General features: G+C 43.3%; 2 protein-coding genes across 5 annotated transcripts; one reads left to right on the top strand and one right to left on the bottom strand.

Moving 5' to 3' along the window:
- Nucleotides 1–68,631: 68,631 nt before the first annotated feature.
- CLNK (cytokine dependent hematopoietic cell linker) lies at nt 68,632–238,338 on the top strand. Its single transcript, XM_088447119.1, has 14 exons — nt 68,632–68,641; nt 106,593–106,695; nt 107,050–107,144; nt 107,230–107,269; nt 120,363–120,445; nt 183,189–183,240; nt 185,386–185,439; nt 195,744–195,835; nt 196,428–196,544; nt 207,068–207,329; nt 209,657–209,772; nt 218,967–219,044; nt 228,125–228,280; nt 238,207–238,338. Exons 1-14 carry the CDS (start codon nt 68,633–68,635, stop codon nt 238,336–238,338), a joined length of 1,389 nt encoding a protein of 462 aa, XP_088303245.1. The 5' UTR covers nt 68,632.
- Nucleotides 238,339–254,405: 16,067 nt separating this feature from the next.
- ZNF518B (zinc finger protein 518B) lies at nt 254,406–282,866 on the bottom strand. 4 transcript variants are annotated; one of them, XM_088447111.1, is made up of 3 exons: nt 282,699–282,866; nt 276,951–277,040; nt 254,406–258,100 (listed from the first exon to the last, which is right to left on the bottom strand). In XM_088447111.1, the coding sequence occupies exon 3, from the start codon at nt 257,825–257,827 to the stop codon at nt 255,971–255,973; it is 1,857 nt and encodes a 618-aa protein (XP_088303237.1). In that variant the 5' UTR covers nt 257,828–258,100; nt 276,951–277,040; nt 282,699–282,866; the 3' UTR covers nt 254,406–255,970. The 4 variants fall into 4 exon arrangements, with proteins under 4 accessions (XP_088303237.1, XP_088303238.1, XP_088303241.1 ...); XM_088447112.1 differs by lacking the exon at nt 282,699–282,866 and adding an exon at nt 282,542–282,604; XM_088447115.1 differs by lacking the exon at nt 276,951–277,040.
- Between the last annotated feature and the right edge of the window lie 5,492 nt (nt 282,867–288,358).

Raw genomic sequence — 288,358 nt, 5'->3', positions numbered from 1 at the left:
GTTTGTACTGTATAATTACACGCATGTGGTAAAAAGTTTTAGAACACCCCAATTTTTCCAGTTCTTTTTAAAAAATAAGCAATTCAAGTCCAGTAAATAGCCTGAAACGATACAAAAGGTAAGTAGTAATGGGTTAAGTACTTACAGCTATTCTTCAGCAATTATAAAGCGTTTTGCCTAGGTCATGAGCATGGCCAGTGGACTACTGAAGACTGGAAGAAGTTCTTATGGGCCGATTAATCAAAATTTTAAATCATTGATTCATCACGCAGGGTTTTTATATGCCATAGAGTAGAGGAAATAATGGGTCTTATATGTGGGGCTTATTCACCCAGAGCCACAACTAGGCATTTTAGGGCCATGGGTGAGTGGCAGCAGCGACACCCACCATCCCAGTGATCATCATACAAAACAGACAGCATCGCAGTGACTGCCACATAATACAGAGAGCATCAGTGACCCTCATATAATGCAGAGAACATCACAGTGACTGCCATACAACACAAAGAGCATTGCAGTAACAGCCGTATAATACAAAGGGCATCGCAGTGACCAGCATATAATACAGAGAGCATCGCCATGACAGCCAGATAATACAGAGAGCGTCACAGTGACCACCATATAATACAGAGACAATCACGGGGACTGCTACATAATACAGAGAGCATGGAGTGACAGCCATATAATGGTGGCTGTCACTTCGTCTGTGATGTCATATTGGGGTGTAATAAATAAAATAACCACAAACTGTTTTTTTTTTTGCACAACACTAAAAGAAGCACGTAGGCTGCCAACATGTGCATGGACAAATTGGGTATGGGATGTCAGCGCTTGGGATCACGGCGGTCAGAATCCCAATGCCGGGATCCAGAAAGGGTTAGGAGACCAACACCTGTCGGTAGGTATCCTAACTCTCCCCCTACCCCTCCCTCCCCGCTGCCTAAATCTAACCTCCCCCCTATGCAGCCTAAACCTAACCCTTCCCTCCTAGTGTCTAACCCTAACCCTCCCTTTAGGGTCTAACCCTAACCCTCCCTTTAGTGTCTAACCCTAACCCTCCTCTTAACCCCACTACTTACCGTTGGGTTTGCAGGTGCCGGGATTCTAATGGGTGTCAGGATTACTTCACTGGCATTCTAAGCACCGGCATCTTGACTGTCGGTATTATAAGTACATCCCGCAGGGACGTGTACAAATCAATGGGCGCGATTCAATTCAAAGCGATGATGAATAGCCCCGGGAGGAAGCTCTCTCAGCTATTAAATTCAGCAAGATGTCTGGTCCAACTAAAGGATTTCTTTAGAAATCCAACAAAAGTGCCAGCTGTGCAGCTGTTTGCTGGCTTAGCGTGACCCTAACTGCCTTGCGCCCGGCACTTTAATTAGAGAATGCTGGTTCTCACAACTAAATACCCAGGTTAAGTCGCAAGAACTAGCATTCTTAAACTTAACAGCGTGCTGAATGGAATAGCCCATGGGGGCTCCCTCCCGAGGCTATTCAGCATTGTGCTGAATTGATTCACGGCCATTGAGAAGGATCCTAAGTACACGAGCAGACTGCACAAGCAACTGTACTTAGTATAAGCATATTTTCACTTTTGCACACGGAAATGGGTTGGGTATGATATTGCGGCTGTAGGGATGCCACTGTTCAGAATACCGACAGCGGCATCCCAACAGCCAGGATCCCGACACCCGTAGTATCTAATGGTGAGTACTTTTCTATCCCCTACCCTAAACCTAACCCACCCTCCTCGGTGCCTAAATATAACCCTCCCCTCCCCGCACCCTAAACCTAACCTCCCCCCTATTGCCTAAACCTATCCTCCCCCTCCCTCCACCTAATCCTAACCATGCCTCCCCAGTGCCTAACCCTAACCTTCCCCCTAGTGCCTAACCCTAACCCCGCTAGCTAACGCTACCCTCCCCCTGCATCCCGATACTTACCTTTGGTGCCGGGATCCCGACCTGTTGGGATTTTGGCGCCGGTATTAAGACCGTCGGCATCCCGCACACCGGGATGCAGACTACATCCCCATGGAAACACATATTTTACGAATTTATTTATGGCGCAAACAAATACACGTCTTTTTTTTGGTATTAATAAAGGTCATCTTTTGTGAATTCAGAAACCACATACAACATGTGCAACAAAAATAGAATGCTGGAGTGGAGACATATATTGTATAACAATTAGGGGTGTGCACCGGCCACTTTTCGTGTTTTGGTTTTGGATCTGGATCTTTCTTCGTGTTTTGGATCTGGATTGGTTTTGCCAAAACTACCCTTCCGTGTTTTGGGTTCTGGGTTTTGTGTTTTGGATCTGTATTTTTTTTTAAAAAAGCATAAAAACAGCTTCAATCACAGAATTTGTGGGTTTTTCTGCTCCTATGCAATTATTAACCTCAATAACCTTCATTTCCACTAATTTCCAGTCTATTCTGAACACCTCACACCTCACAATATTGTTTTTATGGCCAAAAGATTGCACCGAGGTAGCTGGATGACTATGCTAAGTGACACGAGTGGGCGGCACAAACACGTGGCCCATCTAGGAGTGACACTGCACTGGTAGACAGGATGGCAGTTTGAAAAACTAGGCCCCAAACAGTACATACTGCAAAGAAAAAAAAGAGGTGCAAGATGGAATTGTCCTTGGGCCCTCCCACCCACCCTTATGTTGTATAAATAGGACATGCACACTTTAACAAACCAATCATTTCAGCGCTAGGGTCTGCCACATGACTGTGGCTGAAATGATTGGTTCGTTTGGGCCCCCACAAAACAAGTTGGCAATTAATGTGTCCCTGCACAAACTGGCTCTACGGAGGCAAGATGTCGTCCTCATCCTCCTCATCCACAGATTCCTTGGATAAAACAGGAAAAAGGGTTTTAGGTGTCCCTGGACTGCTTACGGTCTTAGCCAAAGTTTCTGAACTTGACAGTAACTTTTTATGAACTCGCTGCAGGTGCCGTATAAGGGAGGATGTTCCTAGGTGGTTAACGTCCCTACCCCTACTTATTTCACCTATACATATGGTACATATGGCAAGACAATTGTTGTCCGGATTTGGATAGAAATATTGCCAGACCAAAGAGGTGGAATGTTTGGTCTTCTGCCCAGGCATGACCGTGATGGGCTTTTTCATCCCACGGACAACAACTGTCTCCCCCGTAGCCTGATTTAAACAAACCACATCACCATCAGAATCCTCCTCGCCAACTTCCTCCTCAGTGCCAGCTACACCAGTATCCTCATCCTGTTGTACTTCAACAGTGACATCTTCAATCTGCATATCAGCAAGTGGACTGTGGGTGCTCCTTTCAGCACTTGCAGGGGGCGTGCAAATGGTGGAAAGAGCCACCTCTTCCCGTCCAGTGCTGGGAAGGTCAGGCATCGCAACTGCCACCACACTTGGACTCTCCTTGGGGATTTGTGATATCTTCTTAGAACGCATAGTTCTTCGCTGTGCTTTTGCCAGCTTAACTCGTTTGATTTTTTTAGTGGGAGGAGGGCTTCCATCGTCATGTGAAGCTGAACCACTAGTCATGAACATAGGGAAAGACCTTAGCCGTTCCTTGCCACTCCGTGTCATAAATGGCATATTGGCAAGTTTACGTTTCTCTTCAGATGATTTAAATGTTTTTTTCAAGGTCATTTTCCTGAACTTTGTCATTTGGGATTGTATGTGCCCTCTACTATGACATTGGGCATCGGCCTTGGCAGACGACGTTGATGGCATGTTATCATCTATGTCATGACTAGTGGCAGCAGCTTCAGCACTAGGAGGAAGTGGTTCTTGATCTTTCTCTATTTTATTTTTATCGGAGAAAGTTTGGTCCTCCATTTATGTTTTATCGATTTGATATATACGTGCGGCTAAGGCGCACACAAACACAGAAAACATTTTTTTATTTTTGCTGGAGAGTAGTGCATTTGTGGGTTACACCACCCTTTAAGAAATGAGCCAGCCGGCTCATTACTTATGGGACACAGGCGCACGCTTGGCGCTGCTCCTTTGTTGATGCACGTGCGGCTACTGCGCACACAATTCACAAACACAGAAAATATTTTTTTATTTGGTTTGGAGTGTACTTTGGGGGTTACAGCACCCTTTAACGGTCAAGCCAGCCGGCCCTTTACTTATGACACAGGCGCACGCTTGGCACTTCTTTGTTGATGCACGTGCGGCTACTGCGCACATAATTCACAAACACAGAAAATATTTTTTTATTTGGTTTGGAGTGTACTTGGGGGTTACAGCACCCTTTAACGGTCAAGCCAGCCGGCCCTTTACTTATGACACAGGCGCACGCTTGGCACTACTTTGTTGATGCACGTGCGGCTACTGCGCACACAATTCACAAACACAGAAAATATTTTTTTATTTTGTTTGGAGTGTACTTTGGGGGTTACAGCACCCTTTAAACGGTCAAGCCAGCCGGCCCTTTACTTATGACACAGGCGCACGCTTGGCACTACTTTGTTGATGCACGTGCGGCTACTGCGCACACAATTCACAAACACAGAAAATATTTTTTTATTTGGTTTGGAGTGTACTTTGGGGGTTACAGCACCCTTTAACGGTCAAGCCAGCCGGCCCTTTACTTATGACACAGGCGCACGCTTGGCACTACTTTGTTGATGCACGTGCTGTTACTGCGCACACAATTCACAAACACAGAAAAAAAAAAATTTTTTTTAGCACTTGGGGGGAGCACCCCTGACGGACAGAGCACCCCCTGGACAACACTACAGCACCCCTTTAGGACTGGGACACTGCACAGGACTTTGGAGTGGACACAGCCCCTATGGACAACTGACTGCACAACACAGTCCAGCCAGCCCCTATGGACTTTGAAGTAGTGGACACAGCCCCTATGGAAAACAGCAGCACAGCACAACACAGCCAGCCCCTATGGACTTTGAAGTAGTGGACACAGCCCCTATGGACAACAGCAGCACAGCACAGCACAACACTACTCTGCACTACACTACACTACACAGCCCAGCCAGTGCTAACTCCCACCCTCCCTCTTCACTGTCCACAGCCGAGTGAGAAAATGGCGCCGACGCGGGTACCTTATATAGGATCCAAAACCCGCGAGATCCGGAAGGCGGGACGATGACGTTTTGCCTCGATTTCAGACCCTAGTCAGGCGGGAAAAGTCGAGCCTGACTCGGATCGGCCTCGGATTGGCCTCGGATCGGGGGGGCTCGGGGGGGTTCTGATTTCAGAAATCCGAACCCGCTCACCCCTAATAACAATTCTAAATAACATTTCCAGGTCTAAACAAAACATAGGACATATTTTTTACAAAGCTATGCAGATTTACTATCAAGTGGAGTTACAAATAAAAAGCATTATATTATGACATACTGAACACATTAAACTAAAATGACAAAGTGTATCATTAGTACATTACTCACTCTGTTTAGGTGGGGCATCCGTGTCGTGGACATGCAGAGCTTAGGACAGGATGTAGTCGCCATCCCAGCTGTCGGGATGCCGGTGCTCAAAATTCCAGCGTCGGAATCCTGACAGCAGTCGGAATCCCTGCTCCAGAATTCCGACCTTACAGTAAGTATTAGGGGGAGGGTTAGGTTTAGGGTTAGGCACTATGGGGAGGGTTACAGTTAGACTGCAGGGGGGCAGGGTTAGGGCAAGGTTGCAAGGGGTGAGGACTAAAGCTGGCCACACACTAGACCAACTTACATCCAACCACCCAACTAGTTAATTGGTTGGAATGAAAATCTGGTAAGGGATGAAAGCAAATGACAACCAGCAATTTGCTCCCAAACGCTGGAAAATGGACCAAATCTGTTGTTTGAACAATTAGTTTAGATCAAACATTTAACAAACTTGTCTGACGACCATTTTCATCTGTTTTCTTGCATTTAGGAGCAAAATAATAATAATAAATTGCTGATCATCATTTACTCCCATATGTTGCCAGATTTTCATTCCAACCAATCAACAAGTTGGCTGGTTGGATGAAAGTTTGTCTAGTGTGTGGCCAACTTAAGGTTAGGCTGCAGCAGGGGAAGGTTAGGGTTAGGCTGTGGGAAGGGAGGGTTAGGAGAAGGGCTAGGTTTTAGGGTTAGGACACGTAACTACTTGTGTCGGGATGCTGCTGTTATTTTTTGACCGCCAGCATCCCAACCACCGGGATCCCGTATCCAACCCCTTGAACCACCTCTGGTGGAATTGAGTGCAGTGGCTCTTCATATTCAAGCCAGTCCACCTGTAATGGGGAGCTGGCACGACTATTATTTTGACATTGTACCTCTGTGACCAGCTTTTACTTCACTCTCCACTTTATATCGCTGAAGCACTTCTTGTGCACGTAAACAGTGCACTTCAGCGTCAACATTTTGGACCACATTATGTTTTTTTTGCGACCTCTTTTCCTTTAGGCGTAATGGCCAAACAAGTGGTCATAGGGCCTAATTTAGCACAGATCGCAAGATTGCACATGCACGCACCCGGCACTGCGAAATTATGCAAATGAATGCCCTCGCAATGCCGCCGCAGCACAAGATGCAGACGCCCAGCATAACATAAAGCCGCGTCACCACTGCTTTTAACTATAACAAAACAACAGAAATAGACAAGACAACATACAAATCTAAATCCAAGCAACAATCAAAATAAACTCCTGCATACTCTCCTTTCCAAACACAGTGCAATCTCCAACACAAACACCACCAATGCACGTTTTGCTCCGATTTAGGTGCATTTTTATAAGGACATGGTGACGACATAGTATGTTCGCGAAAGTATTGCAATTTTTCTCCGATTTCATTTGAGATTTGTTATGAGAGTTCCATGCTAACCAAGATTTGCACACGCCATAGTACGAATAGTATCACCATCGTAGGACAATATGCATTCAAACACGATTCTTAATAATTTCGATATTTGAGGTGGAAAATATTCTGGCGTATAGCTGAGATGACGGATCGCAGCCCAACAACTCTTAGTAAATTTCTGCCCAGATACCTAATGATCAGTCAGATACCTGGGCTGTGCCTGGAATGCACAACAGTTCAAAAAGGTGGTTACGTAATATGACGCTAGATGCCTGCCAGGTGTAGCAATTCCCATGCTTGCATACTTTTTCCTGAATTTTGCATCTGAATCACATACAAATGAACTTTTAGTGCACTAGGTACTTAGGCTTAGAGGTATATTTACTAAAGTGCGGGTTTTTAAAAGTGGAGTACTGTAGTTGCCCATAGCAACCGATCAGACTCTACTTAACATTTAACTAGCACCTTTGAGAAGATAATAGCTAGAATCTGATTGGTTGCTATGGGCAACATCTCCACTTCTAAAAACTCTTACTTTAGTTAATATACCCCTTAGGATGTATACTGTATGTCACAAAGGAAATGGTATGAAGTCATAGATTAAGCATAATGATGTATGGCACAAGGCATGGCACTCGTATCAGATCTCTTTTTTTTTACCCAGATTGTATACTTTTTCCTGAATTCTACAACATAAATCGCTGATAGTGTACTAAGTACTGAGAATTCATATTTTTGTTACAAAGGATTTGGATTAATCTCACAGAATAACAAACGTTTCATAGAGTGGCTAAGACACAAAGTGCTTGGCAACGCCAAATGGGGCTATCTGGCATGATTTGAAGATATACACCTATGTGGACACCTCTGTAGTGTAAATGGTTGTTAGAAGAAAAAAATATGCACCTATCACTTTAATTTACACCTAGTGGTGCTAAACAATGTATCAGATTCTGGTCATGGCTGTCTCGATCCTAAATATCTTCTTTCAAGTCCCCTGAGCTCCTTGACATTGCACCTTGCACTCACCGGGACCATGCCCTGTTGTGTACACTCCAGGCACCCATCACCCTGATCCTGCTCATACCTGTTACCATATAGGGGACCATATATACACAGTGACACTATACAGCGGTCAGACACAGTGGCACTATACAGTAGTCCATAGACATACACTGACACTATACTGGGGCCATAGAGAGGGGCACAGCAAGGGTGGCTGAGGTAACCGGGCTCATTTATTATTATTATTATTATTTTTATTACCATTTATTTATATGGCACCACAAATGTTCCGCAGGGCCTTACAAAGTACATAAACAAGTTGTAGACAAGCGACTTACAGAACAATACAAAACAGGACCAGGACATATATAATATATATTGCTACATTAGCGACCATAACAGCCAGATAAGCAACAGAGCATAAGCAACCAAGTGTAGGGAGAAGCACAAGAGGGTAGAGGACCCTGCTCGTAAGAGCTTACATTCTAAAAGGGAGGGGAAGACAAACAGGGGTGACATAGATGGGGTAGATGGGGAGGAAGGAGCCTGTAGCAGGGAGTTATAATGATAGCTGGAAAGCTTTGATGAAGTAGTGGGTCTTAAGAGCCCATTTGAAGGATTGCAAAGAGGTGGAGAGTCTGATGGGGAGTGGGAGAGAGTTCCAAAGGTGGGGAGCAGTGCGGGAGTGGGAGAAAATAATCAGCTGGCATGAAAGGCGGTGTGCATTAGTTGAATGAAGAGAGCGGAGAGGAGAGTGAAGGGAGATGAGATCAGAGATGTATATGGGAGGAGATTGGGTGAGGGCTTTGTAAGCGAGCGGGAGAGAACCTTAAATTGGGTTCTAAAAGGGAATGGGAGCCAGTGAAGGGCTTGTAGGAGAGGGGAGGCAGATGTAGAGCATTTGGAGAGGAAGATGAGTCGAGCAGGAGCATCGAAGTCAGACTGGATAGGAGAGAGATGGAAGTTGGGGAGACCAGATAGGAGGAGGTTACAGTAGTCCAATCTGGAGATGACCAGTGAGTGTATGAGGGTTTTAGTAGCATCCTGGGTGAGATAGGGTCTGATCTTAGAAATATTTTTGAGATGGAAACGACAGGACTGTGAGAGGTTCTGGATATGTGGTTTAAGGAGAGGGAGGAGTCCAGGATAACTCCAAGACAGCACACCTTGGGACTAGATGAGATAATTATTCCATCAATTGATAAAGAAATAGTGGGAAGTGAGGTTATGTGGGAGGGTGGGAAGATGATCAGCACTGTCTTAGACATATTAAGTTTAAGAAATCGCCTGGGACATCCAGGAAGAGATAGCAGAGAGACAGTTGGAGATATGAGTCAGAAGAGAGGGGGAGAGATCAGGGGAGGAAAGGTAGATTTGAGTATCATCAGCATAGAGATGATAATGGAGGTCAAAAGAGCTGATGAGTTCACCTAGAGAGGAAGTATAGAGGGAGCATAGGTGAGGTCCAAGAACAGAACCTTGGGGAACACCTACTGTAAGAGGCTGTGGGGGGGAAGAGGAGTCATGAAAGGAAACTGAGAAAGATCAGTCAGAGAGGTACCGTAGGATGACAGCCAGGAGAGGGCAGTGTCACGTAGACCAAGGGAGTGAAGGATATGCAGCAGGAGAGGGTGGTCCACAGTGTGAAAAGCAGCAGAGAGATCAAGGAGAATGAGTAGTGGCCTTTGGATTGGCAGCAAGCAGGTCATTGCTGACTTTCATGAGGGCAGTTTCAGTGGAGTGGAGAGAACGGAAGGCAGACTGAAAAGGGTCAAGGAGGGAGTGGGAGGAAAGAAAAGTGGTAAGGCATTTGCAGACAATCCGCTCAAGGAGTTTGGAGGCAAAAGGGAGGAGAGAGATGGGTCAGTAGTTAGAAAGAAGGTTAGGATCAAGGGTAGGTTTTTTAAGAATGGGGGAGACAAGGGCATGTTTGAATGCAGAAGGAACAGTACCTGATGAGAGGGAGAGGTTAATGAGGTGGGCAAGATGGGAGCAGGCAGAAAGAGAGAGGAAGCAGAGGAGGCGGGAGGAGATAGGTTCAAGGGGGAGGTGGAAGGGGGGGAGGACAGGATGAGGGCCATGACTTCCTCTCCAGATACAGGGGAGAAGGATGTTAGTGTTGGTAAAGTTGATGGGGAGGGATGATCTGGGAAAGGAGGAAGTGGAGAGCTGGGGGACTGGTTGGATATGATGTCCTGAAGTATGGAATCAATTTTAGATGTAAAGTAGGTAGCAAAGTCAAGGTCAGAGAGCAAGGAGGGGAGATGAGGAGGGGGTGGGTGAAGGAGCGAGTTGAAAGTGATGAAGAGACGCTGGGGATTAGAGGACTGAGAGGAGATGAGGATCTTGAAATATGACTATTTAGAGAGGGAGAGAGCAGGACTATAGGATGAGAGCATACATTTGAAATGGAGAAAATCTGCCTTAGAGCGTGATCTTCTCCACTGTCGCTCAGCAGTTTGTGAACACTTTTGCGGGTATCTGGTGCATTTGGAATGACAGGGTTGAGGAGTAGATCTGAGAGTGTGAGTAGTGATCGCCGGAGCAACAGAGGGCCTGATCCAGAGCCGGACGCTCTGACCAGAGCGCTTGCTCTGAATCAGGGCCCTCCTACCTCTTATTGGAGCGGGATCCTGGCAGCTCGTATAGCTGTGGGTGACCACCCACAGCTATAGCGAGCGGCCATGATGATGGTCGCGATGGTCAAGACCATCACGACCATCAGGCTTGCGATGAAACCCTGTGGTAGGGTCTCGCTGCTGCAAGCCCTGGAGTGATTTTGGCTCTATCAGAGCCAAAATCACTCCCACTGACATCACTACTGATGTCAGTGGGGCCGGACTCAGACGGTAGGCGTTCCCATGGGAACACCTCCGTGTGGCAGCCACGCCCCCGGCACGCCCACCAAAGGGGGCATGCTGTCACTCACCATCGACAGCACACCCACTTTGGTGCGAGACCCTGAGCGACGGATTCCCCGTCGCTCGCCGGGTCTCGCGCATGCGCACGACGGAGCTCCCTCCATCGTGCGCATGCGCATTTAGGCACCATCGACCTGCTTGCAAACGTCCAGCGCTCGCGAGTGGGTCAGAATCAGACCCAGAGTCCAGAGCAGAAGTAAGGGAGGCGGCTTGATCAGGGCAGGAGAAGTGGCTTGATCAGGGCAGGAGAGAGAGGATAGGGAGAGAAGTGAGTCCAGCAGGGAAGAAAAGCAAACTGCGTCGATAGCGTCAGTGTTACGCTTAGTGGTGATGGATTTTGGAGGTAGAGGAGGGGAAGGAGAGAGGGACAGGTTAAAAGAGAGAAGGTGATGGTCAGAAAGTGGGAAAGGTGAATTGGAGTGATCAGAAATATCACATCGGTGAGTGAAGGCCAGATCAAGGATATGGCCACTCACATGGGAGGGTGAGGAGGTCTATTGGGAGAGACCAAGTGAGATGTGAGGCAGTGGCGTAAGTTCATACCAGATGCCCGGAGGCAAGTTATATATTGGTGCCCCCACCCCCCAATCGATACAGGCGCTGACACTGTAACATAGCATTTCACAAGCAGATACACCCACAGTTGCACACAGAATATAGGCATGCCATGGAGGAGTGAGACAGTGAGTTGTAGGTGAGGGGGGCACAGGACGTGTCACACTGACATAAGAAGCTGCTGAGGAGCAGCAACACCAATGAGTAGAGACAGGCTATAGATAGATGGAGGTGGCAGCTAATAGTCTGACACGGAGCTCTCCACTAGTGTATGGGAGCTTCTCAGGTGCCACAAAGAGGTGCCCTGTATTGGGTGGCCATGATGGTTCATTCCGGGTACATAGTTACAGCCCTAAGTGGGGTGAATATTTTGTGGGCAGTGGAGGAGGTGCCCCTTCAGTGCTGGAGCCCAGCGGCAGGCGCCTCCATTGTCTCCCATAGTTCTGCCCCTGATGTGAGGGTGAGGAGTTTGGAGGCAGAGGATTCTGTGGGGATATCAATTGGAATATTGAAGTTACCTAGGATAATGGAGGGAAGACCTGAGGAGAGAAAGTGAGGGAGCCAGGAAGCAAAGTTGTCAAGGAACTTGGAGGAAGGGCCAGGGGGACTGTAAATGACAGCTACTCGGAGGTGTACTAGGTGGAAGAGGCATATAGCATGGACTTCAAATGTAGAGAATGTAAGGGATGGTTCAGAGGGTATGGGTTGGTAATTGGTATGAGTAACCAGGGGATAGAAGGACCCCAACACCACCACCATGGTGACCCCCAGGTCGTGAAGTGTGGGAAAAGGTGAGGCCCCCAGAGGAGAGAGCTGCAGGAGAAGTGTGGTCAGAGGGTAAAATCCAGGTTTCAGTAATGGCTAGGAGATTCAGGGAGTTGGAGATGAAAAGGTCATGGGTTGGGACCTGTTTATTATAGACTGACCTGGCATTCCAGAGGGCACAGGATAGAGGGACAAAGGCGCTGATTCAGAGCCGGATGCTCTGACAGAGCGCTCGCTCTGAATCAGGGCGTCTTTTTTTTTTTTTTATGGAGTTGCCACCCACAGCTAATGCGAGCAGCCAGGATGATGGTCACGATGGTCAAGACCATCGCGACCATCAGGCTTGCAACGAGACCCTTGTGGTAGGGTCTCATGGTCGAAAGCCCCAGAGAGCTTTCGGCTCAAACAGTTGTGATGTCAGTGGGGACACCCCCAAATGGTAGGCGTTCCCATGGGAATGCCTCCATCTGGGCAGCCACCCCCCCGACCCGCCCAGCAAAGGGGGTGTGCTGTCACCCAACAACGACAGCACGCCCCCTTTGGTGCGAGACCCGGAGCGACAGATTGCCCGTCGCTATCCGGGTCTCGCGCATGCGCATGACGGAGCCAGCTCCATTGTGCGCATGTGCTCTTGGCCACCATCTACCCAGTTGTGAGCACTCAGCGCTTGCGACCGGGTCTGAATCAGGCCCAAAGTTTGCTGGAGAGATTTCAATGAGCTTATCAGGGTTGCTGTAGCGTGGAGGTGAAATTAATTTGGGGGACTGAGATGAATAGAGTGTAGCGATGGTGCGGACTCCAGTGCTAGAAGGGGAGATAGTAGAAGGTGGGCAGGAAGGGAGCTTAATGATATGTGGATGTATGTGGGGTGAAGTGACCTGGAGAGGGGGGTGGGAGGTGAGGTCGTAGGACCCTGGTGGAGTATAAGAGAATGAAAGTGGAGTAATGGGAGAAGATGGGGAGGAAGGTAAACAGAGGAGAGGAGATAAGGGGAGGAGGAAGTGGAGGAGACAAGGGGGAAAGGAAAAAGGTGGAAGCAAGGGGCAGAATTAAAGATTAGGTAGACACTGAGTGAAGGAGGGAGTTGAAAAAAAACAATGGTAATGGTAAGCATGATGTAAATAGGGGAAGAGAAAGTGAAAGTAGGAATGAAGAAAGAATGTAAGAGAGTGCAGATTTCCAGAAATGCAAGTAAGAGTACAGTGTGGGAAAAGTGTCTGTAAAACAAAAGTTTATTATTGAGTATAATATTAAGTGGAGATTTGGTGGGAGCAGAAATTAAATAATAAAATAGACAGTGGTTGGACCTAGATGATATAAGACTTAGAAAAAGAGCTAAGGTAAAAGTACATTATTATAGAGGTAAACTGACATAACACAGATAAGTATGCATTAGGATTATATGTAAAGCACAGAGCCAGCACAAATAGTAGCAAGTGAGGCACCAGGTTTATGCAGCCACCAGACAGGGAGTTCAGTGATGAAAGTCCTGGTTATGTAGTCCACAGGATCTTGTAGTATGGAGAATGTGAACTCACAATTGTTCATCCCACTTTGTCCAATTTATTTTTGGGTTGTTGTTTGTTTGTAGATTGGTGGGTGTCCTTCTGTTTCACACTGATATAACGCCAAAAATCTATTTAAAATGTAATTGGCACTTTTATATCAGGCACTTATAAGATAGGGGACTCCAGCCAAGGCTATCCAGCCATCTAATGAACCTTACATAGGAGTCCTGGCATGTGAAGCCACTGATTACTAACTACCCCCAAAACACTCCCACTAATATTGCCAGCAATAAATTACCTTAAACAAACAAATAGCACATACCATTAAGCTGACATCTGGGTCTATATATCTAGAAGCTAACAAAGAAAACAAAAACATAAAAAACTATATTCAAAACCATCAGCTACAGATACTATGCAGTGATAAACTACTTAATTTAACATTACTTCTATGTTAATTGCTCAGAGCAGTAGTCAATTACCTAATACAGCTGAGGCTGGGACATACAAATACACTGCAGCAAGAATATGCTGGGAGCAGTAGTCAATTACCTGCACATGAGTAAAGACAGACTAGTAATACTGTATAGCAACTAACAACTAATAAATATAGAGATGCGTTGTTAGGGTTAATTAAATGTTACATTCAGCAGACGTTCTTTCAATAGAATAGAAATAGCTTTGCGTGAAAGCATGTAACAATTACAGAGTAGATTGGCCTTGGTTTTAGAGAGAACAGACGTGTTATCTACACTAAATGTTCTGTCACGTGTCAGACGTGTACCACAATCAGACGTAGGCTGAACCATTTGTTCTCTATAGATCCTTTTTTATGAAGTTTCTTTGTATTTGTGGGGGAAGATCATTTTATCATGTACTGCGCGTCTCCTTTTTACAATGTAGGCTAAAGTTGAACAAAGTATTAGACATGCCACTGTTTCTCTATACCATTATACAACCCCGACATTATGGTTTTAGGGGCAGATCTCTCGGACAATCGCACAGGGTTTTTATGTCAGAGTGCATTATGAAAAATTCATCCGTACTTTGGGCCTGATTCAGCCGTGCACTGCTGATTGCAGATTCCCGATGGTCAGGAATCAGAGCAGGCGCTTGAACCGGTCTGCGCATGTGCAGAATGGGTCTGCGATCCCAGGTGCAGACTGGCAGCAGACTGTCATTGATTGAAACTCTGCTGCTGTTTGTGGGTGGAAAGGGGCGATGATAGCCTCTGTTTCCCAAAACAGAGGCGTGTTGCCGCCGTTGGGAGGAAGGGAAGAGGCCAGGATCTCCGTTGGCTGACAGAGATTTCCTGGCCTCTTTCTCTCTTCTGCAGCGGCCGGCTTGCGTGACCCCATGGGTCACTCAGCCAGCCGATGTTCCCGCAGATTATCCGATGCTGCGTTGTACAATGCAGCTTGGATAAGTAATGCATGCAAGAAGAGTAATGCATGCAAGGTGTTGTCTCCTGTGCATTACCATAATTGCAAGAACGGAATGCTCGCGTGCAGTTTTGCAATTCCGTCATAAGTTGAATTCCTTTGTCTTTTAATAAAGGGACCTTTCATTGGTTCTGGTCATTTGGTCGACAATAAAAAAGGTCAACATTTAGGTCAACACCAGAAAGTCGATATATTGTTCGACAGGGTAAAGTGGTCGACACAGTCAATGTCGATGCATGATTTTCATGATTTTTAGGGTTAGGATAAGGTTTAGGGTTAGGGGGGGGGAAAGTCGACATTTCAGTATCGACATGTTAAATGTTGACCTTTTGACTGTGTTGACTATTTAACTCTGTGAACCTAAATACATGTCTATGGAATGATGGTCGACTTAATGACCATGTTGACTTTTTTACTGTCGACATTCAAAACTAATCGAACTTCTGAATGTCAACCTTTATACTGGAAACCTTTAATACCACACCCCCTTTGGTTATTCCAAGTTCTCGTTGTCTCATGTGGCTCACTTCCATAAGAGTGTAAAGCAATAATGCACTCTACTGTCATTTTGTAAATAACAATATATAATACCAAAACTAAAAGTACTTAAACAAACACGATAGTTCTTGAATTTCCCATTTGCTGGGCTGATGGATACTGAAATGAGAGAGAAAAGGCAAATAGAAATAAAAATACAATTCAAAATATTTTTATAGGTTTCTGTTCATCTAACGTTCTTAGGGGCCTATTTAGTAAAAATTATGTTGAAAATTATCATCACTTTTTATCTTGCGTATTCCGCTGTACTTATATAAAAATATCTGCCGAGACAGACCAAGTGAAAAGGTCCTGTCTCGGTGAGGGGAAAACTGACCTGCGATGGTCTCATTTTGCTGTCTTGCGCAAATGCAAAAGACAGCAACGTATACTTTAGTCCAGGGCTCATGCACCTATCTGCGCATGTGCAGCATGGATCCGAGGGACCCGCTAATGCAGTTGTCTCTTGGAGAGAAAGTATGAAAAAAGTGTCTCTTCCCTGCTTTTCTTCAGTGCCAGCAGACAGAATGCCATCCAGAGATAACGCCATCCAGAGAACGCCATCCAGAAATAACACCATCCAGAGATAACGCCACCTAGAGATACCGCCATCCAGAGATATCACCATCCAGAGAACGACATCCAGAAATAACACCATCCAGAGATAATGCCATCCAGAGATATCGCCATCCAGAGACAGCGTTATGTTTTGATCAAATGATGAGAGGAGCAAAGCTTAAAGCTAGAAATATTGTTCCTGCACAGCCCCCATTGTTAACTAAGAGGGTTGCAGGAATCTGACAGGACCTTTTGTCAGTTGACCTATTTTACCTGTCGACCTATGGCATGTCAACCATCTGGTGTCGATTCATTAACTGTTCACCTTTACATTGTCGATCTTCTATCCGGATACCAAGAATGATGCATAAGTCCAACATTACATTAACTCAGTGTTGCCATATGATGACTTTATTTTGGGAATTGGAATAGATTTTGTCTTGTTGAGAAGAAAATTTTCCAGATCAAGTCGATAATCAAGAGTGCAATGGTGCTATGCTGTCTTTAGTGTAAACAGGTTATCAAGTCCCGGTGGAGAAGGTGAGAACTCGGAGAGTGACAGTTGTAGCATGGCTGGCAGGTGGCAAAGCTAAAAGCCATGCCAATGCAGTAAGGGCAATTCTAATTGAGCGGTCTATTTACTAACAGGAGTTAATGGGGAAAAGAACTCAGAGCCTTCGAAAGTCCAAGTACATACCTCCTCTCAATATGTACTCATGGATTTTCTGTTCTGCTGCTAGCACTATTTCTGAGGGTTCTTATAATGCTGCCATTGGCTCCTGTGGCAGTGATAAGTGCCTCAAGTGTTATCAAGACTTTTTTTACACTTACCGCATCTCCAGTGCAGCAACGCGTCCCCCGGCTGCCGTTAACTGCTATCTTTGTAGAGATGTGCGCCGGACCATTTTTGTTGGATTTGTCTTTGATTCGTCATCTGGCTTTGGATTTGCCAAACCACCGTGACTGGTTTTGGATTTGTATTTTTTACAAAAATGTACAAAAAGAGCTAAAATCACATTATTTCAGCTTTTCTTGTTCTTAGAGTATTATTAAACTCAATAACCTTAATTTCCTGTAATTTACAGTGAATTTAGACCACCTCACAGGTCACAATATTGTTTTTTCCATTATTGGCCAAAGGCTGCAGTGAGCTGGTTACTAAGCAACAGACACCGCAGTTTAAAGCACATCTATGAAACATTGCCACACAGCAATGTCAGAAATGAAAGGTAGTGCAAGATGGAATTGTCCTTGGGCCCCCCCCCCCCACAGACACTTATGTTGGATATTAAAAAGAACATGCAGACTTTAACAAATCAAGCATTTCAACAACAGGGACTGCCACTTTTGTGGCTGAAGTGCTTGGGTTGTTTGGGCCCCCACAAAACAAGCTACCAATCGGTTTAAGGAAAGAGCTCTACAGTGGCAAGATGTCGCCATCATTGCCATCTTCACCCTCATCAGTGTGTACATCATCGTCACACAATATTAATTCATCCCCGCTGGAATCCATCATTACAGAAGACTCTGTACTGTGACGTAATTGCCGGGAAAGGTCTTCCTTGTGGAATTTCCAGTTAATTTTGATGAACATCATCTTTTCCACATTTTGAGGAAGTAGCCTCCTACACTGTTCACTCACAAGGTTCCCAGCTGTGCTGAAAAACGCTCTCCGAGTACACACTGGAGGGTGAGCAGCTTAAGTAATGCAAAGCCAGTTTGTACAAGGGCTTCCATTTTGCATCTTTTTCCTTCCAGTAATCGAAGGGATGCTGTGACATATCTATTTGTACAGTGTCATGAAAATAATCCTCCACCATTCATTAGTTGGTGATCGTATCAGAAGGCATTACGGTAAAGGTGTCACTAATGTTGGCCATTTCTTTTAGACCCAACCAGATGTCAAAATGTTGTGTTGACTTATCTGCATTACCACTGAGTCGAAAATGTCTGAAATTTTCCGGCCACAGACAGCATCTCCTGCATGCCACTGTCATTTAAAAAGAAAAACATGCACCACTAAGTTGATCATGTGAGCAAAACAGGGGATGTGTTGAAATTCACCCAGCTGTAATGCTTTCACAATATTTGTGGTGTTTTCAGAATCACAAATCCTAAGGAGAGTCCAAGTGGGGTAAGCCATGTTTCTATGACATCTCATTTTTCTAAGAGGTTGTCAGCAGTATGCCTCTTATTGAATCTAGTCATACACAGAGTAGCCTGCCTCTGAATGAGCTGGCGTTCTTTGTTAGATACTGCTTCTGCTGCTGAAGGCGATTCACCCACCCAGTGGGCTGTCACAGTCATGTAATCGTAAGTTTGCCCACTGCCACTTGTCCACATATCTGTGGTTAAGTGGACAGTGGGTACAAAGGCATTTTGTAGGCCAATAATTAGTTGGGTTTTTTTACGTCCTGGTACAGACGAGGACTGGCTTTTCGGGTAAAATGAAACTGAGATGGAATTTGGTACTGTGGACACAGGACCTCAGTTAACTGTGTAAAACCCACTGCATTAATTGCAGATATTTGACTCAGATCTAATACTAGCATAGCTGTCATGGCATCAGTGATCTGCTGTGCGACTGGGTGAGAGCTGTCATATTTGCTTCCCCTTGCAAAGGATTGTTTAACAGTCATTTGTTTTGTTAAACTACTACTAGTAGTCTTCTTGGTCCACTTCTGGGATGAAGATCCACCCCCAGCAGTAGCAGCAGCAGCAGGCCTAGCGCTCAAGGATTCTTTTGAGGAGTCCTGGAAAGGGAGGAGTCAACCTAGCAATAACAAATTGGATGCTGGACTACCTCTGATCATTACTGGGGATATTGAGGATGATGGTGTTGGCAGTGGAGATTGCAGATGCTGGGATCTAGTAGAGAGAACGGAGCTAGCTGAAGCTGGACTGCTTGTTGTTATTTTTTTAGCACCAGTTTCTGATGTTATCAAATACTTGTCATGAGCTGAATGATGATGTAGTAGCATGGAGGTTCCTAGATGCTTAACAACCATACCTCTACTTACTGTGGTTCCACAACCGCTACAGATGGCTTGACAAATGTTGTCAGGATTTCAGTAAAAATAATTCCACAAATAAGAGGTGGATTTGTTGGTCCTATGCCCTGACAATGGCCTTCTTGTTATCATGGCCAAGAACTGCTTCCACTAAGTCTGCCAGCAGACACCTCCCCACACTGCCACAGCGGATTTCATTTTACTCACTACATTCTAACATCCTAAGAATCTCCTTCACCACCAGTGAGTGGAACAAGTGCTTTGCACCGATGACTCATAGGAGAAAGCTGAGGCACAGTCTTTGACACTTACCCATGATATACGGGTAAGGCAAGTCTTACACTGCATTAGCAGTTATAACTGGAACTATTGAAAAAAAAATTAGCATTGTCAACTAAAGCCTTTACACCTTAAACGGGGGAAAGTAAAATGCCTTTGAGCGTATTTCCCTCTCTAACTGGAGGAGGAAGAATCCATTTAATACCTTGTGCATTGACCCAAACAATATTTTCCTCTTCACTATTGCAGGACATAACTTTTTGAGACTGCAAGGTTTATGTGTTGTATATTTATCTGTTTGTATATGTCTAGCTGTTTTGTATACCAGTATTAGGAACTATAAGCATTCATACATTATTGCCATTTATCTAATAAGGAATATTATTCACTTATTCCCTATATCAACATATATCATTTTAAATAACTATTTTACTAGGAGATTTTATTACTCCCAAGCATTTTAAATATGACAGTAGATGTACAGCCACTCTCAATATTTACTCTATTGTGAGCTATTGTATATAAGGTATAAAAAAATTTATTTTAAATATACCTTGAAATCTCTGTATTTATTTCACTATTCAGTATAGGTACAAATTACCTTATACATTAAAAGAGATCGAGTTTAAGCAGGTGTGCGCTGGGAATATTTTCTCTCTTTTTTGAATATTGACATTCCTTGGGGTTTTGTAATGTCCCATTTTTAGTATATTCTGACAGCAGCAACTGATTTATTCGGCACATTTCCTATATGTGACAGAACTAGCGCAGTCTCCACAACCTACCTTTTTTTGCATCTACTGGTGCATGACTTACACAAACAACATCCTCATCCTCAATATCCTCATTAGTGCCAGTGTCTTCTACACAAATATCCCCCTCATCCTCTTGAAATTCCATGGTGGCATCCTCAATTTCTATGTCATCAGCAATACTTACTCTGCTCATCCTTACAAATATAGAGGGAGCAGAGATGGTGGAAGGCAGCATATCAGTTTGCTGAATCTGTCACCCAGTCACTCTACGAGTTGTCACCTTCTCCACCGGGACTTGATAACCTGTATACACTACAGACAGCATAACATCATTAAACCTTTGATTATCGACCTGATCTGGATATGAAGCATTTGGCTGGTCTGAGAGATTTATGATATGAAGTACATTAAAATAGAATGGTATTTTTAATAACTGCACTACAAACTGGAAATTAGTTATTTGCTAAAAATTTTAAATTATGCTAATTGGTTAATGAGGGGGAACCTGAGCAATAATTAGACACTTTGGTGTGTGACCTGTGCCAAAAGGAGTATTGGTGCCTCCCCCCCATATTTTAAATAGGAACAGCATGGGCCGATGGTCTCACGGGGAACGGGAGTGGCCACACAATAGTACAGATAACTCAAACTATGCCACACAGTAGTGCAACCTTATTCACATTACACTACACAGTAGTGTCCTTTCAAGTTACACCACACAGTAGTACCCCTTATACATGTTACTCCACACAGTAGAGCCCCTTATTCACATTACGCCACAGAGTAGTACCCCTTACACTCATTATTCCACACAGTAGTGCCCATTACACATTTCTCCACACAACAAACACCCATTACATAATATGCCACACAATAATGCCCCTTACATATTATGCCACACAGTAATGCCCCTTACACATTATGCCACACAGTAATGCCCCCTAAATATTATGCCACACAGTAAGGCCCCTTGCAGTTACAGGGAGCAGGGGAAAGTTGCATGGTGCAGGGGTATCACACTTGCATTGGGGGCAGTTACAGGTTGCAGGGAGATAGCTACTATTACTGTCCTGATCTCCTCTCACCTCTTTTCTAAGCTGTGTCCTCTTGCAATTAGAACGTAGGCTCTCTCATGAGCAGGGCCCTCTCTACCCTTTCTTGTCTCTATTTATTTTGTTACCTTTTTATTCCCTGTTACTTGTATGCTGTTTTCCTCACTGTCCTGTGTTTTGGAGCACTGTGGTGCCTTACAATTCAACCATAATATAATAATAATAATAATAATAATAATAATAATAATAATAATAATAACAACTATAATAATAATAATAATAATAATAAAAAGAAGGGCTTGAACTTGATGAATATTTTATAACCTGAATAACATCGTAATGTTTTCCCACACAGATGCCTTCCAGTGTATAATTTTGTGACATCTGTCATAGAGATCCTTTGCACGGCACGTGAGGAGAGGCCTTGCACTCTCTTTCTCCATAGCAGCCGCCTTTCATTTTCACTTTAATTTGTCACCAGTACTCAGATTTCAAAGACAAATCAACATAGATCAATCCCTACTCAGATATATTACCACATCACAGGATGACACTCACAGTTGGGGTCTCAAGCAGAGATTTTATAGTTACACGCAGAAATAGTTGAAAGAAAAAAAAACGAAAAAAAAAACCCCACCTGAAATCAGAACCCAGGCTACAGCAGAAACAGATTCTGAGTTGGGAGCAATGCAAAAAAATAAAAAATAACTTTGCCCCTGGGCAAACCATGTTGCACTGCAAGGGGTACAAATGCATTTTTTTTAACATTTATTTATTTTTCGCATGCAGGGGAAATACTGGCTGCTTTTGCATGTAGCCCACAAATGCTGACAGCTATATTTTTAAACTGCAATTTATATTTAAGCTAGGAGATGCCCCTCCCAACTCTGAGGGCTACATCTACTAAAGGTCGATTCTGGCTTTTCGGTCATTTTGCAAACCGACCATTTACTAAAGTCAAATCTGACAGCAAAACAACCAAAAACCTAACTTTAGAACAGTTTAGAACATAGGAGCAAATGTTGTTTTTTTTAAATAGAATAGATTTACTATTGGGATATTGGCCCTCATTCAGAGGCGCTCGCAAAATGCGAGCGCTCATTCTGAATGTGGGAAGCCGCTTGGGTTTTGAAGTGCGGCCTCCTGGTCGCTAGCTAAGCTGTGGGTTACCACCCACAGCTTTAGCGACCAACCAGGTTGATGGTTGCGATGGTCAAGACCATCGCGACCATCGGGGCTTGTGACGAGACCCTAAGGTTGGGTCTCGGCAACCGCAAGCCCCAGGGAGCTTCCTGCTCTGATCGAGCAGGAAGCTCCCCACTGACATCACTGCTGATGTCAGTGCGGCCACCCACAAAACGGCAGGCGTTCCTTAAGGAACGCCTCCGTTTGTGTAACCACCCCCCACCACGCTTACAAAACGGGGCAAGCTGTCGATCAACATCGACAGCCGCCCCTTTTGTAGTGAGCTCCGGAGCGAGAGAATTTCTCTCTCGCTCCGGGGCTTGCGCACACGCAGTGTGCAGTGCCTAAACATCGATCCGCTTGCGAGTGCTCAGCACTTGCGAGCGGGTCTGAATGAGGTCCATAGTCAGCATCGCAAATGTCAGAATCCAGATACATTGGAGACGTAAGTATTAGGGTCAGGGGCAGAGTTAGGGGGAGGATTGGTGTTAGGCACTAGGAAGAGGTTTAGGGTCATGCTGCAGGACGGGTGGGTTAGGGTCAGGCTGCAGGACGGGTGGGTTAGGGTCAGGCTGCAGGTCAGGAGGCTTAGGGTCAGGCTACTGAACGGGATGGTTAGGGTTAGGTTGCGGGAGGGGTGGATTAGGGTAAGGGTTATAATACTTATAGAAATCTGTTGGGGTTCTGACTATTGGGATGTCACTGTTGGTTTTCTCACCGTCGGCATCCTGACCATCGGGATCCCTTACCCAACCCATACTGTTGGTTGGTTTTATAACCTTTTAAAAAATCGACCATAAAATGATGGAAAACCACCCAAACCATAGACCTAAATGTGGAATGCAAGTTTGGGTGAAGCGCTGCCCAGATCACTATGTTGTTGCTTTGTTAGCTTAAAATGTAAAGAAAAGGGTTAAAATGCAAAAACAATGTATTGGGCTGCTTCTCCAGGTCCCCCCACCCCTTCCTCAATTCATAAATGACCCCGGGTCTCTGACACTGGGCTCACATTGAAAAACAGGGGGGAAAAACTAAATTGGCTTCCCCCTATTCTTCAATAACAAGCAACAGGCCCAACCAGCCAGGGAGCTCACACTATAGCAGGGGGACTCCTACCATAAGGGCAACCAGCCCCAAAATGGTCAGCCCTTGCCTGGAATCCCTCAGAAAGTCAGGACCCCAAAAATAAAATACCCCTACATCTATCTGCAGACTTTAAATCTGCCCCACCTGCAGTGCAACATGGTTTGCTCGGATCTCAGAATCGGCCCCATTGTATGGATCAGGGGCACTTATTTACTAACATTCACTTATGCAGCACCAACATATTTCATTGTGCTTTACAACTGGGACTTTTTGCAGTTAGATACAGGAGAAAAAACAGGGTTCTGCTTTTTGGGACAACATTATTTATATAAAATTAAGAGTACACAGACTCATCCTTGCAGACATTGGGGCATGTCTCATAGTTTCAATGCACTTTCTGGGCCTGACTCAGAGGTGGACATACAACCAACGGAGAAAGCACACCTACCACAGGGCTTGTGCAAGTTTCCATGCAGCAATCGGTATTACAGCATCTACAGAGACTGAAAGAGTTCGTCTCAGCTCTTGCACATTTGGATGCACGTATGTACAACAGGGAAGAACTTTGTGGTGGTATTTGCATAAAGTCGCAGATGGGCTCACGCCGAGACGCACCCGGGATCGATCTGAATCAGGCCCTCTGTTTGCATTTCTGTTTAAAAGTGAACTCTGAGTAATTTATTTAAAGCACCCGAATACACCTTCATATTCAAGATTAATGTAAGACATACATATAGATAAATGTGGGGTCTTTGCAATGTGGGCCTGAATCAGAGATGTACGCTACTCCGTTATTTACAAAGATCAGCAATTATCGGTCGACCGCGCATGCATTGTGGTTGCACTTCGCACACCACATGTGTCACGGTCACACTGCACGTACCAGCGGCGTGCGGTGAGGTCAAAGGCTGGGGAGGCACTGGCTGATTAACATCCCCCCACCCCCCTTAAAAAAAAATAGCATAGGGTTCCCCCTATTTATCAGTAACCAGCACAAGGCTGAACCAGCCAGGTGGATAATGCTTTAAGAGGGGGGTACACTCAGTGTGGGGTCCCCATACCATCAATAGCTAGTCATCCCAGGGCTGGAATTCCTCGGAAAGTGGGGATGCCAAAAAAATTAGAATTGGGACCCCCCCCCCCCCGAGCACAACCAGCACTGGGCTGCAGGGGTGTATCTAGGGGTCCGAGCATCCCTGGAAAATTATTGGACTGGCGACCCCCCCATTTTTCTGAAAAATTACACTCGGAACTTATGACATTAAGAACAAAAAAATGGAAATAGAGATTCATTTAATATAAAAATGTTGATGATGAATATAATGAGCCCCCTTTCTTTCCCTCCAGCCAGCAGCCCCTTCTGTCCCCATCAGCCAGCCCCCCGTTTATGTTTCATCAGCCAGCCCCCTTTTGTCTTAACAGCCAACACGCCCTTCTGAATCCCCAGTCAGCCCCCCTTCTCTCTCACCAGCCAGCCCCCATCTCTCTCAGCAGCCAGCCCCCGTATGTCTCATTAGACAGCCCCCACTTCTGTCTCCCCAGCCAACCCTGCATGTTTTTTTAGGCAGCCCCCCTTAAGCCCCCAGCCAGTCCCCTTCTGACTCCCCTGCCAGCCCCAAGTTCTGTCTCCCAAGCTCCAACCCCTCTGCTGTCTCTTCAGATCCAGCCCATGGCCTCCCTCCCCCGCTGCCCACAGATACTTACCAATGACTGGCTGCGGCTGTCCATCACGCTGGTCTGTAATCGTTGCGAAATGGCGCGCGTGATGTCATGACATCATGCGCAACTTGTCTAAAAGAAACCTTTATTCGTTGTACCAAGCGGCAGTGCCAGTCGCTGCCCGGCCCTGGACATCTGTACAGGATAGGATCCTTTAAGCTCTTCTATCTTCGGGAGCTCTTGCATGCTCCTTCCCCGCCAGCGGACTGCCAGATGCTGCCTCGCGCTGGCTTATATAAGCCAACTAGAGGGGTCAGAACGATTACATGGCGCGCCGTGATTGGCTCGGGGTGGCCATCTTGAGTTTAAAAAATTACACTGAGGTGCCATTTTTTAATTTGGAACCTCTGCTGAAGTCTGCAGAATGGCTGGCAGGGATTGGATCTTCTCGGATCCAGGCCTGCCACCATGCCAGGTATCTCCGCTGGGTCCCGCCTCCGATAACGCCCACACCTCCAACATGTTCCCGCCGCGTCCTCGCTGCATATGCCTGCTACCCACCCAGTGATGACAGCGGATCCAGTGAGGGATCCACTGTCCAATTACATCTGCCTTACTCATGTGGGCTGAAAGCTCGTCCCTGTCAATGAGGCATTTCTATAGGTGCTGCCCTATTTTTTTCAATGGGCTTTTACAGCCCGTGGCATGGCCCCGCTTCTGCACTTTTCTATTGTCAGTGAGAGGCAACGACTCTTGCTGCCTCCCAACTGATTTGAACTGTAGAGATACTAGAGAATGATAGAATAATGCAAAGCAGATATTTATGACACAGAATCTATGTTATAAATATCTTCTATATATTATTTTACTCATTATGAGAGGGGAGGCTCTGCCTCCTCTGCCTCCCCTGACTGCACATCCCTGGCGCATACCTATGCAATGCCACTTGCCGTGAGTATATATTCGCAAAGTGAAGGCAGGGGCTGGCTGGCAACTTTTAGCCTGGTGGGCAAATGCATGCAGGCAGCCCTGGCAGAGGAGTAGCATGTAGCCAGGGTGCCCGAAGAACGTGCGTGCTACGGCGCCCCCCCCTCAAGTGTTCCAGGGAGGAGGCGGGTCCATATGGGATTAATGTAAAGTAAAAATAAAGATTAGGGACAGCCCCGTCGTGGTGCCAATATGCAGTGCCCCCCTGTGCCCCATGAGAGAACCCCCTTATGCAGGCCTCCAGTAGTGCCCCCAGTAGTGATCCCCCCTATGCAGTGCCCCTTATACAGTGCCCCCAGTAGTGGTCCCCCCTGTGCAGTGCCCTTTGTGCCCCCAGTAGTAAGCCCCTTATATAGTGCCCCCAGTAGTGGTACCCCCTATGAGGTGCTCCTTATATAGTGCCCCCAGTAGCAGTCCATACCCCATGCTGTCCCCCCAATAGTGGTAACCCTTATGCAGTGCCCCTTAAATAGTGGCCCCAGTTGTAGTCTCCCCCCTATGCAGTACCCCCAGTATTGCCCTTTTTATAGAGCCCCCAGCAGTGGTCCCTCGATGCAGTGCCCCCAGAGGTAGTCCCCTCCCCCCTATGTAGTGCCCCTAGTAATAGTCCCCTCCCCCCTATGCAGTGCCCCTAGTAGTAGTAGTCCCCCCCTTGTAGTGCCCCCAGTAGTAGTCCCCCCTTGTAGTGCCCCCAGTAGTAGTCCTCCCCTTGAAGTACCCCCAGTTATAATCCCCAGTAGTGGTCCCCCCTTGTAGTGCCCCCTCCTGTAGTGCCCCCAGTAGTGATATCCTCCTTGTAGTGCCCCCAGTAGTGATCTCCCCCTTGTAGTACCCCCATTAGTAGTAGTCCCCCCCTTGCAGTGCCTCCAGTAGTGGTTCCCCCATTGTGGTGCCTCCATTAGTAGTAGTCCCCCCCTTGCAGTGCCTCCAGTAGTGGTTCCCCCCTTGTGGTGCCCCCAGTAGTGGTCTCCCCCTTGTAGTGCCAGCCTCCTCCCCAGTAGACACACGTAGTAAAAAAAAACCACTTACCTGAATCCCCGCTCCCGCCGTCGCCATCCACTCCCCCGTCTGACATTCCCGGGCCGCTGTGCATTATGGGAGAGACGTCATGACGCCTCTCCCATTGCCCACTGCGGGAGCCGGAAGATGGAGCGGCTCCTGCAGTGGGCACAGCCGCAGCTAATGAGAGTCTGACAGACTCTCATTGGCTGCTGATCAAAACAAACACACAGCTGCCGTTGCCGGCGGCTGTGGGTTTGTCACTTGTGTAGCGCTGACCAAACTCCGTCCGGTCAGCGCTACACACGCAGTGCAGTCTGTGTCACAGTGACACAGACTGCCCGCAGCCCGCATGACGCTGCGGCCCGGGGGGCACATGGCACCCTGCCTCCCGGCCCAGCCCGCCACTGCAATCAGGGACTGTTTGGGGGAGGTAACTGGGAGTGGCAGTATACAATGCAGGCATGTCCCAGCCATTTTTGGTAGGTGTCGCAGCCTGCGCCTGCGATTCAGCATGCAGATAAAGTGGTTTTAACGTCCCAGGTCCGGTGACTGCACATTTGTACGCACTTCCTTGGATCTGCGAAGACGCTGATGGGTGCCTCAATACATTTCCAGCTGTCTACAGCATGAGCATATTATCGTACATCAGGATCGCAGCAGCAAATGCATTACCATACAATCGCCCTGTGTTCAGTTGAACAATAATGAATGGCTAGCAAATGTGCAGTCTGGGGTATGTGTAATAGTGCGAGGTGGGGAGGGGGACATTGTGTAAAAGCAGAGTTTGTGCAATGAGAATCGCTATTGTGCATGAGAAACTGTGCAGATGTGAGGGGTGGGTGCGGTGCAATGCCTGCTGCCGTGCAGGTGTACGTCTGTTACTTACCTTGCGTCGCACCCTCTCACCTTCAGGCCATGTGTTGAGCAGACTGTCCTGGAACCTCCAAATAGAACACGGACACGATGCCCTAGGGGGAAGGAGATGAGGTGAGTACCGTCCTTCCTCACGTCGACCGACGCGCCCTACCAAACCGGGGGATAAATTCAGGTTTTAAGTGAAGATCATCATTGGCACTTTTGGCCTCAGATCCCGAATTTTCACCTATCGGTACTCACGCACCAGGTGAAGATCCGTCCTTGCACCGGGTTGCAAGGTTCACCGTCCGCCCAGAAGGAAGGAGAGATAGATAGTGACAAACAAACAAGGAGAGACAGTACACACAGATATTCCTCACCGTGTCCACTCTTGCTCTTTGTCTGCTCACTCGCCTACAGGTCCCTGTAAGGAGATACACAACACAGCCGTGCAGGGCCTAAACCTATGTCAAGCAACTACACATATTAAAACGACATCACCCTCAACCTACAGTGTGTGTAATGCGACAGATATAACAACAACTAAACTTTTGCCCTGCACGGAACACCAATCACAGACTAAATATACAAGAGTAAAACACAGTACTGCCCCTTTAAATGTCTGCCACCTATCCAGAGCTGGCCAGCTCCTCTTCTCGGTGACTGGGGAAACCACTAACTCATGGGTGGAAGCCGTACAGCTCTCCACCACTGCTCACACCTCTCATCCGCCTCTCTGTTAGCGCTGCAGATAATGGGCTCAGGGCCCTGGGCTCTGGTAGTGGTCTGGGCCTAATGCCCAGACCACTTATTATGGGGCTCAGGCCTATTTGCCTGCCTATCGGTGGGGCTCATATAGAGGGCCTAGTGCCCTCCTGTATGGGTACAGGCCTATGCCTGATTTATGGCCACGGGCCTGGTGCCCGCCTACTTTATTGAGTAGTGACCTGGGCCTAGTACCCAGGCCACTTATACCTAATTAGGAGGGGATCCTTTTATGGGGCCTAATGCCCGCTACTGTGCCCCGGGCCTTGTGCCCGACTAATTGCCCACGGGCCTAGTGCCCAACAATGCTCCACGGGCCTAGCGCCCAACAACCCTGGCGGTCTAGGGAGGGGGGTATATGGTGGGCCTCACGGAGGGCCTTCCTGCTACGTTGGAAGAGGCTGCGGGGGGAACTTCGTGATGCTCTTTTACTTCCCTCCCCCACAGTCCTCTCCGGTCCTCAGCCGCATTCTTCGGCCGCTGGCCCATCCTCGTCAGCGGCGCCGCCTCTTCTTCCTTTCTTCCAGCCTGCGCCGCCTGTCTTCTTTCTTGACAGCGGCGTCTTCTGGCCTCTTCCGCGGCCGCCGCCGCTGTTGCCGCGCCGATCTTCCGCTCTTCGGGAGGTCTTCTCTCCTCCCTCTCCGCCGCCAAATTGACTGTTCCCGCTCGGCGCCGTCTAATACAAGACGGTGCGAGTGGGCGGGGCTATGACGCAGCGAGCCGCGATTGGCTCGTCGCGTCCGCCTCTGATTGGCTGCTGGCCCGCAAGCCAGGTTTGGCTCGCGGCCAGAGCCAAACGCCCGCCGCACTGACTGCCGCGCCCAACGCCTGACTGGCGCTGGGAGTGGGTACTCTGTCCCAGCGCCGGCTACCCGCCGCTTCTTGGCTGCCGGGCGCCAAGCTCCGCTGAGCTTGCGCCCGGAGCCAAGCTTCTCCCGGCGCCAAAGTACCGCCGGCACTGGTGAAAGGGACCAGGCGGTCCATTCACCAGGTGCCCGCGGTATCTGCACCGACGCTAGGGACATTACTGTCCCAGCACCGGCAACGGATGTGTCCCGCAGAGGACACATCCCCCCTGCCTGCCCCTGCACCTCGGCTGATGCTGGGATCAAACACGTGATCCCAGCACAGCCTTCCACACAGGACTTTTCAGGATTGTTCTACAGTATACTCCTCAGATTGGAAACACAAGAGCAGAACTGGAAGGCTTGAATATCGTAACATCTCCCGATGCTGACAGTTCTGCTGCGAAACTCCATTAGCACTGAATGTTACCCCTATCTCTACAAGAGGCCTCTCCTTAATGTTATACTTGATCTAAAGGCCCCTTCATTCATCAAGCTATCCGATGCAAGTTTTCACATTTAATAGATTGCTGAGCCTCTCTATAGATGTATATACGCTGTTAAGGAATTAGCGAGCATTCCAAATTACCAAATGAATCCAGTATGAATGCAGCTGTTTTAGACTGGGGAACACAAGAACTCTGTAAATCACTTGGCGCCTAGATCAATTTGTATTGTTAATTACAGTCATTACAGGGAAGTCATTTACTTAGAATCAGACTCGAAACTGCAGTGTGAAACATTTCAGTGATTTGTAGTGAGAATATACGGGGTTTTAGTGCCTCTGAATACATGCCAGGACTATTTACCAGATGGATCATTTAAAAACTTGAATTGATCCAAAAGAGTGTTTGTGTTACTTTGTAAAGTGCGTGTTATACAAGATAATGGCTCTGTTTTACTGTGAGAGAATACGTAATTGGACTGGAATATATATTTTAAGTGAACACAGGACGTGATCCTCTTTAGAACCTTTCTCTACTTAGGGAAAACCTCTGCACTTGGACTCACTCCTGCTGAGGTTCATTCAATTCAATTGATGCAGAGAGGACCAGTTGATAAGGAACTTCTGTTACAACCAGATTAATGGAAAGCAGACTATGAACCAGGGTCTGTGTGCCAAGGACAAGCGATAAGAATTCAAAGCATGTCTGAACAATTCGTGTCTTGCAGTTGCTGTTAACCCAGTCACTTTACAGAACCAAAAATAACTGCAGATGTATATTTTATTTTATTACTATTCTCTGCTGAGCAAACTCTTATGTTGTGCAAGCTGCACACAGATGTGGTTGTTCCCGTTCTGGTGAATATTTATATAAGAATAGGTTATAAAGTGTTGTTTGATTATGTTATTTTTCCTCTTTAGTGGTCAAACAAACTATGATGCTTCAAACGTAGGATGTCATTTATTTTCTTGGTTTCCGAGCTGTGTTTGACCACAGATCGCCTTGCAGTGATCACGCTTCACATTATCTAGCTTTAAAGTAGATGGGGAATTAATAACCTTTAGCCAATGATGTAATCAGAAATTATACCACAGCACAAAGTTATTCCGCGCTGATCTTGTGGTCATCTCTTCACTAGTATCGTGCACTGTAGGTGAGGACAGGGCTGCGTGTGACAGAGACAACCTCAATGTGACAAAGTAATACTAATTGTTCAATTAGCACTTCCTTTTCAATAAAAATTGAAGAGGCTGGGGGACTGTGACAAAGGGATGTGGCACTATATAAATAAAGGATAATAATAATAATAATTAATAATAATAATAATAGGGCATCTTAGCTGAATATAAGCTAGAGAAAGTTTAGCACATGCAGATTCTATCACACGTATTATCTAAAGCAGGAGAAGGTACAGTATTGTTCCTACAGATTCCCATAATATTACAATTACGGTACTGATACAGAGTTACATGCAAATTCGCTGCATTTGCATGAAACTAAGGGGTAAATTTACGAAGATGGGAGTTCTATTTAAAAAGTGTTGTTGCCCATAGCAACCAATCAGATTCCAGGTATTATCTTCTAGAAGGCGCTAGATAAATGAAAAGTAGAATCTGATTGGTTGCTTTGAGCAACATCACTTCTTAAATAGAACTCCCATCTTAGTAAAGTTACCCCTAAGCCTTGGAGAGAGATAAAGTACCAACCCATCAGCTCCTGGCATTTTTCAAACACAGCCTGTAAAGTGATAGTTAGGAGCTGATTGGTTGGTACTTTATCTCCATCCACTCTCTCTCTCTCCAAGGCTTAGTACATACACCCCTAAGGGCCTGATTCATAGACAGACGCAATGCCGATGTTTGCGCAGCAGTTACCGGTGATCTGCGCATGCATCTGAGTTGCATTGTGCAGGCATCACGGTACATTACTATAGTTGCTCGCAGCGACTATTTACCCGCAGTGTGATTGACAGTCAGGAAGTGTTTGGGGGAAGTAACCGGAGTGGCGGCTAAAGAGCAGGCGTATCGCTAAGCATTTTTGGGATGTGTCTGAGACTGTGTCAACGATCCCATATGCAGAAAACATGGCTACGGCTTCTCTGTTCCCGCGACCATTCTGATCGACCATAGGAATGATTATAGAAGGATCGGAGGCCCTGATTCAGCAAGCAACGCAGACGCACGCAATTTAGAATTTAGAACTGTATGTTTTGGTAGAGAATTGTTGATGCAGAAATGAGAACGCAGACGCACAATTCAGACGCATGCAATCGGTCGATGGTTTTGCTCTGCGTATGCATCGCAGTGTGCATGTGCAAACCGGCCAGTGCGATGTAGTATGCCTACGCAGGAAGTCCACAGTCCCAGGGACAAGTGATTGACAGGAAGTGCCATTTGTGGGTGGTGACGGGGGAGTGGTCGGGTAGACGCAGGCGTGCCTGTGCGTTTGGATTGTGTTTCAGGGGCATGCATAATTAAGCTCTTCAGGCGGCAGACGCAGCCTGAGGTCTAGTTGCACACAGGAAGTCTCGCTATGTCTGCGGGAGGGTCAGGTCAACCACTATTGTGCGTATGGGTCCGATGGTTCTCGATCTTACCGATGTTTCCTCTGTTGCCAGGTTTAGAGGACGCAAGTAAAGGAAAGTGGGTGGTATTATGTTGTGCTGGTCGTCTGCTTATTCTGCTGCAATTGCCGTGCGTATGCATTCATTAGCATATTCTCGCAGCAGCCGGGTGCCTGTGTCTACATCATGCGTTCCTTGATGAATCAGGCCCTGAGACCGATGCTGCGTCTTTGCATGCGGACGCTTGGATTTATGAAGCCTCTGATGATGTTTTAGTTATGATAATTTAAAACATAACCTTTAATATTTTACCCATAAAATAAAAAGGACTGTGATCAATGTGAATCACATGTCATATAAGCAGTTAAAGATAGGTCTGTGATATTTAGTGGGTATCACTTTTGAAATAGGATAACTGGAGTATGTTTTATATTATAATAATTAAATAGTACTCTTTTTAATCCACCCTATAAAGAGGCAAAAATATTATTGTATCTCTAATTAAACATATAATATTGCTGGATCCATGGTATTGATATTATTACAGGCACTGTTCAGATCTCAGAGCTAGGTTCCATATCACATGATATTTAACATTTATTTCCAGCCAGAAAAAATAATAATATCAAAGACCTCAAAAGAAAACCTGGTGGGTAGAGCATGCAGCAGTCATCGTAGATACAACCTACAACCTGCATGAATAGTATCAAATAACTTCATTTAATATGCAGGATGGCATTTCTAAAATATCATTGCAGGCTCATAGGAATCGGTATGAGATGCCGGCACTCGGGATCCCGGCTGTTAGAATCTCGATGCTGGCATCTCGAAAAGGTTAACATACCGGCACTTGTTGGTCGTTATGCTAACCCTGCCCCTCTCCCTACCCTAACCCTAACCCCCCTCTTTGGTGCCTAACCGCTCTCCCCTAGTGTCTGACCCTAACCTCCCCCTCCCCGATGCCTAACCCTAACCATCCTCCCTTAGTGCGTAACCCTAACCCTCCCCCTAGTGCCTAACCCTAAACCTCCCCCTAGTGCCTAACCCTAACCCCGCATCCTAAACCTTACCGCCCCCTAACACCTCGATACTTACCTTAGTTATCCCCGCGGTTGGAATGACGGCGTCGGGATTCTGACCGGCATCAGGATTTTGGCACTGATAATAGGAGCATCGGCATCAAGACTGTCGGGATGCCGAATGCATCCTGTCTCATAGATGGCAACAATGAATCGTTAGGACTGTTCACTAACCACTGAGATGCAAGATACAATAATACAGTGTAGGAAAATTATTTCCTTAAGTTTGAATAGCCTACAGTATACATTACAATGATAAACTAATATACAGATAGCTTGAATGTAGAGCACAGTAAAACACAATGGCCCTCATTCAGAGCCGCTCGCAAAAAGCGAGCGCTCGCTCTGAATGAGGGCAACTGCTTTTTTTTTTTTTTTTAGCCGGCATCTTGGCCGCTCGCTAAGCTGTAGGTGACCACCCACAGCTTTTGCAAGCGGCCAGGTGATGGTCGCCATGGTCGCAACCATCGGGCTTGCGACGAGACCCTTTATTGATTCCTACCTATCTATACACTGTAAATGTCGCTATTTAGCGTTATAGTTCGCACAAGAAATAATTGCTTTCCAGACTTTGATTGTGGTTCCAAAGCACAAAAATATATTATTCACCAAAAAGCAGATAGTTACACGCTGTGATCTAAATACAATTAGCGCAAACAGATTATACAATCACTAGGTATAGTCGAATACATACGCATGCGCTCTGAATCCAGATTCCCGGCATCAACTATGAAACCTCCGTCAACAGCAAAGAAAAGATGACTGACTAGCAGATTCAGGGTGCTTGCATATAAACCCTTGCAGCAATAGGCAATACAATAGAACAAGTTGGCATAATCCCATTGGTTCTTCTTCCTGGTTCTCCTGTTATGATGGAGTTCATAGGTCAGTTTGTATTGTAATAGTTCAGCCTCCAACAGCTTCTTTGTGTCTGTTTTCCCGCTGAAGAACATGTCTAAATTGCCTAATTACATTACATGAACAGAGTACATTTCAATGCCTATCTCTCTATGATCCATAATTCACAGACGCATGTTGCGATTTCCTTGCCGATGGAACCAGAAATCTGCAAATAAACAGTGGTTCAGAATGGCACCAAGCACGGTCTGTTTATGTACTAAACCTGAGATCATAAATACAGTCACTTTATTACATAACTAATAATGAATATAACCTTGGATATTAACCTTAATGCTGGGGAACCTTTCTATGTAAGTGTGCAATGTGTAAGTATAAGGATATTAAGGAAAGACGCTAGATAGCGTTGTGCAACTACGTATTTGTGGAGTACACCGTGGTACGTGTTTTGCAGGGTTGTTCATATTATATGTTTTAGTAAATGTATGTATCTATATAATGAGGACTTTTAACATTGTTCTATTGTGTGGGAATCGCACAATGCTAAATAATAGCATAGCCGTATGTACTGATATTGTGGGATTCGCTAAAATGGTGTTGTGCGTCCATTTGCAAAATGGCGTCTTGTTGTCATTCGTAAAATGTCGTTGTGCAAATTTTAATTTTAACAGATTCTGTCTCAGCCAATTATCCGTCTTCGACACCTTTGTGGTAGGGTCTCGTCTGCCGCAAGCCCCAGTGAGCTTCCTGCTCTAATAGAGCAGGAAGCTCACTACTGACATCACAGGCGTTCCTTCAGGAATGCTTCTGTTTGTCCAGCCACCTCCCCCTCCCCGCCTACAAAACAGGACGAGCTGTCAATCAACATCGTTTATAGCGAGTCCTGGAGCGAGTGAATTTCTCACTCGCTCCGTGGCTTGCGCGCGTGCGCAGTGCCCCACTATCTCCCACTTTCGAGTGCATAGCTCTTGCAAGAAGGTCTGAATGAGGGCCAATAAGTGCTGTCCTGCTTCTGCTTTCAATCTTCAAACAATTTATTGTACGACTGATGAGAGAGCAAGTCTGCTTGTGTTTGTAGAAAAAATGTTTAGAGAGTGGCTGTCGGTTTCTCCATTATGTGGGAGTTAGGTGGCTTCTGGTGCCGAATTGGTATTTCAGGAGTCTGGTTCACCTAGGGAGAACTGGAGGGTGCACTAGAAAATAGTGTTACCTGTACTAATACAGAGATGTGCAGCTCATGAATAGTGTCCATCCTGGTAGAGGTTCTAGAACAACCTGGATATCAAATGATGTGCATTCCGCATTAGAGGCTTGGGCGCATTGATTGCAGTAACCAGTTGAGACTAGTCACATCCTGTATGAGCACAAGAAGTCAATCAACAATAATATTTTTAATTATCATAACTATAAAACATTGTCTAAAGTTGTGACCCCAAAAACTACTCTTCTGTTTTTTTTGCTCATGCAAAACAATTTTTTGCTATATGTCGACACTGACATAATGCCAGCATTGCCTGAATGTGGTATTTCCCATTCACTTTCTAACCCTAACTGCAGCCTGACCCTAATCTAACTCTAACCCTAATTGATCTTAATCCAAATCCTAACCCTAAAAGTGTGCATCGACATTCTGGCTGTTGACATTCTGACAATGTGGACTTTATGGTATGTCAGTGTTGACACTGTGTTGGTAAACTCACAATTAAGGTTATCTCACTATGGGGTCTATGTACTAAGCCTTGGAGAGATATAAAGTGGATGGAGATAAAGTACCAACCAATCAGCTCCTAACTGTTATTTTTTTAAACACAGCCTGTAAATTGATAGTTAGGAGCTGATTGGTTGGTACTTTATCTCTGTCCACTTTATCAATCTCCAAGGTTTAGTACATAGACCCCTATTTTTACTTCCAAGATGTTTTCTGTACTTGAGGTGTAGCTCTTGGCAAGGTCCACCAGGAGTTGACTCAGGAAGCCCCGACTCAACTAGCTACAAAAGACTTGTGACAACACACACACCACTTGGCACATATATTTAAATACTGTGTAATTAAAAACTCTGCCACCTGAAAAATATTGGGTGATGTATAACAAATGTAATCTCTGATAAGGATAGTAATAAAACCGCAAGCTGAAAAGACATGCAGTAACAATGATACAAAGTGTTTATAGATTAAGAGTAACTGAACACTGGCCTTTGGTAAATAGGACACGAATGAAATGTGTGGATCCAGTAACAAGGATAACAGGTTAGCGGGATCACAATCTCAGTCTCTTCAGCCCATGCTTTATTTTATACCTTTTTTTTAACCCCTTCTGGGATTTTTTGTCATTACTGTGTGCTCTTGTTTTTTTCTATGATGCGTTCTGCTTGACACTATTTCAACTAGACTTGCCGGGTCATAGTTAATGATACTAACCTTCTGAGAAGAGGCTGAGCTGGCTTCCAGCTTTAGAACACCTGCCAGCAACCTTAATTTGCACTGTCTTGTGCTCCCTGCCTCATGGTGCCACATCCAGAGCTCTGTCCCCACCCTCCCCACTGTATACAGTAAGCCCTTCCCAGCACAGTGCAGTCCCCCGTCCAGGTATGTTCTGTCGCTTGCTGCAGTGGGAGCCGTTGGAGAGGCAGTGCATGCCTTATCTCCCACTGCACGTCGGAGATGGGGCACCGGCCTTGGGAGATGTATAAGTCACCCTGGGCCTGATTAAGATATGGGGCCGTATTCAATTTGGCGCGTAAAGCCGTTTTCTCGTGTTTTTCCATGCAAAAATGTCTCCTGATTTATTTTCTCCGTATTCAATTCCACTCCGTTTTCACCTATGCGAAAAGCAGGGGCGTTTCTACAGAGGAGGGGGCCTTTGTGCAGTCTCCAACACGGGCCCCCTCCTCTCCTTCCGGTGGCCGGCTGCGCACTGAGCAGTGTGCGGCAACGCATTTATAGACTCTGCCCAGAGTTTATGTTTGTTTAATATTCATGTCATTTTTCACATATATTTTAACCCCTTAACACTTAGTAATTACTTGCACACTTCTATACTTTACACTGAACTGTCACTCTTTTTCCATTTTTCGTGTGATGCCCTGGGGGGGTCCAGGGCTGGACTTAATTTGGGGTGCTCTGCAATCCCGGACGTGAACCGTTTAGTGTAGGGACTGCTAGTGACAGAGAAGCCTTGACGAGGCCTAGCAGCATCCCATGTATTTGCAAATGCATGCAACTAATATCTCTGAAATTCTATTACCATATAGTGTTCATATATTGTTGCTGGTATGGTTCAGTGTGCTGAGGAAAAATAGGCGGTTAAACCCCCCTCTCTTTTTCTACTTGGTATGACCCCTCCCTTTCAGCATTGAGCAGCTGCCATTTTTTTGTTTGTGGAAACCCCCCTCCCCAGCCCACACCATGACCACAATAGAAATAGTAATGTAATAGAATTTTACTAGTGCTGCATGTTCTTCTCAGAATCACAAATGAAATAATTAGCACCACCTGTGGATCTTTTAACATGTATCAATCAAGGTGCATACACACACAACGATTTAGTTAATGAACGATTTTAGTAAACGATTTTCTACCTTGAAAAAAAATGAACTAAAATCGTTTACTAAAGTTGTTCATTTACTATGTTCATTTAAATGTAATGAACGATTTTTATGAACTACAAACGATTTTTGCATATTAACTTAATGAAAATCGTTGAGTTGATAAGTCTGACTGAACTACAAACTACAAACTACAAATGTGAACGCGCATGAACGATAATCGTTCATCGCTTGACTCAGAAAGTGAACGATTTTTTCAAACGATTATCGTTAAACGATATCGTTTAACGATAATCGTTCAAAAAATCATTGTGTGTGTATGCACCTTTAGTAATAAATAACCTGTTCACCAACTAGGAGATCTGGAAAACATTCACTGTTAGGGATGTGCTGCTATAGAGCCCAATATGTACATATATGTCCAGGGCAGTGCTCAGTTCTTCTGCTGCTCCTCCAAACTCCCGGACTTGCTCTAATACTCTGGAATGGTGCCCACATCTAATATAAAAACATCCAGCTCAGGCAGGATGACCCTACTGCCACATCTAATGGCTTACTGTGATCGCTAGTCCTCTATATGCTGGAATTATGACACACAATATACTTTGTATAACGCATATTATAGCTGGTTAAGTGCTAATTCTACCCTCTTCATGGACTCTTGAGCAGGAAGCTCAACTACTAACATCACGAGTGATGTCAGTAGGGCCACCCTCAATAGGGCAGGCATTCCTTTGGGAACGCCTCCGTTTGGCTAGCCACCCCCCTCCCCACCTACAAAACGGGGCGAGTTGTCGATCAACATAGACAGCCGCCCCGTTTTGTTGCGAGCCCCGGAGCGAGTGATTTCTCGCTGGCTCTGGGTCTCGCGCAACAGCAGTGCGAATGCGGCACGTGCGCACTACCTGGCCATCGACCCGCTTGTGTGCGGGTCTGAATCAGGCCCTCTATTCCCAAAGCTAAATCAGGCGCTTAGTCTTATAAAGGCAGCAGTCTCTGCATGTGCATCTCTGTAACGTGTTTAACAAGTGACCGATGTGGTTGCTCTCTGTCTGTGGTTGGAATGTCCTGTTCAGAGAGGAAATAGGTGGTGACATCATAGTCTGTACTGTCCATGTGTGAAGTAGAACTTAAGTCTGGTGCTTTTACTAACTTCATATCATACTTCGTTTTACCGGTCACTTAACATTAGCTTGAAGGTAAATATATGACCTTTAACTAGCAATTGTGTTATAGATTATACTGTAGCACTTATAATGCAAACTGAAGAAAAAATATAACTAAACTGTAACTTTTATTTTTGACAGGAATCAAATTATCTGGCTTGTTCAGATGTGCAGAAGGTATTTATTATGTACCATCCATAATGTGTATATCTCTGTGCTTTCAGTCTCACAAGCTATTTAAGAATAATTTTTGTAGGTGGGTCGCAAAACATTTATGGGTAAAATGGGATTGCCATTATACTAAATGGAAAATATCAGTGATGACTAAGGGGATGATTCTGAGATGCAGGCAAAGAGCATGTCGTTGCGGAAGTCAGATCTACTAAGTTATGCTAAAGCGAGTGTCCGCTCAACTAATGCCGTGAATTATGCGTGTGCAGGAGAAAACCAGTGCCGCCCATTAATTTTCCGTCAGCAGCTGCCATCATTAGTATCACGCCTTATTTCATGGAAAGGCAGATCCGGCCAATTTGCGTCTGACTTAGAATAAGACGGGCGTATACGCAAAATGTGTAAAGTCGTTTTTCCGCTACATGTATAAACCTTTCTGTTTGCATCCGTGAAGAGAGATCTGTGCAGCTGAGAATCAGCCCCTAGAGCAGGGGTCAGGGAACTTTTTTACCTTTTACCCCAAAATATATTTAGATATGCCGACGTTACCCCCTTGATTTGAAAGGAAGGAAATAATATAGTAGTGCCCCCATATAATGCCCCTGTAGTAGTGCCCCCATAGTTATGCCCCTGTAGTAGTGCCCCCATATAATGCCCCTGTAGTGCCACTTGTACAAAAAAAAAAACCACTAACCTTAATCCCCGCTCCTGCATCCGCCGCCGTCCTGTCCGCCCGGCTGCTCCTCTGAACTATGGGAGAGACGCCATGACGTCTCTCCCATAGTGTGCATGGAGAGAGGCGGAAGCTGGAGTTCAGTAGAGAACTCCAGCCCCGGCTAACCCGGCGCTGCAAGGAAGGGGCCGGGCACCCGCTGGTAATAACATCTCAGCAGGCGTCCAGCCTAGAGCCTCCGTGCGGCACAGCCAGCATGCATATGAATCATGATTCATATGCATGCCCGGCTGTCCGTCCATTACCCCCAGGAATTTCAGTTTTACCCCATGTGGGGTAATTTACCCTTGTTCCCTGACCACTGCCCTAGAGTATAATTAAGTTGTCAATACAACACGTTGGCTATAAATAACTTTGTTTTTAAAATATTATTTATTATAAATCTTGTGTTCAGTATTGGCATGTCAGTGGCATGTAGCATTGCATCTGTATATGGGAAAGATTTCTGGACTGCACACCCTGATTATATACATATAATGGGAGGTGCTGCCTGATGAGACTAATTGCAGGCACAAAAACAGACAAATCTCAGATGCACAACTCCAAATTATTAATAATATATAAATGCAATACAATTTTGCAATCGATAGAGGTTTTTAGCATAATCTTGGCCAAGGATACGGGCCTACCCACCATATCCAGGTAACCTCTTTAGGGTAGGTCCCTAACATACTACGATTCAAATCCAGAGCGCAGGACACCCCCAAACTAGCCCAGCCAAGCCGCCCCAGGGCACCGCCATAGTAAGAAAAGTGCAGTGTGAAAGAGATAGTTAGGAGCAGCTACTGCTGCATATAAAGAATGCTGGGAGGCCATCCAAGAGACTTAGGTGTCTATTTACTAAGAAGTGTTAGGAGACAGAGTGAAAAGTGATAAGAAAGTAATAAGATGCCAGCCCATCAGCTCCCAACTGTCATTTTTCAAACACAGCCTGTGAGATGGCAGTTAGGAGCTGATTGGCTGGCACCTTATCACTTTTCACTCTGTCTCCTAACACTGCTTAGTAAATAGACCCCTTACCCACATTTTAGGTCAGCTGGGAGCACCGCCGGGTTTTCGGAAACTTTCCAGCCATTCTGGGAGAGTAGGCAAGTACAGTAATGCATTATCCCAAAGCAAAAGTCACCTGCACCAGTTTATGTAAGATAAGGTGTCAGTCTGTTACCTTGTGATTGATCTTACTACGGAAAGTGCTACCAAAGTAACATTGAACTATACAGTGTACTGTACAGAAAAACAAAAAGTTCCAGAGACTGTAAAATTATTTATTTAAACTAGGGGTGGGCGGGTTCGGATTTCTGAAATCCGAACCCCCCCGAGCCCCCCCGATCCGAGTCCGATCCGAGTCAGGCTCGACTTTTCCCGCCTGACTCGGATCTGAAATCGAGGCAAAACGTCATCTTCCCGCCTTCCGAGTCTCGCGGGTTTTGGATCCTATATAAGGTACACACGTCGGCGCCATTTTCTCACTCGGCTGTGGACAGTGAAGAGGGAGGGTGGGAGTTAGGGCTGTGTAGTGTAGTGTAGTGTAGTGCTGCTGTTGTCCACTATTCAAAGTCCATAGGGGCTGGCTGTGTTGTGCTGTGCTGCTGTTGTTAATAGGGGCTGTGTCCACTACTTCAAAGTCCATAGGGGCTGGCTGGACTGTGTTGTGCAGTCAGTTCTCCATAGGGGCTGTGTCCACTCCAAAGTCCTGTGCAGTGTCCCAGTCCTAAAGGGGTGCTGAAGTGTTGTCCAGGGGGTGCTCTGTCCATCAGGGGTGCTCCCCCCAAGTGCTAAAAAAATAATATATTTTCTGTGTTTGTGAATTGTGTGCGCAGTAGCCGCACGTGCATCAACAAAGTAGTGCCAAGCGTGCGCCTGTGTCATAAGTAAAGGGCCGGCTGGCTTGACCGTTAAGGGTGCTGTAACCCCCGAAAGTACACTCCAGTCCAAACCAAAAAAAAATTTATTTTCTGTGTTTGTGAATTGTGTGCGCAGTAGCCGCACGTGCATCAACAAAGTAGTGCCAAGCGTGCGCCTGTGTCATAAGTAAAGGGCCGGCTGGCTTGACCGTTAAGGGTGCTGTAACCCCCGAAAGTACACTCCAGTCCAAACCAAAAAAAAAATTATTTTCTGTGTTTGTGAATTGTGTGCGCAGTAGCCGCACGTGCATCAACAAAGTAGTGCCAAGCGTGCGCCTGTGTCATAAGTAAAGGGCCGGCTGGCTTGACCGTTAAGGGTGCTGTAACCCCCGAAAGTACACTCCAGTCCAAACCAAAAAAAAAATTATTTTCTGTGTTTGTGAATTGTGTGCGCAGTAGCCGCATATGCATCAACAAAGTAGTGCCAAGCGTGCGCCTGTGTCATAAGTAAAGGGCCGGCTGGCTTGACCATTAAAGGGTGCTGTAACCCCCAAAGTACACTCCAGTCCAAACCAAAAAAAAAATTATTTTCTGTGTTTGTGAATTGTGTGCGCAGTAGCCGCACGTTCATCAACAAAGTAGTGCCAAGCGTGCGCCTGTGTCATAAGTAAAGGGCCGGCTGGCTTGACCGTTAAGGGTGCTGTAACCCCCGAAAGTACACTCCAGTCCAAACCAAAAAAAAATTATTTTCTGTGTTTGTGAATTGTGTGCGCAGTAGCCGCATGTGCATCAACAAAGTAGTGCCAAGCGTGCGCCTGTGTCATAAGTAAAGGGCCGGCTGGCTTGACCGTTAAGGGTGCTGTAACCCCCGAAAGTACACTCCAGTCCAAACCAAAAAAAAAATTATTTTCTGTGTTTGTGAATTGTGTGCGCAGTAGCCGCACGTGCATCAACAAAGTAGTGCCAAGCGTGCGCCTGTGTCATAAGTAAAGGGCCGGCTGGCTTGACCGTTAAGGGTGCTGTAACCCCCGAAAGTACACTCCAGTCCAAACCAAAAAAAAAATTATTTTCTGTGTTTGTGAATTGTGTGCGCAGTAGCCGCATATGCATCAACAAAGTAGTGCCAAGCGTGCGCCTGTGTCATAAGTAAAGGGCCGGCTGGCTTGACCATTAAAGGGTGCTGTAACCCCCAAAGTACACTCCAGTCCAAACCAAAAAAAAAATTATTTTCTGTGTTTGTGAATTGTGTGCGCAGTAGCCGCACGTTCATCAACAAAGTAGTGCCAAGCGTGCGCCTGTGTCATAAGTAAAGGGCCGGCTGGCTTGACCATTAAGGGTGCTGTAACCCCCGAAAGTACACTCCAGTCCAAACCCAAAAAAAAATTATTTTCTGTGTTTGTGAATTGTGTGCGCAGTAGCCGCATGTGCATCAACAAAGTAGTGACAAGCGTGCGCCTGTGTCATAAGTAAAGGGCCGGCTGGCTTGACCGTTAAGGGTGCTGTAACCCCCGAAAGTACACTCCAGTCCAAACCAAAAAAAAAATTATTTTCTGTGTTTGTGAATTGTGTGCGCAGTAGCCGCACGTGCATCAACAAAGTAGTGCCAAGCGTGCGCCTGTGTCATAAGTAAAGGGCCGGCTGGCTTGACCGTTAAAGGGTGCTGTAACCCCCGAAAGTACACTCCAGTCCAAACCAAAAAAAAATTATTTTCTGTGTTTGTGAATTGTGTGCGCAGTAGCCGCACGTGCATCAACAAAGTAGTGCCAAGCGTGCGCCTGTGTCATAAGTAAAGGGCTGGCTGGCTTGACCGTTAAAGGGTGCTGTAACCCCCGAAAGTACACTCCAGTCCAAACCAAAAAAAAAATTATTTTCTGTGTTTAGCCGCACGTATATATCAAATCGATATAACATAAATGGAGGACCAAACTTTCTCCGATAAAAATAAAATAGAGAAAGATCAAGAACCACTTCCTCCTAGTGCTGAAGCTGCTGCCACTAGTCATGACATAGACGATAACATGCCATCAACGTCGTCTGCCAAGGCCGATGCCCAATGTCATAGTAGAGGGCACATACAATCCCAAATGGCAAAGTTCAGGAAAATGACCTTGAAAAAGACATTTAAATCAGCTGAAGAGAAACGTAAACTTGCCAATATGCCATTTACGACACGGAGTGGCAAGGAATGGCTAAGGTCGATCCCTAGTATGTTCATGACTAGTGGTTCAGCTTCACATGACGATGGAAGCCCTCCTCCCACTAAAAAAAGCAAAAGAGTTAAGCTGGCAAAAGCACAGCGAAGAACTGTGCTTTCTAAGAAGATATCACAAATCCCCAAGGAGAGTCCAAGTGTGGTGGTGGTTGCGATGCCTGACCTTCCCAGCACTGGACGGGAAGAGGTGGCTCTTTCCACCATTTGCACGCCCCCTGCAAGTGCTGAAAGGAGCACCCACAGTCCACTTGCTGATATGCAAATTGAAGATGTCACTGTTGAAGTACAACAGGATGAGGATACTGGTGTAGCTGGCGCTGAGGAGGAAGTTGGCGAGGAGGATTCTGATGGTGATGTGGTTTGTTTAAATCAGGCTCCGGGGGAGACAGTTGTTGTCCGTGGGATGAAAAAGCCCATCACGGTCATGCCTGGGCAGAAGACCAAACATTCCACCTCTTTGGTCTGGCAATATTTCTATCCAAATCCGGACAACAACTGTCTTGCCATATGTACCATATGTAAAGGTGAAATAAGTAGGGGTAGGGACGTCAACCACCTAGGAACATCCTCCCTTATACGGCACCTGCAGCGCGTTCATAAAAAGTTACTGTCAAGTTCAGAAACTTTGGCTAAGACCGTAAGCAGTCCAGGGACACCTAAATCCCGTTGTCCTGTTGTATCCAAGCGCCTGCAAACCACACCGTCAACTCCCTCCTCGTCAATTTCCTCCTTAGTCAGGATCGGAAGTAGTCCTGCAGGCCATGTCACTGGCATGACTGACTCTCCTATCCGGGATTCCTCTGGAGGATCCTGCATTGCTACGCCTACTGCTGCCGCTGCTGCTGTTGCTGCTGCTGGGAGTCGTTCATCATCCCAGAGAGGAAGTAGGAACACCACTACTTTTACTAAACAATTGACCCTCCAACAGTCCTTAGCGAGGAGGATGAAGTACGACAGCAGTCATCCTGAAGCAAAACGTATAACTGAGGCCTTGACCGCTATGTTGGTGTTAGACGTGCGTCCGGTATCCGCCATTAGTGCAGTGGGATTTAGACAATTGATGGAGGTAGTGTGTCCCCGGTTCCAAATCCCGTCTAGATTCCACTTCACTAGGCAGGCGATACCGAGACTGTACAGAAACGTCAGAAAAAGTGTCCTCAGTGTCCTGAAAAATGCCGTTGTACACAATGTCCACTTAACCACGGACATGTGGACAAGTGGAACAGGGCAGACTAAGGACTATATGACTGTGACAGCCCACTGGGTAGATGTATCACCTTACGCAGCAACAGCAGCAGCGTCACCAGTAGCAGCATCTCAGAAATGCCAGCTCGTTACAAGGCAGGCTACGCTGTGTATCACCGGTTTCAGTAAGAGGCACACCGCCGACAACCTCTTAGAGAAACTGAGGGAAATCATCGCCCAGTGGCTTACCCCACTTAGACTCTCCTGGGGATTTGTGATATCTGACAACGCCACCAATATTGTGCGGGCATTACATCTGGGCAAATTCCAGCACGTCCCATGTTTTGCTCACACAATAAACTTGGTGGTGCAGAATTTTCTGAAAAGCGACAGGGGCGTGCAGGAGACGCTTTGGGTGGCCCGAAAAATTTCTGGCCACTTTCGCCACTCAGCGACTGCGTGCCGAAGACTGGAGCGCCAGCAAACACTCTTGAACCTGCCCCGCCATCACCTGAAGCAAGAGGTTGTGACGCGGTGGAACTCAACCCTCTATATGCTTCAGAGGATGGAGGAGCAGCAAAAGGCCATACAAGCCTATACATCCACCTATGACATAGGCAAAGGAGGGGGTATGCACCTGACTCAAGCGCAGTGGAGAATGATTTCCGTGTTGTGCAAGTTTCTCCAGCCCTTCGAACTTGCCACACGTGAAGTCAGTTCAGACACTGCCAGCTTGAGTCAGGTCATGCCCCTCATCAGGCTTTTGCAGAAGCAGCTGGAGAAAGTGAAGGAGGAGCTAAGACGGAGCGATTCCGCTCGGCATGTGGGACTTGTGGATGAAGCCCTTCATTCGCTTTGCCAGGATTCCAGGGTGGTCAATCTGTTGAAATCAGACCACTACGTTTTGGCCACCGTGCTCGATCCTAGGTTTAAAGCCTATGTGGTGTCTCTCTTTCCGGCCGACACAAGCCTGCAGAGGTGCAAAGACCTGCTGGTGAACACACTGTCAGCTGAAGCGGAACGTGACACGTCAACGGCTCCTTCTTCATTTTCTCCTGCAACTGGGGCTGCCAGGAAAAAACTTAGGTATCCTAAGCAACCCGCTGGCGGTGATGCAGGGCAGGCAGGACCAAGTTTGGACATCTGGTCCGGACTGAAGGACCTGGCAACAATTTCTGACATGTCTACTGTCACTGCATATGATACTGTCACCATTGACAGAATGGTGGAGGATTACATCGGTGACAGCATCCAAGTAGGCATGGCAGACAGTCCATACCTGTACTGGCAGGAAAAAGAGGCAATTTGGAGGCCCCTGTACAAACTGGCTCTATTTTACCTGAGTTGCCCCCTCTCCAGTGTGTACTCCGAAAGAGTGTTTAGTGCAGCCGGGAACCTTGTCAGCGAAAGGCGTAGGAGGTTGCTTCCACAGAATGTGGAGAAGATGATGTTCATCAAAATGAATTATCAGCTCTTCCAGGGAGACCAGCCTCCAGAAGGTACAGAGGGACCTGTGGTGGTGGATTCAAGTGGGGACGAGTTAATACTTTGTGAGGATGAGGATGTACACACTGAAGAGGGTGAGGAATCGGTGGATGAGGAGGATGAGGATGACATCTTGCCTCCATAGAGCCAGTTTGTGCAGGGACACATTAATTGCCAGCTTGTTTTGTGGGGGCCCAAACGAACCAATCATTTCAGCCACAGTTGTGTGGCAGACCCTGGCGCTGAAATGATTGGTTTGTTAAAGTGTGCATGTCCTGTTTATACAACATAAGGGTGGGTGGGAGGGCCCAAGGACAATTCCATCTTGCACCTCTTTTTTTTCTTTGCATTATGTACAGTTTGGGGCCTAGTTTTTCAAACTGCCATCCTGTCTGCCACTGCAGTTTCACGCCTAGATGGGTCACGTGTTTGTGCCGCCCACTCGTGTCGCTTAGCATAGTCATCCAGCTACCTCGGTGCAACGTTTTGGACATAAAAACACTATTGTGAGGTGTGAGGTGTTCAGAATAGACTGGAAATGAGTGGAAATTAAGGTTATTGAGGTTAATAATAGCATAGGAGCAGAAAAACCTACAAATTCTGTGATTTTAGCTGTTTTTATGCTTTTTTTAAAAAAAATACAGATCCAAAACACAAAACCCAGAACCCAAAACACGGAAGGGTGGTTTTGGCAAAACCAATCCAGATCCAAAACACGAAGAAAGATCCAGATCCAAAACCAAAACACAAAACACGAAAAGTGGCCGGTGCACACCCCTAATTTAAACTAATAACTTATTGATATGGTTTCAAAATATTTTTGAACTGTGAAAAATTACATTCTTACGGAAAACTGTGCTACGTATTTGGGGAACAAAAAGTATGTTTGATAATCACTAAGGTCCATGCTTTTTAAAAGGACAGTGACAACATTATACTTATTTATGTTTAGATGAGTCATTCGCCTAATGTGGCCACATAATAAAATTAGATTGAATATTTAATGATAAATCTGCACACTTTAAAAGGTTGTTTGACATAAGTAAAGTATATTCTTTAATAATTGTTATAAAATAACCTGTCTCCCTGTAATGGGTGCACCATTATGAGACCCCCACCCCCCAACGGTCCTGATTTTGTTGATAGGATTTTTGTCCTGATTTGCGGAAGGCTATGAGGTATTTACATAAAACCACCATACAAATGGTCATGGCCATCGTGATACAGTAACGATCCCAGTGATCCGTAGCCCCATAGTCTGATGTGGGGAGGAATGTCCGGCATAGGCACAGAATGCAGCTGGCCAGACCTGCCAAATAATAACCTCGGGTTTATGGTTAAGTCTGCTACATATTGCAGTGTTGGTCATGCTACTTGTGTGTGTATATATATATATATATATATATATATATACACACTGTGTGTATATATATATATATATATATATATATATATACAGTCACTGTATATATATATATATATATATATATATATATATACAGTATAAAAAATATATATATATATATATGTAAACTTAATATGTATATATTATATATATATATATATACACAGTATACATTTTATTTATAATGTAAATAACCATGCAGTCCTTTTTAGCTACGGATATAGCTTGGTTTCCACCTAGACAATGGCATTTCCTGTCCGGGTTTCTGATTACTGTGGTAGGTTTGGTGATTTTCAGTGATACACTAATGAGTTACATAATTGATGTTGATAATAAATGTATGTTGGCCAGACAAATTGGTGAGGAGAAACTCAGCTACAGTTATCACAACTGAGATAACATCTGAAACTATTTCAATGTAATTAGCGCTTATGGACACATGTTTTGGAGATCGTTTTCCGGAATACCTGGTGTGCCATACCCACAGTTACTGTATGTACACAGGTAATGGAGATGGAGCAGAAAAGATTGCAGGATATACAGGGTTCCTGCACAGAGCTAAGTAGTACACGTCCGTGTACCACTGTGACGCTGAAGCACAGTGACAAGATGGTGCAGCACATACGCAGATTAAAGAATGGCGGCCATCTTGGTAAAGTAGTTGATGCTTCAAGTATGGAGCATCATGGAGGAAGTGCAGTGGAGAAATCCATATACCAGTAACAAATTGGTGAACAAGGGTAGTGTGAGGTGTTGTTTTGTTTAATAAAATAATATAATATTAGGTGTCCATGTCCAGTAGCACACATGCCAGGTTCATGTCAGGTGTACTTGCATCAAAGTAAACTTGTGTCAGTGGAGTATCTCCCAGAGGCAGTGCAAGCGTTGGTCTCCGAGCGCCAGCTGTCAGGAGGAGCGCTGAGGATCGCTAAGGAAGATGGGCAGCCTGAGTAAATTGCAGTGCGGTACAGACAGCGTTTGGCCATTTAAACATGATTCATTTACACAGTCTGCACTGTGTAAATGTCCCCACCTCATCCTGGACTTCACCTGCTGCTGCTGACTCCAGGTAGTGGGTGTGTGGGGATTGCTGGGGGGCATAAGATGGTTGCTACGGTGCAGTGCTTTGAGACCTTGACTCCGGACCGCCTGTCGGAAGTTCCACCACTGACTTATATCCGAACAGATCTTAAGCACAAGAAACAAATAGTGACATTTGTTTTCACAGTGACTAAAAAGCATTCCTTATTAGTTGTGAATTAAAATTCAAAAACAATCTATAATAAAGAAGATATAGGGGTCTATTTACTAAGCTGTGTTATGAGATAAAGTGAACGGTGATAAGGTACCAGCCAATCAGCTCCTACCTGCTATTTTTCAAACACAGCCTGTGACATGGCAGTTAGGAGCTGATTGGCTGGTACCTTATCACCGTTCACTTTATCTCCTAACACAGCTTAGTAAATAAACCCCTAAAGTCTTCCTTCTTGTGAAGTAGAAAATAAAAATCACCAGAAGTCTATTAGCTTCAAAGGTGACTACACAATCCGCCAATCATAAGTTTCTGATGTGAAGGGACGACTAGGATCAGGTCACCAGCACCATAACTTCGAGTTACGGCGCCTGTTTGTGCCCATTGCCACCTCAGTGCATGATATCATGCCACGGGGGGACGGGCCACAAGGGACCGGAACAAGGGCCTGATTCAGCATGGATTGCTATTACGATGACATACGCAGCTGCCGATTGTTGCGTACGTGAGTTAGCATTGCGGTTGCTCTGCGATTACTCTCTGAGATACAAACCCATCGCAGAGTGAGTGACGTCAGGGCAGCGTTTGGGGGTGATGATTGGGGAGTGGTCGGAGAAATGCAGGCGTGTCAGTCTGTTTGAACGACGGTACTTGGGCATGAATAAATTAGCCCCTGCGACGGCATACGCAGCTTGTGTACTTACTGCTTGCGACGAGGTTAGCAATTTCTGAGTGAGGTCAGACCTATTGTAATTGTGCGTGAGGGGCCGATGTTCCCGATGTATACGCAGACTGCAAAGTATTACCGAAGTGAGATAGCAGTAGTGGGAGGTAGTGGGCATCTCTATGCTGGCTGTGCGATGGCTTTGCGGTTGCATTCATTAGCGTATTTTTGCAGCAGATCTGCTTGCGTTATTGCAGCCGTGATTGTAATAGCGATCCGTAGTGAATCAGGCCGTAAGAGCGCTGCCCGGAGCATCCTCAGGGGGTGTGTGTGAAGATTTTTGTGTAAATCACTGAGATCAGTATAGATTTACACAAAATATGCCTAATTTATGCCATTTGGAGAATCAGGACAATTAAAGTTCAATAAAAGTAAAAGATTATAAGCAAACTTAATTAAATGTCTCATATTTATAGAGGAAGCTTACAGCTACTAAGCGCTAATGTTCCTGGAATGTACTAGGAAAACATTTCCATTAGTGACTACACATAAGGGCTGATTCTGAATTACACACAAAGTGTCTGCAGTTGCAGGTAACCGAGGAAGCCTGATTCACCCCCTTATGCTATCACTGACAGTCTGCTGCCGACTGCGAGCAATCACGGGTAGGGCGCAATGCGCAAATTCCTGAACATCGAGAATCTGCGTGATAAAAAAAGTACGTCCTATGCTGAATCAGGCCCTTCGTGTGTACTGCGTCTGCTACACAGCTGTGTTTTTTGGTTAGGGCATTACATGCCATGTATTCCCTTTGACAAAATGTACTGCTTTAAATCCTGCAGCAAAATTGCTGAAAAACAACAATTTACTAAACTAAACCCTCTGACTACAGCACACTGATTTCTGTACTTGTCATTAGCAGCAGTAGCTGTCTACTTCTAGCAATAAAAGGGCAATTCATTGATATTAGAAACTGTGCATTAGTCAGCGTTCTACAGTCGGGTAAATTGTTTGCAGGATCTGAGCGGGAGTCAACACTTGCAAGAAACAGTTACACAAACACTACAGTCATTCACACAGCAGGAAAAGGAAACATGTCAGAGAGATTGCACATGAGAAAAATGATTATGACATCATTATCGTTCATTAATCGTACATTTAATATGCTGGCAACGACTAGTGATGCGCGCTCCCGCTGGTCGTTGCCAGCGTTTGTCATCGCCTGAACATGTAGGCCAAGCTGCCGATATCGTCGGGTAGTGCATGTTCAGGGATGAGGGAGGGTGCCTGCACTGAACGACATATCCATTCAGTGTGGGAACATTATCCACTGCACAGGATGATGAACAATTGTACGATTACAATGTTGTAATCATACAGTCGTTCTACTCTCCTGTAGTGGATACGCACCTTAAGACCAATTGCGAGCCACATAAATCTGCTTTGTATTGCTGCGCCTGCATTAGGAGCAGTGCATTGTCAATATAAATATGTCTTATAGAAGAGCCTGAGTAGGTTATCACTGGTTACATCTTAATGCCCAGAGGTGATTGGAAAGTTTGTAGCATCTCCAGTTTCACATAAAGGAATTAGAGATGAGCGGGATCGGATTTCTGAGATCCGAACCCGAAAAACTCAGAGAAATCATTGCTAAATGGCTTACCCCACTTGGACTCTCCTTGGGATTTGTGATTTCGGACAATGCCAGCAATATTGTGAAAGCATTACATGTGGGCCAATTCGAACACGTCCCATGTTTTGCTCACACAATTAATTTGGTGGTGCAACATTTTTTAAAATCTGACACGCTTGTGCAGGAGATGCTCTCGGTGGCCCGCAAAATATCCGGACATTTTAGACATTCGGCGACCGCTTGTCAAAGATTGCATGACCAGCAGGTACTGTTAAATTTGCCCTGCCATCAGCTGAAGCAAGAGGTAGTAACTCGGTGGAATTCTACCTTCTATATGCTTCAGTGGCTGGAGGAACAGCAAAAGGCCATCCAGGGCTATACAACGGACTATTGCATAGGCCGTGGAGGGGGAATGCACCTTACTCAAGTGCATTGGAGAATAGTTTCCGTGTTGTGCAAGGTTCTCAAACCCTTTGAACTTGCCACACGTGCAGTTAGTTCAGACACTGCCAGCTTGAGTCAGGTCATTCACCTCATCAGACTTTTGCAAAAACAGCTGGAGAAACTGAAGGAGGAGGTGAAACGGAGCGATTGCGCAAAGTATGTCAGACTGGTGGATCAAGCCCTTGATTCACTTTACCAGGATCCACGAGTTGCCAATCTATTGAAATCTGAAACATATATTTTGGCGACCATTCTGGATCCTAGGTTTAAGTCCTACCTTGTGAGTTTTTTTCCAACTGACCGAAATCGAAAACTGTGCAAAAGCTGTTGGTAAAAAAATTGGTAGCTGCAGCCGCATATGAAACGCCATCATCTCCTCCTTCAGTTTCTGCAGCTGCCAGGAAAAAACTGCATTTTCTTCACAGCATGCCTGCTGGTCATGCAGGTCGTTCACCAAAAAATGACATCTGGTCGGGCCTGAGAGAACTGCCTACTAGTGACATGTCTTCTACTGTGACTATGTGTGATACGGTCTCCATTCACAGAATGGTGGAAGACTATTTCAGAGATAACATCCTAATAGGCATGTCAGACAGTCCCTTTCAGTACTGGCAGGAAAAAGAGGCAATTTGGAGTCCCATTCACAAACTGGCTTTGCATTACTTAAGTTGCCCACCCTCCAGTGTGTACCCCAAAAGAGTTTTCAGTGCAGCTGGCAACCTTGTCAGTGATCAGCATAGGAGGTTACTTCCTCAAAATGTGGAAAAGATGATGTTCATTAAAATGAATTACAAATTCCACGAGGAAGACCTCTACCAACAATTACATCCAAAAATTACAGAGGTGCCTATGATGGATTCCAGCTGTGATGAATTTATATTGTGTGAAGAAGAGGATGTACACACTGATGGAGATGACGAGGCTGACAACGACATCTGATGTTGTAATGTAAAGCCAGGTTGTGTATGGGATCATTTACATGTCCAATATACACTGGAAGCTTGTTTTATTGGGGTCCAAACAAACCAATAATTTCAGCCACAATTGCAGTCCTTGTCGCTGAAATGATTAGTTTGTTAATCTGTGAATGTCCTGTTTCGTATACAACATAAGGGTGGGTGGGAGGGCCCAAGGACTATTCCATCTTGCACCTTTTTCCTTTCCATTATTAATGTTATGGTTGTTTTAGGAACCAATAATTTGTTTTTAAATTAATTTATTATCAATTTTACAGCCAGGGGCTGCACCAATGAATTTCTTTTTATTAATTATTACGCTAGGGGCTGCACCTAATGAATTGTTTTATATTTCATTTTTTATAAATTTTACAGCCAGGGGCTGAACCAGTGAATTATTTTTTTATTAATTTATTATCAGTTTTACAGCCAAGGGCTGCACCAACTATCAACTATCAATTCTTCAATCCTCAAGGGTATACCAACCATCATCTTTGCACAGTCCTCAACTCTATTAATAATTATACCAATCAGTTTTGAGCGAGCAAGCTGCTTGCAACCATTTGGCCCTTTAACTAGATGAAAAAAATCAATATTGTGAGCTGTGAGGTGGTTAAAATTGACTGGAAACGAGTGGAAATAAATGTTATTGAGGTTATTAATACTGTAGGAACAAAAAAAGGCCCATTTTATGTGATTTTAGCCGTTTTTTTTAATTTTTAAGAAAAAATCCAAAACACGAAAACAAAACACGGAGGTGAGGTTTTGGCAAAACCAACCCAGGTCCAAAACCAGGGGAGATCCAGATCCAAAACCAAAATACGGGGTTGGCACACATCTCTAAAAGGAATATACTGTATACATAAAGTGGCCACTGCCTGCATTAGCAATACAACACCTCCTGGCAGTAAGCTTTGCCAGGATTTGCTAGCCATAAGTTCCCCATGCAAGATGATGGCTATATACAGCCATATATGTGGGCAGCACAGATGGTGTAATGGTTAGCATTACTGCCTCACAGCACTGAGGTCATGGGTTCAATTCCCACCATGGTCCTAACTGTGTGGAGTTTGTATATTCTCCCTGTGCTTGCGTGGGTTTCCTCCAGGTGCTCCGGTTTCCTCCCACACTCCAAAAATATACTGGTAGGTTAATTGGCTCCCAACACAAACTAACCCTACTGTGTATGTGTGTGTGCATGTGGTAGGGAATATAGATTGTAAGCTCCACTGGGGCAGGGACTGATGGGTCAGGAGGTGTTGCATTGCTAATGCCATCATCTTGCATGGGGAACTTATGGCTAGCAAATCCTGGCAAAGCTTACTGCCAGGAGGTGTTGCATTGCTAATGCAGGCAGTCCCTGCCCCAGTGTCATATATTCTCTGTAAAGAGCTGCAGAATATGTGTGCACTATATAATAAATAAATAAATAAATAAATAAAAATACAGTATACACAAATACCTGAACATGCCCTTACTGTACTCGCATTGCATTTGAACACCCCTTCCAGCTCTATTTTACCTCTTCAGATATATAGAGATACAAGTGTCAGTCTGCATAGTGACACTTTTTATTATAGACAGTACAAATTTGCGTAAAAAATAATGAATATTCCCAAATCAGCATGAGCCCCACTGTCCATAATAGATCTGATGAAGGACAAAAAGCTCAAACTGCAAGTATGTCAGTTAGCTTGTGTGTAAATTCTTCATTCTACAGAGTTGTTCTCCAGAACAATACACTGAGCTGTCACACTCCTGAACCAGAAATGCACAATATAGATCAGAGGTTCTCAAACTCGGTTCTCAGGACCCCACATAGTTCACGTTTTGCAGGACACCTATCTGGTGCACAGGTGTATTCATTACTCACTGACACATTTTAAAAGATCCACAGGTGGAGTTAATTATTTCACTTGTGATTCTGTGAGAAGACCTGGAAAACGTGACCTGTGTGGGGTCCTGAGGACCGAGTTTGAGAACCACTGATATAGATCAACACCTTGGTCCTAAAATGACATCCTGTTACAGCTTTCAGTTATTTTAGAAATAAATACTTGCTCAATTGTTCCAACAATATCATATACATCGGCGTCACATAGAGTCGTTTGCTAGACTTTTAATAATGTGCCAAAATTGTAAGCAAGTTTAACTTATGGATTTAACAGATATATGTTTACAATTTTATTTCACATCTCTCTATTTAATAGACTTAGTAGAAACCAGCAGTGTTCAGTACAGTAAGCATGCTCAGTGTTACATTTATTGCTTAATTTGTCTGCTAATCTCAGGGCATAAGGGTAGCGCTTCTTCAGTAAATCACAAGGTCATCTTCTCTGTGGCTCTGTGAGATATCCAGTTTCTCATTTCCTATCCTGATAACATCAACTTACTCAAATTCTGTCAAAATCTGACTTTATGCACATTTGGGTATCAAAACCAACCAATGATCAAAGTAGAAACAAACTGTGATTTTATCTATAAATGAAACAAAATAGGGAAGTTCAAATCAATTCACTCGATTACATTTACAGCCTAAATGCTTAACAGATGCATTATCATTCATATTCAAGATATTTACTTACTGATTCTGCAGGGAAAACAGATGCTAAGTATGTTAGAGATAAAGCTTTGGGCGTTCATGAGTGTCAGTTATTCGGTTAAATTGTCATATATTGTATTGTGATAAGAAAGAGTTTTTTTTTCTGCAAGTAGTTTTTATTAAAGAATTTTCACATAACAGTTATCAGATGGTCACCCGACATCTTCATAAGAGTAAGATTATCCAGGGTTGAGCGGAGAGTAAAGAGAGACATGAAATATATATGAGATATGGATGGACCCCTGTGTCTTAGTTTTGGTTTTGTTAAAACCAGCCTCAAATGTTATGGTTTTGATTTTGGCAAAACTACCCTCATGTGTTTTGGTTCAGATTTGGTTTTGGATTTCTTTAAAATTTATAAAAACAGCAATAATCATATAATTGTGACCTGTTCACATGCAATCCAAAACCTGAGATTCGGTTTTTAGATCTGAACTTACGGGAGACCCACGCAGAGATATGGTTCTACTCGGAACCCCAAAAGTGATCCAAACCAGTACTTGGTAACACACGGAAAAAGAAGTTTGGGTGTGTATGTTTTTCAACTAAACCGAATCGCTCATCTCATATATATATATATATATATATATATATATATATATATATATATATATATATACAATGATGTATAAATAAATAAATAATGGGGATTTGGTTCATGGATTGATCAATGCATTTAAGCCCGCAGCCCACATCACGGGACCCCACTTTTCTGCAGGTCCTACACTATCCGTCACACTGATGGAAACCTGGTAACTGCTATCACATAGTTTAGACTGAAAAAATGTTACCTGGTTTAAAGCTCACCTGCCAGCTAATGGCTTTTAAAGGTAAGGCAGTCACCTAACATAGCTTCTATATATACTACCAAAAAGACAGCTGACACAGGTTAATATAAACGAGTTTGCACATGGGGTGCATGGGAAAGCTATGATCACAAAAGGTTAATAAAAAATTAACCGCATAAACAAAGTCAGAAATCCACTGCACTCGCCACTCCTAGATTTGAGGTGCAGACCTGCACTCGCCATTCCCAGGACTGGGGTGCAAGTGGCCTGTGAACACATAATTTTTGTAATCGTGCAGTTGTTTGTCAGTCTGTGATGAGCCTGCACTGAATGACCAGTCGTTAAATGCGAGCTCATCAATCATCTGCAAACATGTTGAACTTGACGTTATCGTCAGGTTGACCAGCATGTTTGCACGATGATAGATGTCTAAAAGACCAATCTTTTAAACAATCTGTAAACGATTTTCAAACAATTATCGAACAATCGAACAATATAGTTATCGTTCAATTGTTCATTTTAATCGTATAGTAGCTAGGCACCTTTACTGCAAATCGCCAATAAGGAGCACAATGTACATCTCTGTGTGTCCTTGAGTTATTGTCACTTAATCTTCCCTGTGCTCGTCGGTGCACATTAATATAAAGGGGGTGCAGGGGATCGCTGTATGCTGAGATGCAGGAGTGGCTGTGCTGTCCCTGGAACTGTGGCCACTCAGAACAAATACTGTGATATACTGGTGTTAGTAGTATGATGATGTCTCCCTCACTGCACTGGGTACAATATAGCTTGCTGCTGTACCTGGATAGCTCTCACTGATGCCCCAGGTAGACTGACACACTGGAATAGTTCTGTCCTGCACTTGTGTGCACTGGAACTGTCCTTGTTGCAGAAACAATCAGCTCTATGTGGTCACTGTCTGTACAGGCCTGTCTCTTATAGCACAGGGTATGCTGGCTATGACTGCTGTAACTTTGTGTCAGTTCTGGCAATGTCCTTCTGCAGCAATAGCCAGCTCTGGGCCAGTCTGTCTCTGGGGATCCTCACAGGCAGTGCAGCTCCTATCACTACTACAGCTCTCCTCAGGCACCACATGTGCCCAGAAACTCAGCCTCCGCTCACAGTATGCTGCTCTTCTCCCAGGGCGGGATGTACTAAAGAAAAAATGTGGTGAAAACCCAGGTTTCCGGGTTTTTACCACATTTCCATATGCCCTAAGCCCCGGCCACCCTATTATCAGTGCGGAGGGTAATGCCAGAAAAACCTGGCATTACCCTATAGAAGCCTATGGGCTTCATACTGCATCCCGCACCCGATGCTTTGCCGCCACCCCGCAGTCCCCCAGCACTGGCCCTCACCTGAGTCTCCTAGTCGCCGGCCCGTGCTCCTCCTGGGTCCTACGCCTCCTCCTAATCTTCCAGGTGCAGGGAGGAGGAGGAGGAGCCCAGGGCTTCCTGCACAGGTCACCAGCAGGAAGCTCCCGGGGCTCAGAGGGGGCGGGGTCCCACGGAGACCTCCTCACCCAGCATTGGCTGCTTTGCAAAGGGCAGCTTTTATTGCATATGTTAGTACATATGCAATTAGTAAGGTTGTGGTGACTGGCAGAATGTTCACCACAACCTTAGTACATCCCGCCACAGTGGATAGCCATATTGTAATACCGTTAATACATAATTAACTAATAATTAGCTGCTCACAATGGGCTTATCTGAACAAAGGGGTACATTTACTAAAGTGTGAGTTTTCAGAAGTGGAGATGTTGCCCATAGCAACCAATCAGATTCTACTTAACATATAACTAGCACCTTATCTAGAAGATAATAGTTATAAACTGAATGGTTGCTATGGGCAACATCTCCACTTCTAAAAGTTCTCACATTAGTAAATTTACCCCAAAGGCTCCAAGGTGAAGTTAGAATTCCATGGGACCATCCACCAAAACAGAACAGTCCAAAAGCTCAAAAGGTGACTTGCAATACCACATAGGAGGCCACCCTATGCGTTCCGTCACTATGTAAGTACCTTCAATCGAGTTTTTTCATGAATTCAGCATTATATTAGCAAATCCACTTCTCTTGGTCTGAAAACAGCTGGGACAACTACAGACAATTACATTTGCTGTGTGATGTAGTTGACTGGTGTGATTGCCAACAGTTTTGAACTAACATGTTACTTTGTTGCTGTTGTGTGATTTAGAAAACTGTGAAGCTGCCATGTATAGTTTAGTGGTGCTTTTTGCCTATACAATACACATCCATAATATTGAGTGGAATATTCAGGCTACAAATTGCACAAATTTGAAATAATATTTGTGCTGATATGACATAATTGCCACAGGTAACAGAAGTGGTTCAGTTCTTTGACCCTGTCACCAGAGACTGGCTGGCAAATTTTAGCCTGGGGAACAAGAACAAGAACTGGCCAATGAGCAGCAGTCCATCCTTAAAAAGTGGTTTAACATACAGAACACATTGGCTATGCTACAGCAAGGGCATTTATTTTACTGGCAGTTATCGCTGCAACAAAGAATTCCCTTTCCACAAAAATGTATCAATAAAATAATGATAGGGCAACTGTCCCCGAGCAGTACTAAATAATTAAATTCTTCACTTTGCCATCATTGTAGCTATATCTGTGTGAGCTGGCTAGCCGGCACGCACGTGTGGAGCAGAACTGAAAGACCATATTTTGAGTTTCTGTTCCATAAAAAAAGTTAAACTTCTGATGAAATTTAAAAGAAAAACAAAAAAAAAACATCTATTTATAAAAAAAACTTTAAAGATTTAAAAAAGTGATAGTTATTGCTTCCTTGTATAGACCTGGGCTCCTGAGATTTACATCCTTGTTGTTGAACTGGTTCCGTATATCAGTTACAATTCACTGTAATTATACTGACCTCGGCTATTCTTATGACCACAGATTGTTTGCAATCAGCCCTGACCCTGGAATGTTTTTCTGTCTACCTGCAGCCCTTGACCTTGGCATACATTATCAATACTATCTCTGTATAGACAGAGTGTATGCCTTTAGATTATCTACACTCATATATTATTAGTGTACATTTGCATTGTTTTTAAATGCAGCTATATACCACGAACACTTGGAATGCTAATAAAGATAGTTAACTGTTATACAATAGAAAATAAACACTGACTGCTGTATAACTGATATCCCCTGCTTGTGTTGATAATGGACTATAAATCTGAGGACATCCATTAAGACCTGGTCATGCATACTTGCTGACTATTTCTGAATGTCAGAAAATAGGGTTATTCTCATGGATTCCCTGTAGAATATACCAATCTCCCCTAGGCTGGGCTGGCTGGGCGCCACACAGTTATGATGTCATCACTCTTCCGCTCCCACTTTCCATAGAGGAAACCCTAGGGGAGAAGAATAAAGTATGAGTGCTATCAGAAAATGTCTGCAGCTCTCCAGCACACTGGTAACTACATAAATAGGTGTGATGGATTACAAGTGATTTGTGCCCAAGGAAGTGTGCTGATTTACTGGAGATGTAGTCTTTTTGTAAGTTGTGAAACACTATAACAGGATGAATGGCAGGAAGGTTTCCTAGGGTTGTTCAATAGATAATGAATTGCATCCTTGTGCCACTTTCTCAGTTAAATTTCCCTCTGCTGAAATGTATTATGATGTGGGGAACAGGGTATTGTTGGCCATTAAATGGGTCTTTGAAGATTGGTGACCTTGGTTGTAAGGCCCAAAGCATTGTGTTATGGCTTTTGCAGATCATAACAATTTGTTGTACAGTACATTCAAAAACACCAAAAAGATTTAACCCCGGGCAGGCATAATGGTCTTTATTTTCCTCTAGGTGTAATTTTGTCATAACCTACAGACCCTGTTCCAAGCATCTGAAAGCCGATGCCTTATCTAGTATATTTTTTTGACAAGATCTAGACTCACCTCCTTGTACATCTAGACCAGTGATTTCCAACCTCAGTCCTCAAGGCACACTAGCAGTCCTGGTTTTAGTGATATCCATGTATGTGCACAGATGGTTAACTCAAAATAACTGAGGTACTAATTAAGTCACTTGTGCTCAAGTATGGCTATCCTTAAAACCTGGACTGTCACTGTGCCTTGAGGACCGTGGTTGGGAACCCCTGATCTAGACTCACTTCCTTGTACATCTAGACTCACTTCCACGTAAATATAGTCTCACCTCCTTGTACATCTTGTCTCACCTCCCACCTCTTCGTACATCTAGTCTCACCAACTTGTACATCTAGACTCACTTCCTTGTACATCTAGTCTCACCTCCTTGTACATCTAGACTCATCAACTTGTACATCTAGACTCACTTCCTTGTACCTCTAGTCTCACCTCTATGTACATCTAGACTCACCTCCTTGTACATCTATACTCACTTCCTTGTACATCTAGACTCACCTCTTTGTACATCTAGACTCACCTTCTTGTACATCTAGACTCACCTTCTTGTACATCTATACTCACTTCCTTGTACATCTAGACTCACCTCTTTGTACATCTAGACTCACCTCCTTGTGCATCTAGACTCACCTCCTTGTACATCTATACTCACTTCCTTGTACATCTAGACTCACTTCTTTGTACATCTAGACTCACTTCCTTGTACATCTAGTCTCACCTCCTTGTACATCTAGACTCACCTCTTTGTACATCAAGACTCACCTCCTTGTACATCTATACTCACTTCCTTGTACATCTAGACTCACCTCTTTGTACATCTAGACTCACCTCCTTGTACATCTAGACTCACCCCCTTGTACATCTAGACTCACTTCCTTGTACATCTAGTCTCACCTCCTTGTACATCTAGACTCACCAACTTGTACATCTAGACTCACTTCCTTGTACATCTAGTCTCACCTCTATGTACATCTAGACTCACCAACTTGTACATCTAGACTCACTTCCTTGTACATCTAGTCTCACCTCTATGTACATCTAGACTCACCTCTTTGTACATCTAGACTCACCTCCTTGTACATCTATACTCACTTCCTTGTACATCTAGACTCACCAACTTGTACATCTAGACTCACCTCCTTGCACATCTAGACTCACCTCCTTGTACATCTAGACTCACTTCCTTGTACATCTAGACTCACCTCTTTGTACATCTAGACTCACCCCCTTGTACATCTAGACTCACTTCCTTGTACATCTAGTCTCACCTCCTTGTACATCTAGACTCACCAACTTGTACATCTAGACTCACTTCCTTGTACATCTAGTCTCACCTCTATGTACATCTAGACTCACCAACTTGTACATCTAGACTCACTTCCTTGTAGATCTAGTCTCACCTCCTTGTACATATATACTCACCTCCTTGTACATATATACTCACTTCCTTGTACATCTAGACTCACCTCTTTGTACATCTAGACTCACCTCCTTGTACATCTAGACTCACTTCCTTGTACATCTAGATTCACCTCCTTGCACAACTAGACCAGGTCTGGCCAACCTGTGGTTCTCCAGCTGTAGTGAAGTCCCAGCATGCTTTACCAGCTGATCAGTGGGAGGGTATGCTGGGACTTGTAGTTTCACAAAAGTTGGTGAACCACAGATTGGCCAGGCCTGATCTAGACCCACCTTCTTGTACACCTGTCATCCCATCTGATAAAATTATGGTAGGCCTCACTAGAGATGTATCTGTTCTTGTTAAAGGAAGCATAGAGACCAGCTCGTTCACAGACACATGAGGGTTGATTGTTTGTCCCAGATAACCTAAGAAAAGCCATTCTGGTGGAAGCTCATGGGTGTATAGCTTCTGGTCATCTGGGAATCTGTAAGATGATTACGATTCTGGAGCAAATGTACTAAGCAGAGATATGTACCAAAAACAATATAGTCAGTGCTAATAGTATATCATATCTATCAAACAGGACAAAAGTGAGAAAAGCCTGCTATCCTAAACGCAAACAACTATAACATGATCGGCTGTTATTATTTTAAAAAATCCAGGATACCTTTTTTAAAAGCACAGAGAGTGACTGCTGCATATGTTTTTCCATTTGTAAGTGGTGACAAATTTCCTCTCAGCGGCACTTTGGAGACACTTGTTGTGTTGTGCGTCTTCCCTGTCACTGCCGCAGGGTTAGGTTTTCTCTCCCCTTCTTTGGAATTATGCGTTTTTAGTACATTTTGAGGAAAATGCTTCCTACTTCGCACTGATAATAAGCAAAGCAGCAGCAACCACTTTGATTGATACACCGGCTACACTTCGACAGGACGGAACCATCTCCACGATTGCACTAAGCATTCTCCCTGTCACCACACAGAAACGCTCAATACAGTTTTAAGACAGCTCTGAGGCCGCGCGCCTGTCGTGTGCCTCAGGTGCAACTCTGATTCTGTGTGCAAGCTATCTGGATGCATGCACGGTGTGACAGACGCATGTGTATAAGAAAAAAATATGCTCCATTGCATCTGACGTTGGCAGCACATGGGATTCAGAATCAGGCCTGTAATGCACACATTGAGTGGAGTGTATTCTGCCCCCATTACACTACAAAAATGGAACAGCAGCCTTTTCCCTCATACACATATATATGTCCCAGACCAGCACATAGCATTGCCTTGGTCTGCAGTCATCCCACTCTCACTTTCAGCTGGGAGGTTTTGTCTGCCTATCACCATCATTAATCCCGATGACTTACCACTGTCATTTTGCATAGAATAGCTGACTCTAGACAATTGCACCAATCTCTTCTTCAATCAGGGAGATTGGATAGTGCCTGGGTACCACCAATCAGTCAATAACAGCAAATAAAGCAAATTGTGCTCAGGAGTTCTTTTATAATGTTCAGTTGTCAGAAATGGATTGTCTAGAACCCATGAACTAATCAGAGCACAGGAAGGGTATATCATTACAGTACCAGAGGAAGGCAAGGAAGACAGTAGGGATAGCCCCATAGCAACTTCCTACTTTCCAAGTCCAACATTCCCCATCAGCATGGCCAGTATGATCCTCCCCTGGCTCCTACAAAAGTGTCCCTATAACAGAATGCTTATCTCCTGGAGTACCTGAAAAAGTTGCCAGTACTGGATATCATTGTGTAAAACCAAAGACATTGTTGTCTCATTTACAAAAAAAAAAGTTGAAAGTTAGGAGATAAAAAAATCATAATTGTAAAAGAAGTAAGTCATATGGCATGGACAGTATTGAAAGGCAAACCACTAAAAATGTATTTTAAATCTTATCCCTAATAAAGACTAACTTATTTAATCACAAAGTTTGAAGGAAAATGCTTTTCCCTCAATCTTGATAAGAGCAAAAATAGTACCTAAATGATAAAATCCTATAATTCTTCAAATTACAGACCAATAGTGTTTATGCACCTCCTGGGATAGTGACATTTTGTTCAGCTATTATTGTCTTTTACATTTTGAAAAATATTGTCAAATTGTCCACCTACCAATTCATTTTTAATGCAGGGTTTTTGTTTTACACTGCACTTGTGGACTATGGGGGAGATGTATAAAACTTTTGAGAGAGATAGTGGAGAAGATCATAGACTATGCTAGATGTATGACAGAAGTTAGTTGGTTACTATGGACAACTTCTCCACTTTATCTCTCTCGAAAGTTTGATACATCTCAACCTGAGGGCCGATTCAATTAGTCGAGGTAAGCCGTTTTTGGCGAAAAGTTTCCGCTGATGACGTCATTTTGCTAGGCGAAAACATATCCCCATATTCAATTTCGGTGCCAAAAGTCTGCGCCTTGTAACCAGCGGAAAATGAATGCAGGGGAAAAAAAGTGCAGAATTGGGGGTTTGGGGTGCACAGATGCGGGAACACCCCTGCAGCCTTGGGACAGTCCCCCAAATGTAAACTGCATCATAAAAGTTTAAAAAATATCACCCCAATAAAGTACTTTCATTTTGCGGGTGGAAAAAGTCCAAAGTTGGGGGACAAACTTTTCACCTGTTTGAGTTTAGCCGGGACGCCTTTTCGCATCCTTTGTAATTGAATAGGGCGAAAAGCGGGCGTGCGCACGAAAAGTGTTTTCTCCAAAAAGACGCGATGTAGGTGGAAAGTTCGGCAGGCTAAAAGGACGGGACTTTTCGCGGCTAATGAATATGCCCCTATGTTGGTAAAGTGGCCCTGGGTAAGGGCACAGAGGGCCTGATTCATGTTAGATCGCAAGGCAGCGTTCGCACGTGCCCATTAGCTGCAAAATTATGCTAATGAACGCAATTGCATGGCAATCGCAGCACTATACCATGACGCCCATCACTGTATAAGGTCGCCCACTTCCCATGACATGCATCCGCAAGTCAGCAAAAACATCGGTAACATCGAGTAATATCGGAGCCATACGCAGAGTTGTGGGTGAGCTTGACATGCCTCACAACCTGCGAATCTTCCTGTCGCCATGTAGAGCTCTGGCTGCGTATGCCATCTCTGAGGCTTAATTATTCATGCCCCTGTAATGGTGTTTAAACGCACAGACATGCCTGCGTTTCTCTGACCTCCCCACCATCAAACGGTCACTTCATGTCAATCACTGTGTGAGGACGTCTTAAACGCATGCGCAGAATGAAAATATCGGCTGCGATCCAACCTGAATCAGGCCCAGAGTCCACAGGAGCAGTGCTTGCTGATCTTTCTAAAGTCTTCCATTTGTTCAACCACAATTTACCATAGGAGAGGATGCTGGGGATTAGTATAGCTAGTAGGTCCTAGCTCTTTTTTTTTTTTTTTCATACTTGCATCAAAGAAAACAGCAAGTAGTAGTAATAGTTGGATAATGTTTTAGTGCAGCTATAATATCAAGCAGCATGCCTCAAAGTTCAATTGTGGGGCCATTTATTGGGTTTATATAATATATAATCTCAATGAATTACCCATTAAATACAGTACACCTAAAGCAGACTGTATGCAAGAGATACATTACCTTTAGCATCTATTACAGATACAGTATTGAAGTTTTGCAGCTCTAACACAGTGATAAGTAATTTAAAAAATCAAGTTGTGTGTTATAGGGAAATGCTCATGGTTTTTCGCTAACCATTTCTGATACTAGAGGTCATGTATGCAGCAGGACATTTGTGACCACACTCAGGATAACGCATGCACCGTTGGGGTTTTCAGAATGTTTTGCGCATGTGCAGTAGTAAATAATCACTGAACTACGTGAACATTACTACTGCATGCACTTAGCGAGCACCTCTGAATCAGGCTCAAGATGAACAGGCCTATTACACATGTGGAAACTATAATTTCTGCATGTTTTATGTAACAGGCTCGTTCATCATTAGCGGCCCAATGTGGCTGTCGCAGATTCATTAAGCTCCCAAAAATGCAGTTTTGCAGACTTTGATAGTGTCACAAGCCGCCGCACTGCGAATGCAGGGCGAGAAGAACGCCGGGGGAGCATTCACTGAAACTCCTCTTACCCAGAGTTGCCTACCCTCTCGATTCGGCCGGAAGCCTCCTGATAATCGGGTGCAGCTCCTGGTTCCCCGGTAAGGCAGGCAAGCCTCCCGGCGGCCGCTGATCCCACTGACCCCCCCCCTCCGTGACTAACTGTAAACTCTCACAGCGGGGGGGGGGGGGGGGGGCGGTGATGCGATTCACGCTGAATCGGGTAATTTTGGCCCCGCACCCTGCTTCACAATGTCTGTACTATTGGCATTGTGTAGCGGGGGCGGGGCCAAAATGATGCGATCGCGTGACCTGCCCCTGTCACGTCCGCAAACTGCAGTCATCCGCCTGGCCACACCCTCTTTTGCCGGCCACGCCCCCCTGCCCTGCCGATCTGGCTGATACTTCCAGAAGGAGCAGCCAGAAAGTCGGCAACTATGCTCCTACCTCCTTTCCATCATTCTGGGAGTTTTCCCGATTGGCTCCTGCATCTATATCCTGCTGGTGCAAACGCCGGTGATAGCGTTTCACGTGTTTCCGGTTCTGGCATTGTCTCCTGAATCCAGTAGAGTTCCCAGTATTCAGTCAGCTTTGTTGTTCCTGTCGTTTGTGTTATCCAGGCGGCACTGACTGCACTCGGTGCCCAGAGTGCGCAACCCAGCGTCCAGCGACTTGTGTCAACACAATGGCATGGGTCGCACTCCAGCATACGCAATTTTGTGTACTGCCGCTAGTGTCATCCCGGCAGCACTTAGCACATCTCAGCGCCCTAATTACGCAAATCTGTGTACTGCCGCTAGTGTCATCCAGGTGGCACTTTGTGCATCCCAGCATCATCTAGCCAAGTTTACCAGCCCTCAAGGCTGCTACACAGCCCAAAGGCTGTTACTGGGCCCAAAGGCCGTATCTGGCCAAGTTTACCAACCCTCAAGGCTGCTACACAGCCCAAAGGCTGTCACACTGTCCAAAGACTGCTACTTAGCCCAGAGGCTGCACCTTGTTACTTCTTTGCTACATCCCAGCCTTCTAGGCTGTTGATGGACTGAGTTTTTGGGTAACTAAACCTACAAACCCTAACAAATAGCGTAAACTGACGCCATCCTCAGATGTTATTAGTTCCAGGAGCCCACCTCCTTCCTATTGGAGTGTGATGGGGGATTCGGATCCCCCTGTCTCCTCGGGCCCTCTCTGCACGCATCTGTAAAGTTTTGAACTCATTGGAAACTTCTGTGAAAGTGTCAGTGCGAGAGATCATGGGGCAGCTGCTTTTTGGAGAAACTGTCCCAGAACCGGAGCAATACTAAATTGCTCCAGAACTTTGGTATCTGCGTTGAAAACCTAATTAACAGGGGGTGGGTGTATCTAGGCCCCTTGATATTATATTGCTAGAGGTTCAGGCCAAAAACATTAGGAAATAAAATAAACTTTTCCCATTTAAATTAGGATTGAAATTTGTATTTCATGATGAAAGTTTTTGTTTCTGAAATGCTTAGGTTTTGGCCAGTTTGAACCTTCCGTCTGGTAGAATGTTACGATTTGTAGTTATTTTTAGTTTGAATTTCTGTATGTCCTATTGAGTTTAACCTGTTCGTGATAAAGAAAAGATAAATGTAAAATAGGTTGCATGACTTAGAATGTATTTTACCTATCTAACAAACACTTATCACTTCTACATCTATTAGAAGGGACTGGCACTGGTCACCACTGGTCTATTTATATAACACGCATTTAGCGTGTTACAGAATTTATAAATTAAGTGCAGAATTGTGAAGCGAATGTGAATCTTAAAGATTATGGGGCTGATTCTGAGTAACACGCGAAAGCGAACTCATCAGCGTCTATTGGCGGTCGCCCGTCTGTGAGTTTATGAAAATGCCGCTACAAATTCTTTCCCTTGTGTACATCCATTCAGCCAAATGTGCAAGGACTGAGATGCCCACTTTTAGTGCCCATGCATGCCATAATACTGCGCATCCTTAGACACCACCATCGGTCGCACCATTGAAACTTGCACCAGCCCCACGGCAGACACAGTTTCCTTATCTGACCACATCCTCCTATGCCTGCGGTGGTGCGTCTGAGAACTCAGCTGTTTGCAAGGACACGTCCGTGACACTCCCATAATAAGTCAGCTGAACGGCCCATTTTTGCCTGCACTGCTAGCCACCTCCCAGTCACCAACCAGGAATGCCCATCACTTTTCCACCACATTTCTGATACCGTCTGTCCCAATCTCAACCTTTGAGCGTACGCTCTGTGTGACACATGCTCCTTAGAGGCTTTCAGAATCTTTTGGCCATGTGATGTTGCAAAAAATCACTCAACTACATGAACATCGGCATTACGTGTTTGGTCTGAATAAGGCCCTATATCACTGTAATGCTATACCTTTGTGTAACCAGTACTGCCATACACTCTGTATACTGTAGCTTATCTCTTGTCTATGAAGTATATTCCCCTGTGCTAGTCACATATACACTAAAACAAATAATAAAGGTGAATGTCCCTGTAAAGGAAGAATCAGCTCGTTTCTCTATTTATCTCATGATAACAAAAATATTATCTTGTCTAATATTGTATATTCCAATTATTTTTTTTGGGCTGTGCAGCAATTCAAGGGAATAACAGGATGGATCAGGTAGGAAATGCCATATTTCCAATTGCTTATATTATATAAAGTATGCTGATTATTATTTGACAATATTTTCACCTTCTGCCTCCTGCCCTGACCCATGGACTGTATACCAATCAAATCTGTCTTCTGCTTGCCCTGACCACCAAACTGTTTTCTGACCTAGCCCTGGTTACTTCCGGCCCTGCCTTAGTGCTCTAAGCATGTATTGTGACCAGCAATGGCTGTATTTTACTGACATCACATTATCCACAATTACTTCTGGGTATTTTCCATTTGTGTTCCATCCACTCCTTAATACTAGCAATAAACTAGAAGGATCAGCCTTTACTACTTGGAGTTAAACACTTGGGGACATATTCAATTTGAGGCAAAAAGTCTGAGGTTGGACTTTTCGCCATCATCGCCGTTTTTTGCAGGGATAAAGTATCGGGCACGTGCCTGCTTAACCCCGCAATCAATTAGGATCTGGCGAAAACGGGACCCAGCGGAAAGGTAAGTATCGTAAAGTCCTGTCAGTTTTTGGGGAGATCATGCCGTCACCCCCCCAATAGATGGTATGACATGGGGGATCACTATGGGTACCCTTGATTTGACCTGCTGAAGGTAATTGGGGTTTTTAAATAGCTGCTGCAGGTGCATAAATGCGCCTGTGAAGAGGAGGTGAAGAATAGCATTTATCTTTTTTTTTTTTTTTTAAATACCTATGGCCATCAAATTTGGGGTATATGAAAATGGGTGCAAGCATATTTTAAAGTCCCTAAAGTAATTTATTTAAATTCTTAAAAAATCCACCTGCAGCAACCACCCGCATCCTAGAAAGCACCTGCCGCATACATGGGGATCCCCCCCTGAGGCTATTTTGCTAGTTTCTAAGTTTGTTCTCCAACATTTTTTTCACCCCAAAATGAAACTACCTTTTTTGAGATGTCCTAAGGAATTTTTAATTTTTTTTTAATACAGATTACATTAAGGGGACATTCCAAAGGCTGCAGGCTATTTTTTTTTATTCTGCAACCCAAAACCCCAAATCTGTACTTTTTTTCGCTACCTAAACAGTGGTGAAAACTTATCCCCATTTTTTTACAAAGCCTTTTCGTACCAGTGAAATTGAAATTGAGTATGGGGATAAGTGAAAATGACGTCATCGGCGTTAAATTATCGCCAATAACGGACGTTTTGCCTCAAATTGAATATGGCCCTTGGTGTCTAGCTTTAAGGGAAAGACAACTTTCAAAGGTGAAGACCTCCTGAAAGGACTCTAAGGGTACTGCCCTAACAGTCACCATACCATCAAAAGTCACCAAGTAGCGGATTCCATTTTCGTATTGCCATAACAAGCATATAACTATGTGAATGAAGGGTTTTGTAAAGACAGAGGAATAATAAAATATTACTCTGGTCAATAAGCCAGCACGTAACAATAAAAAACTAAAGAGTTAAAAATAACAGGCAAAGTTCCAGACAACTCAGAATCAGAGATATTTTACTTAAAATAAATTTACTTTCTGCACATGCGCGACTATATATGCTAAAACTCCCTATTTGCGTCCATATAAAGAGATCCATCCGACTTAAGGGGCCCATATATCAGTAATCTAAAAAAAACGAGTCACAGTTCCGTGATTTGTTTTCCCCAATTTGAAGATTCCTCAATCCACCAATCTGCGTCCATACATTACAGATATTTTTCATTGACTTGCTGAACATTTTCAGGAAAGATAGGTCTGCCAATCTTGAAAGGCTCATCATTTTACTAGTAACGGTCTGCAAATCGGCGGATTGTTACCATACACTAGCAATCTACAGCCCCGATTGGTCTTCGAAATCAAAAATGTTGGACGTCCTGATTCACCAGTTACAATCACTTTTTGGTTGGAATCTGTGATTGGTGAACCCTATACATTGTAGATTTTTTATTCAATCATCGTCAAAACAAAGAATTGCCCCAATTGATTGCGTATGTATGGGGTCCTTTAGAATCAGCAACCATATGGGTATCTATTGTACATGTAACATTTATAAAAATGCACATAAGTCATTGTTGCAATTAAAGATTGTTACCACAAAGTGACATTGTACATTAAAATTGGTTTCTGAATTTTTTTCACAATTCCACAGTTGCAGCTATTACAGTTTAAAATAAAGTCAAATACAATATTATTATAGTTAAAATTGGCTCTTTTGCTTCCATGGATCCATAAAGCAATAATAATAATAATAATAATAAATAAAAAACAAATAATGTTTTAAAGCTTTTTACCAGGGTGATTTCTCTATAAATTTTACATCCTTTGATAACTTTAGCTACTGATTGTTTTTGGAAGTTAAGTATAAATAATGTTTGCTACTGAATAATTTAACATGGAACAATTGGTAATTAAGTGGTTTGCTTGTTTCTAAACCTACCACTAATTCTTGGTTCAAAAATAAGTGTTTTAATGAAGCTCTATATACTTGCATTGCCATCTACTGTTCATTTCCAGTAATAAACCTGTCCTACATATTTAAAATACTAAATGATGGCATCAGCACTATGATTTTACCATTTAATTCCCTCTATGATAAAGCCGTTTGTCAGGTTTATGCAAATTAAACCTCAAGTATAACTGATACCAGACAGTGCTCGGGGTGAGTTGAGAACGGTTGCAAATAAAAAACTGGTTGTACATTATAATATATATATATTCTATTGCTGTTCACCTATATTTGGGAACATATAACAAATGACAGTGACCAGGTAAATATATATAATTGTTTTGGGCACCGTACATCACTTCTAAACTGCAGGATTAATTACAGATGCGCCCAGTTACATTGTGGCTGAATGTGCCACAAACGTGCGCACGCATCGCGCCATGTGATTCCCTGAGACTACATACGCTATGGCGCGCACTGTGATAGCACCATGCTTTGCCATGGAGCCACGATCGCCTAAGTAGTGCGCATATCCGCTTGTGTACACATTAGCAACAATATAGCTGGGCATATCTGTATGCAGGAGTTTGAAGGGTCTAAAGCCACAGGATGCTCGCCGATGTGCAGATGTTTAAAATCCCTGAATTGTATGCAGGTTTTGGAAAACTGTCATTTTGAATGCCAGAAAAGGTGTCTTCCCTTTATTAACAGTTCCTGCAAGTTAGCATCAATCCTGGTCCTCTAAGGCAGGGGAGGGGGGGGTCAGAACAAATTTTTGGACACCTACGACTAAGGATGCTTAGCCCATTGCAAAGCCCTTCCTTGTTCCCCAGGCCAGCGTTTAATAAAATATATAAAACAAAGAATATTGCCCCCCCCATATATTGTTTATGAATAGAGATATAACCCAAAATATAATATGAAAACATAGTTCCCTCACTTAGATTTTATTTCATATTAGTGCTCCTGCATATGTTTAATGCAATGATATTCCCCATGTTATGAATAACACCATAAACTTGTGACAAATCCTCAAACCAGAACCCAGATATTTCCTACTAGCTGGGATACCCGGCGTTGCCCGGGTTGAAGACTGGACCCTGAAGTACACCTGCAGCCATTATTTGTTTATATTGTCCTCTCCTATAACTCCATTCCATTTATCCTGAAAAGGACCCCCTTTGTTTGCTAACATGCATGCAAACAGTGGCGTTACTACTGTGGGTGCGAGGGGTGCGGTTGCTGTGGTGCCCGAGCTGGCTCTGTGACCCGCCGCTCCCCATGCACCCAGTTACACACACAAGGTGGGTCAGTCTAGCCAGGGTCATCGAGAGGGGTCCAGGTGTTAGCGATGTTGATTTGGTGCCGGCCTGCCAGCTGTAATCTGCAAGCGCACTGGCAGGCAGTCATGGAGAGACAGCGCCACCAGTCGTGAGGCAATCATAGCTTGCAAATCAGCAGCCAATCAGCAGTGGCGGCTAATGATTGGCTGCTGGTCCGCGAGCTCCAATTGGCTCACAACCAGCACTAGATTGAAATTGCGCTAGTGCTGTCTGTCCATGTCTACCAGTGCGCCACCTGTAATTATCTGGTGGCCCAGCCCCAAATCCACATCTGCTGGCTGCTGATGGCACACAGGGGAAGGCAAGAGGCTACAAGAGGTGAGTTGCTGGGGGGGCATAATGTGTAAGGGGCACTACTATTGTGTGGAATAATGTGTTGTATTGGGCACTACTACTTTGTGGTATACTCTATAAAGGGCATTACTGGGTGGTATAATGTGTAAGGGGCATTACTGTGTAGTGTGAGGAGCATTACTGTGAGGCATAATGTATAAGGGGCATCACTACTGCGTGGCATAATGTGTTTACAAGGTACTACTATGTGGCATAACCTGAATGGGGTGTGTGGCATAACCTGAATAGGGTCTGTGTGGCATAACATGAATGCGCTGTGAGTTGGGGTAAATATGTTTTTTTTTTACCTCTGGGGGGGCCCTTTTACATTCTTGCTATGTGGCCCACAAAGTTCTAGTTACACCCTTGCATGCAAACACAGAAGCTCTGAAATTAATATGAACTTGCATGAGTCATCAAGTTTGCTCAGACTTAGGTTAAAAGAATACTTTTGTAGTTTTCTCACAGCTTTTTGGCAGACAGACAATTTCCACTTGAGTTAACTCTGGAACCTGTGTAATTTAAGAGTGTCCCCATTTTTAGGGATTGTGTGACAGCGTGTGGCCCTTATGAATGTCAAACCTAAGCAAACCCCCAATCCTGGTCAAACTACGCCACCATGCCAAATTTGGAGGAGCTAAGTCCAAAACTCTGACTGTGCATAACAGACAAACAGAAAGTTAGACAGACATTCTTTTTCGCTTATTATATAAATAAAAAGTGCCTATCCCTTAAAGATATTTCAGCTTGGCTAGTATGTAACAAATAATGTACATAACAGTTATCACAATGTAATTGAGGGAAATCAATTCCAAGGTTACAAAATAATCCAATGGCAGGCAGCATACAATTGGTCATGGCAGGCAGCATACAATTGTAGTCCTGGGGCTGTTGCTAATGGGAATTTTAGTGTAATTCACTGTTAATTAAATTGCTCCTGTTACAGTTTCCCAAATGTTTCCATATAAACTGTAGTAGTTATTATACAGATACCTGGTGTTAGTCCTATAAAGAAATATACTGTAATTGGTGAAAGGATAATTCCACACAAAAATTATTTGTAACATCTACCCCACTCACACCTGTCCCAGTTTAGTGACCCCTGAACAGCAGTTCAACAGACCTACAGATAACCCCAAGCCCCAAGGCTGATGACCCCAGGAAGATTTCAAATGAAAGCAGCGATATATGCCATGGCTCAGGGCAGTCAGGTCCAGTGTTGCTGTTTGTACCTCCTATACTAACATTTGTCAACAGGGGCCAATTAGCGGATACAGCAGCAACAGAGGTGGAGTTCTACCGGGTGTGATATGTATTACCGCCGGCCGCATGGTTTAATTCCCGACAGCGACTGCCCGACAAAGGAGGAAATCCCGATAGTCCTAAAGGTAAGTATTGTCTAACCTAACCTAATCCCCCTAACCCTAACCCTCCCTTAGGGGTGCCTAAACCTAACCTCCTCCCCTGTGCCTAACCCTAACCCCCCTCTTCCTCGCTGCATAAACCTAAGCCTCCGATGGGGGTGCCTAACCCTAAGTCCCCCCCGGGGGTGCCTAACCCTAACCCTCCCTCCCCCTAGCCTAACCCTAAGTCCCCCCCGGGAGCCCTATACCTATCCCTTCCCCCCGCGGCTGGCCGCTGCAGTGTCCAGCATCCACTCGATCATGATGCTGGGCGCCGGTCTCCAGACATCAGGGAAATGACAGGCATCTAGATTTAGATGCCTGTCATTTGTTCCTAGTTGGGATAAAGCACTCTGTAAGCTTCCAGACTACATCCCGTTCTACCAAATTCTGGGGGATTCTGGTGTAGGACCTTTACAATTATGTTAGTTGGGGCAAGGGTTGGAATATTATATTACCGGGCATCACAGAAATATCTGGGTGGGTAAATGGCCTAGCAATGCCCTTTCACACTTCCACGCCGATTGGGGCTTCACTGCATAAGCGCAGGGTCCATGCATGATCAGAAGATACCCTGCTTAGAAGGGCTTTGGGATAGTGACTTGCATCCCCCCTTACCAATTTGCTCTACATTGCTAACAATACCCTGTACAGGTTATATTTCAACCAAAGGCCCTATCTGTGTGGAGTTTGTACTGTATGTTCTCACTCTGTTTGTGAGGGATTTCCTCTTAGAGCTTAATTTTCCTCCCAAAAACATTCAGGTACCCTGTAGGTCAACTGGTTTCTGTGTGTGTGTGTTCATGTGTTAAGGAATATAGGGCCTGATTCAGACCCACTCGCGAGCGGCTGTCCGCTCGCAAGTGGGTCGATGTTATGGACTGAGCATGCGCACGACGGAGGGAGCTCCGTCGTGCGCATGCGCCAGACGCGACGAGCGAAGGAAAGTCCTTCGCTCGTTGTGTCTGATCAAAGGGGGCGTGCTGTCAATGTTGATTGACAGCACGCCCCCTTTGGTAGGCGTGCCGGGGGCGTGCCTCCCTGACGGGGGCGTTCCCACGGGAACGCCTCCCGTCAGAAGCCGGCCCACTGACATCACTAGTGATGTCAGTGGGAGTGATTTTGGCTCTGATAGAGCCAAAATCACTCCGGAGCTTGCGGTTGAAAACCTCAACCGCAGGCTCCGGCTCGCAATTTCGATGGTCGCAATGGTCTCGACAATCGCGGCCATCAAAATGCACGCTCGTATAGCCTGTGGGTGGTGACCCACAGCTATACGAGCGTCCAGAAGGACGCTCCATTTTCATGGAGGCCGGCCCTCATTCAGAGCGTGCGCTCTGCTCAGAGCGTACGGCTCTGAATGAGGGCCATAGATGGTAAGTTTCAGTATGGCAGGGATGATGGGAACGACCAAATATTATCTGTAAAGTGCTGCATAAATAATAATAATAATAATAATAATAATAATAATAATAATAATAATAATAATAATGTTACATATGAGGTGCCTTCTGCTCTATTCATCCATGTGTGAACACCCTAAAATTGACAAGGGATATTGGGCCCGATTCAGCAAGGATAGCAACTGAGATTACAATAGCGATTATGCAACTCAGTCTCACTGCGATACTATGCTAATCCATTGCAATTGCTATGCCATTGCAGAACAACATAAGGATGCCCCCTTTACCTTACACATCCGTAATTTTTAGCAAGACTGTGAAACCATCAGTGACATCGAGTACCATCACAATTTCACGGACACTTGCAGAAGCTCTGACCTTACTCAGAAATAGCTAACCTCAGCACACGCACTGAGGCCCTGATTCAGAGTCGGACGCTCTGACAGAGTGCTCGCTCTGAATCAGGGCCGGCCCTCTTACTTTTTTGAGCGGCCTCCTGGCCGCTCGCATAGCTGTGGATGACCACCCACAGCTATAGCGAGCGGCCAAAATGATGGTCGCGATGGTCAAGACCATCGCGACCAAAAGGGCTTGCGACGAGACCTTTGTGGTAGGGTCTCGCTGCCGCAAGCCCTGGAGTGCTTTTGGATCTATCAGAGCCAAAAGCACTCCCACTGACATCACTAGTGATGTAAGTGGGGCCGGCCCCAGACGGTAGGTGTTCCCATGGGAATGCCTCCGTCTGGGCAGCCACGCCCCCAGCACACCCACCAAAGGGGGCATGCTGTCAATCACCATCGACAGCACGCCCCCTTTGGTGTGAGACCCATAATGACGGCTTGCATGCGCACTTGGGCAACATCGACCCGCTTGCGAGCGCTAAGCGCTCGCAAGCGGGTCTGAATCAGGCCCTGAGTACACAAGCTGCTTAGGGCATCGCAGTGGATAAATTATGCACGCCCCTGCAACGACATTCAAACGCACTGGCACACCTGCGTTTCACCGTCCACTCCCACGTCACCTCCCACAAATGGCACCTCCTCTCAATCACTCTGCAATGGGTCTGTGTAGTCACTGCCATCGCAGTCCCGATCGCAGTGACTGGTTAGCACACGCACACTGCGATGCATGCACAGAACGCAACAATCGGCCGATTGTGTGCGTAATCGCAGTTGCGATCCATAATGAATCAGGCCCGTTATCAGAGCACTCTATTGAACTTACAGAATGCACTCCACAAACACCAAGTTGCTTGTCTTTTCATTTGAACTCACACAATACTTTACAGTACAAATAAACAATTAACATACATCAAATTAGCTGTATATTTTCCACAATTAAATTCCGCAACACTGACAATACAAGCAAGCTGTGTCATAGAATAACAACCTCAATTTATTTTAAGCACTGGATTGTGGAAATTGCCTATACAAACATCTATCCTGTTACAGTTTCTGATATAGGCCCTCATTCAGAGCCGTACGCTCTGAGCAGAGCGCACGCTCTGAATGAGGGCCGGGCTCCATTTTCATGGAGCGTCCTCCTGGACGCTCGTATAGCTGTGGGTCACCACCCACAGGCTATACGAGCGTGCATTTTGATGGCCGCGATGGTCGAGACCATCGCGACCATCGAAATTGCGAGCCGGAGCCTGCGGTTGAGGTTTTCAACCGCAAACTCCGGAGTGATTTTGGCTCTATCAGAGCCAAAATCACTCCCACTGACATCACTAGTGATGTCAGTGGGCCGGCTTCTGACGGGAGGCGTTCCCGTGGGAACGCCCCCGTCAGGGAGGCACGCCCCCGGCACGCCCACCAAAGGGGGCGTGCTGTCAATCAACATTGACAGCACGCCCCCTTTGATCGGACACAACGAGCGAAGGAAAGTCCTTCGCTCGTCGTGTCTGGCGCATGCGCACGACGGAGCTCCCTCCGTCGTGCGCATGCTCAGTGCAGACCATCGACCCACTTGCGAGCGGACAGCCGCTCGCGAGTGGGTCTGAATCAGGCCCATAATCTGTTAAGTGACTGATTTTTCAGCTTTGCAAACTAAAAATATTTAGCTTTTTGCTGCCATCTAGAGGAATTGCCACCAACTACAACGAGGTACATTTGGCTGTACAGAACATGGCCATAGAACTTATATACAGTAACTACACTTGGAAGAACACTAATAATAGTATGTTAATCCCTGTATAGTTAGCAATGAATTAAACTAATTAATTTAGCATTCCCACCACAATATTATTTTATTACCTTGTTCGGCTTTTTATCTTTATCCAGTGTTTTTATATATTACTTTAATAAATATGTAGTTTAGAATGCTGAAAATATGTGTCTCTGTAGTTTAGTATATCATTATGTGTATTAAATACTTAGTTCCAAATGTAAATTAGATTATTGGAGTAGTTTTTTGTTTTCTATTTTTGTTTTTTATTTTTTTTACATTCAACATCTGTATATACAGTATACAAAGCTATTAAAAATTGGCAAAACATCTACAAACATATTAGTAAAAAGATATGGGATGTAGTTAGAATATCAATGCACGAGAAGCCGTCTGATGGATCCCGGTGTTGAAATCCTGACTTAGTACTAAATATATGCGTCTAAATACCAACGCCTATCTTTAGCCCGACGACGGAATCCCGACAGATGGCTTCCCAAATGAAGGTAAGCGGGGACAGTGTTAGTGTTAGCAACATGGGGGGAGGGTTAGGTTTAGCCACCCGCCGGGGGGGACTTAAGGTTAGGCACCCCCAAGGGAGCGTTAGGGTTAGGCTGCGGGGAAGTGGGGTTACGGTTAGGCACCACCCGGGGGAGGATAGTGTTAGGCAGTGTTTGGGAAGGGGGGATTATGTTTAGGCACCCCCAGGGGGACTTAGGGTAAGGCACCACCCCGGGAGCTTTAGGGTTAGGCACCCCCAAGGGAGGGTGAGGGCTAGGGGGGGAGAAGGGTAGGGTTAGTATACTTACCTGTCCCGTCGGGATTCTGGTATTTCGGGCTTCCAGCATTGGCATTTCACCTGGTGGCTGAACAGCTGCCAGAATTTCATATCCAACCCAAAAAATATGATGGTTCATATTTTCACATATAAACAAAAAACCTGCTCATTCTGTATATATAACAAGATATATGTATTTAAACAACATTATATGCAGTATAAAAATAAAAGTGACTACAATTTAAGATGCTTTTCTGTTACTCCTGAAAGTTTAATGGCGGTAAAAAGTTAGAAAAGAGTAGAGGGTAGAAGGAAGGAGCATTAGAAATACTGAAGATTAAGGCCCTCATTAAGAGCCGGGCGCACTGAGCAGAGCGCACGCTCTGAATGAGGGCCGTCCTCCATAATTATGGAGCGTCCTCCTGGACGCTCGTATAGCTGTGGGTCACCACCCACAGCCTATACGAGTGTGCAGGTTGATGGCCGCGATGGTCTTGACCATCGCGACCATCGCCACTGCGAGCCGGAGCCTGCAGTTGAGTTTCTCAACCGCAAGGCCCGGAGTGATTTTGGCTCTATCAGAGCCAAAATCACTCCCACTGACATCACTAGTGATGTCAGTGTGCCGGCTTCTGACAGTAGGCGTTCCCTTGGGAACGCCCCCGTCTGGGAGGCACGCCCCCGGCACGCCCACCAAAGGGGGTGTGATGTCAAACAACATCGACAGCACGCCCCCTTTGATCAGACACAACGAGCGAAGGAAAGTCCTTCGCTCGTCGCGTCTGGCGCATGCGCACGACGGAGCACCCTCCGTCGTGCGCATGCTCAGTGCACACCATCGACCCACTTGCGAGCGGACAGCCGCTCTCGAGTGGGTCTGAATCAGGCCCTAAATCGCATAGGACTTCTTGGTAAGGACTTACCATGAAATTAATATATATGTTATGCCAGATCAAACTGGTGATAGACTCCATGGAGGAATTAACAAGACGTGATTAATTAGCTGAGGCTTCTTTCCAAGTTTTACCAATTTCAAACAATTTGGATAAATGCTGCATTATCTGTGTGTAAAATAACTATCTTGAGTTTGGTTAGATTATTTAGTTATTACTGGGTCTTATATTAGCAATAGCACTGAAGGTTTGCATGATAAATCCAGACCCATGACCTGTTGTTCTAGCTCTAAGATTTTGTGCTATTAGACCTTGATAGCTGGTTATGGGCCTGATTTAGCAAGGATCGCACACAGGCAGCTTTGCAAGTGCGATCCTTGCTATTATGCAAATGCAGCAGGAGGTGTATGACGGAGGTTGCGGGCTGGGATCACCATTGCAACCATCGGTGGTCGATGGTCACGATGATGGATGGTGCCGGTGCTCTGGCCAGCTGAGTAAGCCTTAGCTTACTCAGACTGGCATGCTTACAAGACCAGGACACTGCATTGATCAACGCAGATCCTGGGCTGCCCACTCCCGGAAAATGGGGCACACACATCTCTGTTTCCGGGAACGCCAGCTGAACCAGCCCTCGCAACTCCCCTTAAATGCAATCAGGCAGAGGCATTCAAGGGTCTGCGTGTGACTACGCAGGACCCATTCTGCACACTCACAGAATGGGTCCTGCGCACGTGCAGATTTACGATAATAGGGAATCAGTGATCAGCACTGCACTTGCGAGCACTGCTGAATCAGGCCCTATGACCACAAAATGAGTTTTAAAGGAACTTTTATATCTGCAACTTCTCCAGCTTCTGTCTGATGTCATTATATAAATACATTGAAGGCGAGTTGGGGTAAGGCACTATTTACTGCAACTTTTTCATACATTTCCACATAGTACCACACTCTCATCCATCTGTCCACTGAAAAAGTGACCTTAAGAATTACTGAATACAGATGTGTACACATACATCTATCTTTTTGCGCCACGTGACTCAGTAGAGCCGACGGTCTTGTCGTGCAACTTTTTCCCTTCAAATGCGATGCAACTTCTGATTACAATGATATGCAGCATGCCTATATTCTGTGTGCGAATGCGGGTGTATCTGCATTATTGTGTCAGTGGCTGTCACTGTAATGTAGCATTTCGCATGCAGATACAGCCGCAGTTGCACACAGAATACAGGCATGCTGCATATCATTGTAATCAGCAGAAGCTGCTTGTGTGTCCTATTTGCATCACTGTGCGAATAAGATGCATTTGAAGTGGAAAAGTTGCACGAAAAGACGCTCGGCACTACAGAGTCACCCCACGGCATGGTGCGACTAGAAGGGCTTTTAGCATGCAAGCAGGCTATATGTATGATGACACATCTGTATAAGGACGTCTAAAGCATGTCAGGTAAGAGTTCCTTTCAATTGGTTAAAACTGGAGAAAATTGCTAATTTGCAGGAATTTATCAAATAAATAATCAAGTAGCTGATACTTGTCCTCTAATTCATCAAACTAAGATGGAATATTACCAATTATTAGATGATGTACTGTATTAATTTCAGCTGCTATCTGGGGCGAGAAAAATCTTTTAGGAACAAAGAGTGATATTAAATCAACATAAGGGGAGGGATATCCTGACAAAAGTAGGCTCCCGTTTACTTTGTTTCAAATCTTCAATGTAAATTTAGTAGTTGGGACCAGTAGATTTTGAAGTTGTCTGTGTTTTTTTAGGTAGCCATGTAAAAAGATTCAGAGGCCAATTCTGTATATACACCACTTAGTGCTAGGGGGGTTTCAAAATTAATGTAGGACCATCCAAATTAGCCAGAAGTAGTTTATCACTTTAAAGGTGCCAAACTAACACTGGCTAATATCAATAGTCCTACATTATTTTTGAAAAAGGGGCAGACCAAGGCCCAACACTGGCATAAATTTGGCCGCAGTTGACCTTTTAATCCTGGTATATATCCAAATGTATTGCAACAAGTATGTAATGCTGGCCATACACCTACACGACCAGCATAAGATCAGATTCATCATACATTTTCTGTACAACTCCCCGGAGCTCCCTGGCAGTCCCAGCAGCATGTTTGTTGTTTTTCCTTGCACACGATCTGTCATAAGATCGCTTCTGTGTCTCACAGGCTCTTAAGGGAAACTGTCATTGAAATGACTTGAATTGCTGCACGATGGATCTCATGAACAAAATAAACGGCACGATCTGCACACGATACGATGGACAAGATGTGCTGCACATCAGATCATAAGATCCGATTACAGGAGCTGCGGGAGCGCGCATCGGATCTTATCTTACTAAAATAATACACGATTTTCACAAGATCCATCTAATGACTCATTGAAAATCGGGCAATTGGCCCGAAATCGTGCAGGTGTATGGCCAGCTTAAGACCTTCAATGTTTGATAAGGTTTTTTGTAGCATTGGTTTGTGAGAGGTCAAAGTAGGAGATATTCATTTTAATAACATTATTCTACACACCCATAAAACATAGAGAGCAATAGTTTCCATCCAGTCAAAGGTATAAAATATCTGAAGATAATGCAAAGAGCCAAGTTTACCTTTTGGATGTCTGTACATATACATGGTATGAACACAGACACACACCGTACATCTATATAATAAGCGAGAAAGTCTGTGTGTCTGTCCTTTATGCAGGCACAGGCTGATATGTGCCATTGGGGGGCAGGCAGAGCTCCAACAGAAGAGCAGTGAGTCAGAGGATCAACTGTCACACTGCACCTGCACTGACCGTTACTGATTTCCTCCAAGCACATTTGCATATGCTACGGTCTCCAATGTTGGTCTGCAAAAAATGAATGCTGCAGATGTACTTCTAGGTTCATTCTTCAACCCGGTCAACGCCGGGTATCCCAGCTAGTTGTAAATATAACATAATTTAGAGTCATATTGTTTCTTCATACTTCAAACTTCACTGCCTAAATACTTATATTTCAAACATTTTCTATATTTTTTCAAACTGCATTTTATTGTACTTTGAAAATATCAACAAGATTCACCCCTGTTTCTTGCCTTTGCTAAAAAATCAATTCTACACTTTTACCCATATTTAACCTATAAAAAAAACATTGATGTGTCGCTGACATTGTCTGTTAGACCACCAGAAAAAAATTGTCTGCCATGCATAATTTTCTATGTGAAACGCACTCTTACTGATGTCATTAGGCAATTATCAATGGAGGAAAGACATAAATGTCTACAATATTGTTGCAATGTTATAGTTTTTTTGTTTTGGTTTAGTGATCATTGTTTATTTATTATCAGCAAAATGTTTGTTTGGTTTAAGACACTGACAAATAGGTACAAATAAAGTATTATTATGCACAATTCTTTTAATGAGTATCATAATTTTAATCAATTTGATGAAAATATAGTTTGATGATTTTTGAAGCAGTGAACAGGAATAGAGTCAAAAGCAGTAACTGTGCTACAGTTATCTCTTAAAAATACACTAAAAGTCTAAAAGCTTCATAAATTGTGTCATGACAAGACCCACTTGGGTGGTATCTGGGTAAGGAAGTGATAAGTTCTTGCCTTCTGATGAAACCGGGAGTTGTTATACCCGGAGAAACGCGTCAAGGACACAATAATATCCAGGATACTATATTTGACTACTACCGGGACTTTACTTGATAGCGTACCTGCTTCCCACGTGCTTCCGCTACCAACTACAGTCCGCCCAGCCACTCACCTCAGGACACCTGACTTCTGTGTATACAAGTCTCAGGACTACAAGTGAGTCCAATATCATCGTAGGGAACAGCAAGGGATAGAGCCGATGTATGAAACAGGAGTGCCAAGTGGCTATGTAAGTGCTGTCAAGAGGACACTTAAAAAATATACTTTGTGAATTAAGAATACTTGGAATCTATAGTTATCAATTAAGATTGACAATTCTTAAATATGGAACGCTAGTTGCAATTATATCCATACTGGAACTGTTACTGGCTGCTTTGATTTCCTACTGGAACGCTGCTAACAAATGGTTAAAAGAACATAAGATTATGGAGCTCATGCAGACCCACTCACAAGATGTGATCACTCACTGGCAAAAAGGGGCTGGATATTTAAATTAAGCGCACGCACTGCATCGTGCAAGGACGCCCACTGTGTGTTAGCGAGCTACGGCAAAGTGCGCTTGCAAGTGTCTGAAGACGCCCCCTTGCCACTCGCAACACACGTCATCTCCGGGAAATGTATGATTAATCGGGACCATCGTGAGCCATCGGAGCTGCTCACAGCCCTTGGGGTTGTCTTTCCCCACCGCAAGCACTGCGATCAGTGCGGGCTGAAATACAAGCAGGTGACGTATTCAATGACGCTACTTTGCTAATTATGCATGCCCTTTAAACGGCATTTTGGTGGACTGACACGACTGCGTTCGCAACACCACTCCCCCGTTCACAAGCACCTTCCCCTGTTACCACTCGCTATCTGTCACTCAAAGCAGGGACCTGATAGTGGCTTACGAGCAACCAAAATCAGATCGCAATGAATGGCTTGCGCACGCGCACTGTAAATTATACGCATGCGCAGATGGACGAAAACCGCTCACAGCGAGCGATCGGGCCTTAGCAAGCCGGTCTGAATCAGGTCCTATATTCCCTCACTGGAGGATGCCTTTTTTCTGCAAATAACATCTTATTTATACATTGTATCAATGCCACTGTGAAATGAACGTGCTCTCCAATAAGTGGAGGATAGTTTGTTGCAACTCACGGAACTCAGTGCAATGATTAATTGATCAGCATAGTATTACATCTAGAGGCTGTCTTTTTATAGATTATGGATTTTACCCTATGCCTGCAAATGATTTACAATCATTTTGTGATTATATGTAATCGGTTTATATAAATGTACCTATATATCACAGTGGTGGCCAAAATTGCAGACAATTTTTGAAATTTGAATGTTTTCCAACTTCGAATGCTTATAAAAACTGTTACACTTCAAGCAGTGCAATGATTCATATATCAACTGAAAGGAAATGTAATGCTAAATTCAACACAATAAACAGAGGTCAAATATTTGCATTACAAGGGAAGTTATGCAGTGAAATCAACACTTAGGGTGAAAATCCCTGTGTACTTATGATGTTACTGTCCTATCAGTAGTTCGTTGGGTATCCTTTATTTTTCAAGACAGCAGCACAGCGATGTGTCATTGAGTCAACCAATGTTTGTAGCTCTTCCTTCTTTATGTGGTGCCATGAGACAATTATAGCCTCAATTAATTGTCTTTTATTGGATGGACGCCTCAGATGTACCAGTTTTTTCAAACAGAACCACAAATATTCTATGGGGTTCAGGTCTGGGCTGTTTCCAGGCCATTCCAGCACCTATAGGTCATTCTCCGTGAACCACTGTTTGCTTGTCCGTGCAGTGTGGCAGGGAGCTGAATCCTGCTGGAAAAAAAATGAGGCATTATCTGGAAAAAGATCCCTGATAGAAGGTAGAAGTTTTGGTTGTAGGTTGGTGTCAATGTACTTTCTGCTGTTCAGTGTGCCATCTATGACATAAAGGCGGCCTACAGCATCTGCTGTCATACATGCCTAGATCATAACACTTATAGGATTATTTGTTGTCGCTTGAATAAAATCTGGATGTGCCTCTTCCCCGATGCGACGTCTCACACATTTTCTCCCATCACTACCAAATATCGATATCTTAGTTTTGTCACTTCATATCACTTGTTTCCACTGACCTTCTGTCCATGCAATGTGTTCTTTTGCCTACTGTATTCGTTTCTGCTGCTGCTTTTTATTCAACAATGGCTTTTTCGGGGAATCCTACCTTTTAGGCCAACCTCCGTTAGTCTTCTCCGTTCCATTCTTGCACTGACAAAAACACCAGTTGCACTCAGTTTACTGCTAATGGCCACAGATGGCATCCAACTGTCCCTGATGCAAATTTGTTTTATTCTCCTATCATCAACAGCTGTTGTGCACTTTTTCCGGCCTTTTCCTTCTTTGTTTTGTATAGATTGTGTTTCCTGATAGCGTAAACAAAACTTTTGCATTCCTGATGTTGTCACATTCCCACCAATTTCTCTCGCAATTGCTGCATACAAAAGACCATTTTTACTTAACACCACAATCCTGGATCACATCGCTGTGCTGCGGTCTTGAAAAATAAAGGATACCCAACGAAATACTGATAGGACAGAAACATCATAAGTACACAGGAATTTTCACCCTAAGTGTTGTTTTCACGGCATAACTTCCCTTGTAATGCAAATATTTAGCCTCTGTTTATTGTGTTGAATTCAGCATTAAATTTCCTTTCATTTGTTAAATGAAACATTGCACTACGTGAAGTGAAACAGTTTTAATAAGCATTCAAAGTTGATAAACATTCAAATTTCAAAAATTGTCTGCAATTTTGGCCACCACTGTGATATATATAGGTACATTTATATAAACCGATTACATATAATCACAAAATTAAATCATTTGCAGGCAATGGTCAAATTTTGTCCACCAGTGTATATATATATATATATATATATATATATATATATACACGTGAACAACAATGGACCGGCACTTCAATATACGAGCAGCAGCTGCTTGGTTGCCTTCAGTGGAAATGAGACTAGAGAAACAAAAAACTGCGGCACTCCAAGACTAGTGATTAAAGATAAGCTGTATTATAGCCGACGTTTCAAAGCCTTCAGGCTTTTTTATCAAGGCACATGCAGTGTGACATAAAACAAGTGTACATCAAAGTTCTTACCTTAAATAGGTAAAAGGATCACGCTGGTTTGCTGCAGACCGGGGAGAGGGGCGCGTCACGTGTTCCGGGACGTCCCAGGATGATGAGGTCACGGCAATGACGGGTTGTCATGGCAACCCGCTTGTTGCCGGAAAAGTCTCCCCGGTCTGCAAAAGCAAAGCAAAGACACGTCAATACAAAGTGACATGAAATAACTTACAAAAATGCAATATATCATATCTGTGATGAATACAATGTAAAAAATACCTAATAGAGTAAATAGAATACATATGACATGACGGAAATACACCCCCATCATCGCTATTCGAAATGACCCTCGTACATGCGAAAACTACGAAGAAGGGCCTCATTTTCCCCATCGTAGAGTAAATGTCAAATAGACACCCATGAAAGGCAAAATCGCACGCCATAAACAATGACATAAATAATGCACCCCTTTTTTGGGGGGGAACTGAATGTGAGCCAGTATCAGGTGCTATGATCTTAACATGTTCCAATTGATTTTTTCATTGAGACCCAATGGAGCGATTGTGCCCAATTGATGAATCCACCTAGTCTCCAAGAACAGAAGTTTCCCAGCTCTGTCACCCCCCCGTAGGGACCCCGGAACATGATCGATGACCATGTGGCGAAGGGAAGCTAACGTATGTCCCATTTGTAGAAAGTGACGTGCCACCGGCTGGTCAGAAAACCTTTTTGTCAATGCTGATTTGATTGAAGACCGGTGTACAGCCATCCTTTCTCTCACAGTGCGCGTGGTTTGACCCACATAATAAAGGCCACACGGGCAAATAATGATGTAAATTACGAAAGATGATAAGCAATTTAAGATGTAGTTGATTTTGAACCGTCTGTCAAGTTGAGGATGTTTAAAAGAATCGCCAGTGATCATGTGGGAGCAAGTGGTACAATGTAAGCATTTGTAGCAGCCAGTGGTTCTATGGAGAAAAGATGTCTTAGATGATTGTTGTTGAACCAAGTTAGTAATATCTGTGCGGACTACCAGATCACGCATACTTCGACCCCTAGTGTAACAGGGCATGGGCACTTTGTCCTTAAAGCACTGAAGATCCTTGTCTGTTTTTATGATAGGCCACAATGCTTTGGTCGCTCTTTGGACCACCGGGCTACTGGTCTGAAACTCCATTTTCCATGGAATTATGTTTTTCTTATCTCTAACTGTAGGGCGTAGTAATGTTTCTCGAGGTATTTTTAAGACCTCCTCCTTGGCTTTAAGCAGGGAGTGTAACTCGTATCCTCTCACCAAAAATTTGTCAACGATTTTATCGATTTCGTGAGCAGATTGATTCACATCGCTGGTGATGCGTGCTACCCTCATCATTTGTGATTTGGGTAATCCATATTTAAGGGGTTTGGGGTGGTGACTGCTCGCCAACAGAAGGGTGTTCTTATCGGTAGGTTTGCAAAATACTCCAGTAACAATATTGCCGTTGATGATAGATACTTGTACATCCAAGTAGTTTAATGTACACTGGTCATATTGGAACGTAAATTTAATAGGTGACTCGGCTGCATTGATCTGAGACATAAGTTGTAGCAATAACTCCTCACCCCCTGTCCATAGAACAAATAAGTCGTCAATATACCGCGCATATAATAAAATATGTTCCGATATTGAGGTATCAGAGAAGAACAACTTTTTTTCTTCCTGGAACATGAAAACGTTCGCATAGGTCGGGGCGACGTTACTCCCCATGGCACAACCCGACAACTGTTGGTAGAAACACCCATTATACATAAAGTAGTTCCTAGTTAGTGTCAATTCAAGGAGCTTCATTAACAGATCAGTATCAAGACTAAAAGACTGTTGTTGCAGCACAAAGTTGCGCATGGCTGTTAAGCCTTCCTGATGTGGTATCGATGTGTACAGACTGCTGATATCCATCGTGCAAATCAAAGTATTCTCTGGCACAGTGCTGATGGTATTGAGTAGGACTAAAAAACTTGTTGTATCTTTTAAATACATCGGTTGTTGCACCACAATCGGTTGAAGGATGGAGTCCAAGAATTTGGAAATTGGTTGGTACATCGATCCTCTTGCCGATATGATCGGTCGGCCCGGCGGACAAGTGAGGTCTTTGTGAATTTTAGGCACGGTGTAGATAATAGAGACCACTGGAAAGTCCTCGCTAAGTGCCCTCCATAATTGCTCTGAAATGAGACCTTCTAATTTAGCACTGGCCAAAAGGGTATCGGTTCCTTCTTGAACTGTTGAGTAGGATCATGCCTCAAGCACTTATACATGGCCCCATCAGCTAATTGTCTCTCCAACTCCCGACGATACTGGTCCAGGTTTTGTATAACGATAGCCCCACCTTTGTCGGCCGGGCGAATTATGATGTCACGATATGAGCTAAGATCTTTAAGGGCCGATCTTTCTGCTTTAGATAGATTTGGTGTTTGCTGAGTGGGGGTATGTATGTATCTATGTACAGAATCATCGATCAGCCTCGTGAAGGTCTTTATAGATGCGTTCGATGATTGAGGATCGAATGTGGATTTACTCCTACTAATTAGGAAGGATTCGTGAGGTCCCTTATCAGGTGGTGTTGATTGAGCTTGAAAATGTTCTTGAAGACGGAATTTTCTGGAGAATCGATGCAGATCAATATTCCACGTGAAATCATTGAAATAATTGGTAGGCACGAATGTAAGCCCTTTATTGAGGACCTGCATTTCAATAGGTGTCAATGACCGAGATGAAATGTTCTAAATTAGATTTTCTTTCAGGAGTTTGGACCTTTTCGTCCTTGCGTTTTGGTGGCCCCGGCGGGTGGGCGTCCTTCTGCCACGGGATCCATCAAGACTCTGGTAGAATCCCCTAAAGGGGCCGGCTGCCGTTCTATGGCATCATCTGATCCTCTCGTCGCAAATTCGCTATCACTGTTGGAAGTATACACTTCTCTGGTCTTGTTCTCCCGCCTCTGGCGCCATCCTTGTCGGGGTCTAAATGGCCCTTGCTGTAACAACCTTGATTCAGTCCCAGTCAGCCACTTGTAGACCTTATTGTCTTCATAATCGTTGACTACTGTAGTGCGTTTGTTCTGTTTGAACTTGGTCAGTTCTCTCTGATGTTCATCGCACAAAGACTGTAGCTTGTGCCATAATTCAATGTTGCGGTCTTTTTGTAGATCAACTTTAAATTTGTTCTCTAAGGGTTCTATTTTGTTTCTAGTGAGATTCAGCTCACGGCCCGATTCTTCAATCACTAGGAGCATAAGGTCCATGCTACATTTATTGACTACTCCCACCCATTTGCGGCAAAACTCTGGATTGTAGCGGCCTATGGTGGGTGAATTGCGGACCCTAAAGCCCCTGGGAATCATCAGATCGCGATAATATTGGGAAAGAGAAATGCCGTGGAGGAGGTAATCGATCTCCCTCTTTTTGAGTTTTAATAATTGATGATATGTTTCCTCCATGGCATCTGTATTGTCAGGAGTTGGCCATGTTTCCGTGAATTATATATTGCTGGCCTCCTCGTCAGTAAAGTTCTTACCTTAAATAGGGAAAGGATCACGCTGGTTTGCTGCAGACCGGGGAGAGGGGCGCGTCACGTGTTCCGGGACGTCCCAGGATGATGAGGTCACGGCAATGACGGGTTGTCATGGCAACCCGCTTGTTGCCAGAAAAGTCTCCCCGGTCTGCAAAAGCAAAGCAAAAACACGTCAATACAAAGTGACATGAAATAACTTACAAAAATGCAATATATCATATCTGTGATGAATACAATGTAAAAAATACCTAATAGAGTAAATAGAATACATATGACATGACGGAAATACACCCCCATCATCGCTATTCGAAATGACCCTCGTACATGCGAAAACTACGAAGAAGGGCCTCATTTTCCCCATCATAGAGTAAATGTCAAATAGACACCCATGAAAGGCAAAATCGCACGCCATAAACAATGACATAAATAATGCACCCCTTTTTTGGGGGGGGAACTGAATGTGAGCCAGTATCAGGTGCTATGATCTTAACATGTTCCAATTGATTTTTTCATTGAGACCCAATGGAGCGATTGTGCCCAATTGATGAATCCACCTAGTCTTCAAGAACAGAAGTTTCCCAGCTCTGTCACCCCCCCGTAGGGACCCCGGAACATGATCGATGACCATGTGGCGAAGGGAAGCTAACGTATGTCCCATTTGTAGAAAGTGACGTGCCACCGGCTGGTCAGAAAACCTTTTTGTCAATGCTGATTTGATTGAAGACCGGTGTACAGCCATCCGTTCTCTCACAGTGCGCGTGGTTTGACCCACATAATAAAGGCCACACGGGCAAATAATGATGTAAATTACGAAAGATGATAAGCAATTTAAGATGTAGTTGATTTTGAACCGTCTGTCAAGTTGAAGATGTTTAAAAGAATCGCCAGTGATCATGTGGGAGCAAGTGGTACAATGTAAGCATTTGTAGCAGCCAGTGGTTCTATGGAGAAAAGATGTCTTAGATGATTGTTGTTGAACCAAGTTAGTAATATCTGTGCGGACTACCAGATCACGTATACTTCGACCCCTAGTGTAACAGGGCATGGGCACTTTGTCCTTAAAGCACTGAAGATCCTTGTCTGTTTTTATGATAGGCCACAATGCTTTGGTCGCTCTTTGGACCACCGGGTTACTGGTCTGAAACTCCATTTTCCAAGGAATGATGTTTTTCTTATCTCTAATTGTAGGGCGTAGTAATGTTTCTCGAGGTACACTCAAAAAGAGGGAGATCGATTACCTCCTCCACGGCATTTCTCTTTCCCAATATTATCGTGATCTGATGATTCCCAGGGGCTTTAGGGTCCGCAATTCACCCACCATAGGCCACTACAATCCAGAGTTTTGCCGCAAATGGGTGGGAGTACTCAATAAATGTAGCATGGACCTTATGCTCCTAATGATTGAAGAATCGGGCTGTGAGCTGAATCCCATTAGAAACAAAATAGAGCCCTTAGAGAACAAATTTAAAGTTGATCTACAAAAAGACCGCAACATTGAATTATGGCACAAGCTACAGTCTTTGTGCGATGAACATTGGAGAGAACTTACCAAGTTCAAACAGAACAAACGCAGCCATGCGCAACTTTGTGCTGCAACAACAGTCTTTTAGTCTTGATACTGATCTGTTTATGAAGCTCCTTGAATTGACTCTAACTAGGAACTACTTTATGTATAATGGGTGTTTCTACCAACAGTTGTCGGGTTGCGCCATGGGGAGTAACGTCGCCCCGACCTATGCGAACGTTTTCATGCTCCTGGAAGAAAAAAAGTTGTTCTTCTCTGATACCTCAATATCGGAACATATTTTATTATATGCGCGGTATATTGACGACTTATTTGTCCTATGGACAGGGTGTGAGAAGTTATTGCTACAACTTATGTCTCAGATCAATGCAGCCGAGTCACCTATTAAATTTACGTTCCAATACGACCAGTGTACATTAAACTACTTGGATGTACAAGTATCTATCATCAACGGCAATATTGTTACTGGAGTATTTTGCAAACCTACCGATAAGAACACCCTTCTGTTGGCGAGCAGTCACCACCCCAAACCCCTTAAATATGGATTACCCAAATCACAAATGATGAGGGTAGCACGCATCACCAGCGATGTGAATCAATCTGCTCACGAAATCGATAAAATCGTCGACAAATTTTTGGTGAGGGGATACGAGTTACACTCCCTACTTAAAGCCAAGGAGGAGGTCTTAAAAATACCTCGAGAAACATTACTATGCCCTACAGTTAGAGATAAGAAAAACATCATTCCATGGAAAATGGAGTTTCAGACCAGTAGCCCGGTGGTCCAAAGAGCGACCAAAGCATTGTGGCCTATCATAAAAACAGACAAGGATCTTCAGTGCTTTAAGGACAAAGTGCCCATGCCCTGTTACACTAGGGGTCGAAGTATACGTGATCTGGTAGTCCGCACAGATATTACTAACTTGGTTCAACAACAATCATCTAAGACATCTTTTCTCCATAGAACCACTGGCTGCTACAAATGCTTACATTGTACCACTTGCTCCCACATGATCACTGGCGATTCTTTTAAACATCTTCAACTTGACAGACGGTTCAAAATCAACTACATCTTAAATTGCTTATCATCTTTCGTAATTTACATCATTATTTGCCCGTGTGGCCTTTATTATGTGGGTCAAACCACGCGCACTGTGAGAGAACGGATGGCTGTACACCGGTCTTCAATCAAATCAGCATTGACAAAAAGGTTTTCTGACCAGCCGGTGGCACGTCACTTTCTACAAATGGGACATACGTTAGCTTCCCTTCGCCACATGGTCATCGATCATGTTCCGGGGTCCCTACGGGGGGGTGACAGAGCTGGGAAACTTCTGTTCTTGGAGACTAGGTGGATTCATCAATTGGGCACAATCGCTCCATTGGGTCTCAATGAAAAAATCAATTGGAACATGTTAAGATCATAGCACCTGATACTGGCTCACATTCAGTTCCCCCCCCCAAAAAAAGGGGTGCATTATTTATGTCATTGTTTATGGCGTGCGATTTTGCCTTTCATGGGTGTCTATTTGACATTTACTCTACGATGGGAAAAATGAGGCCCTTCTTCGTAGTTTTCGCATGTACGAGGGTCATTTCGAATAGCGATGATGGGGGTGTATTTCCGTCATGTCATATGTATTCTATTTACTCTATTAGGTATTTTTTACATTGTATTCATCATAGATATGATATATTGCATTTTTGTAAGTTATTTCATGTCACTTTGTATTGACGTGTCTTTGCTTTGCTTTTGCAGACCGGGGAGACTTTTCCGGCAACAAGCGGGTTGCCATGACAACCCGTCATTGCCGTGACCTCATCATCTTGGGACGTCCCGGAACACGTGACGCGCCCCTCTCCCCTGGTCTGCAGCAAACCAGCGTGATCCTTTACCTATTTAAGGTAAGAACTTTGATGTACACTTGTTTTATGTCACACTGTATGTGCCTTGATAAAAAAGCCTGAAGGCTTTGAAACGTCGGCTATAATACAGCTTATCTTTAATCACTAGTCTTGGAGTGCCGCAATTTTTTGTTTCTCTCTCACATATATATATATACAATATTGTGATAGAAGCACTGGAGAAGCGTAGAGTGGCTTCTACGTGTGTCCCAAGTTCCTGTCCTATGTGTTTTAACCCCCAGGAGAAGTCTGTTTTACAAACAGGTTTGAGTGTCGGCTTTTGGTAAAAGCCGGATAATGGGTCCTGGGTGTGTGGATGTGAGAGAGAAGGGAGGGCTCCATCCACAGGGCCATTTCATGTGTTAGGCCTTTCAGCCTGAGACCTGGCTAATGAGTGATTACACCTGGAAGTGGCTCATAAGAGTTGTGTAATGCCTTGGTGCAGTGTCTCACACCTGGGAGAGCAGGCCCGCAGGTTAGCTTGCTCTGAGACACTGTTTGATACGAACCTGAAGGTACTGTGGATGTGAACTTGTTTTCTGTTCTGTTAGTGAGGGAACTTACTGTCTAGTTAGAGCCCAGACAGGCTAGGATTTATTTTATGTTTTGTTTATTTGATTATTGGTGTTGCACAATAAAAACTGGTGCCGACCAGCTTGCACAAAAACCCACGACTGGAGTGCTGTTTCCTGGCTGCTGTGTGTAAAGGAGGTGTCCATCTACCCCAGGAGAGGGACCCCTACCCCGAACATATCACAATTGGTGGAGAATGCCGGCAAGCACACACTGAAGTTGCAGCAAGGAAAAATGTATCCTTTAAAATTTAAAGGGACAGGAATGAAATTGTGTAATCCTTGAAGGTGGCATTAGCAGATGCTCTGAGAGGCCAGGTTTTGCTTCCAGCCTACCCCTAAGGACAACATGGAGAACGTTGTAGGCCTTGCTTCAGGCTACGTCCACTCAGCAAGAAGCTACTAGAGCTCTGCAGGAATCCACTCAGGTGCAACTATTGGCCTTGGAGGCAGCACAGAGGCAACAACAAGTTACCATTGAGGAAACCCACCAGGCCTTAGCATTGAACAGCCAGGCCATAAAAGAGGTGGTACAACACCTAGTAGCCCAGACTGGAGATGCTTCCACTGACCCTCCAACTCACACTCGCTCCATATGCGTCAGTCATTTTTTGCAGAAGATGACCCCGAGTGATGATGTGGAGGCGTATATTATGGCCTTTGAGAGAACAGCAGAAAGGGAGAGTTGGTCCAAGGAACAGTGGGCAAGTCTTGTGGCACCCTTCCTGTCTGGAGAACCACAAAAGTCCTAGCATGATTGTGCCTGGCTGATGCCAAGGACTATGCAAAGCTAAAATGGGAGATCCTAATTTGCTTGGGTATCACCTCATTTGTTCAGGGGTGTGTCAAATTCGATGCCTACCCTATGCCTAGGGTGGATGAATAAGAAGCAGGTGAGAACCTTCTTAGGGATCACTGGGTATTATAGGAGGTTTATACCCAATTTTGCCACCATTGCAGTCCCACTGACTGACCTTACCAAAGGCAAACAGAAAGTCATGGTGGAATGGAGTCCTGAAGCAGAGAAGGCTTTCCAGGAGTAAAAAATAACATTATGTACCCAACCAGTTCTGGTGACCCTTGATTTTGACAGAGAGTTTGTTGTACAAACTGATGCGTCAGATGTAGGCATAGGAGTTATCCTGTCCCAAAGCAAAGAGGGTGAAGAACATCCAATTTTTTCTTAAGCCGGAAATGAAATGTACATGAGAGAAACTATGCTACTGCCGAGAAAGAAGCATTGGCCATAAAGTGGGCATTAGAAACTCTCAGGTATTACTTGGTGGGAAGGAAGTTCAGGTTGATCAATGACCATGCCCCTTTGAAGTGGATGTCAGAAAACAAAGACAGCAATGTGAGAACAACAAGGTGGTTCTTGACATTACAAACCTTTAAATTCACAGCAGAACACAGGCCAGGAACCAGCTGGCCAATGCAGATGCTTTGTCACGTGTCCATTGTTTGGGGGCTATAGTTGTTCCGCCCCACAGGTCGAAACAAAGAGGGGGGTTATGTGATAGAATCACTGGAGAAGGCTTCTATGTGTGTCCCAGGATCCTGTCCTATGTGTTTTAGCCCCCAGGAGAAGTCTGTTTTACAAACAGGTTTGAGTGTCTGCTTTTTGGTAAAAGCCGGAGAATGCCTGGGGGTGTGGATGTGAGAGAAAAGGGAGGGCTCCATTCAAAGGGCCACTTCAGGTGTTAGGCCTTTCAGCCTGAGACCTGGTAAATTATTGACTACACCTGGAAGTGGCTCAAAAGAGCTGTGTAATGTCTTGGTGCAGTGTCTCACACCTGGGAGAGCAGACCTGCAGGTTAGCTTGCTCTGAGACACTGTTGGTTACGAACCTGAAGGTACTGTGGATGTGAACTTGTTTTATGTTCTGTTAGTGAGGGAACCTACTGTGCTGTTAGAGCCCAGACGGGCTAGTATTTATTTTATGTTTTGTTTATTTGATTATTGGTGTTGCACAATAAAAACTGGTGCCAACCAGCTTGCACGAAAACCCACGACTGGAGTGCTGTTTCCTGGCTGCTGTGTGTAAAGGAAGTGTCCATCTACCCCAGGAGAGGGACACCTACCCCAATCATATCAGTGTGTGTGTGTGTGTGTGTGTGTGTGTGTGTGTGTGTGTGTGTGTGGGTGTTTATTGAGAATCATATTATATGCTTTAATTACCTTATCAACTAATTCAGATTAAGCACTTCTCACTCCTTCTCTGTTAAGGAAGTGATAAAGCTACATTGGGTACAGTATGTCTGAAAATGAATAAAACCTGCCCATCATATAGCTCATACTCACTATAAAACACCCAGTACTACAACCAATGACAGTTAGTTCCAGAACTGGTCCACTAAGAAAGTGTATAGTTACTCCCTGACTGAACAAACCTAATTTAATCACAATTACTTTAAAACAAATTCCCAGCATAATTGTAGTAGTATTCTAATAACCAAGCCAATCTGACCCATTAATTCATTAAAAACACAAATACACTACATTTTAAATGGAGTTTAATATAACAAAAGTCACAATGTTTATTGAATAAAAATGCTGATAACAAATTGACATACAGAAAATGTAAAAGCAAAACAAATGTCTTAAAATAGTATACTAATGTAATATTTCTGGCAAAGGCTAAAGGATCTGGGCAGTTAATCATCAGAAAAACTAAGGGGTATATTTACTAAAGTGTGGGTTTTTAGAAGTGGAGATGTTGCCCATAGCAACCAATTAGATTCTACCTAAATTTTAACTAACACCTTCTAGAAGATGATAGTTAGAATCTGATTGGTTGCTATAGGCAACATCTCCACTTCTAAAAACCCACACATTAGTAAATATACCCCTAATCCTCAAGAACTGACAATTAATATTTAGCACTGTTTAAACTGTTTTCTTTTTTAACCACTTCCCGCCTACCATTCCTTGTCACATCAGAAGATAATATCTGAGGTTAGGCTAATCTGTTTTACAGCTATGTTATTGCCCTTTGTTCAATATATGAAATCCATAAATGCTTAAACTCTTCTTCTAGAATATAGCAGAAGTAAACTGGGAATGATTTTCTACACATAAGCATAAGAAACATGAACATGTTATACAAACTCCATGGAAGATACATTATGTCCATAGTTCCTCGCAGGGTTGGTAACTATCAGTGATACATCTCATGTGGTTGGTTCCATTGGTTACAAATCTGTTCAGAGATTTCCCCAAACTTTGATTATGGAAAGTATTGTTTTAGTGTATTTTCCTTTATTTATTCGGCTATAATTCTCTAACTTTTCACATCTGTGGAGATGGATTATAACACATGATTGTGTCTGTTACAGCATGTACCTTTGCATAAAATATCAAGGAAGTGACAAAAAAGCAAGTTCCTGAAAGTATACACCATAGAAATAAATAATATGATCATAATGACACAAATAAACACATACTGTAGTACTGTATTGTAGGATCTACTACACCACTACCCTGTGCTGCTAGTGACCCTGCACCTTCTTCTGACCTTATGAGAAATGCATCAGCCTTCTAAAAAGTGGAGACATTGTCCATAACAATCAACCATCTTCTTCCTATGTTTTATAGAATATACCTGGTAAATGTAAGCAGGAAGCTAATTGGTTGCTATGGGTAACTTCTTCACTTCTCCATTCTTTAGAAAGTTTCATACATCCCCCCAGATATGTCTGTAAGATTTGACCATGAACATACATTCATAGAAATTGTTCTTTCCTAGAATTGTATAAAGTTTTAAAGCACCTGCTTATACTGTATGTGCGGTATGTAATTGTACAGTAGCCTCTTCACTACTATCTTCAGCACTGTTGAATGCCAGGGGCACTGGTTCAAGGATAATATGTTTATTCTTTTATTGTGTGAAGAGCAATATGTAGAAGTGAGAGAATTGCAGCCTGTAATGTGTAAGCCTTTCCATATGGTCAGATCTGACAAAGCAAATGGAGCAACTATAGTCGTCTCTGAAAAACAGAGTTTAGCAATTAATTAGACAATATTCTTTCTATTCAAGGGTAACTTCTTGACAGTTTCACGTTAAGTGAGGCACATGTAGCAGTGTTCTAGAGATAGCCCGAGTCAGAGCCGAGTTTGCTATGTGAAAGGGATATAAGTGACCTCGTTTCTCAAAGAGAAAAGTAACAGTCTGCATTACTTCACAGGGTTAACTCTTTGAGCTCCCGACAGTTCTATATTCTTGAAAAGTATCTGCTTTATGTTGATGGTGACAATAATATTACAAACCTCCTCACAACCTCAGGTTTTGGGGCAAATGTTGTATGTTTAAAACCAAAGGGGATGTGACATTTAGGACAAGGGTGTGTCCTCCTGTGGAATGAGTTTGGTATTGGCAGATCAGGGTGTGATATGTGGATGTATTGTGACACATGATACTACTGTATATAATTCTCTTGCAGCACCAAAGCCCAATGGGAACCTATGGGGTACAACACTGCTGCTTTGTGCTGTATCTGCCATCTCTCTCTCTCTCTCTCTCTCTCTCTCTCTCTCTCATATTCAAGCAAGCACTGCCTATAGCATTAGACATCACAGCTTAGGCCAATGTTCCTGTATGTTTGATCCTGACTCCTGTATTTGATTTTTGACACTTTTGGCTCTATCCTTTAAACCGGACTTACCTCAGCTAATAACCATTCTTCGTCTTACTCCTTTGTCACTGGCAAGACTGTTCAGGGAAAGAACCCTGCTTGCTGACCACTCTGCCAAAAGAGAAACCAGTTCAGAAGGGCATGCCATACGTATTGATCACAGCATAGTTCAAACCTTTTTGCAAATCTTATGTGGTATACACAAATCCATATTTCTGAGCAATCATTGTAACAATAACAATTTTAGTAATCAGGATGGCAAGGAAGAGTCTGTACTATTGTCTGTGCAGGAGCTCAGTGGCGAACTGGCGGCGGTGCAGCCGGTGCCCATTGCCTCCTGCATCCAACAGCGCCACTGCACCCGCTGTCAGTGTCCCCTGGTCCCCACAGTATTTAAGTGTAGCGCGGACCACAGTGAGAGTGGTCTACACTACACAGTAACAAACACACCGCCACTAGCGGCGGAGTTGTGTTTGTTATAGCAGCCAATGAGAGTCAGACAGACTCTCAATTGCTGCTGCATTCAGGGAGGGAGCCCAGGCATGAGCTCTGCCCATGCATGAGCTCTGCACGATGGGAGAAATGTCATGACGTCTCACCTGTCATCCACTGCAGGACAGAGGAGCTGACGGCGGCAGGAGCGGGGATTTAGGCAGGGCCGGCCGGCCCATTACGCCAGGTACGCAAGCGCGTACGGTGCCAAGCTGAAAGGGCGCTGTGTCCGGAGTCCCGCCGCTGTCCACCAAAGCAGAGCCGCTGCACTGCCCGCCGGCGCCGCCAGTGCTGCAGTCGCGGCCTGAACACTGTTGGTGATTGACAGTGCAGCCTGTAGTGTTAATCACCGACAGTGTTCAGGCAGCGGCTAATCCAGCGGCGAAATGATGACCACCGCCTCCTTCTAGTTCCCACTGTCTCCCAGAATGCCTGTGCGGCGCACCGCGTGATGTCATCGCAGCCGCGCCTAGCATTCTGGGACGTAGGGGAGAGAACACGGAGCAGCCTGAAGAACCAGACATGGAGGAGCTGCTTTTGCCAGGAGGGACACACTGCAGGTGAGTCACTGGGGAATGGGAGGATTAGGAGGCGGAGAGTCGCTGGGGGAGGGGGGGGGGGAAGGATTAGGAGGCAGTGAAATGCTGAGGAGAGGAAGGGGGGGCATTACATATGTGTGAATAAACAGAAATTAGTTCTGTCATAGCGCTCAGGCCTATGTATAAGTTTCCTAAAAATGATGTGATTAAAGTCAAGATATCTTAGAGAAGTTTTTGTATTTTTATTATAGTCTTTGTATTATCATAGGGTTAGAAATGGTGTTTATATATTAAAAATCAATGGTAATTAAATAAAATGTATAAAACAATTAAAACAAGCATGAATGAAGTGCTCTCTGAATGTTAGCCGGCTTGCAGTATGTTAATCTTAGACGCTCATAAAACAGGACAATATTTGTGAACAAATGTATAACAGAGGGAGGGGGTGGGTGTGTGGGAATGTGCAAGGAAATACAGGGACATCTGTGATTAAGTGTTGGGGTAGGAAGGGATGAGAGGGGGAAACGGGATCGGATGCTGTATTTGGTCCCGGTACTTCAGTACAATATGTCTAAAGATAGTCCTTCAAATATGCAGGGGAAGCTCTCTGATTGTAATGAAAATACAAAACTTCATTAAGATATCTTGACTTTAATCACATCATTTATAGGAAAATTATACATAGGTCTGAGCGTTAAGGTAGAACTAATCTGTTTATTAATACGTAATTGAGGGTGGTTACCTCCTATACCTAGAGCTGCTCCCACCACAAGGAAAATTGGTTCTAGAGCGCTTGGGCATACAAATACGCTTTACTATTACATATGTGTGGCATAATGCATTATAAAGGGCATTACATGTGTGGCATAATGTATTAGAGCATTATATGTGTGGCGTAATGCATTATAAAGGGCATTACATGTGTGGAATAATGTATTAGGGCATTATATGTGTGGCATAATGCATTATAAAGGGCATTACATGTGTGGCATAATAGGGCATTAAATGTGTGGCCTGATTTGTATATTAGTCATCCACTGGCTGTCACCCTCTCCCTGACACCGACTGTGGTCACTCTCGCCCTGTCACCCATTGCTGTCACCCTCTCCCTGTCACCCAGTGCTATCACCCTTTCCATGCCACATAGTGCTATCACCCTTTCCCTGTCACCCTCTCTCTGCTGTCACCCTCTCCCTGTCACCCACTGCTGTCACCCTCTCCCTATTGTCAACCATTGCTGTCACCCTCACCCAGTGCTGTCATTCTCTCCCTGAATATGTATCTTTGGGTATAATTGTAACTTAGCACCCAGGGTGGTCCGGCTGTATAAGTACTTCAGACATATTCATGTGTGTGTTTAATTATTTTCACATGGGGGCTAATGTTTTTTTTTTTTTTTTTTTTTTAATGCTTAGCCTATTCAATTAGCTGCAGGGTTTCCCCCGTGACTAATCACAGTCAATAATCCCAGCTGCACAGGGAAAGGCTGTACAATAAATAGCCTTTTTCTCGCACCGAAAAATCGGGATTATTTCACTAGGGGGGGCCAAAATCTATATCTGCTTACCAAAAAAATTAGTCTTGGGCCGGCCCTGGATTCAGGTAAGTTTTTTTATGTTTTTTTGTGTGTGTGTTTGTCTTATATATGTAGGGCGGGCCACTACTGGGGGCACTGTATAAAGAGCACTACAGGGGGCACTGCATAGGGGGACCACTACTGGGAGCATTGTATAAAGAGCACTACAGGGGGCACTGCATAGGGGGGACCACTACTGGGGGCACTGCATAGGGGGACCACTACTGGGGGCAATGCATAGGGGGGACTACTACTGGGGGCACTATATAAGAGGCACTACTGGGAGCACTGCATAGGGGGGACCACTACTGCGGGCACTGCACTGTATATGGGACACTACTGGGGGCACTGTATAAGGGGCACTATTGAGGGCACTGTATAAGGGGCTCTACTGGGGGCACTACATACCCAAAGCATATTCTTGCACCTGGGTGCACTACTGCAGTCAGTTCGCTGCAACCTTTGTACAATATGGGTGAAAAAACTAAAAATAAAGTTGTGAGATGGTCAAAATGACTAGAAATTAATGTTATTGAGGTTAATAATACTGTAAGAACAAAACAGACCCAAATTACATGATTTTTGCTGTTTTTATCAATTTTAAAAATAATCTAAAACCAAGATTCTTGAGGTTGGTTGTGGCAAAGCCTAAGCACTTGCGTACATTCACATCTCTAATTAAAAATCACCCCTCATTTATCCTGGAGACATCAAATACAGTTGTTACCTGCATATAACAGAGTATTATGTATTGTGCTGCATCAGAACAATATGTCACAATCATTCAGTGTTCTATGCCAGGTATATACTGTATATTTTCAGCAGAGTACTAGAGATGCACATATAAGTTTTGAACTGTGCAGCATTTTTAATAGATAACTAGGTATATAGGAAGGAGCTTGTTAAGCAGTAAGAGAAAGTTACTATGTCATGCCCCTGGGGAATTAATATCCCAAATACGGTGAGTCAGTGTTATATCTCTCTCTCCCTCTCTCTCTCTCCACCAACCCCCCCCCCCGTCATGTTTACATTTTAAAGGTAATTCAAAATTTTTATATTTGCAGACTGAACATTAATTGTGCATACACACGATCAGATTTTTCCTTCAGATATGAACGATAACGATTTAAAAATCGTTCAGTCGTTCATATCTGAAGGAAAATCGTTCATATCTGACATGCCTGAACGATGGACGATCAACGATGCGCGTTCCCGTTTGTCAGATAACGATATCTGACATCTGATGGGTTTGCAGTCAGACTTGGACGATTCCATTCATTTTAATGCAGTCAAAAATCGTTCAATCGTTCAAATCGTTCAAATCGTTCAAAACTTTGGTAAAATCGTTCAAATCGTTTAATCGTTCATCTGACAAATCTGACAAGTCTGACAAATCTGACCGTGTGTACGCTCCATAACATGTCTTGTTCTAAATAAGCCATGTATCATTTATACACACACATACCTGCAAGATTCCTATATTGTGAGATGTATAGAAACATTTTGCTGTTGCAAAACCTCTGTGTCTGAATTGATATATATATTTGTTTAGTTCAAAGCTAGAAGTGGCACTGGGGACAGGCACCGGATATCTCCTCCATCCCTGGTTTTCTCCTGCAGATAAGAGATACTCTGGTGTGTGTGTGCATGGGGGGAGGGGTGGAAGGTTGGGGGGGAGAGGACAGATAGAATCAGTGGGATGGAAGGGAAGGCAGTAACTGGAGAGTGAGAAATCTGGAAGAGAGATGAATACTGTACCCCACTGTGTGTATTTGAGGGTTATATTAGCAAAGGGGCAATCTCATGTAGCATTCTCTGTACTACTTGAGTTATAATAATTTAGGAGTAAAATAAAATGCAGATTAGTATTACCATTTCATTGTGTTACATTCAGTATTACAGTGTAGCTAATGGCTACACCTGACCATGCTTGTTCCTCAGTGTAGCTGGTTACAGCTTACGGTGCTCATACATCCACAAACAATTAGGACAGTTCCCTGCTTTGTAGACGATTGTGTAAAAAAATCGGCAAAACTGATCGGAATCGGTAAATCAGGTTGTCCAACATGCTGAATTTCACTAAACAATCGGGGCTGTAGATTTCTAGAGTATGGTAACAATCAACCGATTACTAGTAAAATGATGGGCCGTCATGACTGGCAGGCCTGTTATTTGCTGAAGCTGATCTGCAAATCACTGAAAACTATCTGGAACGTATGGGTGCTTTATTAGTGGATTGGAGAATCGTTAAATCAGGGGAAAAACACAGAATCGTTTTTTCCTGTTTGCTGATGTATAGGCCCCATTAGTCATTCTTCATGCTACATGCATACAGAAGATCTGTATACAATTTACTGGTATACCTGTATAAAGTTTATATATTAGTAGTGGAAATACCGACTGCTGGGAAGACGTCTGTCTAAAACTCGTCGTCTAAATCTTGACTCGGGACTAAAGATAGGTGTTGAAATCCCGACACAAATCTAGACCCTGATGCCGGAATTTTGACAGACGGCTTCCCGAATGAAGGTAAGCCAGCACGTCTTAGCTCTTAGCCGCGGAGGGGTGGAGGGTTAGGATTAGGCACCCCCAGGGGAGGGTTAGAGTTAGGCTCCGGGGAGGGGGGGTTAGGGTTAGGCACCACCGGGAGGAGGTTAGTGTTAAGCACCCCTCAGGGGGAGGGTTAGGTTTAGAATGCGGAGTGGGGGGGTTAGGGTTAGGCACCCCCTAGGTAGGTTAGGGTTAGGCACCACGAAGGGAGGGTTGGGGGGGAGGGGTAGGGTTAGTGTACTTACGTGCACCTGTTGGGATCTCTCATGATTGGGCTTCCGGCGTCGGTATTTCAGCCGCCGGGATATCATACCCAACCCATTAAATTAGATTGTTATTGTTCTTTGTGTCATGTATCTGTTTTATAGGGGGCTTGACTGGGCAATATGGGGGTGTGGTCAGTCCCCTAGTTGGTGGTTCCTTTAAAAAAAACTATTTTTAATACAGTACACCTTGGAGTCATCTCCCTTCACTGCATACAGCACTGCAACACTTCCTAACCCCCACAAACATCCTGATCACCGGACTGTGAGACAGTCCTCCAAAATCAGAGCTGTCCCACGAAAATCCGGGACGGTTGGGAGATCTGATTTTGTGGAAAATATTTTGCCACCTTATTTTTGAGACATATTATTATGCATATATAGGGCCTCATTTAGAGGTGTACGCATTTGCTCACTTACTGTAGGTGAGTATGTTGAGTTGTATATATCTTAAGATGTGTAAAACTCTAAAATATTTCAAGTCACGCAAAGCATGCATTTATATATGTATATGCTTATGCCTATCAAGAGCACAGAGATAACAGTGTTATGCTGGCCATACACTAACACGATTTCGGGCCGATTGCACGATTATAGACGCGTCATACTATGAATTGTGTCGAAATCGTGTTGTATTTAGGTAGGATACGATCCGATGCGTGCTCCCGCTGCTCTTAAAACATATCGTATAATCAGATGTGTAACCCATATCATCTATTGTAATCGTATGCAGATCGCGCTGTGTATTTGTGCATGCGATGCATCGTGTGCCAGACCGGCGTCATTGGAGTTACATTTTGAAGAAGTGTGTGTTCTTTCAATGACCTTCCCTCCTAAACTGCAGATCGAAAGTATCGTGAGATCGTATGTACATCGTATGTCAATCCTGCGGTCGGGACTGCTAGGGAGCTGCCCGGGAGTTCAAGGGAAATCGTAAGATGAATCTCATCTTATGCTGGTCGTACTAGTGTATGGCCAGCATTAGTTCTATTTGCACACAATATAGTAAGCAAACATATAATAATGTCGTAAAGTGTCATATACACCAAAGAGAATGGTGTATTGACTGCTATCATTGAATGTAAAAATTATATGTTCTGTATACAATGTAATTAAATGCAAACACCCCCTCATCAAAATGCAGGGTTTTTTTAGTTGAAAGAAAAATTAAAAATAAAAATGTACAAGTAGAAGGCCACAGCTTAAAATAATATAGTCACAATGTTAATTAATGAAACAGCTAAAGAGGTCAATAGGTAGCCAATCAGAAGCGTATAGATAGTGCTGCTGGCTGAGAGAGGCGAGCCTTCCACACTTCAGCCAATGAATGGGTCCCACCATTGACTGCAAAGGTTACTTTCATGGTTCTCACCATTGAAAACAATGGTAGGAACCGTTCATTGGCTGAGAGCTCATCACTGGGATTCTATAATGAAATCCCGCCGTGGTGCGCTCATTCGGGCATTACTGTCCTCAGAGGACAGTGCTAAGTTCGTGGGTCTGCGATTTTTTTGTTTTGTTTTGCCAAGCCCACGGAAGCCTACTTTGACAGAAGAGGACATGATCCACGCATAGGTGAGTAGATTTTTTTTTTTTTTTTTTTTTTTACGGGTACCCTGTGGATTATCTACTTGGAGAAGTGAATGTGATGGCTTCAGGGATACATGGGTGATTATGTGAGATAGGAAGTGTGAGTGTACATGTGTGTGCATGTATATGTTATTAAACTTAAGCTGTCACGGTGTGTGTGTTCTGTGGTTGTTCCGCTAGTCAGTCCAAGCCGGGGATCCCTGGGGAGCAGGTTGGTGCCTGGTTGATAGTGTAAGCACACAGCCAAGATATCAAAGGAGTGGCTTCAGGACATCTCTGTGAATATCCTTGAGTGGCCCAGCCAGAGCCCAGACTTGAATCCAATTGAACATCTCTGGAGAGATCTGAAAATGGCTGTGCACCGACGCTTCCCATCCAACCTGATGGAGCTTGAGAGGTGCTGCAAAGAGGAATGGGCAAAACTGGCAAAGATAGGTGTGCCAAGCTTGTGGCATCATATTCAAAAAGACTTGAGGCTGTAATTGCTGCCAAAGGTGCATCAACAAAGTATTGAGCAAAGGCTGTGAATACTTATGTACATGTGATTTCTTAGTTTTTTTTTAATTAAATTTGCAAAAATCTCAAAAAAAAAATGTACACTTTGTCATTATGGGGTATTGCGTGTAGAATTTTGAGGACAAAATTTAATTTATTCAATTTTAACATAACAAAATGTAAAAAAAGTGAAACACTTTGAATACTTTCCGGATGCACTGTAGTATAAATATCAGGTTAATGTAGCATATCTGAAAGTGTTAACAACATCTGTGATAAAGTGATTATAAAGCGATTCAAATTTCATTAATGGATTGTTAACAAACTCAGGAAAATATATTCTGCATACACTATTACATCATTTACTATCCAGAATGCTTTGGACTTTCTGGAAAAAAATGTTTTCCCATAAGCCAGAACACTAAAATCTAACAACAAAGACCCTTATTTTCCCCATCGTGCCCCTGACATCCTTCTCCTCCCACAAATGTCTATCAGCCCTTATCACAATTACTGAAGGAAATGTTTATTAATTGATTTTGCCATTATTACTGAACAGCAGCAATGACGTCCTGTAATATGTTTCTGGTCTCCCAATGTGCTGGATAGTGTGTGTTTGGATAACAGATTCCATTACTATAAATGTCACAATGTTGGAAAATTTACCACCCACAGTCTCTTTTGATTGTACCATATATATGTCAAAAATGAATATATTTCTTTTACAATGTTTTATAACCTTTTATCCTTTAGGATGAAGATATAGAAATCGAATATGATGTTGTAAATGTGGATAGAAAATTACGTTTTAAAATCATGCACAATGCAAAAGCCAACGAAACATCTGAATATGCAGGTAAACATATATGTAATTATGAATATAGATATATATAGCAGTACATACAGAACTGTTAGAGCATGTCTGCACCACAGTTGATTTGCATATGTTGCTACAATACCTGTATATTCATTTGGATGCTGCTGTTGGCATTTTGACAGCTGGCATCCTGACTGCCGGGATTTCATACCCAACCCACCCTAAACATAAGCCTAATACTCACCGTTGGGATTACAGCTGTCAGGATTCCGGCACCGGGACTTTGTCCAACGGAATTTTCTGTGCATTATAAATAAACGTCTGGTATAGGTATTAACATCACTTAACACTTTTTAAAGTAAAGATCAAGCATTACTGTATCATTTATTTCAGATAAAAGATATTTCCAAGCAGAGGCTTTTAGTGAACCACATCCACCTCCTACTGTGAGTCCTATAAACAGCACCAGAGTAACAACAAGCATGCGGGTAAAACAAGACCTATGAGAATTGCTACAATAATGTGCATAAATTGTACCTACATTAACACTGTATACCACTCCTCTTTTTACAGGAGAATAGATCTCATTTTACAGACCCAGAATCTATCACAGGTACAACAGATTGCCCCAAAGTATCTTCTCTCCGATATGTTCCAGTAAATGTTGATATGTTACTACTGTTGCCACCATTGCAACACCAGACAGGTGCAACACAGATCCAAATAAGGTGTAAATTAGCTCGCCATTGGCTGTATGCACCCTACAGTGCATTATCCTTCATGTGCTGCTATAGAGAAAAGGACAACACTTTGTACAAGTGACTGGGTGAAAAAAGATATATTACTGTACTAGAATACAGAAGCTACGCTAATATATATATATATATATATATATATATATATAGATATATATATATATTTATTTTTATTTATTTATTAACAGTTTCTTATATAGCGCAGCATATTCCATTGCGCTTTACAATTGTAAGCATTAATAGAACAAAACTGGGTAATAACAGACAGCTATATAGGTAGGAAGGCCCTGCTCGCAAGCTTACAATCTATAGGGAAATAGGCATTGATACAGAAGGATAGGTGCTATATATTGCATTTTGGTCCAGCCAGAATGCATGTTGGCTGCATGATCCAGTCACACAGGAATGTCGACCAAATGTCATGAGGATGTGAGAGAAAGACGATGTGTGAGATTGTGTGTGGACTGTAAAAGGGGATGTAATTAGATATGGAAGCTATGAAGGTTATGTGGGAGGTTCTGGAATCTGATAAGCTTGAATGAAAAGGTGAGTTTTCAGGGAACGCTTGAAGGATTGGAGACTAGAGGAAAGTCTTATTGTGTGAGGTAAGTTATTCCATAGAATGGGTGCAGCGCGAAGAAAGTCCTGTAACCGTGAAGGGGAGCAAGTAATGTGTGGGGATGAGAGACGCAGAACTTGTGCTGAGCGAAGAGGTCGGGTTGGGAGATATTTTGAGATGAGTGAAGAGATGCATGTTGGTGTGGTTTGGTTAATGGCCTTATGTGTAAGTAACAGTATTTTGTATTGAATACGGTAGAAAACCGGCAACCAATGGAGGGACTGACAGAGCGGAGCAGCAGATGATGAACGTTTCGCAAGGAAGATAAGCCTTGCAGCTGCATTCATAATGGATTGTAATGGTGATAGCCTGTTTTTTGGAAGACCAGTAAGGAGGCTATTGCAATAGTCAATGCGGGAAACAATAATTGCATGAATTAGAGTTTTTGCAGTGTCTTGTGTGAGATATGGTCGAATTTTGGATATGTTTTTTAGATGTATGTAACATGATTTTGAGACAGATTGAATATGGGGAACAAAGGACAGTTCAGAGTCAAGGATGACACCAAGGCAGCGAGCTTGTGGGGTGGGGTGGATGGTCGAGGTATCAACAGTGATAGAGAGACCAGGTTGGTAACTGTTATTGGCCGGTGGAAATATAATTAATTCTGTTTTAGAAATGTTAAGTTTCAGGTGGCGAGATGACATCCAAGATGAAATGGCAGAAAGACATTCAGTGACACGGACCAATACAGATGGTGATAAATCTGGGGAGGATAGGTAGATTTGAGTATCATCTGCATACAGATGGTACTGAAATCCAAAAGAGCTGATTAGTTTGCCAAGAGAGGTAGTATAGATTGAGAATAACAGAGGCCCTAAGACAGAGCCTTGTGGTACTCCAACTGATAGAGGTAGCGAAGAGGAGGCAGAGTCAGAAAAACTAACAGTAAAAGAGCGATCAGATAGGTAGGAAGAAAACCAAGAAAGAGCTGTGTCCTTAAGACCTAGGGATTGCAGGGTTTGCATGAGAAGAGAGTGGTCAACAGTGTCAAAAGCAGCAGAGAGATCTAGAAGAATTAGGAGTGAGTAATGACCTTTAGCCTTGGCAGTGACAAGATCATTTACTACCTTAGTCAGTGCTATCTCTGTGGAGTGTTGGGAACGAAAGCCGGACTGAAGTGGGTCCAATAAGTTGTGTGAGTTAAGAAAGTGTGTGAGGCGGGTGTAGACAAGTCTCTCAAGTAACTTGGAGGGGCATGGGAGCTGGGAGATAGGACGGTAATTTGAGAGAGTATTAGGATCAGAATTTTGTTTTTTTAGAATGGGAGTAATCACTGCGTGCTTGAACAGTGATGGAAAGTTGCCAGTAGAGAGAGAGAGATTACAGATTTTAGTTAGGGTTGGGATAAGCACAGGAGAGCTTTACTGATTTGTGAGGGTATAGGATCTAGAGGAGAGGTAATAGAGTAGGAGGATGAGAACAGTGTAGATACTTCATCTTCGTTTGTGAGATCAAATGAAGAGAATGTGCCAGAGGGTTCAGGTAGGGAATTGAGCAGGTCACTAGCTGAGGAAGAGCATACCATTTCATTACGGATCTCATCAATCTTGTCCCTAAAATAGGAAGCAAGATCTTGTGCACAGATAGTAGCAGGTGGTTTGGATGATGGAGGGGTAAGAAGCAGTTTAAATGTATTAAAATCTATATATATATAAATATACATATATATATATATATATATATATATATATATATATATTAGGGGTGTGCACCGGACACTTTTCGTGTTTTGTGTTTTGGTTTTGGATCTGGATCTTTCTTCGTGTTTTGGATCTGGATTGGTTTTGCCAAAACCACCCTTCCGTGTTTTGGGTTCTGGGTTTTGTGTTTTGGATCTGGATTTTTTCTTAAAAAATAAAAAAAAAACGCTAAAATCACATAAATGGGCCTTTTTTTGTTCCTACGCTATTAATAACCCCAATAACATTAATTTCCACTCATTTCCACTCTATTCTGAACACCTCACACCTCACAATATTGTTTTTAGGCCAAAAGGTTGTACCGAGGAAGCTGGATGACTATGCTAAGCGACACAAGGGGGCGGCACAAACACGTGGCCCATCTAGGAGTGGCACTGCAGTGGCAGACAGGAAGCCAATCAGCGTTATGGTGCCCATTTGCATGTAGCACGAACCCGGGAGATCCGTGCTACATGCATCTGTGTGATTGGCACAGAGCAATGACAGGTCCGTGAGACCCGTCTGTGCTGCTGTGGTAAAAAAAAAAAAAAAAACCTGTGTAAAAAAAGAAAAAAATGGCGTGCACCCCCCCAAAAAAGAGCAACCAGCCCCGGGCATTAGTAACCCAGTGCTGGGTGTGCTTAAATACAGGGGACAAACGACGTAGGGGTCCCCTGTACTTAAGCACAACCAGCACCGGGCTAGTCAGAACCAGCGCTGGTTGCCAAAATACGGGGGACAAACGACGTAGGGGTCCCCTGTATTCTGCGCAACCAGCTCTGGGCTCTGATCCGGTCCTGGTTCTGGAAATATAGGGGACAAAAAATGAGTAGGGTTCCCCTGTATGTTCCAGAACCAGCACTGGACTTTTTCTAGCGGGGGGCTGATGCCACAGCCAGGGGAGCCCTTTCACCGGGCCCCCCAGCCGCAGCATCAACCCTGACCGCTAGTCAGCCCAGGCCGGGGATCCCTGGAGAGCTGGGGACCCCCCCCAATAAAGGGGTCACCCTCTCCAGGGCACCCCAGGCCCAGGCTGATAGCCCGGGGCTATCCCCGCCACCCCTGGTGGCGGTGGGTGGCGGGTTGATTGTGTGGTGTGGTGTAAATAAAGAATATCAAACATTGTCTTTACAAGTAGAACTGCAAGTCCCAGCTAGCCTGCCCCGCATGCTGGTACTTGGAGAACCACAAGTACCAGCATGCAGGGCATTAAGGGCCCACTAGTACCTGTAGTTCACCTGTAAAAAAAATGTTTAAAAAAACACAGGACACACACACCGTGACAGTATAAGTTTATTAAACATACACACACACACACACACACACACACACACACATGTACACATACTCACCTATGTAACCTGTAGCATCGGTCCACTTGTCCGGTAAAGTATCCCTAGGGGACCTGTGAAAAAAAACATACTCACCATCTCCTATGCGAGGTTCTGTCCTCTTCGTTCCAAAGTAGGCATCCCCGGACTTGGCAAAAAAAAAAAACGAAAACGCGATCCACGAACTTAGTACCGTTCTATAGAACGGTACTTCCCGAATGAGAGCTTAGCGGCGGGGTATCACCATGGAAACCCCGCTGCTAAGCGTTCATTGGCTGAGAGAGGTCATCTCCCGTCTCTCAGCCAATGAACGGCTCCCTCCATTGTAGTCAATGGTGGGAACCGCAGGGTAAACTTTAATAACCTTGCGGCTCCCAGCATTGACTACAATGGAGGGAGCCGTTCATTGGCTGAGAGACGGGAGATGGCCTCTCTCAGCCAATGAACGCTTAGCAGCGGGGTTTCCATGGTGATACCCCGCCGCTAAGCTCTCATTCGGGAAGTACCGTTCTATAGAACGGTACTAAGTTCGTGGATCGCGTTTTCGTTTTTTTTTTTTGCCAAGTCCGGGGATGCCTACTTTGGAACGAAGAGGACAGAACCTCGCATAGGAGATGGTGAGTATGTTTTTTTTCACAGGTCCCCTAGGGATACTTTACCGGACAAGTGGACCGATGCTACAGGTTACATAGGTGAGTATGTGTACATGTGTGTGTGTGTGTGTGTGTGTGTGTGTGTGTGTGTGTGTGTATGTATGTTTAATAAACTTATACTGTCACGGTGTGTGTGTCCTGTGTTTTTTTTAAACATTTTTTTACAGGTGAACTACAGGTACTAGTGGGCCCTTAATGCCCTGCATGCTGGTACTTGTGGTTCTCCAAGTACCAGCATGCGGGGCAGGCTTGCTGGGACTTGCAGTTCTACTTGTAAAGACAATGTTTGATATTCTTTATTTACACCACACCACACAATCAACCCGCCACCCACCGCCACCAGGGGTGGCGGGGATAGCCCCGGGCTATCAGCCTGGGCCTGGGGTGCCCTGGAGAGGGTGACCCCTTTATTGGGGGGGTCCCCAGCTCTCCAGGGATCCCCGGCCTGGGCTGACTAGCGGTCAGGGCTGATGCTGCGGCTGGGGGGCCCGGTGAAAGGGCTCCCCTGGCTGTGGCATCAGCCCCCCGCTAGAAAAAGTCCAGTGCTGGTTCTGGAACATACAGGGGAACCCTACTCATTTTTTTCCCCTGTATTTCCAGAACCAGGACCGGATCAGAGCCCAGAGCTGGTTGCGCAGAATACGGGGGACCCCTACGTCGTTTGTCCCCCGTATTTTGGCAACCAGCTCTGGTTCTGACTAGCCCGGTGCTGGTTGTGTTTAAGTACAGGGGACCCCTATGTCGTTTGTCCCCTGTATTTAAGCACACCCAGCACTGGGTCACTAATGCCCGGGGCTGGTTGCTCTTTTTTTGGAGGGGGGGCACGCCATTTTTTTCTTTTTTTACACAGGTTTTTTTTTTTTACCACAGCAGCACAGACGGTTCTCACGGACCCGTTAGTGCTCTGTGTCAATGACACAGATGCAAGTAGCACGGATCTCCTGGTCCGTGCGTGCATCTGTGTCATTGAAATACACAGCAGCACAGACGGGTCTCACTGACCCATCTGTGCTCTGTGTCACTGTCAGTCACACAGATGCATGTAGCACGGATCTCACGAGTCCGTGCTACATGCAAATGAGCACCATAATGCTGATTGGCTGAGAGCCGTGACAGACGGCTCTGTCAGCCAATCAGCACTTTGCCCATTAAAGGCAAAGGCATTTTTTTTTAAATGGCCGCTCGAGGCAAAACCTCGAGATCCGACAGCAGATCTCGAGGTTTTGCCTCGGGAGAGGGATCCGGGGCAGACAGGGAGATCCGAGCTTGGGCTCGGATCGCCCCGGATCCCCGAAGTTCGGGTGGGTTCGGTTCTCAGGGAACCGAACCCGCTCATCCCTAATATATATATATATAGTTAGACATTCTGACTCACTGACTGACTGACCAATCAATGCCCAGCCCAAACCCCTGAACCTAGAAACATGAAAGTCAAGGAGTATATTCCTTCCATGACGTAGGTGTCCACTAAGATGGGATGTTTCAAAATTGGACTCCTAAGGGGATGAAAAGGCCTAACATTTATCTTCCCCCTGTGCAATGTCCTGCCTGACTGTCTCATCATGGGTTCAGCACAGTTCAGAATTCAAACTTCAACTGTTATCCCAAGTGCTGCCAAACATCACTGGTCACTGGCAGTTGGTGTGGTTCCCCTATTTGAATAGTGAGGGAGGGAAATGTTTTATTACACAGGTAGGGAGAGGAATGTCAAATGTATTACTATGGGATGAAGGAAGGGAATGTGTTGCAACATGATGAGGGAGGGTATTGTGTTACTATAGAGGTGAGCGGGGATAAGGTGTTACTACAGAGGTGAGGGAGGGAAATGTGTTACTCCAGAGGTGAGGGAGGGGAATCATTTACTTCAGATGTGAGTGAGGGTAATGTTTACTACAGGTGTGAGAGAGGGATTGTATTTCTACACAGGTGAGGGAGGGGAATATTGAATGTGTTACAACATGGGTGAGGGAGGGAAAGGTGTTACTACAGAGGTGAGAGAGTGGAATGTGCTAGTACACAGGTGAGGGAGGGTAATATCTTACTATAGCAGTGATGCATTACTATAGAGGTGACGGAATAATGTGTTATTGGAGTGATGAGATGGAAATGGAAACAGTAAATATCTATGGTCTACCCGGGTGAAACTGGGTTTATCAGCTAGTATATGTATAAACGTTATTATGGATATTAAAAGTGACTTGTATTTGCTGTAGACTTGCAGCTTTAGACTTTATAGCATCATAAAACTCTGGTGACTTCTAATATCCTTACAACATACAGTACTGGTTACGTTATCAAATATAGGAATGTGAACACTCAGCATGCATGTTATTGTTTAAAATATTTGCCTGGTGCCCCCGGCATAGCTTGGATTACGATAAAATAAAAAAGTACATACAGTACATATTCATAATACTGATCAGTTTTCAGGTGACCACTGTATAAGCCCTATTCTGGAGAACACAGGGCCTGATTCAGAGCCGCTCGTAAGTGGCCGCTCGTTCATTCCTACCGATGTTCGCACAACTGCGCATGCGTACGGATTTTAATACGCATACGCGAACCCAGTCAGTGCGGCCGAAAATCGTGTGCTCGCTAAATAGCGAATGCCTGCTATTTTGAGTGACAGAATGAGGCGTTTGTGGGTGGTAACAGGGGAAGGTGCTTGAAAACGGGGAGTGGAGATCCGAACGCAGGCGTGCTTAAAGGTCAAAACGGGCGTTTTAAGGGTGTGCATAATTAACAAAGCAGCGTCATTGACCACGTCACTTGGTTGTTTTATAGTCAGAACTGCTCGCATGATTGTGGTAGGAAAAACCAACCACAAGAATAGCGAGCAGTTCAGACGCCTTTCGATGTACTCGATTAATCTAATAAATAGCGGACATGATGTATGATGCGAGCGGCCAGGGGGCGTTTTTTTTAAAATTACGTTCGCATGTTTTGTTCGCTCGTTCAGACATAGAGGCGTGAACAGACCGCAAAGAGCGAACGGTTCATTTAAATAGCCAGCCCCTTATTCTGAACGAGCGAGCGCAAATAGCGTCCGGCTCTGAAGAGGCCCTCAGTACATTGCAGTTATAGAACTAGGACTGACTTTAGCTATGGCATACTTACAAAATAAACAATAAACATAGGTAGAAATATACTTTACTTTACAATGGTTCTGAAAAAGTATATTGATGATTTCCTCCAATCAACACAAATTAAAACTAAAAATCCCAACAGTGCAATACTGCATACAAATAACAACATCTACTGGCTACCAGTGGATTATCCAATATATGAAGTTTTCCAGTGGTACTATGAGCCGTGAAAAGTGCAACTTGCTAAAACTCTGGGCTCTGCTCCATGGGCAAATGCAGGATTTCTAGTGGGGGGTTTCCAAATGCTTGATTTTAGAGACAGTTTGGCCAGTCCATGAAGGATGCATATTTAGCAGGTAACAAGCTATAGACTGCCTCATACAAAGTGCAGAGTATGTAATACATCAGACATTTACTGAACAGGGCCAGCGATCACAGTAAGACATTAGATGCTGCAGTAGGACCAGCCCACCTGAAATGAATGTTGTTGTTTTTTTATATGGGCAACATTCCTCAATCCAAGTAGGCTGGTCAGCTGCATCAGGGGCAAGTCTGCGAGTCTGGAAGAGTGGCGGAACAAATTAGCAGCAGCCCTTAACATATATGTACACATCAGTCTCTGTATACACTGGATAGTTTATGTAATAGATCTATAGAATAAGCAAGAAAGAGTGTCTGTCTGTTTGTCCTTTATACATGGCCAGAGTTTTGGACCTAGCTCCACCAAATTTGGCATGGTGGTGTAGTTTGACCAGGATTAGGTTTTTGCCTAGGTTTGAACTTCATCAGGGCAACATACTGTCACACAATTCCCTAAAAATGGGGATACTCTTAAATGACACATGTACGGGCCTGGCTACCAGTGGATTATCCAATATATGAAGTTTTCCAGTGGGACTATGAACCGTGAAAAGTGCAACTTGCTAAAACTCTGGGCTCTGCTCCATGGGCAAATGCAGGATTTCTAGTGGGGGGTTTCCAAATGCTTGATTTTAGAGACAGTTTGGCCAGTCCATGAAGGATGCATATTTAGCAGGTAACAAGCTATAGACTGCCTCGTACAAAGTGCAGAGTATGTAATACATCAGACATATACTGAACAGGGCCAGCGATCACAGTAAGACATTAGATGCTGCAGTAGGACCAGCCCACCTGAAATGAATGTTGTTGTACATGTACGGGCCTGGCTCAAGTGGAAATTGGCAGTCTGCAAAAACCTGTGTTAGCTACAAAAGTATCTCTCATGGTTTTGATATTTTGTAGATCTGGCCCGGACCCTTGGGTATGAAGGATGTGCATAGGAAACGTGGAGGTTTAATGATACCTTGGCTCATGGGTACAAACAGGAGTATAAGCACACTAGTGACAATGTAGGAACCACAGGCTAGTGATATGCATGGATATTGACTTGGAACTGGAGTGAACAGACCACTGGGTGACCCCTCGCCTAGTGACCTGTGAAGGCCAGCAAGACCAGGAAAATGCTCCAGGGACAAAGGTGAACGCCCAGACTCAGAACAATATAGTACTGGTAGATTGGAACTCAGAACTCAGTCCTGGAATTGGAGTCTAATGTAGTCAGAGTACAACTTCAGAAAGCAACTCTGGCACTGCTCTGATGCAAGACCTGGAACTGGAACCCAGTGAGGAACTCAGAAACTGAGGGTTAAGATAAGTAATACAGTTAACTGAACACCTCAGTGTACAGACCATATACTGCACACTGAACCCTATCCCTGGAACCAGCACCCTTCTCTGATCCAGCCCTAGACAATAGTACACAGCACAGGAATACCAATACAAGGTCAGTACAATAGTATAACCAAGTAACCGAAATAACCACAGAGCACAGAGTAATATAATATAGGTAACTTGCATGCACTGTACCAGCGGCACTGATGTAGAGCGGAGTCCACAGAGAAGAACTAGGGAAGGTCTGTATACAGCGTGGAAGCCGCAGTATAGCCAAATAGAATGCAGGTAACAATAGCAAATGGATAAGTCTGAATGCAGCGCACGCCCCCCCCCCCCCATTTTGAACTGCTGATGCTGGCACCGGCCGGCGACAGGACACACAACATCAGTAGCACATCCAGAGCCCTGCCCCTACCAGGTGGGGGGAGGAGGGGATGGAGTTTCAGGACAGGTCCGGCCCTACCATTAGGTAGGGTATGTGGCCGGATGAGAACACCACCAGCCCCATTCTGGAGCACTGCTCCATGAGGGCGATGTGATGCCATCAAGACACTTCGCAATTCAACCTACTGGGAGGCGGAGCTTGAGGATCCATACAGGACAAGTCCGCGGCGCAGATAATGTCCAACAGACCCCGGCTAGCAGGTAAGTTTGCTGGAGTTACCGGGTAGAGGAGAAGTGTGCTGTGCTGTGCTGTGAGAGGTAAGGGAAGGGGAAGTGAGAGGGGTCTGTGCTGTAAGGGGAGAGCTGTCTGAGATTTGAGGGGGCTGTGCTGAGATGGAAGAGGGGTCACTGATGTGAGGAAAGAGGGGGATTGTGCTGTGAGGGGTGGGAGAGGTCTGTGCTGAGAGGAGTCAGTAATGTGAGGAAAAAGGGGGTCTGTGATGAGGGGAGAGAATTAAGTGATGTGAGGAAAGAAGGAGTTGGTGCTGTGAGGGGAGGTCTAGGCTGAGAGGGGTCAGTAATGTGAGGGGAGGGGGGTCTGTACTGAGAGGGGTCAGTGATGTGAGGAAAGAGGGGGTCTCTGCTGTGAAGGGAGGGATGGGATCTGTCCTGAGAGGGGAGGGGAGTCAGTGATGTGAAAGAGGGGGTCTGTGCTGAGAGGGGTCAGTGATGTGAGAGGAAAGGGGTTTGTGATGTGAGGGGAGGGGGGGCTGTGCTGAGAGGAGTCAGTTATGTGAGGAAATAGGGGTTCTGTATTATGAGGGAAGGGGGTCTGTGATGAGATCGGAGAGGGGTCAGTGACGTGTGGAAAGAGGGGAGTCTGTGCTATGAGCAGGGTCAGTGAAAAGTGGGTCTGTGCTATGAGCAGAGAGGGGTCAGTGATGTGAGGAAAGACAAGGTCTGTGCAGTGAGGGGATAGGGGTTCGGTGCTAAGAGGGGTTAGGGTTAGGCTGCTGGGGGTGGAAGGTTAAGGTTAGGCTGTGGGGGGGGTTAGGGTTAGACTGCGAGGGGGGATGGTTAGGTTTAGGCTGTTGGGAGGGAGTGTTAGGTTTAGGGGTAGGGTTAGGATACTTACCAGCAAGTATCAGTATTCTAACCTCGATGGGATGCCGGTGTCGGGTATCTGAGCACCGGCATCCTGTACCCAACCTATACAAACATAGCTGACGTTTCCAGGCCGCAGCTGACCTTTTTTTCACAGTGCTGTACAGGGGCATGGATCACAAATTATAATATACTGCTATGGATTGCTTGAGGGAGAGGAGGCCCAAAACTGGTATGTTGCCTAGGGCCCCATGAAGTCTAAATCTGGCTTTGTATCCAGCACGTCGTCCACGAAATAGCAATGGAAGTCACAGGAGACATGATATCAGAACACAAGTAATGAATCCTGGAAAGGAAACATTCGCATAGGAGCAGAGTATCAGTCCAGCTGCTCAGGTGTATCAGATAATTGCAATGGAATGTTTCTGCATAGACCTGGATATAGCAATGAAGGAGTGTCTGAGCTTGTCAGAAATGCTAAGACCCAGATTTGTGAAGGTATCCTTTTAACCTCACAGTCTGAGCAATTGTCAAACTTTATGACCAGGGACATATCTATAATGAGTGCACCCACATTTTTAATACTTACCTCTCTGGAGTTCAACGACGGTGCTATCAGCGCTGTAAAAATCGCCTGGAAAATGGCCACTATAGCCATTTTCCCAGTGTTTTGTGCTTGCGCATTAAGAAAATTGCCAGGAAAATGGCTGCCGCACCATTTTCCCAGACCTGCGCATGCACAGTAGACTAGTGCCCAGAGTCTACTGCTATGCTCAGCATGCTGTCAGGTGCCGGAGAGAGAGGAGGGGGCTCAGGATGGAGACTGCACATGGGCCTCCTCCTCTCTTAATATACCACTGTTTATTACTCATGTAAGTTCATATTAAATCCAGAGTTAGTCCTTTTTAAAGTTACCATATAAATGAGTCAGCCCTGTGTTTCATGCAAGGGCATAACTAAAAGTTTGGGGGTCACATAGAAAGATCTTAAAAGGGGCCCAACCCCAGAGGTAAACAAAACATGCATTTGCCTATTCATGTTATGCCACACAGATCCCATTCAGGTTATGCCACACAGTAGTACCCCTTATACACATTATGCCACACAGTAGTAGTGCCCATTATACATTATGACACACAGTAGTGCCCCTCTCACTACACAGTAATGCCCCTTACACATTATACCATACAGTAAAGCCCTTCACAGATAATGCCACATAGTAGTAGTGCCCCATATAACTCATTATTCCACACAATTGTAGTGCCCCTTACACATTATGCTCCAGGGAGTCTGCCCAGATTGCTTGTCTCCTGGTGGCTGGCTTAATTTGCTGGGCAGTACTTCTGTCTCACTTTAGGTTGGCATTGCCCAAATTTTGGTGACTACAGTAAAAAGGCCAAGTCCATATTCTGGTAACCCCAGTACAATAAGGTGCCTTTAATCTAGACAATACATTGAGAATGCAGAGCCATTTTATGATGTTCACAGTATATTGCATGTATTACAGCCCCTGATTCCCAGGACTTGCTCACTCCCATAGACTGGTCACTGAGATGGTGGAAGCAACAAACTGCTAACAAGCATTCAGTAAATGCTGTGTCCAGTTCCTAGTAGTACCTGAGCAGATCCCTGTAAACCAGACAGAGCGAATGCTTTTGAGACTGCTCTAGTGGAAATAGGTAATCAGGAAGCCACCAAATATTGTATATTTCACTGCAACATGGTGGAATGGGAATTAAAAAAATATAGAAATATATAAACATAGGAATAAAAGTAATAGGGTCAACACAGAAATAACAGGTGCCACAGGATCTAAGGGACTGCAGCTGAGGAGATAAATGGAAGCTTCCCAAATGGCTTCCAAAGACGGATATACAATACAAGATCATCTCCGGCACTGACTTTCATGTATATAAATGTAACTTTGCGTAAACACCTGGCTAAATAATACCCTGTGTGACCAGGACTTTCTCTGTCCAATGAACAACCTCCTTCTTTTCTGAAAAAGGAAAACTGTCCAATAGAATAGTTTAGGTGTGAAATATAATTTTTTTTATTTTAAATCATACAGTACAATGTACAAAAATGTTTTGGAACTAGTCACCTCCTATAACAGATAATTAGACTAATTTAATAAGACAATAATTAATTATTAATAATAATTAGACTAATTTAATAAGACAAAATAAAATACATTAAACTTTTGGCAATAAAAAGTCATACAAACACATAAATAAATCAATTCAAAGTAAAAATAAAACAAACAAAATAAAAACAGAATGAGTCTCAGTCGTGGAATTCTGCAACATTTCATGGCTCAACCGTTTCCTCAGCAATGCCTGCTTTTTTATCGACTTCATTGCTGTATAAGTCAATTTTTGATGTTATTTTTTCCAGATCAATGGACTTTGAACAACACCAAACTACAACATGAGATACCACCAAGATTCATTGACCCTGAGAACAAACGTGGAAGGAATGTAAGTACACCTTCAAAACCCATTTAATGGGACAACAGAGAAATGTCAGCTCGGATGTTTCAAAATGGGGTATTTAAAAAAAGCAAATGAAATGAAGCTTATTGTGCAGTTTGCAAATCATCCAATGTGTCAAAAACATACAGACATTAAAACCACCATTTTTTTTTTTCAATCTAGCAGATCAGAAACCACAATTCCGGTTTTACAAACTGGAATTCAGGCGAACAGTGCAATCTATCAATGGGTGGTTGGCAAAATCACAAGGAAATTGAGGGAAACAATATATTTTAGCCATTATTCTGGTTGGCGAGATTGCTCAAAATGCTTGTGTCTTAAATATCATTCCTATAAAAAGGTTCCGGATTTAGGGAAAAATGTGACCCTAACATAGCTGCTAATGTAAGTCTGGACAGGATCTTAGCATATCTGCAATTTTAAATATAGCATAAAGCTACAGTTACCATCATCTACACTTAACCTGCACCAGGCCTATGGGATGCAAGTACTGTAGATACCTCTCCTACAATGTTTATCTTAAAGACAGTTGTTAGTGAAAATCAGACACATCACAAGAGCATGGTTAACTTGCATCTCCACACCTTTAATATACTGCATTTATTTATTATTTACTTATTATTTATTACAAGTTATTTATATAGCGCACACATATTCCGCAGCGCTTTACAGAGAGTATCTTACCATTCACATCTGTCCCTGCCCGAGTGGAGCTTACAATCTATATCCCTTATCACAATGCACACACACATACACACTATGGTCAATTTTGTGGGGAACCAATTAACCTACCTGTATATTTTTGGAGTGTGGGAGGAAACCGGAGTACCCGGAGGAAACCCACGCAAGCACAGGGAGAATATACAAACTCCCTCCACTTAGGGCCATAATGGGAAATGAACTCATGTCCTCAGTGCTGTGAGGCAATAATGCTAACCATTACACCGTCTATGCTGCACTTACACATGAACGCTGCCTATCCGCCTCTCTAAGCGAAAAGGGCCACTAGTCAGATACACTTAACTTAAAATACAGGAAGTTGAGCAACAAATCAGGCGCTCAATCATTTTTGCATTAGGTTTGGATGGCAAACCAGAGGATTGCTATAGACCTCATGATGTTTGCACATGTTAATAAACACTGTGGCCAGTATTCAATATGTTTCGCACCCGCGATACTTTTTCGCCTGCCGGACTTTTCACCTACATTGTGTTTTTTGCAGGCGAAAAAGTATCGCGGGCATCCCCGCTTATCCCCGTATTCAATTTGAAAGGACGTGAAAACGGCACCCGGCGAAACTGAAACAGGCGAAAAGTCATGTCAGATATGGGGAAATCAGCCTGACACCACCCAAAAGATGGACTTGCATGGGGGATCACTATGGGTACCCCCAAATAGCCCTGCTTAAGGTATTTGGGCACTAAATGGTCTCAATAGGTGCTATATAGCGTTTTTGCAGAAGTGGTGAAGAATAGAATTTAGCAGGTTTTTTTGTTGAAATTAACTAGTCCCATCAAATTTGGGGTACCTGAAAATGGGGGGTAGCATATTTAAAAGTTCCTAAAGTGTTGTTTAAAAAATCGTTAAAAATCCACATGCTGAAAGCACCTGCAATCCAAAAACCACCTGGGCCATACTTGGGGACCCCCCTGGAGTCTATTTCGCTAGTTTTTAACTTTGTTCCCCAACTTTGGATTTTTTCGCCCCCAAAATGAGTCATTTTTAGGGGTGTTCTAAAGTATTTTTTAAGATTTTTTTTTACGCAGTTTACCTTTGGGGGACTGTCTTAAGGCTGCACAGGGGTTCCCGCAATGTTGCACCCCAAAACCCCAATTCTGCACTTTTTTCCGCCTGCTATTCATAGGTGAAACTTTTTCGCCTATTACATTGCATTGACTTTCCGCCTAGTCGGAAAGTTTTTGAAATTGAATACGGCAATACTTTTTCGTCTGGCGAAATGACGTCATCGGCGAAACTTTCGCCGATCTCGGCTTTTCGCTCCAAATTGAATATGGGCCATAGTGTTGTACTTTATCACAACACACAATTTGTGACTGTTTTTATAATACATACAAAACTACTGCACAATAAATTTCCCCTTTGACATAAATACCATAGGTTTTCCACCCTTAGATAGCTTTACTTTACTGTATTTTTTTTTTTTTTTACTTTGTCTATGTATTTTATCAGCACCCAGTTGTGGAACTACCACTGTCTCAGGGATTGCACTGGCTACATTGTGTGAGTGTTGGGGTAGACCCATAGCCAGCCCCCCTGCCGCACTGATAGTTCAGGAACTTTCTGCACCCACCATTGTTACTTATCTTCAGTACAACATGCCCAAGCTGGGCATCACTGCACATGTGCCAGCCACCACATATACTCACAAGGCCAAAGTATGGGACATGGGAGTATAGACTTCCCCTGCTAACAAGGTTGTGGGGCATGGCAATATGAAAACTTCTTTATGCAGTATGTCTTGACCTAGGATACAACACACCTCAGCAATGGATACAGTTGTATCTACAGGCAATTCTTGTGTTTTATCCATATGTTATATCTACCAAATGTTTCATTATAGAATAAAAATCTACAATATCCTTATATCTGCAAAACCTTGCACGTCTCTTGAACTACACTGAAAGATACTTAGGGCCTCATTTATCAAACCTGTTGTGTATGATAATGGTGCTCCAGCCAATCAGTCCCCAACTGTCATCTGTTTGAAAAATGACAGTTGGGAGCTGATTGGCTTGAGCACCATTTATCACATGCAACGAGTTTTATCACTCATTAAAAACTTGTTGATAAATGAGGCCCTTAGGGGCCTATGCAGAGCTGAGCTTACGCTCATTTGCGAAGCATTTCCTGTGTGATTTTGCCATGCACTTGCTCCAAAAATGTGTGCATGCAGGAGCGGGTAAGGCAGCTACATGTGTGACTGAAGAGGCAGAACTGGGCTATAACGGGGTGTTCTCACACAGGTAGACTTCAGTTAGGGTGTGTTACCACCAATGCGTGTTATGCAGGGGTGGAAGTAAGTGAAGAGACGCCTGTTTGGAGGCCTATCATTAGCACCCCATTTACTGCCAACTCTTCATCAGACCCTTAATCTGAGCTGTCTAAATGCTGGCGCTTCACAATTTCTATACTCATTGAAATTACAGAATTCAATAATAATTAAAGAGGGGCCAACATTTATGGTACAGAATGAAATATATACATCTATTGCACTCTACTGATCATTAATACAGGTAATGTTATTCCATAAAATAAGGGTGAAAAAGAAACTTTCCAGCCTTTACAAATATTGCTGGTAATGAGTAAAAGTATGACAATGGTGTTTACAATAAAATCATATGCCCCTTTCTGTGCCGGCCCTTCCCCCATGTAGTTTAGCTACAGAAAAAAGACAGTTGGTGTTTTCCCATTGTACTAATTTATTTAATATCTATTAAACCCCACTGTCTGCAGCTATTGTGACCTTGAGTAAGATAACAACCCTTTCAATGATTTACTTACAGTGCATGTCACACAGCATTTATCGATCAAGCACAGTAGCACAACTTCTCCAAAGCAAATGTGTAATCTGCATTTAGCTGGAAGGACAGTTGGCTACTATTACAATCTCCAATAAAAATGTAAAAATTGGTTAAGTTTTCCTGCCGATAGAGTATACAGTATCTTTTCATATCTCTACTGTACCTAGCAACCTGTGATGCCAAAAAGTTTCTTACAATATAAGCTGTCATTGTAAAAGAATCCAAAAATTCTTTAGAACAAAAAAAACTATGAATTAAAATATACACAGTTCGTGTATTCTACTAAATATTGCAAAATGATACTTATCCAGATCATTGAACACCTTTAATTTTGCATTTATGTGTATTTGCAAAGTGTAAAGATGCATCTCACTGCAAAATGCCCTGTGTATGTGTATAGATTGTCTCCATATTTATAGTTGTACATATCTTGTGCTAGTGGCACCTTAAGCTTGTATATGCAGATCTGTGGCATTAGTGTGTAAGCAGGGGCGTAGAGAGCCCGGCTGGGCCCAGGTGAAGAGGGGGTGTGACCTAATCGCTGGAGGCATGGCCACGCCCCCTTGAGCCCCATGAGTAGTGGTGCACGCTGGGGAGGGGTGGCGTTGTGAGCCCCTCAGCCTGGCGCAAAGCCAGGGGGGGCACAATCAGTGCGATCGATCCTCCCCCACAGGCATAGGAGACTACTGCGGCTGCTACTCAGCTCCCACTGCACCCCAGCACATACTGTGTGCAGGGTTGCTGTGAGGGAGGAGGGAGAGGGGGGCGGTGCCGTACCCGGTCTGCTGTGAGGGAGGAGAGAGGGGGGGATGGTCCTGGACCCGGGCCCCCGTCAGGCCTCTCTAGCTCCCCCCCCCCCTCTCGGCGCCCCTGTGTGTAAGTTCAATATGGTAAGGGCGTGAAGACTCAGGTAAATTACGCCTCTTTCAGATGCTTTTAATTTTGAATAATATGGGTCTAGAAATGTATAAGTACAAAGGGCCAAATGTAATAGGGTGAGAGTTTAGAAAATGTGAGAGTTTAGCAGTAAACTCTCACTTTGTTTGAGTTTTATCTTCTAAATGGGAAAACATCTGATTGAGAGTTTAAATCGTGAGAATTTTTGGAGTCTAAAAATACGTGAGTTTGCATGTTCTCGGACATTGGGCGAGTTTAGAAAGTGTGAGAGTTTGCTGCTAAACTCTAACATTTTCTAAACTCTCACCCTATTACATTTGGCCCAATATATTAATTTTGGGACCTTCATAGACCAGAAGAACGTCTTGGAGTTGATAATGATGATTGAGCATCCACAATTCAAAATACAGGTGTGCAAACACATCTTTTCTTATATGCAAACAGCGCATCTTTAAGTTCAACTATAAATCAGGCATAAAGGAGACTGTACTGTCACACACATTGTCCAACTTTTATATACTGAATGTAATACATTTTGCATGATCACTATAGAAATATGCAGTACAATATCCCTTGAGTGGAAGATGCCTGTAATAAGAACCGTCAACAAATTATTTATTTCTCCACACAATAATATTTTGATGGAAAGTAATAGTTACAGTATAATTAACGTATGTGATAATTGCAGAAATTAGTACTGCAGTTTACTATAGACACTTTCCATCTAAGGAATAAATAAAATAGTACAAATTAAAACAAATTAAAATAACTTACTTTCCAAATTAAAATTTAACCCAAATGACTTCTTATGTTAACTTATGTTATTTTAAGTACAAAGTGATTTCAAATATATTATTTAAGCAGAACATATTGTTAGTATACATAATTAGTCAAAAACTTAGTATATGGTGGCCTTTATGAATTCCATCCATAATATTGACAAAATTATTAAACGTATTAGCTGCCACTGCCGTTACAAAATATTCAAAAATAATAGATGGGTACTGAAATGCTTAAGGCTTCCATATCCTTCCTTTTTGAAAGTTATTTTGCTCAGGTCAGGCTGATATTTTGTAGTCTGGAGACATATACATGCTTTAGAACTTTGTACTCTTATCCGACAGTGAACAGGACTAACAGTAGCAGGGTTCGCTCACACAGCGTGCCTTGTAGGAGATGGACTGAGCCCCTGGGTGTCAGTTAAAACATCCACAAGTGCCACCTTGCAGCACTAGTGCCAAGGGATGCCTATCCCTATCTACACCACATTCAATCAGACAATTGGGAATGTCCATAATATGTGACCTTTGTATGACCAAAGTACATTTATATTTTTGCAAAAGTGTGACAACCTGTATCAGTTCATTAGAAATGGCTGCAAAAGCTGTTCACATGATCAGACAAAGCATTGTGTTAAAGGACTCCCAAAAACATGAAGTTCTATTTGTATAAAGAAAACACATTGCAATTATAGTTTTGAGCAAACATAAAATGGAAACTGCTCAAATCAATTTGGCAATACTCTACAGGTGCATGAAAGGGAAGGGGTCATACAAAACAGAAAAACAGAAAGGGGAGTATCCTCTAGATATCCCCCACCACACTAAATTGTACCTGCAACAATACATGAAAACTATATGGTAATAGAAATTCAGAGATATTTGTTGCATGCATTTATAAGTACATGGTAAGTTGCCAGGCTACTTCACAGCTTCTCTGATACTGGCAGTCCCTACACTGCATGATAACAGTGCCCACTCTGGGCCATGTAATTATCTGTTGTAAGGCCTCATGATAAAGGCACATACAGAAATACATCCAAATTGAGAGCCAGCTTACCTAGGAGTCACCACTGGGAATTACAGTTTTGAACCACCAGATCCGTTTTCAATTAGAGATGAGAGGGTCCAGTTCTGAGAACCGGACCCACCCGAACTTCCAGATCCGAGGCAAGAACCGAGCCAGGCTCGAGGTTTCCCGCGTGACTCAGATCTCAAAACGAGGCAAAACATCATACTCCCGCTGTTGGATTCTCTCGGGTTTTGGATTATATAAAAGGTTGCCGCGATCTGTGCCATTTTCACTCCAGCTGTAGAGAGAGAAGCTAGCAGACGTAGTCAGTCACTGTCAGTCACTGAGTGTGTGTGTCCAGTTGGGGTCTTGGCCTTAAGGCTGCTGCTGTGTTGTCCATAAAGGGGCTTTGGCTGCACTATATAAAGGGGAGATTCCTTCGGTGGGTGCTGCAGCTGCTGTGTCTCTTGTCCTGTTAATTAACTGTGGCTGCTGATGTGTGTTTGTCCTGTCCATCAGGCTAAAGCTGCAGTCCATAAAGGGGTGTTCTGTCAATTAGGGGTGCTCTTCCCAGTTTTAAAAAAACTAATTTTTTTGTGCCGCAGTTTATCGTCCACGTATTTGTGACTCTGCAGGTGGTCTGTCCGCAATCGGCAGGGGTGCATTGTTGCCCATCAAAAAGGGGTGCTGTCTGTGTTGTTCATCTAAGGGCTGCTAAGGGCTTAATATCAATATTAATCCACAAAAAAATAAAAATATTTTTTTTTGTGTGTGCGTTAACAACTTAGCTGCGCTATTATTGTACGGTGACACTGCCGCAATTTATCGTCCTTGTATGCCAGACTTGTAGATCAAGCCCTTCGTTAGCTTCGCCAGGATCCAAGGGTCATCAATCTCTTGAAATCAGATCACTATATTTTGGCGACCATACTTGAGCCTAGGTTTAAGTCATACCTTGTGTCTTTCTTTGCGACGTACATAAATCTGAAGAGATGCAAAGAGCTGGTGGTGAAAAAATTATCAATTCAAGCGGAACATGACACGGCAGCATCTCCTCCTTCAGTTTCTGCGGCTGCCAGGAAAAAACTAAAGTTTCCTAAGAGACCCACTGCTTGTCATGCAGATCAGTCAGCCAAACCTAATGACATCTGGTTGGGTCTGAAAAAAGAACTGCCTACAATTAGTGACATGTCTACCGTGATAATGTCACCATTCAGAGAATGGTGGATGATTATTTTAGGGATAGCATTCACATAGGCCTGTCAGACAGTCCGTTTCACTACTGGCAGGAAAAAGAGGCAATTTGGAGTCCCTTACACAAACTGATTTTGCTTTACTTAAGTTGCCCACCCTCCACTGTGTACTCTGAAAGAGTTTTCAGCGCAGACGGGAACCTTGTCAGTGATCGGCATAGGAGGTTACTTCCCCAAAATGTGGAAAAGATGATGTTAATCAAAATTAATTACAGATTCCACAAGGAAAACCTTTGCCAACAATTAAGTAAAAAAAATACAGAGGTGACTGTAATGGTGGATTCCAGCGGGGACAAATTAATATTGTGTGAAAAAGAGGATGTACACTCTGATGGGGATGATGATGACCTTACCTATGTTGTAACCCAGTTTGTGTATGGGATAATTGCCACCAATGTCCACTGCGAATTGGCAGCTTGTTTTGTGGAGGTCCAAACAAACCAATAATTTCAGGAACAAGTGGCAGTCCCTGTCGCTGAAGTGATTGGTTGGTTAAACTGTGAATGTCCTGTTTCATATATCCAACATAAGGGTGGGTGGAAGGGCCCAATGACAATTTAATCTTGCTCCTCTTTTCTTTGCATTATGTGCTGTTTGGGGCATTGCTGCCTGACATTTTTAATTTTATGGTTTATGAATGTCTAGAAATTGTAATGGCCACAGACAGCATCAGTATAGAGTACACTCTTCCGTCAAAAGTGACAGGTGCCTCACCCACTCTCTGCCCACACCACACACACTCTCATCCCACACCACACCCACTCTCCACCCTAAACCCGACCCTAATCCTGCCCATATTAGTCCTCCTGACACTCCCTGTTTTACGCCACTTTTTATATAAATTTCATATAAAATTGATATCAAATTAATATCAACTTTATACGAAGTTGATATCACATTTTGTATAAAATGTGTATTTCGTAATGCATTATTGGCTGTTTATAATGAATATTATTAACCCTTAGAGAGTGTATTTAAAAGAGCATATGAACATTCACTGTGTAGCTATAAAAGCAATAAGCAGAATATGTCTACAAGCAAAAACTCTAGCATGTTACACTGCGCGGATAACCGGAAAATGCAGATGAAAAAAGCGTATTACATGGTATTAAATCCAGGGAGTTATAGCAGCGTTGATAAGTTTGAGAAAAGGACGGAAAGATGGGGTAGGCGCATCAAAAATGGCAATAGATAAATCTAGAAGCAGCTCACCAGGGAGGAGTGGCTAACCCCTTTGAAACCCTTATGGAAAAACAAAAACAACTGGGAGTGCTGAATGACACTAGTAGGGTCTAAATTTAATGTATGCAGATATAGTCGTGAAATCACAAAAATACATATAATAAAATTCACATATTAGACAGACATTAAATCAAATCTATAGATGACAAAAGGAAATAAAAAATAAATAAAAATAAATTAAATAAAAAAGTATGAAAGGAACCACTGTGGTCACAGAAAAACAGACAAAAAAATCGGCATGCATAAAAAAGGGGGATATTTCCCAATGAAAAAATGTTAGTATTGATATTTTGATTTTTTTTTCTTTATCTCTTTATCCAGGTTTGTATGGAAATGAATCAAAAAGTCTGTTGGATTTGACTTAAATAATAAAAAAATAAAGTCAGTCTGCTCAGCCACCGAATGATGGGCTTATTCCACGAAATTAAAAATCAATTTGTAGTGGGAGTGAACATTAATAGAAGTCATTATATGCAATATTTTTGTAAAAATAAGTTTAGCCACATCATAATTAGTATTAAAATGTAGGTCATATGCATCAGCTTTGTACACTTCCAAATCGATGAGTTAAGCAGTAATTTTGTACAACTCCAAATTCCATGAATTGCTTAAAACATCTTCATGCAAAACTAACCGCGCCCTTAGAAAACGTGTTTTAGTAGATAAGAATGCCTGTGCATATCCACCGTGGATCAACTAATAAGCAACAAATTAACTAAACTATTTAAGAAACTGTATGAAATGATTATTACCACATCAATATAGTTTAACATCCTTTCATATCAAATGATGAATTAACTATTTAAGAAACTGTATGATTTGTTTAACCAGATCAATATAGTTTAACATCCTTTGATTTCAAATGATAATTGTTATAAAATAAGAAGTATTTAAATCCTTTATATACAATTTGTATTTTGTAATGAGTTATTGACTGTGTATAATGAGTATTATTAACCCTTAGACAAACAAAGTATTTAAAAGACCATATGAACATTCGGTGTGTAGCTATAAAAGTAAAAAGCAGAATATGCCTACAAACAAAAACCCCAGCGTGTTACGCTGCGCGTCTAGCCAGAAAATGGGGATGAAAAGGGTGTATTACACTGTATTATTTCGCGGCAGTTATAGCGGCGTTGAAAAAGTTTTATACTCCAAATAAAGGCAGGTTTAAAAGGTCCAGTATAAAAAAAATAAAAATGAAATAAAAATGGTTGCATACACGGATGTGGCGCAATTTCACAGCTCAGAATACTTACAGATATATAGATGTTTTACAGGACTTCATATACAGCCGTAATAACACATACCGCAGAACGATTAAGTGTACGCAGTGTGAAGTGAATCCCACTAACGTTTTGATAATTTTCAAAATCACGTACAGCGAATACTTTAAAGCCAATAAATCCCTGCAGTGTTTAGTTGTCGGTGAACACGTACGCATCTCCAAATATAGGGCTAGATTTCAGAAAGGCTACAATCAGAATTATTCTGAGAAGATATTTGTAATACACACGGTGGTTAAGCTACAGTACAACAGGCCGTTTTTACACCGAAGAGCTTCAAAACAGACCAAAATTGCTGAATGCTACCGGTGGCTGTTTGGATGGGATAAGACACTACAACCCTTGGCCCAGTTGTTTGTGTGACTTTGTGCTCAGATAGGGCTTCACAGGGTATATGTATCGATGGGGGATGTGTGTGTGAAATTGGACACGTGAAGAAAAAAATAAAACTATAGGCATTACAAAAGCTGGGTCAGGATGCTGAATTGGCAGATAAAAAAAATATATATATATATTAGGGGTGTGCACCGGCCACTTTTCGTGTTTTGGTTTTGGATCTGGATCTTTCTTCGTGTTTTGGATCTGGATTGGTTTTGCCAAAACCACCCTTCCATGTTTTGGGTTCTGGGTTTTGTATTTTGGATCTGTATTTTTTTTTTAAAAAGCATAAAAACAGCTAAAATCACCGAATTTGTGTGTTTTTCTGCTCCTATGCTATTATTAACCTCAATAACCTTAATTTCCACTCATTTCCAGTCTATTCTGAACACCTCACACCTCACACCTCACAATAGTGTTTTTATGTCCAAAAGGTTGCACCGAGGTAGCTGGATGACTATGCTAAGAGATACGAGTGGGCGGCACAAACACGTGGTCCATCTAGGAGTGACACTGCAGTGGCAGACAGGATGGCAGTTTGAAAAACTAGGCCCCAAACAGTACATAATGCAAAGAAAAAAAAGAGGTGCAAGATGGAATTGTCCTTGGGCCCTCCCACCCACCCTTATGTTGTATAAACAGGACATGCACACTTTAACAAACCAATCATTTCAGCGCCAGGGTCTGCCACACGACTGTGGCTGAAATGATTGTTTCGTTTGGGCCCCCACAAAACAAGCTGGCAATTAATCTGTCCCTGCACAAACTGGCTCTACGGAGGCAAGATGTCGTCCTCATCCTCCTCATCCACCGATTCCTCACCCTCTTCAGTGTTGTGTACATCCTCATCCTCACAGAGTATTAATTCGTCCCCGCTGGAATCCACCACCACAGGTCCCTCTGTACGTTCTGGAGGCTGGTCTCCCTGGAAGAGATGATAATTCATTTTATGAACATCATCTTCTCCACATTTTGTGGAAGCAACCTCCTACGCCTTTCGCTGCCAAGGTTCCCGGCTACACTAAACACTCTTTCGGAGTACACACTGGAGGGGGGGCAACTCAGATAAAATAGAGCCAGTTTGTACAGGGACCACCAAATTGCCTCTTTTTCCTGCCAGTACAGGTACGGACTGTCTGACATGCCTACTTGGATGCTGTCACCGATGTAATCCTTTAACAGACAGACGCATGCTTGTCGCTGCTGCTTTGAGGATGCAGGTGCGGCTACAGCCCACACAATTCACAAAGACAGAAAAAAAAGAAGAATTGTTTATTTTTTGTGGAGCGCACTTTGAGGGTTACACCACCCTTTAACAGACAGAAGCACGCTTGTCGCTGCTGCTTTGAGGATGCAGGTGCGGCTACTGTGCATACATTTCACACACAAACACAGAAAAAAAGAAGATTATTTTATTTTGTTGGAGCGCAGTTTGGGGGTAACACCACCCTTTAACAGACAGACGCACACTTGTCGCTGCTGCTTTGAGGACAGTATCATATGCAGTGACAGTAGACTTGCCAGAAATTGTTGGCACGTCCTTCAGTCCGGACCAGACGTCCAAACCGGCCCTTGACTTATGACACAGGCGCACGCTTGGCGCTGCTACTGTGTTGATGCACGTGCGGCTACATCGCACACAAGTCACAAACAGAGAAAAAAAATGTTTTTTATTTTTTGGAGCACTTTGGGGGTTACACCACCCTTTAACAGACTTATGGGGCACAGGCGCACGCTTGGCGCTGCTCCTTTGTTGATGCACGTGCAGCTACAGTGCACAGAATTCACAAAGACAGAAAAATAAGAATTTTTTATTGTTTGTGGAGCGCACTTTGAGGGTTACACCACCATTTAACAGACAGACGCATGCTTGTCATTGCTGCTTTGAGGATGCAGGTGCAGCTACAGCCCACACAATTCACAAAGACAGAAAAAAAAGAATTTTTTATTGTTTGTGGAGCGCACTTTGAGGGTTACACCACCATTTAACAGACAGACGCACGCTTGTCGCTGCTGCTTTGAGGATGCAGGTGGAATCTAGACGGGATTTGGAACCGGGGATACACTACCTCCATCAGTTGTCTAAATCCCACTGCACTAATGTCGGATACCGGACGCACGTCTAACACCAACATAGCAGTCAAGGCCCCAGTTATACGTTTTGCTTCAGGATGACTGCTGTCGTACTTCATCCTCATCGCTAGGGACTGTTGGAGGGTCAATTGTTTAGTAAAAGTAGTGGTGTTCCTACTTCCTCTCTGGGATGATGAACAACTCCCAGCAGCAGCAACAGCACTAGGAGGAAGTGGTTCTTGATCTTTCCCTATTTTATTTTTATCGGAGAAAGTTTGGTCCTCCATTTATGTTATATTGATATATACGTGCGGCTAAGGCGCACACAAACACAGAAAATATTTTTTTATTTTTGCTGGAGAGTAGTGCACTTTGTGGGTTACACCACCCTTTAAGAAATGAGCCAGCCGGCCCTTTACTTATGGGACACAGGCGCACGCTTGGCACTGCTCCTTCGTTGATGCACGTGCAGCCACAGTGCACACAATTCACAAACACAGAAAAAAATATATATATTTTGTTTGTAGTGCCCTTTGTGGGTTACAGCACCCTTTAGCGGTCAATCCAGCCGGCCCTTTATTTATGGGACACAGGCGCACGCTTGGCACTACTTTGTTGATGCACGTGCGGCTACTGCGCACACAATTCACAAACACAGAAAATATTTTTTATTTTGTTTGGAGTGTACTTTGGGGGTTACAGCACCCTTTAACGGACAAGCCAGCCAGCCCTTTACTTATGACACAGGCGCACGCTTGGCACTACTTGTTGATGCACGTGCGGCTACTGCGCACACAATTCACAAACACAGAAAATATTTTTTATTTTGTTTGGAGTGTACTTTGGGGGTTACAGCACCCTTTAATGGACAAGCCAGCCAGCCCTTTTTTTATGACACAGGTGCACGCTTGGCACTACTTGTTGATGCACGTGCGGCTACTGCGCACACAATTCACAAACACAGAAAATATTTTTTATTTTGTTTGAAGTGTACTTTGGGGGTTACAGCACCCTTTAACAGTCAAGCCAGCTGGCCCTTTACTTATGACACAGGCGTATGCTTGGCACTATTTTGTTGATGCACGTGCGGCTACTGCGCACACAATTCACAAATACAGAAAATATTTTATATTTTTTTTGCACTTGGGGGGAGCACCCCTGATGGACAGAGCACCCCATGGACAACACTACCGCACCCCTTTAGGACTGGGACTCTGCACAGGACTTTGGAGTGGACACAGCCCCTATGGACAACTGACTGCACAACACTGTCCAGCCAGCCCCTATGGACTTTGGAGGAGTGGACACAGCCCCTATGGACAACAGCAGCACAGCACAACACAGCCAGCCCCTATGGACTTTGGAGGAGTGGACACAGACCCTATGGACAACAGCAGCACAGCACATCACTACACTACACTACACTACAACACTACACTACACAGCCCAGCCAGCCCTAACTCCCACCCTCCCTCTTCACTGTCCACAGCCGAGTGAGAAAATGGCGCCGACGCGGGTACCTTATATAGGATCCAAAACCTGCGAGACCCGGAAGGCGGGATGATGACGTTTTGCCTCGATTTCAGATCCGAGTCAGGCGGGAAAAGTCGAGCCTGACTCGGATCTGCCTCGGATCGGGGGGGTTCGGATTTCAGAAATCCGAACCCGCTCACCCCTAATAAATATATATGTAAATAGAGTCTCTTTGGATTTAAAATGTATGCACATTTCTGACTCATTTAATGTATTTGAAATAAATATTATAGAAGCTTGTATAATATTTGAATGTATCATTATTTATTTATTACCAGTTATTTATATAGCGCACACATATTCCGCAGCGCTTTACAGAGAAAATTGTAGTTCGTCCTTCCATTAAACCTGAGCAATCACCGATATCCATTTTTGATGCCCAAAACAGTAACTTTACAATGTATTGCTAGAGAAATTCCTGGTCCCCACATTACTTGGCTAAAAGATGGACGACCGCTTAATGTTTTTAAAGGAAATCTCAGGGTGAGTATAAATATTGTTTTACTTGTAATTCACTTATGCAGAACAGTAAATATCATGCAGATTATCAGCAGCCAGGATCACATGAATTAAAGGGTCTAAAATTGCTTTGTTTCAGTTATTCACAGCAATTTCAGACGCACGCAGGAAGTGTATTGAAAATGAATTGGGCATTCCTGGGTAGTGACAGGGAGGTGTCATAGCGCAGGAACAGAGATGGTCCATGTTATGGCCGTGTTATTATAGCATGTCGGTGAAAGTGGTTGCATACACAGATGCTTGACGGCACAGATAGGAGGCCATACTCGGACAGGGAAACTGCACTTGCCATAGGACTGGTGCAAGTTTTGATGGTGCGACCAATGGTGGAGTGTAAGAACCCATCAATCGCTAGTACAGCGTGTACGGATGCTGACATTGGGCGTCTCAGTCCTTGCACAGTCAGACGCACAGATGTACACAAGGGAAGGTCTTTGTAGCAGCATTTGCATATAGTCGCAGTCAGATGTATGTAAAAATATTTACCTGCATACGTTTATTGTTCAGTCAGATGCAGCTCAGTAACAGTATCATCTGCACAGGCAGTAAGTGTGTATGCTTTTTCCTTCACCTCACTATAGTGTAGAGATGGGGCATTACAGTGTTAGTAGTCAGTGACGTGCGGTGAGGTGTATGGCTGGGGAGACACTGGCTAGTATCAGAGCAGAGTTACATATACATATATGAACCTGAGGGTACATGTGGGCATTATACAAAGGTGCAGCAGGATATAGTGCTGGAAATTTGGTGTGTTATGATCAGGGATGTGCAGGGGAGACAGAATTTGAACTAAATACAAATTTGTTTTCCTGAAGTGGGAAACTTCTTTCCTGCAGTAATCCACATGGAAATGATGAATAAGTAATGGGATAGACAGCTGTGGCTTAATATAATATAGCTGTGATGTTAATTAATTATGTAGTATCAGCTGGAAGGGTTAATAATCAATCAGCCATTCAGACAGCAACTTAGATGTCATCATGACCACTGGAAATCATTGCATTAGTCCTCCAGCACTTGCATTCAATATTCCTATTCAGTGGCGTAGCTATACATTTTTCTCCCCCTCCCCCCCCCCCCCTCATGGCATTTTGGTAAAATAATTACAGGGCCATTTATACACACTTTGGCACCCAGTGCAAAAGTTAGAAATGTGCCCCCACCCCTACTTGTACACATTATGCCACACACTGTAGTGCCCCTTACACGTTATGCCACACACTGTAATGCCTGTTACCAAAGTGCCACTTACATATTTGCCCCCTGACACCATTTTATGCCCCACAGTAAGGCTTCTAAAAACTTTTAAATTACCTGCTCATTGTCAGGGGTCTCATACTCGTTGTCAGAGGTTTTATGCTCATTTCCAGGGGCTCCATGCTCGTTACCAGGGGTTTTACGCTTATTGCTAGGGGTATTATATATATATATATATATATATATATTTGGGAGTGTATGTAAATGGGGGCGGCGGTGCTACTTTGAAATCACAGAGCATCCCTGCTAGTCACAGAGCACCGCTCCTAGTTACAGGGCATCCCTTCTAATTCACAGCACATCCCTGCTAGTCACAGTGCATCCCTCCCAGTCCTATAAAGCATCCTATACCACCAGCATCCCTCACACTGCATTTATATGTACAGTACACCATGTATAACAGAGCACCAATCATCACCATAATGAGCATCCTGCACAGATCATCCCTCCCGTACAAGACAGAGAACAAAAACAGAGCATTGCTCCAGTACACAGAGACAGAGCATTGCAGCCTGCACACAGCAGCATCTGGTACACATCCAGCATCTTGAGTGGCCTGGGTGCGGGATTTGGATGTGGGGGGCATCAGGTTGTGGCCACTACAGACCCATCGGCTCCTTCCTCCGGTGTCTGACAACCCCGAGGAAGAGGAGAGAGAGAGAGAGAGAGAGAGAGCCAGAATGAGTACCTGTCAGACAGCAGGAAGCGTCTGTACTCCTCCGTCTCATCGGCACAGTCCAGTAGGACCTCTAGCATATGACTCCTCCTAGGCGGCGGCCATTTTTGGAGGGCCGTTTTTCATCAGATTTCATACGGATGGCTAGTCCGCATGGAATCTGCAGCCCCCCGCCACATCGCCCCACAAGCCTCCGCACCCCCAAGCCACCGCGGGGTCTGTGGGGGCAGTAGTTACCCCACTGCTCCTATTAATATGCCTTCTAAACTGTCAATGTATCTATGACTACTCTTGGCTGACCTTTCCCCCTGCACGATTCCCCTCTTCAGGTGTAAGAATATACAAACAAAATATATATGGACGTATGAGTATGCATTATTAGTATTGCAAATCTTACTACTGTACCATTCACAAAACAAACAACAATATCCACCCGTATGTAAGCCTATCAATGAATGTATAAAAATTAGTTACGTGTGTATTTATATTATAACTACAATCGTGTACAAGATGTGCAGTTTTAAGGCATACAAATCTTGCAATGTGCATAATTTAAAACAAAACTCTTTTGACAAAGATTTTATTTAGTATACATAGATTATTACAGCGTTATGTCAAATTAAACCACAGTGTTGGTGGACAGTTTATTCTGTGAAATTCGTACTGAGATACAGTGCATCCAGAAAGTATTCACAGCGCTTCAGTTTTTCCACATTTTGTTATGTTACAGCCTTATTCCAAAATGGATTAAATTCATTTTTGTCCTCAAAATTCTACACACAATACCCCATAATGACAACATGTAAAAAGTTTCTTTGAGATTTTTGCAAATTTAATTTAAAAAAAACTAAGAAATCACATGTACATAAGTATTCACAACTTTTGCTTAATACTTTGTTGATGCACCTTTGGGAGCACTTACGGCCTCAAGATTTTTAGAATATGATGCCACAAGCTTGGCACACCTATCTTTGGGCAGTTTTGCCCATTCCTCTTTGCAGCACCTTTCAAGCTCCATCAGGTTGGATGGGAAGCGTCAGTGCACAGCCATTTTCAGATCTCTCCAGAGATGTTCAATCAGATTAAAGTCTGGGCTCTCGCTGGGCCACTCACATTCACATTCACAACATTCACAAAGTTGTCCTGAAGCCACTCCTTTGACATCTTGGCTGTGTGCTTAGGGTCGTTGTCCTGCTGAAAAATGAACTGTCGCCCCAATCTTAGGTCAAGAGCGCTCTGGAGCAGGTTTTCATTCAGGATGTCTCTATACATTGCTGCATTTATCTTTCCCTCTATCCTGACTAGTCTCCCAGTTCCTGGCACATCCCCACAGTATGATGCTGCCACCACCATGCTTCACTGTAGGGATGGAATTGGCCTGGTGATGACCGGTGTCTGGTTTCCTCCAAACATAACGCCTGGCATTCACACCAAAGAGTTCAATCTTTATCTCACCAGACCAGAGAATGTTGTTTCTCATGATCTGAGAGTCCTTCAGGTGCATTTTGGCAAACTCCAGTCAGGCTGCCATGTGCTTTTTACTAAGGAGTGTATTCCATCTGGCCACTCTACCATACAGGCCTGATTGGTAGATTGTTGCAGAATTGGTTGTCCTTCTGGAAGGATCTCCTCTCTCCACAGAGGAATGCTGTAGCTCTGACAGAGTGACCATCGGGTTCTTTGTCACCTCCCTGACTAGGTAACTTCTCTCCCGATTGCTCAGTTTAGACAGCCGGCAAACTCTATGAAGAGTCATGGTGGTCCCGAACTTCTTCCATTTACAGATGATGGAGGCCACTGTGCTCATTGGGACCTTCAAAGCAGCAAATATTTTTCTGTACCCTTCCCCAGATTTGTGCCTTGAGACAATCCTGTCTCGGAGGTCTACAGTCAATTCCTTGGACTTCATGCTTGGTTTGTGCTCTGACATGCACTGTCAAGTGTGGGACATTATATAGACAAGTGTATGCCTTTCAAAATCATATCCAATCAACTGAATTTACCACAGGTGGACTCCAATTAAGCTGTAGGAACATCTTAAGGATGATCAGTGGAAACAGGATGCACCTGAGCTCAATTGTGAGCTTCATGGCAAAGGCTGTGAATACTTATGTACATGTGAATTCTTAGGTTTTTTTTTAATTAAATTTGCAAAAATCTCATAACTTTTTACACGTTGTCATTATGGGGTATTTTGTGTAGAATTTTGAGGACAAAAATTAATTTATTCAATTTTGGAATAAGGCTGTTACACAGTGATTTTCAACCTTTTTTAACTGGAGGCACACTACACAAGATCATAATATTGACAAGGCACACCATTCGGCGATGCGGCATGCGCGACCTTGGAAAAAACATACATATTGGCTCCCAGATTAAAAATCCTAATACATTGGCCCCCACAGTAAAAATTAACACTGGCTGGCCTCCACAGAAACAAAAAAAGACATTGTTGGCCCCCAAAGAGAAAAAAAATCCACATTGCTCCCCCAAAAAAAACAAAGTACACTGGCTCCCACATAAAATATTAATATACATTTTTTTTGTCCCTGCCTGTTCAGCAGAGTGCAGGCAGGCTGGCTTGTGGCCACGGGGCTGGCTGGCTGGCTGGGCGTGCAAGTAGTGCTGGTGGCTGTGGGGCTGGCTGGATAGTGAGGCAGGCAGGCATGTTGGCAGTGGCTGGTGATACAGGCTGGCTGGTGGTAGCAGGGCTGGCTGGCTGGCGTGTTGGGGGTGCTGGTGGTCGTGGGGCTGGCTGGTGAGGCAGGCAGGCTGACTGGAGGTGCTGATGGCCTTCATGGAGATCATCTGCAAGGGCCACAGAGCTGGCGGGCCACAGAGCTGGCGAGCAGGCGGGCAGTCTGACTGGAAACACGGCGTGCGTGACCTGTGATGTCACGCCGCCGCGTCTGCATAGATGATATGCCTGAGACTGCAAGAAGAGTTCAGCGCTGCCCGGTCCGCAATACGGCAGACCTGACCGGAAGCACTGACCGGCAGCTCTGACCGTGCGGCACACATACCAACCGCTCGCGGCACACAAGTGTGCTGCGGCACAGCGGTTGATAAACGCTGCTGTAAAATAACAAAATGTGGAAAAAATTAACCGCTGTGAATACATTACGGATGCACTGTAAGTGTGCCAATTCTACAGCTGCAAGCACTGGGACCGCCATAGGTGGCGCTTCCCCCATGCACACGTAAGCAGCACCCTCTTCACCTTGGGTGTTGCTCCCCCATCTCCATTGTTTCTTCCCTTGGTAGGCAGGAGATGGGTGTGTCACTTTCAGCTCCTCAAAGTGGGAGTGTGGTGCTTGGCTGTAACATTATAGTCACACCAGTGATATGGAAGAGCAGCAACTAAATGTAACAATCTGCTGGCTGCTTCTCCTTTATGTCTACGACTGTCACTCTGTATGTCCACAGTTATAGACACCCCTTATCAATCTTAGTAACTGCCTAGGTTTGATAATGGTAGCACAACCCCGACCTAACATAAAAAGTTATAATATATGTTTTAAGCTATAATTTATGTTTGATTGCATTGAACGATATTGTCTGAAATCCTAATTAATATAATATATGGACTTCCAATACCAAAACTTTACAGCCTGATGATATATAAAGGAGGACAACATCTGGTAATGTATATTTTCTATATGTCTACATTATAGGTGGAATCAGTTGGTCGCATTTTGCAGTTCAGAAATACTCTGTTAGAAGATGCCAGGAAATACACCTGTGTGGCAACAAATGCAGCCGGAGAAGCTGAGCAAAACATTTGGGTAAATGTTTATGGTAAATGAATGCCTAAATTTTATGGAAATATAAACATGCCTACACTTATTAGACTCAGAGTTATTTATTTATATTTTTGTAAATAGATAGTGTTGCCTAGCCTGTTTCATTTGTTAGTCTTCCTATCTAACATTACCATCATGTAAAGAAAAATATTTCTTCCCAGTGCCTGTTTATGGGCAATTGCCGTACAGGAAAGAATAATGGTGATCATAGCAACCACCAATAGGAGCACAGATAGTAATAAAGTGCTAGTAATTCAAAACATATTCAATCTATTAAGTAATTGCTAAAATGCTAGCATAAAATCAACAAGATCAATAATTTTGAAGAAGATGAAGGACGTAACCCAACAATAATAATGGCCAGAAAAATGAGGAAAAGATGTAAAGATAAGCAGACTACTTCAGCATGTGTTACGCAGCTTAAGGCTAGACCTCTAGCTCAGACTGGGCACTGTTTTGGTCCTCGGGTCTTTATGTGGTATGGTGTAGATATAGAGCAGTTCTGGAGATCTGATTGTCACTCATAGTATTCCATGGCTCCCCTCTAGACTACAGTGTAGAAGTAGCAGCAAATTAAGGTACCTAGAACAAATCAGACTCCATTCACACAACTATAATATTTACTAATTAGAAGTTTGTCTGGATCCCCACACCGGATTGGGACTCTACTGAAGACTTGGACAGGATTTGGACTACTTCTGGACACCTGGAATGGATCTGGACTCCATCTGGTGCTACCTGATTTGAAATATCTAGACTTACTACTACCTACCTCTACCTAATTTATACAGTGCACAGCAAGTAACAGAGGCAGTATGTTTAAGAAGAGACCAAGATAGCATTGGGCCTGATTCTCAGTCAGATGTATCCAGCTGCCGCTTTATAGTACAGCCGCGGCAGCCCACTTACTATCTTATGCTAATGAGACAATACACCCATGTATGTTAAGTGTCCATGTGTCTGCGTGCAGAAAGCTTATAACTTATGAATTATGGGCCTGATTCAGAGCCGCTCGTGAGCGCTAAGCACTCGCAAGCGGTTCGATGTTGGCCAAGCGCGCATGCGCACATCGGAGGCGGCTCCGTCGTGCGCATGTGCGAGACCCAAATAACGACGGCCAAGCCATCGTTATGGGTCTCGCACCAAAGGGGGCGTGCTGTCGATAGTGATTGGTGGGCGTGCCGGGGGTGTTGTTGCCCAGACGGAGGCGTTCCCATGGGAACACCTACCGTCTGGGGCCGGCCCCACTGACATCACTAGTGATGTCAGTGGGAGTGCCTTTGGCTCTGATAGACCCAAAAGCACTCCAGGGCTTGCGGCAGACGAGACCCTACCGCAAGGGTTTCGTCGCGAGTCCGATGGTCGCGATGGTCTTGACCATCGCGACCATCATTTTGGCCACTCGCTATAGCTGTGGGTGGTCACCTACAGCTATGCGAGTGGCCAGGAGGCCGCTCTTAATTTCAAATGGACGGCCCTGATTCAGAGCGAGCGCTCTGTCAGAGCGTCTGGCTCTGAATCAGGGCCTATATTTGTAAGTCCAAGCAATCACAGTGAATATAGCAAAGACTTTCACAATGTAATATGTACCTCTGACTATGATCAGCTAGTACTCTAAAACATGCAAACATGTTTTTGAAGTCTCTGTGCTAGATATTACATTGTGAAAGTCTTTGCTATATTCAATGTGATTGCTTGGACTTACAAATATAATTAATTAGTTACATATTGGGGCTGATTCTCCAGTGTAAACGTGGATGGATCTCATAGAGATCTGCAGGCTGCGCATACGCTTTAGAAAGAAATTGCCAATGGCGCATGCATCGGACCATGCATATGCAGATGAACTAAAAATTGCAAGTGCAGACAGATTGTTCCATTTAAGGATGGACCACTCTTTATGTGAAAAGGGCTTTCTCAGTGGCAACTGCACTGTGATTGAATGGAACTGCTCCATCTTGTGGGAGTATTGGTCGACCTCCATGCCCATTTGGAGTGTGTGGATGGAGACAGGATTCCAGTTTCAGATTAATCTTTTGCACCAATCATGGGGTGGTGCAAGTCCAAATACTAATGATGGCAGCTGCAGATGGAAAAGAGCGGGCAGGCCAGCTTTCTGCACACAGATACATGGACACTTAACATACATGGGTGGATTGTCTCATTATCATAAGGTAGTAAGTAGGCTGCCGCGGCTGTACTATAAAGCGACAGCAGATACATCTGACTGAGAATCAGGCCCAATGCTATCTTGGTCTCTTCTTAAACATACTGCCTCTGTTACATGCTGTGCAGGTTATAAATTAGGTAGGTATTAGTAAGTCTAGATATTTTAAATCAGATAGCACCAGATGGAGTCCAGATCCATTCCAGGTGTCCAGAAGTAGTCCAAATCCTGTCCAAGTCTTCAGTAGAGTCCCAATCCGGTGTGGGGATCCAGACAAACTTCTAATTAGTAAATGTTATAGTTGTGTGAATGGAGTCTGATTTGTTCTAGGTACCTAAATTTGCTGCTACTTCTACACTGTAGTCTAGAGGGGAGCCATGGAATACTATGAGTGACAATCAGATCTCCAGAACTGCTCTATATCTACACCATACCACATAAAGACCCGAGGACCAAAACAGTGCCCAGTCTGAGCTAGAGGTCTAGTCTTAAGCTGTGTAACACAGGCTGAAGTACTCTGCTTATCTTTACATCTTTTGCTCATTTTTCTGGCCATTATTATTGTTGGGTTACGTCCTTCATCTTCTTCAAAATTATTGATCTTGTTGATTTTATGCTAGCATTTTAGCAATTACTTAATAAATTGAATATGTTTTGAATTACTAGCACTTTATTACTTTCTGTGCTCCTATTGGTGGTTGCTATGATCACCATTATTCTTTCATGTATGGCAATTGCCCATAAACAGGCACTGGGAAGAAATATTTTTCTTTACTTGATGGTATTGTTAGATAGGAAGACTAACAAATGAAACAGGCTAGGCAACACTATCTATTTACAAAAATATAAATAAATAACTCTTTGAGCCGTATTCAATACGAAATGTTAACTTCATTGTCGAAGTTAACGTTTCATATCGGACTTTTTTTCTGCGTTAAAGTATGGTGCGCGCTCCCGCTTATATAAAATTAACAAAAACGGGAAACTCCGAAGTTGGATTTGCGTAAAGTTACGAATTTTTCCTTAAAAAAATTGTATGACCCCCCTAAAGTAGTAAAAACATGGGGGATCACTATGGGTACCCCCGTTTTAGCCTTTAATTGAAAGTCGAGGATTTAAATAGCCGCAGCAGGTGTTTTTTTCCTGACATTGAAGAAGTGATGCAGAAGAGCACTTAGGTTATTTTTTTCGTTTTTTTAAGTGGTCCCATCAAATTTGGGGTACATGAAAATGGGTAATAGTATATTTTTAAGTCCCTAAAGTCAGTTTTTAATAATTATGCATTTGTGCACCTGCCGCTATAATTCTATTCTAGAAAACATCTGCCGCATCCTTGCAGAATAGCCCTGAACCTATTTCCCTATTGTTTAACAATTTTTTCCCATTTTTTTTTGCACCCCAATTTTTAAATTAATTTTTTGGGGTGTCCCTATTTTTTTTTAAAACTTTTTTTGACACCCCTGAGATTAAATGTCAATCTCAGAGGTGAAGGCTATTTTTTTTAAGCCTGCACCCCTAAACCCCAATTCTGCACTTTTTTTCGACACCTATTCAATGGTGAAAAGTTATCACCGTTTTTTATCAAAGACTTTTCAAAACTGCGATAAGTCTTTGAAATTGAATACGGTGTAAAACTAAAACCAGTGATATTAACGCAAAAAAATTAAAAAGTGCGATATTAACGCAAAAAACGATGTTATCGCACCCATATTGAATACCCCTGTTTGAGTCTAATAAGTGTAGGCATGTTTATATTTCCATTAAATTTAGGCATTCATTTACCATAAACATTTACCCAAATGTTTTGCTCAGCTTCTCCGGCTGCATTTGTTGCCACACAGGTGTATTTCCCGGCATCTTCTAACAGAGTATTTCTGAACTGCAAAATGCGACCAACTGATTCCACCTATAATGTAGACATATAGAAAATATACATTACCAGATGTTGTCCTCCTTTATATATCATCAGGCTGTAAAGTTTTGCTATTGGAAGTCCATATATTATATTAATTAGGATTTCAGACAATATCGTTCAATGCAACCAAACATAAATTATAGCTTAAAACATATATTTTAACTTGTTATGTTAGGTCGGGGTTGTGCTACCATTATCAAACCTAGGCAGTTACTAAGATTGATAAGAGGTGTCTATAACTGTGGACATACAGAGTGATAGTCATAGACATAAAGGAGAAGCAGCCAGCAGATTGTTACATTTAGTTACTGCTCTTCCATATCAGTGGTGTGACTATAATGTTACAGCCAAGCACCACACTCCTACTTTGAGGAGCTGAAGGTGACGCACCCATCTCCTGCCTACCAAGGGAAGAAACAATGGAGATGGAGGAGCAACACCCAAGGGGAAGAGGGTGCTGCTTACCAGGGCAGGATTAATAATGGGGCTGATGGAGCTACAGCTCCAGGCCCACCATCAGAATAGGCCCACACTTCTGATGTGTGTGTGCTGCTGTAGAAAGGATTTTCTCTTTCCTCCTACAGCAGCCTGAGGACCGACCACACACACCCCCGTCGCCTCCCCTGGCCGTGGCTGTGACACCGGACCGGTGCGTAAACATGAAGGCAGCGCATCCCAGCGCTGCTAACAGAGAATGGGCAGCTGAGCCACAAAGCTCCTAAACGTTGGATTCTATTTCTGACACCATTTAATATATTTGATTAATATCAGTCTCCGAGTGCCGCAGTTTTATGTTCTGTTTAATTGTTGTTTATTCTGATGGCACCAGAGCAAGTTGATACTTCAGAAGAGTGCCTGTCCATTTGATTTGTGTGTGTGTATATGTATATATATATATATATATATATATATATATATATATGTATGTGATGGATGGAACTCCGGGACAAGTATGACAAAATCAAAAGACACTGTCTAATGTATGGTCAACGTTTCAGAGCATCTCAGCTCTTTTATCAAGACACAATGAAAAGATAACATGTGAAAAACAAACATATATACATACCATAATCACCCTGGTGCTCGTGTCACGCCGACCTGCTCGAGTCCCGATGACGTCATGGGCGCGCATAGCGCCGGCGGTCGGTGACTCACAGGAGAGGGGGCGTGGATTCTCGTGTATACCATCACCATGACAACTGGGGAACATAGTACAACTATTAAGACCCAGCACGGTATCCGATCATCATCATAACAAGCTGTATCCATGCAAGTCCTATTTCATATCATGTAAATATAAATGACACAAGGCAGCATAATCATAGCATAATAAAAACATCCGCGTGGCCAGTACTATTAAAGGTGCCACGTAACGGGCCAACTAAGTAATAGAAAACCATGATATAAATACATCCAATAATATCAGGATGCACGCAGACTGCTGCCTGTCAGTGGTCAAAAAGGCACTAAATGTCGTCCAAATGGATAATCCGAACACAGCAGAGTAGGACATAACACGAACAATAAAAGAAAACAATTAAAGAAAACAATTCAAAGATAGCATTTCATTTAATCCCAGCGGTTGCACAGTCTGCAAAGTGTGGATCCAGTAGGCTTCTTTTTGGAGCAAGATGCGGTCTCTATCTCCCCCTCTCAAGTTGGGGGGCACCCAATCAATCATTTTGTATTTAATGGTGGAAACACTGTGATGAACGTCCTTAAAGTGTTAAAGCTACAGCTCAGTCCACTACTTGGATATTACCATTAATCAAAGTGATTCATATGAATTACAAACCACTATGTTCTACAAACCGACAGATCGCAATACCACTTTGCAAGCTAGCAGCCATCATCCTACTTCTTTGAAATTAGGACTTCCATTCTCTCAATTCCTCAGAATTTGGAGAATTTGTAGTGATAGAAGTGACGCTATACTACATATTGATAACATGTCACAGAAATTCTTAAAACGTGGATATCACTACAAAACACTGAAAAGGGCAAAGGATAAGGTATTGGCTATCTCTAGAACCCAGGCATTGACTCCCCGTGGACCTAAAGACAGGTCCAATAAAGTTGTTTGGACCCAACAATTTACTACAGCCAGTAGACAATTTATTTGTTCAGCCAATGAGATCTGGCCTATTGTTGCCAATGACCCCAAATTACCTGCCCTTCAAGGTGCTTCCATTTTAACCTCCTATAAAAGAGGGAGGAATATCAAGGACATTGTGGTACATAATGATGTAAGTCAGTTTACTAAGACACCTACTTCTCATTTCTTGACTCGTCCGGCTGGAAATTACAAATGTATCGGGTGTATCCAGGGCCGGATTTACCATAAGGCATCCTAGGCACCCGCCTAGGGCCCGTCAGGTTCCAAGGGGCCCGTGGACGGGCCCTCACCCCTCGAGATCCGGCCCTGAAGTGAATCCGCTGAGGTGTGCTTTGAAGTTGAACTGCTGCTGCTACTGGCTGGAGAGGGGAGACACGCAGCAGCAGCAGCACGATCCGGGGCCCTGCCGCTACTATGCATGAGACATAAAGTCAGCCTCCTCTCCTCTGCGGTCTCCTCTGCGCCCCCCGCAGTATAGCGTATGCAGCGCCTCCTACCCGCAGCATCTAGCAAGCCGCAGCCAGCCGACCCCTTCGTAGTCACACACGGGAGTGCAGCCTTCTCCGGCTCCAAGCCTACGACCATCTACCCCCGCAATGAAGCAAGCAGCCTCCTCCGGCTCCTACCGCCCCGCTCCGCAGTATTCGGGCTGTAGATGGCTTCGTCCACTTGCCCCCTCCCTCCCTCCTCCGCAGTATGGCAAGCAGCCTCCTCCAGCTCCAAGCCTCCGACCACCTCCACCCGCAATGAAGCAAGCAGCCCACTCCAGCAAAAAAGAGCAACATCCTCCTGTTCCGACCACTGGGGTTCTGCCAGGTGCAACAACATGATCCAGCTGGGTAAGTTTAACTGGAAAATTATACTTTTAAACTACACAGCTCTAACTAGTATGTATATAGTATGTGTGTATGTATAATATATATATATGTATATATATATATATATATATATATATATATATATATTAGGGGTGTGCACCGGCCACTTTTCGTGTTTTGTGTTTTGGTTTTGGATCTGGATCTTTCTTCGTGTTTTGGATCTGGATTGGTTTTGCCAAAACCACCCTTCCGTGTTTTGGGTTCTGGGTTTTGTGTTTTGGATCTGTATTTTTTTGAAAAAAAGCATAAAAACAGCTAAAATCACAGAATTTGTAGGTTTTTCTGCTCCTATGCTATTATTAACCTCAATAACCTTAATTTCCACTCATTTCCAGTCTATTCTGAATACCTCACACCTCACAATAGTGTTTTTATGTCCAAAAGGTTGCACCGAGGTAGCTGGATGACTATGCTAAGCGACACGAGTGGGCGGCACAAACACGTGACCCATCTAGGCGTGAAACTGCAGTGGCAGACAGGATGGCATTGAAAAACTAGGCCCCAAACTGTTCATAATGCAAAGAAAAAAAAGAGGTGCAAGATGGAATTGTCCTTGGGCCCTCCCACCCACCCTTATGTTGTATAAACAGGACATGCACACTTTAACAAACCAATCATTTCAGCGCCAGGGTCTGCCACACAACTGTGGCTGAAATGATTGGTTCGTTTGGGCCCCCACAAAACAAGCTGGCAATTAATCTGTCCCTGCACAAACTGGCTCTACGGAGGCAAGAAGTCGTCCTCATCCTCCTCATCCACAGATTCCTCACCCTCTTCAGTGTTATGTACATCCTCATCCTCACAGAGTATTAATTCGTCCCTGCTGGAACCACAGGTCCCTCTGTACGTTCTGGAGGCTGGTCTCCCTGGAAGAGTTGATCATTCATTTTATGAACATCATCTTCTCCACATTTTGTGGAAGCAACCTCCTACGCCTTTCGCTAACAAGGTTCCCGGCTGCACTAAACACTCTTTCGGAGTACACACTGGAGGGGGGGCAACTCAGGTAAAATAGAGCCAGTTTGTACAGGGACCTCCAAATTGCTTCTTTTTCCTGCCAGTACAGGTACGGACTGTCTGACATGCCTACTTGCATGCTGTCACCGATGTAATCCTTTAACAGACAGACGCACGCTTGTCGCTGCTGCTTTGAGGATTCAAGTGCGGCTACAGCCCACACAATTCACAAAGACAGAAAAAAAAAAAGAATATTTTTATTGTTTGTGGAGCACACTTTGAGGGTTACACCACCCTCTAACAGACAGACGCACGCTTGTCGCTGCTGCTTTGAGGATGCAAGTGCGGCTACAGCCCACACAATTCACAAAGACAGAAAAAAGAAGAAGAATATTTTTATTCTTTGTGTAGCACACTTTGAGGGTGTCACCACCCTTTAACAGACAGACGCACGCTTGTCGCTGCTGCTTTAAGGATGCAGGTGCGGCTACAGCCCACACAATTCACAAAGACAGAAAAAAGAACAATATTTTTATTGTTTGTGTAGCACACTTTGAGGGTGTCACCACCCTTTAACAGACAGACGCACGCTTGTCGCTGCTGCTTTGAGGATGCAAGTGCGGCTACATCGCACACAAGTCACAAACACATTAAAAAAATAGTTTTTTATTTTTTGGAGCACTTCGTGAGTTACACCACCCTTTAACAGACAGACGCACGCTTGTCGCTGCTGCTTTAAGGATGCAGGTGCGGCTACAGCCCACACAATTCACAAAGACAGAAAAAAGAAGAAGAATATTTTTATTGTTTGTGTAGCACACTTTGAGGGTGTCACCACCCTTTAACAGACAGACGCACGCTTGTCGCTGCTGCTTTGAGGATGCAAGTGTGGCTACATCGCACACAAGTCACAAACACATTAAAAAAAATTTTTTGATTTTTTTGGAGCACTTTGAGAGTTACAACACCCTTTAACAGACAGACGCACGCTTGTCGCTGATGCTTTGAGGATGCAAGTGCGGCTACAGCCCACACAATTCACAAAGACAGAAAAAAAAAGAACAATATTTTAATTGTTTGTGTAGCACACTTTGAGGGTGTCACCACCCTTTAACAGACAGACGCACGCTTGTCGCTGCTGCTTTAAGGATGCAGGTGCGGCTACAGCCCACACATTTCACAAAGACAGAAAAAAAAAGAACAATATTTTAATTGTTTGTGTAGCACACTTTGAGGGTGTCACCACCCTTTAACAGACAGACGCACGCTTGTCGCTGCTGCTTTGAGGATGCAGGTGGAATCTAGACGGGATTTGGAACCGAGGACACACTACCTCCATCAATTGTCTAAATCCCACTGCACTAATGTCGGATACCGGACGCACGTCTAACACCAACATAGCAGTCAAGGCCTCAGTTATACGTTTTGCTTCAGGATGACTGCTGTCGTACTTCATCCTCATCGCTAGGGACTGTTGGAGGGTCAATTGTTTAGTAAAAGTAGTGATGTTCCTACTTCCTCTCTGGGATGATGAACAACTCCCAGCAGCAGCAACAGCACTAGTAGGAAGTGGTTCTTGATCTTTCCCTATTTTATTTTTATCAGAGAAAGTTTGGTCCTCCATTTATGTTATATTGATATATATACGTGCGGCTAAAGCGCACACAAACACAGAAAATATTTTTTTATTTTTGCTGGAGAGTAGTGCACTTTGTGGGTTACACCACCCTTTAAGAAATGAGCCAGCCAGCCCTTTACTTATGGGACACAGGCGCACGCTTGGCGCTGCTCCTTTGTTGATGGACGTGCAGCCACAGTGCACACAAGTCACAAACACAGAAAATATATATTTTTTTGGTTTGGAGTGTACTTTGGGGGTTACAGAACCCTTTAACGGTCAAGCCAGCCGGCCCTTTACTTATGACACAGGCGCACGCTTGGCACTACTTTGTTGATGCACGTGCGGCTACTGCGCACACAATTCACAAACACAGAAAATAATTTTTTTTTTGGTTTGGACTGGAGTTTACTTTCGGGGGTTACAGCACCCTTAACGGTCAAGCCAGCCGGCCCTTTACTTATGACACAGGCGCACGCTTGGCACTACTTTGTTGATGCACGTGCGGCTACTGCGCACACAATTCACAAACACAGAAAATAAATTTTTTTTTGGTTTGGACTGGAGTGTACTTTGGGGGTTACAGCACCCTTTAACGGTCAAGCCAGCCGGCCCTTTACTTATGACACAGGCGCACGCTTGGCACTACTTTGTTGATGCACGTGCGGCTACTGCGCACACAATTCACAAACACAGAAAATAATTTTTTTTTTGGTTTGGACTGGAGTGTACTTTCGGGGGTTACAGCACCCTTAACGGTCAAGCCAGCCGGCCCTTTACTTATGACACAGGCGCACGCTTGGCACTACTTTGTTGATGCACGTGCGGCTACTGCGCACACAATTCACAAACACAGAAAATAATTTTTTTTTTGGTTTGGACTGGAGTGTACTTTCGGGGGTTACAGCACCCTTAACGGTCAAGCCAGCCGGCCCTTTACTTATGACACAGGCGCACGCTTGGCACTACTTTGTTGATGCACGTGCGGCTACTGCGCACACAATTCACAAACACAGAAAATAATTTTTTTTTTGGTTTGGACTGGAGTGTACTTTCGGGGGTTACAGCACCCTTTAACGGTCAAGCCAGCCGGCCCTTTACTTATGACACAGGCGCACGCTTGGCACTACTTTGTTGATGCACGTGCGGCTACTGCGCACACAATTCACAAACACAGAAAATAAATTTTTTTTTGGTTTGGACTGGAGTGTACTTTGGGGGTTACAGCACCCTTTAACGGTCAAGCCAGCCGGCCCTTTACTTATGACACAGGCGCACGCTTGGCACTACTTTGTTGATGCACGTGCGGCTACTGCGCACACAATTCACAAACACAGAAAATAATTTTTTTTTTGGTTTGGACTGGAGTGTACTTTGGGGGTTACAGCACCCTTTAACGGTCAAGCCAGCCGGCCCTTTACTTATGATACAGGCGCACGCTTGGCACTGCTTTGTTGATGCACGTGCGGCTACTGCGCACACAATTCACAAACACAGAAAATAATTTTTTTTTTGGTTTGGACTGGAGTGTACTTTCGGGGGTTACAGCACCCTTTAACGGTCAAGCCAGCCGGCCCTTTACTTATGACACAGGCGCACGCTTGGCACTACTTTGTTGATGCACGTGCGGCTACTGCGCACACAATTCACAAACACAGAAAATAAATTTTTTTTTGGTTTGGACTGGAGTGTACTTTGGGGGTTACAGCACCCTTTAACGGTCAAGCCAGCCGGCCCTTTACTTATGACACAGGCGCACGCTTGGCACTACTTTGTTGATGCACGTGCGGCTACTGCGCACACAATTCACAAACACAGAAAATAAATTTTTTTTTGGTTTGGACTGGAGTGTACTTTGGGGGTTACAGCACCCTTTAACGGTCAAGCCAGCCGGCCCTTTACTTATGACACAGGCGCACGCTTGGCACTACTTTGTTGATGCACGTGCGGCTACTGCGCACACAATTCACAAACACAGAAAATAATTTTTTTTTTGGTTTGGACTGGAGTGTACTTTCGGGGGTTACAGCACCCTTAACGGTCAAGCCAGCCGGCCCTTTACTTATGACACAGGCGCACGCTTGGCACTACTTTGTTGATGCACGTGCGGCTACTGCGCACACAATTCACAAACACAGAAAATAATTTTTTTTTTGGTTTGGACTGGAGTGTACTTTCGGGGGTTACAGCACCCTTAACGGTCAAGCCAGCCGGCCCTTTACTTATGACACAGGCGCACGCTTGGCACTACTTTGTTGATGCACGTGCGGCTACTGCGCACACAATTCACAAACACAGAAAATAATTTTTTTTTTGGTTTGGACTGGAGTGTACTTTCGGGGGTTACAGCACCCTTAACGGTCAAGCCAGCCGGCCCTTTACTTATGACACAGGCGCACGCTTGGCACTACTTTGTTGATGCACGTGCGGCTACTGCGCACACAATTCACAAACACAGAAAATAATTTTTTTTTGGTTTGGACTGGAGTGTACTTTCGGGGGTTACAGCACCCTTTAACGGTCAAGCCAGCCGGCCCTTTACTTATGACACAGGCGCACGCTTGGCACTACTTTGTTGATGCACGTGCGGCTACTGCACACACAATTCACAAACACAGAAAATATATTATTTTTTTAGCACTTGGGGGGAGCACCCCTGATGGACAGAGCTCCCCCTGGACAACACTACAGCACCTCTTTAGGACTGGGACACTGCACAGGACTTTGGAGTGGACACAGCCCCTATGGAGAACTGACTGCACAACACAGTCCAGCCAGCCCCTATGGACTTTGAAGTAGTGGACACAGCCCCTATTAACAACAGCAGCACAGCACAACACAGCCAGCCCCTATGGACTTTGAAGTAGTGGACAACAGCAGCACTACACTACACTACACTACACAGCCCTAACTCCCACCCTCCCTCTTCACTGTCCACAGCCGAGTGAGAAAATGGCGCCGACGTGGGTACCTTATATAGGATCCAAAACCCGCGAGACTCGGAAGGCGGGATGATGACGTTTTGCCTCGATTTCAGATCCGAGTCAGGCGGGAAAAGTCGAGCCTGATTCGGATCGGACTCGGATCGGGGGGGCTCGGGGGGGTTCGGATTTCAGAAATCCGAACCCGCTCACCCCTAATATATATACACACACACAAATACACACTGTCTATATACATACTGTATGTATATTAAAATACTGTTTTTTATATATATATATATATATATATTCACTGATTCTATGAGTCTACATCTGTTCATCCCCCTGTCTCACCATGTTCTTCCCTTTTCCTCCCATCTGCCTCTGTTTGTTCCCTTTTATTCCGATCTCCCTATGTTTGTCCCCATCTCCTCCTGTCTCCCTCTGTTTGTCCCCCATTCCTGCCGTTAGCCTCTGTTTGTCCCCCAATTCTCCCGTCTCCCAATGTTTGTCCCCCATTCCTGCCGTTTCCCTCTGTTTGTCCCCCTTTCCTCGCCTCTCCCTGTTTGTCCCCCATTTCTCCCGATTCCCTCTGTTTGTCCCCCTTTCCTCGCCTCTCCCTATGTTTGTCCACCATTCCTCCTGTCTCCCTCTGTTTGTCCCCCATTCCTCCCGTCTCCCTCTTTGTTCCCCATTCCTCCCGATTCCCTCTGTTACTCCCCCTTTCCTCGCTTTTCCCTATGTTTGTCCCCCATTCCTCCCGTCTCCCTATGTTTGCCCCCCATTCCTCCCGTCTCCCTATGTTTGTCCCCCATTCCTCCCGTCTCCCTATGTTTGTCCCCCATTCCTCCCGTCTCCCTCTGTTTGTCCCCCATTCCTCACCTCTCCCTATGTTTGTCCCCCATTCCTCCCGTCTCCCTATGTTTGTCCCCCATTCCTCCCGTCTCCCTCTGTTTGTCCCCCATTCCTCCCGTCTCCCTATGTTTGTCCCCCATTCCTGCCGTTTCCCTCTGTTTGTCCCCCATTCCTCACCTCTCCAAATGTTTGTCCCCCTTTCCTCGCCTCTCCCTATGTTTGTCCCCCATTCCTCCTGAGTCCCTCTGTTTGTCCCCCTTTCCTCGCCTCTCCCTATGTTTGTCCCCCATTCCTGCCGTCTCCCTCTGTCAGTCCCCCTTTCCTCGCCTCTCCCTCTGTTTGTCCCCCATTCCACCCATCTCTCTCCATTTGTCCCCCATAACTCCCGTCTACCTCTGTTTGGCCCCCATTCCTCCCACTCTACATTGCAGGTTTGCAAAAGGAGGTCCTTGACAGATCACTTAAAATTTTCACACTACAACTGTTAGTGTATGTGTGTATGCGTGTGCGCAAGTAGTATTAATCTGTGTCATATTTGATGTTTGGCCTTGCTCTCATGTTTTTTAAATTAGTGTTTTCAGTGTGTATTTGATTACACCTACTGTAAGAACTGCATATATTACAGTAGTGTCATTGGAGCAAGTTAAAAACACACACACAGATAGATAGATCTATGATATGTGTATATAATTTGATGTGTGTATTTTGCTCCAGCGATACCTACTGTAATATATGCATAGGATTGTTTGAAGGAGGGGGCCCCGAACTGGTATTTTGCCTAGGGCCCCATGAGGTCTAAATCCGGCTCTGGGTGTATCACATGCAGTTTTCTAGAAACTGGCAACACATTCTATCATCCTAGATCTGGCAAAAAGTTCCTTATTAAATATCCCTTGACATGCTCCAGCAAGTTTGTAGTGTATATTGTTAGGTGTCCATGTGGCATGCTTTATGTGGGCAAAACGCCTCGTCAATTTAAAGAGAGAATGGCACTGCACCGCTCTAACATTAGAACGGCTATTGAAGGTAGAGGATCAGACCAGCCTGTGGCCAAACACTTTAAGGACTTTCATCACAGTGTTTCCATGATTAAATAAAAAATGATTGATTGGGTGCCCCCCAACTTGAGAGGTGGAGATAGAGACCGCATCTTGCTCCAAAAAGAAGCCTACTGGATCCACACTTTGCAGACTGTGCAACCGTTGGGATTAAATGAAATGCTTTCTTTGAATTGTTTTCTTTAATTGTTTTCTTTTATTGTTTGTGTTATGTCCTACTCTGCTGTGTTCGGATTATCCATTTGGACGACATTTAGTGCCTTTTGACCACTGATAGGCAGCAGTCTGCGTGCATCCTGATATTATTGGATGTATTTATATCATGGTTTTCTATTACTTAGTTGGCCCGTTACGTGGCACCTTTAATAGTACTGGCCACGGGAATGTTTTTATTATGCTATGATTACGCTGCCTTGTGTCATTTATATTTACATGATATGAAATAGGACTTAGCCTGCCTACTAGCGTTAGGAGATTGTTCTATAGCCCTGCATGGATACAGCTTGTTATGATGATGATCGGATACCGTGCTGGGTCTTAATAGTTGTACTATGTTCCCCAGTTGTCATGGTGATGGTATACACAAGAATCCACGCCCCCTCTCCTGTGAGTCACCGACCGCCGGCGCTATGCGCGAACATGACGTCATCGGGACTCGAGCAGGTCGGCGTGACACGAGCACCAGGGTGATTATGGTATGTATATATGTTTGTTTTTCACATGTTATCTTTTCATTGTGTCTTGATAAAAGAGCTGAGATGCTCTGAAACGTTGACCATACATTAGACAGTGTCTTTTGATTTTGTCATACTTGTCCCGGAGTTCCGTCCATCACCTACATATAGATTGGAGCTTGCCTCTGGAGACGAACCCGGGCCCGTTGTTACATTATTCATCCAGGAGTGCCGGTCGTTTCCATTTTTATATATATATATATATATATATATACCAAGTTTAATCAGTCATCAACATTTCGGGGTAACACACCCCTTCCTCAAGATGCAGCATATATATATATACATTGTATGTGTGTGTGTGTGTGTGTATATATATATATATATTTATTTTCACACATAAATACACATGTCCAAGGTCTGGCACTCCAAATCATGATGTAACCTTGGCCGGTGCCCTCACAGCAAAAGCAAAACAGGCAGTAGAGCAAGGTGCGGCACTCAGCCAATAACAGGTATAGACAAACGGATATAATCAAGTTTCAGTGTTAGTAACGCTATTGTCAAAATATATATGTGTGGGTGTGTAATAAAAAACAATAATTTTATATATATATATATATATATATATATATATATACACACTGTGTATATATAGTATATATGTATTTATATATTTATTAAGTATTATTTATGTTTTTATGTTCTGCACCTTTTACTTTATTCAAGGTTGATTATTTGAAAACTATCAATTTTCAGGAATGTTTCTGTTAAAGCACATTATTAATAAAAAAAAATTAGCATTTTATTAATAAACCATAGTTTGTGTGTTTTTTTATTTTTTATAGAACAGTTAGGGCCATATTCAATTAGGTCCGAAAAGTCCGTTATCGTCATTTTCACTTATCCGCATATTCAATAGGGGTGTGCACCGGCCACTTTTCGTGTTTTGGTTTTGGATCTGGATCTTTCTTCGTGTTTTGGATCTGGATTGGTTTTGCCAAAACCACCCTTACGTGTTTTTGGGTTCTTGGTTTTGTGTTTTGGATCTGTATTTTTTTTTAAAAAGCATAAAAACAGCTAAAATCACAGAATTTGTGGGTTTTTCTGCTCCTATGCTATTATTAACCTCAATAACCTTAATTTCCACTCATTTCAGTCTATTCTGAACACCTCACACCTCACAATAGTGTTTTTATGTCCAAAAGGTTGCACCGAGGTAGCTGGATGACTATGCTAAGAGATACGAGTGGGCGGCACAAACACGTGGCCCATCTAGGAGTGACACTGCAGTGGCAGACAGGATGGCACCTTGAAAAACTAGGCCCCGAACAGTACATAATGCAAAGAAAAAAAAGAGGTGCAAGATGGAATTGTCCTTGGGCCCTCCCACCCACCTTTATGTTGTATAAACAGGACATGCACACTTTAACAAACCAATCATTTCAGCACCAGGGTCTGTCACACGACTGTGGCTGAAATGATTGTTTCTTTTGGGCCCCCACAAAACATGCAGACAGACAGACGCACGCTTGTCGCTGCTGCTTTAAGGATGCAGGTGCGGCTACAGCCCACACATTTCACAAAGACAGGAAAAAAAAGAAGAATTTTTTTATTGTTTGTGGAGCGCACTTTGAGGGTTACACCACCCTTTAACAGACAGACGCACGCTTGTCGCTGCTGCTTTAAGGATGCAGGTGCGGCTACAGCCCACACATTTCACAAAGACAGAAAAAAAAGAAGAATTTTTTTATTGTTTGTGGAGCGCACTTTCAGGGTTACACCACCCTTTAACAGACAGACGCACGCTTGTCGCTGCTGCTTTAAGGATGCAGGTGCGGCTACAGCCCACACATTTCACAAAGACAGAAAAAAAAGAAGAATTTTTTTATTGTTTGTGGAGCGCACTTTGAGGGTTACACCACCCTTTAACAGACAGACGCACGCTTGTCGCTGCTGCTTTAAGGATGCAGGTGCGGCTACAGCCCACACAATTCACAAAGACAGAAAAAAAAAGAACAATTTTTTTATTGTTTGTGGAGCGCACTTTGAGGGTTACACCACCCTTTAACAGACAGATGCATGCTTGTCGCTGCTGCTTTGAGGATGCAGGTGGAATTTGGCGGGATTTGGAACCGGGGATACACTACCTCCATCAATTGTCTAAATCCCACTGCACTAATGGCGGATAACGGACGCACGTCTAACACCAACATAGCAGTCAAGGCCTCAGTTATACGTTTTGCTTCAGGATGACTGCTGTCGTACTTCATCCTACTCGCTAGGGACTGTTGGAGGGTCAATTGTTTAGTAAAAGTAGTGGTGTTCCTACTTCCTCTCTGGGATGATGAACAACTCCCAGCAGCAGCAACAGCACTAGGAGGAAGTGGTTCTTGATCTTTCCCTATTTTATTTTTATTGGAGAAAGTTTGGTCCTCCATTTATGTTATATTGATATATACGTGCGGCTAAGGCGCACACAAACACAGAAAATATTTTTTAATTTTTGCTGGAGAGTAGTGCACTTTGTGGGTTACACACCCTTTAAGAAATTAGCCAGCCGGCCCTTTACTTATGGGACACAGGCGCATGCTTGGCGCTGCTCCTTTGTTGATGCACGTGCAGCCACAGTGCACACAATTCACAAACACAGAAAATATTTTTTTATTTTGTTTGGAGTGTACTTTGGGGGTTACAGCACCCTTTAACGGACAAGCCAGCCGGCCCATTATTTATGGGACACAGGCGCACGCTTGGCGCTGCTCCTTTGTTGATGCACGTGCAGCCACAGTGTACACAATTCACAAACACAAAAAAATATATATTTTTATTTTGTTTGGAATGCCCTTTGGGGGTTACAGCACCCTTTAGCGGTCAATCCAGCCGGTCCTTTATTTATGGGACACAGGCGCACGCTTGGCACGACTTTGTTGATGCACGTGCGGCTACTGCGCACACAATTCACAAACACAAAAAAATATATATATTTATTTTGTTTGGAGTGCCCTTTGGGGGTTACAGCACCCTTTAACGGACAAGCCAGCCGGCCTTTTACTTATGGGACACAGGCGCACGCTTGGCGCTGCTTCTTTGTTGATGCACGTGCAGCCACAGTGCACACAATTCACAAACACAGAAAAAATATTATTTTTTTTTGCACTTTGGGGGAGCACCCCTTTAGGACTGGGACACTGCACAGGACTTTGGAGTGGACACAGCCCCTATGGACAACTGACTGCACAACACAGTCCAGCCAGCCCCTATGGACTTTGAAGTAGTGGACACAGCCCCTATGGACAACAGCAGCACAGCGCAGCACAGCACAGCACAACACTACACTGCACTACACTACACTACACAGCCCAGCCAGCTCTAACTCCCACCCTCCCTCTTCACTGTCCACAGCCGAGTGAGAAAATGGCGCCGACGCGGGTACCTTATATAGGATCCAAAACCCGCGAGACCCGGAAGGCGGGATGATGACGTTTTGCCTCGATTTCAGATCCGAGTCAGGCGGGAAAAGTCAAGCCTGACTCGGATCGGCCTCGGATCGGGGGGGCTCGGGGGGGTTCGAATTTCAGAAATCCAAACCCGCTCACCCCTAATATTCAATTTCAAAGACTTTTCGCAGGTGCGAAAAATCTTTGTCAAAAAACGGGGTTACGTTTTCACCATAGGTGTCAAAAAAACAGAATTGTGGATTAGGGGTGCAAACTTTAAAAAAGTAGCCTGCATCCTTTGGAATGTCCCCTAAAAATAATCTGTGTCAAAAAAATTTAAAAAGTAGCCTAGGACACCCCAAAAAAAGCGGTTTTGTTTTGGGGGTGTAAAAAAAAATATGGAGAACAAAGTTAAAAACTAGCGAAATAGAGTAAGGGAGGGTCCCCAAGTATGTGGCAGGTGTTTCTAGAATGCGGCTGGTTGTGGCAGGTGGATTTTTGAAGAATTTTAAAAGCTAACTTTAGGGACATAAAAATATGCTTGCACCCATTTTTATGTACCCCAAATTTGATGGGACAAGTTATTTTTCCCAAAAAATTATGCAAAATGCTATTCTTCACCACTTGTTTAAAGGCGCATTAAAGCACCTGCCGCGATCATTTAAAAACCCAAATTACCTTTAGCAGGCCAATTCGGGGGTACCCCCATGGCCTGCTGAATCACTATGGTACCCCCATAATGATCCCCCATGTCAGACCATTGTTTGGGGGTGGCGGGATGACTTCCCGAAAAATTGCCTAGACTTTTCGATACTTACCTTTCCGCCGGGTCCCATTTTCGATGATTTCTAATTGGATACGGGGATAAGCGGGCACGATACTTTATCCCTACTTAAAACGGTGATGATGGTGAAAAGTCCGGACTTTGGCTTTTCGCCTCAAATTGAATATGGCCCTTAGTGTATGCTTCATAATCAAAGAGGGGAGGGAGATGAAGATGGTTCAATGTAGGTGTGACAGACCACACCCCCACATCACTGGTCACACTCCCATATCAGTAGTCACACCCCCTGCGACAGTACACAATAGGCCCTTCGCAGATTTCAGCTCCAGGCCCATGAGGACCTTAATCTGGCATTGCTGCTTATGTGTGTATGGGGGAAGCCCCACCAGTATCGGCCCCAGTGCATGCAGCAGTAGAATTGGCACACTTATCTCAGCAGGAATTTCACAGTAAAACTGTCCACCAACACTGTGGTTTAATTTGACATAACGCTGTAATAATCTATGTATAGTACTAAATAATATCTTTGTCAAAAGAGTTTTGTTTTAAATTATGAACATGCCCTATAACTGCTCATTTTGTACACGATTGTAGTTCTAATATGTACACATGTAACTAATTTTTATACATTCATTGATAGGCTTACATAGGGGTGGATATTGTTGTTTGTTTTGTGAATGGTACAGTAGTAAGATTTGCAATACTAACAATGTATACTCAAACGTCCATATATATATATTTTTTGCGTATCCTTACACCTGAAGAGGGGAATCGTGTAGGGGGAAGGTCAGCCAAGCGTAGTCATAATTAGGTGACTAGATACATTGACAGTTTAGAAGGCATATTAATAGGAGTATTTAATGCGGAATCGGTATGATTTACTGCCGGACGCAAGACCGGCGGTTGGAATCCCGACAGCGGTTGCCCGACATGGGTGAAAATCCCGATCGGCCATAGGTATTTACTAACCTAACCTCCCCCTCCTAACTTTAACCCTCCTTAGGGGTGCCTAACCCTAACCTTCCCCCCAGTGCCTAACCCTAATCCCTCCTTCCCCACCGCCTAAACCTAAGTCCCCCAGGGGGGTGCCTAACCCTAACCTACCCCCCGGGGGTGCCTAACCCTAACCCTCCCTCCCCCTAACCTAAACCTAGCCTCCTGGGGGGGGTGCCTAACCCTAACCTACCCCCCGGGGGTGCCTAACCCTAACCCTCCCTCCCCCTAGCCTAAACCTAGCCTCCTGGGGGGGTGCCTAACCCTAAGTCCCACCTGGGAGCCCTATACCTAACCCTCCCCCCCGCGCGGCTGTTCGCGCTCAGCGCCCGGCATCACTTCGATCGGGATGCTGGGTCTCCCGGCGTCGGTAAAATGACAGGCGTCTAGGTTTACACACCTGTCATTTAACCCTCGCCGGGATAAAGCAGTCGGAAGCCAACGGTCGGGATTACGTTGCCGGCTTCCCGACTGCATACCATTTAATGCAAGTGCTGGAGGACTAATGCAATGATTTCCAGTGGTCATGATGACATCTAAGTTGCTGTCTGAACGGCTGATTGATTATTAACCCTTCCAGCTGAAACTACATAAGTCATTAACGTCACAGCTATATTATATTAAGCCACAGCTGTCTATTCCCATTACCTATTCATCATTTCCATGTGGATTACTGCAGGAAAGAAGTTTCTCATTTGAGGAAAACTAATTTGTATTTAGTTCAAATACTGCCTCCCCTGTCTACCTTTTCTGCACATCCCTGATCATAACACACCAAATTTCCAGCACTATATCCTGCTGCACCTCTGTATAATGCCCACATGTACCCTCAGGTTCATATATGTATGTGTAACTCTGCTCTGATACTAGCCAGTGTCTCCCCAGCCATACACCTCACCGCACGTCAGGGCCGGATTAAGGTCTGTGGGGGGCCCTGGGCAACAAACTTGTGGGGGCCCCAATCAATAAAATTATACACAGTACACTATATATGTATACTGTGAGATTTCCTTTAACAACATTAAAAGGTCGTCCATCTTTTAGCCAAGTAAAGTGGGGACCAGGAATTCTGCTAGCAATACATTGTAAAGTTACTGTTTTGGGCATCAAAACGAATATCGGTGATTGCTCAGGTTTAATGGAAGACAAACTACAATTTTCTCTGTAAAGCGCTGCGGAATATGTGTGCGCTATATAAATAACTGGTAATAAATAAATAATGATACATTCAAATATTATACAAGCTTCTATACTATTTATTTCAAATACTAAATCAGTACATTTTAATTCCAAAGAGGGTATATTTCTACATATATATATATATATATATATATATATATATATATATATCATAATTTATCTGTCAATTCAGCATCCTGACCGTGCTCTTGAAATGCCTATAGTTTTTATTTTTTTTCTTCACGTGTCCAATTTCACACACGCATCCCCCATCGATACATACACTCTGTGAAGCCCTATCTGAGCACAAAATCACACAAGCAACTGGGCTAAGGGTTGTAGTGTCTTATCCCATCCAAGAAGCCACCAATGTCCAGTGGCATTCTGCAATTTTGGTCTGCTTTGAAGTAGGGGTGAGCGGGTTCGGATTTCTGAAATCCGAACCCCCCCGAGCCCCCCCGATCCGAGTCCGATCCGAGTCAGGCTCGACTTTTCCCGCCTGACTCGGATCTGAAATCGAGGCAAAACGTCATCTTCCCGCCTTCCGAGTCTCGCGGGTTTTGGATCCTATATAAGGTACACACGTCGGCGCCATTTTCTCACTCGGCTGTGGACAGTGAAGAGGGAGGGTGGGAGTTAGGGCTGTGTAGTGTAGTGTAGTGTAGTGCTGCTGTTGTCCACTACTTCAAAGTCCATAGGGGCTGGCTGTGTTGTGCTGTGCTGCTGTTGTTAATAGGGGCTGTGTCCACTACTTCAAAGTCCATAGGGGCTGGCTGGACTGTGTTGTGCAGTCAGTTCTCCATAGGGGCTGTGTCCACTCCAAAGTCCTGTGCAGTGTTCCAGTCCTAAAGGGGTGCTGAAGTGTTGTCCAGGGGGTGCTCTGTCCATCAGGGGTGCTCCCCCCAAGTGCTAAAAAAATAATATATTTTCTGTGTTTGTGAATTGTGTGCGCAGTAGCCGCACGTGCATCAACAAAGTAGTGCCAAGCGTGCGCCTGTGTCATAAGTAAAGGGCCGGCTGGCTTGACCGTTAAAGGGTGCTGTAACCCCCGAAAGTACACTCCAGTCCAAACCAAAAAAAAATTATTTTCTGTGTTTGTGAATTGTGTGCGCAGTAGCCGCACGTGCATCAACAAAGTAGTGCCAAGCGTGCGCCTGTGTCATAAGTAAAGGGCCGGCTGGCTTGACCGTTAAGGGTGCTGTAACCCCCGAAAGTACACTCCAGTCCAAACCAAAAAAAAAATTATTTTCTGTGTTTGTGAATTGTGTGCGCAGTAGCCGCACGTGCATCAACAAAGTAGTGCCAAGCGTGCGCCTGTGTCATAAGTAAAGGGCCGGCTGGCTTGACCGTTAAGGTTGCTGTAACCCCCGAAAGTACACTCCAGTCCAAACCAAAAAAAAATTATTTTCTGTGTTTGTGAATTGTGTGCGCAGTAGCCGCACGTGCATCAACAAAGTAGTGCCAAACGTGCGCCTGTGTCATAAGTAAAGGGCCGGCTGGCTTGACCGTTAAGGGTGCTGTAACCCCCGAAAGTACACTCCAGTCCAAACCAAAAAAAAAATTATTTTCTGTGTTTGTGAATTGTGTGCGCAGTAGCCGCACGTGCATCAACAAAGTAGTGCCAAGCGTGCGCCTGTGTCATAAGTAAAGGGCCGGCTGGCTTGACCGTTAAAGGGTGCTGTAACCCCCGAAAATACACTCCAGTCCAAACCAAAAAAAAAATTATTTTCTGTGTTTGTGAATTGTGTGCGCAGTAGCCGCACGTGCATCAACAAAGTAGTGCCAAGCGTGCGCCTGTGTCATAAGTAAAGGGCCGGCTGGCTTGACCGTTAAGGGTGCTGTAACCCCCGAAAGTACACTCCAGTCCAAACCAAAAAAAAAATTATTTTCTGTGTTTGTGAATTGTGTGCACTGTGGCTGCACGTGCATCAACAAAGGAGCAGCGCCAAGCGTGCGCCTGTGACCCATAAGTAAAGAGCCGGCTGGCTCATTTCTTAAAGGGTGGTGTAACCCACAAAGTGCACTACTCTCCAGCAAAAATAAAATAATATTTTCTGTGTTTGTGTGCGCTTTAGCCGCACGTATATATATCAATATAACATAAATGGAGGACCAAACTTTCTCCGATAAAAATAAAATAGGGAAAGATCAAGAACCTCTTCCTCCTAGTGCTGTTGCTGCTGCTGGGAGTTGTTCATCATCCCAGAGAGGAAGTAGGAACATCACTACTTTTACTAAACAATTGACCCTCCAACAGTCCCTAGCGATGAGGATGAAGTACGACAGCAGTCATCCTGAAGCAAAACGTATAACTGAGGCCTTGACTGCTATGTTGGTGTTAGACGTGCGTCTGGTATCCGACATTAGTGCAGTGGGATTTAGACAATTGATGGAGGTAGTGTGTCCTCGGTTCCAAATCCCGTCTAGATTCCACCTGCATCCTCAAAGCAGCAGCGACAAGCGTGCGTCTGTCTGTTAAAGGGTGGTGACACCCTCAAAGTGTGCTACACAAACAATTAAAATATTGTTCTTTTTTTTCTGTCTTTGTGAATTGTGTGGGCTGTAGCCGCACCTGCATCCTTAAAGCAGCAGCGACAAGCGTGCGTCTGTCTGTTAAAGGGTGGTGACACCCTCAAAGTGTGCTACACAAACAATTAAAATATTGTTCTTTTTTCTGTCTTTGTGAATTGTGTGGGCTGTAGCCGCACCTGCATCCTTAAAGCAGCAGCGACAAGCGTGCGTCTGTCTGTTAAAGGGTGGTGACACCCTCAAAGTGTGCTACACAAACAATTAAAATATTGTTCTTTTTTTTTGGTCTTTGTGAAATGTGTGGGCTGTAGCCGCACCTGCATCCTTAAAGCAGCAGCGACAAGCGTGCGTCTGTCTGTTAAAGGGTGGTGACACCCTCAAAGTGTGCTACACAAACAATTAAAATATTGTTCTTTTTTTTTTGGTCTTTGTGAAATGTGTGGGCTGTAGCCGCACCTGCATCCTTAACGCAGCAGCGACAAGCGTGCGTCTGTCTGTTAAAGGGTGGTGTAACTCTCAAAGTGCTCCAAAAAATAAAAAACTATTTTTTTAATGTGTTTGTGACTTGTGTGCGATGTAGCCGCACCTGCATCCTTAAAGCAGCAGCGACAAGCGTGCGTCTGTCTGTTAAAGGGTGGTGACACCCTCAAAGTGTGCTACAGAAACAATTAAAATATTGTTCTTTTTTTTTCTGTCTATGTGAATTGTGTGGGCTGTAGCCGCACCTGCATCCTTAAAGCAGCAGCGACAAGCGTGCGTCTGTCTGTTAAAGGGTGGTGACACCTCAAAGTGTTCTACACAAACAATTAAAATATTGTTCTTTTTTTTTCGGTCTTTGTGAAATGTGTGGGCTGTAGCCGCACCTGCATCCTTAAAGCAGCAGCGACAAGCGTGCGTCTGTCTGTTAAAGGGTGGTGACACCTCAAAGTGTTCTACACAAACAATTAAAATATTCTTCTTCTTTTTTCTGTCTTTGTGAATTGTGTGGGCTGTAGCCGCACTTGCATCCTCAAAGCAGCAGCGACAAGCGTGCGTCTGTCTGTTAAAGGGTGGTGTAACCCTCAAAGTGTGCTCCACAAACAATAAAAATATTCTTTTTTTTTTTCTGTCTTTGTGAATTGTGTGGGCTGTAGCCGCACTTGAATCCTCAAAGCAGCAGCGACAAGCGTGCGTCTGTCTGTTAAAGGATTACATCGGTGACAGCATCCAAGTAGGCATGTCAGACAGTCCGTACCTGTACTGGCAGGAAAAAGAAGCAATTTGGAGGTCCCTGTACAAACTGGCTCTATTTTACCTGAGTTGCCCCCCCTCCAGTGTGTACTCCGAAAGAGTTTTTAGTGCAGCCGGGAACCTTGTCAGCGAAAGGCGTAGGAGGTTGCTTCCACAAAATGTGGAGAAGATGATGTTCATACAACTTCAACAATTCAACTCTTCCAGGGAGACCAGCCTCCAGAACGTACAGAGGGACCTGTGGTTCCAGCAGGGACGAATTAATACTCTGTGAGGATGAGGATGTACACACTGAAGAGGGTGAGGAATCGGTGGATGAGGAGGATGAGGATGACATCTTGCCTCCGTAGAGCCAGTTTGTGCAGGGACAGATTAATTGCCAGCTTGTTTTGTGGGGGCCCAAACGAACCAATCATTTCAGCCACAGTTGTGTGGCAGACCCTGGCGCTGAAATGATTGGTTTGTTAAAGTGTGCATGTCCTGTTTATACAACATAAGGGTGGGTGGGAGGGCCCAAGGACAATTCCATCTTGCACCTCTTTTTTTCTTTGCATTATGTACAGTTTGGGGCCTAGTTTTTCAAACTGCCATCCTGTCCGCCACTGCAGTTTCACGCATAGATGGGTCACGTGTTTGTGCCGCCCACTCGTGTCGCTTAGCATAGTCATCCAGCTACCTCGGTGCAACCTTTTGGACATAAAAACACTATTGTGAAGTGTGAGGTGTTCAGAATAGACTGGAAATGAGTGGAAATTAAGGTTATTGAGGTTAATAATAGCATAGGAGCAGAAAAACCTACAAATTCTGTGATTTTAGCTGTTTTTATGCTTTTTTTCAAAAAAATACAGATCCAAAACACAAAACCCAGAACCCAAAACACGGAAGGGTGGTTTTGGCAAAACCAATCCAGATCCAAAACACGAAGAAAGATCCAGATCCAAAACCAAAACACAAAACACGAAAAGTGGCCGGTGCACACCCCTACTTTGAAGCTCTTCGGTGTAAAATCTGCTTGTTATACTGTAGCTTAACCACCCTGTGTATTACAAATATCTCCTCAGAATAATTCTGATTGTAGCCTTTTTGATATATATCCCTATATTTGGAGATACGTGCGCGTTCAGCGACAACTAAATGCTGCAGGGATTTATTGCTTTTAAAGTATTCGCCGTACGTGATCTTGAAAATTGTCAAAACGTTAGTGGGATTCACTACACATGGCGTACACTTAATCGTTCTGTGGTATGTGTTATTACGGCTGTATATGAAGTCCTGTAAAACATCTATATATCTGTAAGTATTCTGAGCTGCGAAATTGCATTTCATATGGTCTTTTAAATATTTTGTTTGTCTAAGGGTTAATAAAATCATTATACGCAGTCAATAATTCTACAAAATACAAATTTTATATAAAGGGTTTAAATACATCTTATTTTATAACAATTATCATTTGAAATCAAAGGATGTTAAACTATATTGATCTGGTAATAAACAAATCATACAGTTTCTTAAATAGTTAATTTATAACAATTATCATTTGAAATGAAAGGATGTTAAACTATATTGATCTGGTACATTTCATACAGTTTCTTACATTTTATTTGTTGCTTGTTATTTGATCCCCGGTGTTGATATTAAAATGAACCTCTATATACCCCTGCCTGTACCTTCTAAAACCCTTCCTATAAACCTCTAAGGATGACGCTAATTTGCGTACGCAGTCATACCATAAATAAAGACTTAGACGTGGAATCTGTGGTTCCAAAGCACAAGTGATATTCAGGTAAAAGTTCAGACAGTTACACACAATTGATCAAGACACAATTTAGGCGCAAAAGGAAATTATACAGACCCCAAGTACAGTATACATACGCAGACACTTCCGGACCCGGAGATAGGCATCAGCAAGAGACCCCTAGTCATACAGCGTTCAGCATGAAGACTGAGAACCAGCGTTCGTGCACTCATATTTATACCCCCCCAGAATAAACAGGACAATAGGGAAGTCTGTTGCTGATATCATTGGTTCCCAGGGGAGAAGCATCTGTTACAGCACATTTAACAGGCTGGTTCAAACAGACTCTCCCTGCCTCTAACAGCTGGGGATCTTCCTCTTCACGCCCCCTGCAACATCCTAACAGCTGTTCCTAAAATATACATTTTGTTGCTTGTAGGCTCTGCGATCCATAACTCGAGAATGCATGATGCGATCTCCTCACCGATAACACTGGAATACTGTAAAAAGAATACGCATCAGTACAACTCCAAACACGACTTGTTTAGCATGTATAATACCTTAGTTATCAAATATCTTTATTTCTCAGCATTTAACTAACTGAACCAACTTAAATGATACACTTTAGAGCTTATTGAACCTTATGTGTGAATATGTAATGTGTGGGTATTCGGGGTTTGATATAAGGACGCTAGTTATTAATGGGTGAGATTTAAGTGCATAATTTCTCATACACGAAGTGAACATCCAGCAGTGTGGATTGCTGAGCATTGTAGTTCCACATGCCCTCTGTCAGCAGGCCCCCACCTGTCCTGTGTTCAAAGGAAAAAAACCTGTTTTGTTCTCCCAGACTCTTGTGTGAACTGTGAATCAAGCTGTGAAGTTGGGGCCATCCTGTCTGTGTGTGGGGCTAAGACCTGTTTAGGATTCAGAAAAATCCAATTGTGTAGATCAATGCTTGGATTATATTACAATTGCCACAACTATACTTTATCTGCATCCAGGGATTCCCAATTTGTATGTAAAAATACCCATTGTCTATTCTATTTACATTTACTCAGAAAGCTTGTTCTTCCAGTTGCCCTTGGTAGTTTAACAAAAACATAGCCATCTGTTCTTAGCTCCTGAGATGTGACTTGAAATGATGCTGGTCACAAAATGGCGTCTTGCAGATTCTTGTTTCTAAAATGGAGTCTAGCTGTCATTTGCAAGATGGCGTCGCGCACGCTTCAATTTTAAACTGATCTTGTCTCAGCCAATAATCCAGTTTTGACACCGGTGAATATGCACAGGCATTCTTATCTACTAAAACACATTTTCTAAGGGCGCGGTTAGTTTTGCATGAAGATGTTTTAAGCAACTCATGGAATTTGGAGTTGTACAAAACTGCTGCTTAACTCATCGGATTTGGAAGTGTACAAAGCTGATGCTTATGACCTACATTTTAATGCTAATTATGATGTGGCTAAACTTATTTTTGTGAAAATTTTGCATACAATGCGAATTCACCGAATATAAGTAAATGATTAGTATGTACTTAAAACTAGAGATGTGCGCCGACCCTCGTGTTTTGGTTTTGGATCTGGATCTCCCCTGGTTTTGGATCTGAATCTGGTTTTGGATTTTTTTCCTTGGTGTTCTGTTTTCGTGTTTTGGTTTTGGATCTGGATTTTTTTTCTTTAAAAAAATCAAACAGCTAAAATCACATAAAATGTGCCTTTTTTTTGTTCCTACAGTATTAATAACCTCAATAACATTTATTTCCACTCGTTTCCAGTGAATTTTGGTTACCTCACAGCTCACAATATTGATTTTTTTCATCTAGTTTTCATCTAGTCATTGTTGATAATGAAGTTGACTGCTGGCGGCAGCTACAACATGTGGTTCTTGGCCTTGCTCTCCTGTCAAGTGACAGTCCTCCATATTTTCTGCGGTCTTAAGCAGCGTCACAAGCATGAATAGTGTAGCCAAGGTGCGGTTACAAAATTCACACACGTGCAGTCGTGCGCACACAGAAAAAAATATACAAAAGACACAATTTTTTGGGGGGGGTCCAGAACTTGGGCCCAGAGCACAGATTGGTGACGACTGGAGCCAGGCAGCACAAGGTTGCGTTGCTGTATCTTGTGTGGCTAAGCCTAACACGTACACAGAAAATAGACAAAGACACTATTTTTTGGGGGGGTTTCGGGTCCAGAACTTGGGCCCAGAGCACAGATTGATGACGACTGGAGTTGGGCAGCATTAGGTTACATTGCCGACTTGCTAGATCTTGTGCAGCTAAGCCTAACACGCACAGACACACAGACAATTATTAGAAAAAAAAAAACAATTGATTTTTATTTTTTTTTCAGCTCCAAAACTTGGGCCCAGAGCACAGATTGATGGCAACTGGAGTCGAGCAGCACTAGGTTGCAACTTGTGTTGCTGGCTGGATCTTGTGCGGTACTGCGGTTCCGCCTAACACACATGCACACACACACAGAAAAATATAAAAGACACTTTGATTGATTTTTTTTTTTTTTTTACTATATATGTATATATATTTTTTTTTTGAGTCCAGAATTTGGGCCCAGATGGACACAGCACCAGCCCAGATGTATCTGCAGTTCTACACCAGCTCAGATGGATACAGCAGACAGCAAAACACCAGCCCAGAATGAATCAGCAGCATCAGCCAGGACACTGCAGACAGCACAGAGCAAAGAACCAGCCCAGAATGGATCAGCAGCACCAGCCCAGATTGGATTAGCAGCACCAGCCCAGGACACAGCAGACTGCACAGACAGCCCAGATGGAACAGCAACAGCCCACTGTGGACACAGCAGGCAGCACAGTGACAGCACCAGCCCAGAATGGATCAGCAGTCACCAACCCAGGACACAGCAGACAGCACCAGCACCTCTCCCAGCCCTACACTACCCACCCTCCCTGTTCAGTCTCCACAGCTTGAGTGAAATGGCGTCCGTCGCGTGGTCCCTTATATACTACATTGATCATAGAGATGAGAGCTTTTGAACCGCGAGATTTCATCTCTATGGTTTTGCCTCGATTTGAGAGATCCGAGTAAGGCGGAAACATCTGAGCCAGCTTGCATCCGACTCGGATCTGCTAAATTCGGGTGGGCTCGGATCTCTGAAATCCGGACCCGCTCATCTCCACTTAAAACCATCGTTGTACTTCGCAAGATCTATGTGCGAGACCAAGTCGCATTGCCATTGCTGATTTATATACAAAACGCACATCATATTTCTTTGATAGTTTTTCCTGGCCGGCTTATGTAATGTATAAGCATCTCGATCATGCAGCCATTTTTTTGATATTGGGGAATTTAAATGAGCCTTTATTCGCAGCATCGAACTTATCAACGCTGCTATAACTCCCTGGATTTAATACCGTGTAATACGCTTTTTTCATCCGCATTTTCCGGTTATCCGCGCAGCGTAACAAGCTGGGGTTTTTGCTTGTAGACATATTCTGCTTATTGCTTTTATATCTACACACCGAATGTTTATATGGTCTTTTAAATATGCTGTCTAAGGGTTAATAAAATTCATAATATACAGCCAATAATGCATTATGAAATACACATTTTATACAAAATGTGATATAAATTTGATAGCACAATATCAACTTCATATAAAATTTATATAAAATTGATATTAATTTGATATCAAATTTATATGAAATTTATATAAAAAGGGGCGTAAAACAGGGAGTGTCAGGAGGAGTGCGATGGGCGGGTTTAGGGCGGAATTAGGGCCGGGTTAGGGTGGAGAGTGGGCATGGTGTTGATGGATAGTGGGCGGGGCACCTGTCACTTTTGAGTTTTACGGAAAAGTGTACTCTATACTACTAGCATCTCCTGTATGCCCCTTTATTTTATTTTTTTAAATTCTGAACCATCAAGTTGCTGGGGTGGGCAAATATGAGCAGCAGCACAGAGCATCTTCCTGCCAGGATGTGTGCAATAAAGTGCAAATATGTTTATTAATGTTGTTGACAAATAACTTTCAATAGGCTCAGCAAATGCTGGGAGTTCTACTTCAGCCGGAGAACTACAGGCTGCTTTCCTCTGACGTAAACAGCAAGTCTTGGTCCCATTTATCCTTAACAACATCCCTGGGTACAAAGTAAACGTCTGTTTACAGTATGTTCTAGCAGCACCTACACAAGCAAGGTCACCTCATTTCTATTAGATGTATAAAAGAATAAAAAAAACCTCTCCCAGATCAAAGATGTATTTTAGGAACTGAAGAACTTGATCCTAGATTGATCTTCCCTCATATTTTTTTTTAAGAATCAAAACATTAAAATAAATAAATTTAAAACTAATCAATCCTTCTGTCCTTTCCCTGTCTTCAGTCCATAAACACATTCCAACTCCATCGGGCCTCTGACTTAGTCAAGGAAAACATTCTTGGTTTTTAAAATTCCTAGGGGTCATATAGTTTATTAAACTGCCATCCTGTCTACCACTGCAGTGCCACTCTGTGCCATGTTGGAAGCTGAACTGCCACATGTTAGTGCCGCCCACTGCTGTCGCTTATCTTAGTCCGCCAGCTAGCTGGATGCAAAGTTTTGCCCTAAACGAGATGAAACAAATCAATATTGTGAGCTGAGAGGTGTTCCCAATTGACTGGAAATGACTGGAAATAAATGTTATTGAGGTTAGTAATACCGTAGGAACAAAACCAGGCCCAAATAATGTGATTTTAGCTGTTTTTATGATTTAAAAAAAAAAAAAACAGAACCAAATCCCGCAATTTGCGGCTTTGGCAAAACCAAATCCAGATCCAAAACACAAGGAGATACAAATCCAAAACCAAACCACGGGGCTCAGAGCACATCCCTATTGTCAATGCGTACTTTGCATAAAGAAAGGTAATACCTCAGTTACGTATTAACTGTAATTACTGTAGAGTGATGTATACACATACTTACTTACTCTCCCAAGAAGTTGCAGGTAGTCCCCCGCACCACTGGGAGAGTGGTTGAATCTCGCGCACCCTGCCCACATCCTAGTGAAGTGGGCAGGATGGGGAGATAATTACCTGGAATCCTAAGTCCATATGGAAGGGGCAGGGATAACATGTTGCATTATTTAGATCTAGCCCCCTCCTCATGGACACGCTAATTGCAGCATTTTGTCATGATGGGGTGGGACTAAACTTCTTTACTTTATCAAATCAGTTCCTTCACTCATTTGAATAATTGGAGTTAATTTTAATAGAATAATATAGTCTACAAGTCACATCCATTTACAGCACATCAAGTTCCAGCATATCACATTGTGGAGACAGAATACTGTCTACTAACTTTAATGAACTAATGGGATTCATGTTATTACACAATACCACTAAAAGCGACAGATGATGCACTGGAAGCCAATATATAGTACTTTCTATGACAGTAATGACTGAATTCCCGAGGGTCATTGCAGGTCTTTTCTATATGTTCTGTTATTTTGGTTTATAGTTTCTGTCATGAAGACAACATGGAAATAAGCAAATCATTAATATGCAATGCAGCAATATAATAATGAGTTAACACCTTACTCAGCTACGGAGAGAGAGAAAAATGAAACTCCCTGGAAGTTAGATAGTATACCTCTATATTCCCATCGGAGTCTTTGGGACACATACCCAATATATTATTTATACTAATAGTATAACAATGTTGTGTTTGTCTGTTTGTTCCAAGTTGGCACAAAAACCACTGAACCGATTTTCATGAAAACTGTATCATTTTGTAGTGGAAACTCCCAGAAATAACCTGCACCATGTTTCATCTCGATCCGTCTAATTACACCTGAGCAATAGCAGAAACCAAATTTATTGACATCATCAATCCAAGAGATAGGTGTGGCACCATGCGTGGTCGGTAAGGGGTGGGGGGAGAGGTGCTTTGAGCCCACGATCACTTGAATAGAATAGGCTACATAGAAGTCAGTGCACAGGGCACACAATGACATTGGTGTGAGCGGTGGGTGAATAGGATAGGCTACATAGCAGTCTGTGCACAGGGCACACGGTGACATTTGTGTGAGTGGTGGGTGAATAGGATAGGCTACATAGCAGTCTGTGCACAGGGCACACAATGACATTGGTGTGAGCGGTGGGTGAATGGGATAGGCTACATAGCAGTCTGTGCACAGAGCACACAGTGACATTGGTGTGAGTGGTGGGTGAATGGGATAGGCTACATAGCAGTCTGAGCACAGGGCACACAGTGACATTGGTGTGAGTGGTGGGTGAATAGGATAGGCTACATAGCAGTCTGTGCACAGGGCACACAGTGACATTTTTGTGAGTGTTGGGTGAATAGGATAGGCTACATAGCAGTCTGTGCACAGGGTACACAGTGACATTGGTGTGAGCGGTGGGTGAATAGGATAGGCTACATAGCAATCTGTGCACAGGGCACACAGTGACATTTTTGTGAGTGTTGGGTGAATAGGATAGGCTACATAGCAGTCTGTGCACAGGGTACACAGTGACATTGGTGTGAGTGGTGGGTGAATAGGATAGGCTACATAGCAGTCTGTGCACAGGGCACACAGTGACATTTTTGTGAGTGTTGGGTGAATAGGATAGGCTACATAGCAGTCTGTGCACAGGGCACACAGTGACATTGGTGTGAGAGGTGGGTGAATAGGATAGGCTACATAGAAGTCTGTGCACAGGGTGCACGGTGACATTGGTGTGAGTAGTGGGTGAATAGGGTAGGCTACATAGCAGTCTGTGCACAGGGCACACGGTGACATTGGTGTGAGTGGTGGGTGAATAGGATCGGCTACAATGCAGTCTGTGCACAGGGCACACAGTGACATAGGTGTGAGTGGCGGGTGAATAGGATAAGCTACATAGCAGTCTGTGCACAGGGCACACAGTGACATTGGTGTGAGTGGTGGGTGAATAGGATAGGCTACATAGCAGTCTGTGCACAGGGCACACAGTGATATTGGTGTGAGTGGTGGGTGAAGGCGCTGCTGCCACTAGTCTGCTGGTCACGTTGGCCACTCCCGCAACAGGGCCCCTATGCAAAGCAATATAACTAGAACACATCAAATAAAAAAAAAGTTGGCAGAAGCAATTTCATCATGGGCGAAGCCGCGGGCAACAGCAAGTATAAAATATAAAAAGAAAACATGGAAGGGAAATATATACGGTTGTCAAGGACTATTCAAGGAAAAGTAATTAACAGTTACAAATTTGCTTATTTCTTTCTCCTTGCATAAATCATCTATGAAAGCTTGAGCCCTGCCCCACTCCTGTAACCTGTACATTTATTACTTCCGGCACATTATGCCTGTTCCCTTTGTAGGCCTGTACAATTATTACACATCTTGCTAGATCTGTCCTTGGCGAGATCCCACAGGATGAACAAAATATTTATTTGTTTTCCTGATTCCTTTTGTTAAAGATAAATAAATGTAGTATCGATTTAAGATTATTTCGAATATTTATTACAATGATCCCTAAACAAAGTTGACCAATAGGCTAGAAGAGGCAGAAATGTGATGTTTCAATTTAGATGTGAATCCATGTGATAATTATAACTTTAGTACCAACTGCTGTATATCCCATGTATACACAGAAATGATTATATTATATCATTCATCAAGGATGATGATTTTCCTTAGTGTAAATTAACCTTTCACTTGCCTAATTTATGGAGGGATCTATTTACTAAGCACTGTTAGGAGACAGAGTGAAAAGTGATAAGAAAGTGATAAGGTGCCAGCCAATCAGCTCCCAACTGTCATCTCACAGGCTGTGTTTGAAAAATGACAGTTGGGAGCTGATTGGCTGGCACCGTATCACTTTCTTATAACTTTTCACTCTGTCTCCTAACACTGCTTACTACATAGACTCCTCAGTGAGAGTTCAGTCCCTGTGGATCCTCATATGTAACAAGACAGCAATAATAGATTGCCATGCCGGAATCAGTATGATTTACCGGCAGACGGGATGCCGGCGGACAGAAGACCAACAGTGGCATCCCGATGGTGTAGATCCTGACAGGGGCCGGTAAGTGACGGGCATCGGGATTCCGGCGTTGGTATCCTGACGTTCGGCATCCTGTCCGTCGGCATCTTAACTGGATCCCGCCATGCCACCACATCAATCCACTATAGGTCAGTGGTTTCCAAACTTGGTGCCTTGGCAGCTTGGGGTGCAACAGGGCACTTGCAGGGGTGACATGAGTTGGAGGTTGAGGACCAAATTGATTTATTTATGGTCCATGTGATAGGCAAAATTAGAGCATAGAATATGTGGACAAATAGAATCCTAACCCTGTCCACCACCACATAACTGAAACTAAAGCTGGGTACACACTAAACGATATACTGCCCGATCTGGGAGATTGGGCCGACATTGTGTCCACATCGGCCATTGTGTACCCACTATGAACGACCATGCGCGCTCCCGTGGGGTCGTTCATCGCATTGACAGATCAAGACTACACGCTGCTCAATCTGTCAATTTGAGGAATGACCCCATGCTTGTGGAAACGGCTGGTGAACGACATATCTCGTGGTCATTTACCAGTCGTTCATATTCGTTGATTGCATTGTGTATCAGCCGGGGACACACATTGTCTAGTGTGTACCCAGTATAAGGGTGACATATGAGCAAATTTACTTTGTAGAGTTGCTTAAACTTTTATCCTTAGAGTGCCATGATAAAATTGCTGATTCTCTAAAGTGTCATGATTCCAAAAAGTTTGGGAACCACTGCTATAAGTACTAGTTTTTTTATTCATTATATTTTTTGCAACATTGTCAAGTAAGAGCTACGACATTACATTAGACAAGGACTGCCTTGCTAGTGAGAGGACCCTTCATAACCCTTTTACACCTAAAACCCTGGTCCAGCCCAGGTCACTGAACACAGGGTCCAAGCCGTGTCACAGTGGCTTGAGACCCTTTTGCACTGCAGACTGGACCCGAGTTATTGCCGGGGCTTCTCCTCTGCTGGTGCTTGGAGATGGGCCGACTCTCCACAGGGTCATACCTGGACGTGGGTCAGATGACTGCAGGGTTACACGGGTCATTCCCATGTTAAACTCCGATCGCTGCTCAGGTTGGATTGCCGGGTCACTTTTACACATAACCACGACCTGGGTTCACTTCAAACGGCAATAACCCAGGTTATTTGGCCAGTGTAATAGTGGTATAAGTTTTTTTTAAACAAACAAATGTATACACCTAAACAAGTTAAATGGTTATGTGTGCTGGTGCATTGAAGATTTATCACCGGCTTCGGGTAGAAGAGGTCACTAACCTCAATGTCAAAATGTATCTTTTAATTTGGGAGTACCCAGCACTCAACCTTAGTGTGTTGATCTGTTGACCTACGTGTATATCCTATGTGAGTAACTATTGGCACAGGACACTGTATTGGTAAAATCAATGGCAATTTATTTAGTAATCTAAAATTCTCTATATAACAATAATATTAATAGTAGTAATTGCTCCACTAATTGACATTCTTGGTTCAAAGTCACAGAACTGTATTGTCCTGTGTTTCATGGATCATTAAAATCAAAATATGAACTGTTCATATATAAGCCAGCTGATGTGTACTAATACCCTCAGCAAAATAAAGACTGGGACACAACGGACTACACAGGAAGAGGGGTGTGTGTTGGGTAATAGTGTACACAGGCAGGCAGCAGTGTACGGTAATGATGAGAAAAGGTTAAAAAAGGAGAGGTATAGAAAAATGTCCAAATGTTTCTGTAAAGAAACTTAGTGCACGGAGTGTTGCAGCTGATGTTGAACTGCTGTAGTCTGGTGGTTCAGCTTTTCCTGTCTGTACCTTCCCGGCTGTGGGGTATAGTGACCGGCTGTCACTGCATCATTGCTAGATGTGAGCTTTTGGTGTGGCACCTTGTGCTGATACTCCCTGTGTTGGCAATCAGGAGTATAGCCGTGACCGCAACAATAATAGCGGGCCGCGTGGACCCTTCGCTACTTACCCTTTCCTAGCCAGAAATGTCCACAGCATGTCTCTAGGGTCACTATTCTCAAGGTTCTATGAAATCAAGATGGTATTTTGACAACAGATAACTAACAACATAAATGCTGTGGATGCCATATCCTGCGGTTAAGAAATGTGGCAAAGACCCAAAGGCAAGATCTGTAACCACCAGAGGGAAACCAGTGGCACGGGAGCTAAATCTGCCACCTTTGGATATGTGTTCAATATGTTTAATAAATGTGCAAATTGAGGGAATAAGAGAGTCAGAGAGAACATAACAGCCATGGAGATGCAAGTAATTATTATTTTAAATTAAAATTAAGTTCTCACTAGTAGAGCCCTTTCTTCTCCTGGTTTGTTGTCCACTCCCTTATACATCTGTGTATATTTGTATTATTCACTTTGCTTTGTACTTTATTTTCTGTTATATTGTTGACTTGCCTATGGTCCTTACGCATTTTGCTTTATTTGTTTGCTGTCATTGGATTTATGCATGTAGCTTGTTCTGCACGTCACCTACTTTGTTTTGCACCTTATATTCCACGTACATACTGTGCTGCATGTTTTTAATTCACCATGTAAATAAACAATAAACGCATTGCACGCTATATTGTAATAGTAAAAGTGAAGCAAACAGTGTTTTCTTCAACATCTCAGTGTCTATCTTTCCCATACACATTGAAACTGAAAACCACTAGAGTGAAGATAACCCACAAACTAGCATGGGCCTTCTGAACTGGAGCCAAGAGCTGGGAGTGAGGAGGATATAGTGAGGGATGTCACAGCCACCGCTTTGAACTACTGAATTGTTAATAAATCAAATGAGTCAAGACACATGGAGATGTTGCTCATAGCAACCAATCACATTCTACTTAACACTCTTCTAGCACCTTCTAGAAGATAATAGGTATAATCTGACTGGTTGCTATGGGCAACATCTTCACTACTAAAAACCCTCACTTTAGTAAATATACTCCCAGAATTCTGGACAAATACAAATTTTTATTTGTTTAAGTTGAAATAAAAAAAAAAGAAAAATGTTTCAATAATAACAAATACCATGTTGCCACAGTGGGTCTCTATGTACATTAATGCTTACAGTGCATAATTACTGGATAAATATTATACATACTACATGATTAATTATGTTACATATTAATAAGTAGAATGATTTAATGATACACTTAATTAATAACCACTACTGATCATTGTTACCATATTTCTAATTGTTTCGTTATGCAAGAATGACTCAGGTTATGGATGAGGAGAGATGCATCAAATGTAGTATTCATGGAATGATGTTTTATAATATGAAACATTACCTAGTGCACTGCCTCATGCATCCCAAATAGGCTTAGATGACCTATACATGCTTTCCATGCCATCAGCCACCGGGATATAAATCTTGGCCCTGCACTGGTTGGCATATTTGCCAGTGCATGACAAAGTGTGAGAGGTTTGACCATGCCATTTTGCAAATATCAGGCCTCTCTATAAGCTGCTCGGCAGTGGCACATGCAGGGGGGTTTCTGAGTACACATCATACAAAACAAAGGTTCAACCAGACTCGTGCCCCCTGTGTCACTTCCTGGCCCATATCCCCTGCAGCCTCCTTGCCCCGTATCTCTCCAGCCTCCTGCCACATGTCTATATAGCCTCCTGCCTCTTGTCACTCCAGCCTCCTGTCTTTCCAGCCTCATTACTCCAGCCTCCAATCCCTTTACTCCAGCACCCTATCTTTCAAGCCTCCTGACCCATGTCTTTCCAGTCTCCTGCCCAATGTCTCTCCAGTCTCCTGCCCAATGTCTCTCAAACTTCCTGCCCCATGTCTCTCCAACCTCATGCCCCATGTCTTTGCAGGAACCTGCCCTGTCATTCCAGCCTCATGTCTTTCCAGCCTCCTGCTTTGTCACTCCAGCATGCAACCCCTGTCTTTCCAGCCTCCTGCCATATTACTCTAGCCTCATGTCCCTTTAAGACAAAGGAAAAATGTTACCCCAGCACTAATATATCTAAATTGTGAGCCAACACATCTGGAAAAAAACAAAAAATCTCCAAATGGCTCTACAGGAACCAGAACACCTTCCAAAGGCTGGTCCCATACATGCCTCTAAAAAAAGTAATATAAAATAGAGGTTGCTCCAATTAACTTAATGGCCCTTGGTGCATGAAAAGGGAGGGGTTAATCTAGACAAGAAAAAAGAAAAATGTTTCCCCAGCACTCTGCAAAGGATCATCAATGATAATTGAATACTACATGATAATAGAAATACTGTACAGAGGGCCTGATTCAGTAAGGAACGCAAAGGAGAGAGTGCATGCACTTGGCCGATGTTTTCACACTGCGCATGCGCTTGCTTCACATTGCACATGTGCAAACTAGCCAGTGTGATCAGGTTAGGGTACGCAGACCACACGCAGTGTGTACGCAGAGTCGCAGACCCTTCCGATATTGATTGACAGGAAGTGCCATTTGTGGGTGGTGATGGTGGGTGGTTTGGCGAACGCAGGCGTGCCTGTGCGTTGGGATGCCATTATAGGGGCGTGCATAATTAAGGCAGTGCGGTGGCTAACGCAGCCATACCGTAAGCTGTACACAGGAAGCGGACAAAATCCTGCGGCAGCTCAGGTCAACCACTATTGTCCCTATGGGTCTGATGGTTCTCGATGCTACCGATGTTTACGCTATCTTGCGTACTGATCAGGCTGTGAGTAAAGGGAGATGGGCGGCTTAATATGGGGCTTGGCGTCTGCATCTTGTGCTGCGGTCTCCGTGCGTATGCATTGATTAGCATATACTCACAGCGGCCAGGTGCATGCATCTGCTAGCGTGCGTTCCTTGCTGAATCAGGCACAGAGATCTCAGTCCACATATATTTGTAAAGATATGTTTAAGCCACTAGACCACGTCAAGGCTTCTATGCCCCATGTCTCTCCAGCCCCCTATCCCATGTCTCTCCAGCCCCCTATTCCATGTCTCTCTCCATGTCTCTCTTGTCCCCTATCCCATGTCTCTCCTGCCCCCTATACCATGTCTCTCCTGTCCCCTATCCCATGTCTCTCCTGCCCCCTATACCATGTCTCTCCTGTCCCCTATCCCATGTCTCTCCTGCCCCCTATACCATGTCTCTCCTGCCTCCTATCCCATGTCTCTCCAGCCCCCTATCCCATGTCTCTCCAGCCCCCTATCCCATGTCTCTCCAGCCCCCTATCCCATGTCTCTCCAGCCCCCTATCCCATGTCTCTCCAGCCCCCTATCCCATGTCTCTCCTGTCCCCTATCCCATGTCTCTCCAGCCCCCTATCCCATGTCTCTCCTGTCCCCTATCCCATGTCTCTCCAGCCCCCTATCCCATGTCTGTGCAGTCTCCTGTCCAATGTGTCTCTCAAGCTTCCTGCTCCATCACTCCAGCCTGCTGCCCCCATCACTCAGCATCTTATCCTATTAATCACGACCAATGGTATTTAAACAGGTAATAATGAAATCAACTAATAATATTAATATGAAATCAAATAGAAAATATTTAATAAATAATATTACATGCATTTTAATTATTAAAATTGGCAAAGTAAACTATTTAAATAGGATTCATTTCCTTATTGGAAATGAACATACATAATAACTAAATAAATGCATGTATCCACCCAGTGGCGGATCCAGGGGGGGTGATCAGGGCTTGCACCCGACAACTCCATCACTCCTGCCGTGGCCTCTGGGGGAAAAGGGGTCTGTGTTATAGAGGGTGATTACCTTGATTGTCCCCTTGGATCTTTCCCCCGCATTTATCGCCACTGTTAGATAAAACTTGCACCAGCAATATCCTTGGTGCCAGAGATCTGTCTGAAATCAGACGGATCTATGTATACTATAAAAACCATTTCTGAGTTGTCCACAATTCTTACTGCTCACCAACCACATACCCACACCACACTTATCCTATATATGAAGATGTAGTTACACCCATTCAGTCACAGGTGCACAAGTGGCGTTACGGCTGAGATGTGTATGACTCTGACTTTCCCATATTTGCTCATCCGACACATGCAGACAAAATCTGTAGGCAGACAAGATGTGCATTCAACTCTGAAGTCTCTTAGAAAAGAGCATTTTGTGATTATGTTAACTCATAGAATATAACAGCAGAACTTCAGAGCTGAACTATTTCAGGGTTCTACATCATTTCCTCAGTGGAAACTATATGAATCTATTTGCATACAGCATTTAGTTTGACATACGCTGTAAATGCGTGTAATTGTTAAATGTTACAAAATAGTACAACAGTGTCTTTGTAGCAAGCCGGCTTGGGGTAAGGTCCAGCACAAACGTATGGTATAAGCTTGATTTAGAAAACAAATGTCATATTTTTACCCATTATCAACAATATTGGTAAAGGTCATTGTCTTCGTGTGACTTTCGTTGTCTTTATTCATTAGAGTTGAGCCTGTGGAATGATAGGTACTATAGAGCTGTACTTTGTGTGCTTGATCAGTCTCGAGCAGCAGGTAAATAACATATAAAAAATCAGTCACTATCTACATCACGGATTTAAAAAGTAGAAACAATGAACAGGATATGTCCATGTATTTATACCCTTGTATGTAGAGTAGGTGGCAGCTTCAACAGAACCCTTTGCTAGCCAGGATGTAGCAATGTATAAAGGTGAATAATTGAAGTGCCCAATGGTGAATTGCTTGTCAAGATTCAGGAGTACATTGATTGTATTGACCAGCCTTAAGTATAGTTTATATATCCATAACAGAGACACAACAATTTAAAAGCACTACATCAAAATATGGTAAACTTTCCAAAGTCTCCCCCATTTCATTTATGTGACTATTCCTCTTATAAATAAACTTCGGGTACATAAAAGGACATACCAAAATTCAGTAATAGTGCAGTCTATTATTAAAAAGGCACATTAATAATACATACCACAATATAAATAACAAACAGTTCATGTGTTAATAATGTATTCATATTGTATTGGTTCACTCCTAGATGTGTATTCTTCTTACCAATTAAAAAAACACTTCGGAGGTAACTAGAGAGGCAAGATGATTGTATGCCGATCAGTATTAAATATAGTAAAAGTAGTAGCCTCCCTACACAACGCGTTTCATGATGTGACTTGTCAGGAGGATGTAATGCTTCTAAGAACGAGAGTTTATATAATACGACTTTGATGGTAATTGGCAGGTAATTCATTAATATATATGTAGATGAAACATTGTTATATATTTGTGGTGGAGAAGTGAGTTGGAGACATTGGAGCTCAACAACGATTCATAATAATAGAATCCAATAGCTTAGTTCACTTGAAGTATTCAACAACATGGTGGAAAGCTTATTAGTTTTTTAGCAGTAGGATGGATATTTTAATTGAAAAAATTGTTAGATACTACTTATGAAACAACAGGTAATATTTTCCCATACTTTGCAGGCTTATAAGAGTAAAAGTAAAGCATGGATTCCAGGATCCCAGTCAGTTGCAGGTACAGTATAACAAATGTACTTGCTTGGTTACAGTATATCAAGTTAACTATTTAGGGCAGGTTGTACTAAAAGCAAAATGCAGTCAAAACTATTTCGAAGCTTTGGCCACATTCCCCATATGTACCAAATTCCAGACAGCGATACTTTTCAGAGCTTGGACCCATTCGGCAATGCTATTCATAGATGGTGTAGCCTAATAGAAGCCTATGGGTTCCTCTTTGCAATGTTCCCTGAGAGGGATCCAATAAGATCCCTCCCAGTTACCCCATGGTAAGTGCAGCAACCAGCACATGCACTGATACACTCCTGGAACATAAGTCCGGAAGACCTATCTTCACAAAGGACAGCTCTGTTCAGAAGATCTGTCCTTTGCGATTTTAGTTGCAATTCTAAGTGCTTACCGGCATTAACAACGCCACTATGGACCTGATAAGTGGCGAGATGTATCACATCAAAAACGCGATATGTAGTACATCCCACCATTAGTCTGATAGTAAATGAAGGATAAGCAAGCAGCACTCTTAATTGTCAAATGTTTCATATGTAGGGTGGTGTACAATCCATATGACCATTAAATAAAACTGAAAATATAAGACTTCATCACTCACCTGAGTATAAGGTGTTTATTTTCAGTGTTGTAACAACAAAATTCTGGTACACTTCATGACTGTTTGAATCACCTAATGGGTGATTTTCTTCCGGGGCTCCTTTGAAAATTACACCATTTTACTTACTTGTGCTGATCCCTCATTTTTTTTTTCATGAAAAGGTGAGCATATTATATATATATCTCAAATTTAATTGTTCATTTTTTATTGTGAATTGTATTTTTGGTTATCATAAAAATGTATTTCAAGAACTCTTGTTATATATTTTGTTCTAAAAAGTACTTGTGTCATATTGTGGTCAACAAATAGTTATTTGTTTTTGAGAGGACATGTTAAAGGTATCAGAGATGCTTTTAAGAGCTGATCAAACATTACATGTGAAGGTCTAAAGCAAAATATCCATTGTACTCATATCAGCTAATATGTAGCCTGTGTTAGATAGATATAAAATGGTGTGCAAGCCTATCGATAAACTATAAATGTACTGTGAAATAAAACAATTGGAGATGTCTCAAACTCAAGGCGCTTGATCTCTACACCATTGGTTACACGTGATTAGATGTATAAAAACACGGTCCTTTTTATAGTGAAACCTCATGTGAAACTTGTTTGTCCTTTCTCTATAGGTGGATTCAGTTGTCCTTGTAGTCATGTTACATAAGAATAAAAACATACAATGTGTAAACCAGTCTCTGATTAATTGGTGTGTGTAAAGTAAATTTCCCCTTCTTAATTTTACTTAAGGGTTTTATTTAGACGGTGATTGGCGTACCCCAACTCACACTCTAGGAAATGGTTTTCCTCTTATCTGGGTTTCTTTTAGAAGTGGAAGAGATCCCCAATCATGATGATGGGCAATTATCCCTTATGCGGTAGATTTCTATATGTTGTAAATATATACAGGGGAACATATGCCCACTTACAGCCTGTATGAAGGGGTGTAACATATAAAGGTATCTTTCAGAAGTTTTATAGAAGTCCCATATAGATCAGCGTACGCCACTCACTGTGTTCACTGATAGTTCTATACACATCAAGGTTTCTTTTCCACAAGTGTCCTCTCCCAAGTATGTGTGGTGGACGTATCATATAATCCACGAGGTTAGTAAAATAAATATTTATTCCACAAATAGCAATATTAATAATAACAATCCAGCAAAAAAGTGACAGTGAGCATACTGTCCTCTATAAATAGTTTAAAAGCCAAAGATACATGCCAAAAATACATAAAGAATCCAAGCAGCGTCAAAAAAATATATATAGTATATGTAAATGTAGAAAATGTGGATAAAATATATTTTAAAAATGCAATATAATATTGTTATTATATTTCTGCTATTTTTATGTGTTTTAATTTCTTTATGTGCATATATATTTATTTATATATTTCATTTTCAGTCCAGTTTCCGATTTCTATTTTTCATTAAAAATTAAAGTGTTATGAGTAGTAATATAATTGAATACATTTGGTAAAATAACAATATTCAACACAATATTCTAAAACCACATTTTTTTTTTTTTTCAAACATCTTGTAGGTCCAGAAGTGGATCGAAGATTAAAACCTGAAAAAGTAGATATTCAAGTCATGGGTAATGCACTTTTAAGTTATTGGGCAAATAGCACATTTGAATGTTTTAATTTGCTATCCATATACCAGGTGTAATTCACATAAAGTTTCATTTTTAATATTGAACACTCTGGTTTGTTACTGTAATGACTTCTTGACGCATTCGGTATGGGACCCCGGCTGCTGCATGACTGGTAGTTTGATTCCCAGCTGCGGCAGCCCGACAAAAGAGCAGAGCCCGGCAGCAGAAGCCCGACAGCGCTGGAAATCCTGATCGTCCCTAAGGTAAGTATAAACTAACCTAACCAACCCCCCTAACCCTAACCCTCCTTAGGGGTGCCTAACCCTAACCTCCCCCCCAAGTTCCTAACCCTAACCCCCCCCCCAAGTGCCTAACCCCCCCTTCCCCACTACCTTACCCTTAGTCCCCCCCGGGGGGGTGCCTAATCCGTAACCCTCTCTCGGGGGTGCCTAACCCTAAGTCTCCCCCGGGTGCCCTAAACCTAACCCTCCCCCCCGCGCGGCTGTCCGCTCGCGGCGCCCGGCATCTGTTCGATCGGGATGCCGGGCTCCGGTCTCCCGGCGTTAGATATAGACACCTGTCATTTAACCCTAGGCGGGATAGAGGATTCGGGAAGCGGTCGGGATTGCGGCCACCGGCTTCTTAAACGTATCCCCTTCTTGACATATAAAAGTTACTGTACTGTATACAGTCCATAGCTTTACAACAAATTGTATCCAAGCTGACTCTTGCAGATGTTTTAAGGACATAAAAGAATATATAAGTTTATAAACTTTTTTTTCTTTATTGAATCAAGGCAACAGTACAGAATTGTTAGACAAATACTATGCTCATCAGCATCATAGTATACTGTAGGAGCTTCCTTACATGCTAAGTGCAGACAATGGGGGTCATTCAGACCCACTCGCGAGCGGCTGTACGCTCGCAAGTGGGTCGATGGTCCCCACTGCGCATGCGCACGATGGAGGGAGCTCCGTCGTGCGCATGCGCGAAACCCGACGAGCAAAAGACTTTCCTTCGCTCGGAGTGTCTCATCAAAGGGGGTGTGCTGTCGTTGGTGACTGACAGCACGCCCCCTCTGGTGGGCGTGCCGGGGGCGTGCCTGCCAGACGGAGGCGTTCCCAAGGGAACGCCTACCGTCTGAAGCCGGCCCCACTGACATCACTAGTGATGTCAGTGGGAGTGATTTTGGCTCTGATAGAGCCAAAATCACTCCTGGCCTTGCGGTCGAAAAACCCAAACGCAGGCTTTTACTCGCAGTTCCGATGGTCGCGATGGTCAAGACCATCGCCACCATCATTCTGCACGCTCGTATATGCTGTGGGTGGTGACCCACAGCTATACGAGCGTCCAGGAGGACGCTCCATATTAATGGAGGTGGGCCCTGATTCAGAGCGAGCGCTCTGGTCAGAGCGTCCGGCTCTGAATCAGGGCCAATATAAAGAATAAATATGGTATTTACACTATAAGTATCCATATAATGAGCAACTCAAAAATATCAAAGCACTGTGGATTCATATCTGGAGCATACTTTTTTGTACCACTGCAATAATATGGATGTGACCTCATACACTGTTGCTCAAGGCACAGCAAATAGCCCCTAACGTCGTACCAGGTCCTGGGTGTTTCGGCCACGCGAGCATCTTTTTCACTCAAAATCTTCATCTCATTCACATAATTATAACAATTGGGAGCAACAAATCTACTTTAATAGATTGCATTGATCAGTTTCATGTGCAACATATGTACATCTGTGTGAAACTGAGTCTGAGGGCCTGATTCACAAACGGGTCGATGGTGGCCGGCTCCGTCGTGCACATGCGCGAGACCCGGATACCGACGGGCAATCCGTCGCTCCGGGTCTCATACCAAAGGGCGCATGCTGTCGATGTTGAGTGACAGCACGCCCCCTTTGGTGAGCGGGCCGGGGGCATGGCAGCCCAGACGGAGGCGTTCCCGTGATGTCAGTGGGAGTGCTTTCGGCTCTGTTAGAGCCGAAAGCACTCTGGGGCTTGTGGCAACGAGACCCTACCACAAGGGTCTCGTCGCAAGCCTGCGAACATCTTCCTGGCTGCTCGCTATAGCTGTGGGTGGGCAACCACAGCTATGCGAGTGGCCAGGAGGCCGCTCTGAAAAACAAGAAGGACGGCCCTGATTCAGAACGAGTTCTCTATCAGAGCGTCTGGCTCTGAATCAGGGCCTGAGTCTGCAGATGAAGCACTTTCTCACGTCAAGTACCGTTGTGCTTCATCTGAGACCTTGTATGTGTTATGTCTCTGCATCTGCAATACGAATAAAGAAAACTATGGTACGCTATACTTCTTGGAGCATCTCAGTCTCTCTCTCCATCAGGCCAGGGCTGTAACTAGGATGGTGCGACCAGTGCCATGGCACAGGGCACGGCAGGGGCGCTGCTTGGGCCTGTCAATTTTCCTGTTTATTATCATTCTCACTTGTAGTTTCCTCTTCTTTTATCCCCAGCATCTCCTTGCCTCCCCTATCTCTTCCCTGGCCCTTCCCCATGAGGCCATGGCCCTATTTTTAGGTGCACTATCTTATGTACCTATTTAAACAATGGGAGGGGGGCGCAAATGCTCTCTCTGGCACAGGGTAGTAAAAAGTCTAGTTACGGCTCTGTCTCACGCCATATGGCAAATAGATGCTAGGTGTATGAGGACACATTTGTAGTTATTTCCCCATTCTAAAGACTCTAGTACCTTGTGTAAGGATGCTGTTACCTGTGCTGCGGCTCTCTGCCTGATTGGCTCTCAGTGTTTATCCTAGCTACCTGGACTCTGGCTGCTATGTGCAGTTACTCACCTGTTGGAAAGTCTCATTACCTGACCTCAGCCTGATGGACCAATCACAGGAGACATCTCCCTTCATTCGGGATTAGAGTCAGTGCCTGCCTGCCGGTGAAATTACTACGTTCCTGCACTTAGTGAATGTTCACGTGGTCGCTGCACGCTGTGCAGTTCCCTGCTCATCTACCCAGGGGCGTAGAGAGCGCCGCCAGGCCCCGGTAAAGAGGGGGCGTGGCCTAATCGCGGGAGGCGTGGCCACGCCCCCTTGAAAAAAAACATACTTTTGCAGCGCCGCGTAGCAGCACTGCGTGCTGGGGAAGGGGGCGTTGTGAGCCCCTCAGCCTGGCGCAAAGCCAGGGGGGGCATGATCAGTTTGATTGCTCCCCCCCTCAGGCATAGGAGATTGCTGTGGCTGCGAGCAATCTCCCACTGCATCTCAGCACATGCTGTGTGCTGGGCTGCTGCGAGGGAGGGAGTAGGGAGGAAGGCATGGGGGGGCCGCACCGGACCCGGGCCCCTCTGGTGCCCCTGCTTGTACCCTTGTTCCTGTGTTCAGTATCCTGCCATTGTATTCTTTTGCTCCCAGATTCAGTCCTCAGTGTTCTGTCCCTGCCAGTCCTACTCCTGTGTCCTGCTGGATTCTGCTCTGTTCCCATGTCCATCCATGTTACGTTTCGGTGCCTTGCCAAGACCCACCAGCTTACCTTCTGTGTCTCCTCCAGTTTGTGTCTAGTCCCAACGTACAGCCTGCATTCACCTGTCAGTTCAACTATATCAAGTATTGGTTCTACTACAAAGTCCAATCTGCATCTACCTGCCAGTTTTATTATATGGAGTAGCTGGTTTGCCACAATCAAATCCATTTCCAGCATTCCAGTTTTAACAGTATTCCCACCTGCATCCTGAGTAGCTGGCCTGCCACAATCAAATCCATTTCCGGCATTGCAGGTTCTACAGTATTCCCACCTGCATCCTGAGTAGCTGGCCTGCTACTATCCAGATTTGCATCCTGTCTGTGTCTGTGCTTATCCACCTGTGCCAGTTAATTGCAAGTCTTCAGACCATCAAGCTAGTTTCCCAGCAGCAGACTCTGGCCCTGATTCAGAGCCGTACGCTCTGACAGAGCGCTCGCTCTGAATCAGGGCCGTCCCTCCTACCTTTTGGAGCGTCCTCCTGGCCGCTCGCATAGCTGTGGGTGACTACCCACAGCTATAGCGAGCGGCCAAAATGATGGTCATGATGGTCAAGACCATCGCGACCATCGGGCTTGCGACGAGACCCTTCCGGTAGGGTCTCGCTGCCGCAAGCCCTGGACTGCTTTTGGCTCTATCAGAGCCAAAAGCACTCCCACTGACATCACTAGTGATGTCAGTGGGGCCGGCCCCAGACGGTAGGCGTTCCCTTGGGTATGTCTCCGTCTGGGCAGCCACGCCCCCGGCATGCCCATCAAAGGGGGCTTGCTGTCAATAACCATCGACAGCACGCCCCCTTTGGTGCGAGACCCATAACGACGGCTTGGCCGTCGTTATTCGGGTCTCGTGCATGCGCACGACGGAGCCGCCTCCATCGTGCGCATGCGTACTTAGGCAACATCAACCCGCTTGCGAGCGCTCAGCGTTCGCGAGCGGGTCTGAATCAGGCCCTCTATCACACACCAGCATCTGTTTTGCCATTAACTCCAATCTTGCCTGCTGCCATTACTCCAGGTTGAACTTTTCTGTGGATCCTTGCCTATTTCATGATCCATCAGCGAACTCAAGGGGTCTCTTGTAAATAGTGCAGGTACATCCATAACAGATGCCTAGCATTGCCCATTCTGCGGTAACGGGAAATATATTTTAGCATTTCATCAGTTGCAAATCTCCAGACCCAGATGCACCAAATCATGAGATAGGCCACATACAGTAAAACAAATCTGCTGTCACAGATTGGAATGTAGGACATGCTGGTCTATTAAATAGAACAAATCAGGTGGCCCCATTATGCAGATAAATAAGTCTTGTAAAATATATTGGGAAAGATCTCAATATAAGGGGAGGCAGAAAGGAGCTTAATTGATGCTGCTAGCACTTTACATAAGCATCATACAATGAGGATAGGAATATTTCCAAGCCACTGAATCATTCCCGATTGAACACTTGAATGGTCAAAATGTTTTGGCTTTACATTTTGGATGGACATGTTAGAAAGTGATGGCTCAGGTTTACAGAACCGCCACTTATCACTGCTAAGTGGCCAAGGCACTCATTATTATACACTGCAGTAGGCATGACCGCATAACTGATTCTCAGTGCACACTCTAATGTGGGCTATCTTTAATTGGGTGTTGTAAATGTCAATGAGGGCTTAGTCTCATTGCCTGTGATAGCTTCAGCTTCAGTTGTGCATCTCTGGGCAGGGCCAAAACTAGAAGATTTGTCACCCAGGGAAAGGCAGTAATTTGGCGCACTCCCCATTATGCCACGTACAGTAATGCCCCTTATCCCAATATGCAATACATAGTAATGCCCCATCTACATAATGCCACATGCAGTAATGTGTCTTATACATAATGCCCCTTATACACTATGCCACACAGTAATGTCCCTTATACATTATGCCACATGCAGTAAAAACCCATATACATTATACCACACAGAACTGCCCCTTATACATTATGCCACAAACAGTAATTCCCCTTATACATTATGCCACACACAGTAATGCCCCTTTTACGTTATGCCACACACAGTAATGCCCCTTATACATTATGTCACACACAGTAATGCCCCTCACACCATTAGGCACAGTTAATTCCATTTCCCGAAGCAACCAATCAGCTTCAAGGCAGCATTTGTCAAGTACATTCTATAAAATTATATGGAGAAGCTGATTGGTTGCTATGGTCAACTTCTTCACTCTTTAGAAAGCGTGATATTCCCCTTAAGTCTCCTGTATGACTGGAGGTCTGATATATTCTGCCACCGATTCTCAGGATCTTCTTATCCTGTGGGGAAACAAGTATGAAGATGGGGCAAGGCAGAGAGGGTACAATGATGAAAAGTTGGGGAAGGGGTCAGGCACTAGGTATAGAGGGGTAGAGCATAAAGCAGTTGGAGACACAAACAAAATACAAGCTGGTGGGTTGTAGATCCCCCAGATGTCACTGGCTGTTCCCATACGGGGACGGATGCAGATTTTGTGCATAGCGCATCTTAAGTGAATTCAGTCTGTGTATGCCTAGAACACAGGGCCTGATTCAGACATGGACGAAATTGCAGAGCCGCACACAAGCAGCTGTGTAATTCCATCTATCTAAAATTCTAAAGCAGCTGGAGGTGTCTGTAGGAATATAGCAGTCTGAGATTACCATGGTTGCTCTTTTGGCGAGGCTACATTAGCTGAAGCTTACTATAGGCTGGCAACCATCACAACCATTGCGACCATCGGTCGTGATGGTTGCTCTTTTGGCCAGGCTGCATTGGCTGAGGCTTACCACAGCGTGGCCACCAACTGTGAGGCTAGGAAAGCTGCATCCACCGACGCAGACCCTGTCCTCGTACCTCCAGAAAAACGGGCTGCGAAACACTTCCGGAATGGTGGTCAGCCATGTTCTCGCTCTGCCTCCCAAATGCCTCAATCATGGGGGGGTCTGCGAGCGAGATTGCAGGACCAGTTCTGCACATGCACAGACCCCAAAACATTGTAGATGTGCGCTAACCATCAGGTTAGCATACATCTCTGAATCGGACCCAGAGTGTGTTCATACAGATTTGTGTGATTTTGCCACTTACGTCTGCTTGCACCTGGACAGTAAGGGCATGTTCAATAATTGCAGACCGGGATACAGATGCATATATGCCTGTATTTGTTGGTGGCTTGGGGCAGGTGCCCCAGATGATGATAATCGTCGGCACAAGCTTGTGATTACCAATTTGCAAATACACTAATAAGTGCTTCATTCATTGCTCTGGAATGCATTGTGCTTTTGTGTACATATTTTATCAGAAGAAAATTTCATAGATGAGACAAAGGACCTTATTCAGAGGTGGACACTGCTACAACCGCTCTTGCGTCTGTTGCCGGAATAGTGGCTGCTAATATGTAACTGCCAATATTAGCCTCCTCCTGGTGCAGTAGCCTGCATCTGACTGTGCAAGGACTGAGACGCCCACCTTCAGCATCTCTGCATGCTGCTGTATGCCAGTCATCCTTTTGGACACCACCATTGCATGCACCAACCCTATGCACTATCCCTATGGCAGGTGCAGTGATGCCTCCTGCTGCATTACCATAAGCTGCGTGCAGCTTACCAATTGCGATCCTTGCTGAATCAGGCCCAGTGTGTACACTTCAGCATATGGGCAGAAAAAAAAAAGCTATCTTTATGTGCGCCATTTTTTAGCAATAGTTACACCTACTGGACGGGATGTACAAATTTGCGGTAACCATTCCGCCAGTCACCGCAACCTTACTAATCGCATATGTGATTAGTATCACAAAGGACAGCTCCTGCGATAAGAGCTGCCCTTTGCGAAATAGCCGACGCCGGGTGACGGGGTCTCCGTGGGACCCGTCCCCTCCAAGCCCAGAGAACTTCCTGCTGGTCACATGTGCAGGAAGCCCTGGGCTCCTCCTCCTCATCATCCCTGCACCCAGAAGAAGATTAGGAGGAGGCGGAGGACCCAGGAGGAGCGCGGGCCAGCGACCATGGAGTGCAGGTGAGTGGGGGCCAGCGCTGGGCGAAGGCGGGGCGGTGGCAAACCGTCAGGGGCCGGGTGCGGTAAGAAGCCCATAGGCTTCTATAGGGTAACGCCAGGTTTTTCTGGCGTTACCCTCTGTGCCGAAAAAAGGGTGGCCAGGGCTTAGTACATATGGAAATGCGGTAAAACCCCCGAAAACGGGGTTTTTACCGCATTTTTCCTTTAGTACATCCCGCCCACTGTAACTTGCAACTAACTCTGCAGGCCCACCGTCTCCAATACACACCTGAAAAGTATGGATATTTGACAGAAAATCCCACCTACACAGATCCAAATATAGATCCACTCCTTTATAGTAGCCCAACTCTGAAATTAGATGTGAGATGTCTCCCTGAGGTAAGGGCACTCCACTCCAACATTCTGGATGGAGTTAGATTGTGCACAGCAATCCAAAGCCAGCCTGAAATGCCACCATCCCGTCTTCCCCACCCACCATAAATTGATATTTATAGTTTTCTGCAACGCAAAAATCTAATGGCTATAATATTTAAGAAGGTTATGCTGTTTGAAAATTATAAATTCACAAAGAGTTGTATATAATCAAGAACAAATGGTCCAATTAAGGGCCTAATTCACTACAGTACGCAACTGTGTATGCAATAGTTATTACGCACGCAGTTCAACTGCGATAGTATGCTAGTTCATTGCGATCGCTATGCCATATGTAGCACTACATTAGGACGCCCACTTTACCTTACACACCCGTAATGTTTAGCAAGACTGTGAAACCATCGGTACAATCAAGTACCATCGCAACCTCATACATGCTTGCACAAGCCCTCACCTTACTCAGAAATTGCTAACTTCCACGCACGCTATGAGACCACAGACTTTATAGGCCATCACGGTGGATAATTTATGCACGCCCCTGCAACAGCGTTGAAACGCACTGGCACGCCTGTGTTCACCTGACCACCCCCCGTGACCACCCACAAATGGCACTTCCTGTCAATCACTGTGCAATGGGTTTGTGTAGTCACTGCGATCCCAGTCCCGATCACAATATCTAGTTCGTGCACGTGCATTGAGATGCATACGACGCATGCCAATTGCGTAGGTATTAGCAACTGTGTTCCTTGCTGAATCAGGCCCTAAGTTCCTTATTTATGTTGTGTATGCACATAGTAATCAAAACATGAATGACTAAACTGGAGGCCAGCAGTGATTGGAGAGCAACCAGAGCAAATGCTGATACATCTATTGTTTAACCAGGCATTCCAAACTGATATGTACAGTATGTCAAACAGTGCTTTGATGTATAAAAACAAAGGTACCATTACTCACCTAAAGTTACAAGTTGATATAAAATGTATGGTACCTCCGATACTCTGGATAAGTGAGCAGATGCTTATTTTAGTAATTTATTAAATGATTTCTTCCTGGTTCTGGAACTACACTATGTAGATAAAAGTGTTGGACCCCGCGCATGCGAAATGCATACCATGAATACCATTGCACACAAATTCCAAATAGCCACTAATGTTGCGGCTTAGACTAATACACTTGGTAGGGAGGCCCATGCTCTTGCAGTTCTATGGAAACAACAAATGTTGTTATCAGGAAGACAATGCCACCTGTCATGTTTCCAGGGCGATACTGGACTGGTATACAGAAAATTCGGTAACCCGGATGGACTGGCCAGCTCAGAGTCCAGATCTTAACGTGATTGTGAACCTCTGGGAGGAACTTGAGCGATGGGTGCATTCTAGGCCAACTCAGCTTTCTTGAGTGTCACAGTTGGTCACTGTACTTAAGGCAGAATGGCAAAACATACCGCCTGCTGTTATCCAGGAACTTGTGGACAGTTTGACAAAAAGGGAGTCTGCAGTATTCACTGTACATGGTGTACCTACAAAGTACTAACATCAATAACATCTCATTGATCTATTTGCTGTCAGTGTCCAATCACTTTTGTCTAAATAGTGTAATTATAATTAAATATTAGATCAAAGAAAGGTGTCAGTACTGTGTACTGCTGAGCACCCCCACAAAAAAAGAACAGATGTTAATAGCAATGATATTAAGCTGCAATAACAATTAAAGCTATATTAATCTCCACAGATAGATACATACAATAGCTTCATGAAGTTTACCAAATTTAGGATAATTCCAGCAGGTAACATTTATTTAGCCAACATAACTTCTCATTAGAAATGAGAGGGCAGAAAGTACAGCATCCGGGGCTCTACAAACACTCAAAGGATTGAAGAGGTGCCTGAGAACTACCAGGATCGGCCTCTCATAACTGTATGGGAACTTGGCATGGGAGCCCCAGCAATTCTGCTAGATGAAGGAGATAGAGGGCCTGATTCTTGGGTGCACATAGACGCGGCTGCATCTTTTTCCGTAACCCAGTCCATATTTTCATGCTCATGCCGCCACTGATTCTGAGCCTGCTGAGACACGGCCCTTCCGTCTCATTGCATGTTTAGACGTACCATCGCTTGAAACATTGAAGTTCGCACCAACCCTATGGTAGGTTCAATTTCGCCTTCTGAACATGAAGTCCTGTGACAAAATCGTACCGCGCCTCCCAGTGGTAACCATCGGTATGTATTTCCAGTGCCACTGAAAACATTGGCAGCTTGCGTCCGACATTACCACTGCGTGCACCTCTGAATCAGACCTAGTATGTCAGCTAAAGCTAATGCTATTCTTTATAGACTGTGGTTAGACGTGTCACCATGCATAATTCTGGTTTATTCCTACCTGCTGATTAGACTTCTACTCTTGCCAAATGGTTTCATATATGTTTTAGATGGAATATCAAAAACACACGAGGTGAAGAGGAAAACTGAAATGAGTTTGAGAATCCAGACACATTCCTATTACCCCAAATCATGTGGAGAGGTAAGGTGTGCAGAAGTTGGCACAGGGGGGAGGGGGCCTCAAAGAGTTTTCCTGTTACATTTTCAATAGTACATGTAGAAATTGCGATGAATAATGCTTTGAAGAGATGCGGTCTGCGAGCTCTTACAGTGCTTGTAAAGGAAAAACAATTTCCTATGTCAATAGGAAGCGGATCATTTACACTGTGCACAAACTGGCTGTCTCCGATATGGCATGCTAGAAAAACATTGCCTGGAAAGGTGGCTATATGTACACAATTAAAGGAGTACTTCATTTAAATTATAACTGTTACACCCCTCACCCCTCACTTTGGGCCGGATTCAGACCCGCTTGCAAGCGGGTCGATGTTTAGCCCCTGTTTGGCCCAGCTGTGCGAGCAGCCTGGAGGCCGGGGGGGAAAAGAAAGGTACGTCCTGATTCAGGCCCAATGTCCTTTTTAATCAAATGTGTAGCGCATAGTAATTTTTTTTGCTCCTAACTCTAAATGATACCCTAAATATGAGCGTTTTTTTCTCAGCTCATTAATAATGATAATAAACCATTAAATAATAATTGCATAGTGCTATTGATGTCTATTATGTGTCCTCCATAGAAAAGTGGCTCAGCTGTGATTAAAGGAAGCAGCTCACAAAGACATTATCAAAACAAACATGGGAACGTAACAGGATATGTCCAGACAAGGGTACGCAGTGACACCACTCCGCACTGGGTAAGTGTGATTATTGGAAATGAATAAGTCCTCTATTTCATTTATCCTTTGTAAAAGTTTAACAGAGTCAGGGGTTGGTTACGGCATCCCGACGGTCAGAATCCCGACGGTCGGAATGCAGACTGTGAAAATGCCCGCGATTTTTGGGAAGTATTCTAAGGCTAACCCTAAATCTAACACACCCCTCCAGCAGCCTAGCCCTAACCGCCCCCGCACACTCACAGCCTAATCCTAAACCTTCTCTTCGGGACCGTAGCCCTCCCAAAACCTAACCCTCCTCTTCCATAGCCTAACCTTAATACTAACCTGCGTGTTGGGATTCTGGCTGTCGGGATACTGGCTATCTCCAGATGGTCAGGTCAACTGTCTTCTTCAATTTATTTTTACTAAGTTTTTATTAAAGGTCATCAGCTCTTTCCATTGAATTATTATTTTTCTCATTCAGCAAGAAATGCAGACAAAACCCACTACCTGTACCAGTACACAGAGGCCTAGAAGGAGCACCCAGGACAGGACCGATTCCAGCTGGACGCCACAAGCACAGTGTAACGTCTTATCTACTGACTTGGTAAGTATTATGAAGGAAATTATGACTAGTCCAGAATATTTTATTTTCAGACTTTGAGCCTGATTCAGAGATGGACGCAATAACAGTGTTTTCGCAGTAGAGTGATTATTGGTAAGCTGCACAGTGCACATGCATCAAGTTTCATTACTGTGTTCGCTCGCAGTAAGGATTTATTTGCAAAGCGATTGACAGGCAGGGACTATTTCTGGGCGGAAATGGGGGGTAATAAGTCAAATGCAGGCATGTCGCATCCGTTTGTGGGGTGTGTCTCAGACTGTGACTGTGATTTTGTACGCAGTAAAAATGGCTCCGGTGTCACAGTCCTGTCACCCATTCTGCGCGACCTCAGTGTAACTAAGCAGCACGATAATCGATGATCTACAACGATGCTGCGTCTTTGTACGCAGTGGTTTGGATTTGCGAAGCCGATGGTGGGTGTCTCAATACAAATCCAGACGGCTGCGGCATCTACGCATAGAGACGTCTACCTTCTACACTATTGACCGGTCACTGCTGATATCACCCCACTATAGTCCTTCTATACTGGAGCCGCAAGTCAGGCGCGGCGGCGGTGAGAATCAATTATCAGATTAATACACTGCTGTTTTTTGGCTCCACTCAGACGTCCCAGAATTACGTGAGGGACTGCTTTAAATAGCAGGTAGATTGCCTAGCTTGCTGTCAGCATAATGAAACAAAGTTTCCCTGTATAAAGGGTCTGTCGGAAAACAGCATGGAGCTTGTACTCTGAGACTTCACTGTGAGCTATATAAGCAAGATAGTTCACAGTGGCAGAACTCCCAGAGACAATGGAGTCATATGCTGCTGGGCGTCAGCCCTGAAGGGGGCACTCGGCTCCATTGTCACCCGGCAGATCCGGGGCCACCTGCTTCTAAGGACAGAGGAGCAGCTCCTTCTTCATGACCTGCTGCTTGCGGAGTGCTCTATGGTCGTAGACATCACATAGCATGTGACCGCCGCGACCCATCTGAGCCTACCTGACTGAGGAGCCGGAACTTGGAGACACCCCAGCAGGAGGGCGGCTCAAAGATTTCCTCTCCCCCGGCGGATAGCCGGCACTTCCAGGCTGCTGATGCCTCCGTGTAGTGCTGATGCTGTTCGCTGCTGCAGCCAGCAGTCAGGAAAACAACCCCAGATAAGCAGGGGCCTTGGTGTCCGTGGACAGGCACCAGTGCTTTAACAGAGCAACATGGAGGGGATAGGAGATCCTGGCTCTAACACGTAAAAATAACAAAGTGAGGGGGAACTGCATTCAACATGCATGGGGGGGGAGTGTATCATGGAGAGCAGGACAGAACACAGAGGGGGGGAAAGAGAAAGGAGAGTCTAGAAAAGGAAAACTAGTAGAAGGTGGCACAGAGATGCAAAAGGGGGTATAGATAGAGGTACAAAGGGCCCAGACGGAGAGACAGAAGGGGTACAGATTGAGGCACAGAAAGGTAGGAGGGGGAACTGAGAGTCAGAATGGGGCACAAGTGTGTAGGCTTGCCATATCAGTCCTTTAACTCGGGATATGTGTGGATTACACAGGTTCTGGGGCTGATGAAAAGCAGGTGATATGGGGACTTGAAGCCAGCTACAGAACCTGTGTAATTCATGTGTGTCCTGAATTAAAGGGATGATCTGACAGAATGGGGGTACAGGTAGAAGGAAATGTGTAATTGGTTGGTTTAGGTAACAATAAATTACTTGTTGTAGCAGATCACTCAACTGTTTTGTTTTCAAATAACAAAATGGCGAAAAGGCAAGTGTTTCTGGGTCAAAATATCCCAACATACGTCAGCAACAAAGGTATTCTACCTGTGCATGCTGTGGGCTCACACAGAGGGCCAGACTAACAATGGGGCGGATGGAGCTACAGCTCCAGGCCTCCACATACAAAATAGGCCCATTGTCCTGACGGGAAGCAATCGGGAAGCCGACTGCCTATATACCGGCAGCCGGCTTCCCGACTGTCTTATCCCGGCATGGGTGAAATGCCGGGCGTCTAGATGTAGACGCCCGCATTTCCTCGATGCCGGGAGACCGGCGCCCGGCATCACGATCGTAGTGATGCCGGGCGCCGCGAGCGGACAGCCACGCGGGGGGGTTCAGGGTTCCCGGGGGGGACTTAGGGTTAGGCACCCCCCCCGGGAGGGTTAGGGTTAGGCTAGGGTGAGGGAGGGTTAGGGTTAGGCACCCCCGGGGGGGACTTAGGGTTAGGCACCCCCCCGGGGGACTTAGGTTTAGGTAGCGGGGAAGGGAGTGGTTAGGGTTAGGCACTTAGAGGGGGATTAGGGTTAGGCACTTGGGGGGGAAGTTAGGGTTAGGCACCCCTAAGGAGGGTTAGGGTTAGCGGGGTTAGGTTAGTGGATACTTATCTATCCACGATCGGGATTTCCAGCGCTGTCGGGCTTCCGCTGCGTCGCACTCTGCTCCTGTCGGGCTGCCGCTGATGGGAATCGAACCGCCATGCGGCCGGCGGTATTTCATACCCATTCCGTCCTGACTGACCATCTGCTCTCCACATGCTCAGCCATAAATCATAAGTAGTAAAATTGTATTTCTATTTACCTCACAAAATTAAGCATTTTTTTCTTTTACATATTTAGGGAGACATTGGGGCTGAGAGTATAGGGGTGTACACGTCCACATGGCACTGGCCACACCCACACAGCACTGGTCACACCTCCTCTGCTTCTCATAATAGGCCCTTGTTCATTTTCTGCTCCAGGCCCATGTGGCCCTCAATCCGGCCCTGCTCGCACCTGTTCCTCTGTATAGTTGGCCACATATAGGTGTCTGATCGCAAAAATCGGGGGTCTGCAGCAGATATCTCTGATATCTGGTGTGGTTCTCCTAGATACATTTGGGGGATACTGTAAATTTGCAGAAGGTTCACGAAAATGGATGTTTTCTCCCAGGGGGATATCCTGCAAATTGACTTCAGCAAATAGGCCCAATAGAAATATTCTATTTTAGTGTGTTTGTGTGCGTTCGCGTGTATAGATTAATAGACAGATATTCACCACATTTATTTAGCCTTTCTTTCTTGTGCAACGCCAAACTAGAACTATCCTCCGGGCGACTGGGATGAACCTATGCTACTGATAGTTCACATACCTTTAATTCGCATGCCATTTATTCTCGTCATTTGGAGATTGAATCTATATGTATCGCACCTTACACAGATAAAGGAGTGTGTTTTTTATAATTATTTTTTTCTTTTTATGAACATTATGCAAAAAACTCATTAATCATGTGAAAATGGTTCACCTTTACAGAGAAGAATCACAAATCTTATGCTGGATACAATTTTATGCTGAATACAAACCGGTAATTGTGTTGCTATTTTTTGGATGCGTTAACTGTGAACTCTAGCTTAGTAAAGAGAACTTTTTCACTAATATACAGTATATGTATATATATATATATATATATATATATATATTTATTTTTTGTATCTGAATCTAGAGTTTACACTATCTGGGAGGCAGTTCAGTGTATTATTGTATTTCATTTTATTGTGTTTTCTTGTATTTTTTCATTTATATTTTATTATATTGTGTTTTGGATTAAATATATTGGTTCTGACAGCACATTAAATTACTTTAATTTTTTTGGTTTTACATTTTGTGGGTGTGTATAATTTCCCCCGTTGGTATTTAAGGCTGCAGTCCGAACATTATCTATATAATTCCACTTGGGGGGTTCAGAACCAGATTATTTTTATTTTTTGTTATTTTTTATTTTATTTTGGCTGCGACATTTGCATATTTTCGCACAGCCGCTGCATACAAATTCGCAGCTGTGGCGGCATTAGCATCCATTTCTGAATCAGGCCCTCTGTCTGCTCGTCCTACACTGGGTACAGTCTCTCTATGACATTATTTCCCAAACTCATTTCTCAGGGAGCACTAACAGTGCATGTTTTCCAGCTCTCCTCACAGAATCACAAGTGAAATAATTAGCTCCACCTGTGGATCTTTTAAATTGCGTCAGCAGGGGCGTAGCGAGGCCGGATGGGCCCGGGGAAGTGGGAGCGTGGCCTAATCGCGGGAGATTTGGTCACGCCCCCTTAGGATTTAAAAAAAATTTTTTTGCTGCGCTGCATGCTGGGGAGGGGGGCGCTGTGAGCCGCTCAGCCCAGCGCAAAGCCAGGGGGGACACAATCAACATGAACGCTCCCCCCCACCAGCATAGGAGACTGCTGTGGCTGCTAGTAATCATTACATACAATACAGATAGTATATTTTTGGGATATAAAACACTTGAGGGTGCAAAATTGGGTGGTCACGTTAGCCATTCCTCTTTTTAGTTTTGCTGTGGAGTGAGCAAGAAAAAGGGGGGCTGCAAGGGGAGTGGGGAAGTGGACAATGATTACACAGGGCCCAGGCTTGTTGGAGGGGCCCAGGTGGGTTAGCTGCTGAGGGGAACAATTGTTCCCCTCAGCAGCGTGACACATAGTATTTTTTCATGTTTTTGGTTGGGACTCCATGGCCATGCCTGCAGCCTACTTATTTGGCAAACCCCCCTCCTCATACCCAAGCCCCATTAAGCTCTAGGCAACCATGGTGGGCAGCTTGGAGAGGTGATCTACATAAATTTGCTTTGGAGCTCTGAAATTTCTTGTTACAACCGTAATGTACTGTAGGAAACAAGATCTGCTCTTTTCAGTGGTGCCGGTGTATTCTCTCTCTCTCTGAATCATATGGATTTTCCCACAAGTAGAGAGGAGCAACGTTACGGTTTTAAAAACAAATCACAAGGAATATTTGCTTTATTCCCCATTTGCTAATGAAACTTAGTTGTTTTGCTGGAGGAATTTTACCCCCAGAGTTCCCTGTTCGACCCCGACAACATTATACAGCAAATGTCGTATCAAAACTCAATCCAGAGGCAATAAATTCAGTGAGTTGCAAATTTGCAAATGCAGCAATAAAAGATAAAAAGGCATGCAGAAACAAAAATAGAAGTCAAAGATCATATCGGTGGAACTTTGCGCCTCTGCGAAATGGTGGTTCTGCAACAACTTCCCTTATATTGATCTGCAAGATGTACTTGCAGCCAAAAGTGGTCTGATTTTATCAATGTGTGCTTACAAAGTGGTGATAAAGGCATGCAAACGCAAATGTATCTGTAGTGATCATACACAACATAATAGCTATAATAGTGTAAAATGTTTTGAGGTGAGATTTTGCTGGTGCTTGAAAACAAATAATATGACATCTTACATCTTACTCCCATAAGTATTACCTGCTAGGAATAAGGAATGTATTACTTGGCAAGGAAATCATTTGTAAATCATTGTTATTCATTTAACTAATGCTTTATGGGCCTGATTCAGACCCACTCGCATGCGTAGCGGGCGCACTGCGCGTTCGCAAGCCCCAGAGCGAGAGAGAAATTCTCTCGCTCCGTGGCTCACTACAAAAGGGGCGGCTGTTGATCGACAGCTCGCCCCGTTTTGTAGGCGTGGCGGGGGGTGGCTTCACAAACGGAAGCGTTCCCATGTGAACGCCTGCCGTTTGTGGGCGGCCCCACTGACATCACCAGTAATGTCAGTGGGAGAGCTTCTGGCTCTATTAGAGCCAGAAGCTCTCTGGGGCTTGCGGCCACGAGACCCTACCACAAGGGTCTCGTCGCAAGCCGCGATGGTCGCGATGGTCTTGACCATCGCGACCATCATCCTGGCCGCTCGCAATAGCTGTGGGTGGTCACCCATAGCTATGCAAGCGGCCAGTAGGCCGCAGAAAGAAAAAAACGCCCTGATTCAGAGCGAGCGCTCATTCAGAGCGTCCGTCTCTGAATCAGGCCCTATGTGTGAAGTACAGAACCTATGAGTACCACTTTGTGGCCTACTGAGGCCTTTTAGTCCTCTTCTATTCAACTTTGCTCAGACCTTAACTAAAAAGCCGATATACTGTGTACAATCCCTAATGTTTCAGAGAAATAGGGTAAACAGATTTCATCCTTAAGGCAGAAGACAATAATAAAAAATAAACAAAAAAAAAATCAGTTTGCAAATGTGAGTTGCTATAGATTATTATGATATTGTTTACCGGTCATAGCTATAAGCTCATCGATATTATAATTAGCTTTGACAATTATTTACTCACAGTGCTTTTATAATATATATGCCTTTTTTGAGGTGTATTTGTAATTTATACATAAACTGCTAAATATTTATCTTTGGGTAGTGGGGAAGATTATTAAATTGTGTTATATTTTTGCTCTCAACAGAAGTTGGAAACAAAACTTGTCCAATGTACACAAAGGTCCGGGGACTCCGAGAGCAAAGCAAAACTAATGGAACAATTAGAGCAGCAGGTAAGCAGCCACATTATACCTCCTAAGATGGAAAAAAACAAAATTAAATTAACGTTTAAAATACACACACATTTTATAGATCATACCATGTAATCCATTGGATGTAAATCTTGGATATTGATGATGTACAGTTGCCTTTGCCTTCACAAAGGTCCTGCGGGACCGAAACGTTGACTCTGGAATATGTTGTAACCAAAATTTAGCTAGCTGGTATGAAAATAAAGCACTATTCTAATGCTGACGTCCGGTCAGTGCCCTTTTTTTTTTACCATTTATTGATATGCAACTTTATGTACGGACTATTTATCAGTGGCCCCTTAGGAAGCACCCCAGCATATGATATTCATTGGGATATGAGTGCGGGATTCCCTATATCTTATATATAAAATTAATTGGTCTGTTTGTTTGTTTGTCTGTTTGGTTATGCATTCGGACATCCCTGCACCAACTGGGATGAAACCAACATGAGGTGGTCCAGTGGGATTCTGAACAGGATTTAGGGGGGTTAGGGTCCCAGTCGGTATCCCGTAAATGTACGCTGGGCAGAACTTTGACCCGGGGACCTGTTTTCAGGCTTCCACTGAATGGATTTGGAAGAAAACTTCACAAAGTGGTAACATTGGATCTTAAAAGACATACTAGGGAGGTTGAGGTCCTGGTCGAACTACCCGTTGGTGTATGCTGGGCAGAACTTTGACCCGGGATGCAGGGCATAACTATGACCCAGGGAGCCTGTTCTGGGCATTCCAATGGATGGATTTTGACAACATCACATTTTGACAATAACACTTAATAACTTGAAAATTTAAACCCAGGCAATGCCGGGTCAGCTAGTATCTTATATATAATATTCATTGGTCTGTTTGTTTGTCTGTCTGTTCGGTTATGCATTCAGACACCCCTGCACCGATTGGGCTGAAACCAACGTGAGGTGGTCCAGTTGGATCCTGGCCAGGTTTTAGGGATGTTAGGGTCCCGGTCGGACCTCCCTTTGGTGTACGCTGGGCAGAACTTGACCCGGGGAGCCTTTTCTGGGCCTTCCACTGGATGGCTTTGGGCGACATCACATAATTAAACTTAATAACCTGAAGATTTAAACAGGGGCAATGCCGGATACTTCAGCTAGTGTATGTATATATATATATATATATATTGTGATAGAAGCACTGGAGAAGTTAGGGATGGTGTGTATTTGTGTCCCAGATTCCTGTAATATGTATTTTAACCCCCAGGAAGAGTCTGAGTGTCGGCTTTTGGTAAAAGCCGGAGAATGGGTCCTGGGGATGTGGATGTGAGAGAGAAGGGAGGGCTCCATCCACTGGGCTGTTTCAGATGTTAGGCCTTTCAGCCTGAGAGCAGGCTAATGAGTGATTACAACTGGAAGTGGCTCATAAGAGCTGTGTAATGTCTTGGTGCAGTGTCTCACACACCCTGGGGAGAACAGACACAGAGGTTTGTTCAGAAACACTGTGACCTTTTGAAAGTGCTGAGTTTGTGGTGAGGCAGTAGGCCTTGCCACTTGTAGAGAGGAAGTTACCTGTCTAGTCAGTGCCCAGCCGGGCTAGGAGTTATTTTATGTTTGGTTTATTTGTCTATTGGTGTTGCACAATAAAAACTGGTGCCGACCAGCTTGCACGAAAACCCACGACTGGTGCTGTTCCCTGGCTGCTTTGTGTAAGGAGGTGTCCACCTACCCCAGGAGAGGGACCCCTACCCCGATCATATCACAATATATATATATATATATATTTATTTATAAAATATAAAAGCACAATTGAAGTTATTGTTATGTACCTTATTAATGTGCTTATTTTTTTGTTGTGTAAAGGTGGGTACACACTATACAGATATATCTGCAGATGATGGTTGATCGTATACACTGAACAACCAGCATCTGTGTCTGCCCACAGGTCCTGGTGACCAGGGGGCATGTCCTGCCCCTCTCCCCGCGGCTGCCGCTGTGTGTGTACGGGCGGTCTGCAGACATATCTGTCCATCGGCAGCACAGCCAATGCGATATGTCAGTGAACACCAACATTCATCGACATATCGCGGGTACACACTGCCCGACAACTGATCGCCCAATGTATCTGTCAGTGTGTACCCAGCTTAAGAATGTCATATTGGGACCCTGCATAACCAATTTGTAACCAATTAGACATTTGTTTTCATTGTCTAATGAGTACTAGATCAAAGTAAGTTGCTAATCGGTTTCTATAGATTATCATGAAGTGCCCCTTACTAGTGAATGAGATGTTGCTGTCATAACTTATTGAGTCCAACAAGATAATAAAATGAGAAGATAAGCAGAACAATTCACAATGGAACAACTATTTACTAAGAAAGTAAAAACTGTAAGAAAGCATTGCTTTCTAAAGCTGGGTACACACTGTGAATTGTCTGTGCAATCAGCTGAAAATTGTATGATCTCATGGAGGATTGTACAATGTGTACGCACGTATAATCTATTTATCGCAGATAAATCGTTCTCATAGCATGATCGGATCTTCAAGGATGCTCATGAGATGCGATAAATCAGGTCACAGTATCGTAAACATTTCACAGTGTGTATGCTCTGCGCGACCGACCTGCCGACAGGACTTCAGGACGTGCAGTATGTACAAGGACATGATCTTTCCTTTCGATCAGTAGGATCGGAATAAACTAGTGTATAGTATGTACGGAGGAATATCGGAGCTTTTCCTTGCAAAGACAAATCATGAGTTTATTGCATCTTAAGTAAAATTATACAGTATGTGCCCAGCTTTAATTTGTATATGTTATCATTCTGGTGATGCCAAATATTATTCCATGAGAAGTTAACGTTTAAACATCTGCACTTTTTTTTTCCTTTACTTCCTGTTTATCACTCTTTGTTTTTTGTTTTTTTACCATTATACCCTCCACTGAGACTTTTGAATTTGCCCTTGCAGTTCTGTCCTTAGCAGGTCTATATAGCTAGTGAAGGATCTCATACTGCACTACTGTGCTTTTATTTCTGCGGTTTCCTTTCCTTGTATTGGTATAACACAGGTGGGGGGCTGTTTCCTCTTCTTTGTATAACACAACAAAGTTTCTGCCTTGCAAGTGAAATGAAAAGCAGTGCAGGGCACTTCACCCGTTCAGTTTATTGAATTGCCACCCCTGCACTTGCTTGGGACAAGCCGGGAGCTCTGCTTTCTGGTCCTTGTGGACGGCTCAATCTCCTCTTCCTGACAGCATGATGTCATATGTGCTCTGTGTGCGTTATCGCCCTGCTACTGCTCTGATGATCATCCTGGGGGCATAAATTGGAGGGGGTTAAAAGTCTGTTTGTGGTGTGATTTTTCTTATGATAATAGCCCCAAATCTCATTAGTTGTTTTTGTCTTTTAGAGTATTTAAATAAACTGTAGAACTTACTGAGCTTGCTCACTTTATGTGCTTTGCAACTAATTGCATATTGAGTTTGAAACAATTCCAGGTGAGTTTTGACACAGAAACAGGTAAGTGTTGTCACTATCATCATGAGATATAATGCATGGTGCTGTGCAGTGCATGTTATGTTACGTAGTTATTTTTTTTCATAAAAAACTTTAGAAACCCAGGTATAGACCATCCGCAAGCAATTCTCTTTGTTACAGGAGGAGAAAGCTAAGTTTCAGTCTGAGATACTTAGGATAGCTGTGTCGTTGAGGCCACCACAGTCTCGGAGAGTTCTAAGAAGACCTTCTGACTGGACTACTGTGAGCTCTTCAAAAACCAGAGATGAAGAATTACACAGACACATCCAACAGTCTTTGGCCTTGCCATGCTCACATGCCACCTTTGTAGACCTGGATTGCAGAACTGGAACATGTAAGACAGGGCAATCGGAGTTTGTGGCTTCTGGTAACTATAAGGACACAGGTAAGAAAGCAGGAAACACCTGTTGGGGGATTCATTGTAAGGGAAATAGGTTTAGGAGTGTGTAGTGAAGAGAAACAGCTGGTAATATGCATCCCTGGAACTACTGCTAAGAGGGATCACAGGTTATACTACTGACTTTCGATGGTCCTTACCGGGAGGTTTTAAAGAGAGCAATGATGGAGATGAAGGTTGGAGGTGCAAGGGACTTGGCACAGTGAATCAGTGATTACAGCCTCCACACTGCCCACTTCACAGGGCAAGTGGGGGGGGGGATTCCCGGGAGGCTGTTTTACTTTTTGGGAGTGTGTGAGAGCTCCTCAAAATTTAAGTACTCTTCTCAGACATGCAGGAGACTCAGTGTCTCTTAGAGGAATATTTCTGGAATACAAAAAAGGAAAAGACAGGATTCTACGCACCAGAGCATTCAGGGGTGTATCTATAATGGGTGCAGGGTACACACGGGCCCATACACACTGCACCCATATTATCTAATACTCAGAGGTCCCGTGTCTTAGCCCTGCACAAAACGCCAGCGTTTTGCGCAAGCACAGTGAACAAATCATAGGTGCCCACACCATTTTCCCAGCGACCTGCGCAGGCACAGTAGACACTGGGCACAGTCTGCTACTGACCGCCGGGGAGAAAGGAGGGGGCCCCGGATGGGGAATGCACATGTGCCCCCACCTCTCTTAATACGACCCTGAGAGCATTTAATGTGTGGCTATGTAATTTGGTGTAAGAAGGAAGGATATGGACGAATATATATCTATATAAAAATGATTGCCTGTACCCAGCATGGATCAGAGCCAATTTATTAGGGCAACAGTTAGAGGCTTGATTTGCAAGTAATTAAACTAGTTGAGGGTGGTAGTGAGTTGAGTGGGAGAAATCAAGCTGTTCTCCATGGTATTAGGCAAGATGATCTATTCAGGGAAATATATAACAGCATGATGTAACGTTATATGCTGCATGTAGCAGCCTGGCATTGTTCATTGCATCTTCCCATATGTTGTGCAGAGCAGCAGATGGGACGATACGATGAACGGCCATCACGAACACACTACACAATTTCCGGACCTAGTTACAAGATATGATCTAGACATTGTGGCTATTATGGAGTAATAAGGGGAAATTTACTAAGCCGCAGACTTGAATTCCCAGCAGTAGTGCTGCAGTTTACCAGCAGGATCGCATGGTGTAGATTGGCTAAGATCAATCCTGCAACAAAACTGATGAGAAACCGCAATAGAATAGAAAAGAACATCGAATGGCTATCAATATTTGTACCATTACAAATATAGAAACACCACATTTACTAAGCAGTGGCTTTAGAAACTATTGCAAGCCTGCTGACTTCAGCAGGTATGCAACAGTTTCTAAAGCCACTGCTTAGTAAATGTGGTGTTTCTATATTTGAATGATAAAACTTGTTGATAAATGAGGCCCTAAATTAGATGGTTTTGACAGGTGAGAGAGCTTGAAAAGCATGTTGTTGTGCTAACTGGTCATTCAGGAGAACAGGAATCACTATGCACTTATAATGAGGGCAACCATTATGTACTGAATATGGAGGCAGCAGATTTGCTTCAAACTGAGTTGTCCACTTGCAGTAGAGCAAATTCATCTCAGTGCTTCTTAAGATGCACCATCAGTGCACCATCGAACTTGCAACAGCCCTATGGCCGGCGCAGTTTTTCCGTCTGCTATTGGTATCCTGTGTGAGCAGTTCTGCATCTTTAGACGCAGCCACTCTCAGCGTCATGACAGCGCCTGCCTAGCCACCCCCATTAGCCTCCAGGAAAGCATGCTGTTTGAGCTAACTGGTCATTCAGGAGAAGAGGAATCACTATACACTTATAATAAAGGTGATCATTCTGTATTGAATAAAGAAGAAGATACTGTAACACTATTTTATTAATATATTAGTGGTAAAGTGATTGTTTCATTTTATCTGGCAGAGGTTTCAAAGTCCCAGCAAAACCGCCAGATAGTACATTTAACTCACAGAGGTATATTTACTAAAGTGCTAGATTTTAGAAGTGGAGCTGTTGCCAATAGCAACCAATAAGATTATACTTATTTATCTAGTACCTTCTAAAAAATAATAGCCAGAATTTGATTGGTTGCTATGGGCAATATCTCCACTTCTAAAAAAAAAATATACCCCATAGTGTAGTGAAAATCATGATTGAGTCTTAGCTATAATTGAATTAGAAAGGAAAGAGTAGAAACACACTAGAGTGGCTCTTTACACTGCATAAATAAATATCAAAACTTAATTTATTAAAGGTATTAGAATAACACAGAGACTTTATTTTGTACCCTAGCGACAGAGAGAAGTATTGTTCTTCGTACTGGGGCGGTCTATAGACCTGCAGAACAGGAAGATGATTTGGACAGAGTTCTAGTCGAAGACATCACTAAAATGGCAATACAAGGAGAGGTAATAATCTCGGGGAGATTATTTTAATCTACCTGGTGTGGACTGGAGTGGGTCTGCTACAGGTACTAGCAACAGAAGGGATATTCTTGCAGGGGTTGTTTTGAGGCAATTGGTGAGAGAGGTAATGCTGGGTACACACTGACAGATATTTTGCACGTTCCATTGAACAGGCGATATATATATGTAGTGCATCATCCGGTGCATACAGACTATTATGTCTGTGAATGACATAGTTCACAGACATATCGCAAGCAAACCCATTGGCAAAATATTTTGCAGCTACATCGGCACATCTGGCTGTGTGTAGGGGTGACCCGCCGCCGCCCGTACACTTACTGCGGGGACCGCTAGTGACTGATATCTCAACTGGGCAGGCAAATTTTCCCGCCTAGTTATGATGTCAGTGCAGACACTTAGAGCAGCAGACTGGTAAGTGTGTATTGTTCTACCAATCTGTCGCTCGGTCTGCAGATCCCTGTGTCAGCGGATATGTTACCTCACAGAAAAAAGTTCATTCTTAACTTGAAGCATACAAGTGGAGACAGAGGGGTCTATTTGCTAAGACTCCACATATTGTGGAGTTAATGCCACTCCTGCTTCGCCTGCTACCACTGCGAAGCAGGAGCTGGCTAACGCAGCTGTTATTAAAAATAGACCAGCCGAGGAGGGAGGACTTAAGGGGTCTATTTACTAAGCAGTGTTAGGAGTGAAAAGTGATAAGGTGCCAGTCAATCAGCTCCTGTCTCCTAACACTGCTTAGTAAATAGACCCCTAAGTCACCCCCTCAGCATAGGTGTCTATGGCAGCGCTAAGTGCCCCAGGTGCAGTGTGATATTGTAGCCTGCACTTAGCTGGCAGGCTGCAGGCAGAGAAAATCCCTTTAGTACATACTGAGAAGCGGTATGTACAGGGATTTTCTCTGCCTTTAGCGTTTTTCCCCCTTTTCTCCCCTTAGTACAGTGATTGTCAATCTTTTTCAACTCGAGGCACACTACACAAGATTTAAAAATTCCCAAGGTACACTATATGGCGATGCGGCATGCCTGACCAATGAAAAGCATACACATTGGGTCCCACATAAAAAAATAAAAAATACACACTACATTGGTCTCACAGCAATAAAACTCACTACGTTGTGCTCCACAGGAATAAAACACACTACAGTACTGAGCTGACCGCCGGGGCACACTTGACAACCGCTCGCGGCACACTAGTGTGCAGCGGCACAGTGGCTGAAAATCGCTGCCTTAGTATGTAGACCCCAGAGTATCAAAAGTTTGGGTGAAAATTTGGATTCAAGTGATCATAGTTCACTGTGGTATAGAATAAAGGGAAAAGAAAACACATACCACACTAAAGGGGCAGTTTCAAATAGACGTGGAACTTACCACACGACTAAAGCTCCGGGTTTAATGCCCAGAGCTATTCAGTTACAGGTTAATCTCCACACACAGTAAGCCCACAGCTAACATGTGTTAACCTATAGCTTTCATGTTAAGTGTCCAATAGCTATGAAGTTACCCATGCACAGTAAGGAGGGTGTAGTCTAGCAGCTCCTGGGGCTGAGAGGAAAAATCTGCATTAAGTGCACCGTGGCCGATTGAATCTGTCCCTAAGGGTTTATTGGAAGTCTGACTTTGGAGAGAAAAATATTTAAGTGACTATGTGACAGAGGGGAGACATTAGCAAGGAGCACAGGAGTAGTAAGGAATATATTAAAAGTACTGTATACCTGTAAAAGCAACAGAAATTTGTGACAGGCAGGTATTACGGATGTGCAATGGTGGGCGTCTCAATGTTGGCTGTGCAATGGCATTGCAATAGCATTCATTAGCATATTTTCGCATCGGGTCTGAGTACATAATCGCAGCTGCGATCGCAATAGCGATCCGTAGTGAATCAGGGCCTCTATTCCATTGGCCAAGTTTAAAAAGTGTGAGAGTTTACTGCTAAGCCGGAACTTCTGATGGGCACCTCTGAGTCACAGTTGTACGTCATGCAGGTGGCAGCTGTGGAACTTCTAAAGGTGCCCATCCACTAGACGATTTAATTGAGCGATTGAATGATATCGTTATCATTCAATCATTCATAAAATGTTTGCAAATATGTCTAAAACAACAAGCAATGCGCTCTCCCGCTGATCGTTTAGACATCTATCATTGGGCAAACATGCTGGACAACCTGACAATAACGTCAGGTTTAGCATGTTTGCAGATGGTTGATGAGCCTGCACTGAACGACTGCTTGTTCAGTGCAGGCTCATCACACACTGACAAATGACTGCAGGATTACAATGTCGTAATCGTGCAGTTGTTTTCATGTCTGCTAGTGGATGGGCACCTTAAGACTCTGCCTCTCTGAGGAGTTGAGAAGTGGGTATTGGTGGTGGTGGGGGTTAGCAGTAGGCAGAAGTTTTGCCTAGGGTGCCAAGAAACCTTGCACCGGCCCTGAGGGTAATACATACTGGCTGCTGTTGTGTGTGGTCCGCAAATACTGGACAGCTTTAAATTTAACTGCAATTTAGATTAGAGTTAGAACACGCCCCTCTCATATCTAAAGGTGGGTACACACCTGACAGATATATCTGCAGATTGAGTGATATATCTGCAGATGATGGTCATTCATACACACTGAACAGCCATCATCTGCTTGTACCCCCGGTGGGTGGGTCGGTGGCATGTCCCGCCCCCTTCCTTGCGGCTGTCACCCGTACACACCTGCCGATGGACAGATATGTCTGCAGACATATCTGTCCATCGGCTGTGCAGCACAGCCAATGCGATATGTCGGTGAACGACGACGTTCACCGACATATCGCGGGTACACACTGGCTGACGTGCAGCAGATATTTTGGCCGATGCCAATGTATCTGTCAGTGTGTACCCAGCATTAGTCTCTGTACACTTTCCACTTGCTCCCCCTTGCAGTACAGCATGGTTTTACTGATGTACAGTTCCTTGCTTTTTGTGCTTTGCTCCCAACTCAGAATCAGCCCCTATAGGGCTACAAAAAGAAAACTACTTAGTTACATTGTCCAGGACAGTGAGATAAGAAGTTATTGCCAGGCTGTAGTAAAAGAGATTGTGTCTGGATGTCTTCAGATGTTGTTCACTGTGAATTTCAAACACACAAACAAGTCTACCTCCTTATCTGACTGATAAGATATAGTGAAGCTGAAGAAACAAGCTACATTTGAACTAATTGTTTAGCTGTCAAGTTAGATAAGATAAGAATCAGGCCTGAATGGTGTCATAAAATCTGCCCCACTGAATAACAGTTAAACACAGGTAACAAAATTTGCACCAATAGGTTACAGTAAGCTGGGTACACACCTAACAGATATATCTGCAAATTATGGTTGTTCATACACACTGTCAAGAATCTGTATGATATACCGATGGATGGGATGCCGGCCGTCAAAACACTGATTTATTATTTATTTATTATTTATTAACAGTTTCTTATATAGCGCAGCATATTCCGTTGCGCTTAACAATTGGAACATTAATAGAACAAAACTGGGTAATAACAGACAGATATATAGGTAGGAAGGCCCTGCTCGCAAGCTTACAATCTGTAAGGAAATAGGCATTGATACACAAGGATAGGTGCTATATATTGCAATTTAGTCCAGCCAGACTGCAGAGTTTTTTGGTGAGCTGCATGATCCAGTGACACAGGAATGTCGGCCAAATGTCAGGAGGATGTGAAGAAAGACAGTGTGTGAGGTTATGTGTGGACTGTGAAAGGGGATGTAATTAGACATGGAAGCTATGAAGGTTATGTGGGTGGTTCTGGAATCTGATAAGCTTGCATGAAGAGGTGGGTTTTCAGGGAACGCTTGAAGGATTGGAGACTAGATGTAAGTCTTATTGTGCATGGTAAGGCATTCCATAGAGTGGGTGCTGCCCGAAGAAAGTCCTGTAACCATGAATGGGAGCAAGTAATTAGCGTGGATGAGAGACGCAGATCTTGTGCTGAGCGAAGAGGTGGGGTTGGGAGATATTTAAGATGAGCGAAGAGATGTATGTTGGTGTCGTTTTTTTAATGGCCTTATGTGTAAGTAAAAGTATTTTGTATTGAATACGGTAGATGCTGGAATCCTGACAGGGGCCAGTGAGTACCCGAACCCTCCCTTAGTGGTGCCTATCCCTAACCTCCCCTCGGTGGTGCCTAACCTGTATTCCCGCACCCTAAACCTAACCTGCCCCCCCACGGCTAACACCTAACAGCGCCTTCTTGCCTTCGCTTGGGATGATGACTTTTGGGATTTCGGCGTTGGAATAAAGATAGGAGTCAGCAATGTGACTGCATCCCCACTGAACAACCATCATTTGTCATCTGCCCGCAACCCCCTCCCCTCGGCCTCTGCTGCAACTGTATGGGCGGTCGGCTGATCGCTCATACACACAGCATGATGGACAGATATATCTGCTATCAGCTGTGCAGCACAGCCGACGTGATATGTCTGTGGAAAGATGTTGTAAATATATTATTATTATTATATTGTTTCACCTCCTATTCTGATGTGGGTTGTGAGTGTCCTGCCTTTAATAGCTATAAGCACTTTGGACCTCATTCAGACCCGCTCGCAAGCACTGAGCGCTCGCAAGTGGGTCGATGTTTAGGCCCTGCGCATGCACAGCAGCCACACTTTGCGTGCGCAAGCCCCAGAGCAAGAGAGAAATTCTCTCACTCCAGAGCTCACTACAAAAGGGGCGGCTGTTGATGTTGATCGACAGCTCGGCCCGTTTTGTAGGCGTGGCAGGGGGGTGGTTTCACAAACGGAGGCGTTCCTTAAGGAATACCTGCCATTTTGTGGGCGGCCGCACTGACATCAGCAGTGATGTCAGTGGGGAGCTTCCTGCTCGATCAGAGCAGGAAGCTCCCTGGGGCTTGCGGTTGCCGAGACCCAACCTTAGGGTCTCGTCGCAAGCTCCAATGGTCACGATGGTCTTGACCATCGCGACCATCTACCTGGTCAGTCACTAAAGCTGTGGGTGGTAACCCACAGCTTAGCTAGCAACCAGGAGGCAGCACTTCAAAATACAACCGGCCGCCCACATTCAGAACGAGCGCTCACATTTTGCGAGTGCCTCTGAATGAGGGCCTTTATCTCTTATTCCTCTAACTGTGAGAGGATCACATGTGATCAATGTAGTGAACCACTCTTAATTGTAACTGAAATGTCTTGTGGCACCTGAGTCAATATGCCAGCTCATTTTTCTTTGACTCTCTGTGACACTTAAAGCTGACTCATTCTTGCTGTTATACTTCTTTTTGTGTAGTGTTCATATTTCTTAGTTTGCATTCAGATGCTGTATGGGCTTTCTTATGACATACATAGCACTTGTACTTTTCTAGGCTTTGCATCTTTAGCATTTATTTCAACTGACAAACGATCTTGTAACTGTAGCAGTTTGGTCGTAACGATCTTTGTAGACAGCTTGGCTGTATTAGTTCTAGAAATTCCAGTAGAAAATCAAATTGAGACGATAAGTTCTGTAGTATTGGCAGGGCAATCTCATCATCGACTCCTACACACATTAATTGCTAAGATATGGACATAATCTTTTCAATGTAGTCACTTATACTTGTGCATTCATTCAACTTAGTATTTTAGCAGTATTCACCTCAGATTAATTCTTCTCGAGACCATTATCATTATATGCTGCATGTAGTGCTGTCCACAAGTCATGTGCTGACATTTTCCCTCATATGAGAGAGAATAAAAATGTTGTTTAACACTTATGCGTATTGCTTTATCTATATCATCTGAGTATGTACTGTCATCTGGGTTAATTGTCACTTTCCACAGCCTCTCATGCTTAAGTTGCATTTCTATTGAGAACTTTCATGTGGCATCATTCTGTAAGCTTTTAAATTTAATGAACCCCATCATGGATGTATATTTGTATATTGAGACACTGCAGATTCATTGATCAACTTGTCTGTCATGCAACATTGTATGGTGTCTGGGTGCCTGGGCCCATAACCTGTTGATGTATGTGTACTATTTCATGCTGTATATGGTTATTATATAGTAGACACCAGTGGAAAGAAGTTTGGTAGACATGCCAGCTGGATAGGCTTAACCAGGAGCTTGTATTTATTGTAGTGCAGTTTCAGTACAGCCATACTCACAGCTATGTATACAGACAGTGGAGATGAAGCACATCATATAGCGGACCAGCTGGTCTTGTATGTAGGCATGATAAAAGAATTACGCAGGGTCCCCCAAAGACTTAAATAGTACACATCTGTATACTACTGTGGTGCTCAAACACATGTACAGACTAAAGAATAGTGTCAATCTTGGGGCAGCACAGACAGTGTAATGGTTAGCATTACTGCCTCACAGCACTGAGGTCGTGGGTTTGATACCCACTATGGCCCTAACTGTGTGGAGTTTGTATATTCTCCCTGTGCTTGCATGGGTTTCCTCCCACACTCCAAAAATATACTGGTAGGTTAATTGGCTCCCAACAAAAAAATTAACCCTAGTGTGTATGTGTGTGAGCATGTGATAGGGAATATAGACTGTAAGCTCCACTGGGGCAGGGACGGATGTAAATGGGCAAATATTCTCTCTGGAAAGCGCTGCGGAATATGTGTGCGCTATATAAATAACTGGTAATAATAATAATAAAGGATCAGATGCTTCATGTAAAGGCGCATCATGGAGTAGCGCATTCCATTTACCAACAATAAATTGCTTATTATATGTAAATACAAACATAATATCACAATAACAGTAGACATTTTAACCACTTGTTAACTTCACATGTGAAAAACAAAGAAATGTTGCAATTTTTTATAAGACATCTAACACTTCCAGGCATACAATACATGACTTGATTTCTATGTATCATTTCACTCTTCACATTTCCAAGAAATAACACAGATGCCAGCATGTAAAAACTATTTGTTTTCAGGAGATAAGGATTTGAAATGTCCTGAGAACATGGCAAGGCCTTGAGGTTCAGCTGACTGATGAAAAACAAATTAAAGTCACAATCTGAAAGCTGATTGCAGACACTTTGGTTTATCTGAAAAACATACAGCCACCAATAACAATGCACAGAGCTGCAAGTCTGCAGACATATCTGTCCATGGGCTGTGCAGCACATACACAGGCAGCAGATCAGTGGCGTAACTTCATCCCTGGTCCCCGGAGGCAAGATAAATGTTGGTGCTCCCCCAAATTAAAATGTACCACCCCCCAGCACCTATGCCAGACCAAGCTGCTGCCGCCCCCCCTATGCTGTTCCCCCAGTAGTGGTCCCCTTATGCAGTGCAGCCTATGTAGTGCCCCCCAGTAATGGTCCCCCTATGCAGTACCTCCAGTAGTGGTCCCCCTTTGCAGTGCCCCAGTAGTAAGGGCCCCTGTAGTAATCCCCCAGTAGTAAACTCCCTGTAGTGCCCTCAGTAGTAAGCCCCCTGTAGTAAGCCCCGTAATGCCCCCTATAATAAGCCCCATAATGCCCCTTGTAGTGAGCCCCGCCGCGAGAGCACACACATACAAAAAAAAACAATACTTACCTGAAACCCCACTCCAGTGCTGCCGCCTTCCGTCCCCAGCACCTTGATCTCAGAACTATGGGAGTGACATCACTCCCTTAGTGCATTGCGGGACCCGGAAGTGGAGCTCAGGAGTGAGCTCCGTACCTCTGGCTACCGCCGGGGGGGAAAGATGGAGCCCGGAACGGCCCGGGGGACAATGGAGCCAGGTGCCCCCTTAAGGGCTGGAGCCCGGCGGCAAATGACTCCATTGTCTCCGGGAGTTCCGCCACTGCAGCAGATACATTGGCCGATCAATTGATCGGCCAATGTATCTGTTAGTGTGTACCCAGCTTAATGCTGGGCACACACTGACAGATATATTGGCCGATCAATTAATCGGCAAATATATCTGGTGCCCGTCAGCCAGTGTGTACCAGCACTATGTCTGTGAACGACGTCAATCACAGACATATTGAATCAGCTCTACTGCAGAGCTGATGGACAGATATATCTGTTCATTGGCAGGTGGGTACGGGCGATCAGCCGATCGCACGTACACATGCAGAGTGGCAGCAGAAGGGAGGGGGATGGACCCGTCCCTCAGCCAGTGGGACCCACGGCTGCCTCATAGATGATGGTCGTTCAGTGTATAGGAATGACCATCATCTACAGATATATCTGCAGATCTCTCGTTCTACAGATATATCTTTGCAGTGTGTACCCACCTTAAGGTGCATTTCAAGGTATCTCCTGAATCTTGGCCTCCTGATATTGGAGACTTAAGCTGGGTACACACTGGTCGATAGATTGGCCGATCAATTGATCGGCCAATATATCGTACCCCGTCGGCCAGTTTGTACAGACGATATGTCTGTGAACAACGTTGTATATCGCATTGGCTGTGCTGCACAGCCATTGAACAGATATGTCTGCAGACATATCTGTCCATTGGCAAGTGTGTACAGGAGATCAGCCGATCGCCAGTACACAAGGGTGCAGAGAGAGGGGGTGGGGGAGCCGCGAGCAGATACTACTTACCCAGGTCCGGCACAGCTCCCCATCCACAGCAGCTCAGCACACACTGCTATGTGCTGGGCTGCACAAGGAGACTGTCCGAGGCTGCTAAAGCAGCAGCCCGAGCAGTCTCCTATGTCAAAGGTGGGGAGCGATCACGCTGATCGCGTCCCCCATAGGCTGTGCGCCGGGCTGAGGGGCACACAGCACCCCCCTCCCCAGCGCCGCAAATGGTATTTTTTTCCCTTGAAGGGGGCGTGGTCACACCTCACGCGATTAGGCCATGCTCCCCGGACGTTGAGACCCGCTGCAGCATGCAGATGATGGCCATTCAGTGTGTATGATCGACCATCATCTGCAGATATATCTGTCAGATGTGTACCAAGCTATAGTTTTTATTTGGGAAGTTCAATTCTAATTAAATATTCTAATCAGGTTTTTTTATTAATTATTTAAAGATATGACTTGAAAGGGAAAAAAATCACTGGACATCAAAGTAACACATTTTATTAACAACATCCCATTAAACTTCTTTATCAGCTACAGATACGGTGTGCTATCCATGAAAGACGAGTGCAATGATTCCTAACTTTAGAAAAAAAATGGCAGCATCTCTATATATACATACTGTACGTGGTTGTCTACCTTTAATGCCATTTGTGTCACTTTTTCCCTAGGTGTCACGTGCATCCAATTGGTACCTAAAAGATTACGATCGCAATAAAGCAGAACACAAACTGTATGAAGAAAACAAAGTGAGCTTTAACTTCCATCTATAAGAGCCTATTATTATTATCCTTTATTTATATGGCGCCACAAGTGTTACGCAACGCCTTACAAAGTACATAGAACTAATAGGTAAACAAGAAACAAGTAACTTACAATACTTTACAGTGCAGAACAAGGACACAACTTATATACATTACTGAAATAGTGATTAAAGCACTCACAATAAGCTGCCGGGAGTTGGCAGTCCCGTGTTAGGTCCCCTAATGGGGAGTAGAGAGTAGAAGAAAATGTAAAGAGAAGCACATGAGGGAAGAGGTCCCTGCTCATGAGAGCTTACATTCTAAGGGGGAAGGGCAGACAGACAGGCGTGACACAGAAGGGGAAGATAGGAAGGAAAGAGCATGAGGTGGATTAGGATGAGTGCTGAAAGGCCTTGATGAAGTAGTGGGTCTTGAGAGCCCGTTTGAAGATTTGTAGAGAGGTGGAGAGTCTGATAGGGAGAGGGAGAGCATTCCAAAGGTAGGGAGCAGCACGGGCAAAATCTTGGATGCGGGAGTGGGAGGAAGTAATCAGTTGGCAAGAGAGGCGGCATGCATTAGTTGAGCGAAGTGGACGGGCGGGAGTGTGAAGGGAGAGAAGGTCAGAGGATTTGGGGGGGGCTTTGTAGGCGAATGTAAGAACCTTGAATTGGCATCTGAAGGGGAAGGGGAGCCAGTGTAGGGCTTGAAGGAGAGGGGAAGCAGATGTAGAACATCTTGATAGGAAGATGAGCCGATCAGCACCATTGAGAACCGATTGTAGTGGAGAGAGGCGAGAGACTGGGAGGCCAGCTAGGAGAAGGTTACAGTAGTCCAATCTGGATATGACCAGTGAGTGGATGAGGGTTTTAGTGGCATCCTGGGTGAGGAAGGGTCTAATCCTGGAGATATTTTTTAGGTGAAAATGGCAGGACTGCGAGAGGTGCTGAATGTGTGGTTTAAAGGAAAGGGAGGAGTCTAGGATAACTCCAAGACAGCGCACTTTGGGGCTAGAGGAGATAGTTGTGCCATCAATAGATAATGAAATTGTGGGAAGTGATTTAGTGGAAGAGGGTGGGAAGATGATCAGCTCAGTCTTAGACATGTCACGTTTAAGAAAGCGCTGGGACATCCATGAAGAGACAGCAGAGAGACAGTTGGAGATACGGGTAAGGAGCAAGGGGGAGAGCTCAGGGGTGGAAAGGTAAATTTGAGTATCATCTGCATAGAGATGATATTGAAGGTCTAAGGAGTTAATGAGTTCACCTAAAGAGGATGTATATAGGGAGAAAAGGAGAGGTCCAAGAACAGAACCTTGGGGAACTCCTACTGTTAGTGGAAGTGGAGGGGAAGAGGAGTCATGAGAGGATACAGCAAAGGAACGATCAGAGAGGTAGGAGGAAAGCCAGGAGAGGGCAGTGCCACGTAAACCGAGAGAGTAAAGGATTTGCAGGAGGAGAGGGTGGTCTACAGTGTCAAATGCAGCAGAGAGGTCAAGGAGAATGAGCAGAGAGTAGTGGTGTTATTTGTGGACCCGGGGGGGTAGCAGGAGCGATCACAGAAGCAGATTTGAAAATAAAACTAGGATTTTTAATAAGTGCTTGAGTAGACATAAAATGTGGCAGTAAATAAAAGTCCAGGAATATATAAATGTGCACAAGAGTTCTGTGGTGGGAGTAAAAGGGTTAATGTCCAAGTAGAAACAATTAGAGCTGTCCAGGTGTGCAGGTAGTGAAACTGAAAATAATCAAGCCAGGTATGCAGGTAGCGAACTGAAGCGCAGGATGTCAGCAGGCTCAGGCACTCAGGTATGGGCAAGGGTGATGGAGGAAGCGGGGTAGTCCAGTGGGAGCTAGGAGCTGACAGGCAGACTGGCAGACAGCGAATTCACAGGAACAGGATAAGCACAGAGAACTCCCTCTCAGCTAGGCTGAGATACACGTTGCACTGGCAAAGAAGGGAGGCATGCCATACTGTTACTGGCCGGAGGGAACATGTGACTCACCAGGATTGGCCAGCCGCATCACATGGCCAGAAGGCAAGATGGCGGTGCCCATGCCAAACGGAATGGAGACACCGCCAGGCCTTACCAGCGCAAAGTGACAACAGGCCCGCACAACAACGCGCGCAGCCAAAGCCCCCCGCAAGACACCAGCTCTGCCACCAGACAGCCCGCGCCACAATGACCTCACAGGTAACACTCGCTTAGCGCCATGCTGAAATACCCTGGCCGTGACAAGTGGCCCTTGGATTTGGCAGCAAGGAGGTAATTGCTGACTTTCGTGAGGGCAGTTTCAGTGGAGTGGAGAGATCGGAAGCCAGATTGAAATGAGACAAGGACGGAGTGGGAGGAAAGAAAGGTGGTAAGGCGGTTGTAGACAATACGCTCAAGGAGTTTGGAAGCAAAAGGGAGAAAAAAAAGATGGGTCTATAGTTGGAAAGTATGTTAGGATCAAGGGTAGGTTTTTAAGAATGGGGGAGACAAGAGCATTTTTGAATGCAGTAGGGAAAGTGCTAGATGATAGGGAGAGATTAAGGAGGTGAGCCAGATGGGAACAGGCAGAAGGAGACAGGTGGGAAAGGAGACGGGAAAGGAAAGGGTCAAGAGGGAGGTGGAAGGAGGGGAGGACCGGATGACGGCCATGACTTCCTCTCCAGAAGCAGGGGAGAAGGATGTCAGAGTTGGTGAGACAGAAGGGGGGGGGGGTGGTAAGGGCAAGGAGGGGGAGGAGTGCTGAGGATCTGATGGGATATGATGTCCTCATGTATGGAGTCAGTTTTAGATGTAAAGTAGGTGGCAAAGTCGAGGGCAGAGAGCGAGGAGGGAAGGCGAGGAGGGGAAGGGCAGAGTAGGGAGTTGAAAGTGGCAAAGAGATGCCGGGGGTTTGAGGACTGGGAGGAGATGAAGTTCTTGAAATATGTTCTTCTGAAAAGTTTTTATTTTTATCACCGCCATATATGCGGTTATATCTGCATGCAAAATGCTATGCCATATATGCGGCTGCTGACACTGTAACATAGCATTTTGCTTGCAGATGCACCCGCTGTTGCACATAGGCATGCCACAGCTTGTGCATCCTATTTACATTGATATGCGAATAAGACATATTTAAAAGGCAAAAAGTCACAAGAAAAGATGCTCGGCGCTACCGAGTTACGCCACGGCATGGCACGACTAGAAGGGCTGTAAACATGCTAGGGATTATCCCATTCATATGCTCATGAGAGAAACAGTCCTCGTTTATCCTCACATAGAAGCGAGGCTATAATATAATAATAATAATATATAATGGGAATCCTAGTAAACCATAACGGCTCAATACATGTGATACGAATGTGAATTGATACATATGATCAGAGCCATAACTATAATTTTTGGTGACCTGTGCCAGAAAGAGCATTGGCGCCCCTCTCATTTTTCTAAGGGACATAATGCACCCAAAAATGGGCCATGGCTTCATGGGGAAGGGCCAGGGAAGAGATAGGAGAGGCCAGGAGATGCTGGGGATGAAATAAGAGGAAGGTACAAGTGAGAATGATAATAAACAGAAATTTGACAGTCTCAAACAGCGCCCCCTGACCTGTGGTGCCCTGGGCGATGGCACTGGCCGCAGTACCCTAGCTACAGCCCTGCATATAAGTTGTATTACTTTGATATCTGTACAGTGTTATGCCACTTAGGTGGATCAGTATTGCTCATTATAATTGTGGAATGATTACGATTACATACTAATCAGACATAGAACAATATTCCAGATTCTACTGTCCAAATAGACACATGCTGGATACATCTAACAGTATTAATCCATATAGATGGGGAATGACAGACTATAGTTGCGAATATAAATATCCTAGATTCTGATGTCTAAACAGAGTTGTGTTGTATACATAATATAACACTGATCTACTCAGATCTAAAATAGGTTTTATTACAGCTACATATCAACCTACACAAGGATATTTAGATTGTATGCTTATCTATGCAGCTATCAAGTGACGTATTACTTTCACTACTTATATGAAGTGGAGATTATGAAATGAAAGACACGGGATTCACAGTATATCAGATATTTTATGTGACGATGATCTACTATATAAAAGCGAAAATTTGTCCTTCTGTCTTTCTATACAAACCCACAGTTTACAAGCCAAGATCGTGAAATTTTACATACGAGCATATTAAAACATGGCGGAGGCAACTAACACAATTTGAAATCGAATTAGTTAATTTTTAATTAATTAAAAAACACAATTTTTGCATAGCATTCGCCCTCTACAGGTCAGGTACAGAATTAGAAAAGGATTTAGCTTATCTACTATTTTTTCTTTTCTATCTCTACTATCTACTATATAAAAGTGACATTTTTTCCTTCTGTCTTTCTATACAAATCCACAGTTTACAAGCCAAGATCTCTCATGGTTCTACACCTAAAACACCAAAGAAGAATAAAAGCATTGTCCTGTTTGGTTTATTGTTAGATGCAGATTTGGACACCATTCTTCTTGGGCCATCTGCAAGGTCAAAAATAAAAATATTAAAATGTTATTTTTGTTTAATTTCATAATTTTATTTTATAACAAGCATTTTGCTACATACTAAGGAATTATGGAATTTTATTCTGTAGCATATAGTCTAAATCTCTGAACATCATTTACTATGGCTCTCGGGTGGAGTTTACAGTAGCTTTTAAATGCTGTTTGAATTTATAACCACTATTGATATTAAGCCAGGCTTATTATGAGTCTGAATATGGTAAAAATTGCTATCTGCATCCATGAGGAGAGATCCATCTGATTTACAATCAGGCCCATAAAGATGGCAACTATACTGGGATGCAAAAGCACAGCTTTGCAGCACAATTTTTTATTTATACTTGCTCATGCATGAGCTTACACAATTAGATGGTGTCAACCAAACTTTTTTGTCTACCTCCTTGGTTGCAGGACCGCACTATGGAATGCACAGAGGCTACTTCCGGTTCATTCCTTTGTCAGCACCTGAAGGGTAAAACCGATTGGATGAATCTTATACACTGTGGAGACCCTGAATGCCAGAAACAGCTGCACAAGGAACTGGAAGTAGTTGCTGTGCATTTAATAGTGTGATTCAGCAACCAGGAAGTACACAGTCATCCTGGTATCAGAGCAACACAAGCTCTTGGACGTGTTTACACTGTACATCCGACAAATTTTTAATGCTTCTATCTCCGAAGTTTGCTTTACACTACATTACAGGTCCTACTTCCTTCGAAGTCCTTAGGACTGTTGATGGGGAAGTTTGTCACACTTTTCGTGAGGCCTGCCTAAGGAGAGGTTTAAAACACCGGGCAACACTGGGTACTCCAGCTAGTTATTCAATAAATCCGTGTCATTCTTGATAATATTATCTCTGAACAAGTTTACTTATATTGCAGCAGTGGATACATACCGTATATACTCGAGTATAAGCAGAGGTACCTACTTTTACCACAAAAACCTGGGAAAACTTATTGACTCGAGTATAAGCCTAGTGTGGGAAATGGCAGCAGCTGGTAGTGCCCCCAGTAGTAATTCCCCCTGGTTGTGCCCCCAGTAGTAATCCCCCCCCTGGTAGTTCCCCCAGTGGTAATCCCCCCTTTTAGTGCCCCCTGTAGTAATCATCCACTGGTGTCTCCCCCCCCCCCCCCCGCAGTAGAGAGAGACGTGACAAGAATAAAAAAAAATAAATCACTTACCTGAAACTCCTGCTCCTGGTCCCGCCGCTGTCCGCTCCTCCGGCCGCTTTGCATGGGAGAGACGTCGTCATGACGACGTGTCTCCCATCACCCACTGCGGGAGCCGGAAGATGGCTCCCGCAGTGGGAGCGGCTGCTGATTACACCAAACACGCAGCTGCCGGCTCCGGCGGCTGTGTGTTTGGCAGTGTGTAGCGCTGACCGAACTCCGTCCGGTCAGCGCTACACTTCACTCGAGTATAAGCCGAGGGGGTACTTTTTCAGCACATTTTTTGTGCTGGAAAACTCGGCTTATACTCGAGTATATACGGTACTATGCCTAATTCTGATTTTATACTGGACATGCTGTGATTAAAACTATCCACTGAGAAAAGTCATAAGATCTCTATACATGGAGGAATAATAATTATACCAATTACAATCTGTGCTATATACGCCTATGGCAACTGTGTTTCCTATTGATAGTTACAATTTTATTTGATACTTACAAGGAAATGTGGCTGTAATAAGATACAATCACATGAAGGATACGTAGTCTTTCTATTCTGAACAGTTACTTATCTGGATAATATGGGTATACTTCTGTTAGGTAATGGAAGATCTATATTGACAAGGAACACATTGTATTAAGTATTATGAAAATAGATCAATAATACGATTAGACATCAGGAATTTTATTGAATCCTTTAATGACAGATGATTTAAAAGGCACTCGGCTACAGTACATAACAGTTTATTATTTTATTCTTAACCACTTTTTCCATACTTTACTCACAATTCTTACTAATAGTTTTAACAAATATATTTTGCTTTGCTTTCTATATTATCCAAGTATTGAATCTTAAAGAATTAAATAAAATGTTATATTTTAATATTTGTGCACCATATATGAATGCCTATTCTTTATTTTGTCCAATTCATATATCTTTTGGGATTTATAATTCTGATTTGAAAACTATCAGTATTTGGAATTACTCTTGAACAAAAAATCTTTTTATTGTATTTACCTGTGCAACAGATCCTTCTTTTGTATGCCCTATGAAACTAACGTGCTAGGAAGTAAGATGTAAGGGCACACATCTTTAATGTCAGCCGCCAATATTAAACCCATTATTGGCGAAAAATGTCAGCCGCCAATATTAAACCCATTATTGGCAACTGCCGTTTGGTGCAGTGACGTGCTATGGTTTGAAGGAAGAGAGAAAATGGAAGGTGGAGACATGAATTTGTCAATGTTGAGTTTTTAATACACTCAGCTTCTGGAAACCATGACCTGCCTTTCACAATATATCTCAACCGAACCTCCATTATCTCTTGGAAATGTAAAAAGGCTTTCACTTTTGTTCTGCCTTGGGTACTCTTGCGTTTACTTACCAGCTCGCAGTAGCTATGTGCCCAGTATTTTCCTTTAGCATCATGCTTACTGCTGGACAGAGTCAGGTCATTTAGAGGGAGATTTATCAAACCTTCTAAATAAGACCCATCACAGTGTTGCCCATTGCAATCAGATTATATTTATCTAGTACATTGTATAAAATGATAGCTGGAATCTGTTAGACAGCTGTGGGCACATCACATCCACTTGACCTCTTTAGAAAGCTTGATAACTCACTCCCTTAATTCCCATGGTTGTAGAAGATTTGGCAGCTGCTGCTACCATCAAGAAGGCCGCAGAGTTCACCAAAATAGCGACAGATATATCAACAGCAATGACTGTTGAACTAACTGGGTTCAGCTGCTGAACTGATAGAATATTCCAGTAGATTCCCCACAAAAAAATATGTCCTTTGTGTGAGTCTCCATAATATTTTTACAATTGCTTCTAATTTGTTAGAAGACCACATGGGAGGTATGGTACAAAGCTGACTTAACGAGCAGCCAGCTGCACCTGCCATCCACATGTCCGTTATATTTTCTTGTGGACAAACAACAATAAAAGAAAACAATGTTCTATTCCTCTCATGACTTATATAAGAGATAAATGAGGTTCAGTCAAGCAGTACATATACAACTAGTATGAGTTGAAATGAATAAACAAAGGAACGATTTAAACATTATAGTAAGCAGAAATGTTTTTACGTCCAGACACAAACATAGAATTTGTTGGCAGATAAGAACCACTTGGCCCATCTAGTCTGCCCCATTTTAAAACATATTTTTACCTCAACTCTTATTGATCCTTACCTCTTCTGAAGGATAGCCTTATGTCTATCCCATGCATGTTTAAATTGCTATACTGTCTTAGCCTCTACCACCTCTGATGGGAGGCTATTCCACTTGTTCACTACCCTTTTTCCTCAAATTTTCCCTGAACCTACCACCCTCCAGCTTCAGAACATGTCCTCTTGTTCTAATACTTCTCTTTCTTTGAAGAATGTCTCCTTCCTTTACCTGGTTAAAACCCTTTATATATTTGAACGTTTCTATCATACCTTTCCCTTCTCTGCTCCAAACTATACATATTAAGATCTTTTAGTCTTTCCTGGTTTGTTTTGTGGTTTAGTTGCCCTTCTTTGTACAGTCTCTAATGTATTAATATCCTTCTGGAGATATGGCCTCCAGAACTGAACACAGTATTCGAGATGAGGACGTACCAATGACCTATATCACTTATTTCTTTCTGCTACTGATTCCTCTCCCTATGCAACCAAGCATCTGACTTGCCTTCCTCATTGCTTTGTTACATTGTTGCTTGCCTTTAAGTCACCTGAAATAGTGACTCCTAGATCCCTTTCCTTTTCAGTAGTTTCCTGTATAGTGCCATTATTATATTTAGCCTTTGGATTTTTAAGACCCAAGTGCATGATCTTGCATTTTTTTACATTAAACTGTAGTTGCCAACTCTTGACCATTCCTCTAGTCTACCTAGACCATCAATCATTTGTTATACCCCTTCTGGTATGTCTACCCTGTTGCATACCTTTGTGTCATCTGCAAAAAGGTATAGTTTCCATTCAATACCATTTGCAATGTCACAAAGATATTAAAAAGCACTGATCCAAGTACAGATCCCCCGAAGGTACTCCACTGGTAACATTTCCCTCTTGAGACTGCACTCCATTTACTACAACTCTGTTTCTTATCCTACAGCCATGATCTTATCCATTCAACTATCTTTGGATCCAATCCCATGCTTTCCAGACAAGTGCTGTCACAGAGTGTTTTCTTGAGGACAGTTCCCAAACCAGAAAGTGGTTGTGTATCTATGTGTAGGCTAGGCAGACAAATAGTCACAGTTGCACATTTTACAAAATGCACTCAGCATATTCTGCAGTTAGTAAATGAGTATATTGAGTTGACAGGCAATTAAAATAAAGTAAATTAACATATTCCAAGAATAACTGTTCAGTATGTGTTAATAAATTTGTAATTACAGGATGGAGTATTTCTTGTGAGGGACAACATTCATGGTACATTTCATGAGCCTTTCATTTTATCAGTTTACTACAATAATAAAGTGTACCACATCAAGATACGTTACCTAGAAGACAGTAAACAATACGCTCTTGGGACAGGCCTCAGAGGAAATCATGTAAGTCAAGAAATAAAAATAAACTAAAAAAAGTAGTATATCACTATCATTTTGGCCACTCCTAGGCTATGGCTCTATAATCGCAGACTCAATTTACCAATCACTATCAAAATGTATGTTATTTTATTTCTCTATTTCTTTTACAATCTGCTGTGGGTGATTTTTTTGTTATAAAACATGGCATTACTTTTTTTTCTCAATTTTTCTTTTACATTCTTAATGCAGAATGTTATGTAAAAAATAAGGTAAAAATGTATCACTTTCATATACATTATTTAAGTATTTATGCTGATTTAGTTTAATTTATTTCACAATTTGTTAATTATATGGACTCTAGCTAGTTTTTACGGATATAATTTTATCCCATGCATGATTTAAGTTACACATTAAAAATCCTGCCATAATTGGAGTTACTAGACCACTCCAGTAGTTCAGTGGTCAAATGAACAAAGATACAGAGTTGTATTTAGTGCAATCATGCTGTACAGTATAGTTACCTCACCAGTGATCAAGGTCATCAGCTGACTGCATTTTTTTTTTACTAGAAATAATTAAAATCTTCAAGAATTTTAGTCTCGCTCAATCATTGTTGAGGGGTTAGTGGATGTGCAGACCAAAAAACATTTCAGGCCAATTTGGTCTTGCTACATATATCATGGTCATTATACTTTAACTTGATTCCTTGCAATTTTATGAGACTGTATAAAAGCATTTTTAATTATTGTATTTTTTTTTGCAAGTTAAGTGAAATATACATAATACATGCACAGTTAGTCCCAAATAACTAGTTAACATATAATTTGATTTAAAACAATAGAAAAAAAAAATCAACCAACTGAGCTACCAGAAAATCTATTTTCATAAATACAATGAATAAAACTTGAGAGTAATGTACCGCTAAATGATTACACACATTGGAAAAAATATCCCTAGAATTTGGGTGCCATTTACAAATATGCTGCTACCACCAGGCTTTTCCCCAACTCCTTGAATCACTTGCTTCTGAGGGGTGTGTAGCTGTTATAGCAACTATTTGCTGATTACACTGGTTAGATAATCCTGGCCTCTAACAATTTTGTGTCTACGTACACCTATTCTGAAATCGTGCCAAATAGCCCCATTTGGTGCACTATGGAATTTGTTACTTAGCTGCATCAAACAACTAATTCTAAAGACCTACAGTAGTATACTCTTTGTAAATAAAGATGCAAAATTGAGGAAAAAGTATACAGTCCATTTAAGATGGCAATAAACAGGTCCGATATGAATGACAATCACCATGCATTATTATGGGACTTTAGACAAATTCCTTTGCAACAAAAAACTATTCCTAAGAATTTATTACACTATTTGCAAACTAAAATGCAAAATTGAAATAAAAGCATGTTGCACAGAAATTGCGCCAGATATCTCGAACCAAGTGGCACAAGGGATAGGTGTATGAAGACACAGGAATCGCTCAAGGTATCTCAAACCAAATGGTACAAAAGGGATAGATGTATAAGGACACATCTGTACTGTTGGGTAGAGGTGGCCTATCAATTCAAAATGCTGGAGAGCCAGGTGATGGATTAGAGTGTTAGCTTTTGCTGTAGTTCACAAGACTAAAGCAAATATAGGCTTCTCACTGGAGCATCGCAAGCTCTTCAATAACAGTGATGACTAGTCAGTTTAGATGCATTTCACATTATACACTATTATATTTAAAAAACTTTTATAGTAATTACAATAGGGAAGAGGACAGTACATACTTTTTAATCCACTTTCTATCTGTGTACTGCTAAAAGTAATTATAGTATTATTTAAAAATTTGCAATGCCCAAACTAGACATGTTTTGTACAATAGTAATAATTTTATTTATATAGAGCTTTTCTCCTAAAGGACTCAAAGTGCTTTACATTTACAGTGCAAAATAAGCTTAAACAAGGGACATTAGTGAAATGCTTAGGTGAAGAGGTAAGTCTTGAGTCTATTTTTGAAGGATTCTAGAGTGGAGGCTTCTCGAACTGTCCGAGGAAGTGAGTTCCATAAGGTTGGAGCCACAAAACTGAAAGCTCGACCCCCAGACAAATTCCAGAAGATTCTAGGTACTGTTAATAGTCCTTCATCAACAGATCGCAGTAATCGAGTGGGACAGTAAGGATTCAGAAGCTGCTTCAGGTACCTTGGGCCATGGTCATATAAGGCTTTGAAAGTTAGTAAGCCAATCTTGAAGACAATTCGCCATCTGACAGGCAGCCAGTGAAGGGAGTAGAGAATGGGTGTCTGGCTGGAACTGGGATGGTTGGTTAATAGCCTGGCAGCTGCATTTTGTAGCATCTGCAAGCAGTGCAATTCTTTTGCTGGGAAACCAAGGTAGAGGGCTTTGCAGTAGTCTAGGCGTGATAATATAAATGCATGTTTGACTTTAGGCAGATCTTCTGAGGGAATTAAGTGCTTGATTCTGGCTATGTTCCTCAGATGAAAGAATGAGGATTTGATTGTGGCTGATACCTGATGTTTAAGTGTCAAGACACTATCCAGGACAACACCAAGATTCCACACATGTTCAGTGTTTTGTAATTCTGATCCCCCAAGTGTAGGTCCCGTGGGTTAGCTATGCTGTAGCCCTATCCCGTGACCTATCGTAAGGACCTCTGTTTTATAAGGGTTGTCACAGCCAACTGGCACTCATCCACTCCTGAAGCTCAGCTAGGCAGCCATTTAGGGTTGTTATGAGGTCCTTTGTACCTGGAGCAAAAAGGACAGGTACAGTTGTATACATTTTGTATATAATTTGGGGGAAATAAGTAATAGTTGAATAAAAGACTTACACATCATTATTTTAGCAACAAAATAAAAATATGTACTTTTGTCCAAAATTTTAAAAAACAAAAGACTATACATGTTAAAATATTATTCTCATTAAAAATAGTTAACTAAATAACCATTAAGTTCTCACATTCACTTTTATATAATTTTTTTTTAGTTGATTCTCAAATAGCAGCTAATGCTATGCAAAGTAGTATTTTAATTTTACACAATGTAAAAACAGGAGGGGGACATGTAAAGTCAAACTGTAAACTAGGCGCTAAATGAGGAACAAAAGCATTGGTGTTCAAGATAAGATAAGGAGTGTAAAAGGTCTGTTGAAATTAATTTAATTTCAGGCTTCTCTACAAGATGTTTTGCAATGTTTTATGTGTGTGTTTTTTTACTTCCAAAAGAAAAAATTTCATTGATGAATAATCAATCTCCATAAAAAATGTAAGAATACATAGAACAATTAAACACTTTTCATTTGGTTTTACACAGTTTGTGCAAAGTAGGATAGTTTTAGTTCAATACCAATCATAATGTTAATATGAATTAATCTTATTATGAAAAACAAGCAGAAATATCCTTTATGTTAAGCAGGCACAACAGTGCCCGACCCACTGGAGCTTCCAATTTAATGTAGGTTCACAGGCATAAAAACACACCCCAATGGTTATTCATGGACATTTTTTTCCCAACTGGGGCAATCTAATATGTGATAGATTACTCAAATGGATTACATGAGCTTTTAAATTGCACCCACAAAACAATTTTTAATGCTAAACAAATAATTGTATTGTACAATTAAATATTGTGTATACCTGGCAACTTGTTTAGATTGGAAAAAATATGCATGAATACTACTCTTGTTTTTATCATAAGATTATATTCCAAGAATTTGCGATGTGTTGCAAAAATTATAAGAGTAAAACAAATCTCTTTTTTGTGTCTTTCTTCTAATGTTTGAAGGTATATCTTTATTGTTTTAGAACGAAACAAATGCTTTTCCTATTGTACTACTAAAATGTTTATATTACATTACAGAGAACAACAATATTAAATGGTAATTGACCTTACCTGCATACAGGACCATTAGATTTTATATGCACAAATGGTTGGTTTACATATTGCACTTTGTCTCCATGTTGCTTTATATATCAGTAAACTGCTCAAACTAATTTTTAGTTCAATGTTACTGAAGCCAAAGCTCTGTCTAAATTCTAAAATTACAATACAAATTGATTAAAGCAAAGAAATTTCATATATTTGAAATTACATGCCACCACACCTTGTTAAACAGAGGCAGATTTATATTTTATATTCTTAATTGTAAAATTCTACTCCATTATAGATTAACACTACTTTCTGTTCAGAAAGTAAAGTTCCAAAACTAAAAATACCCAAAAATGATATTATTTCCCACTCATATCTCAAATTCAAGAACTTTTGTATTCTAATGACATATTCAGGAGCACTTTTGTAGGAGAGGTTAGGACCTTGTCTGCAGATGAATTTAGAGATGGGGTGGTGAAACATTGGAAATTTGGGAGTGGTCAGAACTATTAAAACCATTACATTTGTGACCTTGTCTTATGCATCCTGATACTGCCTGTCACCATCACATATATCGAAAGATCACACTTGAACAGTGTCGGACTGGAGCCTGAAGGGCCCACCAGGGGATTGCAAAAGTAGGGGCCCGCTGAAGTGGTGTAACCAACTGTGAAAGTGGGTGTACCCAGTGAACAGAGGCCTGGCAATAAAATGTGTAAATAGCGATATACCTCCAAAAAAACAGTGAAAGGGTTGTCCTGATTAATAAATAGACCCCACAGAGTGACATTAATAAAAAAATAATGTGTTTATAGATATGCCAATCCAGCTTTGAACTGTATGAGGATGATATAAAAGTAACTACTGAAAATAATCTAACTACTGGGACTGAGTATTAATTCCGTTTTGAATACATATTATTTTAGGATTATTATTTTTAGTTTAAATGTGTTTGACCATGGAGTTAATGAGGGCTATGGGGTCGATTCAGACCTGGACGCTAAGCTGCGCTCTCTCGCAGCCGTCAGGGGCCGGGTATGCAAATTCCGCGATCGCACATCTGGCGTAAGGACGCCCTCTATGTATTAGAGAGCGACGGCAGAGTGAGCGCATGCTGGTGTAACGACGCCCACTTTTCTTTCTTAGCACACTTAAATTTCCAGGAAGTGTATGATTAATCAGTAACATCGAGAGCCATTAGAGCTGCACGCTGTGCTTGAGGTAGACCCTACCCCGCCGCAAGCACTGCGATCACTGCAGGCTGAAATACAACCAGGTGACGCGTACAATGACGCCCCCATGCTAATTATGGACGCCCATTGAACTCCGTTTTGATGCCCAGACACGCCTGCATTCGCAGCACCACTCCCCTGTTCACAAGCACCTTCCCCTGTTACCACCCACAAATGGCACTGTCACTCAAAGTAGCGCTCAGTCTGTGTACAACGAGCGCTCAATTCACGGTTGCAATGACTGGCTTGCGCACGTGCACTGTGACGCATATGCATGCGCAGATGGGCGACAATCGCCCACAGCGAGAGTTGCGGCTTAGTGTACGGGTCTGAATCCGGCCCTATATTCCATAAGAGACTTTTTTCAAGCAATTACAGGAATGAATAGAAATAACAGTGCAAATACACAGGGCAAAAAGAAATCCACAAGGATGTAGGCACAGACACCATGATAGATGGCACAAGAAAACCCAGTAGACGGAACCCCTGCAAAGACAGCATGTAGACTCCTCCACAAGCCACTATTATGCCATGAGACTCTTCTGCACAACACTATTATACCATCAGACACCTGAGGGTCATTCCATAGTAACTCACATTAGAGTCACACAGCAAACAATCAGCAACTCCAGTATACAGTCTTCCAAAGCAAGACCCGTCTCACTTTCTTAGCAAACAAAACCAACCTCACACAAACTCCATTAGCTCTTGACAGTCATGCACACACTCGCCACATCACCCTGCAACGTGAGTTACCATGGAATGACCCCTCTGCATGCAACTATTATGCCATCAGACTTCTCCTCCTGCCACTATCATGCCATCAGACTCCTCCGCCTACCACTATTATGTCATCAGACTTCTCCGCCTACCACTCTTATGCCATCAGACTTCTCCGCCTACCACTATTATGCCATCAGACTTCTCCTCCTACAACTATCATGCCATCAGACTTCTCCACATTCAGTAACACAGATTAGAATAAAGACGATTCATTTCACACACATTCTCAACTGTTATGCTGGGTACAAACTAGACAATTTGTTATCAGATCTGGACAGTGTGTACCTGCTATGTCACTACTGCGCATTGTCAGCGACATTGCCCGTTGTACCTGCATGCAGGTCCGACAGGCAATATCGTCAGTAGAGGCTATGTTGCTGAATGCATTATGGCCCCCAACGTCACGCCGTCGCTGCCAACATTGGCAAATGTGCTTGCCGATGCCAGCATCTCCGCCGGGTCCCACCACAAACGACATTGTGCTAGGTACACATCATTTAGTGTATACCCAGCTTTACAGTATTGCCCTAGCAGGAAAATTTCTATTCTGTCCAGGCTGCCCAAGCCAAGGGCAGCTGTATCCATGTCTGTGTCTTTTGCCACAGTTGTTTCTGGCACTGTATGCAAAATGCAAATGGCACTATAAAGCCCTTACATGGTGGACATACATGTGCAAGGACTGAGGTGCCCACTTTCAGGGTCCATAAACGCTGCAATACGTTGCATCTTTAGATGCACCATTGTCGCACCATTGAACTTGCACCTGAACCATTGCAGATACAGATTATCATTCTGAATCTAGCCTACTATGTGACTGGTTCTGTGTCAATGAATGCAACCACTAACAACGGCACGCCTGCAACACTATCATAACACACAAACTCTACATGCTTCTATTTAGCCACTCACATCTTACCTCCCAGTCACCACCCAGGAATGCCCCACACATTTCTACTACCGTGTATCTAAATTCATACTGTGGCTCTGCACAAAAAAAATCAGGACACATTTGTGGTGCGGCTCAGGTGCATGTTCAAACAAAATTAATTTCTCCACTGCATCTGATATTGCCATTATATACGACTCAGAATCAGGCCCATAGTGTGGTATAGTACCGTGGGTTCAGGATGGCCGTCTACAAGTGCTGGATGTACTAAAGTGTAAAATGCATTTTCAGGGGTTTTAGCGCATTTTCCATATGTACAAAGCTCTGGAATGCATCGTCCTGGTGGGTAACGCCATCGTCAGGTGGTGTTATTCAATAGAAACCTAAGGGCTTCTTATTGGGACATCCCCTGATGGTATGTACCTGATGACAGGCGGGATGTACCGCATTACGGATGCGCTGCTTAGTACATCCCGCTCTAACTATATAGAAGGTATGTGCCATTAGGAAGTGGCAGCTGTCAAGTCTGACTGACAACCTAAGCAGGGGGCCCCAGGTCTGCCAGCAGAAGTTGTGAAGACCAGTACACATTACACTGACAGGGCCCCCTGCTATTTGCTCGCCAACTACTTGGCCCAGACGTGGTCACTCCACTGCACATGCAACCGACCCCCATCCAAAAAAGCTATTTCATAAAATGTACTCACATACAGTATGTCTGAATACACACATTGATATATATATATATATATATATATATATCTCTATATATAATCAAACAAAAGATACATTTGCGCAAACCAATGCCAATATATAAAACCGTCCAGCACCGTTTTCACTATAAAGTGCCACTCTCTTCTCATATATGTATAGTTTAGAGCAAAATAGAGAAGGGGCGCTCCATAGTGCAATGAACGTTTTTATTCAATCAAAAAGGTATCACTAAAACAACGCAATGTTATAGTTCTGCTTGTACCTTTACAATAACTGTGGGCTGGTTACCATGATATATTGTTACATATTCCACCAGGCAAACACTGACCACCGTCCAAGGAACCTCCCGGGCTCACACACCCCGCCATATTATTCACCTTGATAAAGGGGTGACACTACCCCAAAACATCGCTGCTATCCCATATAATGGATTAAATAGATTTTACTTGTTTTAAAGAGACTCCCGGAGTGCTGCTGTTTCTTCACCCATGATATATATATATAATGAATTTAAACACACACACACACACACACACACACACACACACACAATGATATGATGATAATGAGGGTTCCCTTTTCAGAGTGTAATGACATGTATTGTGCATGGAAATCTCACCTCTTCCCAGTTACCAAGGCAGCATTTCTACTCTCCTTTAACATCAGCAGCTCCCTGTTGGCTGGCGGGGGCGGAGCTTAGTCTCTGCACGAGGAAGTGGACAGTGAGAGAGGGAAGGGGAAAGTTCACTGGTGCACTGCACGGGGCTGCTGTTGCCTGCACAGCAGTCACCACCAGGCACCAGCCGAAGGAGGCACAGTAAGGGACTGACTGTCATACTCCGACAGTGATATACTCGGACAGTGAGTGACCCAGGGCCAGACCATGCATAGCAGCATGCCCCCACCCCCCCGCTCGCGACCCGCTAAGCCCCGCCCCCTCATGGAAGGGGGCGTGGCCACAACACCCCGGGGCCCACCAGGGAATTACCAGATTCCCCGGCAGCCCAGTCCAAGCCTGCACATGAATGACAGTTATATCTAGGATAATTTGTTCTTATAGGGCAGCGTTTCCCAAACTCATTCCTCAGGGAGCACTAACAGTGCATATTTTCCAGATCTCCCAAGTTAAATAATTAGCTTCACCTGTGTATTGTTTTAAAATGTGTCAACCAGTAATGAATACACCTGTGCACCAACTAGGAAAAATAGAAACCATGCACTGTAATGCTGCATACACAGGGTACAACCTGCACAACCAAAGATATCACTGATAGATTTCCCTCCAACTTTCTGTCATGCAGGGCAAACGATTTTGGTTGTACGCATGGCTAGATATCTATGATAGATATTTCAGCGAAGCCATCTCTTTACAGGCAAATCTTGACAAAATCGTCCAAGTTGGCTTGCATGTACGGTCAACAATAGATATTGTTAATGCGGAAATGTGCATCGTTGGTCGTTCGTTGGGTGTACATTGCCTAAAAATGATTAATATGAACAATTTATCATTGAACGATATCGTTATCGTTCAGGAAAATCATCCCGTGTGTATGCAGCATTAGTTCTCCCCGTGGAATGAGTTTGGGAAACGATGTCATCTGGTATCACACACCTAACATGAAATGGCTACATCATATTATCCTTCTATAACATTCTTACTTCACATAATTCTCTCCAGCATACAGAATATTAAAAATAGCGTCCAGTATAAAAATATAAATTAAAAAAAGTTCAGAAGTAGCAAGCAATTTGTCAGTGACAATCCTGGAGAAAATATCTGAACTAATAGTTAAAGAATCTGCAACAGTTGGAAGTATTTTTTTTTTACTAATGCTGGGCACTATACAATTATCTGTCAGATATCTGTTCAATCTGGGTGGTTGGAATGAAATCCTGGTAATGTATTGGAGCAAATGACAAATCAACTATTTGGTAGAAAACACTGGAAAACAGACAAAAATGGTTGTTCAGACAAATTTGTTAAATAAAATCTAAGAAATTTGAACAATCCTTTTTGTCAATTTTCCAGTTTTTGGGACCCATATGGTCAAATGCCATTACCAGGTTTTCATTCCAACTAGCCAGATATGACAGATATGTGACAAATAATTGTATAGTGTATGTCCAGCATAAGAAACAAGATCAAATTAGTTTGCAAAATTAGGCATAGTTGGATTAAATGCTACACATTCTTTTATTGAATAAAAATGTGTATTATAAAATTGATAAATACATTTAAAGAGACAGCATTGTAGCAAATTAATAAAAAAAAAAAAAGTATAACTATGCATATGAAAATTGCAAAGATCATTTTCCTTTAAATATTTCTACAGATATTTGTGGTTAAGTTCATGGATTGTTGTGCCAACATATCCAGTAGAAGTTAACAACTATGTAGAAAAAATAGTATGTTCTTATCAAATGTTAATATTTTCTGTGAAATTATCTTTTTTTTTTCCAGAAATTCAGTTCTGTGGAGGAAATTATTGAATTCCATAAGAAATTACCTCTGTTTCTTATTAACGGAAAAAGCAGAAGACATTTTCAAGGACAGCAATGTTTTCTAACTCGACCACCTATTCTGACTAAGTAGATGTCTTCATGGACTCTTCCAGTTAATATATTTATAAAATTAGTAATGTTAAATTAAATAATTGAATAATAATCTAATCCCTAAGTAAAATGATGGTGCCTTAATTTCTTATTAGGTACTTTAATTTACAGTATAGTTAAAGTAAAAAAAACTCAGTTATTCATAATTATAAATTGCCCACTGGAGTACTGTTGCATTTAAAGTAATATTTACAGAAATTATTTTATGGTTTAGACATCAACTTATATTCGTAAAGTTCAGCCTGCTGATTAATATAGAGTTACTTAATATAAAAAACGTTTGATCTTCTTTACTGAACATGTATAGAAATTTGAAGTGGAAAGATATTTTAGACAATTAAAATATTTTGCTTGTAAAGCCTGTTTGATTAAGGACATATATAATTTTATAAATTGATCCAAATAATATTGTTGCATGTAGCAGACACAAGCACCGCAAGTGTCACTCACTATATATAAATAAAAATGATATTGAGAAATATCTCACTTTGTATCCTGTGTGGAAAGAGGGACGTGCAGAAAAAAAAAATAGTTTCAAGTAATAACCATAATTAACTAACCAAATGCATTTAACTTGTAAGCTTTCAAGACTACTTTTCTCTCACCATCAGCAATATGATATAGAATTTGAAATGCCAGATGTTTATGAGAGTTTGAATTGCAAATTCCTGCTTCATTTCATACATAAGTGTGAGGTGAAGAGCATTTAAGGATAAGATTCTTTTGAAGTGTTAATCAGTCTTTCTGCAGTAGTTTAAGGGGAAGCAGATCTTCAAACCAAAACAAACACTATACTTTACTAAAAGTCTTAATGACATTTATGTCACCGAGTATTGCATTTTTGCATGAATGTATATAACCATTTATTCGACTTTTTCTGTGTCTGAAGTTCCCCACAAACAGTCATCCTCAGGTTATCTATGGCCACAGCTGCAGCAATCTTATTATGATTGACTTCTCTTGGGTATAAAGGGGATTTGAATTACAGCCCAACAAAAGTCTTGAAATGCTTCCTATGACTATAGGTTGCTCTATCCATGCCCACTTGAAAGTGGGAAAAGGAGATTAAGAACTACAGTGCATCCGGAAAGTATTCACAACGCTTCACTTTTTCCACATTTTATGTTACAGCCTTATTCCAAAATGGAATAAATTCATTTTTGTCTTCAAAATTCTACACACAATACCCTATAATGACAGCATGTAAAAAGTTTGAGATTTTTGCAAACTTAATAAAAAAAAAAATCAAAAAAAAAATCACATGTACATAAGTATTCACAGCCTTTGAAGCTCAAAATTGAGCTCAGGTGCATCCTGTTTCCTCTGATCATCCTTGAGATGTTCCTACAGCTTAATTGGAGTCTACCTGTGGTAAATTCAGTTGTTTGGACAGGATTTTGAAAGGCATGCACCTGTCGATATAAGATCCCACACTTGACAGTGCATGTCAGAGCACAAACCAAGCATGAAGTCCAAGGAATTATCTGTAGACCTCCGAGACAGGATTGTCTCGAGGCACAAATCTGGGGAAGGGTACATAAAAATATCTGTTACTTTGAAGGTCCCAATGAGCACAGTGGCCTCCATCATCTGTAAATGGAAGAAGTTCGGAACCACCAACTCTTCCTAGAGTTGTCCGGCCATCTAAACTGAGCGATCGAGGGAGAAGGGCCCTAATCAGGGAGGTGACCTCTGATTAGGGCCCTGTCAGAGCAACAGCATTCCTCTGTGGAGAGAGGAGAACCTTCCAGAAGGACAACCATCTTTGCAGCAATCAGACCTGTATGGTACAGTGGCCAGACAGAAGCCACTCCTTAAAAAAAAAGGCACATGGCAGCCCGCCTGGAGATTGCCAAAATGCACCTGAAGGAACAAAATTCTCTGGTCTGATGAGACAAAGATTGGCGTGAATGCCAGGCATTAGGTTTGGAGGAAACCAGGCACCGCTCATCACGAGCCCAATACCATCCCTACAGTGAAGCATGGTGGTGGCAGCATCATGCTGTGGGGATGTTTTTCAGCAGCAGAAACTGGGAGACTAGTCAGGATAGAGGGAAAGATGAATGCAGCAATGTACAGAGACATCCTGGATGAAAACCTGCTACAGAGCGCTCTTGACCTCAGACTGGGGCGACTGTTCATCTTTCAGCAGGACAACAACCCTAAGCACACAGCCAAGATATCAAAGGAGTGGCATTCAGGACAACTCTGTGAATGTCCTTGAGTGGCCCAGCCAGAACCCAGACTTGAATCCAATTGAACATCTCTGGAGAGATCTGAAAATGGCTGTGCACTGACGCTTCCCATCAAACCTGATTGAGCTTGAGAGGTGCTGCAAAGAGGAATGGGCAAAACTGCCCAAAGATAGGTGTGCCAAGCTTGTGGCATCATATTCAAAATGACTTGAGGCTGTAATTGCTGCCAAAGGTGCATCAACAAAATATTGAGCAAAGGCTGTGAATATTTATGTACATGTTATTTTTATTGTTTTTTTTGTTTTGTTTTGTTTTTTCAAATTAAATTTGCAAAAATCTCAAAAAAAAAAAAAAAACTTTACATGTTGTCATTATGGGGTATTGTGTGTAGAATTTTTAGGACAAAAATTAATTTATTCCATTTTGGAATAAGGCTGTAACATAACAAAATGTGGAAAAAGTGAAGTGCTGTGAATACTTTCCAGATGCACTGTATAACAAAAGGTGCTCTTACACTAGTCAAAACAGCATGAATATTAGAGACTAAATTCACAAAAGTGAAGTTATAATAACAAATGTCGTTATTAATGTCCCATTTTGTTCATACATCTAAAAGTGATCTTTTAGATGATTTTAGGCTGCATGATGAAAGGAACTGTAAAACCACAGTAATGCAAAATTTCTTGAATGCCATGTTAAATAAAGTCAAATTTTTTCATTAAAATTTGGATATTCTAGTTTTTGAAGTTTCTAATAACTTATTTAAAATATAACATTAAATACATATGCAACTTTTTTTTTTTTTTTTTTACAAATTTAGCCCAAAGTGTTACATTTATTTTTGCTGTATAAATCATTTAGAATCACTCTTTCTGCTACAGTCAACTTTCACCTGGTTTGTTTATATAGGTACTGCTGAATACTTGCTGAGCCATAAAAATCTAAACTTATTTTCCAGCACAGTAAAAGCAATTAAGCCCAAGAGGAGGCTAGAGAGAGATAACAAATGAACCTTTAAAGATTAAATAAAACTTGCGCCAACAGTAGACATGTAAACTTTTTTGCAAAATGTCATCAACAGAAATATTTAAAAATATTCCTCCTTAAATGAAATGGAAAATTACAGAAATAGGTTCACACAATGATTTTTATGATCACATCTCTAACAAAAAGAAAAAAGATTAAATGAAAGCTTATTATTTACTTTATTTCCAGATGTGGAGTATGAAAATTTATTACTTTTCCCACCTTTCAGAACAGTAAGTTGTATCTATTCTTTGAAGCCCATGTAGATATCTTCATAAACTAGTGTAAAATAATGTTATAATATATTTACAGGAGAAAAAGAGTCAAAAATAGACACACACTAACAAGAAATACAATTATTTAGCAATAATGAAGTGAAACATTAGGAGGAGGTTGTGGTGGCATTGGCGAGTGGGCATCCAATAAAAATTTAGCCAACCTTTATCTCTGTAACCATTTCCCTATTATAAAAAAATCTGTGTAATTTTCCTAAAACTGACCTACTGTATAAAAATGGCACACATCTCTATCAGAGAGAAGGATGCATCCAGCTGTATGTGGTTCACTTGGCAAGGCAAGAAACCCAGCATTGCACAATCCTGACATTCTTTCTAAACTGGGATTTCCCGATGTGCTAGCATTTTCCAGAGCAATTATGTTTTGGAATTCTTTCGATTGGATTCTAAATACCTGGAAGAAGCCTTATTTTCTCCATACTCCCCGACTGACCTCCTCTACACAACTAAGGCACTGCTCCCTCCAGCTCATCATAAAAATATCCTCTTGCTTGATACACACTGCTTGGACATTTTTCACCAACAAATTTGGCAAGTCTCCAACTACCTTTAAATACACTCCACTATAGGGTAATTCCCTGTTCCCACCTTCAATTACGGATACCTCTTTTCCACCAAAAACCCAGGTCCAACCTGGGTTTTCAGACATGGTTCCAGCCCAGGTCAGACACAGTTTACACAGCACCATTGATCTGGGTTATTCTCAGGTCAGCCCCGTTCACACTGAACCTGGGCCTGCCCTGCTAAACTTGTGAGGTCATAAAAAGTGGGAGGTGACTGCTGCACAACCACCAATCAGCTCATTTTAGGCATGACCCAGGTCAAATGACCCGGGTTGCACTATTACCCAGGTTCATCCTGGGTTTGACCCTGGTAGCTAACTGGGTTGGATTGCCAGGTCAATTGACCCGGGTTATTTTTCAGGGACACTTTTATACTGAGCTGCGACCTGGGTAGACCCAGAAAAAACCCAGGTTTTTGCTCTGGTGTAAAAGGGGTATAAGATTAACTAAATTTCTTGGAAGACCAAAGCCATTCCTGAGGATGTTTTTGACCCTTGGGAATCCATTTGGGATTTTCATCACCTTTTAGACAAGCATGTCCTTACAAGCTGGCTACTTTACACAAGGGCTTTTGTCTCGTTCCTCAGAGTGGCCTGTTGGTGGTTCTACCATCATTGACTCCCTATCAGTGTGGTCTCCTCTAATTTATAATTCAGTGTTTATATAAAGACCTCACAAAAAGTATGGTCACAATTGTGGTCTTTCTGGGCACTGGGACTTTCCTAACCTCATTGACCCAAAAGTAATCCGTAGCTCCCTACCTGCTATTAGGGCCCTCAGCTCAGCAAGACTACAGAAAGGCCACATCAAATGTATGTATAGAGCCCTGTATTTCCCCATCACAATGACACATTGCTCCAGGTGATCTTTGGTCATATCCTAAGATTGCACAGTTTTGGAAAAGCAGATGTGATTTTACATGTGCAATCCTTTATCAGTCCTGAAGCAAAGATCTTTTTCCATTTTAATACTTGGGATACCCTCCTAGACCATGCTATGGGTAAACACCTCTTTTCACTCATACTTACAGTAACAAAGAAGGCCCCCTCTTACTAAATGGGTTTCCTAGGTGCAAAAAGCCTTTTTTCGCGAAAAAGTTTAGCCGGTGACGTCATTTCACCAGGCAAAAACTTGTTACCATATTCAATTCCAAAGACTTTTAAAAACAGTGTGGAAAGTCAATGCATTGGAATTGCCAAAAAAAATTTGCCTCTAAAAGCTGTCGAAAAAAAGTGCAGAATTGGGGTTTTGGGGTACAAACTTGCCGGAACCATCCTGTACCCTTGGGACTGACTCCCAAAGATAAACTGTGTCAAAACTAAACACCCCAAAAAAGCACTTTCATTGTGGGGGCAAAAAAAATAAATAATCAAAGTTGGGGTACAAACTTGAAAAAAAAATTGAAAGAGACTCCAGGGGGTTCCCCAAGTATGCCCCAGGTGTTTTTAAAATTGCAGGTGCTTGCGGCAGGTGGAGTTTTTAGGTTTAATTTTTTTTTTTTTTTTAAACTTCACATTAGCAACTCAAAATATGCTAGCACCCATTATCATGTACCCCAAATTTCCTGGGACTAGTTATTTTGATGAAAAAAATATTGCTTAATGTCATTCTTCACCACTTCTGTAAAGTTACTAAAACCAAGCTTTGGGAGAGAAAAAAAACACCCACCTAGATTGCCTTTATTAGGGGTACTAGAACACCCCTATAGTGATCTCCCAAGTTAATGCAGCTTTTCGGGGTGTACAAAGTGTTTTCACCATTTTTGATAGTGCTTTTCGCCAGGTCTGAATTCGCTGGGTTCCGTTTTCGCTAATTTGTAACTGAATACGGGGATAAGCGGGGACGCGCGATACTTTTCCGCATGAAAAACCGGTGATGATGGCCAAAAGTCCGGCATATGCCCCTTAGTCTCTCAATCAGCAAGCGAAGTGCTACGCAACAGCCACAGCTTTTTTCCACGCCAAGTTCCATTTACATTCTCAGTTGCACACAGATATACAAGCCTCACTTATCAAATGAATCAGCAATGGCTCCTGGTGCTTTCTAGTTGCATCGCATTGCGACTTAGGCGAATATTCAGCATAAAAAGATGGCCAACATTTGCAGAGCTGCATGGGACCTGATGGCTCACTAACACCAGGCATATCGCACTGTATGGCGTATTGAGGTTAGATTTGCAAGGACGCATCTGTACTAGAACTAATATTTTGAGCAGCTCTCGCTGATATTGAGAAAAGGGTAGTGCACTTTTATAATAAAAATGGGGTCTATATATGGATTACTACCACAGGTCCAGACTAATACTGTATCTTTAAGGTTTTTGAGTCTACCAACTCTTATATTCTGTGCCAGCTATGATACTTTAACCATCGTTACTCTTGCTAGACCCCTGCACCTCAATATCTATACGCAGATTGTAAACTTTTGTCCACCCTCGAACCCTATACTAAAAAGTACTGTTTAGCCATGACACTTGCTTTGTTATATATTTTACAGCCATGGCTAAAAGTCTTGAGAATGACAAGTATTGGTTTTCACAAAGTTTGCTGCTTCAATGTTTTTAAATCTTTTTGTCAGATGTTACTACTGAAGTAAAATTACAAGCATTTCATAAGTGTCAAAGGCTTTTATTGACAATTACATTAAGTTTGTGCAGAGAGTAAATATTTGCAGTGTTGTACCTTCTTTTTCAAGACCTCTGCAATTCGCCGTGGCATTCTGTCAATCAACTTCTGGACCACATACTGACTGATGGCCGCCCATTCTTGCCTAATCAATGCTTGGAGTTTGTCAGAATTTATGGGGTTTTGTCAACCAGCCTCTTGAGGACTGACCACAAGTTCTCAATGGAATTAATTTCGATGTTTTATTCCCCGAGCCACTGAGTATCACTTCTGTCTTATGGCAAGCTTGCTCATGCATGAATGGTCTCAGGATGCTTTACTGTTGGCATGACATAGGACGAAGACTTTTGGAGGATGGACTGGTGTCAGGAAGGGCAGTAAAGAAGCCACTTCTCTCCAGGAAAAACATTTGGGACAGACTGATATTCTGCAAAAGGTACAGGGATTGGACTGCTGAGGACTGGGGTAATGTTATTTTCTCTGATGAATCCCCTTTCAGATTGTTTAGGGCATCTGGAAAAACGCTTGTCTGGAGAAGGAAAGGTGAGCGTTACCATCAGTCCTGTGTCATGCCAACAGCATGACACAGGACAGTAAAGCGTCCAGAGACCATTCATGTGTGGGGTTGCTTCTTAGGCAAAAATATGAGATATGGCAAGAACTTACCTTTGTTATCTCTATTTCTACAAAGTCCATAGGGTTCCATATCCATATCTCATATTTTCTACTTCAGGGTCCATAGGGTATCCACAGGATACCTTGGGGATGTCCCAAAGCAGTATCCTTTAAGGGTGGGGACGCTCCTGTGCTGAAAGGAGAATCCGCCGCCCGAAGGAAGCATCCTGAGAGGCGAAGGTGTCAAACCTGTAATACCTCACGAAGGTATGGACAGAGGACCACGTAGCAGCCTTGCAGATCTGGACTGCAGATGCACCACGTCGAGCTGCCCACGAAGGACCTACAGACCTAGTGGAACGAGCCTTCACAGAAGGAGGAACCGGCAGACCTTCATGAAGATAGGCTTCAGAAATAGCCATATGGATCCAGGCTGCCAAAGTTTGCTTTGAAGCAGGCCAACCCTTTTTACGGATGCCATAGAGGACAAACAAGGTGTCCGACTTCCTAAACGAAGAAGCGCGGTCAACATAAGTCCTTAAGGCCCGCACAACATCCAAAGTGGCCTCACCCATTGAAAGGCCAGGTGAGTTAAAGGCCGGAACAACCATTTCCTCGTTAACATGAAACTGGGAAACAACTTTGGGAAGAAATTCAGGACGAGTGCGTAGCACTGCCCTGTTCCCATGAAAAATCAAGAAAGGGGGTCTACAAGAAAGAGCCCCTAAATCAGAAACACGTCTGGCCGAAGCTATGGCCAGAAAGAAAACAGTCTTAGCTGTTAGCCATTTAAGATCCACTGAGCCCAGTGGTTCAAACGGCGGTCCCTGGAGAGCCCTCAGGACCACAGCCAAATCCCAAGGCGCCACAGGTGGAACAAAGGGTGGCTGAATGCGTAGAACACCTTGCATAAAGGTGCGCACATCCGGGATCGTAGCAATCCTACGATGGAACCAGACAGGGCCAAAACCTGCACCTTCAAAGAAGCAAGGCGAAGCCCATGGTCTAGTCCAGCTTGCAGGAAGGCGAGAACCCGAGACAGACGAAACTCCCGCGGTGCATAACCTCTCGGCCGACACCACTGGAAGAACGTATGCCACACGCGATGGTATATTCTCGCGGAAGACGGTTTCCAAGCTCTGAGCATGGTACGCACTACAGAGCTGGAAAACCCCCTGGACCTTAACATGGCCGTCTCAACAGCCACGCCGTCAAAGACAGCTGAGTCAGGTCCGGGTGAAGACAAGGACCCTGTGACAGAAGGTCCGGACGTAGCGGCAACCGCAGAGGACTGTCCACGGACAGACCCTGAAGGTCTGAGAACCAGTGCCGTCTGGGCCATGCGGGAGCTATCAACAGGATCGTCCCTCCTTCCTGTTTGAATTTCCGGATTACCCGTGGAAGAAGGGAAACCGGCAGAAAGAGATAAGCAAACCGGAACGTCCACCGGACGGACAGAGCATCCACCAGAGACGCCTCTTCGTCTCTTGTGTGAGACCCGTACACCGGCAACTTGTTGTTGTGTCGGGACGCCATGAGGTCGATCTCTGGAAGACCCCACCTGTCCACCAGCAGTTGAAAAACGTCCGGGTGCAGGGACCATTCTCCCGGATGAACATCCTGGCGACTGAGAAAGTCCGCCTCCCAGTTTAGCACTCCCGGGATGAAGACAGCTGATATGGCCGGAAGATTGCGCTCCGCCCATACCAGGATCCGAGACACCTCTACGAGAGCCGCCCAACTTCGGGTTCCTCCCTGCCGGTTTATGTAGGCCACGGTGGTAGCGTTGTCCGACTGGACCTGCACTGGGTGACCTTGGAGAACCCGACGTGCCTGCTGGAGAGCGTTGAACACCGCTCGGAGTTCCAAGATGTTTATGGGAAGCTCTGCTTCTGCCGGAGTCCACCTGCCTTGGAACAAGTGTGGCCCCAAAACTGCTCCCCAGCCCCGAAGACTGGCGTCCGTCGTCAACAGGACCCAATTCGCCACCCAGAAGGGACGACCCATGTTGAGATGGGTCGTCTGCAACCACCAGGCAAGGGACAGGCGAACCTCCGGAGTGAGCACTATCGTCTGGGATTTTAGAGACTGAGGCAGTCCATTCCACTTGGACAGGATCAGGTGCTGCAAAGGTCTGGAGTGAAACTGGGCATATTCCACCATGTCGAATACCGACACCATGGAGCCCAGTAACCTCAACGCCGAGTGCACAGACACCCGGCGGCTCTGCAGACAACTGCGCACCCTCGACTGTAAGGCAGAGATCTTTTCCCCCGTCACAAAGATCCTTTGCTGTCCCGAGTCCAATAAGGCTCCGAGGTGCAGAATCCGCTGAGACGGGACCAGGGTGGACTTCTGCCAGTTTATTAACCAGCCGTGCCGTTGCAGTAGCGCAATGGTCAGGTCCAAGTGGCGCAGAAGGCGCTCCGGAGATCCTGCCACTAATAGAAGGTCATCCAAGTACGGCAACATGCGGACCCCCTGCAGCCGCAGGGAAGCCGCCATGACCGCCATCACCTTGGTGAAAACACGTGGTACTGTCGCCAGGCCAAAAGGTAACGCCCGGAACTGAAAGTGGTCGCTGCGGATTGCAAGCCTGAGGAACCGCTGATGGCGCAAAAGAATAGGGACATGCAGGTAAGCGTCCTGTATGTCCAATGACACCATGTAGTCCCCAGGTTCTAGCGCCAGAATGATGTACCGTAGGGTCTCCATCCGAAACTTCGGCACCCGCAAAGATTTGTTGAGAGCTTTGAGGTTGAGAATCGGACGAAACGACCCATTGGGTTTCTGCACCAAAAAGAGATTGGAATAGAAACCCTGGCACTTCTGGGAAAATGGAACAGGCACTATGACTCCAGCCTGGAGCATAGTGTGCAAAACTTTCCGCAGCTCCGTGGCTTTGTTCCAGTCTGATGGTAGACCCGTGGTGAAGAATCGAGCCGAAGGTCTGTGCCGGAAGGAGAGGGCATACCCGTGTGAGACCACCTCGACAACCCAAGTGTCTGTCGTGGTGACCGACCAACACCGAGCGAACTGCAGCAGGCAGCCTCCCACTTTGGGATCCCCCAAAGGGAGGCCCGGACCGTCAGACCGCAGGCTTGTCATCTGGCTTAGGGGCCAGACGTCTGGTACTCCAGGCCTGCTTCCGGGGCTTGGCCGATTTCTTGGGGCCAGCCTGTCGGGGAAAGGACTGTGTCTTAGGCCTACCCTGGGCCCTATAAGACCGAAAGGACGGAGTACCTGAACGAGAAGGAACAGCAGCTGACGGGAGACATGCCGATTTAGCTGCCGCCAGCGTGGCTACAATTTTGTCCAGGTCCAGACTGAAGAGAACTTCTCCGTTAAAAGGCAATGCCTCCAAACCCCTTTTGGAATCAGCGTCCGCCTTCCAGGATCGCAACCACAAGGTGTGACGAACAGCCACAGCTGCCGAAGAAATTCGAGACGCCAGGGTACTAACATCCAAGGCCACTTCGTTGATATAAGTGGCCGAATCCCGGAGATTGCCGATCAACTCAGTCTGCTCAGCCGAACAGTCGGAATCGAAGCGCTCCATAGCTCGGGCAACCCAGCAAATAGCCATAGCCGGCCGCACAGCAAGGGAATAGACGGACTTCAGGCAGATCTCCACCTTGCGGTCCGTAGCATCCTTAAGGGAGACATGGATGGCATGGGTAATGTGGCACTACGGACAAGGCGTGTCACTTGAGAATCCACCTGAGGGGATTCCCACTTTGCAAAATAATTGTCCGCAAATGGATACGCCACTGCTAAACGCCTTTGAGGCGGATATCGTTTGCCTGGCTGTTTCCACGCTTCCTCTAGGTGGTCAACTAATTGCCCCGAAAGAGGAAACACTGTGGTATCTCCTTTAACATCTTTGAAAAAGGCGTATTTGGACTTTGATACCGGAGGCTCCTCATCCTCAATAACTAAAGCAGTACGGACTGCACGAATAAGGCCAGGTATATACACCTTAGACTTAGCGTCCGACTCTTTAGGGCGGGAAGTTTCCTGGTCAGAAAGATCTAGAATCTCCCCATCATCGGACGTCCCGTCGTCATCCTCATAAGGAGCAGACAGATGCCACCGGCCGCTTGTGAGGCCGCATCACAGACTCCCCTTGTAACACTTCTGACAACTGCTGTACAGAGTTTGTTAACTAATTAACCCACGCAGGCTCATGAGACCTGAGGGGGGGGAAATAGGGAGACTGTGGGGTACCATCAATTGTCTTGGGAAACCCTGCATGGGTGACGACACCACTGACTGCTGGGACAAACCCATCTGAGTGAGGGCAGACTGCGGAGCTAACTGGCCCACGAGGGTTGTAAGCGCTTTGGCAAAACAAGCCCAGGGCGGCTCCTGTACCGGAGCCATGACCGTAATCTGTCGCGTCAACGAATAACACCGTCGACATAGTCCTTCCGCACTGCCGACCCCCTCCGCTATAGGTACCTTTTTGCATGTAGTACATAACAGCTGGAGAGGAAAATCACTTTCAGATATAATGGTAAGTATGTGACCCCTCTCACTGATACTCGTTAGTATAGTGTGAGACCACCCTGCAAGCACCGCACCGCAAGGGCTTTAGCAGAAAAAACAGGGACAGTTAAATGCTGACAGATAGAAAATGAAAGTACAGGCAGCAGACGCTAGCATAGGTCACATACAATGCAAAGAAATCAATTCCTGCACTATCAGCGCTGATCCTCAACTACACAGACTCAGAGCCTGTGTATGCAGCGCTGTGCTGCATACACAGACCTTATCCAACGGAGAGGTATGCAGGGGGACCCAGACCACGATGCCACCGTTCTTCAGCATCGCTCACCATGCTTCTTGCAAAGATGGCCACCGAGGAGCAGAGAGGAGGCCGGCCTGGGGGAGGAGCGCTGACACAGGACCAGTCAGTGTGCAGAGAGGGCTGTGTGAAGCGGGGGAGGCGCTGGCTGTGAGACAGGGAAGGCGCGCTCCCCTGGCATGCATTTAACCCCTGGGATGCCGCAGTGCTACCGCTCTGCCGCGGTCCTGCTGTCCCAGGGGGGTAGTGGAAGCGCAGGTTAGAACCTGGCTCCACGCTGCCTGGGGACTCTGGACCATGTGTTTCAGCGGGGACCCACCGCGGGACCCCGCTGCTTACCTTTGTCCCCCTTTGTTTCCGGCCATGGTCCTAAACATCTGGGGTCAACGCTGTGACCCCAGATGTCTACCAGCATCCCCGGATCAGTACCGGCATTCTGGTACCGGCGGGGGTGTAGGGAAGACAGCATGGACATCAGGACTGACTGTCCAAGCTGTACTTCCAGATGTGCAGCCACAGCTGCATGCAGGAAAACTTCAGGGGCTCTTCTTAGCCCCCACTCCAACAGGTGCATCCGACTCCGGCCGGGCACCAAACTAAACTGCTGGCTCGGGGGCGGGGTATAGGAGGGGACCCTAGTGCATCCTGGGAGGACTGAAAACTTAACTCTATGGTGCCCGATGCCTGACGTCATCACCTATACCCCCAAGGTATCCTGTGGATACCCTTTGGACCCTGAAGTAGAAATTGTAAGTGAGTCCACTCCCTTGGCTAAGAACACAGCCATGAATAAAGAATGGTACCAAAACATCCTCCAAGAGCAACTGTTCCCAACCAACCAAGAACAACTTTTCCAGCATGATGAAGCACCTTGCCATAAGACAAAAAAGTGATAACTAAATGGCTCGGGGGAACAAAACATCAAAATTTTGGGTCCATGGCCAGGAAACTCCCCAGACCTTAATCCCATTGAGAACTTGTGGTCAATCCTCAAGATGCGGATGGACAAAAAAAAACCACAAACTCTTGCAAACGCCAAGCATTGATTAGGCAAGAATGGGCGGCCAGTAGTCAGTATGTGGCCCAGAAGTTGATTGACAGCATGCCAGGGCGAACTGGAGAGGTCTTGAAAAAGAAGGTACAACACTGCAAATATTTACTCTTTGCATAAACTTAATGTAATTGTCAATAAAAGCCTTTGACACTTATGAAATGCCTGTAATTTTACTTCAGTATACCATAGTAACATCTGACAGACAGGTCTAAAACACTGAAGCAGCAAACTTTGTGAAAACCAATACTGGTCATTCTCAAAACGTTTGGCCATGGCTTTATATGTGCTCTACATTCTCTCCCTTCTCCCATTGATCACTTCCCTATTTTCTTCTCTATTATTCACCTCTATTACTTTTCATATTGACTTTTTCTTCTGTTACTGCTGACCTCATACATCTGTAATATTTATTTTATGGTTTAAACTTATACTTAAATAAATAAATATAAAGTTGAATTAAAAGAAAAATAAAAGTTAGGCTAAACACAGAAACTTTTAACAAAGTGCATCGGAGCATGTGTTCTTTAAAACTGTTCCAATGAGTCCAGGTACCATGAAAAAAAAAAAAATAGTGCAGCCATAAAATTCATTTGTTGGAGAGTCTTCATTTTTAAATAAGCCATATAACTATTAGCTGTACAACAGCTTTTAATTCTACTAAAATATTCTCAATATATTTGAAAATGTACTTTGGTTAGAAACACTAAAGTAACTGACTATTTTTCCAAATTGTATTCACTTTTTTTTACTAAAGTGCAGGTTTATAGAAGTGGAGATGTTGCCCATAGCAACCAGATACTACTACTTATTTATCTAGCACCTTCTAGAAGATAATAGCTAGAATCTGATTGGTTGCTATGGGTAACACCTCCACTTGTATAAACCCGCACTTTAGTAAATATACCCTTAAACATCATATCTGTGTACTGAATGTGTTGAATTCCTCTATCATGTAACAAACCCTATAACAGAGTCAGTATATACACATGATGTTACTTATGGTAACACTAAAGATTCATCAATGTAATTAATCTGACAACACAAAGAGTTGATCCTTCCACTTGGCCCAAGAGTCCAAGGACAGGATCACTGTCCAGTTGGTCACACCCACTATATGTACAGTGCATCCAGAAAGTATTCACAGTGCTTCACTTTTTCCACATTTTGTTATGTTACAGCCTTATTCCAAAATGGAGTAAATTAATTTTTGTCCTCAAAATTCTACACACAATACCCCATAATTACAATGTGTAAAAAGTTGAGATTTTTGCAAACTTAATTAAAAAACAAAAAATAATAACTAAAAGAAAAAAAAAAAAAAAAAAAACAAACGAAGAGTTTCATGTACATAAGTATTCACAGCCTTTGCCATGAAGCTCAAAACTGAGCTCAGGTGCAACCTGTTTCCACTCATCATCCTTGAGATGTTCCTACTGCTTAATTGGAGTCTACATGTGGTAAATTCAGTTGATTGGACATGATTTTTAAAGGCATACACCTGTCTATATAAGGTCCCACACTTGACAGTGCATGTCAGAGCACAAATCAAGCATGAAGTCCAAGGAATTGTCTGTAGACCTCAGAGACAGGATTGTCTCGAGGCACAAATCTGGGGAAGGGTACAGAAAAAAATCTGCTGCTTGAAGGTCCCAATGAGCACAGTGGCCTCCATCCATGGAAGAAGTTCGGTACCACCAGACTCTTCCTAGAGTTGGCCGTCTAAACGGAGCGATCGTTGGAGAAGGGCTGTAGTCAGGGAGGTGACCAAGAACCAGATGGTCACTCTGTCAGAGCTACAACATCCTCTGTGGTGAGAGGAGAACCTTCCAGAAGGACAACCATCTCTGCAGCAATCCACCAATCAGGCCTGTATGGTAGAGTGGCCAGATGGCAGCCCACCTGGGAGTTTGACAAAATGCACCCGAAGGACCCTCAGACCATGAGAAACAAAATTCTCTGGTCTGATGAGACAAAGATTGAACTCTTCGGCGTCAATGCTAGAAGTTACGTTTGGAGGAAACAAGGCACCGCTCATCACCAGGCCAATACCATCCCTACAGTGAAGCATGGTGGTGGCAGCATCATGCTGTGGGGATGTTTTTCAGCGGCAGGAACTGGGAGACGACTAGTCAGGATAGAGGGAAAGATGAATGCAGCAATGTACAGAGACAACCTGGATGAAAACCTGCTCCAGAGTGCTCTTGACCTCAGACTGGGGCGACAGTTCATCTTTCAGCAGGACAATGACCCTAAGCACACGGCCAAGATAATCAAAGGAGTGGCTTCAGGACAACTCTGAATGTCCTTGAGTGTCCAGCCAGAGGCCAGACTTGAATCCGACTGAACATCTCTGGAGAAATCTGAAAATGGCTGTGCACCGACGCTTCCCATCCAACCTGATGGTGCTTGAGAGGTGCTGCAAAGAGGACTGGGCGAAACTACCCAAAGATAGGTGTGCCAAGCTTGTGGCATCATATTCAAAAATACTTGAGGCTGTAATTGCTGCCAAAGGTGCATCAACAAAGTATTGAGCAAAGGCTGTGAATACTTATGTACATGTAATTTAGTTTGTTTTTTTTATTAAATTTGCAATACTATAAAGAAAAAAAAAAAATTGTACACATTGTCATTATGGGGTATTGTGTGTAGAATTTGGAGGACAAAAATTAATTTATTCCATTTTGCAATGAGGCTGTAACATAATGTGGAAAAAGGGAAGCGCTGTGTAAACTTTCCGGATGCACTGCAACAGAAGTATTGGTGTTAGCACAGATAAATTTTGAGATATGGTTAACAACATCAGACAAAAACTAATTCTGCCAAATTAATTTAGGAAAAGAAATTTATTTCTCAATTTTCTGTAAAAATATCTCAGAACAATTTAACAATCAGGACTCCTGAAATCAAAACATAAATAAACCATATGCTTTTTCTTCACAAAAGTAAACTAAAAACCAGTAGATTGGAACAAAAAACACAGTAAATGCCATCAGAATGTATGATACAAATCATTCTAGGAGAAGAACTTGCCTATTACAGACAACAACAATTTAAAACTGCAAACTAATAAAACCATTTTAATGTTCAATTTGAACAAGTCAATGTTAACTCATCTAATGGCAAAACATTAAAAGGGGATTCTCACAACGTGCCAGAGTGGTATACTTTCCGCCTCCACTAACACTTAGGAAACTCAATATTTCTCATGGCACAGTTACATTTTATTCTCTAGATAGGTCTGGAGAATTTTGAAGATTGTAAAATAAATAGATTTCATGGTATCCATTCTAACTAATTCACTTCAAAATACACCAAAGTCGCAATTAGGGGTTTGATATTCCTCTTCATTAGGACGACGATTTTTATATCAGTCCAATATGTTTTGAAGGTTCTTTGGCCAACTTCAGCAGAAGGTCAAAGAAATGAATACTGTCAAGAGTGTCCTACATATCAGGGATGAGAAGATCAGCTTTAAAACAATTATTCTAAGGGTAATTTCATTCTCCTCTTACTAAAGATTTCTCAGATAACAAAGTTGTTTAACTTGGCATGACAGTCTTAAAATTGAAAAATAAATGTATATAAGCATCGGTGGTGCCATCTCTGGTAAATCAAGTATTCTTCTATTTTTAGTGTAAATTGGTCACTAAATATTATCCCTTAAAAACACAGCAGTAGGAATTATCTCCTTCAGGAGTATAATGAGTCCCAGTCGACCCTCTATCTACTATTTAAATCTTTTTAGCGGTTTATGTCCTTAAAGAGGATAAGGACATAAATTGTGTGTTGTCAGCACCAAAATAACTTAAAAGGTAACTAAATAAGAAAACTGAAAAGGCAATACTGGCTGGGTGTAGTGTAACATACACAGCTGGTGTCATGGGGTCAGTGGGCAGACTCATGTCTGTGAGTTGCTCAGGTGACAAATGTGCAGTTCATACAATTTCATATAACAGGTAAAACTGGTCATTGGACAGGAAGTGCACATTTATAATATCTGTCCACGGTTTCTACCCCCTTCATTGTTATTCAACTGACTTATTTATACATATTGGGGGATATGTATTTGGGCTCCTCTCCATTCAAGCGAGCCCAGATGTAACCAGATTTATTGCTCAGTAATATAATAGTGTTGGATGAATGCCCAATGAACATTACTATGGTAACATCCAAATGAGTTTCACTACTTGCAAATGGTCAATCACTCTCATGAGCGATCAATCTAAATGGTTACAACCCTGCCAGTTACATTCACAAGGAAGAGGGGAACCAGAGCACAGAAACCAGCATGGATACACTAACTGTTCTAGTTGGAAGGGTAGTTTAAAAATGGATAGACTTCTAATATACATTTTTCAAATGTGTTTGAAAAAGCTTCAAAATGTGCAGACCAAACACTTAATCCCTTTAGCAACCCCTATCTCCATATCTTTCATACATATTTCTTACACCTTTGCTTGGATAAAGTTATTTTTAGAACTTTACCCTTAAACATATTGATTGCTTTCATAATATATGAAATTTCTAGGGACTCCAGATCAGGATGATTTAATACCACCACCGGTTGATGGTTGTATGGCATTTGTGTCACTTGATCAGCCTTAAGAGGAAACAGTCTGAGAGTTCTCAAATTTTGCTGTAATGTACCCCTCAAAGTTGGGACCACATGTTTTTTAGGAATGGTTTTATTCTTTCCTTTGGTACTCTGCTTTCTTGCTTTTTTAAGTGTTACATGTTCTTGTTCTGTTGCTTTACTTTCCTCTAATACTTGAGCAGCAGTTTGGATACCATTCTGCATTACACAGGAAACTGGCTGCATAACGATCCTTCGGTCACAAGATAAGAAAAGGGTCTGTGGCCTACTAAACAGATCTGGTTTTATCTTGAAGCGGTTTGATTTACGTCCACCCTTCTTGTTACTTTGAAGAAAAACCGATGTCTGGCTTTCAGGTTTCCTGCCATATATCAGTGCTGACCTGCTAAGGGGTGACTGTATTTCAGAATCCATAGTTGCTTTAAATAAATTGGATTTAATTTCAGGAGACTCCTGCTCAACTTTTAACCGAGGTGTTTGGGTCTGTTGGTTTGTTTTTTCAATTTCCATTTGACAAAGGAATTCAGTAGTTGGTACAGTAAGTCCTTGTTGACCAACATGTCTGTCAATGTTCATTAAAGAGGAGTGACTGGTATTAATCTGATCATTTAATGGGCTTGTTCCAGGGATGGCAGTTGGACATTCCCACTGAATACCTTCAATGATGTTTTGAGATTCAGAGCTAAGAGAGAACACAGATGAAATAATCGGTCCATCTGAAACCACATCCATATCATTAAAGATCCCATCAGAAATCTCACTGGCTGCTTTAATGATTTCATCATCATTAGCTGGTGGACAGGTCACGTTGAGGTTAGAATTCTCCTCCATTAGAGTGGCAGAATCTTTTGTATGCAATATATTCTCATTGCAGCCATCCACTGATGCCGTACATTCTTGTACTGAAGACTTAGTTGACTTTTCTAAGTTGCTGATAGGTGGAACAACAGAATCCAAGGGTTTTGGTTCATATATGTTTTCCTTTTTAAAAACACGATTTGGCACAAATGAATCAATGCTCTCTGAATACTTTAATACTAAATGGCATGTACTGTTCATAGTCTTCACCTCCACAACCTCAGCAACACAGTTGGCAGGTACCCTAAATGCTGTTGGTGCAACCACTGTTAAAGGTGTCCAAGGATACAATTGTTGGCCTACCGGTGAAATTACCTTAACATCCACTTGACCAGCATATACATTACCAATATCATTGCCATTTGAACACAACCCATTACTTGTCAAGCTAAAATTGTCCACATCTGTTGTTAGATCTATAACTTCTTCAGTTGCAAAAGGGCTATTCTGAAGAATCTCTTGTATGCTGCTCCTCACTTGAGTTTGGATAATGTTAACTGATGCATTTTGAGAATCATTTTCTACCGTGCTCACTGAACATTGTATCTTGCCATCACAGTGAATTCTTTTGATGTGTTTAACTATGTAGTCATTTCGTATAGCACCATAGCCACAGTATTCACATGTGTAGGGAAACTTCCCAGTATGTGACACCAAATGTCTTTGAAATTCAGTTTTAGTGTAGGACACAAAGGTGCAATGTGAGCAGGCATATTTAATGTCATTGTGAAGAGACACGTGGTTTCTATACTTATTTTGGTCTTTCGTCGAAAATCTGCATTTTTCACAGTTGTACTTTTCCAATATTTGCATCTGTAGCAAGTTATTAGTCATCATGTTTCTTGCGTGGGTGTTTTCACGTTAGTGTGAATAAATGCTCAAGAGTGAGGGGAGGTTAAGAGTCCTTTACATCTTCATTCATTTCAGAGAACTGCTCATAAAAATACAACTGTAATATTAGAAATTAAATATATTTTGTTTAGAAAATGGTCCTCGTGTTGTAGAATCCAGAGGTTCATTTAATTCATTAGCATCTTGTTTAACGGTGACTTGTAACATATATAGATTACACTTCTTCAGTTCCAATCTGGAATAATAAGTCCTTGAAACCTGAAAAGCAAGAAAATATATGTCAGTAATTGGTCTCTGCTTAACAATGCTTTAAAATGTATAATACCCTAAAAAGTTTTAACAATTTTTGTAATATAAATATACAAATTATGGACATTCATATTAATGCAGACAGAAAAATGGATAAGAGTAACATTACACAAGCGATCTTAAAAAAAGGGAAAAAACAAACAAACACTTAGTCGATTTTATCTTTGAGACGGATTTGATTGTTATCCTTAAGAATGACAAATGATTTGCACATGTTTGCTACCTGGAAACCATTGTGTTTGAAGAGCAGATATGTAATCTCAGGGTAACGCAAATAACAGATCTGTCTAAAAACAACAAACACTTGATTTTATTTTAATTAAAGAATGGGATTTGCTCCTGTTAAAGTTGTAGAAAAGACAGTCATTTTAACAAATTTTGAACTTTAAAAATGGCCTTTCCACACATCTAAAGTCAAAATAGGAAAGAAAAATCCAAACAGTGTTACATGATAATAAAACATGCTTATTAAAGTACATACATTTATCCACAAAAATAGGCATGGCACTGATGTCAAAAGGATATAATCTAAACTCTGGATAAGATTTGCAATTTCAAACAAAGATTTGCGGTTTTAGTTCATATCAGAAAGAACTTTGATGGGAAGATCTACTGTAAATAAAGTGTAATAATGATCAGTTGACAAGTGATCACAATTATATCTGATCTAGTTATGCTAAGGTGCATGGGAGCCCTTAACAGGGTCTCCTATCCACCCATGTAGCCACTCTTCAACTACCATGTTTGAAAGTGGATTAATAATGAGACATTACCAATTTTGATGGTCATTGGTTATACTGTACATGAACACAAGGCAATGCTAAAAATAGTATCCTAGTTATAAGATTTCAAATAACTAAATATCAAAATGTATTACCATAATTGCGCTTGTTATTTTTATTAGTAAATAAAAAAAGGTTTAAAAAATGTCAGTTGGAGAAGCTATTGTTAAAGAAATTAACTGTATTCACAGACCACTATTGTCAGAATAATAACTGGAGCACAGTTCCGTACAAGATACTAGAGTGGTATACTCCAAGAAGTATATATCAGTGATCACATTATGGCATGTACAGATGCCTATGACACATCATTCCCCACTTCCCAAGTACTCCTCCAGATTAGTCTCATCATGTGTCTATCAACACATGAGCCTAATCATTATCTTGCAGAGAAGAAATGCTAAACAGCAGGAGGAGAAAGTCAAGTGTTGATCAGAACAAAAAAAGACCAGCACAGCAGTGTTTGTTCTCTGTTCTGAAAACTAAATTGTTAAAAATAAAAAAATCAATAGCTGCATAATTAAGTAAATTTGAAGTGTCCCTTTGTCCAGACCGATCTGTGTGAATAAGTAACAAATAATAGGATATTCAGTGTAGGTAGTAGTACAGTACAGGCCAGGGATAACCGAGTAGTACTAAACTAATGTTGGTACAGCAAGGGTATGGACCAGCATTGTGCATTACTTACTGGAGAATAAATGATCAATTACTTGTTGTCAAAAGTGGTAAATATATTTTTTTTCTTTAAAAAGGGATTAAATTATTCTTTTCAACATTTTAAAGGACTATTTCTGTCCAAAGAACAAAATAAAAAAATTATAATATTATGCCATTGTAATTATTTAGGCTGCGCCATCACCCACAACTGTGCTGTCACCCACTAAAAAGAAATTACCAGTTACCACATGCACCAGTCACACATTACATTGTGACATAATTAACCCTTCCTGCGGTCATAGTTTAGTTTAGAAGAATTCTTCTATCTCATGATCTTAACTACTATTTGAAGCTTAATTAAATCATGTATTGTGCAGATTTAATAACCCTAAGGTTCAAATTGTAGTCTAGATAGAATAGATGTAAAATATGTTTGCCATTCTGAAGTCAGGGGCAGAAAAAAGCAAAATAGAGGAATCAGAGTCAAAAGTTTGGTTCCACAGCCAAGCCAAATCTGCATCACTCTGCACATTTTAAATCTGCCCCACCTACCACGCAACATGTCTTTATTAAGGTTCACATTTGCTCCTTTTTCTGCTTTGCTCCCAACTCTGAGTCAGCCCCTTAGAGAGGAACTGCCACCATGCAGGAGGGAATGCATCCTTTAGAGAGGCAAACCACCATAAGCTCGGCAAAAGAACAGGATGGTTTTTAAAGCAGTGCTGGTCCTATTAGCCAAGATGCCAGACAAATCAACCAGAGATGGCAAGTTCAGGGTGGCTTCCAGTAATAATTGGACCAAATCGGATTATCTCACTTCGGAAGATCCAGCAGTTTAAACAAGGAATTATTGAAACTTTTACAGTAGATACAACTTGATATGTTAATTTACCTCACAAGTGCTAAATCTGGCCAGACAGAAACAGTACAAGGAAAATTATCTAAGTACTGATCGTAGTCAATATCTCTGACTAACATCGGACCAACTTGGGAAAGGATGTCAGAAATAAGCAATGGGGATCACTGCTTTGAATGTGGCTGTTTCGGAAGTGTGTGGGCATGAGGACTAATGCTGCAAAAGGCAATTGACTGGTCTAAATAAGACATTGGCACAGTTATTGTGCAAAGAGTACTGCAGTTGGACAATCACATCTCTTCTGTATTCCAGTACTAGTGGGGGGACAGTATGTGCTAGCTGTAGAGGATTTATCAAGTACTTAACACTGATTGTAACAACAATCTTGCCTCTCAAAATCCAGAAATGGGAACCAAAAAGGTATGGGTCCTATCAATCCATGGCACTGCCAAGAACAATGATCAAGCGGTACAGCCTATTGTGATACAAAGCCAAAATCTCATGTGGCCACTGCCACAGTTCCTACGTGATTATATTCATTCATTTTAGGCTGGGAGTTCCTGCTTTTTAAAAAATCCTTTGAGACCAGGTGGATATAACCAAAACAACTCCTAGGGAACTGCATATTGAGGAGACCAAGTGGAAGAGATTACAGAAAATCCTAGCAAAACAAGCAGACACCTCAACAGCAAAGCTTCCGGCTTTAACTGAAGAAGCATAACCTGAGGATACTAGGGGCTATTAGTCCCAGCTGTTAATGTGCAAACCATGTTTATCACGTAACCCATCTGTGAGTGGACCAAATGCAGCATCTCTCCAGGGGGTATTTTGGCCAGAGGTACACTTACAAATAGCTATAAAATCTTGTCCTGTCAATGTCACCTATTGTCCATCAGTTAGTATATACACTCACTAGGGAGTATCTTTACTAGAGGTTGATTTAAAATCGATTAACATATGCCCCTAGTAGTCTTGAATGGCAAGTGTCAAATGAAGGCAGACTATTTACAAAGTAGATATTTAGATATAGTGGAAGAAAAAAAATGATCCTGATGTTTACATGCTTAGGGATAGCCACAGGAACCCAGTTTGAGTCTAAATTTAGAAATTGAGATACATTTTTGGGTGTAAAAATGCTACACACGTCAGTATACCAGCCTTAACCTTACTGCCACCAAAAAAAAGAATCTCACCTCCTTAGATAAGGCCATAGAGACCTCCATAATATAAGGCCCATTTAGTCAGTGTTTCATAGAAAAACAGAGTAAAAGGTCTGAACCATACTTTACACGGCTTCCCATTGCTGACAAAAGGATCAAGGATTCCTGTGCCAGCAATATTTCTATTCACATCGGTGTGAAGATTTGTGACTGCACTCAGACAAAGTCTATGTATCCCTACAGATCATATGAAGCCAGGATCATGCCAAGAACTCCCCCACTAATGTACTTTGGAGGAGATGTAAGAAGAGGTTGTAAGAGACAAATGCACTATAAATCAACACTATTTGACATTTACTCTGAACATTGGTATGTATAAAAGCAGATAATGTACAAAAAAAACAAAAAACTTTTCTCTACGTTATCTGCAAACATCTAACAATTTCGCCATCACCATTTTAGTATGGCAATGGAAAATCATTCAGATGATATTAAAAAACTATAAAGTTTATTTTGTGGTTTAATGTTTTTTCGCATATTGGCATATTACCGAGGGGTATACAGCGTGTTGTGGATAAGCTCAAATAAAGCTCTAATGCGTTTCGGGCAGGCACGCCTACGGCATGTCAGAAGTGCCCTTCTCTAGGTCCGACGCCGGACCTAAAGTGAACACTAATTGTTCCAGTGGTTTAAAGTTTAATCACCAGATAATGACTGGTGAATTTTGCTGGTGGTTTCCAACCTCCAAACTGCTAAATAAATTGTCTTTGGCACACCTTTTTCCAGTACGTCTGGACAAAGTACGCGTTGTGGTATACCGGGTTCATATCAGCACATAACTCACAGACACAATGAATGTTGACGCCACAGTACAAAAAACCAATGCCAGAAGCAGGAATACCTACTGACTAGCAGTTGCGGCTCCAGAGGTGGGGGCTGCAGCACAGTCCAAAATTGAAATAGTATATAAACAAAATAAACACACAAGAAATTAACAGGACAAGGACATGGTTTATAAACATTGCTGCATAACACTTAAATAAGCAGCAGGGCGTCAGCAACCAAGTTATTAGGTGCCTTTGTTTGGAGTTACCAGAATTATAGTATAAGTAAAACAAGGAGATGCACATGAGGGAAGAGGGCCCTGCTCATGAGAGCTTACATTCTAAAGGGATGGGGCAGACAGACAGGTGTGACAGATTGGGAGAGCTGGAAAGCTTTGAGAGAGTGGGTCTGGAGAGTCCATTTGAAGATTAAGAGCCAGGAAGCGAAGTTTGAACTAAATATTAATATTGTCAAAATCCTTATGCCTAAATGCACAATGCTTTCCACACGAGGCAGAGACAAATAATGGCATTGGGTACCCTCATACGAAATGTTGGAGTCCCCACTTTTAATCAGTATTTTATCTTACTGTATCACTTTGTCTAAATGACTTACTAACAAATTAAACTAACATACCATATTGATGGTATTCTCAATACATTTTTCAAGGGTTAATAAATTAAGCAATTTACAATGAGCCACATTGTAAGGGATGGCATCTAATTACTTTATGCTAGTGAAAAAGTATTTTCCCAATAAAATAAATAAGTTTATTAATAACGAAGGATAGCTTAATTTGCACTATATTCTAAGAACTCACTGAAAATGCTGAATGCAAGGTGTATTTACAGATTCTTCAAAGCCCTGGACATAAAAGGACAATAGTAATACATGAAAAAAGCCTGATTTTGCACGAATTACATATATATAGTAAATATACCCAATTGTCGGTTGGCCACAAACCCCCCTCCCCCCGCTATTGTACTAACAACCACACTCCCAGTGAGGAGCTGAGTATGTCTTCTGTCTGCCAAAGTACATTGGGGAGGGGCAAAAATTCTGAGTTGGGGTATGTGCAGACTATTGCTCCCCCAGTGCTTACTCTTGCCCTGACCACTGTGCTTCTCTGATATCTTAACAAGTTACCTATTTACTATGACATCACTGGGCCTGGCCCTGTTTCTGTGTTTGAATCCCCAGAGAGAATTTCTGCAAAACAATCCTGCAAACTTGATTCCGTTTGTGTAGTTAGGGGCCTATGGGCCATATTAAAAATTAAGGCGAAAAGTCTGTTATTGGCGATAATTTCGCCGATGACAGCATTTTCGCCTGTTTCACTTATACCCATATTCAATTTCAAAGACTTTTCGCCGGTGCGAAAAGTCTTTGTTAAAAATAACGGGGATAAGTTTTCACCATGTAATACATGGTGAAAAAAAGTGCAGAATTGGGGTTTACGGGTGCAGGATTTAAAAAAAAAAAATAAAAATAGCCTGCAGTCCTGGGAGTGTCCTATAAAAGTAATCTGTCAAAAAATGTTTTAAAAAAAATCCTCTGGACACCCTAAAAAATTTACTTACATTTTGGGGGTGAAGAAAAGAAAATTGGGGGGAACAAAGTTTTAAACTAGCAAAATTGATTAAGGGGTTGGTTCCCATGTATGCGGCAGGTGTTTTCTGAAATGCGGGTGGTAGCGACAGGTGCATTTTTGAAGAATTTTTAAAAATTACTTTAGGGACTTAAACATATTCTTGCACCCATTTTCATGTACCCCAAATTTAATGGGACAAGTTATTTTTTCCACAAAAAAAACCTAAGTGCTATTCTTCACCCCTTCTTCTAACGGCTATTAAAAACCCTGACTACCTTCAGCAGCCCGAATTGGGGGTACCCATAGTGATCCCCCATGTCAGGATATTTTTAGGGGGGTAACAAGGGGAAGGGAAAGTACTCATTTGGGGCACAAATTCTACCCAATTTTACTATAATATGTAACTTTTATTAAGTATTCTTTAAAATAAATGGAGTAAATACATGTAAACAAAAAGAACAAAGACAGTGGACAACATATATTGACAACATAAATAGAAGAACATCTTGTTGTCCTATTAATATAAAGATTAAACTCAATTGGTGAAAGTCACCATCAAGTTGTGATCTCTGTGGTGAGTCATATAGTCACTCAAGCATATATTTGCGAGATCTCCTATAATCCTAAATTACAGAACATCAGAAGATTGTATGAGCTGTCATAGCTCTTTATATAATATAAACTCTAGGTGAAGAGATCTCAATAAATGGATATGTAAACAAACAGATATATTTCTTAAACAGACACTGGAAACAATCCGCCGCAAAAGACATACAAACGGTATTTAAACAAATTAATATATACCATCAGGAGTCCACCGCTGCAAAAAATATATATCAGTACCCAGAATAAAGGGTATAGTATATTACGGAATGAATATATAAAATGTTATTATCTGCACAGGATAAAATAGCAAAATTTCAAAAACCACATGTCAATATATATCAGGGCATTGCTTTTATGAAAAAACTAATGTCATCAAATGGCAAAATCTCTAAATGCAAATGAAGCAGGAGGGTATGGAAATAATGTATCAGGAATAACATACAAGTGTAGAGTTGTCAGATATTGATAGTAAAGTTACCACTCACTATAGGCAAGGGGATAGGTGGCTTCTGTGTCCCATGTACATATATAGTGAATGGGACATGAGCGGACCCGGCGCATATACCATGAGGAGGTATAGTATATATTGTAGTAATGGCATCTACTGTCTTCCCCTGTTTGTCCACTATATGCCAGGCTATACCAGTGGGACAGTGGTGGGATGAGAGTGCCTGAAAAATGATAGTCAAAGAAATAGTGGTGATAGCGGAGTAATGAGAGAGATCTCAGTAAATAACTGGCCAGTGCCAATAGCGTCCTGCTCACACCAGGAAGGATCGAAAACTAAAGGGAGAAACACTGGACCTGCAAGCAGCGCAGCTCACCCCACTGATGTATCCATACAGTGCAGTGGAAACACTTGATGAGGCGGTGCAGTCCGTATGTCCCTTGAAAGTAAGTGAAGATACCTGATGCCACAAGTGCGCAGCGGCAGTGTCCAGACAGAGGGAGTCTCCTCGTGGACTCCGGAGGAGACACACGTTTCACCTAACAAAGCTTCGTCAATTGAGCTCTGTGATGACACGGGGGCTTGCCGCATTTGTATATTACAGCGGCCAATCGAATGCACAGATACGTGCAAATAGCCTATCCCAATCTTTGGTAGGCGGGTTAAGTGTATCGTGAGTGATAGGTCTTTCCCACTGACAAGCACGGTTCAGACCTAATTATATCAGATTACAATGAGAGACACAATGGGGATAATTACATGCATGTAAAGTGAGAGACATGATAGGGACAAATAGTGGCAGAGGTATATCTCATAAAAGGCCCCTATGGATAGGAACTTTGATTAGAAATAAATAGTAGAATACATTTCTTAATGGTATAGACTCGAAAAAAGGAAGAAATCTTCTTAGAACCGGAGTACAGATTGCTGTTATCCCATATCTTCTGATAATCTGGCAATCAATAATATTGAGGATGACTGGCTAATAGATGATTGTTGCATTTAATCAGATATTTGAAGAAATAAAAACTAATAAATCTAATCAGTACAAATAAGATCAAAATGAAATAAAATAATAATGAATGACGCTTATTGGAAGTGAATGCCCTGATGTAGTAAATAAATATAGGAATAAAATCCAAATATGATAAACAATTATGTGAATAGAGAAAAATGTACTGATCAAATGGTATAAACATGCTGTGCAAAAAATATTGTTAAGAGTGTTAAATATATAAAATATATAAAGATTGAAATAATTGCTGGAGGCAAAAAAGTGTGTGATATGTAAGTGTTATGAAATTATGAATAATGTAAGAAACTAAGGAAGAGAAAATAAGAGTGATGTTGAAAGAATAGAAATAATAATAAAGTGGTTTGATAAAAAAATTGTAAAGTGGGTTTTGAAGGTAATGTCAGAAAATAAAAGTTAATTAAAATGAAGATAAAAATCTCCTGATGGTATATATTAATTTGTTTAAATACCATTTGTATGTCTTTTGCGGCGGATTGTTTCTAGTGTCTATTTAAGAAATATCTGTTTATTTACATATCCATTTATTGAGATATCTTCACCTAGAGTTTATATTATATAAAGAGCTATGACAGCTCATACAATCTTCTGATGTTCTGTAATTTAGGATTATAGGAGATCTCGCAAATATATGCTTGAGTGACTATATGACTCACCACAGAGATCACAACTTGATGGTGACTTTCATCAATTGAGTTTAATCTTTATATTAATAGGACAACAAGATGTTCTTCTATTTATGTTGTCAATATATGTTGTCCACGGTCTTTGTTCTTTTTTTTTACATGTATTTACTCCATTTATTTTAAAGAATACTTTATAAAAGGTTACATTTTATAATAAAATTAGGTAGAATTTGTGCCCCAAACAAAATAGAGTACTTTATCTCCCCCTTGTTGCTATTAATTTTGCTCTCTAGGGTGCACCTCCATTTCCATCAGATTTGGGTATGTCATAACCCTTTATGATATTTTCCTAATATACTGGAGTTTTTTCTAACTTCACATAACTAATATGAATTTTGGTACCAGTGCTTAGGGTCTCCCCTCGACCCTTTCCCCTACATTTGTAAATCTTTAGGGGGAGCGACAGGGAGATTTCCCAAAAATTGAATGGACTTTGATACTTACCTTTCCGCTGGGTCCAGTTTTCGCTGGATCCTAATTGAATACTGGGATAAAGCGGGCACACGCCCGATGCTTTTTCTGGGATAAAGTAACGATGATGGCGAAAAGTCCGACCTCTGACTTTTCGCCTGTAATTGAATACTCCCCCTATGTATCAAAGCTGGGAGAGAGAGAAAATTGAGAGAGATAAAGTACTAAGCAATCCGCTTCCAATTTACATTTTACAGGCTCTGTTTACAAAATGATAGTTAGGAGCTAATTTGTTGCTAATTTATTTGTTACAATTTTATCTCTTCCACCTTTGATACATAGGGCAGTATTCAATTAGCAGCGAAAACTACCGTTTATAAGCCTTTGGCGAAAACTGCAGTTTTATTGCCAAAAAACAGGCGAAAACGGCAAACAGGCGAAAAAAAAAAAAACCTGGAGAAACGTTTTCTCCATCCCAGACCATGAGAAAAAAAAATATGCAAAATCCCTATTTTTGGCTAAAATTGTGGGAATTTCTTGTAAAACCCTTTGGACATCCCCCCCCTAATACTAAATTACCCCCCAAAAAATTAATAATTTGCGTACTTTGACAAAAAAATGGACGCGCAATTTTGGACAAAGAAAAAAAAAATGCAGAAAAAAACCCGTAGTTTTCAGAATTTATTGAATACGGCCCATAGAGAGGCATCTCATTGCACTGCTGCAGAACAATGAAAGACAAAATGGTGTTTTTTTCCTTTTAAGTTATGTTAAAGGATAATAGTTAACTTATTCATCAGTAAAATGCAGCCTTTTATAGTTACATAATGGATTTGCACTTTGAACTGCAAAGTAATAAAGTGATGACTACAGTATCTGATAATTAATTAGTAAATTATTGTAAACTACCATTTTTTTTTCCAAGAAACCAGGAGATAATTGGTGTAAAATCTAGTAAGTGGTAAAATGATGTTGAAAACTACAGTGTTCTGTAACTTTTTGCATTACTAATACTTTAATTATTGCAGTGAAAACAATAATGTACAAAAACACAGTACCAAATGCCAGGTTAGAAGGGCAGACACCAAAAACAATTTCATGGAATTAGGATATGAACTGGCTGCAAGGGTCCCAGCTGAAGGCCCCCATACATCAGAGATTGATTGCAGCAATCGTGCAATTTGCAATCAATTGTGTATAAAAATCTTTCCCTTTTTCAATCGATTGCAGATTGCAGAATTGCCACAATCAATTGAAAAAGGGAAAGATTTTTATACACAATCGATTGCAAATTGCACGATTGCTGCAATCAATCTCTGATGTATGGGGGCCTTAAGACTTTCTGAATTGCTACCTGTGCCTTCTGCTACACCAGAAGAACAGTGTGAGGTTAATGAGTATCTGACAAGTTTGAGTAGGTAGAAAAGTTTCTCTCAGTGACAGGCTACACAATAGGGCCAGGCAGCCCCTCACATTGGGGAACTTGCAGCTGTGCTCTTGGAATGGTCGGTTAGACAGTTGTTGGAGACTAAAGCTGGCCACACACTAGACCAACTTACATCCAACCAGCCAACTTGTTGATTGGTTGGAATGAAAATCTGGTAAGGAATGAAAGTAAATGACAATCAGCAATTTGCTCCCAAACGCCGAAAAATGGACAAAAACTGTTGTTTGAACAAATTGTTTAGATCAAACATTTAACAAACTTGTCTTACTACCATTTCATCTGTTTTCTGGCATTTAGGAGCAAATTACTGATCATCATTTACTCCCATACGTTACCAGATTTTCATTCCAACCAATCAACAAGTTGGCTGGTTGGATGTAAGTTGGTCTAGTGTGTGGCCAGCTTTACTCTTCACTAGATTAAAAATTAGAAGGAAAGATAATGTATGCAGGGAACAGGGCTCAGCCAAAGTAAATTGTCTGGAGAACAAAGGGATTTACACAAGGTGATAAAGGGGGTATATAATTAAAAGGAGCAATAAAAACATCAAAAGTGTGGAAACTGCTAGGAGGCTTGAAGAAAATAGGTGAGTTAATACTGAAAGTGAAATAGGATACAGTTGCTTTGATGAAAGTATTGGCCAGGGAACTGGGAAGGATTAGAAAGCCAGGAGAGGGGGAGGGGATACATATAAAATCCAGCCCAGCAGGATGATAACTGAAGATAAGGAAAATGCAGAACTGTAATAGACTGATAAATATGGAGAAAATATGGAATTGGGGTTTAATATAAGCCACATAGCATATGCAGAAATTACATTTTATAAGTTGGAAATAATTCATTAAAAAAAAAAAAAAATTGTGCAACTTGTTAGTGATTTTAACTATAGATAATTAGAGACAAATAAAAAAATAGTTCTGGACAAAGAAATCAATTTCTATCTATTTTAAAATATACATTTTGCAAGTGGTACAAGACCAACTAGAGCAGGAGTGTTCAACCCATGGCCCGCAGAGCTGCTCCCCATTGCCCGCTGAACCGTGGAGCTGTTACCAGAGACCCGCCGACAGTCTCCATTTGCCGGGCACCCACTGAGATTTTGTCACCAGCGGGCGTTCGGCCGTCTCTCTCCCCGAGCCAGCAGCTTCCGGCTCCCACAGTGTGTAGTGCACTATGGGAGAGACGTCATGACGTCTCTCCCATAGTTCAGAGGAGCAGCCAGGCAGCCCAGACGGCAGTGGAAGCAGTAGTGGGGCTTAAGGTAAGTATTAGGGGGTGTGTGTGTATACTGCATAAGGAGCACCACTACTATAGGCTCTGCATAAGGGGCACCACTGCATAAGGGACATTACCACTACTGGGTGGCACTGCATAAGGGACATTACCACTACTGGGTGGCACTGCATAAGGGGCACTACTGCTGTGGGCATTATGAAAGTACTACTGCTGTGGGCATTGCATAAGGGGCACTACTGTTGTGGGCATTATGTGTATAAGGGGCACTACTAACTTGGCATTGTGTAAAATGGGCACTGCTGTGTGTCATACATGAATAAGGAACACTACTACGTGATGTAATGTGAATTAGGGGTGAATAAAGATTGTGTTACTGTGAGGCATATAGCTTAGTGGCCCTAGGGCTTTGTTGCATTTTTTAATGTGGCCTACACTGTCTTAAAGGTTGAAGACCCCTGAACTAGAGGCACAGCGGCTGATTCGTCTAGTCTCTATTGGAGCAGATATTATATCCAATGTATAGGTGACCCGCATCTAAGGAATGGTGATCATTACAAGGCAAGACTTGCTATGACTCAGTAACACCTTCTGTACAGGAGCTGCAAAAATTCTGTATTTTAGTAGGGAAAGTTCAATAAGCTCAGAGAAGCTGTAGACTGGGAAATTGAAAGATGACAAAAAAAATAAGAAAAAAGCACAAAAACGCATAAAGGAACATTTGTAAAAAAAATTTAAAATAATTTGATGTAAAGAAATAAAAGGCAACCCAATGGTCTTAGATAATAAAGTACTGGAGGTAAACAGCAGTAATAAAAGGACATGCAAATTCTGGAAGGAGGAGGGGAAATCATGCTGGCAAAGATCAAAGCTAAAAACCAAAAGTAAAATGCAACAATACTCTGCTTCCCAGTGATACTACCCAGGAACGGTAAAAACTTAACTTCTCCAGTCTCAAAGGATATACAGGTGTGTCCACATACATTATACCTCCGTACACTATACATAACGCATGAACGCCGTGCAACACAGTAGCGCTGACCGTGTTTTTGGGCAACTATGTACCTTCAAATGAGTCTTATTAAAATGATATGCAACATACCTATATTCTGTGCGAGGCCACGGTTTATCTGCACGCGAAATACTGCGTTACAGTGTCAGTGGCTGTGACACTAACATTAGCTTTGTGAATAAGACATTTGAAGGTAAAAAGTCTCACAAAAAGACGATCAGCGCTACCGAGTCACCACGGCATGGCGCAACTAGAAGGGCTGTTTAACGCACAAGGAAGTAAGATGTATGTGGACACAGCATGACCTGCCTAGGCTCAGGATTTCTGTTCCACTAATAATAATCAAAATATTATTATTAATAATAATAATAATAATAATAATAATAAAAATATTATTATTTATTATTATTATTATTATTAAAACAAAAACATATACGAGTGCTACTAACTACTGAAAAAAATATTTATTTTTATTCACTTTTTCCTGCCTTCGCCATCCTGAGATAGCAGTATTGTGGTGGTACTGGTACTACTGCAATCTTGAATAGGATATGGCAAATTTCTCTCAAAAAAGGGCTAATGCCCGCACTGACCCTTGGATATATATAGGGAAAGCCCCATCTAGTTAAAACACTAAAAACAGACCTATAAAACAGATAAATCAACAGGACCAGATTACACTAGTACAAGTGAGCTATAATTAGCAAGCTCAGTAATTTATGGGCCAATGTGGGAGATGTATTATAGCGGCACCTAACGTGCCGCTATATCGCTTCCTGCTTCGCCTCTTTACCGAGGCGAAGCAGGAAGCACTAACGATGAGATGTATAAACATCTCATCGGCCAGAGAGGGGGAGCGTTAACTCCCCCCTCCGGCGTTCCCCGCTAGAGACCACAGCGCATCAGCCTAGTGCTGATGCGCTGTGTCTCAGTCCTGGCCGGTTCCACTGAGCATGCGCGGGATCTCGGAAGTATCACGAGATCCTGCATGCAGCCCTGGAGCCTCTAGCCGCCGCAGCAGGGACAGCGCTTTCCCTGCTGTGGGGATAGAGCATCGCCAGGCTGTAGCTGTCAATAGCGACAGCTACAGCGGGCGGAATGGCCAGGCTATCTGACCAGTCATACATGCCCTGCCAATCGGCGCTGCTATCTTGTAGATAGCATAGCGCCCCTGTCATTTACTGCGCAGCCCCCCCAATTATATATTGGGGAGAAGCGGTATCAAAGCAGATAACGTGCGCTGACACCGCTTTGGGTCTTCTTGCATCTCACCCTATATGTCTTATATCTATGGGCTCCCTCATAAACCTTTCAGTGGCCCAAATGTGGTACCACAGAGTCTTGCCTCTGTTGGGGATACATTATTTGTAATGACTAAGGCAGTGGTTCTCAAACTCGGTCCTCAGGACTCCACACAGGTCACCTTTTCAAGGTCATCCAGCAGGTGCACAGGTGTAGTCATCACTCACTGACATTTTAAAAGATCCACAAGTGGAGTGAATGATTTCACTTGTGATTCTGTGAGGAGATCTGGAAAACATGCACAGTTGGGGGTCCTGAGGGCCGAGTTTGAGAACCTATGCTCTAAGGCAGTGATTCCCAACCTCGGTCCTCAAGGCACACTAACAGTCCTGGTTTTAGTGATATCCATGCTTAAGCACAGATGGTTAAATCAAAAAAACTAAGGTACTAATTAAGTCACCTGTGCTCAACTATGGCTATCCTTAAAACCTAGACTGTTAGTGTGCCTTGAGGACCGTGGTTGGGAACCCCTGCTCTAAGGGATGTGATTCTAACATATATTGTAGACAATGTGAGCATTTCATTAAGGACTGAAGAAAAAAAAAAAAAGGGACAGACAACAGAGTAGCTTGTACTTAGTTTCTTGCCTTTTATTCAGGAGTGCATCTTGTAAAATACCAAATTTTGTGGGTCTCAGAAATACATTACACCATATATAAACAAATGGAGCCTTAGAAATCATCTGACTTCTGTTCCCTGGTAACTAGATTTTAGATGAACTCATTGGTTAGTTTAGTCATGTGATTATAGTGTGCCACATTTTCTGTTACTATGGTAACCAGATGTCAGTTTGTTTACCGTTGTGACAGCCATTTCCTGGTAACCAAACAGGACTTGCCCTCATCATCGCATAGTGGCCATCTTTGTTACCTCTGCACCCAGATGACATAAACTTCACTGAGGCAGATTCAATTAGCTACGAGGTTCTGGCATTTTTTTGTGATCACATGAATTTTAATTTGCACTATTTGGTGACCTTAATTACAGCCTGTGCCCATACTAATTTACAAGTATAATATAGTTAACAGAATGCTTAGTACATCTCCCCATATATATGAGAACACATCTGTATACAAGTTTATTAGCACAGAGCAGGCTAGTAACTTGCTATATTAGACAAGATGACAGACTATGCCATGCAACGGTAGATCAAATTTAATGTAGATATATGTAGAGTAATGCACTTAAGCTGGCCACACATCTAAAGATTATCTGTCCAACCAGCCAACTTGTTGATTGGTTGAAATGAAACTCTGGTAACGTATGGGAGTAACTGGTGATCAGCAATTTGCTCCTAAATGCCAGAAAACAGATGAAAATGGTCGTCAGACAAGTTTGTTAAATGTTTGAGCTAAACAATTTGTTCTAACAACAGTTTTTGTCCATTTTCCAGCGTTTGGGAGCAAATTGCTGATTGTCATTTGCTTTCATACCTTACCAGATTTTCATTCCAACCAATCAACTAGTTGGCTAGTTTGACAGATAATCTGTAGATGTGTGGGCAGCTTTAGCCTGTGGCGATCACTACAGTACACTGCTTTACACATAAAGTGGAATATAATAATTGGGGAAAACAAAAATGGAAAAAGGCTTAGGAGTCCTATCTGACAGTCAGCAAATAGCAGCACACAGTAGTACCCAGCGACGATAAATAGGAATAAAATACGGAGATGTATAAATTACGTGGATAAAATATAGTATGTAAACATAGTATTACAATTGCTAATTAAAACAGGTTCACTAATTAAAAACACTGCAACAAGAATGTGTCATGACGTGAACTGGGGATTCTGTGTGTTCAGCACATTTGCAATGCTGGGAGTATTTACATATTATACTTTTTAATAGCATCGCCAGTATATCATTTCTCAAATTTTATTGTTAGGGGAACCCACAAGTTAGCTGCCCGGGGCTCCCACAAACCTTAATGCAGCCCTGGTAACAAATTTGAGAAACAGTGACATAGGGCTCGATTCAATTGAACGTGAATTAAATAGCGCCGGGAAAGAGTTCCCAGAGCTATTTAATTCAGCGCGCTGTGAAGGATGTCTTCCGACAAAAGTAGAGGCGCTATGCTGTTTTCTGCCCTTAGCACCGCGGAAACAGCATCGCGCTGGGCAGTTTAGTCAGAGAATGCCCGTTCTCACGACTAAACACCATGTTTAAGGCACGAGAATGGGCATTTTCCAACCTAACAGCATGCTGAATTGAATAGCCCTGGGCGCTACTTCCCGGCGCCATTTAATTTGCGTTCAATTGAATCGAGCCCATACATAGAACAACAACAAGAGAATGCTCAAAACTTGGCAACCTCACTAATTCAAGGTAGTATAATAGTTAAAATAAGGGAGGCACTAAGAACTAGATTTCTTTACTTTCGAAAAAAAACACCCTTACAGGAGACCTGATTAATATATATAGAGATATAATGGAGGTAAAGGCAAAGATTTGTGTTTCGACCGTTTTGTACCATGAACAAGGAGTCATGAAGTGCTAATGTGGTATAATATTGTATATTTCATTTCAATAACAGGATCAATGTGCAGCAATACTTTTAAATATGCCTTAACGTCCTGCAATTATTACTTAGTGTACATTCTAGCACCCTGCACCTGTCACAACCATAAGATGCTTTGAGCCATCGATGGTACACTCATGTGAAAATTACCTTGTGGGGTACACAGCAGGTACCAGATCACCAAAAGATTACCAAAAATGGCACTCATCACCCTCATGGAATATAATGAAAAAAACCATAACAGGCTGAAAACATAAATGGTTATGCAACATTAATTACATGTTTGGTCCACATCCTAGGGTGCACCCCACCACTCTACTGTCCATCGGGTCTCCAAGTACTAACTCACAAATATATTACAGTATTTAACTATTGCATTCTCTATATTGAGAGTATAACTGCTGAATTATTCCATATTCCAAACTAATAAGGTCACTGACTAAATCCTGCCCATACACCATTCTAGTAGGGTAAACAACACTCAGATGTTACTGACTTCTATGGTCTCATTAAGACCCTGTGGGCAATATATCTATCCTGAATGAACTCCAGTAGACCAAAATTTCTGTTCCTCCACTTATATGCATTTCCTTACCACATCCACTTCAATACTGGTACTTAGGTAGGTGATACCCTTGGTGTATCTATTTTTCCCCTTCATGATTTGCTGTAGTGTGTTTAGCTATTAGGCCTGGTTTTATGGTTCAATGATAACCACTTATTTAGATTATGCTTATATTGGTGGTAACATATTTGGTGGTTACTCTTTATATATTTGACATAGTTCATCGTTACTTATTTAGTCAGTCAACATTTAAGGATATGTAATATATGTAATAATATTGGTTATTCTGTGGCAAATGTTATTAGGAGGACAGGTAGTAACTAATTACTCCATTACAGTGCCATTTCTAGGTGGCACCTTTCTATATGATGATGTAATGAATGCCAAGTCTTTTTCCTAAAATATAGAAATAAAATAGGGTAATGATTTTTATTTACCCAATGTTAGTAGTAATGTATGTTTTTTATTATTTTCTCTTATTTTTATATTTATAATGATTAAAATAATCTACTATTTAATTGTATATATTTTTTATCTGGATGAGGCACCTCAAGGTCTAGAAATAACATGATTATAGTAGCACAATATTAATATAAGGATTAACTATAATGCATTTTCAAAAGGTTTGACTGAATTCATTTTAGCCAAAAGGAGTATCCCCAGAGGGATAAAACGAGTTAAAAGTTGACTAGATCAACTAACAGCCAATTAGCACACACTTTGAGGGATATAATGATGCTCCAATGGATTGTAAACCACCCTCTGATGAAACTACCATGTCATTGGGCGGAGAAATGCGTCAGTTGACCCGTGAGACGCAGGTGGAACGCATTGCCGGAAGCACAGTAACAGGAAACAGCGCACCACGTGTGGACAGTGTTCCTACACTACAATTGCTAGCAGCCAGGAGTGCCGGGACTTAGTAGGCGGAGGTCTCTCTGCCGCCGGACTCCTATACATCTTCGGACTGCTAAGTATATACAGCGGACTGCTGTTATCAAACACATAGCTGAGTGTATATGAATTGCATGGGCTATATGAACAGACGTGTATAACAACCTCCCCGGCACTGGGTAGAGGTACTATCTGCTAGCAAGCAGGCTCTGTGGGATTTTTTCTATATTACTGGATGTAATATACAATACTAACATTCCATACTAACTGAATTTTTTCTGCTTTGGCTAAACCAATCTGCTAGACCTGCAAAATCTACACTAACACTGACTGTGACTAATCTATTGGAATTCATGCTGAGCTGTTGCTGATTGAGTACTAACAAATCTACAGACCGGTCTTATTCCTTAATGCTATTTAGGCATATTAATTTGTATTTTTTTAGTAATATATGCAATCGATTATTGGATCTTGGCTATATTATTTCCACCTGCATACCATGGTATTATAAATGTTTTTAATGATATTTGATTAATTGTTTTATTGTAATAAATACATATATTTTCAAACCAGCAGCTGTGTATATATAGCGCTCCCACTATTTATTTATTGCTACCAATAGGAGCTCTTGGGTAATCCAATGTGCCACCTTTATGGATAGAATCCAACACAGTATAAAAACTCAGCATCTTTAGTCCACAAAACAATTAACTTCAATAGGAAAATAAGCCCTATGTACTTAATAGCCATTTAATGTGGCTCTGCATACCTACCTCAATTTACATTATATTTCTCAGTTTTTTCCAGCAAACTGTGGAGATAGCACCTGGGTCTCTGGAAGTGGCCCGTAAAGTGTACATCCCCTGTGTAGAAAATCATAAAATAATCAAACAAATGTCCAAAAATAATTAACTCCTAATTAAAATGAAAGACTCCAAAACATATACTGTTAAAATTGCAATCCAAAATAATTGTAGACTATCATGTAATAATATTCCTATGTAAGAGCTCCAGCACTGTTTGTGGCCCAATTGCCCAAAGTGGCACAATCCCTGAGCAGAGTGGCCAGGGAATGTATTCCACCAATAGCTTGGGACCCCAAGCTATATATTACTTATTATACCATATACACCACAGACACAAGTACTGGACAAAGAATGGCAACACCTGACACATACTGAAAACAACAGGTTCCACATAGGTGTAGCTCATGTGTTAATTATGGCAACGCAAGTTTGAGAGTTATGTGGTGAGTTCTGTGGTACATAGAACAAAGGTCATGAACTCCTGAGTAGTGTAGAAAGATGATGTGATAACATGAATTAACCTGTTCTGTATTTTGGCCAAACAGATAAATGCAATTGTGGTGTCCATCTAAATAACTGTGCAACCCAAGTTCTGGTTTCCTGTACTGAAGGGTTCTGATGGCTCTTTAAGGTTGTAGAGCACATTTTCCTGTCACGGTTTCAGTGCAGCCATTTCATTGGAAAAGGATGATAATTGCTACTTAATGGTACTGAGCAATCATTTTCCCTCATGTATTGCAGGATTTCTTTACTGACAGTAGAGGATTCTTACAGGACAACAAAGCACACAACCATAAAACATGTGTATTTGCCCAATGGTTTAAGGAGCAGAGGATTAATGATTTACTCTGAAGTGCCAAAAGTCATGGGATAGCAGTATGTACAGGTAATGGTAGGTAGCGTCACCATACTGTGACGTCTCAGAAATGCCCAGATCTGCATCAGTTGTAATCTGACATCGCCTAAGTCAGTTTGAACACTGGCCAGGCTGCTCATGACAAGGCGACGTGAATTATCGGAGTTGGAACGGGGCAGGATTGTGGGTGCCCGACGGATGGGACATTCCATTTCCAAAGTTGAGCAGACATTCAACATTCTTCAATCTACAGTGTCATGTGTGTACTGGGAATACCTCATGGTATGCATTACCAATGACCATGGACAGCGCAGTTGCTGACCATGGGTGCTTAATGATCATGACCAGCACCATCTGGCCAGAATTGTCCATGGTAACAGACAAGCTCCACTGGCTCAAATCAAATCCACATTTAATGCCAGAGGTAACAGACACATATCCAGCAGGTCAGTGCAGCGTTCTTTAGCTTCCACAAAATATGAGAGAAGATAACCCACAATGGTGCCTGGTTAACATTAGGAAACCGGACACAGCACATCTCCTGGGATTGTGACGTCGCTAATTGGTCCCTGGAGGACTGGCAACCTGTGATGTGGTGTGATGAGTCACGTTCCAGTTTTTTCAGGCTGATGGTATGGTTCAGGTATGCAGCAGACCGCATGAGGCCAAGGACCCCAGTTGTCAACAAGACACCGTGCAGGCTGGTGGTGGTTCCATAATGGTGTGGGATGTGTTCATGTGGCATGGGTTAGATCACGTCATTGACCAGTAACCGCTATACTGCATTACTTGATGACTATTTGCAGCCCTGCATGGACTTCATGCACCCTAACAATGATGGAATATTCCAGCAACATAATGCAGTGTTATCCATCTCAAGTTGTCCAGACTTGGTTTGAGGAGCATTCAGGAGAGTTCAGACAATAGAATTTATGGAAAATGGTGAAGAGTTCCACTCAAACCCAGGATCCTGCACCTACAAATAGCAGGGAGCTGTGGGAAGCAGTCTAGGCGGCATGGGTCAACATCTCTCCAGAGGTGTTCAGTCCACTTGTGGAATCGATACCACATGAATTTGCTGCACTTAGTTGGGCTAAAGGGGGTCCTATACAATACGTGGCATCTAATCCCATGACTTGACACTTCAGTGTATACAAGTCATGTCCAATCCAGCATTTATGGGATATTATGGAATGCTGACAGCATCTCCCACCACCATCAATGGAATGACATTTTTACCTGCAACATACTACTCAGTGACTTGTGACAGTGGTGGTATGTGATTGCAAATGGACACTGCATTGATATTTTCTTTTAATATACAGTGCATAAGGCAATGCTTTATCTCTGTGTACCATAAATGAATGCTGGATGGGGTTACGGCATTGCTCTCCCATGAATAGTATCCTACCTAGCCATTTAACATTTTATAAAACCTACAGTTAGGTGCATAAATATTGGGACATTGACTACATTTTCATATTTTGGCTTCTATTCACCACCACAATGGCTTTGAAATGAAACAAACAAGATGTGATTTAACTGCAGACTTTCAGATTTAATTTGAGGGTAATTACATCCAAATCAGGTGAACGGTGTAGGAATTACAACGGTTTCTATATGTGCCTCCCACTTTTTAAGGGGCCAAAAGTAATGGGACAAACTAAACAATCCTAAATCTAACTTTCACTTTTTAATACTTTGTTGCAAATCCTTTGCAGGCAATTACAGCCTGAAGTCTGGAACGCATAGACATCACCAGACGCTGGGTTTCATCCCTGGTGATGCTCTGCCAGGCCTCTACAGCAAATGTCTTCAGTTCCTGCTTGTTCTTGGGGCATTTTCCCTTCAGTTCTGTCTTCATCAAGTGAAAGGCATGCTCAATTGGATTCAGGTCAGGGGATTGACTTGGCCATTGCATAACATTCCACTTTTTAGCCTTATAAAGTCTTTGGTTGCTTTTGCAGTATGCTTCGGGTCATTGTCCATCTGCACTGTGAAGTGCCGTCCAATGAGTTCTGAAGCATTTGACTGAATATGAGCATATAAATATAATATTGCCTGAAACACTTCAAAATTTAATTCTGCTGCTTTTGTCAGCAGTCACATCATCAATAAATACAAGGGAACCAGTTCCATTGGCAGCCATACATGCCCACACCATGACACTACCACCACCATGCTTCACTGATGAGGTGGTATGTTTTGGATCATGAGCAGTTCCTTTCCTTCTCCATACTCTTCTCTTCCCATCACTCTGGTACAAGTTGATCTTTGTCTCATCTGTCCATAGGATGTTGTTCCAGAACTGTAATGGCTTTTTTAGATGTTGTTTGGCAAACTCTAATCTGGTCTTCCTGTTTTTGTGGTTCACCATTGGTTCACATCTTGTGGTGAACCCTCCATATTCACTCTTGTGAAGTGTTCTCTTGATTGTTGACTGACACATATACACCTACCTCCTGGAGAGTGTTCTTGATTTGGCCAACTGTTGTGAAGGGGTTTTTCTTCACCAGGGAAATAATTCTTCTTTCATCCACCACAGTTGTTTTCCATGGTCTTCCGGGTCTTTTGGTGTTGCTGAGCTCTCCGATGCGTTCTTTCTTTTTAAGAATGTTCCAAACAGTTGATTTGGCCACATCTAATGCTTTTGCTATCTCTCTGATGGGTTTGTTTTGATTTTTCAGCCTAATGATGGCTTGCTTCACTGATAGTGACAGCTCTTTGAATCTCATATTGAGAGTCGACAGCAACTGATTCCAAATGAATGCAAATGTCACACCCAGAATCAACTACAGACCTTTTACCTGCTTAATGGATAATGAAATAACGAGGGAATGGCCCACACCTGTCCATGAAATAGCTTTTGAGTTGATAGTCCCATTACTTTTGGCCCCTTAAAAAGTGGGAGGCACATATAGAAACCGTTGTAATTCCTACACCGTTCACCTGATTTGGATTTAATTACCCTCAAATTAAATCTGAAAGTCTGCAGTTAAAGCACATCTTGTTTGTTTCATTTCAAAGCCATTGTGATGGGGAATAGAGAACGAAATATGAAATTGATGTCAATGTCCCAATATTTATGCACCTGACTGTACATACTATTATGGATTTAAATTATAAGTGCTACCAACCATTAAATTTGAATAAAAATATGATTGTTAGTAAATGTAACTACATATTTCAAAATCTGGACCTTGAACCCCAAACATAAATTTAAGGGTTAGGAATGTGCAGGAATCTTCTGAACTCCTATAAAAGGCACTTGTAGTTAAGCTTCTCTCTAGTCCCACTGTTACTACTTCTGTATCATCTCCAATGTGGTCCGTCTCAAAATTAAAATTCAGAAAGCATGAAAGGGGGAGCTAATAACAAACTCCTACACAACTCCAGAGTGGATTTATGACTTCCCCTGCAACCATCTACATAATGAGTTGGAGTTCTCAGTGTTAGAGAAACACAGTCCCTGCAGACAGGTTATCAGAAAGGCCATCAAGGTAGGTAGTGTCCAATTGAAGGGATGTTATGTCTAATGCTGGGTACACATTTAGACAAAGGATCGGTCAGTAGACCAATCCGCCGTCAGAGTGCGAATAATTAAATTTCAAGTTTGGAAAACCTGTATTACACTTACAAGATAGCATATCTCAAATGACTTAATATACCCCCCTATGTAGATGATTTCAACTTAAAATAACTTGATGGAAAAAATTGATACCCTCAGATGTCTACTTGAACTTCATGTAGGGTGAATTCAATAGGCACCTCCACACTAATGCGATTTTGATCCAGTCTTGTCAACTATTTGGACTCACTCGGTAATTATTCCACCCAGGTGAAATTGCTGAAAATGTCTGTTTTTTCCAAATTACACTACGTCTGATCTGTTTTGCCTTTAGAAGGATCCGAGTGGTCGTTGTGTGTATATTCGCCACTTACAGTAGGTTGATTCCGCTTGCAGCTCAGTAGGTTGCCATTAGAAATCAGCTAGTTGGAGGTAATGTGTGGAGCTGCCGGAAGAAGCACTTAATTGAATAGGTCATAGCTGTATTAATGATATTGAAGTACTGGGATAGAGCTTTCATCTGCCATAGTACTCTCAATTTAAGTGTGTGGATCATTAAGTAATGCAAATTCTCAAAAATGTATTACTGCAGAAAAAAAAAAATTGTAACTCAAACCTAAAACTCCCTCCTGTAATTTATAAATACTTTAGTGATTATTAATGTAGGTAAACACTTAAGTTAAATGTATTTTTTTCCATATAAAAGCCTTATATACACTTTAGCAGGCGACCTGATTTTACCAGTTGCTGTTCCACTTCTTAAAATCACCGTTATATAACTGGATTTTTTTTTTTTTTTTTTATAAAGGTCAATAACTATGGAACAGCCACCATTGCTTTTTCTTTAAAAATAAAAAGTTAGATCTCAGTGTTGAGTAATGATGTTTCCTGGGTGCAACTTCTATTTGTTTTTGTAAAAGTAGTTTAAAAAGCAAACAGTTTAAAAGAATTACAACAAACAGAGCAAAATACAATATATAAATACTAACTCTAAATATATAGACATACATATAATCTCCAATTCACATAACCCAAAGTTACAGTAGTTCAAGCAGCAATTAAATAGTTAAATATTGCACAATGCAGTGACATAGATTACACAGTTACATCCAACCTATCAATAACAGCACGTACAGTAGGTGCTGGGCTGAGCCAGTTTCCCCTCTCAATGCACCGTCCTAGATCCCAAGCCTACTGCTACCCCGCCCCCAGAACACGGCTGACATTAACCCAGCACATGCCGTCCTGCCAGCCGTGCACCGCATGCGGCTCCATGTCACCTAGCACTCACCTCGCTGCACGCAGAAGCGGCCGATCCTCCTCCTCCGTATTGTCCTTGTCCTAAATGCCCACGATCCCAGCAGCCACAACCGCCCGCCTGGCGCACACCACCCCCTGCTCCCGGGAGAAAAAGCGGCTGCTGCTGGCCCGGGCTCCCGTCAGCTGACGTCACTGGTTCTGCTGCAGCCGGCGCGCCGATTGGTCGAGCAGCCCGATGCCTCCAGTAGAACTCTACACAGGAGGCGTGGCCGCGATCGCAGCGCGAGAGATAGAGAGATCTCAGGATGTGGAAGTCACAGCGCCACCTGGAGTTCGGCCGGGCGTAGGGAGTCAGCTAAGGAGCTCAGAAGATAAGACAACAATAATAAAACGCTGGGTTATTGTCACTCCTTGTACTATGAGTGGTGCTCTGTAAGAGTAATGAAAGGAATACCATTATAATCAGTGGTGTCTAAGTGTGTTTAGTTTGCATTTGGTACTGTTGGCATGCCATGTGGATATGGTTTCTTAAAATAACCCTTCACTCTCCACTTTGTACAGTAAGACAGATAGTCATACATAACATTCTCTGGTGTATGGGGTAGATTTACTTTGCTGCTGTTTTTTACAGCCTCTGACCATTGGCAGTTTTGACGTTAGTTTTAAAACAGCAAAATGAATCAATGCTAAACGAAATTTATATTGTCATTCCAAAACTATTGGTCAATGTCTCCGATGATCAGCAGCTTTGACAAACTGCGGCATAGTAAATCTATCCCTATGGGGGTATGGTAATAGGTTCTGAAATACTTGTCTTTCAAAACAACTGAACCTGCATTAGAATGGTAAATTAAGCCAATATTGTATCTCTTATTGCAGCTAATAGCAGCAACAAGATGTTAGTTTATCAGGAAAAAAAATGTAATTGTTCTTAATAGACCCCTTAGAGTTGCTACTAAGCCAGTATTTTACCATACTTAAAGTTTATAAAACAATAGGTAGATGGTTATCTGCATCAAATGTAATTAACAATACAAATAAATTAGCAGACATCTCTTTGAAGGCATTGTGTGGTAATCTCACTGGCTCTGCCACATTCAAAACTGGAGGAGACACAATGCGCACCCTTGATGTCACCTCCTTTAAATTCAGAAGCTGCACCTCACCTTCATGATCATTGTGCCTCCACACTCGCTACTTTTTAATTTGGCATGCAGGTGGTGGGTGCAGCATCCCCTGCTCCTGAGTCTAACAATTGTGGTCCTAGCACCACTCTCCCAGCCCATAACTGACAGCGAGTTACTCATCACTCATTAATTAATTCATAACTGATAAAGAATTACTAAAGTCAGTAATAACCTTCTTGCTGCCAAATCTATGTGACATAACTAGTCACTCATCCTCCCTGACCATTCAGCAGCCTTTGATTCCATGAACCAATCTCTCCTCCTGCAAATCCTCCACTCATTTGGTCTGTGTCACACTGCTATCTCATTGTTGTCCTCTTGTCTCTCTGACTGCTCTGTCTCTGTCCATCATTTCACCTCTCCCCTTCTTTACACTACCTGTTGGCATGTATTAAGGCTCTGTTCTTAGGCCCCTTCTCTCCTCCTTATATACTTCTTTGCTTGGTGATCTTATGGTTTACATATTTATGCTGATAATACTCATTCCATTGATCTTTCCCCCTCTCTTCTCACTCATGTCTCCATCTGTCTCTCTTTTATTTCCTCCTGGATGTCCCAGCGCTATCTTAAACTTAACATGATTAAGAATGAGTTAATTGTCCCCTCAACTCTCTTCTTTTCTCTATCAATTGATAACATCACTATCTTTTGTTTTAGAGGTCCACCATGAAGGAGTTATCCTTGACTCCACCCTCTCCTTCAAACATCACATTTAGGTTCTCTCCCATTCTTGTAATTTCTACCTTTATAATATCACCAGAATAAGGCGCTTAATTACCTTGGAGGCAACAAAGACTCTCATCCACTGACTGGGTAGCTCTCAACTTCGCTACTACAACCTACTCTTATCTGGCCTTCAAGACTCCTGCTTCATTTAAACAATTAATCTTTAATGCTTGGCTCATCTTTCTCTCAATCTGTTAACCATGTGCTTCCCCTCTCTGCCAGGCACTACACTGGCTCACCGTCCCCTACTGAGTTCAATTCAAACCCCTTACGATCACCTATAATACCTTTACAAAATCCTCCCCTACAAGTTGATCTCATCTTCCTCCACACTTCTATCTACTCACCTCTTCTCACTACCATCTCCATGATTTTGCTTGTGTTGCTCCCCACTGTAACTCAATCCCTTCCCCTATGAGACCCTCCACCTCTTTGCAAAGCTTCAAATTAGCTCTCCAAATCCATAACTCTATCAAAGCCTACTAGCTGTCATCATAATCCACCTCTTACTGTATGTCCTTTTACAGTGACTCACCACTCTGTGTCACCCATGTCTGTCCCTCTATAAATTGTGAATTTTCATGAGCAGGGTCCTCTTCCATCATGTACTCTTTCTTTCCTTACTTATGCCATTATCTCTTCTCCCTTGCTACAGTGGCTCGGAACCTACTGCCAAACCCATCAACTAGAGTACAGATTCAACCATCACTGATTTTTGTGGATCTGGTGACTGTATATGCATAATTGTAAATTAATTGTTTTTCTTTTTCTATATTGCTATATTCTGCTTTGTATTGTAATTTGTATGCACTTTATATCTTGTTATGTTTGCACTGTGTATGTATGTGTACTATGTGAGGCACTGAGGACCCATTGTGGCACCCTAAAATAAAGTATAAAAAATAATAAGGAAAAAAAGTAATGCTAGCAGCTTCATGGGTAAGTGCTCAATATAGGGATATTGCAGTAGCATTAAAAATATTGAATGAGTATTTCACTTTATGACTGCCTAGGACAGTCCACCAAATGCTACTGACAGCCCTGGCTGCATTGGGGATCATCAATGCAAAGTATTCAATGTAAGTAGAAGTTGCTAAAATCCTTCATATCATAAAGTGCTTGTTAGTCAGCTGTACAGGACATATACATTATTATATTACTTTTAGTTGCTATTCATTTTCATATTCTCATTTTTAATATGCAATATTAAATTCCCTTGTTTCCTTTTTAGATATGGCTACTTGAGTGGAGTTAATAGTAGTCATATGGGCACTCACATAAGTTATCCACCATGTGCAAGGAGTGACAGAGGATTTGAAAAACAATGGCATTTCAGTAAATTTGCAATAAACCATATTTATTAAGTGGAACTGTGGTTTATTGCACATTTACTAGTGTGCCATTGCTTCTCTCTCTTCTCAGCTCATGGTGAAACAACTCAAATATCATGGACAGATTCAGTGAATAATGCACATACTAAATATCTAAAGACAATCTGAAATATAGAGCTAATGTGCACCAGTTCTCTGTAGCATATTGTGGCATGTGAGCACACTGTATCTCTAAAACAATTGCTGCTCCTGCTGCCTACATCTTCCTAAATCCTCACCTGTTCTCAGTAACAGGTGGAAGCTGCCAGGATGTGTATATGTAGATACAGAAAGTGAAAGTGACATACATAACAATAACCTTTAATAAGAAACAGAAAAAATACAAGATGAAAAATATATTGAAACTTCTCTAGGAGCCATGTAAATTGCTCCTACAGGAACCCATCCAACGAGTTATGGATTTTGAGTCCCTTCTGACTTTAAGAGAACATAGTTCCAAATCCAATAACAAGGCAGTCAGGTTTCTCCAAGTACCATTCCAGTGATAGTTCATTAATAGGAACATACCCCTTGCTTGTTTCATCCAGGTATGGCTTCATCCTGACCATAAATTAATCACACCTGGGCAAAATGCGTAGGTAGGGGATGATAGCTATTGAGTGTCATTCTGTTTGTGTTTCCTTTTAATTTTTTTGAAGCTATAAGGTAAATACTAAGGCCATTTAAAATTCACATACATACCCATGTGGTTAGAAAGTTCTAGGACCAGCCAATGATTTAAAGGTGCTTTGTTTCATATGTGCCTGGATTTAAAACTGTGAAGGAAGAGTTCTCTGGAGAATATGGAGAAGGTGTCCTTTTAATAATGAAAATAATGCTGGCTACATATAATTATATTGGCACTAGTATCAGCTAATTTCCCAGTATTGACAAATATATGGCCCCAAAATATTTGGTATGCCTGGAATTGATCCAGCCGAATGGTAAAAGTCCTGACCTGTCCTATTTGGCCACCAAAGTGCGGCACCAGTGTTGCAGAATCAGACTATATATGGCCAGCAATAGAGAACATTGAATTGCCATGGACAAGATATGAAATTCCAATGATCTGGCAATGTATAGATAAACTTGTATGGAGATACAATATAATTTTACCTTTTGCCAGTGATGTGCATGACCTTAGCTCAATTGCTAAGTGTAAAACTGTAATGTATAGAGGAATAATTATCTACTCTTTACTGAGTTACATGAAGTTAACAGGAGATGTAACTCCATCATGTTACACATTTCCTTATTTGTATCCCTATGTTGATCCTGGAAAAGGAAAATAAAAACTTAAGGTCTGATTTTGAGTAGTATGGAAGTAGTTGCCAGCAGCCACATGCTAATATATGTTCAACTAAGGCTGGGGATAGTGCATGTGCAAGCGGAAACCAGTTTCGCCCATTGATTTTACACCGACTGCTGCAAAGGTCATACTTAATATCTGCACTTGCATCAGCCCCATGCTAGGTGCAGGACATCTGGCTTTCCTTCGCCATGCATTTGACTCAGAATCACATGGAGCTTTTGATACATGCCCACAACATTCCCATAAGTCAGGGTGATTTCGTACGATCACTTTGCTACACCACGTCCAGTGCACAACACAGATTCCCTTATTTCACTGATGAGATGAGTCCGGCCAAGTTGCTTCCAACTTATAATAGAACTAACGCACATATATAGGTAAAGTCACTTCTGCGCATGCTTTGTATGCAAAAATCTTGCCATTTAAATACACGAAGAGAGATCCGTGTGATTTAGAATCAGCCCCCTTTGTCTGATGAGGGAGAACTTTTTCAAATTATAAGTACTGTTTGTAAGAATGTATTTACCTTTTCTTTGTGATGATATACATCTAGGAGAGTTATGCCAGGTACATATTACACGATGTGTGTACCTGGCCAATGCACGATGCAATGAACGACATATCGTGTGGTCGTTTGACACCGCATGATCTGGTGAACAACCGCACTATATGTCGTTCACTAGCCACCTCCACAAGCATGGGGTCATTCATCAAATTGACATATTGAGCATCATGTAGGCTTGATCTGTCGCTGCGATGAACGACCCCACGGGAGCGCACACGGTCACTCATAGTGGGTACACACTTACCAATGCAGACGGTATCTCAGCCCAATCCACCAGATCTGGTGACATATCATCTAATGTGTACCCACCTTAAAGTTTTATTGTCATGAGAAATAAATGCATTGTTTACATTTTTAGATAATTCTGTACCACAGAACAACAATATATAACTTTATTTTGCATTGTCTCCATCCAGAGGGGCCTATTCATCATAAGATAAATGGTCTGGTAACCATGCGTAAACGCTAGTTCCGCATATTTAGGCTGCCGGGTTATTTATCACCAGGGGTCTGACAGGACCCCCTGATATT

Source organism: Taudactylus pleione, unplaced genomic scaffold, assembly GCF_031769625.1.
Source record: "Taudactylus pleione unplaced genomic scaffold, aTauple2 ptg000419l, whole genome shotgun sequence".
NCBI classification, from domain to species: domain Eukaryota; kingdom Metazoa; phylum Chordata; class Amphibia; order Anura; family Myobatrachidae; genus Taudactylus; species Taudactylus pleione.
The sequence above is the reverse complement of the archived record's forward strand: the minus strand, read 5'-3'. Positions and strand labels throughout refer to the sequence as shown.

Excerpts from the sequence above, each read along its gene's own strand:
- CLNK (XM_088447119.1), top strand. Across the intron at positions 183,241-185,385 it reads AGGATCCCAGTCAGTTGCAG|GTCCAGAAGTGGATCGAAGA; the intron begins GTACAGTATAAC and ends AACATCTTGTAG. Across the intron at positions 185,440-195,743 it reads AGTAGATATTCAAGTCATGG|ATGGAATATCAAAAACACAC; the intron begins GTAATGCACTTT and ends TATATGTTTTAG.
- ZNF518B (XM_088447111.1), bottom strand. The coding sequence starts at position 257,827 with ATGATGACTAATAACTTGCTACAGATGCAAATATTGGAAAAGTACAAC.